Genomic DNA, 222,765 nt, shown 5'->3' on the forward strand with positions numbered 1-222,765 from the left:
GAAATTTGTCTGCGAATTCATCGAAGAATTCCTCAAGAGAATTCGTCTGAAATTTCTCCAGGAATTCCTCCCATAAACAGCTCTAATGATTACTCCAGGAATTCATTCAGCGATTGCTCCAGTTATGCTGTCAGAAATTCCTCTTAGGATTTCTACAGATTTTACCCCAGGTATACCTGCAGGAATTTCTCTATGCATTTCTCCAGGAATTCCTCCAGGGATTCCACCGGGAGCTCTATGAGAGGTTGCTCCAGGAATTCCTGTAGTGATTCCTTCTGAAATTCATCGCGGGATCTTTTCAAAAATTTACTCAGGGATCAGAAATCCGCCCATCATCATTTCCGGGGATTCACCCAAGATTGTTTTCAGGATTACCTGAAGACTTTTTGAATTACTGAAGTATTCCTAGAGGAATTGCTCCAGTAATTTGTAATGGAATTCTTTAAGATTATTTTAGAGGAATACAGGAGCCAGAAAATACTCCAAGAAGTTATTCAGGAATTCTTTTACAAATATCTCCAAAAAACCTCTAAGGAATTCACCCACTGATTTATTAAGGAATCTATCAATGAATTCCGTCAAGCTCCTCTAAAGGAGTTTCTTCAGAAATTCGTCCTGTGACTCTTTCACAGTCATTATGATTTACTTTAAACAGAAAAGTACTTACATGCTATTAACGATTTCAGACATTTCTTCAGGAGATCCTTCAGGAATTGACCCAGAGTTTCCTCCCTAAATTAAAAAAAAGCCTTATTTAATTCCTCCAGACATTTATTTTTGAACACATTCCATCTATTCGTCCAGGATGATTTTTCAAGAATGCCATCACAAATGAACTCTCAAAAGAGTTCTCAGAAAATACCTCCAAAAAAATTCTTCAAGAATTGCTCCAGGGATTCCCTTCTGAAGTTATTACTGGGACGCCTCGAAGGTATTCAGTTTCATGGCTTTCACGAGAATACCTTCAAAAAATCTTCCGAGGATCCTTCCGGGAATACGTCAATTGAGATTTCTAAAAGAGTATGTTCTGATGTGAGTATATGCAGTATAGGAGTGACCAAGTAGAAATCACCTTCAGTATGGTTTTATTTGATACACTCGCATTTACGCTTCAGCTATATGGGCTCTTTCTTTTTGTCATATAATAAGAAAGAGCCCATCTATTTTCTCTAGGGGTTCAAAAACTTCTGCTAGAATTCCATTGCAGATTTTTTCCCTCATGATACTTGCATTCCACAAGGAAGCACTTAACTATATTTTGGGTTCTTTGGGATACCCATCAAAGAATTCCCTTTAAAATTATCATTTAGATTAAATTTCTCGGCAATTCAAAAAACAAGTTGTACAAATCATTGCTACTTATATAATTCTGATTATATCATATTTAAAACCAAAACGTACAGAGTAAAATACTTAACCATTTTGGACAATGACCTTGTAAAATGAGACAAGTCTCCAATAACTATCAACTTAAATGAATATTATGCCAAATAAATGTCTATGATATCTCTATGTTTCTCATTAGGACAGTTAATAATCTAGCACAGTTAACCGTTATGTGTCCGATAAAATGTTTGCTTTTTTCTACACCATCCTTTTATATGGGCGCTGGGTACCCGGGTAACCTGTCGGCCACATAAGGGTTAGCAAGAAAATAGTCTCAGAACCGTATCCGGGTGTCCCGGAAGTGGTCAAATCTAAAAGCGAACCAAAACCATGCATGATACACATCAAATCGCGGCTTTTTTCAATAACCTAATGACAGGTTATGCAGAAAATAGCCTCAGGTCGCACATGCGGCTACCTGTCGTGCTCCGAAACCGATTCCGGGTGTCCCGCCGGAAGTGGCCAAATTTAAAAATGAACCAGGACCCATGTATGCGAAACATCAAATCTCGGCTTTTTAGGAACCCCAGGTGAACAGTTGGCAAGTAAATAGTTTCATACCATATTTGGAATTGGGACAATCGGTGGTGTTCCTAAACCGGTTCCGGGTGTCTGATGTTCTAATATTTTTTTTTAACCGAAATAGCGATCGGAAAACCTCGATTTTTTCAATTTTTGAAAATATCACATCAATGCCCCTCCCTCTAAGAACGGGGACGGTCAAAACTCCAGATTTATTAGTTGGGAGCAATCAGAAAAGGTAAAATTTAGAGCTGAGCAGAACAAAAGTTGATTTTTACTGGACAGTGTGAACAACAAACCCATTTGCTCCTAACCTATTACTTAACTCAAGGTTTAACTGTGTATTAATCAAATTATTCATAAATTATTACAGTATATATTTCTCTGTGCCAAAAACAGGTTTGCTTCTAGTATCGTTTCAATTCAATGTAATCCCCGTTATGTTCAGCAAACAAATATTTTTCGTTTTCATCCTCCAATGCACATATACCTTAAAGACCTCGACTTCAAATTGCACGACCCATTGCACTTGTAAACGAGAGTATATTTTTATATGATAATTGCTTCTCGCTCCTACATCTCATTGCATATTCAATTGGGCGTAGACAAACTACCACGTACCTACTTCCGACTTTGAGCTGTTGCTGCCACTAGAACATCTTCCACTTCCGCCAAAGCCAAACTGAGGCAAACACTCCTTCCTATCGGGCAAACAACACCCTACACGATGACGACGACGACGGTGAGACCCGTCGACCCCAAACAACCCAACCTTTGGCCCGCTTTCTTTCCTGATGCTTCTGCTGCCCTGGACCATCATTGTAACTCAGAAGACAGTCTAAAATTCAAACCAGATTGTTACCACCAACATCTCTCGACTAGAGCGTGAGCATCATACACTGCACTATGGGGAAAGTGGTGGCCAAAAATCGAAAAAATGACTTGCTTTGAATGACGTGTCTTATATACCATTTGAGAGCCAGATAGTTCAAACCTAGATTCCCAAAATTTCAGCCCTCTGTGATGGAAACTCATTGCGCCACAGATATCAGACTTAGAAAAATAGTGAAAATTGTAGAAAAAATGCATTTTAAACAAATGCAGTTTTCTTAGTGAAAAAACGGTTTAATTGTGGATTTGAATCCACCGATGCAAATGTTATTGTCTGAACTTCAAAATGGGTGTGTTGTTGGGGTTACACGGTTAATTGAAATTAGTAAAAAATGAGTAATTATTGACAAAAACAACATTTTTTGCCTAAGTTGGTCTATATCTAACAAGCAGGGTCGAGCAGTCTCAAGAGACCGCCTCCACAGCTTAGTATGGGGTCTATAGTATCTGCGGAACGCGAATCCAGCTGCGGATAGCTGCGGATGAGCGTCATTTTGGCCCAAGCCCGAAAAATTTATTTTTTTTTGTTATATTTTTGTTAACTATGATTATTGATTATGCGAGCATATACAAAAAAAATCGTACAGATTAAACAGTGCTTCAAGGGTGGTACTGTTAATTGTAAAATTAAGTCTTAAAAATGTTACACACTTAATTACTTTTATGTTAAAAATGGGTAAAAACTGACCGAAAATTATCGTTCCATATATAAACTGTATCAACCCATCTGGACTGAAATACTTCTTTTGTTCACGAAAATTTTGTTTATATTTTCAATACACATTTAGCAACAGGGAAAGAAACACCACATCTTATATATTAATTTTACTAAAACCTACCTACTTGTACTTGAAAGACGAGGATAATATTTTCAATTTATAAGTTCGTTTTCAATCTCAACGCTAGCAACGTGAATATAGCACAGTAGTTAATTCAACGCAAACAAATCTGAAAATAATTGCATGTGGTAATATGGAACATAGGAGCATCGTGTTACCACAGACAAACAGACATATCACTTGGGACAAAATGCGATAAAAATCATCATCACGAAAACATAATCGTCCAATGCTAATTGCGTTAAAAAGGGAAACGATGGGAACTGCGTAGAGTGAGACGTCTGTTTATCTGTGGTGTTACCTTAAATCTGAAAAAAATCTCAAATAGTTAATGCAACAAAAGTATTTGACTTTATCAAGGCAAAATATAATTTTGATCTTGCTAAAGAAGAACGACTACAGTAGACGTACGCTCAGTGCAAAAGCTTTAACTGCAATGCTTTTTAACTGCAAGTCCGCTAAGTGCAACAATTTAGCAGTTATCGCACCGCTATCCGTCGTAATGAAATGTCAACAGCGATTCGATGTTTTTCTCATGCACTTTTGCTGCAATGTGATGTTTTTCAAATGCATATTGACTGCATTCTGCAGCAACTGACAGTTCCATGACATCTGCCAGTTTTTGCAGTTATCGAATTCGTTAAGTGAAACGCAAACATGTTGCAGTTATCGAACGTCTACTGTACCTCAAAAGTTGAAGTACGTAGCACAATATTTTTATTTTTATTTTTGGGGGGGGGGGGGGGGGGGGGAGGTGGTGGCAGATAAGTTGGAGGGGGGCTCTTGGCAGATAAACAATTCTTTACCAAAATACATGATCGATAAAACAATACTCATTTTGAAAAATGGGAGGGGGTCAGATTTGCATCGAGAGGGGGGGGGGTGCTTCCACCTCCAACCCTCCTGTTTTATCTTATGCATGGCAATCTTATTCTAGTTTTGATTTGCATTTGAATTGCCTCAAAAATAAAAAAGAAACGTTAAAGTTAATTGTTCAGGAATAAGTAGTTCCTAACTGGGTTAAATACTAGTTACAGCTTCCAGATGTGATGAAAATACATAAATTTGACTAATGTTATGCTAACCTTACTAGAATACTTCCAAAAAATGCGGAAAACCCAAGAAAATATTTTTGGCCACCACTTTGTATGGAGCCGCCCCATAGTGCACTGGAAGTAGCAGCGGCGGTGGTTGTGGCAGAAGGCGTCTCGTCTAGCGATTGGGAGCGAAACGACGACAACGACGGTGAAAAGGCACCAATTTGCAACGGCTGATTGCCGAGCAAGCAAGCAAGCAAGCGACGAACGATGATAGCAACAATAACCGTGCAGTATGAATGAATCGAAACTATCATTTTTTGCTGTTTAGGGTTACCAATGTTGGCTAGGTAAATTTAGAGCTACAAGGGATACTCAAAACAACAGGGAGAGGTGAAATTTTCACTTTTTAAAAAAGGTTCAACTAGCTGTCACATTTCGAAAAAGGTATCAAATATTCTCAAACTTTTAGTGTAAGTTCATCAACTAGTTGTGTATCAGTGGTCTAAAGTTAGAAAAGATCGGGCTATTTTACACTAACTAACTAAGAATTCTAGACAAAGGTATATTATTATGAAAAGATATAAATGATATGACCCACTCTCATCGTTTATATGGAAAAATTAAAAATTCAATGGTATCCCATCAGATCAAAGCTTTTTTGGTCCCATTTCTGGACCCATACAAGTGTGCAAAATTCGGGTAGGGTCGGTTATGTCTACGTTTTGCGCATCGCGTTTGAAGTTTGTACAGTCATACCTCGATATAACGTAACTCGATATAACGTAACCTCGATATAACGTAACTCGATATAACGTAACTTTTACCTCGATATAACGTAACTTTTTTTTGGTTCCAACTTTTCACTATATAAATAATTAGAGTGATTTATAAAATTTTCTATATGATTACACCCCTCCTGGAACTAAGCCTGCTATCCAGTTATGGGTTATACGACCACTTTCAAAGTTTTATATGAATTTTCGGTGTCACTGTTGATGAGAAATGTTATTTAGCTCTTCACGGAACAAACATTACATCTTCTACTCATTATTGACATTACATCCCTACTGGAACATAGCCTTTAAACTCCAAACGAGATGACAGTAGACAGCATTGGTAGTGAACTCGATTTCGTGTGATACTGGTTGTAAGAACACCAGTAACGGTCCGCTATGTCTTAGAGTAAATTTTATAGAAAATCACTAGAGAAATTCTGTGATAAACTCCTGGAGGAACTTCTTGAGAAATCACTGGAGAAATTTGCGAAGAAATCCTCAGATGAACCCTTGAAGGAATTTCTAAAGACATTCCTGAATAAATGGTGGAACTCCTGGAGGAATACCTGGAAAAAAATCGCGCTTTATCCTCGGAGGTATTTCTACTGTAATAAACACAGTTATTCCTGGTAACACTCAGAGGCAGTCTTTAATTACATAAGCAACTTCTGTATAAATCTCAGCAGGAACTTCTGGAGAAATTAGTGCACTGGTGGAATCCTAGTTGGATTTTTAAGAAGGGTCACAGTGAGAATCCATGAAAAAAAACTCAGCTTGAATTCCTGAAGTAATTAAAAAAATCCTCGATGCATTCAGGAAGAATTCCTGGAAAAATAAAATTAGGAATATCTGGAGGAATCTTTGAAGAAATTTATAGTGGATTTCTATCTGTTATTCTTGGAGAAATCCTTACGATATTTTTTTAAAGAATTACTTCTGTATCTCAGAAGGAAATTTCCAAGGAATCTCTGGAGAAACTTCTGGAGAAATCACAGAATTTTTCCTAGCGAGATCTGAAGAGAAAATCTTTTGGAAACTCCGTCAAATTGTGCTGGATGAGTTGCAGCAACAATACCTGGGTGAATCTTGGCAAATTCCCCAAGTAACACACTTGTCATAGAAGAGTCACAGCGGCGCATGTTTTCGTGACGCAGAAGTTACTGCGATTTACTTCTAACAAGTAGGCCCATATAGCCGAGGCGGTAAATGCACGGGTATTCAGCATGACCATGCTGAGGGTGACGGGTTCGATTCCCGGTCGGTCCAGGATCTTTTCGTAAAGGAAATTTCCTTGACTTCCTTGGGCATAGAGTATCTTCGTGCCTGCCACACGATATACACATGCAAAATGGTCATTGGCAGAGGAAGCTCTCAGTTAATAACTGTGGAAGCTATCATTTTACAGTATCGGTTAAACTGTTTCAGACAAACTTTTTCAACTTATGACAAAAATGCAAAAAGTATGTTTTCCCATACAAAATCCCATTCAAATTTCAATTGCAATGCGCAAAGTGTAGACGCAACCGATCGTGCTCAAATTATGCAAGATACTCAGGACCCGAAACGGAACCAAAAAAGCTTTGATCTGAGAAAACGGTTCCGATGACCCACGCTAATAATTATCCTATAGCCATCTTTAAGCTGTTATATCTGCGGATTCAACCAACCGAATGCAATGAAATTTTGATCATTTGTAACTAATATAATGAGTGTTGAGAACCACTGAACAGTCTCGCGTCTCTCGCCGCTCTGCTTGCTCACCGATAGCATTTTCAATATGCGATCGGTTGAAGCACAAAGGCAGACATTAGATTTAGAAGTTCTGTAACCGTCATTGTACATACGTGTCGCGTCAATGTAATGTAGTTTTCATGTTCAATAAAGTTACATTTTAATCTGTTTATTCGTTTACACCTGGAGTATCATAACACTACCATGTGTCTCGGCCACCCAGAACTCCAGGATGTAACAATGAGCTATCAAAAATTTTGACTAAACCTGAACTTCTTCACTAGCGTGGGTCATCGGAACCGTTTTCTCAGATCAAAGCTTTTTTGGTTCCGTTTCGGGTCCTGAGTATCTGTGCAAAATTTGAGCCGGATTGGTTGCGTCTACAATTTGCGCATTGCAATTGAAATTTGAATGGGAAAACATACTTTTTTGCATTTTTGTCATAAGTTATAAAAGTTTGTCTGAAACTTTTTAACTGATACTGTAAAATGATAGCCTTGGATGTTCTGAAAAACTTTGTTGAAGACCGCAAAGCGATCCGATGCTTGTGAGAATAGTTATAACCTACGAACCGCATGCATGTGTTTAAGTTTTAACATATAAAGGAATAACAATAGCAACAAATTCAAGCTGTTTCGGCAAGCAATGTTAACGCTATAACTTTTTTCATAAGCATCAGATCACTTTGTGATCTTCGACAAAGTTTTTCGGGTCATTCTAGTCTATGTTTTCATGGTTTTAGAAAATTCAAGCTTCAAGAGAAATGCAAAAAAGTGTGTTTCCCATGTAAAATCCCATACTAACTTCAAACGCGATGCGCAAAACATAGACATAACCGATCGTGCCCAAATTTTGCACATATATTTGGGTCCTGAAATGAGACCTTAAAAGCTTTGATCTGATGGGATACCATTGAATTTTTCATTTTTCCATATAACGGATGACCCACTCTATTCTTCACACGAAAGAAAATTATAACAATTAGATTATTTTTCTAATATTATAACACCAATTTATCTAAAACTTCATCATCGTTTCAAAATTCGAGATAGTAATAATAAGTAGTTCATATAAATTATTCTAATTGACTTGTATATATGTATTTATGTTTCGAAGGAAAGCAACCAAATGATCGGCATTCAATTGGAAAAGTAATGGGATGCATATGAAAAATAGATAAATTTACTAAAAAAAGAATAGAATAAATTACATCGCTACAACTTTTTTCTTATAAATAATCTTGTACCGACTTTTCGAACCCTCTAAGCAGAATACCCTCTTCGAATGAGTATAATCAGTTTCGTACCTTTTAATTCCGCCCTATGTTGCTTATCCTTTGACAGATACGCGTATTTCGACTACTACTTGTAATCTTCCTCAGTGTCAGGTATCAGAGTGGATAACTGACACTGAGGAAGATTACAAGTGGTAATCGAAATACGCGTATCTGTCAAAGGATAAGCAACATAGGGCGGAATTAAAAGGTACGAAACTGATTACACTTATATATAATTTCAAATTAAGTCAAATGTTTTTCAAAGTTCATTATATTAGTCATAAATAATCAAAATTTCTTTGCATTCCGTTCGTTAAATCCGGAGATATAACAGCTAAAAGTTGGCTATCGGATAATTGTACCATGTTATAGAATCTTTTCAACTACGTGTAGAATAGCCCGATCTTTTTCTAAATTCAGACTACTGATACACAACTAGTTCATGAACTTACAGTAAGAATTTGAGAATGTTTGATGCCCTTTTCAAAAAGTTACAGCTAGTTGAACATTTGAACAAAGTGATAATTTTTTTTTATTCTTCAATCACTTACCCTAATCTACAGCTTAACCTAATTTGTCCATTAGAGCACTGTGTGAGCGATTCCAATTGGAAGTTGTACTTACATTCTGTACAGCGCCTTATTGTATTCTATTCTAATTGTACTACATACACTGTGGTGCATAATTGATCGGACAAACGTCGATTTACATACAAAATAACCAAGTATGAGATGCTGTAACTATGGTTTGCTTTGATGGATGGAGCTCAATTTTTGACACGAAACTACAAATATGCTGAATTTTGTGTATACAAAGTATAAAATGTTTTCTTTCACAGGTCTGGGCGTGGCAAGGCGTTGAAAAAATTGCAAAAGTGATCGGACAGCGGCACGCGTGTAAATCAAAGGGGTACCGCTGTCCGATCACTTTTGCAATATTTTCAACGCCTTGCCACGCCCAGATCTGTGAACGAAAACATTTTATAGTTTGTATACACAAAATTCAGCATATTTGTAGTTATGTGTCAAAAATTGAGCTCAATCCAACAAAGCAAACCATAGTTACAGCATCTTAAACTTGGCCGTTTTGTATGAAAATCGGCGTTTGTCCGATCAATTATGCACCACAGTGTATATCGAACTGGTTGCCGTTGCGCTGCTTTCACTTTCTACCCTATCCTGGTTGTTGTCGTAGTAGCAATGGGCTGCGATACACACCTAGTAACAGCACCTAGTGACCCTAGGTAACCAGTTTGTTTGTTACTGTAAAAAAAACTTTTCCCCTTACCAGAACTCCTACAAGCTAGTCGTATTTTTTAATAAAGCTCTTATTATTATTATTATTATTATTATTTATTTTAACTTAAAATTTGGAAGAGGGAAAAACCCCTTTGAGTGATTTCCATCATTGAAATCTCTCTCAAAGAGGCACAAAACCTCTTCTTCTTTTCCAAAACATTACAATAAATAACTTAAAACTAAAGGCTCTTGCGGAATCAATCCATAACTAAGCCAGAATCTTCAAATGTCCTAACCAAGCCGGCAAAGAGGAATCGTCATCGGAATCGAATTTTGAATACTGAAAATAAAAATAAAAAGAAAAAAAAATACAAAGGCAGAATCAAACAGTATATGAAATTTCTAGTAAAAAATCATACAGTAATTTGAATATCGGAAACTGTTTACTTCCAAGAATATCTCGAACAGATTCAGGAATGGGATGGTTAAGATTTTGTAAATTCTTGAAAAATTTATTTCTTGGCAAAATAAACTTTGAACAAAATAATATAATGTGATCAATGTCCTCATAAAATTCCCCACAATCACATAAATTTGAATCATTTATATTGATACGGTATAAATGACTTCTACAATTGTAATGATTCGAAATCAATCTTGAAAAGCAGCAAATAAAATTTCTACTAGCATCCATATGGTTATACCAAGGAAAGTGTTTAACCGTAGGACAAATAATAATAATAAAGCTCTTATTACTTGTTCAAGTCTGCCCAAGTTATTCCTGTCCTCAAACCCGAATCTCAACAATTATGAGCACGAGAATGTTGATGTGTATGGGTTGCCGTTCGCCGATGTATAAGTATCCGGGTCCATTTGAGCCATGGGCTCAGAAGAGGGTCAGTGTCAGCTGCCCTCAGGGGGAAAGAGCAACTGACGAAAGTGCCGGGGCTGGGATCGAACCCATGACCATCTGCTTATGAAGCAAATTTTTGACCAATTGCGCCACGGGCCCGGGCCAGTGATAATTTTACCTGTCGCAGTTATTTTGAGTATGCCCTGTAGAAGCGAATAATTATAGAACAGAATATTGCATTTCTATTTTTTTATTAGTGTACTACATACAGGGGATGGCCAAAATGTTTGGGATAGGCAACTTTTTTTTTCACAAAAAAGTTCAACATGGTGTAACTTTTCATAGAGTGCATCGAATATTCTCAAATTTTGACTGTTTATTGACCTATTATATGTGCATCAGTGGTACAAATTTGAGCTCGACTGGTCAATCTTTCGCGAAGTTATAACCGATCTGATAAAACACTATTTTTAACTATCAATTTTTGAACTGTCATATCTCGGAGACCAGTGAACCGAACTGCAAACAGCCCTTTAGAAAGAATCCCTGATAGGCTTTCTACAGGAACACCATTAAAACATCCCAGGTAACTCCTAGAGGAATCGCTGGTGGAGTTCCTTGAAAAATTCATTGATATATTTCTGAAATATTCGCAGGACGAATTTCTTAATTCATTTTCAGGAGCTCTTAGGGGCATTCTTGAAGAAATTCTTGGATGGATTCCTGAACATATCCGTGGATGAAGAAGAATTTAAGAATTTCTTGGAGAAAGTTATGAAAGAATTTCTGAATGACTTCTTGAAAAATTTCTCGACTCTTGTATGCATTCGTGTAAAATAAGGATCAATTTTAAGGATAAATCACTGTAGGAGTTCCTCTAGAAATCCTTGAAGAGATAAAAAAAAAATCAGCAGGTATTCCGTGGGGAATTCCTAGATATACACAAAAAAAAATTCCTAGAAGATTTTTAGCGGGAATTCCAGTAGACGATTCTGGAGGAATTCCAGGATGAACCTCTGGAGGAATTCCTGGAGGAATATCTAGCAGAGTTTATGGATGAACTCCTGGAGGATTGCCTGCCGAAATTCTTGGATGCAATCCAGAAAAAAATCCTGGGGGAAATCCTGGAGAAGTTCCTGAATGAAATCCTGGAGGAATTGCTGGAGTAGAAGTCTGCCTGTAGAAATCGCTGAAGGAATTCTTGAAAAAAACCTAATCGAACCCCAAAAACAATTCGTGGAGGAACTTCTGCAGCAATCCCTGTAGCAGTTCCTGAAGGAAATCCTGGGGAACTCGTGCGCGTTGACTGTTTTGGTTATGGTTACTGTAAAGCCGTGAAAAAATATGAGCTATAATTGCCTTCCATGAATGTATTTGGTAACTCTATCTTCAGGCGAATTACGTTACATATGGATTCTTATCATTGCATGAATGATCAAGGAATCGGAAAATATTCCACGACATAATACAGGAGAAGAAAGCTATTTTAGTCAATGGTACATACTTTTATTGAGAAGCTCCATTTTTAACTGAATAAGGTCGATGCAAATATTATTGCTCTTTTGTATCCGAGACCTCTCATAGGGTACGAGGATTGAATTAATTAAAATTAATAAGAAGCAAAAAAGAAAATGAGGATTGAAAATAGTTATTTCAATTTATGTGCTAAACTTTCGAAATAAAATGGTTTTTGACTGTTGAAAATATGTAGCTAATTTGCTTTTGAAAAAAAATGTCGCAATTTTGCAAACTTTGTTGCCCTTTCAATAATTTCGATTTTTTTAAGGGGCGGGTTTTCACAAGGAAACAATTGTTTTTTTTCCAGAGACGAACCAGTCAAAGGCTGAAAGTCTCCATTATAAAGACAAATCAATCAATTGAATTTTTGCATCGGCTCATATGTTTTTTTAAAAAAATGAATTTAAATCTCGTTCCCAATTTAATGACAATTCAGTCATTTTAAAGTAAGCATATCTCATAAAATACCCAAAAACAATGACCGACCCCAATCAGTAATCTTTGCTAAAATTACTCTGGAAAAACTGCTAAAACTTTGCAATCTTGTTTCAGATAGAACATAAAAAAGTTTCGTTCGCTTGTCACCATAAAACACTCGAACCTAGTCAGGCGATGATGGAAAAAGCGCGTCCAAATTGCCACCTCACATTTGCCTCCCACGCACTCGTCTCGATTGCCTCAGATATAATTGTGCCTGCTGTTTTCAATTTGACTTTTAGTCTAACAAGAGAGTTGAATTATTCTTTTATTTTATCAACGAAGCAAAAACAAAACAAAGCGCAAACTTCATCCAAAACCCAGCGGAAAGGTTCAAGTGCTGAACTTTGTAACTGACGAGGCTTGTAATCGCATGGTCTGATGGAGTTTTTAAACTTGTTGGCCACGGCTCACGTGCCTGATGGTTGTCACATTCACACCAGGCTTTTGCATCGCGTGAGAAAAGTTTAGACGATTGAGAAGCACGGTGCTTATGTTGGGATGAATTTTGGCTTCTATGTACATTTACTTTAAAACCTGGAAAGTAACACACTTAGTAAGCACACTGGATCCCCGGATTAAGGATTGGGAGCCTCACGGAAAGATTATCCACTAGTTAAAACATAGCTCTTGCTATAGACTTCTCACAAGATCACTTCAATAATTGTTAATTTACAGAGTTTGGAAAAGTCTTACAAATTACCAAATCCTTTATGTCTAATTCCTTAATGTCTTCTATTTGAAATTATTCATCTATCTTCCAAGATTATTCATGTTATAATGCCATCTTATAATCATATAATCATCTTACAATCATCTTCAATATTATGCCATTACTTTTGTCTCCGAAATCATTCGATAAAGCACAGGCCAATCGATGAAGCATTTTAAAACTCTATATTGACCACAGTTCAAACCGCACTCCTCCCGGAGTGGTGTCGGTTGGCCACAAAACTTATCGCTAGACAATAACCCAGACCAAGCTCATATTGTACGTGCATTGTTCTCCCGTGCAAATATTGACATCGTTGTCCGTTCGTTGTCATCGTCATCGGTGCTGTCATCATCATCTAGTGGGTACTTGTAGTTCCTGCGGCACAGGAAGTAAGTACCTCTCGAGCAGCACCAAGTATATAAATATCTGTGTGAGGCTCTCACAGACAGAATTGCGTCCAGGAGACGACTTAATTCTGGGAAGCATTTGTCAAATATTTTAATTTTCTCCTAAAACTTTTCTCCTTGCCGGCGGCAGCGAGCTTCATGATGTCAGGGCCACCGAGAAGTAAACTGACTTGTTGCTTTGGTTCTTTTGCTGTATGGTTTGTAGACTAATCCATGAAAAGAGGAAAATGTTTTAACATTGTATGTTTGCATATATGCATATAACCGTGGTTATTTTATATGGTTAAGATAGAAATTTAAACTTTAAATGAAACGTAGAATGTTGCAGAGTAATTACGCTAAAAAAAAGATTTTTTTAATATTGTTGATACTTTTGATATGTTTGTTTTGATAGATTATTGATGCATAAAGTTTCGCCGAAACTATTTTAAAAAGTTCCTTGGTAACCTTGTTTATGAGGTGTGGCCTCGTGGTCGTGAGGATTGCTAATTGCGTTTGAAGGTATATATTTTTTGTAGCATCAGTTACTTTACTCACATCTAATTTATGCCCTCACTTTATGTGCCAGTCTAACCGTAACCCTAGAGCGCAAAGAAGCGTGTAGCAATTCCGTTTCCTTCTGAAACCCCGGTAGATTGGTGGTAGCCATTTGTTGGTGGTGTAGTTTTCACTTAGTTTACTTAGACTCTGGGGAAGGGGCTATACCGGAGCGTCACCGTTGCAGAACCCTTCCCTTATTCTTACTCAACAAGGGGGTTGAGAGTTAGATGGTGGCGTTCCTCGCTTCCTCGCTTCGTTCTTGCTGTTGGTGGAATGCTCTAGCGTTGGCCCGGAAATGAGTGAGAAAATTTAAATACAGTCCAAGTTTTATTTGCCTTTGTACTCACTTTATACTTTCGTGGACTAATTCTAGTACGTTGGCTGAGAGGACATATAATTAATTAAGGATGACGGCGAGTAAGATGCTTGAGGATTCTATGGAGGTTATCTAAATTATTTTTTTTTAATATTTCAACTGGTGACCGGATGATCGGCTTATCGTGATCCAATTGATATTAACTTTACTGTTGAACACATGGTTGAACAACTTAGGGTAAAAGGGTATAATACGCCCCACCGGAGCAAAACGCACCCCTTCATTTTCTAGCGATTCAAGCGCCTTTCGCATGCGTGATCGATAAGAAATCCTAAACATTGGCGAATAATTGCCATCAAGCTGGTCCGTTAGTTGGTTGGTACAGAAAAGCAATAAAAATATCAAAAAGTCTGAAATCGAGGCTTTTGGCGTAATATTTTACCTCTTGTAAGCTGACTTCATTGTAAACGAAGCTAGTTCTGTTCGCTTGTGTTATTTTGCAACTTTTATGCAGTTAACCTTCGCGTACCCAACGTCTACTTCGGATGATTTTCGAATCTTGAATCAGCTATGAAAAAGGCATTTCCCAACCGATTTTTTTGAAGTCAATTGCATTCGCTCCAGGTTTGTCCGAATTGTCAAGGACTACCATACGGAACCGGTTCACCCATCCGTTCCGGAGTTATTCCAGATTCCCTTGGGGTCATGACCGGCCGGAAAATGACACATTAATGCATTTTACTCTGAATCTATAGTTTTTTTGGAAATTTGCACATATTATACGCCAGGAATATAGAAACTATATAACTGCAAGGAACCATTGACTTGAAATGACACAAGCAGTCTCATAAACCGGATATGTCCTGGGTGCCCCCAGGGATGTGGTCAAAGTGACTATTTTAGCAACATTGTCAGAATCATTCATGCGGCACCTCGAATTTCATGATTTGTCGAAACATGAAGGAAAATAGTCCTTCTAGGTTCCCATGACGTCCAGTATACACCCGAATTGTTTCGGATGTCCTCACTTCCACAAATTTTTGGCAATCTCAGATCCCCCCTCCCCATCGTAGACTTTCGTCCATACAAAATTTTCGAAATTTGTATTGACCGTAGACTTTGGCCAGACCCCCCACGTCCCCCCTTCAAGTCTACGTAGTTTATGGACAGGCCCTAATACCTAGGGTAATGTTATCCTCGACCATTTCCTCACGGGGCAAACAGGACATTTCTAAAAATCAAGGCATCAACACTCACTATGTTCTTTTATGTTTTGACAAATTGTGAAGTTCGAGGTATCACACTATTGGTTTCCACAACCTGCCGGGGGACATCTGGGACATACCCGGTGTGGCGAGGTTGTTTCCAAGGGGCCCTGGGAACCTAGAATAACTATTTTCCTTCATGTTTCGACAAATCATTATGCTTGAGGTGTCGCACGGTGGCTCCACCCCACTACCCCGAACGCCACTACCCCGAAAGCCATTACCCCGAATAGGTCACTACCCCGAAAGCCACTACCCCGAATGGGTCATTACCCCGAAACCCATTACCCCGAATAGGCCATTACCCCGAAAGCCACAACCCCGAATGGGCCATTACCCGCAATCATCCAGGAGATCACCAAAAAAGTGATGGCCGATTAAAAGTTGATAATTATAAGTTAGAAAACGCTAATCAGTAACAAGTGTATGAATACTCTTCTCCACCCTTCCCTATAGTGGTAAAACTGAACTTATTCAAATGTTTGCCTTCTTTAAAAAATAGGCTGTTCTTTTGAGTTTGCAGAGTCCAACCGTGTACTTTTGCAGAGTTGTTTGGCAGCCTGTTAATTTATCTATAGACATTTTCCTTCTTTTAAGCAGAGGCTGTACTTTCGAGTTTGAGTGTTATATAGTTTATTTACAGACGAACCACTCCATAGTGGATTTGTTCTTTGAATAATAGGCGGTTCTTTCAAATTAAGTTATTAAAAACTAAGTGGCGGCCAAATTGGTTCAATTTTTTTTCTCTTGAGGATAGACTGTTCTTCCGAGGCCTGCTCTTCAGTCGATCTATAATTTATTCAGCCTCAATGTTCATAGCTATGCTAGAATGAAGCAGTTCAGTTGACATATAAACTCATTATCTTGATTGAGTCTATCAGTATGCATTGGCTGTGGCCCTACTATGATGAATTGGTTCTATACTATTTTCCAGAATGCCACATTTTTTCGTTAAATTTATTTCAAAGAAAACCTGAGATCATTATATTAATTAATTTTAGTACATTTAAACATGATCTGATATTTTGTTTCTTATTTTAATTAATTGTATCAGTTGATGATCAGTTTCCGGAACGTCAAGCCTTAAAATTGTTTTCAAATATTTTCAAGATTTTAGTACTTGCAGTACTTGCAAAGTAAATCCAGCATCGTTGGACCAAATGGACTTTTTTGTCTAGCGATTAAACTGTAGCTTTTATTTTCGTCAAAGGCTGTTTTTCTAGGTGCACTTACATAGTTTACTGGCAGTTGAACTGCTTACTGTATATGAGATTTGCCCTTCTTCAATTTATAGGCTGTTCTTTCTAGTTACATCGTTACCGGGTTGATTGACGACTAATCTATTAATTCTATCTGGTGTTTTTCCTTCTTTGAAAATTGGACTATTCTTTCGACCTATATTGTTACAGAGTTGTTCGGTAGCCTGGTGGTATATTGGCCCTTGCAGGTTTCTGTATAGAAGCCGTGCATAAACTAGGTAGAGTTGATAATGATTAACCAGGGCTTGTTAGGGGAATATATGTAAGAAAAAAGAAAATCGCGTTAAGTACTGTTCCTTTGAATTCCACTAAGAATTTGCATCCTTTGACAGATACGTATTTCGACCTCAAGTGTCTGGTACTTGACTCGACTTCGAGTCAAGTACAAAACACTGAATACGACCTTACAGTTGAGGTCGAAATACGTATCTGTCAAAGGATGCAAATTCTTAGTGGAATTCAAAGGAACAGTACTTAACGCGATTTTCTTTTTTCTTAGGTAGAGTTTCAGAGGAAGGGGGTCTATCCATAGTCTACGCACCATACAATATTCTAAATGTTTGTATGGACAAAATTATATGACAGGGAGGAGAAGAGGTCTGAGGTGACCGAAATTTGGTCTACGTGGTTTATGAATGAACCCACAGGAGATTTGCCCTTCTTTAATTTATAGGCTATTCTTCTAGTTATAACCATGCAGACCTTGTGGGCGACCAACCTATTAACCGCATTTTTCCTCTTGTTAAGAATGTGTTGTTGTTTTTTTAAGCTTCACTGTTACAGAGTTTAATTACCAAACTGTCTATTCCTCCTTAAGAGATTTTCCCTTCTTCTAGGTATAGGCTGTTCTTTCGAGGCCAATTTTTCATAAAATAAAAGTTTCATAAGTAAAAGTCATAAAATATCATGTAAATTTCCATTATATGTCATGCAATTCAGCATGACTCTGAGTACACAGAGTAACAAAAATTGACTTTTGGTCTGTCTCAAGAACAAACTTATGTGTCTGTGACAGATTTTGGGCCGCTGAATCCGAATCTGGGCTCTGATTTGCTCCAGCACGTCACAACTTTGAGCTATACCTCAATTTATAGGGCAAAATATGCGATTATGGGCTATTTTGACTGCAAAGCATTTAGCTTGGAAATATTTTTTTCAACCAATCAAAGGAAAAATTGGTCAATTAACATCTAAATTAACGACTCATGCAAAATGTTTCGTTTTACTAAATCGAATTTGATGGTTTTGAGCGGGCAAATTTCTGGCTGCGCTAGTGGTTAGATACGGTGTTTGGTAAAGTTAGGCTTGAATTCTGAGCCAAAAACTGACAATTACGCTTTTTTCTTTGTTACCTAACTTTAAACCTTGCGAAGCTATCGCGGCAATTATCACGCGATAGATAAACAAAAATGTTGCTTTCAACAAGATTCGAACCAACACTTTCCAATATCATGTTTGTTTAAGCATAACCACGCGACCACCAGTAGAATACAATTTATATATAGAAAGGAATAGGGTTAAAACACTAGACTTCGCTCCCCTTAATTTCTGCTTCAAACTTCGCCACTTCATACATAAAAAAAATGAATTTATATGGCAAAGGCGAAGACTAGAGCAGTAGCGAAGTCTAGTGCTTTTACCCTACATATGAGCACCAAAGAAAACACGGTTTAAATCGCGATAATTCACACGAAAGAAATCGATAATATCATTCATCGGTTCCTCTGTTTCAAAACTATGGTGAATTGTTATCTGCATGACATTATTTTTAAGACATTCAAGAACATTTTTATGAGGATAGAACTTTTTTCAACTTAAAAAAATCTGCATGAAAATTAGTTAACCCGGGACCGGTCCACAGTGGCCGGAGGCCGGACAAAACCTCAAAAATTGACTTCAATATTTTATTTTTCTAATATTTTTCTTCCATTATAGATACTTCAACAAAGAAAACCCCAAATTTTCAAGTCATTTGGTCGAAAATTGAATCTTGTAGATTTTTTCAAAGTTGAAGTTTTAAGTGCTACTATACAAGTATTTATTGTCTTTATTTTATGAGCTTCCTTCATTTGTTCGTTGTAAAAGTTACGAAGTTTTGAATAATGTGACAATATTTTTTGTGTTTTTGGGTATGAATAACCATTACATTTCAGGGATTGTTTAGAATACAATCACAAAATTATTATGTTTTTACAATTTGCAAAAATATTGACTTTCGTGAAATTTTGAAGAAAAACTTCGTATTAAATAGATCCAGTACTTGTTTAGGAAACATCAGAAAACGACGCCGTATTCCGGATCTGACGTGAAATTTTGTCTAGTTTTTGACTATATAGGTCACTGTTTGCGCATTTTTGCGCTAAGCACGAAAAAAATTTTTTTTTTCTTTTTTTTTTTTTTATCTAGTTCGTTTATTTGGGGCTCAATCGCGTATAACGCTTTACGGAGCCGAGGATCTTTCTTTGTACTTAATAGTATACATTATACAGAGTAATAACTTTTTAATGATATCTGTTAGTAATGGGTGGAAGCCAGGGTACTCGTGGCAGCTCGAGGTTAGACGGTCACATTTTGAGGGATGGACAGGGTAAGGATTGGGCCAAAGGTTTCACTGCTGCTCATCCGGGGGTGAATCGCATCTTGCTGGCGTATTCGGTGCCTTGTGGTGTTGGTACCAACTTGTTGTGGGACTTGGTCTTCCGGATGGCCAGGAGCAGCTTGGTAACACAAAGAGGACAAAACAGAGAAAAAAAAACTGGAGAAGAAAACAAAGCAAATTAAACTTTTATACCAGCAGAGCGAAGAAAGTCGAAAATACATCCCATGTATGTGACATCGCGGGTCCCCAACACATCTCTCACAAAAACAAAGGGTTGTCTACCTCGGGCCTCAAGGGTATCCAAAAGTAGCGCTCTGGAGGCGTCATTATCCGGGCATTGCCAAACTACGTGGTCGATGTCATCATAACCGGAACCGCACTTAGTACAAACATTGCTCAACGCGAGGTTAATCCTGTGTAAATGCGCGTCTAGCGAGTAATGGTTGGACATAAGTCTTGACATCACGCGAATGAAATTGCGACTTACATCCAGACCATACCACCACACTCGCAAAGAAACATTAGGAATAATGGAATGTAACCACCGTCCCAGCTGGCCATCTCGCCAATCATTTTGCCAACTTTGAAGAGAACTCTGGCGAACAAAATGGAAAAATTCATCATGTGAAATTCTTCTATCATAGATCTCACCTTCCTGTGCGCCCACCTTTGCGAGAGAGTCCGCCTTCTCATTGCCATAAATTGAGCAATGTGAGGGGACCCATACAAAGGTAATCTTGTAGGATCTTTCGACCAGTGCACCCATCTGCTCCCTTATTTTTGTAAGAAAGTAAGATGGATGTTTTACAGGTTTCATCGACCGGAGTGCCTCAATCGAACTAAGGCTATCCGAGAAGATGAAGAAATGGTCTACGGGCATGTTGGAAATCATCCCCAAAGCGAAATTGATTGCTGCCAGCTCAGCAACGTAAACCGAACAAGGTTCCTGAAGTTTGCGGAAGGCGGTGAAATTTTCATTGAAGACACCGAAACCAGTGGATCCATTTATGCGAGACCCATCAGTGAAGAATCTCTTACAGGAATTGACATTTTGGTACTTTTCGTTAAAAATGCGAGGAATAGATATACAACGAAGTTGATCTGGTATTCCATGAATAGCTTGTTTCATGGACAGATCGTATTTAACAGAGGTACTGTCATTAGTGAAGTGTACACGGGGAGGATTATAACTTGGTAGGCTTATGTCAGATGACATGTAGAACAGATAGATTCTCATGAATTTTGATTGAGTGTTCAGACTGAGCATTTCTTCGAAGTTTTCAATGACAAGTGTGTTGCTCACTCCACACTTGATAAGTAACCTTAGCGAGAGCTCCCAGAATCGGTTCTGGAGAGGTTTCACCCCTGCCAGGACCTCAAGGCTCGCATTATGCGTTGAGTGCATACAGCCGAGAGCAATACGCAAACAACGGTATTGAATTCGTTCCAACTTTATTAGGTGGCAGTTTGCTGCTGAGTGGAAGCAGAAAGAGCCATACTCAATAACAGAGAGAATAGTCGTTTTGTAAAGTTTTATGAGGTCTTCCGGGTGAGCACCCCACCATGTTCCGGTAATTGTGCGTAGAAAATTGATCCTTTGTTGACATTTTTGCACCAAATACTTGATTTGGGTACCCCAAGTGCCTTTTGAATCAAACCAGACCCCAAGGTATTTCGAAGTCAAAGACTGGTCGATTTCTATTCCCAAAAGATTGAGTTTCAGTTGGGCTGGGTTCCGCTTTCTAGAAAACACAACCAATTGAGTTTTTTGCGGAGCAAACTCGATCCCTAAATCTCTTGCCCAGATTGACAGATTATTTAGAGAATTTTGCAATGGTCTTTGCAACATTTCTGCATGTGGGCCTTTTAGAGAAACCACAGCATCATCTGCAAGTTGTCTTAGCGTGCATTGTCCTTCCAAGCAACTATCAATGTCTTTCACGTAAAAATTATAAAGCAAGGGACTTAAACATGAGCCTTGGGGTAGGCCCATGTAACTAATTCTGGAAGTTGTCAGTTGTCCGAGATTGAAACTCATATGTTTTTCTGACAACAAATTATACAAGAAATTATTCAAAATTCCTGGAAGTCCACTATTGCGCAGTTTTTCTGACAATATTCCTATGGAAACTGAATCAAAGGCGCCCTTAATATCCAAGAAAACTGAAGCCAGTTGCTCCTTTTCCGCAAAGGCCAGTTGAATATCTGTTGAAAGCAACGCTAGACAATCGTTTGTTCCTTTGCCCTTGCGAAACCCGAACTGTGTATTTGAAAGCAAGTTATTCGATTCGACCCAATGATCGAGTCGTGATAGGATCATTTTTTCCAACAATTTCCTTAAACATGATAACATAGCAATTGGGCGGTATGAATTATGATCAGACGCTGGTTTACCAGGCTTTTGAATAGCTATTACTTTGACTTGTCTCCATTCATGCGGAACGATGTTGTTCTCCATGAATGAGTTGAACAGGTCCAGTAATCGTCTTTTCGCGATATCTGGGAGATTCTTTAGAAGATTGAACTTGATCATATCGCTTCCCGGAGCGGAATTGTTTGATGAAAGAAGAGCCATAGAAAGTTCCAGCATAGTGAAGGGTCTGTCCAGAGAACCGTCTCTTGGGGATGTTTCCCAAGAAATCGGTTGTGCTGGGACTGAGTCTGGGCAGACCTTTTTCGCGAAGCTGAATATCCAACGGTTGGAGTATTCGTCACTCTCATTAGAAGAAGAGCGGTTTCGCATGTTGCGAGCCACTCTCCAAAGCGTTGTCATTGAAGTTTCTCTTGAGAGACCCTCAATGAAGTGTCGCCAATAACTACGCTTCTTCGCTTTCAGCAGGTTTCTCAGCTGTCTTTCGAGCTTTGCGTACTCTTGATAAAGATCTGAGGTACCGTGCCTACGAAAAGTTTTGAAAGCATCAGATTTTTTAAGATACAACTGGGTGCAATCATCATCCCAGCCTAGTGTGGCTGGTCTTCTTTTGAAGGTTGCACTTGGAACACGTCGTTTTTGTGATTCTAATGCACTCTTATATATCAGTTCAGACAGGAATCGATACTCATCCAAAGGTGGGAGGGGATTGAATGATTCGATGCCAAAAGATACCGCTTCTGCATACTTTTGCCAATCGATATTCCTTGTGAGGTCAAAAGGAACCTGAATTGGATGGTCTGACCTTTCACTATTATGCTTTATGGTGGTTATAATGGGTAAGTGATCACTACCATGAGGATCCTCGATTACCTTCCACAAGCAATCGAATGATAGTGAACTTGACCCCAGTGATAGGTCGAGACGACTTTCTTTGCCGTCAGATGCAATACGTGTCACTTCACCTGTATTTAAAATGTTCAAATTGAAATCGTCGCACAAATCATAGAAAATGGCCGCTCTATTATCGTCATATGGTTCGCCCCACCCTGTACCATGCGCGTTCATATCACCCAGAATTAAAACTGGATGTGATAGTGCAGAAACCGCATTCCAAAGATGACGGCGGTTAATTGAAATTCTTGGAGGAATGTAAACGGAAGCTACGCAAAGTTCTTTACCCTTTACGTTTATTTGGCAAGCGACGATTTCTACGCCAGGATGAGTCGCGATTGGAATTCTATAAAATGAGTAAGTCTTTTTGATCCCCAAAAGAACTCCCCCATAATGGTCATCTCTATCCTGGCGTATAATGTTAAAATCGTGGAAGTTGAGTTCATCTTCAGAAGAAAGCCATGTTTCACAAAGGGCAAATATATCACAATCAGAGTTGTGAATCAAAAACTTAAACAGGTCTAATTTAGGTTTTAGACTATGACAGTTCCACTGTAGCACAGTGATCATATCTTGTACCTCACTTGATGAATTATCCATCGAAAGATATGATCGCAGCAAGGAGGGGCCATGATTGTGTCAGATTCCGAAGATATTCTTCTACTGTAGGTATAAACATATCAATAATGCCTCTAAATGTTTCTGGAAGGCTGAGGGCATTATATAAGCGATCCACGAGAACCCTAAAAGTAAACAGTCCTCGCTTGGGTCTAGGAGGCTTGCTTGAACTGCGAGGAACTTTGGTAGCTTTTTTCTTGCTACCTTGTCGATTATTTCTCTTTGAAGTGTATTTAACAGGCGGAGACGGGGGTGACAGGTTCTTGCTACAACATGGATCTGAAGCTAGAGGAACCTGATTCTTCGGAGTTTTTAAGTTTACTCCGTCTCCTTTAACATTAGGCAAACTTTTGAGGGAAGACTTTAAAAAGACCTTTCGGCGCAATCCCGGGGAAGATGATGACTTCCTTTTTCCAGGTGCGTGTACCTCCGAAAGAGATCCACCCTCATCAGTTTCGCCATCGTCCTGATCATCGGAAGACAACTCCTGATAGGGATTTTCAACTGGGACAGCTGATTCAGACACGGAATCTGGTGTTTTAAAAGATTTCACCATCTCCGCATATGTCTGTTTGGAGCGCTTTATGATAGAGCGACTCTCATTTCGAATGCGTCTTTTGTAAGCCGGGCAAACTTGCAAGTCGTGTGGATCTCCGTCACAGTAGCTACATTTTTCCGCTTCCTGTGTGCAAGAGTCCTCCAAATGAGCTTGGTTGCATTTGCCACAACGGGGCTTGTTGTCGCAAAAGCTATCACTGTGACCAAACTGCTTGCATTTGGTACAATTAAAAACCTTCGGCCTAAAAAGATGCACTGGGTAAAAACCACCATCAATTACAACAAATTCCGGGAGGACGGAACCTGGAAAAGTCACTCGAAAAAACGCTGAAGGCGAGTACACCTTTTTATTTCCTTCCATGGAAACCTTAGATAAGCGTTTACAGTCTAAGATAGCCACATCAGGAATTGACCTATTTTTGAATCGACCAAAGCCGGTCTTGATGTCCTCACATGTCAGCATTTCGTCGAGGATCTTCCCCTCCACCTCCACTTCTCGTGCTGGCACATAGACCGCGTATTCAACAGTAAACGCTTCGTGTTGAGCAATTTCATTTGCTGCTTTGTAGCTAGGTGCGGTAACACGCAGCTTGGATGCTTTCACTTGGTGAACAACGGTCCCAGGATACTTACGCGTCAGCTCTCGAGAAATCGAAAGCATATTCAATGGTTTGCATTTGCGCCGGAAATAGACAACCCAAGGTCCAGGCGAAGATGGCTGATAAAACCGCGTACGAGCAATGATATCATTAGGAGGCGTTTCGCCTCCAATCGAATCTTCCATGTGGAAACAAATTTATGAAAAATAACTCAAAAGTGCAAAGAGGAAGAGAAAAAACCTTAAAGTATTTACAGTGCACTTTCTTCCTTAGGACGACAACTGTTTGGTTTGTAAAACAAACAATGTTAATAATATATAAAAAAAATAAAGCAAAAAAAAAAAAACTTGTACTAATAATATACGAATTCAATTCTTATGATTATTTTAGCGCACCCTGTAGGATGCAAAAAAAACGGTATTGAAAAAAAAAAGAAAAAATAGCTAATAAAAAAAAAAAACAAAAAAAAAATGTTCTGTTATTTACAGTTTGTACACCCTTACCCGTATACAGTAGTTTGGGAACCACTGTAATGGATGTCAAAAAAAGCACGTGGTCGAATGTGGACTGGGGATACAATAGACAAAAGCGATCAAAACAAATTGGGCAGACAAAAGAGTGTATCGAAAGAGTGATACTTATCTGACCGGAGCAGGTAGATATTTATCAGGCAGGCAGATGGTAAAGCTGACCGTCGCGTCTGCCTTCGCAACCGTCGCCGCCGTCCTCTTTGTTGACGGAGGGGCTGATGATGGCGATAATGATGACTTTTGGATGCGATTATTCCTTGACCTTGATGTACGATGATGCAAGCACCTCGCTTCCGCGTTGCGCTGGATACCACCTTGCGACACTACACTTCGCACAAGCAGGAGAACGCACGATATAAAAAACCTTCCGCAATTGCGGGGGAAAAAACTCTACTTGTTTAAAGGCTATCGCGTGGTGAGATACGGAGCACACGTCCGACTCGTCCAAATGCACAACAGGGAATCTTTTTTTTTTTTTTTCTAAATATCAGGTGAAAATGGAGGAGCCGCATGGTTATGGAGGAAGTGATATTGTTTGAAGTTTAAATTTTATCTTACCATAGTTCAAATTGACTACAGAATACTGACAATTTATTGTAATGAAAAACACAAGAAGGTGGGTGCTCCTGTTAAAAACAGTAAGCTGGAGAGGAAAGGAGTGATGACTAAGTCTTTATTTACTTTGAATAAGCCTTTATTTACTTAGACACTACCTACATTTTGCTTCACCAGATACAACCAACTCTTACAACCTTTAAAATAAAAGAAAGATAAAAACAACCGTGAAAAACATGTAAAAAGAACTACAAATCATTACTCATTGATTTTCTTAAACTGGTCGTTTCTTGGATTTATCTTAATCGTTGGAATTTCTCAGCAACCTTGGAAGCAATCTCTTCACGAACTTCTATCGAAGTTTCAATATATAAAGACACTAATTCGTCGACATCTACGGATTTCTTTTCTACACGCACATCGCTGCAGTTCAAAGCAACAATCATCTACAAAATATAAAAGGAATTCACTAAACGGCGTAAAACGCTACGTTATATATTTTTCTGTGTAAACGTCGCGATCACCAAGACAATCTTTGAATATTTTAATCGCATTTTTTTGAAACGAACATTTTACGCTCTGTAGTGAAACCCCTTATATTGTTTTATTTTTTTTAACTTGATGTTTTATTGTACGTTATTCATGCGTTTTCGTTAAACACATTCTACTGAACGACACACAGAGTGATAAAGATTTTGAAAATATTTACTGGAACTCTACTGTTCATCAATATGATTTCCGATCTCTTAACGATCCGTTTATCAACAACTCCCTTCAATATTGCGAATACGAATTGCCAATTCTTTATAGATAGGGTTGTTTTGGTTGCTTCGACAAGTGATAGCAGAGATCAATGTACCTTACAACCCAAACTCGGAAGAGCATGTATGAAGTTGTTGAAACGAGATTGATAAAAAGCAGTTCAAATTTTACGCAGTTCACTATATTAAACTATCTGACCCCACAACGATTTAATTAACACACCTCCGTGTACCCACCGTAAAATGTCACGTGGTCTAAGGGCAGTCCATGAGAATAGACCACGTCTTGTCAGCCAACATTGGTGGTCTGTGTATCTGAAGTGATACATTGAAAGAAGACGTAGGTAAACGAAAAAATCGTTTATGATTCATGTAGTTTTGAAGATTTTGGACCACCCTAACAGCAACAAATACACAGTTATAGTTTATTTGAACACCAATATATGATTTAAGAACCCCCAAATTTTAAAACCTACGTTCAGAAAGCTCGTCGTGATAGCTTATTATCGATTATTTTTTACATGCTTTCCATAATCAGATGATTTCAAAATTTTGAACCACCCTAATATAGTAGAATCAAAATATATGAAAAGTTCCATATCAGAAATAGATTTAGGGAACTAAAATCATCATAACTTGTGAATTTTAGCAATTTCGGTTAACATTTGAGGTTTTGTCCGACTTTTGTATGGAGGCCCGCCACTGTGGCGGTCACGTCGTGCACTATGAAAAATTGCACGGTTTCGGTACACAGCGTCAGCGTGATGTCGCTGAAAGTGAACGGAGACGCGACTGCTTGAAGGGTAAGTCTTTCGAGCTATAGAGTTATTTCATTCATTTATTCAGTTAACATCAAATTCATGATAATACTGAATCATTTGCAGCTGCAGCTCTCCAACGTCGGTCACGCCCAACACTCGCCAGATCACGCTCCACCTGGTCCGCCCATCGTGCTCTCTGCGCTCCAAGCCTTCTTGTACCAACCGGATGGTTAGCAATCACCAACTTTGCAGGGTTGTTGTCCGGCATTCTTGCAACATGCCCTGCCCACCGTATCCTTCCGGCTTTGGCCACCTTCTGGATGCTGGGTTCGCCCCAAAGTGCAGCGAGCTCGTGGTTCATCCTTCTCCGCCACACACCGTTCTCCTGCACACCGCCGAAGATCGTTCTTAGCACGCGTCGCTCGAAAACTCCGTACGAAAACTCGTACGAAATTTTCAGACAAAAACCTAAACTCAAATAGAGTTTGTCTATTTTTATCAAATTTATTGTTAATTGCCCAGTATATCAGTGCTACTAACAGCCCAAAACAGTTTTCTTGCACCAAAATTCAAATTTATAATTATTGAAAAATAATACAGAAGTGTTATTTTCCCATCAAATATCGTCTGATATCTAAATATCATTCAGATATTTACGCTTTAATGTTGTTATTCTGTTTGCAAACGTCCATCACAGCTCGGAGCCACCAATGTTCTAACTTTTTCCCACCGAGGAAGGAAGATAAATCAGAAGAAAAATCATCACGTTCATCTTCTGATGAGCAGACAGATTTCGCTGAAACCACTCGAAGCCACAGAAAATTCTTCCAATTTGGTGTGTCACAAAATGCCCAAGGTTGTTTTGTTTGTTATCCGTGGAAATATTTTCATTTCGTACGCTCCTGGAAATTATGGGGAAACATCGCGTCAGCGACGACGACGACGACGACAGATTTCTGAATGATCCCCGCCAGGTGGACAGTACAAGTGTCCGCGGACTAATCTTCTCCCTACCTGATGTGGGGGAGTAAAAGGTGGAATTGGGGTCAAATCCGGACAGAAATTTGTCCTGCGGCGATTGGATTCTCACGGAAGGTGCTTCCCGACTAGAAAATTGAAACAAAAATAAAACATAATCCTAACAAACTATGATATTCATAACTCATTGTGATATAATCATGTTCAACATCCTTGGATTTTTTAAAATACCATAACCATAACATATCACATTATGTTACAGATGTTGTTTTATAACTCATTGTATTATAATTTAGTTTTAAGTCTTCGACATTTTAAATGTTATGTTACAAAATTGTATCAAATTTTGATAGAAACTAGTAATCCTGAGGCTAAAATTCATATCACATTTTGATATAATTTTGATATGATTATAACAAAATAGGTTATAATCTTGATTAGACTAGTGTGCTTTTTGTTACAGTTTTAGTTATTTTAACATCATCCTGCATCTAGTTTATAACAAAATTAGTTATAGAAAATATTATAACATCATAACACAATAAGGTATAAACTTGATATAATATTCTAGTCGGGTTGTGTCTCTATGCTTCGTGGCAATAGCGGGTCTACGTCAGAGAGTGGTACCTTTCGATTCGATTCAGGGGGGAAATAATAATTAAGTGTGTCTACAAATGTTGAACCGTTCCGCTTCCAATGTGAGTGACATTATTAAATTTGCTACTCGTCAGAGTGAGATTATGGCATCGAAGTCAGTTCAGTTAATTTACCAATAAGCTCCGTCAAGTCTCTGAGTGGGATTTCCAAGTCGTTTTAGCTCACCTGAGGGCAACGAGTGAAAAGTGTCATCGAGTTCGAACGAACGATTAACCTCTCGAGAAGTTAAATTGATTGTCAACCCTCTTTCGAAGAGCTTCAATCAATCACCAGGTAATTAGGTTGTATCAAATTGCCGAAAAACAGTTGGTCGGTGAAAATTCATTTTGGAGCACAGAAAATTAATATCACGTAAATTATTTAATTTGCTGTAAAACAACAGCTTCCAATTAATTCCGTTTATTTTGATGCTTCGGAATGGTCCGCGTGGGACTGATTTGGCATTTTCACAGAAACAAACCGCTCTGATTGGCTTTCATTGACTTGTAGCGTCGCTGTTCTTTGTAGGTATCTTCTCGATTCTTTATCATCATTACCCATCATCAGGCAGAGGATTGCAAGGAATCGATTCTCGTGGGCTCAGAGTCGTGTCTTTCGCAACATTGACGCTATCAGGCCGCTACGCTGTACACGTTGGCTGCTGGGTTGAGTTGGCCTTTGCGGATGGACGAAGTAAAACAAACCTTGAAGAATAAATCCGCTGTAAACGTGATATCATCAGAAATCAATAATTTACCTTCCGTGTACCTTTTTTCCACTGTTATTTCTGGGTTTCGCTATTATGGTTGTTGTACTTTTTGCTTGTCCAATGTTATGCCAACTTGCTCTTTTGATGCTTGTGTTAAACTCCATTGACTGAAACAGACAATTTTATGCTGCTATGTACCGCTAAAAACTCGATAATGTACGAAAAACATCTTCTCTGATCTCTTCCTAGCATAAAATTACTTGTTCACAATCAGGAACTGTCATATTGCTTTACCACGCAGTAAAACTAATGTATCAATGTACCAAAATCCCGATCCGTGCAAAAAAGAATCGGATGAATATAAGGTAAAAATTAACTCCCTCATGCGCTAATTCCTGTTATGAGTGTTCTTTTCGATTCCAATTCTACTTTTATGAAGTTTAGAATCCAGAATCTATTTGCATCATTTCAACATTTCAACTACAATCCTTCGGAGATTTTTTCCAAGATTTTTTCTATCATCATTTTCAACCTTATCAACTTTCATTACACTTTTCTGAGCCCATTATGACTTTTTCAGCCGTTTAAAACATTTGTCGAGAGTTCTTTCCTCATTTGTTATACAACTGATTAGGTTTAATTATGCTCATTCAAGTAAGTCAAGCATGAAGCTTCTAAAATTGCATTCATTCATCATGGAACGAAACTTCTCCAGCCCTTCATGGTGACCCAGTGACATTAGAAATTTCCATCAGATTTTTTATCCACTTTTCCAGCAACTCGTTCGCCATGATTGGTGTGCTACCATCCATAATCCGTATAATGACCAACCGTTTCCTCTTCGCTCGAAAGTTTGATCCTTCCTATGAATGACACCATCGCATCAGAAGAGTGTAGGCCCACTACCCTCCCGCAACGACATCTGATGGATTCGCTTTCCCAGAATTGCAAACCCCGAAGCATTGTTTTCCAATTAGACACCAATTAGAACAGAATACCTTAATAACCGTTTAGCATCGTTTTCCGCCCGGGAACGTAACAATTCTAATCATCATTTACACTCCCACACCAGCTAATAGTGTGTCGTTGCTCTTGCGGTGGGTAAAATCAGCGCAGTACACATTCTCAGCGCCCACCCGCACGTTCACTTGCCGCAACAGAGTCAGATGAGCATCTACAGTGTTGGTCAGAATAGTTGCAACTTTTTCGGATTTTCCACTCTAAGTGATCAGCTTTGCGGGGTCACTTATAGACCGAATAAACAATAAATTTGTGAAAACTCTTTAAATATACTCTGTACAGATAGTTATAGATACGTTTCTTCGAATGATAAATGAGAGATGAGATGATCAAAACTGATTCTACGAACCTAGTTTATGGACAGCGTTTTTTAATTACGTGTCATAATTCAGAGATATGCAACCATAAAATAAGTGCTTCAACACATGAAGCACAAAAAGATGGTATTATGTTGCCATGTAATAATCACAGAATTTCAACAAAATATTCACTGAACTTTTCAGCATAACTTTTGAACTTGAAACACTAGTACCGTAATCCAGGGTGATCAAAAAGTTAAATCATTCTCCAGCGGTTCTTGCGTATAAGCAAAGTTTGCTTATACGCAAACTTACATAACCATTGGCGTAAAAAGGAAGTGGTCCGAGGGGTCCTGGCCATCCAGAATAATCCAGTCCGAAAAAATGACAATTCTGAAGTATACACAATTTATTTCGACATGGCCATTACCCCCCTCCATAGACCTATGTATGACCTATACATAACTCAACTTAAGGCGAAACTGGAAGCATTTTCTCACTTTTTGGTTTTTGATTTTTTATTAAATAACGAAGCAATATTTTCAAAATCGGTTTTCGTGCACATGTAGAGTATGGATCAAGGTATGTTCTGGATTTTTTTTGTAGTGGAAAATGTTTTTCGTTTTTGCAGAAACCATTTTTGAACGAAATTTCACAATAAAATGGTTTTTGTAAAAATGGAAAACATTTTCCACCTCAAAAAAATTCAGAAGATACCTTGATCCATACTCTACATGTGCACGAAAACCGATTTTGAAAATATTGCTTCGTTAGTTAATAAAAAATCAAAAACCGAAAAAATGAGAAAATGCTTCCAGTTTCGCCTTAAGTTTGTAATGTTTTTAATATGTGTAAATAACTTCCTACTAAACTGATTTTCGATTTCGTTGATTTGTGGTAGCATTTATTTCCGAGCAGGAATGAATAACTGACACATAACTGGAGCATACCAAAGTCATGTATCATACATACCAAGACAAGGTATTGGTCGATTATCCAGGTATTGAAAATAACTTATTTTGGTATTTTGTAGGTATTGATACAATACCTCAACGAGTTATTGGTTTGGTGTTGAGGACTGCTTGAGGTATTATTCAATTATGGAAAAATTGCTATTTGTATGGAAAACTCGCCGATTATTATTTAGTTATTGCCATACCTGATGTCATTATTGACGCGTTATGTACAGAATAGTCACCAGTTTAAATGTGTTTAAATCGAGGGATGTAATATTAAGTTAAAACAGTCAATTCAAATCTCACATTGTATAAAGTTTCCATGCCAAGCATGAATTCTTGAAGGTGCGTTATACCGTCTTACCCCGTTGGTTCGACATGTTTTAATACGACACTTTTTAATTCGTACCCCGCTTATTCGACATATGTCGAATTAAAAAGTGTTCAAATGTCACAGCGATGTACACTGTAAATGCAAAACAGTTTGATACTGTGACTATACTCGCACCCGCAGCAGCTCCTCTTGCAGCCGATAATTCCGGAAGTTCTGAGTTGATGCTATTAGACACCCAAACCGCCTGGAGACCAACTGGAATGAACTGAGGATGGAAACAATCGTGGAAAGAACTAGCTTTTCATTCGTACCACCGCAATATCTGTTGAAATTATATTTCATAACAAATCCGGAAATCAAATTTCAATGAGCAAGATGGTATAGGGTGACCGGTTTGTCAAATTAAAAGTTTACCCCGGTTATTCGACAACAGTCGGTGTCGTATTAGCGGGGTAATGCGGTAGTACACTAAAACCCCAATTTACGCTCAAAACGGTGGGAGCGTAAATTGGGGGAGCGTAAGATGGGGGGAGCGTTATTTGGTAATTAGTGCGTAAATCGGGGGAGCGTTTTTTTCAGTTTCAGAATTAGTTAGTAAAGACCAAAATTACAAAGTTTGTAACTTTTGAAAACGTTATAAGTTATTTAGTTACACAATCAATAATTTAGCAATTTTGCAAAGTTCAGTGGTTCCCACCCTACGGTCATGGGCCAAGCGCATTTCTCAAGAACCGAAGGTGGCAACTTCGATTACGTGAAAAGGTTTTTTTGGATTCTGCATTTCAGGGAGTACTCACAATGTAGTTGGCTTGCAAATATCAGTGGATCCCAAACTGGGGTCACGGGCCAGAAGAATTTCTCAAGAACTGAAAGTGCTAGGAAGAAGTGCAAATGTTTTTCGGATTGAGCATCTCAAGGTTCAAAATTTCTAAAATACGAATGGTGAAAAAATTAGTGGTTTACAATCTATGGTCACGAGCCACGTGAATATCTCAAAAACCGTAAGTGTGACAACGAAATGAAAAGGATTTTAGGGTTTTACGCCTTTCGACCGACTTACTTAAGTAGAGACCAGTGATTTCCAATATGACGTCACGGGCCACAGCAATTTCTGAAGCATCAAAAGTGCTAGAAAATAGTGCAAATGTTTTTCGGATTGTTTATCTCAAGTACCTTTAATACAGATGCATTCGAAAGATCAGTGGTTTCCAATCCATGGTCACGGGCCACGCAAATTCTCAAAATCCTTCAAGTTGAGGGTGAAATATTTTTTTTTTTTTCAATTCACGCTTCACGGAGCATTGATTACGAAAAAGTTGTGTAGCAAACTCAATGGTTTCCAATCTGAGATTACAGAATTTTGCAAAATTTTGCAGGAACCAAAAGTGCTAAGAAGAAGTGCATATGTTTTACGGATTGGTCATCTCAAGAAGGTGTATCTTCAATATAGATGTGTTGGAAATATCAGTGGTTTTCAATTTGTTGCCACGGGCCACACGAATTTCTCAAACACCGAAAGTGTGAAAATGAAATGAATTTTTTTTTAATTTTCAGGTTACAGGGATCTTAGAGCCGTTTCAGGGATGCTCAGGAACTTCCAGGGGAATTTCCGGGGGTCTCAGGGGTGTATCAAGGGGTCCCAGTGTCATTTCAGTGGATCTCAGGAGTTCTCAGGGTGTTTGAAGGATATCTCAAGAGGCCTGATGAGCGTTTCATGGGGACGAGGGGCATTTGAATGGCCAAAATATGGTATGTGTGCTTTATGAACAAACCCACACTACCGTTATACCGTTTCCTTAGCTTGGAAACCACTAAGCTTTGCAACGCCCCTTCATTTTTACAAGTTTTTCTTGAGGACTCCCAGGACTTTCAGCTTTTGAAAGACTACCATGGCACTTATCTCACTGATTGCATGATCTAAAAAACATTTTCACTTTCTCAATCTAAAGTACGATTCTTGAGAAATTTGGATGACCCGTGACCTCAGATTGGAAACCTTTGAGCTTCACAACACCACTTTATTGCAATTAGTGCTCCGTGAGATACAGATTTAAAAAATAAAGCTTTTTCACTTTTATATTATTGTTTATTTTAACTTGAAATTTTGAAAGAGGGAAAAACACTTTTGAGCGATTCCGGCATTTCAAAAACGAAATATTTCTCAAAGCGGCACAAAAGCTTTTTCACTTTGTCATCGCACTTTTGGCACTTGAGAAATTAGTAATACATGTAATTGTAATACATGTACCTATATCTCCTAGACGCAGTTTCCAAAAAAAATCTCTCCTAGAACTTTCAGATCTTGAGAAGATCGCGTGGCCCGCCAACCAAGATTGAGAACCACTCAATTCTGCAACACTGCCGGTGGTTGTGCTCCTTGAGACGGACAATTTGAGAATCAACTTCAAATTTCCATAATACATACACTGTGGTGCATAATTGATCGGACAAACGCCGATTTTCATACAAAATGGCCAAGTTTGAGATGCTGTAACTATGGTTTGCTTTGGTGGAATGAGCTCAATTTTTGACACGGAACTACGAATATGCTGAATTTTGTGTATACAAAGTATAAAATGTTTTCGTTCACAGGTCTGGGCGTGGCAAGGCGTTGAAAATATTGCAAAAGTGATCGGACAGCGGTACCCCTTTGATTTACACGCGTGCCGCTGTCCGATCACTTTTGCAATATTTTCAACGCCTTGCCACGCCCAGACCTGTGAACGAAAACATTTTATACTTTGTATACACAAAATTCAGCATATTCGTAGTTCCGTGTCAAAAATTGAGCTCATTCCACCAAAGCAAACCCTAGTTACAGCATCTCAAACTTGGCCATTTTGTATGAAAATCGGCGTTTGTCCGATCAATTATGCACCACAGTGTACATGTTTCACATGTTAGTTGTTCCCGAATACCCAAAGCCCAATTTTACGCCTAATGAGCGTTATTTTGGAATTCATGCGTAAATGGGGGGGGCGTAAATTGAGCTTAGCGCAAATAATGTGAGCGTAATTTTTGATTTTAGTGTAATGGCGTTCTTCTTCTTCTTCATCTTCGGGGCGTAGCGTTCTCACTGGAACAAAGTCTGCTTCTCAGCTCAGTGATCTATGAGCACTTCCACAGTAGGTATGTCCAATTTTTCAAACATGTTCAAACAAATTTGGGGGTAGACTTGAGAATCAGATCAAATCTACCCCCATATTTTGATTGGCATTCTAAAGAGTGTATTTATCGTAAAGTAGGTAGTTGGAACTGATCACAACAGACTTAAAATAATTTGATTTGACTTTTAAGCAATTTTACTATTGGACATACAGTATGAATCCTTGGAAAAAGAAATGGCAGTACTGATTTTGTGAAAATAAGAATTAACCTGAGACTTTAAACTGTATTATGGAACATATGTTTTTAAAATTAAATTAAAATTAAAATTTAAATGGAAATTTTTGAATGATCCGTAACGCTCCACTATACCCCCTCCCCCTATAGCGTTACGTAATTTGTGGAAGGCGCCTAGTTTTGGGAAGTGTTTAGCTTTATTTATTTAGTTTGTTTTTATGGCTCAACCGCGTGTCACGCTTCACGGAGCCGTAATCCATTCTTACATCCAATTTATTGCTTTCCAAAATGTGTTAGTACTAGGAGGAGGCCAGGGTACTCGTGGCTGCTCGAGGTTAGCGAGTCACATCATTTTGAGGATAGGTTTCAGGATTCATTGCAGCACATCCTGGAGGTATTTTGGTTTCGGAGTCATCCCTGGCGGTGGCATGAGCTTGTCACGGATAATCGTCTGCTGGATGGCCAGGAACATAACAAAAGGGACAAACACAGAAAAACTGAAGCAAAAAACACAAGGAGATTAAACCTTTATACAACACTTGCGAAGGATATCATAAATGGACCGTATATAGATAAGATCGCGGGTCTCCTACACATCTCTCACAACAAAGGGTTGTCTACCTCGGGCCTCAAGGGTATCCAAAAGTAGTGCTCAGGAGGCGTCATTATACGGGCATTAGTATGGGACACGCTTGTATGGAAAAAATGAATCCTCGCTCCAATTGACTTTTCAGATCCTATTTAGGTCCCATATGAACTGTACAAAATTTGAGCGCAATCGGTGAAACTATAATTTAGCGCAAGCGGTTCAAAGTTTCTATAGGATTTACTATGGGAAAAGTTACACTTTCAAACAAAAAATCCCAGAGGTCGCCCCTTGTCTCCTTAATTCAAATCGATCACTGTTTCTTGTAGAAAAATCATTTATGAAACTTTCCTTCGAAGACCGCAAAACAATTGGATGCTTGTGGAAAAAGTTATTGATTTATTACCAATTAGTGATCCAACGAACGGCTTTTTGTTTTGTATTATCAGCAGCACTGCTGCTGCCGTTGTCGCATGGGGTGGCGGGAGGCATCACCACCCCCAGAAACAGCAGCAGCCAAGGCAGCAGCTACAGTGCTGCTAATAAAACAAAACATAAAGCCGTTCATTGGATCACTAATTGGTAATAAATCAATAAGTTTTTCCACCAGCATCCAATTGTTTTGCGGTCTTCGAAGGAAAGTTTCATAAATGATTTTTCTACAAGAAACATTGATCGATTTGAATTAAAGAGACAAGGGGCAACCTCTAGGATTTTTTGTTTGAAAGTGTAACTTTTCCCATAGTAAATCCTATAGAAACTTTGAACCGCTTGCGCTAAATTATAGTTTCACCGATTGCGCTGAAATTTTGCACAGTTCATATGGGACCTAAATGGAATCAAAAAAGTCGACTGGAGCGAGAATTTATTGTTTGTCCCATACTAACGGGCATTGCCAAAGTACGTGGTCGATATAATCATAACCGGAACTGCACTTAGTACAAGCATTGCTCAACGCGAAGTTAATCCTGTGTAAATGCGCGTTTAGCGAGTAATGGTTGGACATAAGTCTAGACATACACGAATAACATCTAAATCATGCCACCACGATCGCAGGAAAAGATTAGGAATAATGGAATGTAACCAGTCCCAGCTGGCCATCTCGCCAAACATTTTGCCGACTTTGAAGAGAACTCTGGTGAACAAATTGGAAAAACTCATCGTGTGCAATTCTTCTAACATAGTTCTCGCCTTCCTGAGCGCCCACCTTTGCGAGAGAGTCCGTCTCCTCATTGCCATAAATTGAGCAATGTGAGGGGACGGACCAACGTGCCTTTGGAGTTTTCGAACGGATGGTGTTGCGTACCATCTACGGCGGAGTGCAGATGGAAGACGGGACTTGGAGAAGGCGAATGAACCACGAGCTGCATCAGCTGCTGAGAGAACCAACCATCGTCCATGCCGCGAAAATCGGGAGGCTACGGTGGGTGGGTCACGTCATCAGGATGTCGGATAGCAACCCGACTAAAATGGTTCTCGAGAGTCATCCAACCGGTATAAGTGGAGGACGATCTGCGGGCCCTACGCAGAGTGCGGAACTGGAGACAAACAGCCATGGATCGAGTGGAATGGAGACGGCTACTATGTACAGCAGAGGCCACCCCGGCCTTAGCCTGATCGGTAAGTAAGTAAGAGGGGACCCATACAAAGGTAATCTTGTATGATTTTTCGAGCAGTGCACCATCTACCAGAGCTGCGGCAACACATGCGAGCTGGTAACAGCTTTCATCGTGCTGGGTGATATGCAGAGGCACGTGATCGGTGGCCGATCGACGAAAGAATGTGCAGGTTGTGGATCAACTGCCGATTTTTCAACTTCAGCATAAAAACGTGCACTGCACAGCCCATACTCCGGAAGCACTGATGACGCATTTTACACGCTAGTCCAGATGCAGTACAAGAGGTGGTCGAGGGGTTCGGAGTCGGCTTCGTAGCTCATACCGGTGCCCTGCGGTCGAGATCGACCCTTACAGCGATTAAGTGGCCGCGGAGAGGAAGTCTCGGTAGCGGTGCTGTAGTGGCGTCGGTCTACTGGGTTGGATCCGAGCCCGCGGTTGGAAAGGGGTCCCCGGCAAGGGTCGGGGTAGGTGAGATCCTGCTGTCTGCAACCTACGGGTGCATCTGATAGGGCCTGAAGGGTAGTGATACCCTTCCTTACGGGCAGGTCAGATCGGGTTGCACGTGGGCATCAGTTCTTGATGTCCGCTCAGCAGGAGCGGGCGGGGTTGACTCTGCCCGCCTTCCGAGGACAAAGGTAGTGGCGAGGACCACTCGGGAAACTGGCTAAGCGCCAGCATGCTACCGTGATGGACTCTCCAGAGCGAGTCATCGATGTTCGTTGCTGCTAGGCTACGCAGCTAACCTTGAGGGTGCGATGTGCACTAGCCGCTCTCTGAAGCAATACCTTCTTGGTGGTTCCGGAGAGACGTAGGGTTTGGCGACCATAGGAATGGTTTAGCGGGTACGAGGAGAGAGTAGTCCCGGCTTTTACTTTTGTTGTAGAAGACGGCCTCAGACCTACACTACCCTAACCTTCTGTTAGGGTGTCTGTTGAGCAGATTATACCCCTATGGTTTAGAAGGAAAAAAAAACACGCAGCTCGAACGCGTGTACGACCGCTGACCAAGCCACGACGTCAAGATCATCATAGGAGATCTAAACGCTCAGGTAGGCCAGGAGGTAAAATTCAGACCGACGATTTGAAAGTTCAGCGCCCACCAGCAGACGAACGAATGCGACCTACGACTCATTTCGCCGCCTCCAAAAACACGGCCATATGTAGCACTTTTTTCCAACACAGCCTCCCTTATCGTTACACCTGGGAATCACCACAGCACACGTCAGAACCTGTGGCGCCAACATCGACTCCGATCACCAACGCCCAAAACTTTCCGTCATCAACGATGTACGGTACAGGCGACCGCCACGGTACACCCTAGGGCGACTAAAACAACCGGATATCGCCTCAGCATACGCGCAGAATCTCGAGGCCGCGTTTCCAAGCAAGGACGAGCTCGATGAGTGAAAGCAGCCATCAACGACGCAGCCGAGAGCACCATCGGGTACGTGGAACAGAATCGACGGAATGAATGGTTCAACGAAAAGTGCAGAACGGTTTTGGAGGAGAAGAACGCAGCTCGGGCGGTAGTGCTGCAGCAAGGAACGCGACAGAACGTGGAACAGTACAAGAAGCGCAAACATCAGACCCGCCTCTTTCGGTGGAAAAAGCGCCACCTGGAAGAAACAGAATGCGAGGAAATGGAACTGCTGTGTCGTTCCCATGCAACACGGAAGCTCTACGAGAAGCTCAATGCATCCCGCAACGGCTTCGCACTACGAGCCGAACTATGCTGGAATAAAGAAGGAGGCCTCTTGACGGACGGACGTGAGGTGATCGAAAGGTTAAAGCAGCAGTTCGACGAGCACCTGAAGAGTGTGGAGAACGTAGACACGGGAGACCACGGCAACAGAGGAAACGACGCCAGTGCAGCGAAGGGCGGAAATTAATCAACTCCCACGCTGAAGAAAGCAAAGGATGCCATTCATCAGCTCAAAACCGACACAGCAGCTGGTAAGGATGGTGTCGCAGCTGAACTCATCAAGATGGGCCCAGAAAAGTTGGCCACCTGTCTGCACCAGTTGATAGTCAGGATCTGGAAATTCGAACAGCTACCGGAGGAGTGGAAGGAAGAGGTAATCTGCCCCAGTCACAAGAAAGGCGGCCAAAGTGCTATGGCGCCGTCCACAAACTACGTAACGCTCTAGGGGGAGGGGGGAGTGCAGCCAAGCGTTACGGCCCATACAAAAATTTTAAGATTTTCATACAAAAAGCGTTACGGAGGGGGGGAGGGGGGTTGAAAAATGCCGATTTTAGCGTTACGTATTAAATGGACGCTGCCTATCCCAGATCATCTTCCGTCGTCTGTCACCTAAAACGAATGAGTTCGTGGGAAGTTACCAATCCGGTTTCATCGACGGCCGGTCAACAACGGACCAGATCTTCACCGTACGGCAAATCCTCCAGAAATGCCGTGAATACCAGGTCCCAACGCATCACCTGTTCATCGACTTCAAAGCGGCATACGACAGTATCGACCGCGCAGAACTATAGAAAATCATGGACGAAAACGGCATTCCTGAGAAGCTGACTAGACTGATTGAAGCAACGATTGACGGTGTGCAAAACTACGTAAGGGTTTCGGGTGAACTTACATACATACAGAAATATAATATCTTTACTAAGGTTGATCTCACTGCACTGTCGTGTGCAGCATAGTTGTTCCATGTTCTAATGGGAATCCCTATTCACATTGGCCAACTATGCTGCACACGGGAGTTTATCAGAAACCGAAAAAGTTGCAAAAGTATTAGTCATTACTGTAGTAGCAGCCGACAGCAGCGGACGGCTAACCAGAGATTGCGTTCTTTCGCGAATGCCGCAAAGCTGCCCACACAATTCGCCGCAAGCCATGTGAATTCCGCTTGCTCATGAGCACTGCTGCCTGATAATGCCAACAATCAACCGTGCCATCATCATCCATACCATCGTCGTATCCTCCTCATTCATTCAGTTATCCTGCCAACTGGGTACGTAGGTACTCTTTGCAACATCCCACTAGGCTGCCACGTTGACGATGCGGCGTGTTGTTGGCTGATGATGACGACAACCAACCAGCTAACCATCTGTTGGTTAGTTGGTTGGTTGGTTAGCTTTGTCGTTCCTTGTATTATCATGCTGAGGTCGTGTTGAATTGTTATACTGGATCCGATATCAGAAGCACCAATGAATGGCAAGATGAGAACGATAATGGTAATGTTTTATCAATGATGCACGGTGGCTTCCCACGTAAACCTCTTAACCTTTAACCGTGATAGTCACTATGTATTGTGTAGGTTGGTGGTACAGTTTCCAAAAACAATTTTGTTAATGGAAAAAATGTTTAAAGAGTAGACAAATGTTATGAATATAATGTTTCCTAATTAGGAATATATGCAGTGTCAATATAACTCATGTGTACAAACTTTTAACAAAAATACAAAAAAAAAATCATGTCCAGGATTAAAATTCGAACAGTACCTCTATATTCAAGTGAATCAACTCTCGCTCGTCGTATCGTTGATGTCACTTATTCATCGTGCAGGATTGCAGACACCATCTATTTCAGAGCGTACGTTCACTAGATAATAAAAATTATTCAATTCCAGTCAATCATCCCAACCAGCATCACACTCGTGGTGTTGAGGTACTCTAAGCTAAGCTAATAACATCAACCGCATTACCGCGCCGGCAAGAATGTCTACATCACGGGTTCCCAACCGGTGGTCCGCGGCCCCCTGGGGGACCGTGAAGCCAGTCCAGGGGGGCCGCGATGTTACCAAAAAAATGTTAAGCTTTTATTCTATTCTGCGCAAATTATCCAAATTTTAAATTTTAATAACCGCTACCCTCAAAAGCCACAATTTGAGGCACAAATTTTCAGTATCAAACACCTTCAGAAAAAGAAAAATTTCGGCTGCGCCCCTTTTTTTCAACTACGACTCAAATTGAATGTACATAACATCATTATTTACGAAATGTGAGTGTCGAATTAAAAAAAACGTATCAGTGATCGTCGAAAATCCCTCCCACAGTAAATTTTTGGCTACGCCACTGTACCCAAAAATCTCAGATTCGTTAATTTTTTTTCATATTTTTTTTTCTAAAAATTTTCATTGGGCCCCAGATGTTTTGAGAATTTTTAAAGGGGGTCGCCATCTCAAAAAGGTTGGGAACCCCTGGTCTACATCATAAGTACCTGAGCGTATCCGGTAGTGATGCTGATATCTCTGAAACAGCCATAAGCATGTGGATGGCATTAGGATTCGTCCCACAAGCAGCCTATCAGGATCCTACCAGTCAATTAGGCGACAAACACCGCGGGTGCTCGCGCGGGTGTACATAATGAATGAGATCACCACATGCATCCGTTTCGTAACATACAGCATTGGGATATTGGCCAGGATCCAGTGTAGGACATTCAAGGATAACATATGATGGGATAGCTGGTCAATGTTGAGTATTGTATGCCATTGTTACTACGCGCACATGTAGGAATAAAATAAGCCACATTAAGGTTCTAAGTTCCTAGCTCCAAGTTCTTAGTTCATGATTTTTAGTTCTTCGTTCTTCGTTCTTCGTTCTTCGTTCTTCGTTCTTCGTTCTTCGTTCTTCGTTCTTCGTTCTTCGTTATTCGTTATTCGTTATTCGTTCTTCGTTCTTCGTTCTTCGTTCTTCGTTCTTCGTTCTTCGTTCTTCGTTCTTCGTTCTTCGTTCTTCGTTCTTCGTTCTTCGTTCTTCGTTCTTCGTTCTTCGTTCTTCGTTCTTCGTTCTTCGTTCTTCGTTCTTCGTTCTTCGTTCTTCGTTCTTCGTTCTTCGTTCTTCGTTCTTCGTTCTTCGTTCTTCGTTCTTCGTTCTTCGTTCTTCGTTCTTCGTTCTTCGTTCTTCGTTCTTCGTTCTTCGTTCTTCGTTCTTCGTTCTTCGTTCTTCGTTCTTCGTTCTTCGTTCTTCGTTCTTCGTTCTTCGTTCTTCGTTCTTCGTTCTTCGTTCTTCGTTCTTCGTTCTTCGTTCTTCGTTCTTCGTTCTTCGTTCTTCGTTCTTCGTTCTTCGTTCTTCGTTCTTCGTTCTTCGTTCTTCGTTCTTCGTTCTTCGTTCTTCGTTCTTCGTTCTTCGTTCTTCGTTCTTCGTTCTTCGTTCTTCGTTCTTCGTTCTTCGTTCTTCGTTCTTCGTTCTTCGTTCTTCGTTCTTCGTTCTTCGTTCTTCGTTCTTCGTTCTTCGTTCTTCGTTCTTCGTTCTTCGTTCTTCATCTTCGTTCTTCATTCTTCGTTCTTCGTTCTTCGTTCTTCGTTCTTCGTTCTTCGTTCTTCGTTCTTCGTTCGTCGTTCTTCGTTCTTCGTTCTTAGTTCCACTTTTATCGAGTGTGTGTAATTTTGAACAGTCATGTTTCATTTTGGATCATATCGACCCCTCCGGCCCCAAAGGACCTTACTTTGGACACATTATTCCATTACCTTCAACCACGATGTGGTCAACGGTAATCGAACACTTACACCAGTTTGCTATATCACTCCTGAATGGGAAGAAAATTGAAAATATGATAGCGTAGCTGGACCTCGAAGCGTGTCTCCTTATCGATGTGATCATTCTGTGCCAATGCATCTTTATAGAAAAAAACACACAGCTAGAACAAGCGTGGTGAAGTGGAAAGCGCAACGACGAAGTACCGTGCAATAAAGTGCACCGAGAAAAAAAAATCCGCACTTGCTGGTGGCGACAAAGTGAGATGTTTTATGCGCCATCCCCGGACACGCGACACCAACCCTACGCTCCCATTATTGAACCGCTGCCGACGCCGACGAGGGGATTCATTATGAGGCAAATATTAATTTACCCGCACAGGATGTAACAGGAGATGATGTGATTTTCACTTTGCACTCTCTCGGTTGGCTGGCTGGTTGGTGGAGTGGCGCAGAGCAATAAGATTCTGCTCCACTATTGCCGCCGCCACGTGGATTATGGTCTCGTTTTTTTTCCTTCTACTCCAATTCAGCTCCGAGAATTATGATGACTGGGTTTAAAAGAGGAGAAAATGTGATTCTAATGTAAGTTGACACTTTATCGGCGATAAGGCGCCAATGAGGTTGTGTCGTCGAATGGAGCAATGTAACACGAGAGAATCAATCGAGGACTCTAACAGTGGGTATGAAGGCAACGGTTTCAAAAGTGTTTGAAATTCATTCAAACCTTATTTTCTTAACAATACAGCAGTTGGTTATTGAAATAATATCATGTAGGAACTGAAATCTATGATTTTTGGAACATACAAATGAAAAACGTTAACATCATTCGTACATCGTGTTTTTTTAATCAAGAATATTTTGTAGAATAGATCAGTATTTATATCATTACAGATAACACTAGTTTACCAGAAACACGAAAGTACGAAGTCTTGACATTTTGGCAAGCCAGCTTAGATTAATATCAGTCAAAATTTCAGTTTTGTATCTGTTTCAAATAATGACACCCACGCATCGATTGTTTATAAATAACGTGATACAAAATCAAACACCATTGATATTGTCTGTGCCTACACAGAAATAAGGCACTCTCAAATAAAAAATAGCTCAATTCAATTTTTTCGAGCTCAAAAAAGCACTCGCAAAAGAAAACGCTATCAAAAAGCCACACGGTGGTCAACCTTTACATAGAAAATCGATATACACAATAAGAAAAAAATCACCGACTTCGGTAATGTTTTACCGAAATCTCAACCGTTAACCCGGGAGCGGTCGCATCGTGTACTGAGTACACGCACCATGAAAAATGCACGCTTATGGTACAAAGTGTGAGCGCGGCGTTGCTGCAGGTAGTCAAAGACGCGACTGCTCGAGGGTTAAGTTGTTTTACAGGAAAAAATAGGTAAAGCTTGCAACTTCTACCGAACTTCCTTAGAGTTTGACAGATAAACGATAACATTTTACCGAAATTTTGTAATTTTTTACAGAATTTCGGTAAAAATCCATTACCGAACGCTCAGCGGTTGAGATTTCGGTAAAAATTACCGAACGCAATTAGCTGTGTAATAGATTTGAGAATGTCGTGATACTTAGTCCTGTCACGGTCGCCATGTAGTAGTCCGATACTGTTATACTCGACGACGGAGGTGATATGTAATTCAAATAAATAAAAGTGGAATGATATTTGTATGTCACGATTTGACGTGAGAACAGGCCATCGGATTATTTACATAACTTTTTCATTGTTGCATTCGAGCAAGGCTCCGACGTCTATGGTTTTCACCAAGGATGGAAGAAAATCACTTCTAGTGACAAATAATACAGGATACGAACAATCCAAGATTGCTTTGCTCTTGCAGTAGCATGATGCCAACACCTTCGCCCCGTGCTTGTATCGTGGGATCACAGGCAATCAAAGCATCTGATGCACTCTTTATCATGGGATCACACGTTATCGGATCATGTTACAAGTCGCGATAAATTTTATTCATCACGATTTAAATTTGGATTTAAACCACTTATGAGCCAATAAACAGAATTCATGATTGAAAACAATACATTCATTGGCATATAAAATAAATAACACTGAAAGCGGCGTTGTGTGTGCTATGGTCGTACGATCCGCCGTGTTCATCAGCATTTTAAAGTTGTTGTAGCTCATGGTTTTGAAAAGTTTTTGTACGTTTGTGTAGTTTACAAAATTTCCTTTCGAAAGACACTGTTCGTGAATCTGTGCGATCAAATTTGGAAGAGTTCTCTTCGTGTGAAGTTATAAACTAAAGTGATAAACAACGTCTTCAGCTGGAACAGTATTGTTTTATCATAAAGGCCCGCTTTAGGGCGAAGACCGCGCGGCAGGGCAGCGGGTGGGCCGCTCGCCAGAATGACGTCGGTACTGTGTAGCGTGTGCATACAGAAGATTATTGCTGAAAACGATCGGGTTTACTGCTTCGGTGGCTGCCACAAGATCTTCCATGCGAAATGTTCCGACCTGCACTCCTCAGCAGTGACTGCTTTAAGGCAAAATGTGGGGCTGAAGTATATGTGTTTTGACTGTCGTAAGAGTCAAATTGATCTGAATGCACTGAAAAATGATTCCACTGAGATTGCAGCTACGGTGGCTGCTATGAGCAAATCAATCGAAGAACTCGACACAAAACTGAGTGAAACAGTTAGATCCCAACTCGACATCCTCCAAAGCTCTTTGATGTCGCGCGTTAAAGAGCTCATTGAAAAAGAAGTTTCCAACTTCCAGTCGAAATCTACTACTGTGGTTGCAAGATCTTATGCAGACGTCGCTCGTAGCACACGAAGTATTCCATCAGCCCCAGTGGTAAACTCTTCTTCCGCACACCGAAAAGGATTAAGTACTCCCGTCTCTGCGATTACCCCAATTGCAACTGATGATATGCTATGCTCAAACGACAACTTGGATGATGACCGAGGTTGGCTCCGCTCTGGGAAGCGTCGTGGACCGAGATCGGCTAAAAACGTGAACAATATCAGGCTCACTCCTGTTCAGCCCGACCCTGCTGTGGTGCCAGGTAGTCTAGCCCCTAAGTCTGGTGCGATATTGCGTATCGAGCAAACAATTTGCTTCAAGCCGCTCGAACCTCAACCAGTCGAAGTAACGAAAAGTGACCTTCAACAGAACCTCGATCCGGTCAGTTATGCCGTGAAAAACGTTCGCTTCAAGGAGTCAGGGGAAGCATTTATTCGATGCGAAACTAGAGAGCAAGCTCTAAGGATGGTCTCTGCTGCAAAGAAAGTACTGAACGAGAAATATTCCGTTGAGATACAAAATGCCCTCAAACCACGTGTGAAAATAATCGGATTCGATGAAAGTGTGACTAAAGACGATTTGGCTGACATGATCAAAAAGCAAAATGTGTCACTTCATGACCTTGAGATGCAGGTCGTTCGACTGACGAAAAACGAGAAGCATAAATCCAATCCGATGACTGCACTGATTGAGGTAGACGCGAGCTCACTTGCAAGACTAATCAAACTGCAACGTTTGAATATTGGATGGTGTCGCTGTCGTGTCGTGGAGAGCATAAACGTAAACCAGTGCTATAATTGTTTTGAATATGGTCACAAAGCGAGTGATTGTACTGCTCCTGCTTGTTGCCCCAGGTGTGCAGAATGTCATGAGTTCAGCGAATGCGAGTCAAGTTACTACAAATGTGTAAACTGCTTCAAACATAATGAACAACATAAGACGGATTCCGATAACCAACTGGATATTTCTCATTCCTCATGGAGCACTAGATGTCCTATTCTCCAGCGCCGCCTAAATCGTGCCAAGCAAAGAATCGACTATTCATCATAGCAATCAATCGATGCCACTACGATAGAACCTTGCCCAAAATGGATTTCCGGTGATTACTCAGTTTCCTCAGGTAAACTAAATATAAGTATATGTTCTGCCGAGGCGGGTGAAGATGCTGCACACAACCTTATGAGAACCACATTCCAGTCAAAACACCATTTGCACCAGAGTTCACCAGCGTCATCATGTCCCACAGATTTGTCATTTGGCGACACCTGTGCTCTCTCAGGTAATTATTACATGGGTATATGTCCTGCCGAGGCTGGAGAAGATACTGCGCACAATCTCATTCAGGCTGCATTACAGACCGGTCGTTTGGATGCCATCTGCGATATTGCTACGGAGTCCTCTACGATGTTTCCATCTGGCGACAATGATGGTTTCTCAGGTAAACATAGAACAGATATATGTCCTGCCGAAGTTAGGGAAGATGTTACACGCAATTTGACCCCCTGCACATTGCAGTCGCACCAACCTATCAACCGCTCTACGACGACCATGAACCACTCACGTGATGAATCCCACGACGGAAAGAGAGCATCCCGCCCAGCGTCAGAAATGAATTCGTCACCACCGCTCAAAATTTACTACCAGAACACACGAGGGCTGAGGACCAAAATCGACGAGTTTTACTTGGCAGTATCTGAAATGGAATATGACATCATCGTTTTAACGGAGACGTGGCTAAACGACCAACACCTATCGACCCAATTATTCGGAAGCAACTATGCGGTATACAGGGATGATCGAAATTTCGCCGTCACAGGAATGTCGAGAGGAGGGGGAGTATTGATTGCTGCAGCTAATCATCTCTCTTCAAGTCAAGTCTACGTCCGGACCACTGTCGAATTGGACCAAGTCTACGTCCAAATAGGTTTGAGTGGAGTCGATGTCTACATCGGTGTCGTATATTTCAGTCCTGATCAGGCCACGGTTAAATCTACAATTGAAGATCATCTTGATTCTGTTAGAGCCATTTCTGATCGCTTATCACCAGCCGATACCATCCTGATGTTTGGGGATTACAATCAACCGAATTTAGTCTGGAATGCCGCTCCTTCAGGGTTTGCCTTCCCCGATCCTGTTGAATCTGGTTTCCATGTTGCCTGCTCTGCTCTCTTAGATGGCATGTCCCTTCTGGATCTCAAGCAGCTAAATGTGATCAAGAATTCTATTGGCCGTACTCTGGATCTTGTATTCGTCAGTGGCGACAAACATGACTCTTGTGAAATACTTCCGGTTTCGGACCCGTTGGTAAATGCTGACGCATTTCATCCCCCGATGCTGTCTCTCCTGGACTGCTCGCCGCCGGTACGATTTGAGGAAATAGACGACACAGGGCAATTCAATTTTCGTAAGGCAGATTTTCATGCGCTAAGCTTAGCTCTAAGGCATGTGGATTGGTCTCATCTTGAAGCTGCTGATGACGTCAACGTAGCAGTTGCTATATTCAACAGTACGCTCACCGACATGTTCCAGGATTACGTACCTGTCTTTCGACCTCGTTGTCACCCACCATGGTCAACTGGTCAACTACGGCATTTGAAACGAAGGCGCGCCGCTGCTCTCCGACGTTTTTCAAACAACAGAAATGTTTACACGAAGCAAGTATTTATGCTAGCTAGCAATAAGTATAAGTCTCTCAATCGTAAGCTTTACAACACATTCGTCCGACGAACTCAGTCTAATTTAAAGCGCAATCCTCGACAATTTTGGTCCTTTGTGAATAAGAAGCGCAAGCAAAGCGGGCTTCCCTGTAGCATGTTTCTGGGATCGCAAACTGCAAACAGCCCACAAGAAGTTTGTAACCTTTTTGCGAAACACTTTGGTAGTGTGTTTCAACAACAGTTCGATGGTGAAGAATTTACTCGAGCTGCACTTGATGATGTCCCTAGTGATGTAGTTGCCTTGTCCTTTCCTGGCTTTGACGAAGATGATATCCTTTATGCGATCAACAAACTGAAATCATCAACTGCCGCTGGTCCAGATGGAATTCCACCAATCCTTCTTAAGAGATGCGCAAGTTCGCTGTGGCATCCTTTGCAAATCATTTGTAATAAATCCATAGCGCTGGGAAAATTTCCAGAAAGCTGGAAGCTATCAGTAATGTTCCCTGCTTTCAAGAAAGGTGATAAGCGGGACATCAAGAACTACAGAGGGGTAACATCGTTATGCGCTGGATCTAAACTATTGGAGACTTTGGTGAGCCGCGTACTATTTTTTGCCATGAAGAATTATATTGCGCAGGAACAACATGGTTTCTTTCCTGGACGGTCGATTAACACTAACTTGGTCGAATTCACATCGTTTGCTTTAAAGGAAATGGAAGCAGGAGGACAAATCGACACCATATATACCGACTTAAAATCTGCGTTCGATCTGGTGAACCATGACATCTTGTTGGCAAAAATGAAGCGTCTAGGTGCTCCACCCAAATTCGTTTCATGGTTAGAGTCATACCTTGATAGTCGCGTTCTGTACGTTAAAATTGGCAATGCAACATCGGATAACTACCACGCCTCCTCCGGAGTACCTCAAGGCAGTAATCTTGGGCCATTGCTGTTCTCGATTTTCTTCAACGACATTTGTTTTGTGCTCCCAGACGGGTGTAGACTGCTCTACGCCGATGACCTCAAAATATTTTTGCTGATCAGATCGGTAGAAGATTGCCTGGAGCTTCAACGTTTGGCAGATATCTTCCAAAACTGGTGCTCTAGAAACATGCTGACAGTGAGCACTTCTAAATGCTGTGTAATATCGTTTTCCAGAAAGAAAACTCCAATCAAGTGGACTTACAAAATCTCTGGAATTGAACTGGAACGAGTTTCTGTTGTGAAAGACCTTGGTGTATTACTTGATTCAAAGCTGTCATTCTCGGATCACTATTCAACGATCATAGCGAAAGCTAATAGGAATCTAGGTTTCATCTTTAGGATTGCAGCGGAATTCCATGACCCATACTGCTTACGTGCTCTTTATGTGAGTTTGGTGCGTTCTGTATTAGAATCGGCCTCTATTGTTTGGTGCCCTTACACCGAAATCTGGAGCAGACGAATTGAGGCCGTGCAGAAACGATTTATCCGATACGCCTTAAGGTTTCTCCCCTGGAATGACCCTGACAACTTGCCACCGTATGAGGACCGTTGCCGCCTGATAGCCTTGGAAACGTTATCGAACAGGCGTTCTCTTTCAAAAGCAACTTTCGTTGGAAAGCTATTATTAAATGTTATCGACTCTCCTAATTTACTTCAACAAGTTAGGCTTAATGTCCCCCCTCGTGTGCTGAGGAATCACGACTTTCTGCGGTTAGACTACCATCGAACTATGTACGGACAGAACGAACCAATCAGGGCAATGTGTAATATCTTCAACAGCGTTATTAATGTATTTGATTTTAATGTGTCCATAGATGTTTTTAAAACTAGACTAAGAAGATTGTTTGTTAGGTTATAAGGTTTGAATGTTCATGTAGACACAACAGTCAGATGGACAAATATAATATAATAATAATAATAATAATAATAATAATATCTTGATATTAGAGCAACAAGAATGCACAAAAAGTGAATGATTTTTGTTATTTATCATTTCATCTGCATGATAAAGATCGCATCATGGTCGCACATGCCTCGCGATTCAATTTTCGCGGAACGTGATTTGTTATAATGCTTGACGACAAGGTTCTATCGTTGTTGCTATGATCGCGCGATGCGCTTCAACCGCGACACATTCGAGATCTTATCATGATCACTAGATTTCCATCCTTGGTTTTCACAGTTGTAATCATCTGGGTGTCTACCCTATTGCATTTTGAAATAGAGAAATCCTCGATGAACAGTAACAGATGTACTTGCAAAAGTTCAACCAGAAAGTTTTGAGAAAAATCCATTAGGAAATAGCATCAGTCAATAGTTTTGCACATATTTTTGGAGGAAAATCTCAGAGAGTTGCAGCAGGCATTGACGCGATCGGTCGTATTTTGTTTTGATTGCAGGTCGTTTTCCGAGCTACCGTGTGTCATGATTTGATCGATCGCTTGGTTAGGGTTACGCCTTCCGTACTACATTTCCCGAGTTAATGTACAGTTGCGCCAGTTTATTTAGACAAATGGGACCATTTTTTGTTTCGGAAGTGCCGGGGTTCATTGTTTCGCGCTTGCATTTTCCATAGCATTGTTTTAAGTTTAGGTCTGTTTGCATATCAGAAGAAATTTCTCAGCCTATCTTGATCCATCGGAAATTCCTTGCCAAATTCGCTCAAGAAACCGTTTTTTCTTCGATCGCAGTACACAGTTGCGAAGAAATGACAATTGAGCGCCATACTTACTTAATTTCAGTCCTTAGCACCCACGGTGGTGCAGAGGGCCAAATTGAAAGATTTCCATACTGGGCGATTGCCAGCCATCGCCTTGACCTGTGGCAAATATCTGTCGACTTACTTGATTTCGTTGCTGAGGTTGCGCCGCCATGAGCCTCTGGGTCTGCCTCTGCTGCGATGTCCTGCTGGGTTCCAGTCTAACGCTTGTTTGCAGATTTCGTTTCCGCTCCTGCGTAGAGTGGATTTCTGTCGCTATTGACTTTGATGACATCGACGATGGAGATCCAACTGTGAGGCCACCTTGCACGAATTATATACCGCAAGCATCTATTGATTAGGATCTGCAGCCGTTGCATGTTCTCCACTGATACACACCAGGTTTCACTGCCGTACAGCTGCACAGATTTCACGTTCGAGTTAAAAATTCGTATTTTGGTGCGTCGACTGATCTGGTTGTTTTTCCATATATTTCTTAAACTCGAAAAAACAGCCGAATTTAGGGGGGGGGGGGGGCAGGGGGTCAGCCCCCCCCCCCCCATTTTAGAAGCCCCTACAAAATTTCACTTCACGAAAAAAAATGTTATTATACTTAGTGTTATTATAGATAGATTTGATTTTTGTCTCAAGAACTTCGAATTATTTACTGTCTTCTGGCTGTATGTGCACACTGATTTTAGAGTCCCTTGTTCGGCTGCTCTATTTTCGGTAAAAGTTCGGATTACCGAAGGTCGGCACAGTTTTACCGAAGGTCGGCACAGTTTTACCGAAGTTCCGATAATTTTTACCGAACGTTCGGTAAACATTGCCGATGATTCGGAAGAGTTTAACGAGTTTAACGAACGTTGATGAACTTCGATAATGTTTTGCTGAATATTCGGTGATCTGAACTTTTTCCGAAAATAGAACAGCTGAATACTGTACTTTATTGTAAGTGTGTGATATGTTGTGATTCTTTTGAAAAATACTGCAACTATTTACCCATTTTTTTATGAAATTTTAAATTTTGCCTCCAAAACTTAATAACATTTATTTTGTTGTGCAATTGCTTATGAAAAATTACCGGAAATCCTGAAGAAAATCTTCGATTGAATTCTAATGAACTCCAAAACTCTATGAATTGCAGAGTCAAAAAATTCTACTAAATATGTTTGTTTATTTTCCGAAAGTTTTTGAAAACATTTTGAAGAATTTTCTATAGAGTTCTTGGAAGAATTAAAAGTTTTTTTTTCTTCGAAATTTATACGTAGTTTTGAAATCCTTGTATTTCATTTTATTTAGACAGCTTACGTCTTCCCAAATCAGGGAACACCAAATCTGTTGAAACATTTTTTAGAGATGCAGATTATTTTAAAAAGTTTCTGTCCAAGTTTTTTGAGTTTAGAGATTTGCTTGTTGAAATAAGGAAGAATCCATGGTGAACTCCTGGTAAAATCCATAGATTCCAGGAGAAAATTTCAGAAGGAACTGGCTAAAATTTTGTCCGGGTTTTCCGCTAATGATATTCAAGAATTTAATAGGAAATTCTGTCGGAAATGCAGTCAGAATTCCATCAGGAACTCCCTTTAAAATTTCTTCAGCATTTTCTATTATAATTTTCTCTTCGATTTCAGAGCTTTGTGGAAAATTATTTGGGGAGGTCACTAGAACCACCCCTTACAGTCGCGTTAGAACAATTGATTAATTGATTTGTCTTTATTTAAGAGACTTTAGGCCCTTGCTACACGTTACAACAAGTTATTGTTAAATATTCTTTATTTGTGGTGATAACTTGCAACTCCCCCAGAGGTTGTTGAAGGGATCCACTAGAAATTCTCTTAGGATTTCGCAAAAAAAAACTACACCACCGATTGTGCTACAAATTTTACTGGAAATTTCATAATTATTTCAGCTATAAATTCTTCTTGAAATGTATCCATAAAGAATGGCATTAATTTCTACTAAATCGGAGATATAATGCCGCGTTGTTTTTACGCTAGAACTTCAAATCTGTAATGAATAAATTTAATGGATTTCAACATTTTCCCTAGATTTGTTCTAGATGCAAATTCTTCCCCAACGACATTAATACCTTCATTAACATATTTGTTAGAAAGATTATTATATTTTTTAGATTTTTTCATTGTTATATGGGCAAAAATAAATCCTCTATCAAAAGAGCCCCCACAACACTGTGGCCCCAGGCCCCCACATTTAGAAATCCGGCCATGAGTAGGGGTGATAGTATATATCCTTGCTTCACTCCAGCAACGACCCGGACCGGATCGGACAAAACACCGTTGTGCAGTACTCTGCACGAAAATGCCCTTTACTATGCTTCAATGAGGCCGATGATTTTCTCAGGGAGACCCTTGCGTCGGCGGGCTTCCCACATGTATTCGAAAGCTTTTTCGATGTCAATGAACAATGAACAGAGAGACTCTTGGAATTCATTGATTTGTTCCAGAATAATACGGAGCGTGACAATATGGTCCACACAGGATCGTCCGGCACGGACTGCTTGCTGCCGTCGGAGAGTTGCGTCAATCTTCCAATCTAACCATGTGTGTTGCTTGGGCAGTCAGCTCACCCTTTTTGGGTTCCTTTACTAATGTCGCGATTTCCCATTATGTTGCGGAATAATTAATGCAGTAGTTGTGCGGATACTACGGGGTCAGCTTTGAGCATCTCAGCTGATATACTATCGACCCCTGGGGCTCTGTTCGATTTCATGCTACGGATGGCTGTTTCTATCTCCTGCACTGATGGAGCTTCGGTGTTAAACGGGTGATGCGTCAAACCCTTGGCGGATCATGCTGAGGTGTTGATAGCGTGGCTGACACTTGAAAAAGGTTTACAAAGTGCTCGAACCAGCGTTTCAACTGTCCAGCCGTGTCGTGTCTTTCACGGACATCGCAGCATTCATCTTGGTCCCACTAAGGCGACGTGAGACATCGTAGAGGAGACGGATGTCGCCGGTGTTTGCGGCTTTCTCGCCTTCGTCGGCTAGGGAGTCCGCCCAAGCTCGTTTGTCCCGTCCACATGAGCGTTTCACTTCTTTCTCGAGAGCCGAATAGCGCTGACGGGCTACGGCTTTGGCTCCTCGTGTTTTCACTCGCTCTATCGCGGCTTTGACGTGCCTTCGCTCCTCTATCTTCCTCCTGGTATCATCTGTAATCCACTGCTTTCTCCGGGTGCGTAACTCACCCAAATTATTCTCGCCGGTGGCGATGACGGCATTCTTGATGGCGCTCCATTGATCTTCTACGCTTCAACCTTCTGGGATATTCGAAGCACGGTTCTCTAGCTCCTCGACGAAGGACTTTTTCACCGCAGCGTCTCCCAGTCGGCGTGTGTTGAACCGGTGCCCGATTTTCTCCTCCTGTCGATGGACCCTAGCAATACGCAGTTGGATGTCGCCGATTAGGAGATGATGGTCGGACGCAATGTCGAATGTCGACGCTACGTTTGTTCCGCACATCAAGAAGCCTCCATCTCCATTTTCGGCTGATGTAGATGTGGTCAATTTGATTTTCCGTAACGCCATCAGGAAACCAATGCACAATGGGTCCAGAGCCGTATTTGCGAAGACAAAAATGTTTGTGCCTAAACCTTAAGTTTTAGATACATGGTGTCTTTGGGAAACTTTATTCTTATTTTTCGACCTTTTTTCTCATTTTTGTGAAATTAGGGTGGTCCCTCTAGTTTCGCTGATCCAAACATCTGCTTTTTAATAGTTTTATGTACGTTCACAAAATGTTCTACAAAGTTGTAAAAGAACTTATTTGGAGCAAGTTTGCCGAAGAAACCATTATTCTATCTCTTATGGTTCCTAACTTATAATTTTTTGAAAGATTCATGTTAGGGTGAACCATGAATTTCAGTTTTCATGAAATAACTTTTAATTCGTTCGTTTCTCGTAAATACTTTGTTCCGAGCACATTTAGAACTATCAACTACGCATATTTTTTCCGAAGAGCTAAAAGTTCTAACTCGCGTAGTTAAAAAGATATTGGCATTTTTCTTTGAAAAATTACTTTTTTTCAAAAAGTCATATCTCAAAAAGGAGCAAATGGATTTTCAATCTCCTGGTTGCATTGGAAAGATCGTACTCTGTTCTATTTATGGTGAAAAAACTGTAGGTACCTTTTTTGTTTAAAGCTTTTTATTGAATTTTGAAAATGCGATTTTTTTCATGGAAAAGCAGTTGTAACTTTGAAAATCGATGAGATACAAACTTGGCGTCTTCGACAAAATTGTGAGTTTTTGGCTGCTTTAAAAGTGCCCAGAACAAAGTATTGCGAAAAAATCAACACATAAAATTATATTGAGTAAAAACAGATTTTCATATGAAAAATGACACATTTCAAGCAAATTCAACTCGTCTTTGTTAGATAGATCAAAGTAGCTTGGTAGATGGTCATCCATTTCATTCTAGAACCAATGTTTATTTATACTGTCATCACCATTTAGGCACAATGTTGATAAGATATTGTAATTCATGTAACTTTGATAGGTTTTTACGTTAACATAAACATATACTAGTGATTGACATTTGCACTATCCATACATTGAAGTGATGAAATTGAAATTAAATTGATGGAAATCAGCTCAAAATCACATTTTAAGTTGAGTTCATTGACGAATTATGGATTATAAGCAAATTTAAACATTTTCGACATGGTTACTTCGATCTATCTAAAAAAGACTAGTCGAGTTTGCTGAAATTGTTACGCTTTCCTTATGAAAATCGGTTTTTATTCAATATAATTTTATGTGTTGATTTTTTCGCAATAATTTGTTCTGGGAACTTTTAGAGCAGCCAAAAACTCACAATTTTGTCGAAGACGCTAAGTTTGTATCTCATAGATTTTCAAAGTTACAACTGGTTTTCCATGAAAAAAATCGTATTTTCAAAATTCAATAAAAAGCTTTAAACAAAAAAGGTACCTACAGTTTTTTCACCATAAATAGAACAGAGTACGATCTTTCCAATGCAACCGGGGATTGAAAATCCATTTGCTCCTTTTTAAGATATGACTTCTTGAAAAAAAAGTGTTTTTTTGAAGAAAAATGCAAATATCTTTTTAAATACGCGAGTTAGAACTTTGAGCTCTTTGGAAAAAATATGCGTCGTTGATAGTTCTAAAAGTGCTCGGAACAAAGTATTGACGAGAAACGAACGAATTTGAAGTTATTTCAGGAAAACTGAAATTCATGGATCACCCTAATATGAATCTTTTAATAATATATAAGTTAGGAACCATAAGAGATAGAATAATGGTTTCTTCGGCAGACTTGCTCCAAATAAGTTCTTTTACAACTTTGTAGAACATTTTGTGAACGTACATAAAACTATTAAAAAGCAGATGTTTGGATCAGCGAAACTAGAGGGACCACCCTAATTTCACAATAATGAGAAAAAAGGTCGAAAAATAAGAAGAAACTTTCCCAAAAACACCATGTATCTAAAACTTAAGGTTTAGGCACAAACATTTTTGTCTTCGTAAACACGGCTCTGGACCCATTGTGCAATGTCACTTTGTGCACTGGTCGATGAGGAAAGAGGGACCCCCTAATTACCGTGTCATTGTTGCCACAAAACTCTGCAAACAGCCTTCCGTTTTGCTCATTTCTCCGAGACCATGGCGTCCAATGACGTGCTCATAGTCCGAGTTGTCGGAACCAACCTTCGCGTTGAAGTCGCCCATGAGGAACTTGCTATCACCTTTCGGAATCTTGTCCACGACAGCATTCAATTGACTGTAAAAGTTCTCTTTATCTTGTAATTCGGCAGCATCGGTTGGCGCGTAACATTGGATAATGGTAAGGTTTCGAGCCCGTGTTCTAAATCTGGCTACAATTATCCTCTCATTAATAGGTTCCCACTTCATGAGCGCTGCGTGGGCGTGAGCGCTGAACAGGAAACCAACTCCACGGTGGCGAGGAGCGTGTTCACCTCGTAGGCCAGTGTATAGCAGAATTTGACCCGACGTCAATCTGTGTTCTTCAAAGTTCGGCCAACGGACTTCGCTCAGTCCTAGGAGCGTCATACGGAGCCTATTAAAAGAGCTTCCACTGGAATGTACATGTAAAATGTCGCCGAACATAAAATGCGATAAAATTAAAGACTTGAATAGCTTCAACTTGGTATCAGGTGGGGCGGCAGAGGTACAGCAGTATAACGTTCGAAGACTGGCGTATAGGTATCTTTCCACACTGTTGGTCAATCAGTCTGTCTCACTGTAAATCACTTTGGAAAAAAGTGACCTAGGTTGCTAGCGTTTTCTAACCAATCGATGTTCTGACCATTCATCACGATTCTTGGGGCGAATGAAGTTATTCCTTCAACCTTCAGCGTTTCGACGTCGGCAAGTAATGAATAGTGCCTTGCACTTGGCAGGATTTACTTGAAGATTGTTGCGTCGCGAGAAATCAGCAACACGTTCGAGGTCTGCATTCACCATCCTCATGAGTTAGTTCGTAAAGTTCGACATCATCAGCGTAAACTTGGATAGAACAGTACTGCAGAACCGTTGTTGGTAGGTCATTTATATGACAACTGAAAAGTAGAGGACCAAGAACTGATACTTGTGGCACATCAAATGAAACTACAGCGCTAATAGAGTGACGTTCGCCGCAGAAGACCGTGTGCCTCTTACCAGACAAGTATGACTCCATAAGACTCACTACGCTAGTGAGAACCCAAACTGCGATTCCAATTTGTCCAAAATACAGTGACAGACATTCGTTTAGCCGAGGCCCAAAAGTTTTCAAAAAAGTGTCAGGAAACTCATACAAATGATTTTATGATAAAACTTTTTTATGTCAGTGACAAGGATGGGAACACTCACTTGCAAAGCGTTACACTCACTTGCTATTTTCTCAGCTCAGAAGCGTGCAATCGAGGAACGATGTATGGATGACTTTTGCATTGTGGTTTTGTCTAAAACTTTGCCGAATAGAGTAGGGGTCCCACACGCATACCGAAGTCGTGCGGGAGCTGCGAAGGCAACTCTCCACGAGGTGAATGTAAATTACACTCACCTCGTGGAGAGTCTCTTTTACAACTCTGTCACGACTTTGGTATGCGTGTGCGACCCCTACTCTATTCGGCAAAGTTTTAGACAAAACCACAATGCAAAAGTCGTTCATACATCGTTTCTTGATTGCACGCTTCTGAGCTGAGAAAATAGCAAGTGAATGTAACTCTTTGCAAGTGAGTGTTCCCATCCCTGGTCAGTGACAGTATCTCTAGTAATGTTTATGAAAAGGTGATACATCACACTGATATATACACTGAAACAAAAACGAGGGTAAAAACTCTTCACAGGTCATTTTTTGCCTAGACATTCGTTTAGCCGAGGTGAATGAAAATTTGGTTTTCAATAGAATTTTTGTAATTTCGTGAGTGTTTTTCAAGGATATACCCCAAGACATTTAGTTTATGACGTGTTAGCAAGATAATTGATCTTAAAAGTTTATTTATTTGTGAAATTCAAAGAAATATTACACAAATTTGTCCCGATAAGTAGAAACGATAATACATTGATTTATTTCAGGAAAATGCTTTCTGTAAACACTCTAATGTAAGCTTAACTGTATGATACTAGCAATACTATATGAATTAGAAGACCGCCAAGCGAAAGAACTGCAAGAAGAGTAGGAATTTTTGAACCCTGTTTATTTTAAAGCAGATGCTCATACAAAAATGCATGACATGGTCAAAACATTGGCTTATGCTAGAAATTTGAATACTATGGGTGCCATTTCTCAAAATGTGAGGCATCCAATGTATGTTATTTCAGCCAGAATACAGTCTAGCAGATATTGGGATCTATAAAAAGACGTAATAGTAGTAAAAAATGATTTTTCTGTTAAAAACTTTGTTTTTCTTAGATTTTTAAGCTGCACTCGTCGTGATACTTTTATTGGAATCTTTTAAAACACTTCCGATGAAAATACAACAAATCTCAACTTGAAAACATTTTCAATGTTATAACTTACTTATATGAGATGCATGTAAAATTAATATGGCAACACTTCTGAAAACGATCAAATTCATGATTTACAAGTCGATCTATAATGCAGGTCACCATACAAAATGATTGTGTTGGATATTATTCGAAATTTGGTAGTTTTTATTATTGAATTCCAAAAAATGTACAATTAGGCTAAACGAATGTCTAGGCAAATTTTCTATTTTTCTTGTATTTTACGGCCATAAAATAAAAAATATTTTGTTTCATCCCATTAAAAAGAACTTAAAATTATTATAGTTGCGAAAAAATATGCCTCGGCTAAACGAATGTCTACCACTGTAGTTTTCCATGCCGGATAGTATCAAAAGCTTTGGAAAAATCCAGCAGTAACAGTATACCAGAGCCATTTTTGTCGACAATGTTCCCATGGTCGTCGTATACTTTCAGAACAGCGGTTTTGATACTCTTCCCTCTACGAAAGCCAGACAGCAGATTATTTGCATCGATAAAACAGGTCATTTGTTGTTTTAGTAGCTTTTCAAAAGCCATCGACAAAGCAGGGAGTATGCTGATAGGACGCAGATTGATAATGTCGCGTAGGTGTCCTTTGTTCTTCATGATGTTGTTATGTCGGGTAAAAACTTAGAAGGTTTTCGGAGGGACGTAGAAATGACGTGTTGTGGTTTACAGTCTAAACACTTCTGACCGAAGAGTTTATTGTGAGTCTTCGATAGTGTACTTTACTCTCATGTTCTCTCAATTCCGGATGGTAGATCTCATGAAAAGAATTATCGGTTAGACTGGTTCAAACATAACAGATGCTATGTTTTGTTTTTCGTTTAGAAATTTCAAATAAATAATGTATCATCCATGGACCTACCATGGATGCAAAGATAGATCATCAATCTGGTGAGTTGCTTTCATGCTTTTCTTAACCCGTTCAAGCCCTTGCATAAAAATAAAACAATATAAAACGGCCTAGACACCTGTGTTTTTTTTCTATAGTCTCGTTCCAGAGAGCAAGTAGGGTAATTTTCCAATTGTTGCACGGCTAAAAACTCGCCTATTGTTGCACACTCCATGTTACTCTTATGGGGTGTGCAACAATTGGCGAATTTTTAGCCGTGCAATAATTGGCGATTTACCCTAATGGCTTTTAAGCCTAGACTTTAATGCCCGGGCACGAGATTAAATATATGTGTCCCATCCCAAGAGAAAAGACGTCAATCTTAAAGGAGTGTGCATTTGATTATTCTAAACAGAGAAACGCATGATATGTATTTGTAAAAATTTACGAAGGAACAACCTATTAAGTTTTTTTGTAAGTGTGAAACGTGAGCATAGCGCGAAAGATTACACATAACGGACACAAGCATTTAAAGCAACCCTGAGCTTATCAACTGATCCGGCCATTGCATTAGAGTAGATAAAATCATCATATATAAAGTGAGGTAAAATCAAAGATTTAAAAAGTTTTAACTTAGTTCCAGAGTCATAATGCTTAGTTATCAAACTCAATCTTTTCAAAGACCCATAAACTTTGGAGCATTGCTATTTATATGGGCATTCCATTTTAAATTATTTTTGAAAAGAAGTCCTAAATTTTTAGCATTATCAACAAGTTCCACTACTTCACCATAAATTAAAATTAGAGGTGGTTGAGGAGGAACTTTGCGCTTAGAAATAAGCACCGCCTTTGTTTTTTTTTTCTGAATTGATGGGAAGTTAATTTTCTTTAAGGCCATATGAATAAAGATTAGTGAATACTCTTTAGTCAGATCTCTGTGAAGATTCACAGAAATTTGCTCCACGACTTCACATAGATTTAGTAATAGTAGTTTACGCAACAAGGTGCATAATGACGATTTTTACAGCACGAGTTGTACATTTATCCAACGAGGCTTGCCGAGTTGGATAATTACGATGAGTGCTGTAAAAATCGAGTTCTGCACCGAGTTGCGTACAACGTTTTTTGCAAGTTCATAAATTACCGCTTGAGGATAGTTTTTAGCAAAACTTTTTCAACGAACTGCACACTGATGATCATAGCAATGTTTAAGAAAATCTGATTATAGCAGGTTATACTGTGCAGTTATCACAATTGTTCAAAACTGCGTCCAAAAAGCATCAAGAAGTTCATCAAAACTGAAAACAGTGCTGTAATGGTTCATTATGCAACGCAAATCAGTGCTGTAATGAACCATTACAGCACTGTTAGTTTGGTGAGGGAAAGTAGGCCTTTGGACATCATCAGCAAAAAGATGTACCGAACAAAATTCTAGAACACTTGGTAAATCGTTTATAAAAAGGAAAAAAGTACTGGTCCCATGACCGATCCCTGTGGAACTACACAGGGTGATGTGAAAGCAGACAGCTCATCGTTACAGGACACAGCTTGAGTACGATTTTCTAAAAAATTTCTTATCAGTTTGCAGCAGGATTTGAAAAATTGTACAGAGAAATCAATTTGTTGATCAATTTACTGTATACCACACGGTCGAAAGCTTTAGGGAAGTCTATTAATAATAGAATTGTTACGCCATTTCTGTCAACTGAATGTGCGATGTCGTCATGTACTTTCAACAAAGCAGTTTCAGTACTATGTTGACCTTTGAAGCCTGACTGGATAAGATGAATAAAATTCATTCTATTAACATATTGCAGGATTTGACCTCAAACACTTTAGAAACCGTAGACAGTAAACTTATTGGCCGCAAATTCGAAATAAATTTAACATTGGGTTTTTTGTAGATTGGAATGGCTTTGATACGTTTCCAATTGGTAGGGAATTTACTTGCAGATATTATTAAGTTAAAAAGGTGTTCAAAAACAGGTAAGGCATAGGAAATAATAATTCTCAGTTGGTACGGTTGTCCCCGTTTCTTCTTTCAATAAATCCGAAAAAGTTGGTCAATCACGTTATTCACACTGCCACACAATATAACTGTAGCTGTGCTTATAGAACTGTAAGCTGAGTAAAATGTAGAATTAGTTTAAGTTAATGTACACATGAATATAGATAAAAAGTTGAAAAGCAGGCATTGTTCCACTTGGAGTGGAACGATAAGAAGAAGAAGAAGAAGAAGAAGAAGAAGAAGAAGAAGAAGAAGAAGAAGAAGAAGAAGAAGAAGAAGCTTGATGAATAAAGTGGGCTTCGTGGCAGTGCGGTTAGCGGCGTCAGTCGTCTAGGCGTCTCGTAAGCCTCGGATTGCGGGTTCGATTCCCGCTCCAGTCGGGGAAAACTTTTCGTCAAACGGAAAATTCTCCATTGGGCCACTGGGTGTTATGTGTGTTGTCCGTTGTCTCGTGTATGTAATGTTCAGTCTGTGCAGCCTCTGGCTGAAGACGGTGTAGTGTCTTCTTTTAGATCCAACCAAGTTTTAAGTTCGAATACAGTTCGTGAGCTCGCAACCACTTCCAGGGTACTGATTTTCTTCCTCGTGCCCACATCTCTCAATCTACCAAGAAACCATTCCAGCAGGGCTCGCCGCATTGAAAATGTCCCCGGTCTCGTGCGTATGTAGCAAGTAACAACAAGCCAACTCAACGCCATCAGCAGCGGCGATCTAAATTAGAAGAATATAATCTCAGCGGGATATGATTCAATTTATTTTCATCAAATTGTTTGCCCGCCACCACCGTTGGCGTATTGTGCTGCTATGCTACACGTTGCGTTGCGTTGTTGTCGACGAAGGCTGGATTGTCGTTTTTGCTTTTGGTCTGCCACGCGTGCGGCGGCCTTACGTCGTCGTCGTTGTCGTCGTTTGTTGAGTTGACACAATGCGCCCAGAATGCCTTAATAAGACTGGGGAAGGAAGCGGAACCGGGGTTTGCTTTCCGCTTCGGTGATTTCTCGTCTGCCAAGCTTGTTGCTTATCGATAGGTACCAACAACGTGTTGAACGTTTCTGGGTTGTGGTGGCTTGGTCAATGGTGATGAATTTTTGATGTAATTAAAGATCCTGCGATAGCTTGGGGAGCAGCTGGACAATATAGAACTATGGGTCTACTGGAGGTAGTTCATAATTTAATAAAAAATAGTATGGTTTAACCAGGAGTCTGTTTCTGTGGAGAAATCATAATTGTATCGATTCCTGTTAATGGAAAAACAAAGGCCCAGCAAAAAAAGAAAGTCCAATACAATATATCAATACAAATGTGGGTTTATTTGAATATTGTTTTCTCTAGCTCACATTATTCAATTGCATAAAAAATTTCGTTATTATAAACAGTTTGAATCATCACAAAGTAACATAAAAACAAGAGCCGTAAGTCTGGAAGTTCAGAACTAATCTGCACCCTGACCCAGAAGCCTGTCCCTGGGCAAAAGCTCCACAACGTTGGTGGTACTATACGAAACTCAAGCTGGCTAAAGAAACCGGATAAGAATAACCTCCAGTTCACAGGAACGGCATTTAACTGCTGTGGCCAGCAGTGGTGGCATAATCACGTCTCGGGATACACTTTTTTTCCTCACACAGTTTATCTATCCAACCAACCAGGTTCTCAGACACCCAACCAAGTCCCGCTGCTGGCTGGTGTGGTCTGCAAATTAATCTTGAAATAAAAATAGATTGCAGGGAAAATTGGCGCGGAAGTGTTTTATAATCTCCCAGGGCGAGCGTAATACTCATTCCGTTTATCTCTCCTTTGGCTTTCTTTGCCCTTTTTTTTCAGACATCCAGCCGAGAATAATTTCTGAGTAAAGCCGTAACCAGCGCCGACGGACTGGCAGGCGGACGAACGAGTGAGTGGGTAGAATCCCAACCTGACCCGGGCGTAAGAATCCCTCCGCCCAGAACATGGAAAACACGACAACGGCGACGGTGGCGAGAAAATTGAGTTCGGTTCAGAGTGAAAAGTGGTAACCAGTGACCTAAAGTGATTAACCGAGAACCGCGCAAACCCACACCCGGGAAGCAGTGAGCGGGGTAGACATTTGCGAATTACTAAGGCGTTAGACTAGCCAGCCACAGACACAAAAAAAAGACAATCATCAAAATGAGATCGGACCTGGCAGACGATAGGAACATCCTGCAAATAGCGGCAGCCGAAATTGCCGAATCATCTGACACGAGCGGATTCTTCGAAATCAACAGCAACGGATCCAACGGACAGAATGGGCACCGCTCCGACGATCTGCTACAGCTTCCCGATGAGTACTTGACCGGTAACGTGCGGCCCACTTCCAGACCGAAACGAACTGCTAGACGACTACAAACGGTAAGTTTCTCTTATATATGCCTAAATTTTAATAGTCATTATGGTATTTATACAAATTCATTAATTTATTGTATGTTGAATTTAATTATTTGCTCTACAAGACATTCATGGTAACATTACACTAGTTTACTTTTATTATTATTATTATTATTTTTCTTTATTATCGAGATTTCCAGCCCTCGGCTGGTTCATCTCGTACTAGTTTACTAAATAAAACGGAATTTATTAACGACCAATACTATGCATGCCTAACCAAGAGCTCGGTATCGTATTCTTATTTTTTGAAACAGTTTTTGAGTAATAGCATAAAACTATGTTTTACATTGGGCTGCAAAACGATGAGTCAATAAGGAGAGCGTCCAATATAGCTCTGATCCTCACAAGTTCCTACCTCATGCTTCCACGGGTCAAGCGATGACAAAGACCGCCAGCTAAGAGTTGTGTGCTTAGCTGGTAGTGCAGCCTGGGCACTGTTGTTCTTCTGACTTCTGCTAGATTGAGGAGGTACGATTCGAGCGTTTGATCGCCAAGGAGATGCGGCTCAAACAGCGGCTGTTCTGGCATCCAGCGGCTGAATAAGAAATGCTGCACCACGCCCAGCTAGATCCAAGATGGTAGCCCCATCAGCGTGGTCGTCCCAGTGTTGGTTGGGACGTTAAACAGAACTGGCACGATGGCCCTCCGCCGAAACAGGAGTGTTGGCGTAGGTCCAATAAGCCACCCGTAAAAATCCCCATTGCGAATAACATAGGAGAAAATACGACTCGATACAATCGGCAAAGACCCACGCGACGAAATACGGACTACATACGATTGGAAACTTGGAACATGGAATTACAAGTCACTAGGTTTCGCAGGATGTGACAGGATAATTTACGACGAACTACATCCCCGCAACTTCGACATCGTGGCATTGCAGGAACTTTGTTGAATTGGACAGAAAGTGTGAAAAAGCGGGTATCGAGCGGCTACCTTCTACCAAAGCTGTGGCACCACCAATGAACTGGGAACAGGATTTATAGTACACATGGCTTGGTCAGCCAAAGCAAAATCAAGAATTTGACATAGGATTTATAGTGTTGGGCAAGATGCGACAACGTGTGATCGGGTGGCAGCCGATCAACGCAAGAATGTGCATGTTTAAGAGTTAAGGGCCGTTTCTTCAGCTACAGCATCATCAACGTTCACTGCCCACACGAAGGCAGACCTGATAAGGAGTAAGAAGCATTCTACACGCTGTTGGAGTAAACATACGATGGTTGCTAGCCGCGTGACGTGAAAATCGTTGTCGGCGACATGAACGCGCAGGTAGGAAGGGAGGAAATGTACAGACCGGTAATCGGGCGAAACAGCCTGTACGCCGTATCGAATGATAACGGCCAGCGATGCGTAAACTTTGCAGCCTCCCGTGGTATGGTAGTCCGAAGCACCTTCTTCCCCCGCAAAGATATCCACAAAGCCACCTGGAGATCACCCGACCATCAAACAGAAAACCAAATCGGCCTCGTTCTAATCGACCGTAAATTCTTTTCGGATATAACCAATGTCCGCACATACCACAGTGCGAATATAGATTCGGATCACTACTTAGTCGCTGTATGCATACGCTCAAAACTTTCGACAGTTATCACCACGCGTCGAAGTCGAACGCCGCGCCGCGGCTCAACATCGAGCAGCTGCGTAACGTAGAAGTGGCTCAAGACTACGGGCAGTAGTTAGCAGTAGCCCTACCAACGGAAGAGCAACTTGGCGCAGCTACACTTGAAGATGGCTGGAGGGACATCCGATCCGCCATAGGTAGTACCTCGGCTACAGCACTAGGCTTCGCGACTCCGAATCACAGAAATGACAGGTACGAAGGCGATTGTGAACAGTTGAAAAAACGAGAAGAATGCAGCATGGGCGAGAATGCTGCAACACCGTACGGGAGCGAATGAAGCACGTTACAGACAGGCGCGGAACATGCAGAACTCAGTCTTCCGGATGAAGAAGCGCCAGCAGGAACAACGAGATCGCGAAGCGATGGAAGAGCTGTACCGCGCAAAGGACACACGAAAGTTCTACGAGAAGCTGAACCGCTTGCGCAGAGGCTTTGTACCACAAGCCGACATGTGCCGAGATAATCACGGGAATATTCTCACGAGCGAGCGTGAGGTGATCGAGAGGTGGCGGCAGCATTACGATGAACACCTCAATGGCGACGTTGCAAGTACTGAATTTGGCGTGGTAACAGATCTAGGAGTATGTGCACAGGACGAAAAACTTCCGGCCCCTGACCTCCAAGAGATTGAGGAGGAGGTTGACCGGTTTGAAAAACAACAAAGCCGCTGGAGCAGATCAACTACCAAGCGAGCTTCTAAAATACGGTGGAGAAGTACTGGTGAGAGCACTACACTGGGTCATAACCAAGATTTGGGAGGAAGAAGGGCCCATATAGCCGAGGTGGTAAACGCACGGGTATTCAGCATGACCATGCTGAGGGTGACGGGTTTGATTCCCGGTCGGTCCAGGATCTTTTCGTAAAGGAAATTTCCTTGACTTCCTTGGGCATAGAGTATCTTCGTGCCTGCCACACGATATACGCATGCAAAATGGTCATTGACAGAGGAAGCTCTCAGTTAATAACTGTGGAAGTACTCATAGAACACTAAGTTGAGAAGCAGGCTTTGTCCCAATGAGGACGTTACGCCAAGAAGAGAGAGAGAGAGAAGTATTACCAGAGGGATGGATGGAAGGTATCGTCCAATCTACAAAAAGAGCGACAAGTTGGATTGCGGGAACTACCGCGCGATCACACTACCCGAGCAAAGTACAATAACTGAGCAGTAACAAACTGATAACTAGTGTTCGCTCCAGAACAAATTTTACAATTTTGTGTTATCAACTTGGTAGTTCATGTTATCATTACCTGTCAAACTGGGGGCATCATCGTCGACAACAACAACGGAAGTTAGTTATCAATAACCGTTGCAAATATCTTTCTGATAACAAAATAAGTTTTCAATTGGATAAAATTGATAGATTTACAGAAGTTGTTATCAGGGTGCCTTTGATGATAACATTATGAGATATTATATTGGTATCACGGGTATACTTGGTTGTTATCATGTTTGTTATGTTGCCTGCTTATTCAGCCACAATGAGAACATATTTAGTTAATTATTTTTGATATCAGATAACACAGTATGTTATCCGGTTGTTATGAAACTTTGCTCGGGTACTGAGCGCTGCCTACAAGATACTCTCTCAAGTTTTATGCCGCCGTCTATCACCGATTGTAAGAGAGTTCGTGGGGCAATATTAGGCTAGATTTATGGGTGAACGCGCTACAACGGATGATCGCCATCCGCCAGGTGTTGCAGAAATGCCGCGAATACAACATGCCCACACATCACTTGTTCATCGATTTCAAATCGGCGTATGATACAATCGATCGAGATCAGCTATGGCAGATTATGGACGAATACGGACTCCCGGATAAACTGATACGATTGATCAAGGCGACGATGGATCGAGTGATGTGCGTAGTTCGAGTATCAGGGACACTCTCGAGTCCCTTCGAATCTCGCAGAGGGTTACGGCAAGGTGATGGTCTTTCGTGTTTACTGTTCAACATTGCGTTAGAATGTGTAATAAGGAGAGCGGGGATAAGCACGAGTGGGACGATTTTCACAAAGTCCGTTCAGCTGCTTGGATTCGCTGATGATTTTTATATTATTACATTCGACTAAAGAGTGAAGCCAGGCGAATCGGATTAGTCATTAATGTGTCGAAGACAAAGCACATGATGGCAAAGAGCTCCAGGGATGAATCTCCGCGCCCGCCACCCCGAATTCATATCGACGGTGACAAAATCGAGGCGGTTGAAGAATTCGTGTACTTGGGCTAACTGGTGACCGCCGACAACGACACCAGCAGGGAAATTCAGAGGCGCATTGTGGCAGGAAATCGTGCTTACTTTGAACTCCGCAGAACTTTAGATCGAATATTGCATTGCATTGCATCGTCACATCCACGGCTAAGGGTTTCGACTAGATCATCGCTGGACAGATCGTCCGTGTTCATAAGCAATCGCTTCACAAATGCCGGCTTATCGAATCGCGAGGTCAGCTATCCCCGATGACGGTCAATGACCTTGGGCTGTTGCCGTCTTCCTCCGTGTTCCACTCTATATTGAATCGCCAGATGGTCACTGTGCATATATCCATCGTCGACCCTCCAATCTGAGCTAGGGTTTAGACCCGGGCTTCAGAAACTTACATCAAAGATGGACTCTGCACCGTTCCTACTGCAGGTTTTTTTGTCGCCTACGTTCGTGACGTCCACATTCAAACTGGCCATAGCCCAGCCGCTCACGTTAGTCAAGCGGCTACCCCACTCAACCGCCCAGGCAATGAAGTCTCCACCGATGACCACGGGATTCAATCCCACTAGTGCGCTTGTTAGCAAATTCAGCATACACGAGAGCTGGCATTCGCTGGAGCCATCTGCCATCTGGAAGGGGCATAACAAGGCAGTACGCTCCGTTGATTTTCGCTGTTGCGAAACCCTCGTGCGACGTGGAAATTATTTCCTGGACTGGAAAACGACCGGTTGTACAGATCGCCGCTAGGTTGGCCTTATCCGCTACCCCAGTTCCCGTTATCGGGAGGGATGCGGTATGGGTCCGATAGTAGGGCGGTGTCTTTTTTTTTTTTTTTTTTTTTATAGAATGAGGAAACCTGTTGGTTAGCAACACCGTAGGAAAACCACATTCTGCACTACCTGACCTTGCTCCGCGGCACGCCCGTTAGGGATTACTTCGTAGAGGAGGGGGGGGACTGTGCTTTCGCACTCTCGCTCATCTGTCAGCCATCACACTCGGCATATCTCTAGGGGGCCAACTCGACTAACTGTTGGTCGGCCCGCCATTTCCTTTGGAGGTGGAGCACGATTGTGGATACCGTGTTCGACACGGCATTCCACTCGTCCACCCCCGTACACATCCTCTCAATAATGTTATCGGGAGTAGTATCCCTGCCGCATACCTCTAACATGCTCGACCTCTGCTCCGCAAAACGCGGGCACTCGAAGAGTACATGTTCCGCCGTCTCCGCCCTGTTTGCACACTCCGGGCATGAGGGTGAGTTTGCATGCCCGAACCTGTGCAGGTACCACCTAAAGCACCCATGGCCCGACAGGAATTGTGTCAGGTGAAAGTTCACTTCGCCATGGGGTCTACACGTCCACCGGGACACGCTCGGTATGAGCCTGTGTGTCCACCTACCCTTTGTTGAAGAGTCCCAGACTCTTTGCCATTTCACCATAGACGAAGTTCTGGCGTTTCGTCGCGCACCTCTCGTACCTCTTTCATCGTAGCACTCAACATCCTCGGCCAACACCAGTGCTATCGGCATCATGCCCGCTAGCACGCATACCGCGTCTTTCGAGACAGTCCGGTATGCACTGGCCACCCTGAGGCACATCAGCCTATGTACACTCTCTAGTCGGTCAACATTCCTCTGCAGCTTGAGCGCGTTCGACCATGCGGCGGCGCCATACCGTAGTATGGACACCGCGACTGACGCGAGCAGCTTCCGCTTACTCGAGACAACTGCCGAACTGTTTGACATCATCCTAGACAATGCCATAACCGCTACACTCGCCCTCTTACAAGCATACTCGACATGACTACTGAAGCTCAACTTGTCGTCGACCATGACTCCAAGAAGCTTCAGTGAGCGACAGGACTCGATCGAGCACCCGCCCGTGGTGACCACTGCCTGCTGTGCAGACAGGCGGTTGTTCACCACCACCACCTCTGTCTTGTGGTGTGCGAGTGTCAGTTGCCTCGACCTCATCCAGCCCTCCACTATGTCAATCGCATGCGCTGCCGTCAATTCCACCTCTTCGAGCGACTCACCGTATACCACCAGGGTAATGTCGTCGGCGAAGCCAACCAACTTTACTCCCGGTGGTAGTGCTAGCCTCAGTACTCCATCATATGCCGCGTTCCACAGTACCGGACCCAAGATGGATCCTTGCGGTACACCTGCAGTGACATTGTACTGTTTTTGGCCTTCCTCGGTGTCGTAAATCAGCACCCTGTTCTGGAAGTAACTACCCAGAATACGCCTTAGTCCAGCCGGGACACCTAAGCGAGATATGGCGCTCTCTATGGCGGCCCAGCTTACACTATTGAAGGCGTTTCTAACGTCTAGCGTTACGATCGCGCAGTACCGTATGCCTCTCCTCTTTTTCTGCAGCGCAATTTCGGCCAATCCAGTCACCGACCTAATGCCATCTACTGTCGATCTACCTTTGCGAAACCCGTACTGGCTGTCTGATAGCCCCGCGTTGTCCGACCTCTCGGTATAACCAATAACCTTGACAGAATGATCCACTCTAGGAGTTTCCCGGCCGTGTCTAGGAGGCAAATTGGTCTATAAGCCGACGGGTCGCCTGGTGGCTTCCCGTGCTTGGGCAGTAGAACCAATTTTTGCCTTTTCCACCTCTCCGGAAACTCGCCTCTATCCAAGCATCTCTGCATAGCCGATCTGACCATGTCAAGGCTAGCCTCGATGGCCGCTTTAATAGCCACCGTCGGAATGCCATCCGGGCCCGGGGCCTTGTTCAGCTTAAGTGATTTCGCAATTGCGGCTAACTCCTCATTCGTCACTGGGGGAACCTCACTCGGACCAGGATGGTCTTGTGGTGTGGGTGCCCATGGTCTCACCTCGTGGTGCGGGAACAACGTTTCCACAATCCTCTGCAGCATCGCGGGAGAGCGTTCCGGTGGTGCAGATGTGCCTTTCGTTTTGCACATGACTACGCGGTATGCATCTCCCCAGGGGGTTGTGTTGGCCGTCTGACAGAGATCGTTGAAGCACGCCCGCTTACGCGCCTTGATCTCTTTGTTCAGTGCCAACTTTGCCGCCCTGTATGCCACCTCTCGCTCCGCTCTCGACTCATCGGTCCGGGCTCTCTGCATCCTTCTCCTTGCCCTATGGCAAGATGCACGGAGCTCCGCGATTTCTTGATACCACCAGTACACCGGTCTTCGTCCATTCCTGGGTATGGATCGTCTCGGCATTGCCGCATCACACGCTCGTCTCAAGGTACCAACTAGACCGTCGCTAGACAAGTAGTCTGTATTCTGCTCCATGAGCATCCGCTCCACAAATGCCGGCTTATCGAAACTCGAGGTTAGCCATCCTCGGTGAGTGTCTCTTATCCTCGACTGCTGCCGTCTACCGCCCTGTTCGATACTGTATCGAATCGCCAGGTGATCACTATGCGTGTACCCGTTATCAACTCTCCAGTCTGAGCTAGGGTTAAGCCCTGGGCTCCAGAAGGTCACATCAATGATGGACTCCGCACCGTTTCTGCTAAAAGTGCTTACACTGCCGACATTCGCGATCTCAACGTTCAATCCCGCCATAGCTTCGAGTAGAGCCCAACCTCTCTCGTTCGTAGAGCGACTGCCCCACTCGACCGCCCACGCGTTAAAGTCCCCACCGATGACCAAGGGGCTCAGTCCAGCTAGAGCGCTTGACAGTGAATCTAGCATGGACGAGAACTGACCTATCGGCCACCTAGGTGGGGCATAGCAGCTGCAGTAGTAGACTCCGCCGATCTTCGCGATCGCGAAGCCCTCGCACGTCGTGGAGATTATCTCCTGGACCGGGTACCGACCGGTCGTACAGATCGCCGCTTTCTTGGCCTTATCCGCAACCCAGTTCCCGTTATTGGGGGGGATGCGATATGGGTCCGAAAGAAGCGCGATGTCTATATTCGACTCCGAGGCGGATTGCCACAACAGCTGCTGCGCGGCTTCACAGTGATTCAGGTTCAACTGTGTGACTTGCGTCATTTTCGACCGTTACGTCCACTTATGCTTGGGCACTTAGGCCCACCCGTCACATGGCCCTTGTTCGTCGTGCAAATCAGACACTTTGGCGCCGATTTACACTCCCTGACGAAGTGGCCTTCTACTCCGCATCTTCTGCAGAGCTTGCTCCTATCCGGGCCTTTGCATGCCCCCGACTTGTGGCCTCGTCCGAAACACCTGAAGCACACTTCCGGCGGCTCACATACACTGAGCGGGCACTCCGACCATCCGACTTCAACCATGCCCTTAGCAGTCGCTTTCTTCGGTTCCCCGACTGGAAGCTTGATCGTCGCGATCTGCGTACCTGCTGGGCCTCGCCTCATGCGGATCGATGCGCATGGCGCGTCCACATTACACTGCTGTTTAAGAACAGCAGAGAGCTCCTCCGCGGTGGTGATCTCATCCAAGTTCTTGCACTGGATGGTCATCTCCGGCGTCAGAGCCCTCACCCGCACTTTTTCACCAAGCACCTCTTGTGCTAGAGCCGTGTAGGAAGAGCCCTTGTTAACGGCATTCTTCTTCAGCTCTAGCATCATCTCTCCAGTCCTAGTGCGCCGGATGCTTTTAACATCCGCACCTAGTCCCGAGAGACGATCCTCGCTCCGCATAGCCCGCAGCACATCTGCGTAGCTATTGCCCTCTGCTTTGAGCACCAGTGCGTCGCCTTTCGTACGCTTACGCGCCGGCTTCGCCTTGGTTTTGCTCAAAACCTTCTCTTTTTCTACGCGCCCTCTCTTGCCAACCGTGATCCAAGGGTTCACCTTCCCTTGGACCGGTTGGTCACTGCTACCGCTCTTAGCAGTCTCGCCTCGGGGTTTCGGCTCTTTGCCCCGAGCCCGTTTCGCGCCCGGCTTGGCGTTACTCGCACTACGCGGGCGTTTGCCATTCACCGGCCGCTCCACATCCATCGATCTCGGCCGTTTGGTTTGGGCCGAGATTTTTCCACTCTCTGCAGCCCCACCTGGCTGCACCTTGCACACACTCTCTGTGGAGGAGCGGTCCGTTTGCGTGGACCTCTTCTCTCTACCCGCACTACGATCAAACAGGAGATCGTACTCTCTCCGGGCCTGGGCGACCGAATCGCGGAGCCTCAGCAGACCTTTTTTAAGGTCTTTGCTGATGTTGTTCCGCCCACTGGTGTATCCGATCAGCTCGTCGAGCTGTTCGGAGACCACCAGCAGCTTCGGAAGTCCATCCCTATTGCGAGTCAGCGCACGCGTGAGCTCTGCTCCACTCATCTGCGTGTCCTCTATTGCCGACCCGACCCTCGGAGTGCCGTACTCCGACACTTGCGGGGATTCTACCCTCGACGCCTGCGTTGGTGATCTGACCAGTCCGCTTTTCGCGAACGGGTTGATCACCTCACCCTCCACGTTCTCAGATTCCCTAATTAAATACGTTTCCATCTCTACTGTAAGGGTCCCCCTTAGAGCCGCTATCCCTCACTGCCACTGAAGTAGTCGCCCAAGGATCCCGGTGGTTATCTATGCAAGCAGGGAGGCCACCCACGGGTTGGCACAGGCCCTTATGGGACCTGAGCTCAGAGCCAGGATCAGCGCAAATCAGGATACTTCAACTGAACCTACCTCCACCCAGTTAGTTTCCTAAGCTGGATACAGTTCGGGAACGTACTCTAAGGCCTTGCCAAGGTTTTATGGGACGGAAGGCGGCTCCGACATTAGCCCATCCGTCGTTTCAGGTCAGTGTCACCCGGCCCTACTAAGAGGATAGAATGCCGTCACCACCAGCACTCCTCTACTCCGCGGTCCTCTTAGAGTGTACCATCTCATTGACCAGTAACGTCGCGCGCCAGTATATCGTAATCAGGAGCTTACTGACATCGCTCCTGATGTGCCCGAGGCACCCCTGACTAGGCTATGGCACTTTGGAAGCGGTGCCGGTTCGCTTGAACAGAGTTGATGCTTCCGGATGTGTGGTATTTCTGAAGAGGCCCAGCAGAGCCCACTGCTGAACCCCCGCCACGCCTAGGCAAACTCCGCTTGAACAGTTCGTGTGCAGCGCACATGATGCTCGGTCACCTTGCGATGCCAAAGGTGGTGAGTCCTCACTGATGTTAGAACATGCTTCGCCTAAGAAACGCCATCTTAAGCTCCCACCGACGCCGAGGGCGGTGTCTGTACTTGACTCCAAGACTGGCTGCCACAGCAACTGTTGTGCAACTTCACAGTGTTTCAGGTTTAGCTGTGTAATCTGCATTATCGTCGGTTGGTTCGACCTCCTCGCGTGCCTGGACATTTACATAGGTCCGCCCGTCATAAGGCTTTTGCTCACCGTGCCGTTTGGTGCCGAGTTACACTCCTTGGCGATGTGACCTTCCACTCTGCACTTCCTGCAGAGTTTGCTCTTGTTGGGACCATTGCACGCCCACGACTTGTGTCTTTGCTCTAAGCACTTGAAATTGAAACACGCCACTGGCGGCGCGTTCATGCTGAGCGGACGCACTGGCGATCCTACATTGATCTTGCCGACTGCAGTCACCTTGTTCACCTTGTTATCTGCGTGCCTGCTGGACCCTTTCCCAGGTGGATCGATGCACCTGGTGCACCTACCCCGCACTGCTGCTTAAGTGCGTCTTTTTTTTTCCTTCTAAACCATAGGGGGATAATCTGCTCAACAGACACCCTAGCAGAAGGTTAGGGTAGTGTAGGTCTGACAGGCCGTCTTCTACAACAAAAGTAAAATCCAGGACTACTCTCTCCTCGTACCCACTAAACCATTCCTATGGTCGCCAAACCCTACGTCTCTCCGGAACCACCAAGAAGGTATTGCTTCAGAGAGGGTCTAGTGCACATCGCACCCACAAGGTTAGCTGCGTAGCCTGCAGCAACGAACATCGATGACTCGCTTTGGAGAGTCCATCACGGTAGCATGCTGGCGCTTAGCCAGTTTCCCGAGTGGTCCTCGCCACTCCCTTTGTCCTCGGAAGGCGGGCAGGGTCAACCCCGCCCGCGCCCTACTGCTGAGCGGACATCAAGAACTGATGCCCACGTGCAACCCGATCTGACCTGCCCGTAAGGAAGGGTATCACTACCCTTCAGGCCCTATCAGATGCACCCGTAGGTTGCAGACAGCAGGATCTCACCTACCCCGACCCTTGCCGGGGACCCCTTTCCAACCGCGGGCTCGGATCCAACCCAGTAGACCGACGCCACGACAGCACCACTACCGGGACTTCCTCTCCGCGGCCACTTAATCGTTGTAAGGGTCGATCTCGACCGCAGGGCATCGGTATGACCTACGAAGCCGACTCCGAACCCCTGGACCACCTCTTGTACTGCATCTGGACTAGCCATTCTCCGAGTCCACGCGCCACCTCCTCTGTAGCTCCCAGACGATGTGGGTAATAGCCGTTGAAACGGCGTTCCAGCCAAACTCATCCCTACACATCCTCTGGACCAAGTTGTCCGGAGTTGTGTCCTCCCCGCATGTGGCAAGCATGCGGTCACGCATTGTGCGAAAACGCGGGCACACGAACAAAACGTGTTCCGCCGTTTCCTCTAAACCATTGCACACTGGGCATTCGGGAGAATCCGCATGCCCGAAACGGTGTAGATACTGTCGGAAGCAACCATGACCTGTAAGGACCTGTGTCAGGTGGAATGTGACTTCCCCATGGCGCCTATTAATCCAACTATCTACCCTCGGTATCAACCTATAGGTCCACCTTCCTTTGGTGGAACTGTCCCACGCGCGCTGCCATTTGACCATAGAGGCCATCCTGACAGTCCTGCGTATGCCTCTTGTGCCGCGCATTTCGAAGCACTCCATGTCCTCACTGATAAGAATGCTGATGGGCACCATACCAGTAATGACGCAGAGAGCGTCGTGTGACACGGTACGGTACGCGCTCGCAACCCTCAGGCACATAAGCCTGTAAGTACTTTCCAGCTTCCGTCGGTAGCATTTAGTACTTAGCGCGGTGCCCCACGCCGGGCCGCCATACCTAAGTATGGATGTAGCAACACTAGCCAGAAGCTTGCGCTTACTGGCGTACACCGCAGAGCTATTGGACATCATCCGGGACAGTGCCGCAATAGCTGTGGAGGCTCTTTTACAGGCATAATCGACGTGGCTACCGAAGGTAAGCTTATCGTCGATCATCACGCCCAAGTGTTTGACGGAGCGCTTTGACAGGATAGTACAGTCTCCTACACTGATCTCCGTCTGCTGCTCTGACTTCAGGTTGTTAACAACCGTCACCTCTGTCTTGTGGTGAGCCAGCTCCAGTTTTCTGGACCGCATCCACGCCTCCACAACCTTGATCGAGTGGTTGGTAGTCAACTTTACCTCCTCGATCGTTTCACCGTAGACTTCGAGCGTAATGTCGTCGGCAAATCCGACAATCACCACTCCCACTGGATACTCTAACCTCAACACCTCGTCGTACATGACATTCCATAACACCGGACCCAGGATGGAACCTTGCGGGACTCCTGAGGTTATGTAAAAGCACTTCCGACCCACCTCCGTGTCGTGGACTAGTACACGATTCTGAAAGTAACTTCCGAGAATCTTGTACAGGTACTCCGGTATCCCCAGACGCAAGAGCGCATCGGCAATAGCAGACCAGCTGGCGCTATTAAACGCATTCCTTACATCCAGAGTCACTACCGCGCAAAAGCGAATTCCCCTCCTCTTAGGCTCGAGTGCTTTCTCGGCGGTTTTTGTAACCGACAAGATAGCGTCTACGGTGGACCTCCCCTTCCGGAAGCCGTACTGGTTACTCGAAAGACCATTTTCGCCCTCGGTGAACCGCAACATTCTATTGAGGATGATCTTTTCGAGCACCTTCCCCGCCGTGTCAATCAAGCATATTGGTCTATATGCCGACGGGTCTCCGGGTGGTTTCCCCACCTTTGGCAATAGTACCAGGCTCTGCCTCTTCCAAGCTTCTGGGAAAACTCCCTCGTCCAGGCATTTCTGCATAGCAGACCTGAACATCTCGGGAGCCTCTGCAATAGCTACTTTTAAGGCTAGGTTCGGAACTCCGTCCGGACCTGGGGCCTTACCTACGCTAAGGGACTTAGCTATCCCCGCAAGTTCCACATCGGTGACCCTCTCCTCATCGCCAGCCCCAGCCCCCGGCTGTCCTACGAAAGGAGGCCAAGGACTAGGATCATGACGCGGAAAAAGTCCTCCGATGATCCCCTCCAACATCTCTGGAGATTGCTCTGTAGGAGCCATCACACCTCTCGTCTTGGCCATAACGATCCTGTAGGCGTCACCCCACGGGTTCGTATTGGCACTCTGACAGAGACCCTCAAAGCAGGCCTTTTTGCTTGCTCTTATCTCGGTCTTAAGCGCGGCTTTTGCAGCGGCGAACACCACCCGCCGTTCGTTTCGCTCTTCCTCTGATCGTGCTCGCTGCATCCGCCGCCTAGCCCGTAGGCAGGCGCGGCGCAGGTCCGCAATCGCGTCGGTCCACCAGTAAGCCGGTGGCCTCCCATTTCTAGGGTGGACTCGCCTAGGCATGGTCGCATCACACGCACGTGAGAGCACCGCTACCAGCTCGTCGCCGTCTAAACCGATTAAGTTTCGCTCACGGCGGAGCGCCTCCCTAAATACCCCTTCGTCGAAGTATGATGTCTTCCACCTGCGAGGGCTTGGCCTTGGCCTAGCCGCCTCTTCTTCTATCCGCTGTCTGCTGTTATTGTAGTCGATACTGTAGCGAACCGCCAGGTGGTCGCTGTGAGTGTAGCCATCATCTACTCTCCAGTTCGAACTACTTGTTAGGCCAGGACTACAAAAGGTCACGTCAATAATTGACTCCGCTCCGTTTCGACTAAAGGTACTCTTGGTACCGACATTAGCCAAGTCGACATCTAAGATGGCCAGTGTTTCTAGCAGGATCTGACCCCGCTGGTTCGTGAAACGGCTTCCCCATGCCACGGCCCAGGCATTAAAGTCGCCTGCTATTACCACCGGCCTTCGCCCTGTTAGCACGGTCGTTAAGCGGTCCAGCATTTGCGTGAACTGCTCGATCGGCCACCGCGGAGGCGCATAACAGCTACAGAAGAAGACCCCGTTTACTTTGGCGAACGGGGTATTTACCCGTCGTCCATATCGCCGCCATTTTTCTGGTCCCATCCGCGACCCAGTTGCCGTTGCCGGCGGGTACTCGGTATGGGTCCGATATGATGGCGATATCCGTCTCCCACTCAGAAACTGCCTGACAAAGCAGTTGCTGAGCCGCATCACAGTGGTTCAGGTTCAGCTGCGTTACCTGCACTGTGATATGTTGTTCACTGCGGCTTTCTTGAAGGCCGGGCACCTTGGGCCACCCATCGGATGTCTGTTGTTCGAGGATTTCCCGGTACAGATCATGCAGATGGGCGGACTCGTGCAGCTTTGGGCCTTATGACCTTCAGCGCCGCATCGCCTGCACAGTTTGCGCCTGTCGGGGCCTTTGCAGTCCCACGACTTGTGTCCTGGTTCCAGACACCTGAAGCAAACCTCTGGTGGCTCGTGGAATGTCAGGTGACATACACACCAACCCACCTTTATGCTCCCTACTTTAACGGACTTTTTGACGTCCGCCACAGGTAGCTGAACCAAAGCTATCTGTGTCCCTGCTGGCCCTTTCCGTAGCTTAACGGCTGCGGCGGCCACCTGCACATCGCACTGTTGCCGCAGTGCCGTGACGAGCTCTTCCACTTCGGTGATCTCATCGATGTCCTTGACCTTCAGAGTCGCCTCATGTGTCAGAGCCCTCACCTGCACACCCTCACCAAGGACCTCTTCTGCCAGCCTCTTATAGGCGGCGCCCTTGTGCTCCTTCTGGCGCTTCAGCTCCAGGATCACGTACGAGTACGTCTAATACTGCGTACGTCGGCTCCAAGACCCTCAAGCTTGGCTTCGCTTCGCATCATCTTCAAGACGTCCGAGTACTTGGACTGTTCCGTCTTGATGACGATAGCGTCGCCTTTCTCGCGCTTGGCACCTGCCCTCCTACGCCTTGGCTTGGCGTCCTGCGCTACTACCTGCGGATTCGCCTTCTTCTTCCTCTTCCGCTCTACCTTCGTCCAAGGGGGGTCCTCCCCTTGGATCGCCCTACTCTGTGGCTGTTGAGGGCCCACTAGCGGTCGCAACCCCTTGTTCCCATCGTTCCGGGACGGGCCAGCCTTTTCAGGCCCACCCTTCCCAGCTTTCCGGGAACCCTGGCTGGGGTCCGACCTTCCGGCATTATTACCGACTTTCGGGGTAATGATTCGCCTGGCCTTGCGGGCACCGCCAGACAGCTCCTCGTCTGACGGTTGCCTCGCCCGCTTCTGCGATTGCTTGCCCCGTTTGTCGCGAGCAGTCGCTTCCGCCTTATTCGGACTTCCTGCGAAGGAGAAGGCCTCCGTTTGGGTAAACTTCGGCACTTTCTCATTTGCAGGCTCCGCTGCTGCAGCAGTCAGCAACGCGAGTGCCGCGTGCTCCTGCTTGGCATCGTCGATCGACGCCCTAAGTCGAAGCAAGGCCGTTTTCAGGTCCTTGCTTATGTTCGACTTAGTGGACGCAAAGTCGATGATTTTGCCAAGCTGCTGCTCAGCCACCTCTATTGCGGACCGTCCTTTGGATCCTCGGTTGACGGCCCTCAACAACCACGCTCCGTCCATAACCTCCACCGGCTGGCTTGCCGGGAAGTGGACTGGAGCACCCACGCTTGAGCTGCGTACGCAACTCCCAGCGCCTATCTCCTCACTTCTCCTTGTCGGAGATCTCATCAACCCGCTTCTTGCGAAGGGGTTGATCCCACCACTATTTCCACTTAGATTCTGATTTTTATTTGACTTCATGATTAAATCCCACGAGTAGCACGGGAAAGAATGTCCACCACGCCAGAGCCCTGCATTAACGCGGTAAGGGACAGCTTACTGTGGGGGGTGCCCAGGTACCCCACAGGCTCCGTTAAAGATCGAGCATCTTTTTCACCCCCTCGATCACTCATTCCTCAGCACGGGTCGCTTGACACCTTGAATTGGGGTTAGTAGTCCTATTCTTAGCCGGCGACTACGCGGCTGACTCGCAAGCGGGGGGGGGGTGCGTCAGGCCCCAGGACTTTAGTCCCTGCTGCCCCATGTGCTGCTGCTTAAGTGCGTCTGTGAGCTCCTTTGCGTCGGTGATCTCGTCCAGGTTTTTACACTGGATGATGGTCGCCTCCGCCGTTAGGGCTCTCACCTGCACTTTTTCGCCCAGTTCCTCTTGAGCTAGTGCTTTGTAGGTGGTGCCTTTCTTGACCGCATCCTTCTTCAGCACTAACATCATCTCTCCAATCCTGGTGCGCCGTATGCTTTTTACATCCGCGCCCAGCTGTGAGAGACGATTTCCGTCTCGCATGGCCCTCAACACCTCGGCGTATGTATCCGCCTCAGTTTTGAAGACCAGAGCGTCGCTCCGTTCGCGCTTGCGGGCTGGTTTCACTTTTCTCAACTTCTTCTTCTTTTCAACTGTAATCCAAGGGTTCTCCTTCCCTTGGTCCGATCCCTCCATCCGCCCTTGGTGTCCCTGCCCCTTGCGCGTTTCGCAACCGTCTTGGGAGCTTAGTTGCTCGCACTGGCTGTCCCTTTCTTCCTCTTCGGTTTTTTGCGGGATCCTGCCGGATGCTTCTTGGGCCGCGTCTCCTCGGCAGGTTTCGACCATACAGCTCGAGCAGTAGGACGGCTTGGCCTTTCCGCTACGGCTCCGGCGAGCTGCATGGTTTCGTGCTGCATCATCGCGTTGCCAGCAAAGAGGAAGCTGTCCATTTCTGTGGACCACTCCTCCCTGCTCGCATCAGCCGCATATTCCGATCAGAGACCAGGGGGGCATACTCCTTCTTGGCCAGAGCCAACGATTTGCGGAGCTTCAGAAGACCCTTTTCAGGTCCTTGCTGATGGTAGTCCATCCGCTCGTGTAGCCGATCATCCCGTCCAGCTATTCGGCAACTATCAACATCTTTGGTAATCCGCTCCTGTTGCGAATTTTATTTTCATTGACGAACCTTTCGAAAGTTGTTCACCAACTATTATGTGAATTTCTCAAATATTTTTTTTTTCGGCAATCGCTTTTGTAATTTTCTTGGAAATTCTTTTGACATTTTTTTTAATATTTAAGTAATAAATTCAACAATGCCTCTTCAAATTCCTATGTAATGTTTTTGGGAGTTTCTTCATCAATGCTTTTAGGAATTCCGCCAGCAATTCTTCAAGGAATCTTTCGGCAATTCCTTTGAAAACTCCTTGCAGATGAGATTCACAAAGCTCTTTTGGAATTCCTTCTGCAATTCATACGATTTTTTAGACAGTTTCTCTGTGCATTCTCCAGTGCTGCTTTTGGAAATTCGTGGGGTTATTTTTTTTTCTTCTGCAATTCCTTTTCCCTCACTTGCTCTTCCCTCGAGAGTGGCTGACACTGACTCTCTTCTGAACCCATAGCTCTAACGGACCCGGGTATTGGATATAGGTAAACTGCTACTCATAATGGACCCTCAATTCTATTACAACTTCTTCGACAATTACTTCAGAAACATGTAGCTTTGGAAATTCCTCCGGCAATTTCTTTAAAAGTTCCTTCATAAATTCCCTAAATACTTTGAGAAGTCCTTCAGCAAATACTATAGGAATTTCTCTAGCTTTGTATTTGGAAAGTCGTTCGGTAATTCCTTCGGAATTCCTCAAGCCTCAAATTCAAATCTTTTGGGAATCTATTCCGAAATTCCTGCGGCATATTCTTTGGGAGATCCTTCAAAACATCTTTATAAAGTCTTCCTGAAATTTTCATTTTTTTTATTTTCGAAAACTTCATTGGAATCTTTTGGAACTCCTTTGATAGTTATTATAGGATTTCCTTTGGCATTTTGTTCGGCAATTTTGATGAAAATTACATTAGGGTTTTATCATGCAGTTTTTGAGGATTTTTTTCTGTGATAGATCGTACGAGATTTCCTATGGAAATCGATTCAAGAATTCCATTTTCAAAATCCCTCGGCCATTCTTTTGGAAACCGTCATTCCTTTGAAAAATTCTACAGCAATTCCAATTGAGAATTTATCTTTTTTGTCTGAACAATTTAGCGATTAATGGCCGAAGTAATTTACAAAAAATATGCTGAGAAAACTGTGGAAGAAATTTCTAACATGATTCCTGTGAAATTTCTAAATAAATACCCGAGAAAAAATCTAGTGTCTGTGAAGGTTTCAAAGAATATTTGCAAGGAATTATTGAAAATAAATTCTAACAGAACTACTAAAGCAATAGAGAATCACATTTCCAAAATTTAATACATTCTAACTGAACTTGTCGAGGACTTCTACTGAATTTTAGCTAACAGACTGTAGCGATATCCTTAAAATCTAAAAAGCTGTGTTATTGAGCTAATTAAAGAAAACTTTTGAATTATATTGATAAATATAATATTTCTTGTACATCTCTGGGAGTTAACTATGCTTGAAACTTGCAAATTCTTATTGGCAAAAATAGTAGTTAAAATGCTTCAATGAGAAGTTTTCTAAAAAAAATGGAGATGGGAGTATTTTGGGTGAAGTCCCTAGTAAAAAAATATTGACAGAAATTCAAGGAAGAATGCCTTGCAAAAAAAAAAGTACACATGAAAAGATTGCGGAAGAGAACTCTCGAAGACTGGTGACCTCTTTGAGGCATCCTTGTGGGATTTGATTTTATAAGAAGTCTCATGGGAATTACTACACCATTTGAATAAATTGGAATTTTGTCCACTCCGCAGAATTGATGTGCAGCTTTGAGACCGAGCCCCGCTGCAGGAGGAATTCCACTGCACTTCCCAACTAACATTTTCAGTGCTAGAAGCTTCAGTCATTTGTTTTCTGTCATGTAACAACTGAGTTGAAAAAGCCAACACTGTATAAAAGGTAAGTTTGTCAAATATAAACCATAAGCTAATACACGGCTGCAAAACAAGCACCATACAGCTACCATAGTCTGCTTTCAGAAATCAATCACTTGTCACTGGGGTTGCCTCTACTGCACTCTATTCCAACTTCGGAAGGAAGATTTCCCGGAAGATGTGAAAACTTGAACAAATCGAATAGGAGTCGTCAGTAACAAAACAGCTGCTAGTATACAGTACAATTCGCAATACTGACAAATCGTCAAACCAGCAGCGCTTTGAAGGCCGTTTTGCGATATCATTACAGCTAAAAGCTGTAATAAAGAAACTTGGTACGGCTTGTCGGGGTACTTTAATTATTCAATTTTAAAAGTGATACGCTGAAAAAACTCACTTTTTGTACTTAGTATTTGCGTGGTGCTGATGTAGGTGACCAACCGCGTGACTAACGGAAGGTTAAAAATAGTTTAAGGTACCTATCTATTCTAGAAATATACGTGCTAACAATTATCTGATTCAAATTTGCATTTTGTTTTTCTAGAATTAGACTTCTTAAAATAGCTATTACAATTGCAATAGTTTCTTAAAATACCTATTATAGCAGTCGTCTCCATTTACACTGAACCAAACCGTCGTCCGTTTGTTTCTGTATCGTTCCCAGCAGGAGTGCACCCTCGATCCGGATATGACCGACTCGAGCTCGCAGAGTGACGACACCAGCTGCGGCAGTAGCCGCAACGGAAGCCGCGCAGGCAGCAGCCACGGGGGCAGCCGTCACGTTTCTTCCCATTCCGGTCATCATCTGCAAGCGAGCAACACAGCGGCCGCACGTCGCCGAAAAGGCGTCCTCAATGCCAAGGAACGGAACCTGCGGCGGCTCGAGTCCAACGAGCGGGAACGAATGAGAATGCACAGCCTCAATGACGCATTTCAGGTGGGTACGAGACGAGCGTGTGTAATGTGGCTGTCTGTGGTGCAACTCTGGGATGCTCATTTTGCCGTGGGTTTTAGGTCGACACAGTTGTAGGTCAGTAGATTTTAGATTCGTGAACTTCCCACATAGCTTTGTGTGATTAAAACTGTTGCGGGGGATTCCTTCAGAAGCACTGAACATTGAAGAGATGAACTAGCCGTAATAGGAAATTCTTGTGTATAATTTGAAAAGATACGTCGTTAATTAATCTTCTTCTTCTTCTTCTTCTTCTTCTTCTTCTTCTGCTTCTTCTTCTTCTTTTTCTTCTTCTTCTTTTTCTTCTACTTCTACTTCTACTCCTTCTTCTTCTTTTTTTCTTCTTCTTCACCTTCTATGTGGCTACGTTTCCAGTGGAACTTGGCCTGCCACTCTTCAACATGGTGTTCTTTGAGCACCTCCGCAGTTATTAATTGAAGGGCTTTCCTTTTCTTTCCTTCGCACTCACTTGTACATAATTAGTGGGCACAAACGCGAGTGTGTTGTGGATTAGCATCTAAGCCGGAAGAGAGATGGGTTTGTGAAAAAGGAGTGTTTACGCTGTGGCTTCGGAGTCAGTTTGGCTATTCCGCAGAATCATAACCTGTTCTGTAGCTTAGTTTTTTTTTTTGTTTTTATTAATGTGTATTTTAACTTAAATGCTAATTCTACACTAGTGGCTTAGTTAGTTAATGCGCCGGTCTAGCGAATACGGAGTCGTGGGTTCAGATCCCACCAGAACGTGTTTTTTTTTCACAAATTTTAATTTGTCAATAAGCACCATTTCGTTGCTTCTAATTACAAGTTTTTTCAGGGTACCTATTCCATTCCTATCCTAATACAGTACACCCAAACTAGATACGGCTCTAGAACCATTGTGCATCCGACCCTGTGGTATAAGATTAGGAAGGCTTCGCATACCTCACTTAAATAGAGATTCGAGTGCATGCCAAATAGCACATCTTTACATCAGGCATCCCGAAATCGATGTGTTTATCGTATTCGAATGTTACATCTATTTATCTATGTTTCAACTTTTTTAATAAGTTATCCGTTGTTTTTGTTAGTAATATATCCAATTTGATGGAGACACATCGCTTTCTGAGAGCAGCTAAGTACTTTAGTGGGTTCGAAGCAACAAAAGACCATGTCGCAAATGAGAATCTTCTGGCATCCGACCATAGTCACGATGATGGGGGAGCTATTTAATTTTCTCGGTTCTTGACGACAGTAATTGATACCCAAGCAACACAAGTAATTAAACCCCAGCTTTTCCACTCTTTTCTTTTCTTTTTTTTTCCTCTCTTCAACAGTCATTAAGAGAAGTCATACCGCACGTCAAGAAAGAACGTCGTCTGTCCAAGATAGAAACGCTAACCCTGGCCAAGAACTACATTACCGCCCTCACCGATGTCATCATTGTCATGCGAGGCGAAGGCGACACCTCCTCCAGTGGTGCATCGCCGTTGGTCTCGGTGACGACGGCGACAAACGCACTGCAGAACAACTGCATCCTCAAGACGGACGCCGATCTTCGACATCCACTGCAGCAGCAGCAGCACCATCATCCCGATCAGATTTCGTCCAATATATCGATACTTGACGGGCTGAACAACGGTATCAGCCAACATCAGCTTCTCAACCAACACCAGCAGCACAACCACAGGGCTAGTAGTGATAACAACGGCACTAGCAGTAACAACAACAACAACATCAACCTGGTGGATTTCAACAGCATTGCCAGCAGTAGAGGCAGCTGCAACGGCGGCGGTACCACCCACGGTAATAGTAATAATAATAACAGCATCAACAACAATAGCAACAACCATAACGTCAGCAGCAACAGCAACAACAACAACAATGCAAGTAGTATAGACATTGATAACAGCTTCTACGAGGATCCATTTCAGATGATGTAAAGCGCCCACCCTCTTCTTTCGCCATCATCATCACCGGTGAGTTGGTTTTCCAATTCTATCTAGTTTTCCAATGCACACTAACAATGGGTTGAGGAAGCGATCGGAATTTTCTTTTCTTAACTTGGTTGATTGAGAATCTGTTTATATTGTATGCTGGGTTGTATGTGGTGTCTGTTTCGGTCAATGGATACATTCTAAACAGCAATCACAACATGATTGCAGGAATGCAAACTTTCAAAAGATGGATTGATGAGATCAGTAAACATCTTCTGCTACTGATTTTGATTAGAGGGCATAAGCTGCCCATCTGAAACCACGTTGTCCTGAGTCCTCACAAACGAACTAAAACTCTCGCTCTTCGGTGAATACTTAACGAATTTATATTTTTTACAATACTACAGATGTCTAGTATACTGTGACAGAAACAAAGTTTTCGCTCCCAAAAGTGGGTCCCATTTCGGATCCATATCAACTACGCAATATGTCAGTTTGATCATAGAAACTATATTTAAGCGACCACCGTTCTAAGTTTTCAACACTTTGAGAAAAAATAGCTTTTTAAAAAAAAGTTTATTGTTAAACCTAAGCTTATCAAAATAAAAATAAGATTACTGTTGGAAATTTTACTAGGAAACAATGCTTTATAAAGTGATCTGACGCATGTGAAAAAAAATAATTGACTGAAAACCGAATTGCAAGGCAATACTGTTTAGTAAAGTAAAGATGTAAAGAATAACAATAAATAATTTTCATCATTTTAACGATCGGATATGGCTTAATAACTTTTTCGCATCGTTTTAAATCTTCGGAGTTCTGATTTATCATGAGATTTCCTACACAAATCATTCATCGACTTATTTTTTGGTATCAAGGAATGAGCTATGGCGATTATGCTTTAGAAAAATATATTTCACCTATGGGTAAATCGTATGAAAACTTGGGCACCCCGAGTACTCCAACTCGGGTGGTAAGTCCCATCCCAGGCCTTTATCATCTTTCTGGTCATCGGCTTCTACGGTAGGCGACGTTCCATTGACTCCAATTCCTAACATCTCAGCATCCCAAATACTCACAAGCAGTCCGTCCGCCGCAGTATCTCGTCTGCCCAGGCACCACAACCCTGGAGATAGCAGTCCACAACAACAGAATTATCTCAACTGTAGTCATGCCACATTAGATCCCGCCACCCGTCATCCAACGCCTGCTCTCCCTAAGCCAATACGTTTCTTGCTCCAGTGGAATCTTAGAGGATTCCTCAATAATCTCGCCAATCTAGAGTTTCTCATACATCCATCTCCCCCATGGTGCCTGGCTCTGCAAGAAGTGAACAAAGTCTCCATTGAACAACTGAACCGATCACTTCGTGGCCAATATCGCTGGACTTTGCTGCGTGGCACCAATCAGCGACACTCCGTTGCCATTGGGGTTATGACCTCAATACCCTTCGAGGTCCTTAGACTCGACACCGACCTTCCTGCTATCGGAGTACGTCTTCATGGGTCTGTCAGCGTATCCGTAGTAAACATCTATCTTCCATGTGGTACCCTACCGAATATTCAAGAAAAGCTTAACAACCTCCTCGAAACCATATCCGGCCCATTTCTGCTGGCTGGTGACATGAACGCCCACCACCCTATGTGGGGGGGAAACCGTGCAGACGCCAGAGGAACTTCGCTACTGCACTTTTTCGAAGAACATGATCTCATCGTTCTCAACGATGGATCCAACACCTTTTTCAACAACCACGCTTCATCGGCCATTGATGTGACAGCGGTGAGTCGGTCGCACGTCAACCGCTTTCAATGGAATGTCAATCCCGATCTCTACGGTAGTGACCATTTCCCCATACAGATAACTACCATGGCTACCCCGCCAGCGATCACTCGACGCCCAAGGTGGATTTACGAGAAGGCCGATTGGGACAATTATCAACGAACATTTCGTGACCTAGCCCGGAATCAAGAGCCAACAAATTGGACAGTCTTTGCCAATACAATCAATGAAGCTGCCAAGTCATCCATTCCTCGCACAAATAACCAACCAGGTCGTAGGGCCCTAAATTGGTGGACGGACGAAACTCGGAGGGCTGTTAAAGCTAGACGGAAAGCATTGCGTGCCGTTAAGCGCATCCCTACGGGCCACCCAAACAGAGAGGAAGCTCTGCGTATATACCGACTTTCGCATCTTGAATGCAAGAAGGTAATTGCAGATGCAAAATATACGAGCTGGGAGATGTTTCTAGAAAGTATGAACGCATCGCAGACCTCAGCTGATCTCTGGAGCCGGATAAACTCCATCAGTGGGAAACGACAGACAAAACCGCTGACTCTTTGTCTTCAAAACACACCCATCTCAGACCCCCCTGCAGTAGCCAAGGCCCTTGGTGAATACTTTGCCAGTCTGTCAAGCATCAGTAACTACAACGAATCTTTCAAGCGTCGTACACAACCTACTATCAACTCAGTAACATCCTATATCGTCCCCGAAGATCCAGACAATACGCAGATAAATCAACCTTTTTCTCTCGGTGAGCTCCTTTTCGCGCTGAAGTGTTCCAGTGGAAAATCCGCTGGCCCGGACGGCATCGGCTATCCCCTCCTTAAAAACCTCCCCCCTTCGGGAAAGTTACACCTACTGGATCTTATTAACAAATCATGGACCACCGACACCCTCCCCTCGGAATGGAGTGAGAGCCTTGTCGTTCCTATTCCTAAGATAAATACGGATACTCGCGATCCTACCAAATACCGACCAATCGCCCTGACCTGCTGCATTTCCAAGGTGATGGAGAGGATGGCAAACCGAAGGCTGAAACAATTTCTGGAATCCCATGACCTACTGGATCATCGACAGCATGCTTTCCGTGCTGGCCATGGAACAAGCACCTATTTTACCCAGCTCGGAGAAGTCCTTCACTCAGCACAATCGAACGGCTTACACACTGAAATCGTTTCACTGGACTTGTCCAAAGCTTTCAACCGGACTTGGACACCACTAGTTCTACGCCAACTAGTTGAATGGAAGCTATGCGGTCATATAGTTCGATTCGTTCAGAACTTCCTGTCTGGACGCTCCTTCCGAGTTGCTGTTGGAGATACTTCATCCGAATCCTTCTCCGAAGAAACCGGCGTACCGCAGGGGTCGGTGATAGCTGTCACACTCTTCTTAATTGCCATGAACAGTATCTTCAACAACTTGCCGAAAGGAATTTACGTATTCGTATACGCAGATGATATACTTATCGTAGTATCTGGCAAAACACCAACTCGGGTCCGGATCAAAGCGCAAGCGGCTGTTAACGCCGTTTTCAAATGGGCATCCACAGTAGGATTTGAGTTGTCTGCCTCCAAAAGTGTACGATGCCACGTCTGCCCCTCAAACCATCGTGTTTCCGTGCCTATCACCGTTGACGGTCAGCTTATTCCCACCAAAAAAACGGTAAAAGTGATTGGTGTAATCATCGATCGTGGGCTCACCTTCCGGCAGCACTTTGACTCGGTCAAGCAGAACTGTCGTACACGGCTCAATTTAATCCGTACTATCTCCCGTCCCCATCGGTCGAACAATCGAAATATCCGGTTTCGCGTTGCGCATGCGATTATCGACAGTCGGTTAACATACGGTCTTGAACTTACGAGTCCTGCCAAGAACCGTCTAATAACAACCCTCGCACCCGTGTACCATGGATACATTCGCACCATATCTGGACTTCTCCCTTCCACGCCTGCCGACTCTGCTTGTGCGGAAGCTGGTCTCCTTCCTTTCCGCTTCTTTATATCCGCAGCAATATGCAAAAAAGCTGCAGCTATCATCGAAAAAACAACCGGAGATGAAAGGATCTGCCTCCTCAATGAGGGGAACAGTATCCTCCGTACGGTCGCCAATGTAGATCTCCCCGCAGTGGCCAGGATCCACTGGAACGGAGATAGTTGTTGGCACTCGCCCAAACCAAACACAGACAACACGATCGCAAACCAGTTCCGTGCAGGGGACAACACAATCGCACTTCGAGCGACCGTTTTAGATTGGCTACGCTCCAATTACCCTTCCCATGATCACCGCTACACCGACGGATCGCTGTCTGTCGCTGGCGTCGGCATCGGGGTCTGCGGTCCCAATATGTCCATCAGCCAGAGTCTTTCACCACTCTGCTCGGTTTTCTCAGCGGAAGCTGCAGCCGTGTATATAGCCGCCACCAAACCATCTAACCGTCCAATAATTATCCTAACGGACTCGGCAAGCGTTGTGTCCGCTTTGCAGTCGGAGAAACCTACGCACCCTTGGATTCAAGGCATATTGCTCGACGCTCTGCCCGGTACTACCCTTGCGTGGATTCCCGGGCACTGTGGTATCCCCGGAAATACAACCGCTGATCATCTCGCAGGTTCCGGCCACTCATTCTCTCGCTACAACGAAAGTGTTCCGTTCGACGATGTAAAAAGATGGCTAGCGAAAATCTTCAGGGAATCCTGGAACACCGAATGGGCCCAACAGAACTCACCGTACTTGCGAAAGATTAAGCCTTCAACCGACCGCTGGGAAGACCTCCCCTTACTAAAGGAGCAAAGAATAGTATCGCGTCTAAGGACTGGGCATTCGCGTTTCTCGCATAGTATGAGTGGTGATGGCCCTTTTCGCCGAATATGTACGTATTGTGATGTACGCAACACCGTGGAGCACGCCCCTCTGGCGCTCCCTTGTTGAGGCACCCTTCTGGTGACCCATAACTTGACAAAGTGTTGAACTAGCGTAAGTTAAAAAACACTATAATAAAGAAAAAAAAAAAAAAACGTATGAAAACTTAGTAAGGCGAGCGCTTGAAATCCCGATCAGATTTCGCCTGCAAAAATAGCAAGTGGGCTACCAGGAGAAAATCCAGGAGGAATCCCAGCCGACATTTTTGGATAAATTCCAAGAATACGGCTGGTACAAATTATATTTTGACTTTTTGTCTCCCCCCCTTCAAAAACTTTTGGCTGGATTTTGCATTTTGAGGGGGCAGATGAAAAAATATTAATCAAAATTTTGGGGTTTGGTGAAAATTCTTTAACTAATCCGATGAGTTTTAAATATTTTTCAGATTAAATGCTTTATTATTTTTATCTCCCCCTCGACCAGCCAAAGAGTGGTGGGACAAAAAGTGAAATAAATATTTGTAACGGCCTAATTTCTGAAAAAAAAACTGTTTTAAATTCCTTCAGAAATTCCTGATGACATTTCTCTTGAAATTTCTGCAAGAAATCCTGTGGAGAAATCTGTGAAGAAATTCTTACTTACCTTACCGGTAAGTTAAAGGCCTAACTCAAGTAACCAAAAGTTCGGATTCCACTTGAAGAACGAACTCAGAAGTTCATGTTCATGTTTTTCCAAAAAGTTACTCATGTACTGTTTATGAACTTGGAAGAACATGTACAAGCTTTTGACTTCTCCTCAAAACGACATTAACCGTAGTGTGGCCAGCAAAAAAACACCGGTAGAATGCCGGCAGGGTACCCGGGTACCCACGAAACTGAAATGATCATATCTCCGTCAATTTTCCTCCGATTTCATTTTTTTGGCTCATTCAACTCACAAACTCATTATCTGTCGATATAGTATTTGGTTAGACCGGTCCGATCACCGTGGGTGCCGGGAAATCCGCATTTCCGGGCTTAAGATTTTATACAAAACAATCCTTGGAATATTCGGTAGGCTAGTGGCAATATCGATATCAATCATCCTAAAATTGCTTCAGCATTGTATCTGACCAGCCTACGATCATAAACCTGTTGAATTTATAGCTGCGATTTCGGATCAGGTTTCCCGTGGGGTCCCGTGGGCCACTATACGGTATCCTAGGCTCAACAATGTGGGATTTAATGTGGTATAAAGTCATGCTCCCGAGAATCCGGATTTCCCGAAAAATACAGTCATTAGATCGGCGTAACCACATATTTTCTAGATAGATAATGAGTTTCTGAGTTAAATGAGCCAAAAACAATTGAAATCGGTGAAAAATTGACGGAAATATGATTATTTGAGTTTCGTGGGTACCCGGGTGCCCTGCCGGCATTCCACGTAATAAAAAAAATCAGCGGCCGCTCCCCCCGACCCTCCTCACTTGGAAATTCGGTCAACCCCGTTAATATATATATATATATATATATATATATATATATATATATATATATATATATATATATATATATATATATATATATATATATATATATATATATATATATATATATATATATATATATACACGGTGTTCAATAAGTTCGGATACACAGTAAAATTGAATTTATTTCCCATCTGTAATTCAGATTTTCAAAGTGAATGTATTGATTGAAAGCTCACATAATACTGATCAAATACAGTATATGTTTTGAAACAAACTGTCCTTTATCCTTTTGTAATAATTGCAAATGTGTCTCAAGATCCTTTCAGCCGGCACGCACGTCTGTCATTGGTATTTCGTCTAGTTTTTATTGAGTAATGGTGTTAAGTTAAATCAAATTAGGTTGTTGTCCTCAGCATTAGTGGTAGCAACTATGGCCATACGAAATAATCTATAAAATTCAGATTGGGTGAAGTACGGACTCATTTTATTTTGATCTTTAAAATTGCTAAAATTGCCGCTGTACCTGTTTTAATGATTTTTGTTTTGTCAAAAAGCAAGGCTGCGTTATATCTCAGTTTAATCTATCATTATCTTTTCCAAAACTTGATTATAACCCTATTGTGGCAAATTTTAACCAAAATTGGCTTTATATAATGTATTTATGAGTTTTTCATAGATTTAAGCACATTTTGACTAAACTTGCAAATTTATCACCATATCATCACTGAAATAGCAGTGTAAAGCTTTTGTCTATTAATTTAGTTATTCTAATTTAGTATAGTGAGATGTAAACTCAAAAGTCAACGTTTTAGACTTCTGTAGCTTGTGCTACTTATCGAAAGTTATTCCAGCGTGCCGGAACTAACAAACTTTAGATACATCTAAGGCTAATAAAAAAAAGTAGAAAAAGACTTTATTCAAAACCATATGCTATATTTGATCAGTGTTATATGACCTTTCAACAAATACATTTACTTTGAAAATCTGAATTACAGATGTGAAATTAATTCAAGTTATATAGTGTATCCGAACTTATTGAACACCCTGTATATATATATATATATATATATATATATATATATATATATATATATATATATATATATATATATATATATATATATATATATATATATATATATATATATATATATATATATATATTCACGAGTTCTAAGATCTGGCAGAGTTTCAACTTCCTACTCTCAATAATCATAAAAATATCGAGAATTGAAATCGAAAAAGGTATCCAGGTACCCTGCTGGCCACATAAGGGTTAAAGTAAAAAAAAATGCCCAGAAAAAACTTACTTTGAACTTTTGAGCAGAGTTTAATTAAATTTTAATCGAACTCATGTTGAACTTTTGCGCGGCTCTAAAGCTCAAATAAAATTCAGTTGGACATATTCCCGGAACTTGAAAAGTTCCGTTTCGAACTTGTTTCGTGCTTGTTTTGAACTTACTAAATACTCAAAGTTCAGATAAATTTTAACCGTACCAAAAGTGAACTTCACTTGAACTTTGGCAACAACGGAGCTCGGGAGAAGTTCTCATTGAATTAAATCACTCGGAAATCGTGTTAATTTCACAAGTACACTTTGTTTCACTATAATCAACGCAAAGCATCCGTATTGTGTGGCTCAAATGCTGCCCCCACAGCGGACTGTTCCACCTCGGATTGCGCCGAAGTTTTTTTTTATGTGCATATTTTTTTCCAGCTTTGCTGGATGTTTCCAATCCCGTCTCACTTGTCGCTGCAGCGCGCTGGTAATCGTCACGATTGTAGTCACTGGAAACTAAGCTGGAAGCTTATAATCTTTTGTGAAAGTCGATACTCTGGTCCTAATTTATTGCTTTGCACTGCGAACCACAACAAACTGAAAATGTCAAACTGTGTAAGTTCACAAGAAGTTCCACCTGAACTTCTTTCGAACTTTCGACTTCAAAATGTATTACAAGTTCAGAGAAAGTTCACACACGTACCTGATTGAGCTCTACTAAATGATAACTAAATGAGCCCTTTGCCATCATGTACTTTTTCTTCGAAACATTAATGACTAATCCGATTTGCCTGGCTTCATTATTCAGTCAGATGTACGTTTCCGCCATCGTCTCAAATTTACGAGCTATAATAGCAATATCATCAGCGGAACCAAGCAGCTGAACGGACTTCGTGAAAATCGTACCACTCGTGTTTATCCCCGCTCTCCTAATTACACCTTCTAACGCAATGTTGAACAGCAAGCACGAAATACCACCACCGTACCGAGAGTGTCCTTGATACTCGAACTACGCACATCACTCGATCCATCGTCGCCTTGATTAATCGTATCAGTTTATCGCGGCATTTCTGCAACACCTAGCGGATGGTGAACATCTGGTCCGTTGTGGTGCGTTCACCCATGAATCCAGCCTGATATTGCCCCACGAACTCTCTTGCAATCGGTGATAGGCGGCTGCATAAAATTTGAGAGAGTACCTTGTAAGCAGCGCTCAGTAGTGTGATCGCGCGATAGTTTCAGCAATCCAACTTGTCGCCCTTTTTGTAGATGGGACACACGATACCTTCCACCCTCCCCCCACCCCCCGTAATACTTCCTCCTCCCAAATTTTGGTAATGACCCAGTGTAGTGCTCTCATCAGTGCCACTCCACCGTATTTTAGAGGCTCGCTTGGTACTTGATCTGCTCCGGCCGCTTTGTTGTTTTTCAACCGGCTAACCTCTTCCACAATCTCATGGAGGCTAGGGGCTGGAAGTCTTTTATCCTACGCACGTACTCCTAGATCTATTACTACACCACCTTCGGTGCTTGCATGGCGACGGTGCTTATCGTAATGCTGCCATCACCTCTCGACCACCTCACGCTGGCTCATGAGAAGATTCCCGTGATTGTCTCGGCACATGTCGGCTTTTGGCACGAAGTAAAGGAAAACTTTCAGGTATTTCTCCAAGAGTTCAAAAAGATATTTCCCTTAGATATCCTCTAGGAATTATGCTTGGAATTTCTCCAGAGATTCCTTCAACAATTCCTTCAAGAAATTAAGATTTTTTCACAGGATGTCCATCAATGATTTCTTCAGGAAGGTCTCCAAGTACTGCTTCAAGATTTCTTCAACAATTCCTTTAAGGATTCTTTCAGGGTTTTTTTTTTCTAAGGATTCTTTCAGAAACTTTAGATTGTATCAAAAATTTCTGGAAAAATTACCTAAGCAATACCACCTCCTATTCTTCCGGGTAGCCTTAAAAAAAACCCTGAGTTCATTCCTTCGCGAAATTTTTCATCGATGCTTCAGATTTTCTGCAATAGCAAGGATGTATATGCGGATTTTTTTGAGGAACTTTCTTTTAAGATTCAGTAGTTCTCCTGGGATTCCTTCAAAAGCTTTCTTCTAGGATTTATCATTGATTTCTTTTCGGGATTGGCCAAGGAGATCCAACTAAAATTCCTCCAGTAGCATTTTCTGGCGTTTTTTTTTTTAAGAAGTTCCTTCTGGGATTTGGAATTCCTCCAGAAGATCTTTCTGAGATTCCTCGAGGTCTAGGAGTTGTTTTAGAATTTTCTTCGGGAATATCTCCTACAATTCCAGCTAGATTTCAGGATTGCTTCGGGAATTGCTTGTGTGATTCTTCCAGATTTTTTCGGGGATTCCTCCAGATGTACCCTTTAATATTTGTCAGGGAGTTATTTTTGGGATTTCAGAAGACAGTTCTTCTGGGATTTTTCCTATTCTTTCGTGTGTTCTTCCTGTGAATTCTTTTAAGATTTCAAATGAAGTTTTTTGAGAAATACAAAGTGGCACTACTGAAGGAATTTCAGAAGAATCTTCAGGGCTAAATTTCAGGTATTTCTTGAGGGTTTCTAAGAAGAAATTTCTTAAATTTGGAAAGAATTTGCTTAACGAATCTCAAAAAATAGTTTCCAAAAAAACAGAATCCCAGGAACAATTCAATTCTTGAAAAAATCGCAGAATAAACCTCTGAAGTTCCCAGAAAGAAATTTTCTAAATTTGAAGAGGATCATCTTGCAGAACCTCAGGAAAAAAATCCAGAAGAAAAAATCCCAGGATCACAGAGCAATTTGTGTTGTTCATCCTTCAAGGAACTCAAGGATAAACAACACAACACTATATTGGAAAATGCCTGAGAAATGATCATTGAGGAGTCTCAAAAGGATCTTCTTAAATAATCCTTAGAAATTCTTTTAGGATTCCTCCAAAAGTTCCTTCCAAAATTCTAATGGGAATTCCAAAAGAAATCTCAAACGGAGCTTCTTGAGGAATCCCAGAACTCACTGGGATATTTAAGAAGGAACTTCTTTTAGGAATCTCTGATGAAATTTTAGAAACAATTCCTGGAACAATCTCAAAGGTACCTCTAATAGGAATAGCAGAAGAAACACTGGGAAAAAATCCAGATAGCTTTTTGTTCAATTTGTAGTTTTATAAATGACAAACAATTTTACAAGTCAATAAAAAGAATATTTTATAGTTGGCAACCATTAAGAACCATTCTTTCTTACAGTACCTAGAGCAGTTCTAGAAAACTCTCAAAAATAACAACTGAAGGAATTCCTCAAGGTCTCCAAGAGAAACACCCGGAAGAGTTCTTTGAGGAATATCAGAAGAACGAAACCTAGAAGAAATATCTGGAGGAATCGAAGTTCAAAGTAGTCATAACAGAACAACAAATTTGACAACAGAACACAAACATGAAAATACAAACGCAATCTAGAACAAAAATTCATGAGAAATCTCAGAAGAAACATCTTGAGGATTTCAGAAGAAATACCCTAAAGAATCACTGAAATAATTTTTGAAAATTCCACAAAAACTACCGAAAGAATTCCAGAAGGATATCCAGCATAAATCGCTTAAGGAACTCCTTGAAAATTATGAGAAGAAACTTTTGCACGAAAGGCAGAAAAATAACTGGAACTACGAAAATATTTCCAAAACGATATCAAGGAGAAAATAAGGCTGACACAAATTTCGATTTTCTCGCATGTCAATCCCCCCCTACCGCCCCCCCCCCCCCCCCCGGAATTTTTTTTCGGAATTCGACATTTTGAGGGGGGACACAAATAAATTATTTAGGAATTTACAAATTTTAACGTGAAATTAGAGTCGTCGATAAAATTTCTTAACAAATCCGTTGAGTTTGACTAATTTTGCCTAATTGCTTGGGTAATTTTTCATCAAATATCTTCATTATTTATCATCCACCCCCCCTTGACGAGTCAACGAGTCAAACAAAAGAAGAAAATGAAATTTGTTCCGGCCTAAATAATGAAGTAAACTGCGCTCCAATAAAGATCGAAATTTTACGAAATATTCTTCAGTAACTTTGTTTTGCAAATTCATAAAATTTTATATATTACAACACAGGCTTCGAAATAATTAAAAACTGGTCACATTACGGAGAAAACAGGTTGCCAGGAATTCCAGAATGATGTCAATATGATCAAAAATGTTCGAAATAGCCTTCAATGAGTTTGTTTTTATTTTTTGACTCGTGAAGTTTGTCATATTTTTTGTTGATTTTCTATTCAAAGCAACGAGCATTGTATGTAACTGAGAATGAAATCGAAAACATTGACAACCTTCCAAACAGCATTTTTTTTTTTGAAATTTATGCGCGATTCATAACGCATTAACCTTCCTTTTGCATCACGTTGGCAGCAGCTCGCTGACGTAGTGTACGGTTTGGGTCAAAAATGACCCTAATGCCAAAGGAGAGTTAAATAATTTAAAAAAAAATGTACCGCGGTGTAAAAGGTCTGTAAACCCCTGAACAAGGTGGAATACGCCAAAAATATCTAGCTTATTTTAAACTTCATTTTTCCCGTCACTGTATCCCCTATTTTGCTTGTAGGTGTCCATAATGGTTCAAAATTAGTTGATTAAATGTCTGCGTCGCCACAATTCTATCCAACGAATGTCCAAAAAGCATTGCATTAATTATCTCATCACCGTGACATTCTATATCCCCACCTACGAGTAAAGTTTTTCCATCGAATACTTCCAACTGCCGTCATGACGCCAAAATCTCACCCAACTGTCTCGAGTCCTTGCTTCCTATTTTTTCTTTCATCCTGAATCCAAAAGACGGTCATCACACCAGTGACCGCGCCAGTAGCAAGAAGGTGACGCAATTTCAAGACACAACCACCGATGGAAGTAGTCCCTCGTGGACAGTTTGCTTATTAATCATGCTAATCATGTGAATAATGAATAGCACTTCTTCTAAATTTCTACCGGTTCGGCTGTGGTCTTCTGTGGTGGCACTCATAGCGACTGAGCGTAATTGTATTGACGGTGGAACACCGTCGAAGACGGAGTCATTCATGGAATCGTCACTATATTCCTTCCTACGCAGACAACGACGATAAGAGAATTTAGGAAGAATAAGATTTGAAAAAAAAACAGAATACAATGGTGAAGTTAACGTAGTAGTCGTTGACTAACGTTTGTACATAATAATACTAGTTCAATATTTGAATGCATTGTCGATACATATTATATGGTGTTGTCCATAAACTAAATTGACTAACTTTTGATCATCATTCTGCTTCAATCCAATCCATCCAAGTTTATGAACGAGACAGGCACTTCGACTGTAGACCGAACTATATGCCCAAGGAAATTAAGAGAATTTCCATTACGAAAAATTCCTGGACCGACCTTGAATCGAACCTGTGAACTTCAGCGAAGCGTTTACCGCTTCGGCTATATGGGCCGCAGACGTTATCCTATGGCAAAAGACGATGACTTCTTAAGAATACAGTCCAAGCTACAGACGCAATCAACCAAACATGAGAAATCGATGGTGCAATCGAATTCAAATTTGTAGTTAGGAAATCAAGTTGGTTGGAGAGTTCCAACTTGAACAGATTTGCAATTAATAAACCAATGTCATCAATCGAACGGTCGCCGTATTGAAATATTAAACTCCAACGCTATGTTTTAGTCTGCGATTGCAGATAAGGTTGGTGCATAGCACTGTTTCCGACAGAACAAATTTCCACGTTGTTCTTCTAATCATTTCCACTTTAATCCAATTCATCACTGGACCAAGTTTCTCATCACCACAGCCCGTCATCCACCGGAATTTCTTCGTCGGAGTGGAGCAAAAAAAAAGAGAATCCAACGAACGCAATTGGCCACCCATCAATCATTCAATCGAGTTTGTTTTGTTTTTCCCTCAGGAGTGGACTAATCCGCCTCCCTATTCGGTGAGGGGGGGGGGGGGGATATTGGCAATGATGTCTGGCTGACGGCAGGGCGGACAGTGACACATGTACCTGAAGCGGTATCATGCTAGCCAGTCCGAACGATAAACACTTATCGATTTCCAAGCCCGCCGGTCGACGTTTTGAGTGAGGAGTCAACTCTGCTTGAGTATCGATACTAGCGGGGTAATGTTCCCTTGATAACAGCTATCCTGAATGGAAAATCTAAGGGAGCTGTTATGAATTGCATTGTGCAGAGTTTCGAAAAAGTTCAATATCTGAAGATCTGAAGAGAACTCATGAAAGAATCTAGGGATTCCAGGGAAACCTATCAGTTCCAGGAGTTGCTCCAAGAGCTCCGTCAAGAATTCCTCTAGGAGTTCCCCCGGAAAATCTCAAAAGAGTTCCTCTGGAAATTTGTACAGGCGATCTTCCAGGAGTTCCTCCGGAGATTGCTACAGGAGTTCCTTATACCTCGGACAGACATATGATACGAGTGTGATTCCTGTACAATGGTACGCAGTGTCAAGAAAATTTTAACACGACTGACTTGAACTGAGAGAGTTTTCAGTATGGCACTCATTTCAAGCGCAATTGTACAGTGATTCTTGTATCACATGTGTGTCATAAGTATTAGGGAATTTCTCCAGGAGTTTCTCCGGGAATACCCCCGGCAATTGCTCCATAAATTTCCTTGGAAATTCTTCCAGGAGTTCCTCCAGAAATTTCTACAGGATATCTTCCAGGAATTGCTCCAGGAGTTCCTCCGTGAAATCCTCCAAAAGTTCCTCCGGGACTTCCTTCAGGAGTTCCTCCGGCAAATGCTTCAGGTGTTCCTCAACGAATTCCTCCAAAAGTTCCACCACGAAATGCTCCAGGTGTTCCTCTGGGAGTTCCTCCGGGAGTTGCTCTGACAGATCATCCGGAATTTCTTCCAGGAGTTTCTTCGAAAATTCCTGTAGTTCCTCCGGATTTTGTTCAGGAGCGATCACTTCTGTTAAATCAGCGCGCAGACGCAAACTTTTTCCTATATGAGCTCACGAGAGTTTGGAGTCAAGCTAGCAAATCAACGAGAATCGTTATAGAGGTGATGGCAGTGTTCTTCTATTTTTCATCATGGCGTCCAGGGCAACAAATTTGAAATTAAAACTTGAATTCCTCAAGGAATTTCATCGGGAGAACTGCCAAAAACGCCTCCGGGATTTTTTCAAAGAGTTCAACCAGGAATTCCTCCAGGCGTTCCAAGCAATTTCACCTGAAATTTCCCAGGAGTTTTCCATGAGTTCCTGTGCGAATAACCTGGATTTCCTGCGACAATTCTTCCAAGATTTTTTTTTCCAGAAATTCTACAATTGATTTGAGCAGTCTTCTATTAAAAGGTGGTGCAACTTATAGCCAGAAGTCCCCCAAAACTTTTTCCAGGAATTCCTCAGGAAGTTCTTTCATGTGTTTCCTTACAGTTGCTCTGGAAATTCATTCAAAAATATTTTCAAGAGTTGATTGACAACAACTTTTTCCGGAATTCTTTTCCTGCAATGCTTGCAGGAGTTCCTCCGACATTTTTTCGGAAGCTACCCTGGGATTTGTTCTAGGAGTTTCTCCAAAAATTTCTCTGATGTTTCTCCGAGAAAAATTCCAGGGGTTCATCCGGAAACTGCTCCAAAAGCTATAGCGGGGTAGTTGCGCTAGAAAATTTCGCTAGAAGGTACACATGGGATATTTACTGGAGTTTTCTGTATGTTCTCCAGGAATGTAAAGAAATTCTTAGCTCACGAGATTTAAGACAAACGTCGTAAAAAGCTTCTTGAAAAAAAAATGCCAATATGGAAATTTCTGAACAAAAAAACATTGAGAACCATTGTAGAAATCCCTGAATGAATTATAAGAAGAATCTGAAATTCTTGGAGATTCACTTCATCCAGGGAGTGCACATATATATTGAAGAATTGCAGAAAAAAATCATTGCAAGAGAAATCTTAAGAAATTTTATGATTAACATATTGAAAAACTTTACATAGAGCTTATGAAAACATTGCTGTTGGAAGTTGCCAACATATAACGGCACGGGTTGATTTCCGAATCAATAATATCAGAACGACCGGAGACGTAGGATTTACGTTCTAACTAGGATATTATTTTATTCCTGAAATTGAGGCATTACAGGATATTTTTGTTAGTTATCGTACATTCGTCGGATTTCTTATGTTTGCATGTTTAATATTAGTTTTACGAAAAAAGGTTTTTGGTCATTTTCACTTACGTTTAGTCCCGTTGTGTGATACTTGCCGGTGATCAAACTACTAAAGGTCATGTGTTGCTTACTAGATGGCCTGTTTTCTGGTACTCACTGCAACTTTCCGTACTTAATTCCGATAGCCGTACTAGAATAGTTTAGTTTTAAGCATTTTATCATTATTTATGTATAAAAGTTACCTTTTGCATGTAGGTATAGGCTTAAGTAGGTTTTAGGTTATAACAAATTCACTTTGCATGGGCAAACTGTAGGGAAAATTCTAAGATTATAATTCACTTCATCATAGTAAAACACCGAATCGTTACCTAATAAGTTCACACGATTAGCAAATTAATTCCAATTAGTTATAAACTACAAAACAAATCTAATAGTTATTTCTGTAAACTGTCGTTGCACGTGATAATGTTGATAAGTGTTTTTACATCAATTGATTGTGTTCTGTCTATCAATCTATAACAATGCATTGGATAGTCACGCATGACCAATGTCCACGGAGAGTGAAGGTGGCGTACATTACCTGGGTGTACTAGTGTGCGAGAGTCAAACAGTTGGATCGGACGGTGCGCATCTACGCCAGGGGCGTACTCACAATTGCAAAAGCAAATCTTGAAGGAGTTTTTCGATGCATTCTAGATGGATTTCTAATTATATTTTATATAAAATATTAGATGTAATTCCTGGAACATTTCATTCAAAATTTCCCAAGAGAATTCCTTGTGGAAATCCACATATTTTCTTGATGAATCTCTACATGCATTTTTGCTCAAGAATTTCAATCATTCCTGCTACAATATTGTAAGATTGTCACTTAACTTCTCGAAAAATTGTTTTTGAAAGAATTTTGGATGAAGTCTTGTTTATTATCCAGAAGAACTCTTGATGGTATACCAGAGCTAACGCATGAAGAAATTTTCGAAGATACTGGAACAAAGTCCTGAAAGAGTTCTCCAGAGTTACCAGAGTAACCCCAGAAGTGTTTCCCGGAGAAACTCCTATAGGAATTCTTGGAGAAACTCTTAAAAGAATTCTTCCAGAAACTACTTTATAAATATCCTTAAAACCTCCTGAAGGAATTGCCAGAAGAATGCCTGAAGGAATTCCCGAAGGAACTGAACGAATATCCGGAAGAGCTCCTGGGGGTATTTCCAGAGAAACTACTGAACGACTCCTCAGAGAAATTGCTAAAGAAATTCTTGAATGAAGTTTCTGAAGGAATTCCCGTAGAACCTTTCGTAGTAATTCCCGGAGGCATTTTTAAAATAAGTTCTCAGAAAAGCTCCCAATGGAATTCACGAACTCCTAGAGAAATTACCGCTGAGGAAATTTTCACCGGAATTACGGAATCTATATTTGGAGGGACTCCTGCCTGAAGAACTTTTAATTCTCGGAGTAAACCGTGGAAGAATTCCCGGAAGAACTATTAATAGAATTTTCAGAGAAACTTCTTAAGAATTTAAAATTCTGAAGCAATTTTCGGAGGAACTCTTGAACAAATTCCCGGAGAAAATTCCAGAGGAATTTCTCGTCGGAAATCCTGAAGGAAAATTCGGAGGAACTCCGGATCGAGTCTTCGGAAAAAAATTCTGATGGAATTTCTTGAAGAACTCCCGAAGAAATTCCCGAATAAAAGCTCGAAAGAATTCCCTAAAGAACTCCTTAAGGAATTCTCGAAGAAACTACTAGAACAACATTCGGGAGAACTCCTGAGAAAATTTCTAAAGGAATATCCGGAAGAACTCCTAGTGGAATTCCCGAATGAAGTGAAGTCTTGATGGACTTCTCGGAGAAACTTTTGAAGAATTCGTCATGGAATTCCCGGAAAAACTTTTGAATGAAATTTCAGTTAAATTTCTTAAGTGAAATAGTGAGGCTCCTAAAGAAACTTCTAAAATGGCTCCTGAAGAAATGCTCTCCGGAACTCCTGAAGAAGTATCCAAATATCTGAAGGAACTCCTGAAGAAGTATCCGGGAGCACTCCTTATTGTATTCCCGCAAAAACTCCTGAAGGACTTCACTGATAAGCTGAAGGAAGCTCTGAAAGAGTTCCGTATAAGAAACTCCTGAAGGAACTTCCAGAGCTACCCCCGAAAGAATTCTCGGAGGAACTCTTGAAGGAGTGTCAGGAGAAATTCTTAAAGGAATTACTGAACATCCGGAGCACATCCCTGATGAATTCTCGAAGCAAATCTTCAATGAATTTCCGGCAGAGCTATTGAAAGAATTTCCACAGAAACTACTGCAGGTATTTATAGTGAAGAAACCTCCGGAAGAACTGTGGAAGTGCTCAAGCACAATACGCTGAGAAACAGGCAGTTCCTAGTTGGGACTTAATTCAAAGTAGCAGAACCTGAACTGTTTTATGTAAAAAGTTTTGAGAAAGCATGCTAGAAAACTCCTTAAAGTATCCCAAATAACGCTTCAATGTATTCAAAACCCGTTAGTTAATAATGTCCATATAATATCTTAGATCTCGGTGCTTTCTCCTGATATTTATTTGTTCGGTAGGCTTGAATCTGAATGTTGAATCCACCTCGCTCCGAGAAAGAATAAAAAGTGAATTCTCCTGCCTAATATTAAGACTTCCACCGAACGACAAGTGCACTCCATGCGATTACCAGTAAAACCAATGGAGGCGGATGGTCGATTGTAAACTCAAGTGGTGCCATTTGTCCGATGCTCCGATCACAAAAAGGATTATTTTCCACGCAGACTGCGGAAGATATAATCTTTTTACCGCCCGCTCCGGCATGCCTGATAACATTGTTGTCGCCAAGGCCCGAGAGAGATTGGTTTGATGACCCATGTGAATGCCAGTCCGTCCATTGTCTCCACCACTACTACCACCAACGCACGTAACCTTCCATCCAAGCATCGAAGTCACCGACAATATTCAATCATCTTCAGCTCGTCACACAACAGCCAGCAGAAGAGTGTAAATACCATCAGCAGGACGGAAAATATTAACAGCTTGTCCTTCTTGCAGCATCCTTTTTCGTCATCATCCCACCGCACCACCACCCGACCCATCCACCGAAGAATGCGTCACTCGATTGAACCGCCGCGAAGGCGACGCCATGCCATGCCATGGGTTGAATTCTTTTCTAGAAGGAGGCTTCGAACATCATCAGTGAAAAACATCCTTTCATGCTTCTTGTGCGTCTCAAAGTTCCCCGTTTCGGCGGTGACTTTGCCTTCGTCGTCTGCGGCATCATTCTCCTTCGTTTCGTCTCCATCGAATCCTGTTAACCGGGAGGAATGGGCGCAAATCTGCGTGTAATGTTATTATCGCAGCAGCCGAAAGAAAAATAACGACCCACACGACGGCGGCGACGAACAATCCTCGAAAAGTCGTGCGTGATGAGAGATAGATACTTCTTGCCTTACCTCCTACCTCCTCCCTTCAATTCTTGAAGGCCGCATATGCATCATCAAGTAAAAGGAAGGTTCTTTCAATGGAGGTGACAACTGAAACATGTAACGTACCGAAATCTGCTTGCTTTCTAACAAACTTGAACAGCAGAGGATGAACGAGATGCGTTTCCCTCAAAAGTTTAAGTTAAATAAAATCGAGTGAAATACTGTTCCATACTGATTTGTCTGGAAAGAAGTGTCTATTACGGGCTCCAGAAGGAACTAGGGTCAAGAAAAATTAACCCCGCTTCAAATGTAGCATGTGCAAAACTGCATTGACGACGCCTGTTTTAAAGACTTTCTGGTAGTTTTAGACTTTTCAGTCTTTTCATTGAACCCTGAAAACAACTCGGAATCAAGAATAAGCATGTCTGTTTAACAAGAGCTTTACAAAAGCGCCGCCAGTTTAAAAAAAAAGTTGTTTAAACCTCCACATCAAACGCTTATTAGTGTTGTATTGATGAATTCAGACAAGCATTCACAATGGAACAAGTAGCTTTAACAAAGTGTAACAATACTTGCTTAGTCACCTTATTCAGCTCCACTAATGCAGTACAATGTACAATGAACTTAAGGGGCTTTATATGTTGAGGTCGGGGAAAAAATGAATTGATTGATTTTTTCTTAAAGTATTGGAATACGTAGTGTATATTTGAAACTTTGAACGTGATCATCTCGGAATCATGTTTTTTTTTCAAAAACGTAGCCATTGATAGCAAAGTCAGTTCTCACCCCATTTCAACCATTTTTTTTTTGAGTTTCCGCTATTTATGTGTCGTGTCCTTGAACGATCAATATTTTTCGTAAAAAAAAAACGTATCAGTGTTATGATTTTTTTATTCATTTTTTTGGTTGAAAAAAAAAGTGATTTTTTCTTTGAGAAAACAAAATCTTTTTGAGTGATTCCGATCGTTTAAGGACACCACAAAGTCCTCTAGTAACAGTTTTGTTTTGCGTTAGTGCTTTCAGTTAAGCCCTTCAGACTGTAATTATACCCGGGTAGAGGTGAATAACAAACCAATAACTAAAGAACATTGGCGTAGCTAGGGGGGGTTCCAGGGGTGCCTGGCACCCCCTAGGATATATTTGGCACCCCCTACAATTTTTCCTTGACATTCATCCAAAATTGAAAACTGCAAACGATAATTCAAATATTTATTATAATTTAAGCAACTCCCGCGATTAATCCTTTACCAAATTCACTTTTTGAAACTTCAACAGTAAGAACAATCAAGAGACCTATTTTGTTTAGAGCAACGATGAGTGAAACAATATCTTTTGGAGAAATGAAGTGTGGTATAATATTTTAATTTTAAATAATCAATCGTTACAGTTATGATTTCGGGGTAATTAACACATATGTATAATGTGTTTGCTATATGCATAATTTTGTATCCGATATGCTATATATGGAATGGTGAATATGGAATGTTTACAAAATAAATCTGACCAAAACGGTATTTTTGAAAATTTAAAAAAAAACTCTTAGCAAGTACTTAACAACACAGTAAGGGGATTCACTAATCAGCGTAAACAACTGATTAAATATCGTCCTGATTGAACGTCGCGATTACCAAGGCAGTCTTTAATTATTTCATTCGCAATTTTATGAAACATTTCAAATAGCAGAAAATCGGTAATTTACGCAGCAAATGAAGCTGTTTAGTAAATTTCTTAAATTGTTGTGGGGGTCATTTCCGACGTTATGTGTCACTCATACAAATTTAGAATTTATAGAGCAGAAATGTCACACTAAAATACATGGTCAAGTAGCATTTTTTGGTCAAATAAACTAGAAGAGGTTCTTAGAGCCATCATAAAACCAAAATAAAAAGCAGATGGTTTTATGACGGTTCACAAAACCTCTACATAAGATAAATTGATCATCAATATGTTACTTGGGATGGAGATAGTCTATTCAAAGACTATAAAATATTCACAAAATCGCATATAATACAGGAAATGTGTAGTTTTAGCTCGAACTTGACATATCGCGACCTCCATTTGTTTTATAGCTTGAAAACAATCATGTGTACCTACATGTGAACAATTTTCCATAATAATTGTTGAAAGTATGAACTCTGAAAACTGCAAAATATTCATAAAATTACACACAATACAGCGAATTCGTATCGAATTGAATCAACTCCGTTATTTTGTTACATTTAAGTTATTCCTCTAGAGCACAAGTAAATTAATAAAGATTTTGTTGTTTTAAAAAAATATTTTTATATTTTCGGTTCGAACTCAACATTTATACCGAAAACCCCATTGTTTATTGCTTGAAAATATTCGAAGGTCCATAAAAACACTTTTCCAAAGCAGTTGTGAGAAGTATGGACTCTGGAAACAACAAAATATTAATAAAAACGACGTTTATTCAGAAGTTAGTATTGCCGGATCGAACACAACGTTGATAGCGATAACCTTTTTGTTTTATTAGTTGCACACATACATAAATTTGCCAGAACAATTATGAGAATTATACATCACAGAAACTGAAAAAAAAAATCACAAAATTACGTATAGTACAGAAGTGTTGTATCTTTGGTTCAAACTAGACATTACTCGATTGTCGTAACACAGATAAAGTGGTTTTATTTTCAGAATACGAAACAAGATATATGATGGTCCATCAATGATGGTAATGAATTCATATCAATATTTTGTTTTTTTTTAATCAGAATTAACATTTTTTTAGATATAGGGTGAGCAAATGTTTTAACCATTGTAAACTTCTTTGAGAATTCATTCGGTGTTTCCTTCAGTAAAACATTTGAAAGCTTTGACGGAAATTTATTTGGGAGTTGTTTTAATTATTCCTGTGAACATTTTTTGAAAATTGCTTTGTAATGTTTTCGAAAATTACTCGTGAATTCTTTTGGGAAATTTTGCAAATATTTTCTGAGAAATATTTTCGGATTTTCTAAAGCGGAAATTTAAAACTCCTTCGTCATTTAATTTGAGAATGTCTGTTCATTCATTCGATGTTTGTTTGTCAGTTTTTTTTTAATCTTTCGTCTTGCTTGATATATTTTTTTAAAATTTCTGTGGTAGTTTTATTGAAATTTGATCAGCGATTTCATTGGAAATTTGTTTCATAACTTCAACAACGACTACCCTTTAATTCTTCGGCATTTCCTTTTGCAATTTGCAAAATGAATTGGCACTTTCTTGCAAATTCCCTGCTTTGAGCAAATTGTTTTTCCTTTTGAAATTCATTCGAAAGTTTAGTTGGAAAATTTGGCTATATCATCGAAGTTTCCTATAACGATCCCATTGTGAATAACTTCGGTATTCAGAACTTCCTTTGGAAATTCCATTAATATTTGCTTTTGGGAAATATCTTTCTAATCTTCTTCAAAACTTTTATAGGAAGCTTGTTTGGCCATTTCTTTGGAAACTCTTCAGGTCATTAATTGAAAAAATTCTCAGATAGTTACTTTAGGGATTTTTCCACAATTATTTTAGCATATTCATCTGGAGTTCTTCCTGCTCTGTGATTTTCTTGGTGCATTCCTTTCCAAATTTTCTCAGACAATTCTTTAGGAAATTTTTCAGATAATTCCTTTGGAAATTCAAAAAATATCAACTGAACTAAATAAATTCACAAAGGAATTGTGATTTTCAAAAGAATATTTGGAGAAATTTATAAATGGAACTTATCAATCGATTTGCAAAGGAATTCTCGAAGAAATTCTCAAAGGAACCTCAAAGAAGTTCTCAAAAAAAAATCCTTAAAATTTCCTAATGAATTTCCAGATTAATTTCTATAAAAATTACCTACTTTGTTTCCAATGGAAATCACTCAAAGGAGCTTTTCTCTTAATAATAGTTTCCAATGGAGTATGCACAGAAATTCCTGTAAAAATTACCAAAGGAATTCCTGATGAAAGTATAAAAAAATATAAAAGCCAAAAAAATCCTGATGAATTTGTAAAAGATTTTCAAAGAAGTTGGTCACATCCTATCCCGAAAAAAAAAATTAAAAAACATGTTATATAAGAGTTGCCGAAGAAATTTTCATTAAAAGTATTCACAATAGTTATTTATGCAATGAGTTGCAAAATAAAGATTTTTACAGCACGAGTCAAACATTTATCCAACTCGGCAAGCCTCGTTGGATAAATGTTTGACTCGTGCTGTTAAAATCGAGTTTTGCAACGAGTTGCATACAACATTTTTTGCAAAGACAAGAAAATACGGTAGAATATAATTAATTTAAACAGTACCATCGTGCTTCCTCATGGCTGAGTTAGAGCGCTTACGTGTTCCATCCTTCGAAATTTGAATCAAGCAAGCCGTGCTATAAGCGTCACAATCGTCAAGCTCTTACCGTGGAAACTCTGGTTTCCATTCAAACAATCGCATTATGATTCATAATGCAACCGAAATGAGTTGCATTATGAACCATAATGCAACTCTTTGATTTAGGGAAGAAAAGTAGGCCATTGCGATACCAAAGAGGCAAGTATAAACATAGATATTATAGTGCGGAATTGCAAAAAGAAATTTACGAAGGGATTTCCAAAGAATATGCAGAACTTTTGTAAGGAATTCCCGAAGAATTACGTGAGGAGTTTCCTGAGGAACTGGTGTCCAAAGATCATGCGAGGAAACTTCTTAAATAAATTGTTGGATAATTCATGGAAAGAATGAAACGAATTTGATTATTTTGCAAAATTTCATAGAAATGATCGAAAGAAATGACAAAGATTTTTTTGTGCAAAGAGATTCCCGATGGGAAATTTTAAGAAATTTATCGGGAATCCAAAAATTTTGCCGGAAGTGTAATTTCCGAAGCAAGTTCCATCGGAATTGTCGAAGATATTCCGAAAGAAACTGTTACAGGAATTCGTTATTTTATTACTGAAGAAATTCCGAAGAATATGTCTAATAAATTTCAAAGAAATTAAAGAATTATAAAATAATTACCGAAGGAGTTTTCAAAGAAATTCCTGAAATGAATTTTCAAAGAAATATGGAATGACAAAGGTACAGAAATTTTAAAAGATAGTATCCACGATAATCCAGAATAAATACAGAAAGAGTTGAAGAAGACATTTCCTAAGAAATTTTCGAGGAAGTTCCCAGAGTCATTGCCGAATAAATAACAAAGCACACTACTGAAAGAACTCCCAAAGAAATTGCTGAAGGAAATGCTGGAGAACCTAAATGAAATTCCAAAAAAATTGCTGACATAATTAGAAGAAAAGCGATTGGCAAAGGAAAAAATCCAGAGGATTTGCTAATGAAATTTAAAAATAAGCCACTTAAATTCCTAATCGAATTGTTTAAGAAGTTTTTTTTGTAATTACCGATGATTTTTTTTAAGGATGTGCAGACAAGTTTCAAACGTCCGAAGAGGATCCAATGAAGCTGTCGAAGAAATTACTAATACAAAGGGAATTACTGAGGGATTTCCAAAAGGAATCTAAATTGTATAACAAGTTTCAAAACATTTTCCAAATAAATTGCTGGGTAAATTATCTGAGGAACTATAAATTGCTTGTATTTTACATATATTGTGAATACTTGGTAGTTTTTAAGAATCATACTCACAATTGCTCTGTGAAAATATTTTCATGTTGATGTAGTGTTTAACTTATAAAACAAAAATAATGTCACTATAAATGTTAATAATAATTGTTCTGAAAGGTATTTTTGTATACAAGTGATTGTTTGCATGCAGTAAAATTCAGAGGTTGTTGTGGTGAACGTGAAGTTTTGACCAAAAATACAAATCTCCTGTATTGCCCTTGATTTTGTGAAGATTTATTAGTTTCCAAGATGTACTGAGTTTTAAAATCTCAAAAATACAACATTAGTCCAATTGACATTTTAAATAGTTCATATTTATCTAGTGGCTGTTTTGCAAAATTTTACAAGTCAGATGAATCGGCTTTAGTGACTGAAAAATCAATAACACTGGCACCCCCTGGGCACCCCCTAGGAAAAAATCCTAGATACGCCAATGCTAAAGAATAACATATTTTGTCATCATATCTAAATGTGCAACTCTTTAGCTCTTTATCGATAGCTCAGGATGACATAAAAATAATAAAACATCATTGTAAAACTTATAATTGGCGAGTAATTCTTGAATAGTCTCAAAAACATAATAATAACAAATATTACTATCATTGTAAAAGTTGTAATTTTATGCAATTGACCCAAAATCATTCATAATATCAATACAATATCAAAATTCACCAACCTACTGAAATATGTTATTATTTTAACATTCTTTTTGTTATTATTTTGTTATTACAATGACAAAATAAGTTATTCTCTAGTTTCTATGCCACACAAATTTAGTTATATTTTTTTGTTATTTCAACTCTTATTTCAAACAAACTAATAACAAATTTTGTTATTCAAACATTCCATTTTAATGGTGAAATTTGCTCTTCATTTGTCATTTTGCTCTACCCGGGTAGTCACGGCAAGCCTCTTTAAAGAAAACACGTTGGCCCCCAAGCAACACACATGTTATATATTAGTTACGACAGCGCAAGTTTTGGTTGTATAGAAGTTTATTTGACGTTATTCCAACACAATGTTAGAATTACGTAAAATTAACTTCTATACAACCAAAACTTGCGCTGTCGTAATTAATATATAACATGTGTGTTGCTTGGGCCAGATATTTTTTAACTGTAATTAGTACTGTTTTTTTTTTCATTCTCAAACTGCTTTTACACATTAAATATGGTACTATGTTTGACGTAAATAGAGAATTTAAAATGTGTCTATATGCTGTTACAAAAAATCAAAGTTTTCCTTATTTTCACGCACTTTGACATACATAATTCCTTAATGTTTTTTTTTTTAAATAATGTTAGGCTTTAAAAGAACAACGATGATCAGCACAATACACTGGAAGCTATTTGTATGCACCTGGCGGGGAGTGCATAAATTTCAAATATGCAATTAAAAAAGAGATTTTTATAAATAAATTAAATTGAGGTTGTTATGTGGAAACTTAGTTCGCGAGAACAGGTCTTGCTCCTGGGCGTTTGAGGTGAGGCCAAGGGGATTTCCCAGAGAGCCCAAAAAAGGGATTGTAAGGGGCTTCAAGGGCGTTTCAGGGGATTATTTCGGAGATTTCATAAGCTTTTAAAGGCGTTTCATCAGGTTTTGTTGCCGTTTTATCCTCTGAAACTTCCCGGAATGCTTCAAAATCATCCTAGACCCTCCTTGGACTCTATGTAGCACACCTGAGATCCTCTGAAACCCCATAAAACGCCCTCGTAACGCCTCCGTAACGCTCTCGAAACTTGCTGAAAATCCTCTGAAACTTCCTGAAATGCTTCCAAAATAACCAGCATAAGAACTGTAACACTTTTGTAAACTTGTTTTTTTTTCATTACTTGTTGGGTATATAAGTCACTGCGACCAGATTTTAGATCTAATTGTGAGAAATGCCCCAGTTTTATTTGGTTCTGTCAAGTTGACCCATCGTCATTGGTATTAGCACAGATAACAGATGTTTATGCTAGAACAAATTTTTCGCAGAATCCTGTATAAATGTTCAAAACGATATACGTTGGCACACTACCGCCATCTACTCAACCGTTTGCGACATTACATCTAACTTGAATGCAAGAATAGTTCAAAGTTCCAGTTTCATTCAAGATCGAATACAATCTTGAATGTAAAATTGCGTAGTGCATGCAATCTTGAAAGCGATCACTGACTATCGATCACTGCGCCATCTCTAAATGATTGCCACAAGAGTTTCAGCTGCTCGTTACATACAAAATGGCTGTTGAGCATTTTAACACACATTGCCAATACTGCGGTAAAATAGAAAAAATCCAACGGGGTTGCGGTGGTTTCGACCGCCGCAGTCGTTCCGCGAACGTCAAAAGTGCTCGGTTCACGGTAAAAAGCTCTCACTCACTTGGTTGCCATAAAATTCAAAAATAATGAAAATTGTTTCATTTATGGTTTATGTAATCGCAATTGCAGCCACAACATCTAACTTATTTCTAAACTATATTAGGTGTAGTTTTAGTACTTTAGTATGCAGCTGTACGCCATTAAACATAATTTATGCCGTTTTTTTGATTCAGTTCCAACCTGGGTTGGAACTGGATGAGATCACAGTTTCAACCCCAACCCGACTTCGGTTTCGCTTGTACTAAAGTTTGTTTGAGTTTGTTCGTTTACACATTTTCCGTCAATTCAGTTCCAACCCGGGTTCAAAAACGAATTCGACATTAGATTCTCAACTATTTATTTTTGTTTCAAGGTTGTGTGCATACTTTTTGACGTGTGCAGCAGTTTGACGTTTGCGGAACAGGTCTTCTTTGTCTTCTTAACTCCGCCAGGTTGGAAGATTTCTCTGGATAAGCAATATAAGCATAAACGTCTGTTATCTGTGGTATTAGCAATAATCTAACCTTGACTGTTAGCGGGATCGCAACACGGTTCTACAGTTCGAATGAAATGTACTACCGCATTGAGGTTTGTTCTCCAGACATCAAAAGGTTCTATCAACCCCTTGTCAAAGAATCTAATTTTTTTAGTTGCAATTGCCGGACAACAGCACAATAAATGCTCCGAGTCTTCTGTAAAAGCGTTAAAGCGACATATATCATCCTAAAGTTTTCCCATCAGCTTCAGATGATACCGGCTCGGACAATTACCTAAAAGGGCAGTAAAAGAACTGAAATCTTTTTTAGAAAGATCTAAAATTTTGCTAGTGTTTGAGAAGTTCGGCTGTATGAAACGTTTCTACTGCCTCGCAGAAGTTGTGTTTTCCCAGTTGGATTTTATCGAAGACGGCATATAACAAGACAGACAGCTCCCACCCTGTCGCAGGCGACATGGTTGAAACGCCCTCAACGATTCACAGGAACATTAAAACATGATTGTGTGCGTGTGCATGCTCAAACGTACACAGAAATTGTAGCATCGCACGCACACTCATTCATGATGTTGTTCCCTGAAGTCGTTCGCGGCGCTAGTGTGCTTGTTGCTCCCAAAGTATATGGAGCAACAAGGTAGACGTCTGTCTTGTTATTAGTCGTCTTCGATTTTATTTTCTAATGTTCCCATGTTTTAAACTCTATTCTAAGAGGACAACCAGACACACCACAAAATGGTTCTGGTCCTATGAATGACTCAACTACATCGGCTGTTTTCCTACTCTCCGCATCGACCAATGTGGCGCTAGCTTCTATGCGCGAAAACCCGCTAAAAGTAAATCGCGAAAATATTGTATGGCGAATAGCATCTAAAGGCACATTTCTCGAATACATTAATCGAAACAATATTTGGTAGTGGTTGTGCACAATGGCAACCACTATTATGCCTACCAAATATTTTTGTAGGAAGAGCTTTCTATTTCAAGTAATTCAAGTTTAGATGCTTTTCGCCATACAAAATTAAATGGATTTACTCCTGCTGATCAACTGTGGCTGCGCGTCAAGCGGGTAGTCCATTGATGAGATGATCCATGTCTTGCTAACATATCGGATTGTTCGTTTCCTTCAATTCCACGGTGCCCTGGAACCCAAAATAGCTATACCGGATTGCGGCAAGCTAAAGCTATTAGTACACAGGGTCAAATATTTGTCCAAAAACATTTTGTTTGACTCGATCGAATTTTCATTAGTGTCAAACTGATGTTGTTTCTTGAGTTCTTTTCTTGTCAAATATTTGACCCTGTGTACTACTGGCCAAATTGTTAAAGTGACTGAATACACTCCCAAACATGTTACTGATTTTAAAGCATTTATAGAGCTGCTTGGCTATCCGACTTTATGCAGCTTGTTCAATGTCTGTAGTTTCTGCCTAACCAAATATTACTGCATTCTACAATCCCTTGAATTTCAGCCTGAAAAACTTTATATCATTTGCCCATAGGAATTGATATGTTGATAGAGTAAGTGTGCCCATGGTTTTGGTAATAAGGTAAATTCATTAAAATAAAATGATCGTACCATCTAATGAATGCTAACAAATCGTCTGTAGTTTTCTATCCAAATTTGCTTGGAAAAATATGAAAACTATCGTTTCTCTCTGTTTTCAATCATAAATCGCTTACAACAACATTAGCCTCGCTGTTCCTATTATGGAGGTAAAATTTTGGTTCCTAATGCTGCGGTATCCCATTGAAATCATATGGGACACCGCAACAATACGAACGCAGCAGCAAGATAATAAGGAAAATATTTTTAAAATAGGTTTTAGGGCAAATCTTCAGCACACAAATGGTGCAATCTCATAATAAGCATAATACCTCTATTAAAAATGCCGTTTGGTAACATTTCAGTCAAAAAAGTGCTCAATTGCCATTACCGCAACATTAGGTACTACCACAACGAAGGGAACGAATACCCTATGATGAATTTCGAACCATCAGTGTAAAATACAATTGATCTTGGGTGCAGTTCTAGACCACCATTCATCCACAGATTTCGTCCTGGATTAATCATTTAAGAAAAGCATTCGAAATTGTATCTTTTACTCGTCCAATCACTATGATTAACGAACGATTAGAGAGTTAATACTGATTGTTTTCAGAACACTGAGATGGCCTCTCAGGCACAGAGAACAGACATGCAGGCCGACAAACACCATATTGTCACAGTCAGTGGTGAATTGAAATATTTCAAGTGGTGAATTAAATTATTATAGGAAATTAACCGATTGCAGCGCCACGCTATTGCCACTTGTGTTGCCGATGAAATATTCCTTGCACAAAATTCCGATTTGACTTGGATGTCTGTTCTCTGTGCCTCAGGTCGCCATCAAAGAGTTGTATAGTTCTTTTGAATTTCAATAAACTCTTTGCAGCTTCTAATTGAACAAATTGATGCAGAGGAAGAAGGCGAAGTAAAGTGTGAAGCGTTTTAGACGGTGTACTTCGCATTGCACCAGTAATTGAAAGAGTAGCTAATCTTTCAAGTTTTTCCAGCTTCTTTTGCACTAATTTTTCATTTCTTTTAGGCCACCAGACCAGTGACGCATAGGTAACTCTGGGTCTCACAATTGCCGAGTAAATCCAGTGGATCATTTTCGGTTTCAATCCACATTTCTTACCAAAAGTTTTCTTACTGATCCATAGAGCACTTGTAGCTTTACCATCTACCTGCTCAAGACATAAATTCCAATTTAGTTTGCCATCAAGATATATTCCAAAATACTTAACGGTTTTCAAAAGTTCTAAAAATATTGCTTTCAATTTGTAAACATGATAGCTGATCAAGAGCCTGATAAGAGCATCCGTGAGTGCATGGACTTTTTTTTATTCCTTATCGGGTATCTAATTCACAGCGACCTGCATGGACTTGAAAATAAAATAAACGTCCAGCAGCAGCTCTAAACAACTGTAAGAATTACACTTTGAAACATATTCTCCACCGCATATGAGACTGCCGACTTTGACTCAAAATGCAGCAGCGTCGGCAGCTCCTGTAGTTGGCATCGTCTATTAGCTCTTCAACCGGATTCTCCACCTTGGTGGAACGGTTCGAAACAGCTTAAATGTCGACACTTGAATATATTTTTTTCCACCAGCAATACACCCGCGAAAGACTTATTCCGACTTAAAATAGGGCCTATACAAAACAAAAAAAACAACCCAAGACACTGATCTAGTAGACTGATTCGAATGTCTGAAGAGTTGCCAATTTCACAGTGCAATATCATTGATTTCAGCTGTTCATTTATTCAGCTGTTGTTGAGCGCCATCAGAGCTAATGATGGGCAAAGCTCATTGCAGTTTAACAACGTGAAAAAACGTTGCTATTACGATTATACAAGTATTGTTCAATCAAAACTTCAGTGAACACATGTTTTGATTATATTAGAGTGGAATAGTTGTCGTAGCATGGTTGTTATCATGAATGTAGTTGATAATCTGCAATAAAGCGTCATACACCATAGTCTAAGAAACGCTAGAAAAAGTTTCTAATATACTTATGGCTCCAACTTTGTACAATAGCTGCATAACCGCTGTACATAGGCCGTCCCTATTTTTAGGAAAAGTTTGAAATGTTAAAAGTTCAATATGGCAAAACCGATCGTTTTAGCTAAAAACCCATCATGCCAAAATTTGAAGTCCGTATCTCAAGGCTAAGTGGTCCCCCACGGGGCCTAAAGTTCTCAAAAATTGTATGGGGTAAAAAAAATCATGAAATTTTTTCGACGAAAAAAATATCCTATTCTACTAGAACCGTCCTTGCGACTGCTGAGAAATGGGAAAGGATGATTAGTTTTGGACACCTATGAAAAATGTAGACAACTCTACGATCTCTCACACCTAGGTGTCACCGGAATTTGGGTGTTGTTAGTGGAAGGCTAAACTCCAAAGGATACGCTTGGTCAACGTTCAGGCACACCATTGTTAGACTTCTTCAAATCAGTTGTCTGCCCGATTCACCCTGGTTTCCTCGTCATCTTGATGGCAGTTGGTTGAATTACTAGATTCTTCGGTTGGTAATCTGAAATGTAAAATAATATTAACATCGTACGTCAAATAAGCTACATATTAGTGATACGCTCGCCACAGTTACATATTTTTATAACATTAATTATATCATACGATAAATTTACCTGAATCCTGCTGAAAAAAATATTAACTAGCAGAACACTGAAACAAAATAAACTACAAAACACAAAAAAGTGAATCACACTTTGATCTTGGAATATTTATACGGTAAATAACAAGATCAAAATCTGAATTGGTAGATCTTTACACCGCAACGCACCATTCTAAGGTGATCTACCCACGTTACGGGTCCCGTGCTAACTATGTTGTATAAGAATTATATTTGTACATAAAATACAAAAAATGAGTTTTGGCTCCGCAAAGCGTTAAACGCGATTGAGCCCCAAATAAATGAACTGGTTAAAAAAAAACTGCTATGTTTTGTAAAAAAATGTTCAAATGATCAAATTTGAAAATTTTCAATCCGGGATGAAGTGCTAGTTGAGAATAATATGTAAGATAAAAAATGAATTCATTGATCTTCTTTACAGTAAAATAATCCAAATTTAGAGCATCACAACCAAGTGCGAGCAGAATGACAGACTGCGTCGAATAAAAAAGCAAATCGTGAAATCGTGCGTGATCCCGCCATTCCACCTCCGCCCGGGGGCTCCTTATGGTGCCACTGTCACACATGTTGCTCCAGCACCACCGCCACTCCCCCATCCTGATGGCGGCTTGGTTAGTAGCGTGTAGGTATGTCTGGTTTCTTGTTGATAGAATTATCTATTTATCTTTGAGCAAGCACAAAAGACCGGGAGGTGATGGCATTACTTGGGATCGTTCTTTTCTTCACAGCTCCTTGGTGTGGGACGATGTGACGACGACGACAGCACGACACGGGCCAAAGAATGTGGCTTAGGTTTCGGTGGCTTTCGATGGGATAAGAGTGTTTTGATGCGTGACCTGTATCTTGTGGCGTACTTATAGGTATAGGCCCATCATTCACTCTGGGGGTGTTCTGGCGAAGTGAGCGGAAAAGTGTTTTTGCGTGTGATTTGGGGAAGTGTTTGCCACACTCACTTCTTGGTAGCTAAATAGGTGATAAGAACGGAAACAATTGACCTTCGGGAAAGATGAATCTGGGTGACAAAACAATGGAATGACTAGAAGACATAGTACATCTACATTCCTTTTGCATGGCTTTTGTAATAAGGGCTATACTGAGGATGTCTGGGTTCGATTCCCAATCGGTTCGGTAGCTTTTCGTAATGAAAATTTCCTTGATCTTAGATTAACAATTCTACCAGATTATTCTCAAAAATATAATGCAAGAATCATAGACGTAGCTGAGAGGGGCAGAGGGGGAGCTAGCTATAGAATTTCAATTTGACTGTGGCTTTAGAGACAGGCTATTAAATTGAATTTATCAGGCTATTGTGGATGGTCTGGAAATTACTAAAAATCTAACTGGTGAGATTCTGATACTGGACCAAGGAACTCATAAGAAGTACAATTCTTGAAAAACTTATTTTTAGGTTAATCCAATAAAGAAGTTAACACAAAAGGACAAAAGGTTAGTTTCGTATACATTCAAACACAACTAGAGGCTAGAGGCAACTAGATGCTACAATGGAGCACTCATTGAAAGCAAACGGGCCACTTAAGTGCATTTCCCATTACTTTGTAATGTTTCTCGAAGTAATAACGTCAAAGAACATTATTATACACACACGTAGGTTCTCAACAATAACAACAATGGAATCCATTCGACTTCAAAGTGCAGGCAAGAGAGCTAGTAAGCGCCATCCTACTACTGTCGGATTTGTCCCTCCACTTTCGCCAGCCATGATGCCGTTTCAATAAACAAGAAAACTAACTTTATTAAAAACATCCATTAAACATATCATTAAATTGTCCTGCTTTTCTTTCCGTCGCTGGCTGCCGCACCGTAGCTGTTGCCGCCGCCATAGTGATTCGCCATTTGGTGTTTGGTGTGATGTTCCGGCCCGAAGAATGGGAAATTGCAGTGCAGAAGAAAAAGTGCTTCTATTTCAAGTCGCAGAAAAGCTACTGGCTTCGTTTGTCGTCCTTTTGTTATTGTTATGGTTATATTTATATGTTTGTTGGCCATGTGTGGTGAATTTACAAACCAGGCTATACAGAGGTTGTGGGATTATTTGAAGCAGGAGGGTCCTATTTTGGACACCTCCAGCTACGAGTCCAGTAATAACTCTGTCAACCTTATACCAGTTGGTCGGCGTTTTGGCAGAGGGGATCTTTTTTACATCCAGCAAAAACGATATACTCTGTACAACTCTTACTCTGTACAATTTTTACGACTTTTCGGGCTCGTCTTCTTCTTCTTCTTCTTTATGGCTCGACGTTCGCATTGGAACTAGGCCTGCCTCGCTTCAACGTAGTGTTCTTTTGAGCACTTCCACAGTTATCAATTGAAGGGCTTTCTTTGCCTGCCATTGCATGAATTTGTACATTGTGTGGCAAGTACAATGATACACTATGCCCAGGGAGTCGAGAAAATTCTCCCGACTGGAACGGGAATCGAACCCGCCGTCTCCGGATTGGCGATCCATAGCCTTTACCACTAGGCTAACTGGAGACCCGGGCTCGTATGAATTTGATCACCAATATTAACTTCTTTTCCCGATCAGCCTAGATAGCTGTGTAGTGTCGGTAGCTGTTGGTTCAACTGGCTAAGAATAGGTAGGAGTCCACTAATCAGGTGACCCCTAATTCAAGGTGTTATGCGGCTTTATGTTTACCGTGCCTAGGAATGAATGGTTAGGGGGGTCTTATAAAAACCTAATCGCAAACGGAGCTTGTGGAGTACCAAGGCACCCTCTACAGTATTTTGCCCTTACTGCGCTTACCGGAGCAACAACGCAATGGACCTTGTGTTTCTCCGAGACAATCAGCTGCCCTTCTTCAAGTATGAGACGGGATTATGAATATGTTATAAATTAGTTTAAATTTTCACCTATATGGTTTCGCATTATGCGTTTTACACGGTGTGTTGACACCGAAACTCTTGTAGCGATCCCTGATAAATTAAACACGGATGTTTATGGAATGTGCTTTAGCTGTAAGTTTATTTAGTGGTATTACATTTGCATGTGCATGAATTAAGGAGTACTTACAAATTTTCAGTATGTCTTCAAAACAAAATTCTTTCCTTATCGTCTTCCAATTTAGGTTATAAAATTACTAGAATAATAAATTTGCATGAAACGCATGTATAGGTTACAAATAACAATAGTACTTACATTTAATTCTATTCAAGCAACAATAGGAAATTTCGAAAGCTTTAAACTAATTTTTAACCACTAGTTTAGGTAAGTGAACTAATTAGCCAATTATTTTAGGCAGATCAAATTCAATTACGTTTCTAGGTGACTACGAAATTGTTGTTTTCGTTCCAATTGTTCAATAGTTCAATTGTTCCACCCATTCCTTATCATTCATCCCCACACATTAGCTGTCAGCAGCAGACCCGATCAAAATAGAGCGGCATTAGGCTATCTCCATCGCAAGGAGGGTTTCGTCGTAACACCCCCCCCCCCCCCCCCCCCACCCGTGAATGACTACCATCTTCTTGGTGGGGTTCACCATTTTCCACGACATCGAGCAAGGCAAGGTTTGCCACCGACCTGCGATCCACTCCTCGGCTTGTGCGGACCCAGACTTGCCGAACGCGTCCATCTGCTCCCAGCAGCACTCGTTCTACTCTTCCTCTGGTCCATTGGTTTCGTATCGCAGAATCACCGGAAGGTACTCTGCAATCCAACGTCTCCAAAACTCATCGCTAAGTTCCAACTGCTCCTCAAAGTCGATCGATAGTCTGTTGGGAGAACTGGAAGCTGCTTGACACTTGATGAGCTTCCCAGCAGGAAATGGTTGGGCGTTAACGCCTCCTGATCTGCTGAATCTAGCGGAATGTACGTTAATGGACGTGTGTATGATTACCTTCAGCCTCGATGATCACTGTTTCCAAAGTTTCGTCGCCTGGCTTCCGAGACTCGTCCAACGTCGATTTTATTGCAGCCTTAACCGATCGAACTAGAGGTTCTAACCCGGGATATCCCGGGACAAGAAATCCCGGGATCTTGAAAAATTCGGGATTTCCCGAATCCCGGGATAACATTTTTCACCGTCCCGAAAATCCCGGGATTCCCGGGACGCACATTTTTTTCACATATTTTTCGCTTTGATTTGACTTTGCAGAATCTCTGAAACGTATTCGAAGAGTCGTGATGGACATGGACAATGATTTTGAAGCGGCAAAAAATCATCAGGAAGCTCTTCAGCCAATCAGAAGCATTGGGAAGACGAGATGCTATATTATTGTCTACGGAAGGCAGCTTGAGTTTCTTGTATTCGAAGCTTACAAAAAGTAACTCCAATGTTGGAAACGGCCTCTTCCATGCAATCATGAAAAGAATCAACAATCGGCACCAAAAGGAAATAATAACAGCGCTAAAGTTCCTTCAAGGTCTTCTGTCGTCAACGCAAGTGCCAGCAGAACTGGAAAGCTCATCGAAAACGCAAATGATTAAGTTCATCAAGAAACTGGGAGTTCGATTGTTGCGAGACTACCAAAGACAGACCGATAATGATGCTGCCGAGTTAAATGCTGGATTATCTTGTATGCATAACACCATCGAGCATGCGCGAAGAACTGGAATCAGCTATAATAGTAGTTTACGCAACAAGGTGCAGAATGACGATTTTTAAAGCACGAGTCGTACATTTATCCAACGAGGCTTGCCGAGTTGGATAATTACAACGAATGCTGGAAAAATCGAGTTCTGCACTGAGTTGCGTTTTTTGCAATTTCATAAATTACCCTTGAGGATAGTTTTAACAAAACTTTTTCATCAAACTGCAGACTGATGTTCATAGCCATGTTTAAGAAAATCTGATCATAACAGGTTATACTGTGCAGTTGTCACAATTTTTCAAAACTACGTCCAGAAAGCATCAAGAAGTTGACCAAAACTGAAAACAGTGCTGTAATGGTTCATTACGCAACGCAAATCAGTGCTGTAATGAACCATTACAGCACTGTTAATTTGGTGTGGGAAAGTAGGCCTTTTCCTGTCAGATTTGCGTGAGGTAAAACAGCCTATTACGATGAGAAATTGCAAAAAGTAATATGGCAACTCGTCTTAGACTGATTTGGAAATGATTGAATTTTCGAAAGTAATTGCGAAAGAGTTGTCACTTTTTTAACTACATGGTAAGTTGACCCCGAATCTTAAAATCGAACTCCGGATATATCCGTTCTAAAAAGCGACCCTCACTGTTCGATGAAATCATCAAAAACATTTGCTTCTTGAAGTCGTATTTTCAGAAAACGAATTCAAATTGATAAGACCAGTTACTTGATGTGAACCATTTATTTATTTGATATGATGAATACATATAACATATTTCTGATCGCAAAAATGTGTTTTAAGCAGATTGAAAAATTTCCCGGGATCCCGGGATTTCCCGGGACAAGCAACAAATTTTATCCCGAATCCCGGGACAACCAAAATGGTCGGGAAATGGAACCTCTAGATCGAACCAATTTCTCCCAGACTCCACCCATGTGGGGTGTTCCAGGAGGGTTGAATGACCAGCGCGTATTGGAATTGGAAAACACCGCCGCTAGTCTCTGATTTCTCTCCTCAATGTCCTTTCTCAGCTGATTGTTTGCTCCGTGGAAGTTGGTACCATTATCCGTGAAAAATTCAGCTGGTGAACCTCTATGGGAAACAAAACGACGTATTGCTTGAATGCATGACTCAGTTGACATGCTATGGACAACCTCCATGTGAATTGCCCGAATGCTCAAGAACGTGAAAAATGCAATCCATCGCTTGGCATTGCTGTGCCCAACCTTGACTAGAACGGGCCCAAAATAGTTCAAGCCTACAAAGGTGAACGGCCGCACAAACGACGTTAGTCGAGCTTTCGGCAGCGGCGCCATTGGAGGTGGCCGTGGAACAGCTTTATGTATACGGCAGAAGATGCAGTCTCGAGCAACTTTCCCTAGCAACGCTCGCATCTTTGGGATATGGAACGCCTGCCTCATCTCATTTACGACCGTCTCCCTTTTCCCATGACGGAAACGACGGTGGAACTTATTCACGACCCAAGCAGCACACATGTTATATAAAAGTTACGACAACGCAAGTTTTGGTTGTATTGAAGTTTATTTTACGTAATTCCAACACAATGTTAGAATAACGTCAAATAAACTTCTATACAACCAAAACTTGCGCTGTCGTAACTTTATTATAACATGTGTGTTGCTTGGGGAGAAGAATCGTGATATGTAACTTCGGTGGTAGAATCGTTGGGAACTTCGCTGCATACGGAACGTGTGGCGCTACACCAATCCTTCCCTGCATTCGCAATACCCCTGACTGATCTAGGATGGGCCACAACTTGAAGATCTTGCTGGATTTGGACACCGCAGAACCACGAAACTGCAACGATTTCTCCTTCCCGCTGAGCTGCTTTATTTCTTCGGCGTAGAATTCTCGTTGCGCTTGTTTGAATAGCGTGATCTCTCCATCCATCAACTCATGTTGCTTCAACACTCCAAATTCCAGTTGTTCTCCTTGTTTCTTCCGGGTGTGATGAAACGTTGAACATACGCCGTGGTGCGATGTAACTTTTCCCAGCTGCCAAATCTTCTAACTTCTATCAGCGGTACGGGTTGCTCGGCATGCACATGCACACCAACTCGACGAATTTCTTCACTTGTAGTAGGCGGCACTGTTTCCTGCTTCGGCCAGAAGCTTTCTGGTTCCCACAGAAATTGTGGCCCACGGAACCACGGGTTATCTCTATCGAAGTTTGGTCCTTTACCCCATTTCGTTGCAAGATCAGCGACGTTCAGCTCGGTATCGATTTTCCTCCATTCTTGCACGTTTGTCGTGGATAGAATCTCTGCCACACGAAAGCCCACAAACTGCCGATATCTTCGGTGATCAGAGCGTAACCAGGCAAGAACTGTCTGCGAATCGGTCCACAAAACACGGCGACTAACTGGAAGACCATCTTGAAGACCATGCATTGCAGCAACACTGTTGAGTAATCGCGTGGCCAACACAGCAGCTTGAAGCTCCAATCGTGGAATGGACATCATTTTGAGTGGAGCTACCTTCGTCTTTCCAGCAACTAGCGCTACCGCCGGTCCATCTCTAGACTTTATTCGAAAGTAGACTACACAGGCATATGCTGATTTGCTAGCATCTACAAAAACGTGAATTTGAAGTGCGGAGTACGACTGGTAATCAGCGACCGCGAAATAGCAACGGGGAACTCGGATAGAATTGAGTCTCAGAAGAAGTGCCGTCCAACGCCACCATTGTTCGCACAGTTCGGTATTGATAGGCTCGTCCCAGTCTACTCCGGATGCCCAAATATCTAGCATGAGTGTCTTTCCGTGGATGATGAAGAAGCTGATCAAGCCCAGTGAATCAAACAAGCTCATAACAACCCATAGCACCTCTCGTTTGGACGGCCTGTGGGATTGATCCAGTGCATGTCCAAGATTACCGCGTACTACAAAGTTGTAAGTGAGGTCATCTCCAGTTGGGATCCATGGCATACCAAGAACAGACTCCACGTTGTCTTCCTTCTCGGGCTTGATTGTTTTCTCTGTTTCGGCAGATGTTGCTCCCACTTTTGCTGCAACCGTTGCATCATTGGAAAGAAAATTCCGGATCTCGAACCCACCGGCAGCGTGTATCCTCCGAACTTCGCTTCCGACCTTCATTGCCTCCACCGCCGTTGGGAAACTATCGAGGTAGTCGTCGACATAGTGATACCGGATGATTGCTGCCACTGCCCTGGGAGATTCGTGCTCAAATTCCTTCGCATTAACATTCTTAACGTGTTGAGCGGAGCTTGGAGAGCACGTCGCACCGAATATGGCAACATCCATGACATAGACTTCGACTTTGCACGATACATGATCCCGCCACATAAAACGTTGATATTGTCGATCCTCTTGTCTGATGAACAGGCGATGAAACACCTCCTTGATGTCTCCCGTCAGTGCAACGGCATAAAGACGGAAGTGATAGAAGACTTCGACCAGAGAGGCAAGATAATTGGGTCCTTTAAGGAGAACCGTATTGAGCGATACTCCGTTTACCTTTGCGGCGGCGTCAAAAATAATGCGAACCTTGTTCGGTTTCTTTGGATTCAACACTACGCCCAGTGGCAGGTACCATGGCCTCTCTGAATTTGTGGTAGCTAGTTCTTCTTCGATAGCACGATGTGCGTAGCCTCCTGATACTCCCGTATTTGCTCCCGGACGCTATCGTACAGCGTTTGTTCCTTCTCCAGACGGTTTCCGACCCTACGTGTGGTAGTTTGAAGCAGCTGTTGAGCCCATTTATTCTCCTCCGACTCTAGAGGAGTGAGCGGTGGTTGAACACCAGAGTTGTCCAGCGTTATGTAATCTCGGACCAGTTGGTTTAACTCACCCTCCGAATTGGTCCATCCTCCAACGTGAAACCCACAGGTGAATGATTCCGTGACTGAACGTGAGCAACCGTAGATGATCCAACCCAAAATGGCACTTGGCTGCCATTGGTTGCTTCCAACGTTCTTCCCGAATTTTCAGTGGAATCGTGAGTTTCAGGTTGTCAAGACCAATAAGGAGTTACGGTGTGACGTTTTCATAGTCGGCAATCGGCAATCGGCAATCCTCGAAGGTGCTATAACATGTATTGCACACATATACTAGCTGGTACACTGTATGGTGCATGAATGGTTTTCACCAAACACCCTATGGTTAGTTTTTATACGGGCATCCATTGACACTCCGAGTGATACAGATAATGCTGTTGATAGTACAACGAATCTTCAACATGGAAGCTTTTGAAGAAGCTTGCCCTCTGCGGTCTGTGAAGACCACAAGAGGAACCCCTTGGTGGAACTCTGATCTGGCGAAGCTCAGGAAACAATGTAGAAAGAGTTGGAACAGACGACGTTCTGCTGGATCGGAGGCTTTCAGGTCGGCTCTCAAGGCTTACCAGAAAGCTCTTCGGTCTGCTGAACGATCCGGCTGGAAAAACCTTTGTACAAATGTTTCCAGTTTAAGTGAAGCAGGTCGGTTGAACAAAGTCCTTGCAAAATATAAGGATTTTCTAGTGAACGAACTTCGTTTGCCAAATGGTGATTTCACTTCCTCTGATGAGGAAGTTTTGTAATGTTTACTGCCCCCACTCGCAAAACAGTCCCATATGAATAGGAAACCCAGCAAAAATGGGACTGTTATGCGAGTGGCGGCAGTTTATTCAGTACACACTTCCACGAATGTGTGGATATTACATCTTCGGGTGGACCTGATGTCTTTTCTTGTAGTTATGATTCTTTAGCTTCGGCTCGGAGTATCATTACTTTAGAATCGATTGAATGGGCATTAAATCGCTTTGTTCCTTTCAAATCTTCTGGGGCAGATGGGATTTATCCTATTTTGCTTCAGAAGGGATTTGATCATTTCAAACATGTTTTGAAACAACTACTTGTTTGCAGTTTTGCTACAGGGTATATTCCCAAATCCTGGCGGAATATTACTGTAAAGTTTATTCCGAAAGTGGGTCGTGCGTCGTATGAAGAAGCAAAGAGCTTCAGACCTATCAGTTTGACCTCTTTTCTTCTGAAATGCTTAGAACGCATAGTCGATCATCACATCCGTGATGTTTATCTGGCCAATGTGCCTCTTCATGTGAACCAACATGCGGAAAGTCCACTGTGACTCTTTTACACAAAGTTGTTTACGATATCGAGAAAGCATTCGCTCAAAAGCAATCTTGTTTGGGTGTTTTCTTAGATATCGAGGATGCTTTTGACAACGTGCCTTTCGATGCCATATTGGTATATCTCCAATGATTTCCAATTGGATTCACCAAAATGCTCAAAAACCAACTTCTCTTCTCGACATTGCGTCAAGCGGCGGTTAGGAGATTGAGCTTTTGTGGATGCCCCCAAGGGAAGTCTTGTCTCCGCTTTTGTGGAATCTCTTAGCAGATACGCTATTGAGGCGACTCAATAATAGCGGTTTTCCTACTTATGGTTTTGCCGACAACTACCTAATATTGTTAGTCGGTATGTGCATCAGCACCCTTTTTGACCTGAGCGCCCTTCAGCACTTCTTTGAAACAGTGTTAGTAGTTTGAGGTCTGATACAGAAGTGATGTTTATTTGCTGTTTCTCTAATGTCACCCCCCCCCCACAGCTTACTACACCAACCAGCATATCGAACGATCAGAAATTAAAGACAGAACCTTTAAACTTCGAGACAATTGTACAACAAAGCGTAACGCGACAACATCGCAAAAATTTCAAATTTTGATTTTTCCCAACCTTCTGGAAACACTTTTGAAAATGTTAAGTACTCGACGATAAATTTAAACAATTTACTTTATTTTGCTGTGTAAAGATTGAAAATCGACAACATATGGAAGCATGAAGTTCAAAAACTATGGTGTAGAAGCGCAAATCTGGAGCTCGATTTGAATAGGTCGTATGTACATTTGTCGATATAAAATTCGATCAGTTTATTTAAGTTATTGTAGCAATATGGAAGATATTTTGGAGATTTTTAATGATGGAACGAAAAGCCTGTTTTGTGATGATTCTGCTGTATGTATCAACTTTGTTCAATTTCAACGGTTTTTGCTATAATAAGCGAATCCAACTGATCGAATTTTTAATCGACAAAAGCACATACGACCTTTTCAAATCGAGCTCCAGAAATAATACCTCCATTATGTGATTTTATTTTCAGAGACATTAAAAAATAATTACATACAAGAGTATTAGACTCCATTAGTATTAGACTTCCATTACCGGGTTTGATATTTTGTTCGTTTTTTGTTTGATTTTTTGTGTGTAAGTGTATTTTGATTAATAAACGCCTTCGGAAAAAGATGTTTCAATTATATCACGCTCCAATATATCACGCGAAAATTTTTTCATTCGTGATATAATCGAAAAAGTACTGTATTTGATGCACTTTTCGAAAAGTTATAGCTATAGTTAAACATTTTTTGAAAAGTGAATATTTTGGCTGTCCCGATCATTTTGTCTATCCCTTGTAGGACATTTTCCACGAAATTCCCTTCCCGGGAAGAATGGACATCTGGCTATCTGGAGAGAAATATTTCAGACGGCATTGTATGTTACACTGATGGTTCCCTTCTCGAAGGTCGAGCAGGTGCTGGTGTTTATTCTCGTGAGCTAAGGCTGCATCAGTCTTACTCACTTGGTAGCCACTGCATCGTTTTTCAGGCCGAAATCTTTGCTCTTATGTGCGGAGTGCAATCAGCACTTCAGCAGACCGTAATGGGCAAAGTAATATACTTCTGTTCAGATAGCCAGGCTGCTATTAAAGCACTTGCTTCGGCCAACTCCAGGTCGAAGATAGTTATCGCTTGTCGAACTCAAATCGAGGAGCTGAATTCAGCAAACGCTATTCACCTTGTATGGGTACCTGTCCATTCCTCCATCGCTGGAAATGAATTGGCTGATGAGTTAGCTCGCACTGGAGCATAGGCTCCAGTGAGCTATAGGCAGTGAGCTATAGGCTCACTTTACGCTTTATGCGTTATCAGTGTTCTTATGGTGCGTTACGGTGTAAGATCTACCATACCAAATTTTGATCTTGTAATTTTTAACTTTGTTAATTTAAATGCAGGAAAATTCCAAGATCATAATTTGTTCTACTTTTTTTTGTATTATGTTTTTCATTGTTAATAAACCATTTGTTTCAGGAGGATTCAGGTAATTTTTGTCTATATTGTCATATATGTATTGTAACCCCATGGATTGAACCCTGTTGGACCCGAAACGCCGTGGAAGGGAAAACCCGAGTTTGGACGAGCAGTTCGGCAGCGAAGCTTCGGAGAAGAGTGTCGACTCTAGAGGAGTTTTAGATTATACCTACAAAACCCTGAATATTGTATTCCATTTTTCTAAAAACTATATTATTTGCATACCTAAAGAGCTGAATTATAAAGACCAAGTGAATTAAACCATAAAAACCTAATATTACTAGTGAATAATCATCACATCGTGGGGGCTCAACCGGGATTGATGCTATATCTCCCGAAGCCGTATATATGAAAAAAGAACGATTTAACCTTTTTCCTGAGAACAATAGTGCGCGGCAGTAGTGACAAAAAAAAACGAAAATGTGCTCCGAAGAATAAGAACTTTCTGGAAATAATATCGAAGTGGAAATAGACGAGATGTTGAAGGCTTTTGAATGCGGAATGGATCTACAAACAGTTCCATCTCAATAACACAGCGCAACATTTTTTTGTCTCAAGAGCAAACTAATGTGTCTCCGAAGGATTTTGGGCCGCTGAATCCGAATCCGGGCTCAGATTTGCTCTAACACGTCACAATTTTGAGCTATACCTCAATTTATAGGGTAAAATATGCGATTTTGGGCTTTTTTGAGTGCAAGCCTTTAAGCAAGGACATATTTTTTTTAAGCAATCAAAAGGTTAATTGGTCAATTAACATCTAAATTAACGACTCATGCAAAATATTTCGTTTTACCAAATCAAATTTGAGAGATTTAAGCATTTTATGTTAGTATGAAAACTTGCATGCAACTTTTGGAGGGTGACTTGTATGGGAAATATCGTAAATAACATAAATAGCTTAAAACTATCAAATTCGATTTGGTAAAACGAAATATTTTGCATGAGTCGTTAATTTAGATGTTAATTGACCAGTTAACCTTTTGATTGCTTAAAAAAAATATTTCCTTGCTTAAAGGCTTGCAGTCAAAAAAGCCCAAAATCGCAGATTTTGCCCTATAAATTGAGGTATAGCTCAAAATTGTGACGTGTTAGAGCAAATCTGAGCCCGGATTCGGATTCAGCGGCCCAAAATCCTTCGGAGACACATTAGTTTGCTCTTGAGACAGACCAAAAGTTAATTTTTGTTACGCTGTGTAATTTATTATATACAAGGCATGCGAAAGCCTTGAATAGGTGAGTAGCGTTCCTGAAATATTACCTAAGTTGTTTGGACCTACCTGGTCTTATTATTCACCAGAATCATCTTACCGCACACGACGGATGAGCGATAGCTTGCAGAGCGAGGAAGAATCGTTTAATTGGACATCACAGTCGCTAGTCTTCGTGGGAAGTCGAATTTTTTCGTCTACAGCCATGGACCCACCAAGGATGCCCTCACTTGTTCCTCGAGTCCCTATTCCGAGCATCGTAGGGTCTACACCGATCAGAAGACCCGCCAATCCACCGATTACCCAGCAACAAGCGAATCCGCCGCCGGTGCAGCCGGAGCAGGTGTATTCTGGTTCGTCCGTGCCAAACGAACAGGAGTTTGGCGATAATCCATCGGCCGAGAATGTTGCTACAGAAAGACACCAGTCACCACCGCCAGAAGATCTTCAACAAAACAGTCTGGGTCAGACCCTTTCTAATCTGCTGGGTGCAGTCGACGCGCTCCATAATAAATTGAACTCGATGGAGAGTACACAGCAAGCACAACAAAATCAGCTACAGCGCATGCAGCAGAATTGGGCCCCTTCAATAGCGGGACAGCCTCCAACATCGGGCCCTTGCCCTAATGGTTTCGAACAATGGAACGACTTGAGCATTTTTCAACAACCAAGTGTAGGCCAAGGGAATGCAGCGCCACCGCCGGTGGCCAATGTTAATCACGAAGCTCAGTGGGCGGCTTTTCCACCAGCAATGCTCAACGGAAACAATGCCAGACCGTGGATCGGTAATAATATGAGACAAAACGTTTTTGCGAGCCCGGGTGTTAACACTGCTCCACACAGCACCAGACTTCCAAACGTTGGCTTGACAGCCTCTAGAACTTTTGACGTTCCGAAGCCTTCCTTCAAGGGTGATTTGGAACAAAGTCACCCAGTCGAATTTCTGCAAGACGTCGATCGATATGTAGAGTCAGTACAGTTGGACCCAAATTGCAAATTACCCTTCATCCTATCCTGTCTAGAAGGAGAAGCTAGGACGTGGGCAAGAGGTTTCGGTTACCTGCTGGTGAACTACGACCACTTTCGCTTCCATTTCCTTCAGCAATATTGGGGACAACGCGCTCAGAGACTAGTTCGTGAAGAGATTATGTACGGAAACTATACAGCGAAAACTCCCTCGAAAATGGCGGAATATTTCCTAGCTTTGATCACAAAAGCGCGCCATCTGGACACGGCTCCGTCCGAGCTAGAGCTAGTTTTGCACCTAACACAACACTTCCCTCGTACTGTCGGCGCACGACTAAGTAATTGCTCGGATATACAATCCGCTTACACGCTACTACAGACGGAGGATCATCATAACAACACGTACAACCGAAATGTCGTGAGAGGCCGAGCCGATGCAAATCAACAAAGTCAATTGCAAAACAGCGCAACCAATAACCGGCCTTGGCGAGGTCAGCAGAATAACAATGATGGACAATGGAATCGCAATGTACGAGCTACAGTAGCCGAGCTTGAAGAGGAGGCAGGGGTTGACGTTCATTCGGTTGCCAATATATTTGTCGGTTCGGATGAACTGCTCGCCGAAGACGATGTGAGTGGTCAGCCCAAGCACGAAAAATCACCACTGATTGAAGCACGCATCGACAGTTTGGTAAAGCTAGTCTTGCTGGACAGTGGTTCCGAGCTAAGCTGCATCGATAAGGCACTTTATCATGAGCTGAAGTCAAGGGGAATACCGTTGGGAGAGTTTCCAGTGCAGAATACTACCATACAGGGAGCGTATGGGAAAAGGAAGATGTCCATATCGAATCAAGTGTTTGTTCCCGTAGATATCCAGAACGAGACTGTTGACGTTTGCCTGGCAGTAGTCGAAGAGCTTTGTACTCCGTTGATATTCGGTATGGATACTCTGCATTACTTGAAGGCTCAGATGGACTTTCAACGTCGTGAGGTCTGTTTGACGCTGAACGGGAACGAGATCGTATTACCATTTTGTGCTGGAGATTGGGACCGAAACCGTGGGTCCGTTCCACTGTGCCGTATTGAAGTGGGGGAGGATCGCGAACCATCTACGAAGTACTCCTGGAGTGACTCCCCTCTGGACGAAGAGTTCATCCGAAGCGAAGAAGAGCAGGCGAAACTTGATTCGCTTCTGGAAGAATTTTCGGATATATTTTCGGATGTGCCTGGTCTCACAACAGAATACGAGCATGAAATCCATGTAACCAACGACGCGGGATTCAACCAGAAACAATATCCAATTCCATTCCGCTACCTCAGTAAGGTGCGGGATCAGATCGATAAAATGGAGGAATGGGGAATCATCTCTCGAGAACCAACTCCTTACATCAACCCGTTAGTAGTCACAATGAAAAAGTCTGGGGAAGTCCGAGTATGTTTGGATGCTCGCCGTCTGAATGCAGTCATGGAGAAAGACAACGAGAAACCTCCGGATGTGCAACAGATAGTCCAGAAGTTCAACGACACGCTCATCTTTTCCTTAATAGACCTTACCAGTTCATATTGGCAAATACCAATCAAGCCAGGTCACCGGAAGTTCACGGGATTCCTGTTCGAAACTAAATCATACGTGTTCAACGTCCTTCCATTTGGATTATGCACTGCTGTGGCCAGTTTCTCTCGTGCGCTGGACACTATATTGGGTCCGGAGATTTTAGAGTTCATTGAGAAATATTTGGATGATCTGCTTGTGAAATCCAGGTCATTTAACGAGCACCTGGAACATCTCCGAAAATTATTCACCCGACTTCGGAATTCCGGATTGACGATCAGCGCATCGAAAAGTGAGTTCTGTAAAACCAGGCTCAAATTTCTGGGGCATATCGTTGGGCAAAATGAAGTTAGCATCGATCCGGATAAAGTGTCGGCCATCCAGCAGTTTCCTGAGCCCTGTGACCGCAGATCCCTAAAATCCTTCTTGGGTTTAGCCAGTTATGTTTCGAGATTTACTCCCAAGTACGCCGCGATTGCGAAGCCACTTTATATTCTTCTGCGTGATAATGTTGGATGGAAATGGCTGAAAGAAGAAAAAGAGGCTTTCAGTGCTGTGAAACTTCTTTTCTTGCACCACACGACTCTTCGTTATCCTCTAATGGATAAAGAATTCTGCGTACAAACTGACAGTTCCTATCAAGGGCTTGGAGCGATGTTGTTTCAATGGGATAATCAAAACGACCGAATGGTTATCTCCTATGCCAGTCGTCTGTTACAAGCCGCAGAACAAAATTACACTGCTACTGAACTAGAAGCCTTAGCGGTAGTGTGGTCGCTAAACAAATGGCGACAGTATCTACTTGGGACCCACTTCACCGTGTACACCGACCACAAAGCCCTAGTCTTCCTCAAACGTTGTCAGCTACTCAACGGTCGGCTGACAAGATGGATACTTTTCCTCCAGCAGTTTAATTTCGACATTCAGTACTGCCGGGGAAAGGACAACGAAATAGCGGATGCCTTATCACGCTACCCTGAAGGAAGTCTCACTACGTCGCTTCGTCCAAACAGGCAATTCGTTCTGGCCCGATTGACACCGGAGGAAAAACTTTTTCGTCAACTTATGCGAGAATTACCCTCGAAACAGCACGCAGATAAAGATTTGCACAACATTTACCTGAAAACTGATGTTGGAATTCATGGCTTTGGAACCGGAGAATACACGAAGGTCGACGATGTGCTCTTCGTCAAAAATCATCGGAAAGCGGATTGGAAGATAGCCGTTCCTCGAAATATGGTGGGTGTTGTTTTACGCTTCTACCATGACCAATCCAGACATTACGGGTTACAAAAAAACAGTGCAAGCAATGAACAAGGTAGTCTACTGGAGAGGCATGCGGGCGGACGCGAAGGATTACATTCGAGCCTGTTTCACCTGCCAACGTTCAAAACCCCCGACTTCACGTCTTCACGGTACTCGACGCAGCATTCTTCCTAGTGGACCAAATGAACTGTTATCCGTGGATTTGTTTGGTCCGCTTCCCTCTGGACCAGCGGGCGTCCGTTATGTTTTCGTTATGATTGATGTGTTCACCAAATACGTAACTTTGGACGCAGTGAAAAAGCCTACAGCCTGTGTGCTTTGGGGGAAATTAGAAAAACGAATTAAGGAGCTCGGAAAACCATCAACGGTGTTGTGTGATCAAGGGACCCAATTCACCGCCAAATATTGGGTAAGGATGTTGAGGACTCAAAACATCAAGCTTATATTTACTTCAGTGCGCCACCCACAAGCCAACCCAGTGGAGCGAACCATGAGAGAGTTGTCTAGGCTGTGTCGAGCATACTGCCGAAATAATCATCGGTCGTGGGCGAAAAATCTGCAAATCTTCAGCCGTTGGATTAATTGTGCCTACCACGAGTCTACGGGGGCAACCCCGTATGAGCTACAATTCGGCAAATCGGCAAAGGATGCGCTGCAGGACTTGTTCAGTTTTCCATCTTCAGATACATCGGCCGTCGATTATGATCAGGTTCGCATCATGCTGCAGAAGAAGGCGGACAAGCGAAATAAGGGGACGAAGAAGCAAACAGTACGATTCCATGCTGGAGATCTGGTGTTGTTAAAGGCTAATCCTATGTCATCTGAAGCCTAGGCCATAATCAGGAAGTTCCTGGACGTGTACGAAGGTCCCTATGAGGTGAAGGAAGCGATACAAGATGACGTATTTTTGTTGCAACACACGGATTCAGGGAAGATAAGGGGAATGTTCCACATCAACCTTCTCAAACCTTTTGTTCAGCCGTGGCAGCCGCAAACTTTGGACAACAATGCGTTTGCTGGATGGGGGAGTTGTAACCCCATGGATTGAACCCTGTTGGACCCGAAACGCCGTGGAAGGGAAAACCCGAGTTTGGACGAGCAGTTTGGCAGCGAAGCTTCGGAGAAGAGTGTCGACTCTAGAGGAGTTTTAGATTATACCTACAAAACCCTGAATATTGTAATCCATTTTTCTAAAAACTATATTATTTGCATACCTAAAGAGCTGAATTATAAAGCTTGATCCACTTAGTATTTGGCCGCACAAAACAAGACATTTCTTTGTCAAAAAAATACATAGAAATACGGTTTTGGTTTTATAACACAGGAAATTTATTAAACTTTGAAGAAAAAAATATTGAAAAATTATTCATCGGCATTTCGGATGAATTCTCGGACTTTTCGCTGTATACCGCTCATCATTTTTTGCACAGTAGAACTTTCAACTTGATCTGCCATCTTTTTCCACCACTTCTGCAAATCAGATGTTTTTTTATTGTTTTACCACATTTTTTAAGCTTGCCTTTGATAATTGCCCAAAATTTTTCGATGGGACGAAAATCTGGGCAATTCGGAGGGTTGATATTTTTCTCAATAATATCAATGTTATTCCTTGTATACCATTCCATGACATCCCGGCTGTAATGGCAGCTGGCTAAGTCAGGCCAGAACTTCACCAGACCGTCATGTGATTGAATGAATGGCAAAACTCGCTTCTAAAGACACTCCTGCTTGTAAACCTGCCCATTCATGGTCGCTCCAGTGATAAAAACATCCGTTTTCCTTCCACAACTGCAGATGCCTTGCCATATCATCATCTTGCGAGTAAACTTATCAGCATAGACGAATTTAAATCTTCCTGGGGCATCACCCTTGCGTTTGGCGTGGTAAAATTTGTGTGCTGGGAGTTGTCCAAAGTCCATTTTGACGTATCAATCAAAAAACCATCTGATTTGCAGAAGTGGTGAAAAAAGATGGCAGATCAAGTTGAAAGTTCTACTGTGCAAAAAATGATGAGCGGTATTAAGCGAAAAGTCCGAGAATTCATCCGAAATGCCGATGAATAATTTTTCAATATTTTTTTCTTCAAAGTTTAATAAATTTCCTGCGTTATAAAACCAAAACCGTATTTCTATGTATTTTTTTGACAAAGAAATGTCTTGTTTTGTGCGGCCAAATACTAAGTGGATCAAGCTTTAAAGACCAAGTGAATTAAACCATAAAAACCTAATATTACTAGTGAATAATCATCACAGTATAGAGAGATTTATTTCCGAAAATTATGTAACTGTTGTGAGACTATCACCATTTAATACTATTCTCTATTTCAGATGTACAAGCGGGCAACCCTGCAGTCGGAACGCGAAACATCCTTCTTATTTTTTTGAAGGGTCAAGATCGCCATATCATTCGGTGGCGGGTAGACCACGTTGTCCGCGTCGTTTTTCTTTGAGCCTTGTGTCGTAATGTCGCGGGTGTGGATGCGTTTTTTTTAGAAAAATTGTTTTTTTTGGATTGCCAATCATGGTTTTTACTCGTTTTACGCGATCTTGTTTTATTTTATTTTTTTTTTTAGATAAATTGAGATGTTCTTTGTTGTTGTGTAACGCGATTTTTTGTTTATTTTTTTTATTTTGTTATTTTTTTTCGAGTCACCATTTTTTTTTTCCTTGCGTTTTAATCGGTTCTGCTTGTGCCTCACACTTAGCCGAAACATACTTATTTATACAATAAATAGAAACAATATCTTTTCATTTTATTTTTTTCAACTTGTTTTACGTATTTTTTTTTTAATAAATTGAGATGTTTTTTTTTTTCGTTGTTTTCGCGTTTTTTATTTAAATTGAGTTTTTTTTTCTCGGATCACCATTTTTTTCACGAGTTTCAAACATTTATTTATTTAATGTTCCGATGACCCTGGAGGGATCGGTTCTGCTTGGGCCTCTTACTGAGCAGAAACATAATTATTTAAACAATAAATAGAAAAAAAAAATCTCTTTTGATTGCCGGCTTTCAAAAGATTAAATTTTAACCAACAACTAAACAACCAATGCCGTGGGTCTATCGTCAGCTTTTCAGGCGAATCCTTGACCTACATAATACATCTCCCAACCACCCATTCCGTAGTACTTATGGGAGTGTCACTGAGTCGGAGGCCTCTTATATAAGTGCTACATCAACATTTCCTTCCCCTATCCCAAGTTACGGTAAAGATGGGCGTGGCCGGGAATAATGACATGTGTGCTTTTGGTATTCTTGAATAAGATTGGAGCGAAGTTAACTCCCCAGCTTTGCTCCGATAAGCAATCCGAGCAAGATTAGCAAAAGGTACATGAATGTTGTTAGTATCCAATCTACGAAGTATACCGTAACTACGCTAACGCTAACGCTAACGCTATGCGTTATCATAGTGTTCTTTTCAGGGCGCTGTTTGGCGTTTTGGCAGAGGGAATCTTTTTTTACTTCCAGCGAAAACTACATACCTACTCTGTACAACTCTCTAAATTTAGTTTTTCATCGAATTTTCTTGAAATTTTTGCAGACATCAGGATTATTATTCATCAATTCATCACTCTGTAACGATTACAAACCAAAACATAATATAGAGCCAAAAAAATTGTTGTACTACTACTTTAAATAAACTATTGTACTTTGAATGAACCAGTTTCAAAAATAAAAAATCAATAGCATTCTGCATTTGTTTAATTCTAAATGTTGAAAATCCGTTCGCTTCCTAAACCAAAACCGTGCAACACACCCATCCAAATCTATAAGAACCACACATTAAACTAATCAACCATCTCCAATCTATTCACAGAGAGCAGAAAATCCACTTGAATTAAAAAATGATTATTCAATATCACGCCCCAGCAACATAAAAAGCTGCTAACAAGCGCGGGAATATGCATGTATAATCGAATGTGAAAATTAAAAGGATGATCCTGATCCGAAGCGAATTATTACGAGAATAAAAAAAAAGGAAAGTGATATGAAATTTGTTCCCCCAACGGAGATTAAACCCGCGCCGAGGAGGTGCCGCCACCGAGCAGCAGCTGATGATGATGATGATGATGATGTGGCACACTATCAAAGACCTCCCCCAACTACGCTATTGCTTCCTGTCCATGCTGTTGTTGTCCCCGCCACGCACGGCACCGGTTGCCAGTCCATTGAAATTAACAGGTTAATTAAAGGAGAAATTGTCTACCACCCGATACAAACGAGAAGCTGTGCAAAATAGTTATAATGACAAGTGCTAGTAGGTACATGTGGAACGAAAGCTACATCACTACATCAGAGGTGAAAATCGATTTTCAGCTTAAATTGATAAGCTAGGGTACTGCAAATTTCCCGACTTGACATGATCCTGTCCGCTCCAGAGAGAACGTCCTAACTATAGATCACTGCGTTTTGAATGATGCGTAAACTAATGAATAATGCAGTTTATCTCTCAATCCCTTTTAGCCTATGTAATGCTTTCACCTTAATGATATAATTCCTTAAGAGTACAGGCACTGTCGTGATCTCAACTTGAATTCTAGTCAATCTATTGTGCGTTTAGCACTAAATTGATTTCCGAAAAAACTTTATTGACTTCCGCTGCCTTTCCTAAGCGTTAAACATAACGTCGGAAGTAGTGCGCTGTATAGAAAACCAGATTTACTGTACAGCGCACTACTTCCGACGTTATGTTTAACGCATAGGAAAGACAGCGGAAGTCAATGAAGTTTTTTTCAGAAATCAATTTAGTGCTAAACGCACAATAATCTAAACTAAGCTAGAATCATTCATCCAGATATGTAAAGACACAGAGAGATAATGTTGTCTGCGACTCATATTCGAATGCGCACCTAGAGACAAGCAGACTTTACAATTTTCATCGATCAGATCAATCTTTAGAGGTTTTCATTTGACACATTGTGACACAACATAGAGTTCCGTGAAACATGTTCATCCGGTGATGGAGTAAACTGCGTAACGGAACCGCTGACGGAGATAGGTAGGTATATAAGTGACAAAATAAAAACCTAGTTTGACAGATAGATATCCGACATATTTCCCAACGAAAATAAAGGAAACAACAGCGACATTCGTCCTCTATAGTTTTTACTCTATTCTTCACTCTATCCACCTATCCGCGAGCGGTAATGGAGGCGGCGGGCAAATCCAACCGGTTCGGATTTTGACGTATCTTGGGGGAAAGTCAAAACAGTTTCATTCTTCTCCTCACCCCTTCACCCACCGTTTGGTGGCGCCAACCGTTTGCGATCCCCAAGAAACGTCAAAATTCGAATCGGTTGGATTTGCCCGCCGCCGCCATTACCGCTCGCGGATAACTGGATTCTTCAAACCTGTGTTACGTCTGCTTGTCTGTAGTGCATCGATACGTCGCACTATTCACATTTTAACAAAAGCACATACAAGTTTAATTTAGTTTAAAAAAATATATTTCGGTAAAAACTGCAATACGACATTGTAGTTGTGTACATGTTACCGTAACTTATTAAGTACAAATCGTAGAACGAAATAAAAATGAAGATTTTTGCAAATGTTAGCCAACTACGGAGGAAAATCGTGAAATCGAATCAAATTATTTGCCAAGTCAACCAACATCAATTGCATGTCAAACAAAGTTTACGCATACAAACGTACTGGTCCAAAGACCGCGAGGTACTAAAGCAAAGTCTAGCAATTAGATCAATCAGTGAACAGTTAATTATTTATAAGCATAAATCAAACTTAAGCTAGGTTCTAGAAGTAAATTAGATCTAAACCAAAAATAAATGTGCCAAACAATGTGAAATAACCATCATAATTGAAAAGCTACACTTAAAGAACACGAATGACTGGCAAAGTTTTGAGAAGGCTGAAAAGTAATCGGTTTGCTTCTGCATTCATCCGTCTATTCCCTGTTGGAAATTACCTTATGCCAATGAATCCAATTTAAAAAGAAAATCACACACGCAAAAGTAAAATTATAGTAAAATAGTTTAGCATAAAATCAGCTTTGTAAATACTTTCAGCTACCTTCTACTACACCTAACCTCTTGAAGTGGGATAACCAGAAAATACTATAAAGCCCATGAAGCAAATGAGCAAAGCTTGCCAGATAACTACGTGTTAAACCATCTGAAGTGAATAATGAAAACATGAAAACCATCACGAAACAATGAACATAAGTAGTAATAAAAGTGATGTTACTTTAAAATGAAATAGATACACAGATCTGAAATTTTACTGCTTGAAATGATGACATCCCTTTTTCACTGTGTACGTTGCTAGGATATTTTAAAGGAAGGTTGAAGGAAACCAAGTCGGGATTATTTCAATTCTACATATTTAGGCCGGACTCGTTTATCCGGAGTCACGATCCGAAGTTTTCCAAATATATATCTGGCGAACGGAATGTTGCTGCTACAACCATAGCCGTAGCGTGCGGTTGGTCAGGTTGGCCCCCGCCAAGGGCGCCAGCCTTAGAAGGGCGCCGAAAACGCCTAAGGCTAGAAAAAATCAGCATGATGCTATTGTTTTCTTGAATGTCATCAAGTTTTTACTATTTTCAGTATTTGAGATTTATAATATATTAGCTGGGAATTTAGTTTATTTTGAGAAACAATTTTAGTTTTTTTTAATGAACAACGATTTCAAAGTTCTGGTGAAAGTATCTTTCTAAAAATTCCTAAACATTCTCACTGGGAAATGTCTCGAAGTTACTTCCGAGGATTTTAACCGACTTCATTGAAATATTTCTTTTATTTCTTTAAACTTTCAGGAAGATATCTAGGAATTTATTCAGAAAGGATTCCTCCTGATATTTTTCTACGGATTTAATTAGATAATCATCAAGGAATTGCGGCAGATATTCTTTCAAAAAAAAAACTTTCAGTGATACATTTGTAAATTTTCTACAATGATTTATCTTCCTAAATTCCCCTACAGCTTCCTTCAAAAATTCCTTAATCTTCTATTTCTTAATATCTCTTTTTTCCTGCGCTTCTTCTGGAAAACCTTCAATGAATTTCTTTAGAAATTTTCAAGAGTTTACTTCAGAAATTCTTATGGAGATTCCTGCAAAAAAATCTTTAATGATTACCCAGTCAACCAGTGATTGTATAAGATGTTGCATAAGATGTTAAAGTGGAGGCGATATGCGTACATTTTACATACGCCTAAATGGAGGCATGCACGCATATGTCCTCCACTTTATCATCTTATGCAACTTCTTATACGACTACTGGTTGTCTGGGTACTTTGAAACTTTTCAATAGACTTCCTCAGTAATTCCTCCATGGATTCCTATAGAAAACCCTTCAAAGATTCCATTAGAAATCCCTCCAGGAATTCCTTCAGAAATGCCTCTGAGAATTTCTTCAAAAATTCTTCCAGATATTGTTTTAGAAAATCATCTATAAATTTCTTTAAATTAAGTCATTTGAACAAAGCTCTTCAGAAAGTCTTCTTCAGATTTCTCATGAAAGAAGAAAGCTCTAATATCGCTTAGAAAACCTTCCATTGATTCATTCCAAAATTGTTCCATGTTCAGTAGAGATTGCTCCATAAATTACTGCTAGAAAACCATTCATAAATTTCCTCATAAGTTCCTTTAGTAAATCATACATTTGGAATTCTTTTAGACATTTCTCTAGATAATCCATTCGAAAATCTGTCATTGATTTTATACAAAACTAGCTGTACCTGGCAGACCAAGTCCCCGGTGACAAAACCTATGGAAGATCGATTTTCAAAATACTCAATTTTTTTGCCTCAAAAACCTTCCTTGGGTGAAAACTAACAGAACAAAACTAAGACGATCAAAATCGGACCTTCCGTTCGCAAGTTATGCGCGGTCCCACGTATGCCACTGCATTTTTATATATATAGAGATTCCTTCAGAAATTCTTCCAGTGGTTCTCCACAAATTCTTACAGGCATTCCTTCAGTCATCTCTTTACGAACTACTTTAGGAATTCCTGCAAGAATTACTACATGAATTCCATTGGAAATTCTTGCTGAAATATCTGCCGGATTTTCATATGGAGTGGATTTTCCAGCAGAATTCCTTCCGACATTCATGCATCATTTAATTCAGTTATTCCATCAGGAAGAGATTCCAATAAAAATTCAAAAAGAAATTTCTCAAGTAAGTCGTCTTGGTCCATGGTTTGTCTAATGGTTACTGAAAATTTTATAACGTATCTTCTGGGAAATATTTCGATTAAACTTTGGTAAATCTAATTGATTTAATCGCCGAAAATTGGTAAAATAGATCGTTAGAAGTTTCCTAAAATTATTTTCCAAAACAAAATTCAGTCGAAGGAAAATTCCAGAAAATACAAAATAAGCCTTGAAGAAATTTATGCATCATTTTTTAAGGATGTGCCATTTCTTATTATTGTACTGGTCTGATTCTTGAAATGCAAATGGTGAGATTATTGAAATGCAAAATGTGTACGTACTTTTACTCGTATAAGAGAAATAAGTTTCGAAAAATTTTTAAGCGACTTCCATAGAAACTCCTAAAGAAAAACACGCATCAAAAATACTAAAAGAATATCGAAAAAAAATCAGGGGGAATTTGTTTTTTTAACAACAAAATCCAACATTTTTAAAGCTTTGCAAAAATAAATAATAACTACATTTTTTTTGCAAATTAACAATGTGAGGCGCCAATATGGATGCCTGCCAAGGACGCCATGGGACCACGCTACGGCTCTGGCTACAACTCAGTCAATTTCATACCAATTGACTTTAATTTTTGCTCATGGCTAAATACGGTGCGTATCTGATACTGTTTCAAAAATCAAGTCAATCGGTTTAAAAGAATCCTTTCAGGATTTTCCAAAGCAACCCTTGCCAAAATCCGTGAAGAGAACTCCGGAGCAATCCGTATAGCAATCTCTGAAGCAATATCTGAAAGAACCCCGGGAATAAACCTGGGAAGATTCTCGAAAGAAATACCTTAAGAAATCCTGGAAAAATTCTTGAAGGTATCTCGAAAAAAAAACCTCAGCTCATCCAATCTCATCTCAATTCTTCACCCTACTCTCTAGCTTCTATCTTACTGTCTTCTTTGCCCTCTTTTCCAACCCTCTATCCTACGCTCTATCATAATCTTCAACTCTACCATCTGCCCTACTCACTACTCTATCCTCTACCATAACCACTGCCCTATCCTTTACCGTACCCTCTAGTCTATATTTTGCTTAATTGTACCGTCTACCCTACTCTCTACTCTAACCTTTTTCCTACCCACAACCCTCTTCTCTGTCCTACCCTCTTCCCTACCGTCTACCCAATCCTCTACCCTAACCTTATACTCCACTCCCTCTACTCTATCCTTCACCCAAACCCGACCATCTGCTCCACCGTCCAGACAACCAGTGATCGTATAAGATGTTGCATAAGATGATAAAGTGGAGGCCATATGCGTGCATGCCTCCATTTAGGCATACGTAAAATGTACGCATATCGCCTCCACTTTAACATCTTATTCTACATCTAATACGATCACTGGTTGACTGGGCGTTTACCCTACCCGCTACCCTACGATCTACCATGACCCTCTACCCTTTTTCTCATAAAGCCCGATCGATAGATACCCATATTGCATGGTATCATTGCTCAAACTACCATACTGTGGCCGCCATATTGGATATGGTTTGCCATCTTGGATTTCAAAATGGTGTCGGATATTCATTTTTGAGTGCTACTCGTGAAGCTTGATCGATAAATACCCTTATTGCATGGTATCATAGCTCAATCTCTCATTCCGTAGCCGCCGTCTTGCAAATGGTCCGCCATCTTGGGTTTCAAAATTGGGTCAAATATTGATTTTTGACTTCTACTCATGAAGCCCGATCGATAGATACCCATATTGCATGGTATCATAGCTCAAACTACCATTCCGTGGCCGCCATCTTGGATATGGTCCGCCATCTTGGATATGGAATTCCAATGCACCTACTACCCCCTCCACATCCTAAGGAATGTGTATGTCAAATTAATAGAAGTACAAGTATAGAACGCTAGAGGCGCTATTTCCCCATACTACGGATGTGACGAAGATGTTTGAACCAAAGTAGTCCTTATTTCCAAAAGCATCATTGATCGGTACCTAAAGTGTCAAACCTATTGTTTTCATTTTCATGTTCTGCAGGGAACAGAATATGAAAAAAATTGTGTTTACTTGCTGCGCTTGGGAGGAGAAAGACCATTTTTTAACGAACTGGCCATTCTCTAGGATCCGTTTCAAAATGAATAGTGCATAGTTTGTTCTTCCGCTCACAAGACTGAAGGAATGACCTTTATCTAATGGCATGACACTGCGAGCATTTGACGTGGTATGGTGGTATGGAATCAGCGCAGTCCTCTGAGTGATTTACTGACAATTCTTCGTTTTGGAACGCACACACACATTCAGATCTACAGATTTTAACAACCGCTGGGGCTGAGAGTTTGTTATCGAGGTAAACGATTCCATTCTCAGTGTTTCAATTATTTTCAAATGAATCACAGTCACAAATATTTGAACAGACACAGAAAATACGCGAGCGACAGAAACAATGAAAATATATGTTTTGGTTACCAGCCAGGTTACCAGTGAGGTACTACAGTTGTTGCTGAGATGAAAATCAAGAAAATTTGACACTTTGGGTACCGTATCCAAGACACACACCTACAAGATGTTAGTCACAGGATTTGCAGCGACACTGAAAGTCTAATATATGTCTATTGTCAAATTTGATTGAAATTTCTTGACGCATCCAGAGTCATACGTACATACATATAAACATACAAATAGACGAACATACAAACTCATAAACATATAAACATACAATCATACACATGTACATCGAATTTTGTTTGTATTGATTAACAACTCTGTCGAAGAAATGAACTAAAAAACATTAACCATTGTCAAGATTCCAGGGAAATATTTTTTTTTCATTGGAAATGAAGCTCATTGATCGTGATAATAGGTATTCTTTGCAGCATAGTTTACGCCCCCTAGTGAACCAGTCACAAACTATATTGTTAACTACAGTGATAGACATTCGTTTAGCCGAGGCTAAAAAAATTTCAAAAATGTGTCAGGAAACTCATACAAAAGATTCTATGATAAAACTTTTTTATCGTAGTGATAGTATATCTAGTACTGTTTTATAAAAATGTGATACATCACACTTACATATACACTGAAACACAAACGAGGGTAAAAACCCTTCAAATCTCATTTTTTGCCTAGACATTCGTTTAGCCGAATTGTACAATTTTTAGAATTCCATAATAAAAAACTATCAAATTTCGAAAAATATCCAACAAAGTCATTTTGTATGGTGATCTGCATTATAGATCGACTTGTAAATCATGAATTAGATCGTTTTTGGAAGTGTTGCCATATTAATTTTGCATGCATCCCATATAAATATGTCATAATATCAAAGTCCAAATATTTGGACTTTGATAATATTGTAAATGTTTCCAAATTGAGATTTGATCTAGTTATTTTTATCGGAAGTGTTTCAAAAGAGTCTAGTGAAAGTTTCATGACCAAAGCAGGTTGAAAATTTACGAAAAACAATGTTTTTAACAGAAAAAAATAACAAAAACCCATAAAAAAATCACGTATTTAAGTATTGTTTTGATGAAATATGATGGTTTCACTTGCATAAATCACAGCGTTTACTACTATTACGTCTTCTAATAGTTCCCAATATCTTCCAGACTGTATTCTGGCTGAAATAACATACATTGGACAGCTCATATTTCGAGAAATGGCACTGAAAGTATTCAAATTTCTAGCATGAACTACTTGCTTCATAATTTAGACATTCTTTTCAAATAAATCATGTCAAAAATGAATGTGGTTCACAACTAAGACTCATTTATAATATATTTCTTCAGATTGAATGAAATAAGCGAATTGTTTGATTATATCTTGCATTTTTGTATGAGCCTCTGCTTTTGAATAAACAGGGTACAAAAAATCTGAAACTTCTTGCAGTTCTTTCACTTTGCAGTCTTCTAACTCATTTAGTAATGAGTATCAAACAGGTATACTCCACAGGCATTAGGACACGTCTTCATTTCAATGCAGAACTATTTATTTTAGCTTTTATCAATCCCATTTTAAAGTTTAACCTACCAAAAACCAATATACTTAACTTTTTCATGACATGCAATAATTGGAACATTTCTAGCAATAATTATGTGCCATATTTTCAAAACTGCTAATCTAGCTTACGTTTGAGTGTTTACAGAAATCATTTTTCTCAAATAAATTTGTTTATCGTCGCTTCTCCATATCGGGACATTTTTTTTATAATATCTCTCTGAATTTCACAAATAAATAAACTTTTAAGGTCAATTATCATGCTAACACGTCATAAACTAAATTCCTTGGAGTATATCCTCGAAATATACTCACGAAATTGCAAAAAATCTATTGAAACCCAATTTTTTATTTACCTCGGCTAAACGAATGTCTAGGCAAAAAATGACATTTGAAGGGTTTTTACCCTCGGTTTTGTTTCAGTGTATATGTAAGTTTATTGTATCACATTTTTTATGAAGCAGTACCAGATATACTATCACTACGATAAAATATTTTGTATGAGTTTCCTGACTCTTTTTTTGGTCTCGGCTAAACGAATGTCTATCACTGTATGCGCAAGGTATGGGTGTGGAGAACATCATCTTTGAAGAAAGTATTCTAAAATTTTGCATAATTCTGGAAATATTCACATCAAAAAGACTGTCCCTATTTATAGGACGCTGGTCGTTCGGGGTATCTGTCCTATAAATAGGACATATGTGTTAATGGTACAATAACGGCACCGGCCACGTCCTTGCAGAATCGTACATGTTCGTCTGTTCCAACACTTTTCCTACAAGACCGATAAGTGCAAACCTAATAGATCACGCAGTCTGTAGAATTGATGATCTGCCTCGTACTAGGAACGATACAATCTCTTCGGATCGTAGTGATCACTCCATGATACTTACGTCTTTCCAATTATTTGAAGATATGGTTTTCGGCTTATGCAGTCGGAAGACCAGCTAAAACGTTATTTTTTAATTCTGATCCGACGTTTCGGGCCTTTATTGGTCCTTTTTCTGAGGATTAGAATGGGCTAACATTTTTTTTTGTCATCGGGGTCTTCGGGGTCTTAAAACGTTAGCCCATTCTAATCCTCAGAAAAAGGACCAATAAAGGCCCGAAACGTCGGATCAGAATTAAAAAATAACGTTTTAGCTGGTCTTCCGACTGCATAAGCCGAAAACCATTTCAACATAAGTTTTCACAGTCGATACCCCCCAAACTACTATTTGAAGATAGACAAAAAGTAACTCTCGTCAAAAGAATTGTAGATAATCAGAAAATCTCCAATGATTTTAAAACCTATTTGGATTCTCTTGGTGAATTTCAGGATCCAAATGTATGCCTAGCTAACATCATATCTACTTATAAAACTTTACATGAAAAATACTCAAAAGTTATAACTAAAAATGTCAATGTGAAAGGAAGTTTCTGTCCATGGATGAACCTTCATCTGTGGTATTTAATTAAAATAAACAATAATTACATTAAGCGACTCAAAAGAAACCCCAATGATCAACACCTCCAAGGCTTGCTCAAACATATCTCTAATAAGGTAACTGCAGCGAAAAAAAGTTGTAAAGTGTTGTATTACAAAAACCTTCTAAATAACACTCCGCACTCCAAACTATGGACACATATTAATAAAATATTTGGGAAAAGTTCTCAATCAAGTGAGATTACTCTCAATGAAAATGGTATAAAAATTGATAATAGCCAACATGTTTGTGAGATTTTTAACAAATATTTTTCCAACATAGGTCAAGAGCTCGCTAACGGTATTGTAGTGGATACCTCGTCTAAGCCGTTGTCGTATTTGAAGAGAGTTTCCGGTTCAATTTTTTTAACTCCAGCATCTCCTAATGAAGTAACTTTGCTCATTAATGATTTAGCTTCAAAAAAATGTGGAGGTCCCGATGGTATCACAGCCGATGATCTTAAGCAAAATTCTGTTAGTTTTTCCCGAATCTTGGCACAGATCTTCAATAGGATTATAGAAACAGGAGTTTATCCCGATTGCCTGAAAGTAGCTAGAGTGATACCAATTTTTAAATCTGGCGACAGGGATGGCATTCACCATTTGCAAAGAGTTACATTCACTTGCTACTATCTCAGTTCATAAGCATGCTATCAAAAAACAATGTATGGATGACTTTTACCTTGTAGTTTTATCTGAAAGTTTGCCGAATATCATAAGGGTCGCACACCCATGCTTAACTCGTGAGCGAGCTGTGAAAGCAACTCTCCACGCCGTGAATGTAATTTACATTCACAGTAGGAAGTATTACCGGAGGAATGGATGGAAGGTATCGTGTGTTCTATCTACAAAAAGGGCGACAAGTTCGATTGTGGGAACTATCGCGCGATCACACTACTGTGCGCTTTGATCGACATCGGTTCAGTACTTTTTCTAGTAAATATTGTTCGTGCAGTTGAAAATGAATTTTTGACACGCGAAAATCGATGTTTCTCCTAAACCGTGTGTCGGACGTATGTCGGGCACAGTGCGCTGGATAGAGGGCCAGGTCCGCTGTCCAGCGCACTACGTCCGACGTTAGGTTTCACGTATGGATTTGGAGGAAATTCGATTGTCGGGTGTGGGGAAACTTCGGGTTTCAACCGCGACGACAATATCCAAAGCTCAAATCGCTTCAAGGTAAATTTTAGGACCTTTTGACCATTTTTAGTTCCGCGTGCACTATTTTGACTGTAGAACTGGTAACACTGTCCCTATTTTTATAAAACTTTGACAGTGTAAAATGGTTGTGTAAAACTGTTTACAGTGAAATTATTATTATTAGCTTTATTAAGGAGATTTTCAGCCCGCGGCTGATTCATCTCCAAAAAATAAAGGAAAAGATCTGAAGATGCCTTAAGGGTATCAGCAGATTACAGAGTTTTAGCACAGTAGTTGCCATAAACCTACTTATTTCTAATTAAACCTATCAGGCCAAACATGTCTAAAGGTCCAATCTGCATAAGAGAGGCTCTCTTTGGTTTCTCTCTCTTTCGTTAATTTCTCAGCTGTTTATTTGTATTTTGATTGCCTCCTTGCATTGAACGATGGTCAAAACCATTGTCTTTTGATTTGTACTGCAAAAATATTTGAAAATTGTACCATAACATTGCAATAATTGAAAGAGAAAGCGAGAAAGTAAACAAAGAGAGCCTCTCAAATGCAGATAGGACCTATTGAAATGTTTGGCCTGCTATCTTCTTATATGGGCCAGAAGGGCTACAAAAGTATACTGTCAATGTGTTTTAACTGTCCGAACTAAAAACTTGCTTGATTTTTGTTTGAGGCGAAAAAAAAGTTCCAAGGATTTCGTGAGGGGAAGAGTGCTTGAAAGAGGTATTGCCTGGCCACCTCTCACGCAGAAAAATCTATGTTAAAATCAAAAATATTTAAGGCAAATTCAAATAAATTGTCAATTTGTTCTGGCCACAAAAATAAAACTGTTTGGAACAAATCGAACGTCACATTTGAAGCTAATAAAATCCATGTTTGAAACAAAAATGCATCTTCTGACAGATTATGTTAGAAATAAATGTAAATATTTTTGTTTTTTTGTGGCAGGTCGGCCCTACGGATATATTTGTTTTCCCATTGAACTTATAAAGTCATTTCCTTCGCTGGAAAAATCCACCTCCCGTGTTGTATTTTCAATGCCAACATCATGTATACATCTATTAGATAACATACGCTCCCGAAAACAACGAAATTTCGTGAAGCCTTTCGGTGAATCTTGCCTTTTTTGCAGGAGGAAATTTTGTTTGATGTTGCAGCTGGAACTTGTGAGTTTTGTTTATGTTCTCGACGGCGGAACGGGGGGCTCCTCAATGGGTACTGTCGCAATAAATGTGTAATTGAGTTAGTTTTAAAAATTAAAATTTTAGTTTTAAACATTTTATCAATTTACCGAATAAACATGAATATTTTTGTTTCAAACGAACGAAATTTGTCTCCGTGGCAATACGAAAAGTTGAACATTGGCTACTTTTTCAATTGAAATAGCATTTGTACAGTAATGTGTACAGCATAATTTTAGTTCAGCTATAATTACTCTTATAAAGCAACAATTCAGCATGCATGCTTGTTTGCGGCTGGCGATTGTTAGTTGGGTTTGTTCGGATTATGGGATAAATCATGGCTAAAACTGTTTAGACAACCAAGTGATTAAAGAACCAATATTTTAAACGAATCACATAAAATAAAACATAATATATTCTATAGAATTATGTAGTTTAACATTGAGTGCCAAGAGACGGAATCAACGTAAAAATGAGGCATTTATTTATTATTATTAGCCTGTAACAAGATATCTTGTACTTTGATTATTATATTTTTTATCTTCCGCAACAGTTCGATTGTACGAGACGCTTGGATTGATGCATTTGACATTTCAGTGCTGTCGTGTTTACTGAATATTTTTTCCACAGTCACCTAGATAACCAAACAGCATTCAGAAATCGATACTTTTCAAGTATTCCTAAACATCCTTATGCACTATTTATTGAACATAATATCAAGATTCCATGACAAAAGCATAAATAAAAAGAAATGTTTAACGGATCTTCGACTGAGCATGAGTTGATTACCTGAACAGATGCTGTGAATGCACCATGTCCAAGACCATACCGCACCATTGCCATAAAGAAAAAAAAGAACATCGTCTATGTTGAAGTGGGCTGCGAAACGGTGAGTCGATAAGGAGAGCGTCCAATATAGCTCTGGTCCTCACAAGTTCCTACCTCATGCTTCCACGGGTCAAGCGATGACAAAGACCGCCAGCTAAGAGTTGTGTGCTTAGCTGGTAGTGCAGCCTGGGCACTGTTGTCCTTCTGACTTCAGCTAGATTGAGGAGGTACGATCCGAGTGTCTGTTCACCAAGGAGGTGCGGCTCAAACAGCGTCTGTTCTGGCATCCAGCGGCTGAGTAAGAAACGCTGCACCACGCCCAGCTAGATCCAAGGTGGTAGCCCCATCAGCGTGGTCGTCCCAGTGTTGGTTGTGACATTAAACAGAACTGGCACGATGGCCCTCCGGCGAGACAGGAGTGTTGGCGTAGGCCCAATAAGCCACCCGTAAAAATCCCCATTGCGAATAACATAGGAGAAAATACGACTCGATACAATCGGCAAAGACCCACGCGACGAAATAAGGACTACGATTGGAAACTTGGAACATGGAATTGCAAGTCACTAGGTTTAGCAGGATGTGACAGGATAATCTACGACGAACTACATTCCCGCAACTTCGACATCGTGGCGTTGCAGGAACTTTGTTGGACTGGACAGAAAGTGTGGAAAAGCGGGCATCGAGCGGCTACCTTCTACCAAAGCTGTGGCACCACCAATGAACTGGGAACAGGTTCTATAGTGTTGGGCAAGATGCGACAACGTGTGATCGGGTGGCAGCCGATCAACGCAAGGATGTGCATGTTGAGAGTTAAGGGCCGTTTCTTCAACTACAGCATCATTAACGTCCACTGCCCACACGAAGGGAGACCCGATGACGAGAAAGAAGCGTTCTACGCGCAGTTAGAGCAAACATACGATGGTTGCTCGCCGCGTGACGTGAAAATCGTTGTCGGCGACATGAACGCGCAGGTAGGAAGGGAGGAAATGTACAGACCGGTAATCGGGCGAAACAGCCTGCACGCCGTATCGAATGATAACGGCCAGCGATGCGTAAACTTTGCAGCCTCCCGTGGTATGGTAGTCCGAAGCACCTTCTTCCCCCGCAAAGATATCCACAAAGCCACCTGGAGATCACCCGACCATCAAACAGAAAACCAAATCGACCACGTTCTAATCGACGGTAAATTCTTCTCAGATATAACCAACGTCCGCACATACCGCAGTGCGAATATAGATTCGGATCACTACTTAGTAGCTGTATGCATGCGCTCAAAACTTTCGACAGTTATCACCACGCGTCGAAGTCGAACGCCGCGGCTCAACATCGAGCAACTTCGTAACGTAGAAGTGGCTCAAGACTACGCGCAGCAGTTAGCAGTGGCCCTACCAACGGAAGAGCAGCTTGGCGCAGCTACACTTGAAGATGGCTGGAGGGACATCCGATCTGCCATAGGTAGTACCTCGGCTACAGCACTAGGCTTCGCGACTCCGAATCACAGAAACGACTGGTACGACGGCGAATGTGAACAGTTGAAAAACGAGAAGAATGCAGCATGGGCGAGAATGCTGCAACACCGTACGAGAGCGAATGAGGCACGTTATAAACAGGCGCGGAACAGGCAGAACTCAGTCTTCCGGATGAAGAAGCGCCAGCAGGAAGAACGAGATCGCGAAGCGATGGAAGAGCTGTACCGCGCTAAGGACACACGAAAGTTCTACGAGAAGCCGAACCGCTCGCGCAGAGGCTTTGTGCCACAAGCCGACATGTGCCGAGATAATCACGGGAATATTCTCACGAGCGAGCGTGAGGTGGTCGAGAGGTGGCGGCAGCATTACGATGAGCACCTCAATGGCGACGTTGCAAGTACCGAAGGTGGCGTGGTAACAGATCTAGGAGTATGTGCACAGGACGAAAGACTTCCGGCCCCTGACATCCAAGAGATTGAGAAGGAGGTTGGCCGGTTGAAAAACAACAAAGCCGCTGGAGCAGATCAACTACCAAGCGAGCTTCTAAAATACGGTGGAGAAGCACTGGTGAGAGCACTACACTGGGTCATTACCAAGATTTGGGAGGAGGAAGTATTACCGGAGGAATGGATGGAAGGTATCGTGTGTCCCATCTACAAAAAGGGCGACAAGTTGGATTGCGGGAACTGCCGCGCGATCACACTACTGAGCGCTGCCTACAAGATACTCTCTCAAATTTTATGCCGCCGTCTATCACCGATTGCAAGAGAGTTCGTGGGGCAATATCAGGCTGGATTTATGGGTGAACGCGCTACAACGGACCAGATGTTCGCCATCCGCCAGGTGTTGCAGAAATGCCGCGAATACAACGTGCCCACACATCACTTGTTCATCGATTTCAAATCGGCGTATGATACAATCGATCGAGAACAGCTATGGCAGATTATGCACGAATACGGATTCCCGGATAAACTGATACGGTTGATCAAGGCGACGATGGATCGAGTGATGTGCGTAGTTCGAGTATCAGGGACACTCTCGAGTCCCTTCGAATCTCGCAGAGGGTTACGGCAAGGTGATGGTCTTTCGTGCTTGCTGTTCAACATTGCTTTGGAGGGTGTAATAAGAAGAGCGGGGATAAACACGAGTGGGACGATTCTCACGAAATCCGTTCAGCTGCTTGGTTTCGCCGATGATATTGATATTATTGCTCGTAAATTTGAGACGATGGCGGAAACGTACATCCGACTAAAGAGTGAAGCCAGGCGAATCGGATTAGTCATTAATGTGTCGAAGACAAAGTACATGATGGCAAAGGGCTCCAGGGAGGAATCACCGCGCCCGCCACCCCGAATTCATATCGACGGTGATGAAATCGAGGCGGTTGAAGAATTCGTGTACTTGGGCTCACTGGTGACCGACGACAACGACACCAGCAGAGAAATTCAGAGGCGCATTGTGGCAGGAAATCGTGCCTACTTTGGACTCCGCAGAACTCTACGATCGAATAAAGTTCGCCGTAACACGAAGTTAACCATCTACAAAACGTTGATTAGACCGGTCGTCCTCTATGGGTACGAAACATGGACCCTACGTGCAGAGGACCAACGCGCCCTTGGAGTTTTCGAACGGAAGGTGTTGCGTACCATCTACGGCGGAGTGCAGATGGAAGACGGGACTTGGAGAAGGCGAATGAACCACGAGCTGCATCAGCTGCTGAGAGAACCAACCATCGTCCATACCGCGAAAATCGGGAGGCTACGGTGGGCGGGTCACGTCATCAGGATGTCGGATAGCAACCCGACTAAAATGGTTCTCGAGAGTCATCCGACCGGTACAAGAAGACGTGGTGCGCAGCGAGCTAGGTGGGTCGACCAAGTGGAGGACGATCTGCGGACCCTACGCAGAGTGCGGAACTGGAGGCAAACAGCCATGGACCGAGTGGAATGGAGGCGGCTACTATGTACAGCAGAGGCCACCCCGGCCTTAGCCTGACCGGTAAGGTAAGGCTATGTTGAAGTGGCAGAGGGAATAGGATTCCTCCAGCAAGGGTAGACACACAGGCTCATACCGAGCGCGTCTAAATGCACGAGCAGGCCCCATGGCGAGGTGAACTTTCACTTGACACCGTTTCTGTCAGTCCATGGGTGCTTTTTAGGTGGTATCATCGGACATGCAGGCTCCCTGCACGTCCGTAGTGCGCAGACTGCGGCGAAACCACGGAGCGGAGCGTATGCTCTTTGAATGTTCACGCCTTGTGGAACAAAGCTTGGAGCAAAGGTCGAGTATGCAGGAGATATGCGGTAGAGATAAATACCACTCCTGACAACATTGTTGAAAGGATGTGTGCCGGGGTGAACAAGTGGGATTCCGTTACTTCCGCGGTCTCCTGTCGAAACCCACGACATAACCCGAAGAACCTGGGTATTGAGTAAGTTTTATCTGATCAGCAGTTTTTCTCATTCTATAAATAAAAGTATTTTGCGATCTGGCATCCCTGCCCGAAAATTTTCCTGCTTAAAGAATTCCAATTGGAACTTCACATTGGGAAGTTTCTAGTTGGAATGATAAAAGCTCACCCACTTCCATCGAGCCCGGCAAAGCCAATCCCAACCCACTATGTTTCATTTTGTTTCTCGTGCATTCCACGATGTCAATCAGCCGGCTGCAATCGTGCTCAACACTAGCTCGAGGACTACTATCTTCAACTTCGATCCGTTTGTTCGCTTCGTCCGTGGCCAAAAGTATGGATAAACACCAGGTTGTTCCGGATGTTGTTCCGGTGGCTCCCGCCGAAGTCGCTAAGGTGAGTTACGCAAGCGGTGCCGTCGTCGACCAGGGGAACGTGCTGACTCCGACCCAGGTGAAGGATGTACCGAAGGTGGAATGGAACGCGGACAGTGCCGCCCTCTATACCCTGTGCATGACCGATCCGGACGCACCGAGCCGCAAGGAACCGACCTACCGCGAGTGGCACCACTGGCTGGTGGGAAACATCCCCGGAGCGGATGTGGCCAAGGGCGAAACCCTGTCGGAGTACGTCGGATCCGGACCGCCGCAGGGCACCGGCCTGCATCGGTACGTGTTTTTGGTGTACAAACAGAACGGCAAGCTGGCCTTCGACGAGCCCCGCCTGACCAACCGCAGCGGAGACAACCGTGGAGGATTCTCCATCCGGAAGTTTGCGGACAAGTACAACCTGGGCAATCCGGTGGCCGGAAACTTGTATCAAGCCGAATGGGACGATTATGTTCCGCTGCTGTACAAGCAGCTTGGCGCTTGAATCAATTAGTGCGCTGATTGGAAGAAATTGTGATGCAACAGAGAGAATACCAAGGAGAATACGCTGCATCTGATGATTGGAGATTGTGTTATCATTTGAATAAAAACGAAAATAAATTTCATGCCTGATAAAGTAGCAAAAACTGTTTGTTTTCTTATTTATTTTTGTTTGTTTTTGGTTATGAAATCTGAGCTTTTCAAATGCGTGTGCGAGTTCTGAAGCTTTTTATAGGGGATTCAAGGGTAGATGGAAATACTAATACAAAACGGTAATAAAACAGTACGTTTATTTCAAATTCGGAAGCGAAAGTGGAGGTGGGTCGGCCACACTACGCAGGGGCGGAAATGAAATCTGCAAACAAGCGTTAGACTGGTACCCAGCGTTCCCAGATCTACGGAAATTTCCGTAGATCTACGGAATTGAGCCCCTTCTACGGATCCGTAGAAAAAACCTACGGAAAACCCGGTTTTTCTACGGAAAGTTACGGAAAATCTACGGATTCTTCATCTCAATCTACGGAACAAAAATTTTGAAATTCTCCCCCCGCTCATCACTTTTCATCTATAGTATACGGAATTGTTGAGGACAACCCTATCGCGCCGTACCAACCGGTACTGCGCACGCCGCTGTGCTCGCACTCGGCAGCATAGCTGTCACTGTGTGATGCTGGAGATGCGCATCAATGAATGCTTTTAATGTGGTTGTCGTTGTATTGTTTTTGTATAGTTTGTATCAGTTTGTTTACGTCCCACATAGTTCGTTTTGTACCTTTTAGCGTGTCGCAATAAATTAGTTATTTTAGTTGTGATGTGCGCGTTTTAATCCCCAATGTAGGGACGATCCGAAAGTGATTATCGGGGGATTTCCGAGGTGCAAAAGTGGCGACGAGTATTCGCGAGTGAGGGTAGTTTTTCCGTCGACAAAAACTCACCCAACATTTCGTCACCCGCGCGGAAGAAGCGAAAGTGGAGTGCGATGGCCGACGGTGGTAGTGATCGCGACGGGCAAAATGGTGTTGACCCCGCGGGAGTGTATAATCAACGGCAATTAAATCAGCCGATTATCCCCGCGACGTCGACGACGACGACGGTCCACCCGCAGCAGCAGCAGCAGCAGATATTTGTGCCCGTTATGACGACACACCAGCAGCAGCAGCCGTTCATTCCAGTTTCTTCGGCTCAGCAGCAGCAGCAGTTCCCAACCTTCCCACCCCACCAAACGCAAGCGCCGCAGGTTAGTACCGATGTTTTCATGCAACTTGTGCATATGGTGCAGCAGTCGATTACCCAGAGCCAGATGCAGCATCAACAGATGATGGCTCAAATGATGAAGCAGCAGCAGCAGTCCGACGACGAACGAAGACAGTTCTATCGCAGCATCTCTTCGTCGATCAACGTTCAAGTACCACCGAACCCGGAACAGATCCTTGACTCCTTGGCCAGCAATATCAAGGAATTCCGGTATGAGGCCGAAAGCAACGCTACTTTCGCGGCCTGGTACTCTCGATACGACGACCTTTTCGAGAAGGATGCTGCAAGGTTGGACGACGAGGCGAAAGTTCGCCTGCTTATGCGAAAATTGGGTTTATCGGAGCATGAACGGTACGTGAGCTATATTCTCCCGAAACTTCCAAAGGAGTTTAGTTTCGCACAGACAGTTGTCAAGCTCAAGAGCCTGTTTGGAGCGAAAGAGTCGGTTATCAGCCGTCGATACCGGTGCCTGCAGATCGCGAAGAACCCCACTGAGGATCATGTGGCGTTCGCGTGCAGGGTGAACAAGGCTTGCGTGGAGTTTGAACTGGGGAAACTCACCGAGGAGCAGTTCAAGTGCTTAGTGTACGTGTGTGGCCTGAAATCGGAGAACGACGTCGAGATTCGCACTCGTCTCCTCACGAAAATCGAGGACAACAACGACGTCACGTTGGAGCAGCTCTCCGAAGAGTGCCAGCGCTTATTCAATCTGAAGCACGACAGCGCGATGATTGAATCTCAGGCCCCGTACAGCGAAGTACAAGCGGTGAGGAAGTTTGGTGGGAAGCGGTTCGGTAAGCATGACCGGGAGTCTCCAAGACGTTTTTCCAGTGACGCCGTCCAGAGACCAAGCTACGCGTGTTGGCTCTGCGGTGCATTACACTACGCCCGGGATTGCAGCTACAGGAAGCATAAGTGTTCCGACTGTGGCCAAGTTGGACACCGTGAAGGCTATTGTGAAAGTGCAAAGTACCGAAGACCCGGAAGCAAGAAGAAGAAGAAAGGAGTCTCGACCAAGGTGGTGGTTGTCGACGTGTGCAGCGTGCAGCAACGGCGCAGATTTGTCTCCGTTGGCCTATCCGGAACGGACATCCGGCTGCAACTCGACACCGCCTCGGACATCACCGTAATCAGCAGGGAAAGTTGGAAGAAGCTTGGCAGCCCTGCACTATCGGCCTCAACGGTGAAAGCGAAAACAGCGTCCGGCAACATCTTGTCACTCGATGGGGAATTCGAGTGCGACGTCACCATCGGCGAAAGCACACAGCGTGCGTTGATCCGTGTCACCGAGAACAAACTCCATCTACTCGGTGCGGATCTGGTGGACGTCTTTAATCTCTGGTCCGTGCCCATGGACAGTTTCTGTTGCCACGTGTCGGGTTCTCCTACGACGACCGCTGCACTCAAGTCTTCTTTCCCCAACGTTTTCAACGAGCAGCTCGGCTTGTGCAGCAAAACGAAAGTGAAGTTGGAGCTGAAAGAAAGTGTTCGACCCGTATTCTGCCCGAAGCGTCCGGTTGCGTACGCGATGTACGACGCCGTGGACCAAGAGCTCGACCGGCTGGAGAAGCTGAATATCATCACTCCGGTCGAATATTCGGAGTGGGCAGCTCCGATCGTCGTCGTCCGCAAAGCCAATGGCACCATCCGAATTTGCGGAGACTATTCCACGGGGTTGAATGCTGCTCTCCAACCAAATCAGTACCCACTTCCACTGCCCGACGACATCTTCGCCAAGCTGGCTAACTGTAAGTACTTCAGCCAGATCGATTTGTCCGACGCCTTCTTGCAGGTGGAAGTTGACGAGCAGTGCCGTAAGTTGCTCACCATAAATACGCATCGTGGCCTCTATTCCTACAACCGCCTCCCGCCGGGTGTGAAGGTCGCACCTGGGGCATTCCAGCAGATCACCGATACCATGCTAGCCGGTCTGGAGTGCACTTCCGGATATCTTGACGATGTCATCATCGGCGGTCGGACTGAAGAGGAGCACGATCGTAATTTGCGGGCTGCCCTGAAGCGAATCCAGGATTTCGGCTTCACCATCCGACCCGAAAAGTGCACGTTCCGCAAGCAGCAAGTGCAGTACGTGGGTCATGTTGTCGACAGTCGCGGGCTACGTCCGGATCCGGCCAAAATCGAGGCGATCACCAAGCTACCGCCGCCTACCGATGTATCCGGAGTGCGATCCTTCCTTGGGGCCATCAACTATTATGGCAAGTTCGTCCCCAACATGCGAAAGCTTCGCTACCCGCTCGACAATCTGCTGAAGACTGAAGCGAAGTTCCAATGGACCCCGGAGTGCCAGAAAGCGTTCGAGCACTTCAAGAAGATTCTCTCCTCGGATCTGCTGCTCACTCACTACGATCCGAAGCGGGAGATCATCGTTTCTGCCGACGCGTCATCCGTTGGGCTTGGGGCGACCATCAGCCACAAGTTCCCCGACGGCACCATCAAAGTCGTGCAGCACGCGTCAAGGGCACTCACGAAGGCAGAGCAGGGCTACAGCCAGCCGGACCGCGAGGGTTTGGCCATTATTTTCGCCGTAACGAAGTTTCATAAGATGCTCTTCGGACGGCACTTCCGGCTGCAAACCGACCACCAGCCTCTGCTCCGGATCTTCGGCTCCAAGAAGGGAATACCGGTCTACACGGCAAACCGGTTGCAACGTTTCGCCCTTCATCTGCTTCTCTACGATTTCGAGATCGAGTACGTGCCCACCCACAAGTTCGGCAATGCGGACCTGCTTTCCCGGTTGATCAACCAGCACGTCAAACCCGAAGAGGACTACGTCATCGCGAGCCTCAACCTGGAAGAGGATCTCAGGTCAGTTGTAACTAATACAGTTAAAGTGTTGCCTCTCAATTTCAGAGCCGTCGCGCAAAGCACCCAAGCAGACCCGCTGCTCCGGAAAGTCTACCACCACATCCAACACGGTTGGCCCGAATCCAAACTCTCGGGTTCCGACATCCAACGGTTCCAAGCACGCAAGGAATCGCTCTCGGTGGTAGATGGGTGCATCATGTTTGCCGAACGGCTCGTCATCCCGTCGCTGCTCCGCAAGCGATGCCTCGAACAGCTTCATCGTGGTCATCCCGGCATGCAGCGTATGAAAGCCCTCGCCCGAAGCTACGTGTACTGGCCCAGCTTGGATGCCGACATCGTCAATTTCGTCAAGGCATGCCAACAGTGTGCGTCCGTAGCCAGATCGCCTCCTCACTCTCCACCGGTGCCGTGGCCCAAGCCGACCGCTCCCTGGCAGCGCGTCCACGTCGACTACGCCGGCCCGATTGAAGGCGAGTACTATTTGATCGCCGTCGACGCCTTCTCCAAGTGGCCAGAGATCATCCAAACGACCCGAATCACCTCAGCGGTGACGATTACCATTCTCCGTGGGTTGTTTGCTCGGCTGGGTATGCCCGTAACACTAGTCAGCGACAACGGTACCCAGTTCACGAGCGCCGAGTTCGCCGATTTCTGCGCCTCCAACGGCATCGAGCACCTCACGACGGCCCCGTTCCATCCACAGTCGAATGGCCAAGCGGAGCGATTCGTGGACACCTTCAAGCGGGCCGTGAAGAAGATTCGAGAGGGGAGAGGATCGATACAGCAAGCACTGGACATCTTCTTGCTGACGTACCGAAGCACGCCCAACCGGGCGCTACCTGACCAGAAGTCGCCATCCGAGGTCATGTTCGGGCGCAAAATCCGTACGTGTCTCGAGCTTCTGCGTCCTCCACCGGTACGAACACCAGTGCAACCGTCCGACGACAAGAAACCTAGATCGTTCTGCCGGAACGACACCGTCTACGCCAAGCTCTACGGCCGAAACGGTTGGAAATGGGTTCCCGGCACAGTCGTCGAGAAAATCGGAGACGTTATGTACAACGTGTGGGTTGAAGATCACCGAATGCTGCGCTCCCATATCAATCAGCTCCGGAGTCGCCAAGCTGCTGGCACGACACCGAAGCAACCCGTCAGGCAGGCCGCCTACAGCCAACATTCGTTGCCGCTCGACATCCTGTTGGGTGCCTGGAATCTCCCAAGTCGACTATCAGGCACGCCGACACCGTCGCTTGTCCCGAGCGCCTCTGCATCGTCACCTACGTTGGGACCAGTCTCCAGTCCAGAGCCTACCCTGCTAGGTTCTCCGCCGGCCCGTGCGTCGTCTACGCCACGGCACGAGGCCCCGGCGACTCCGTCCATGTCATCGTCAGGTACAACGTCAACATCTACCGAATTCGAATCCGCTGTCGAAGTTGAACCGGTGGTAGATCTCCCTAGGCGTTCTTCACGGACTCGAAGACCGCCAGTCAGGTTCGACCCCTACCACCTCTATTAAGAGGGGAGATGTTGAGGACAACCCTATCGCGCCGTACCAACCGGTACTGCGCACGCCGCTGTGCTCGCACTCGGCAGCATAGCTGTCACTGTGTGATGCTGGAGATGCGCATCAATGAATGCTTTTAATGTGGTTGTCGTTGTATTGTTTTTGTATAGTTTGTATCAGTTTGTTTACGTCCCACATAGTTCGTTTTGTACCTTTTAGCGTGTCGCAATAAATTAGTTATTTTAGTTGTGATGTGCGCGTTTTAATCCCCAATGTAGGGACGATCCGAAAGTGATTATCGGGGGATTTCCGAGGTGCAAAAGGAATCACTTGCGAAAAAATCTGACATCACTGCTGGTACCCAGCAGGAGGACATCCAGGGCCGGATCTAAGGGGGGTGGGGGTCGGTCCCCCACAAAAACCTTTTTTGGTTGTTAACGTTAGCTTTATTTCTCATATAGGGCACTGCATGGAATTCATTCCTTCTCTTTCACTCTTACAGAAATTTGGTAAACGACAAGGCCAAAAAACATCAAAATCCCATACAAAATCAAAACAATGCAGTGCCCTATTGCTCAAGTACTGTTCAAAAATTAGGAAAAACATTTTTGGTCACCTCTCAGAAGGGCCTCCACATCCGCTCGGGCCCCCACAATCCTTAATCCGGGCCTGAGGACATCGCAGCAGAAGCTCATGGCGGCGCAGCCCTAGGGGCAAGACACTGTGCAAACGAGAGCAACTCTGATGAATTCTGAGTTACTCTTTTTATCGATAATCGACAAAATTTGTTGGAAGACATCCCCAAAACTGCAATTTTCATTCAGCACACGCAACACTTTGCAGTTCGACATTGGTGCCAGATCGCACTTTGACATAAATGGGAGAAATTCTGAGGAACTGTGAGGAATTCTGAACAACATTTCGAGCACAGATTTTCTCTCGTTAGATCTGTCCTGCCCCTAGGCGCAGCCTCAATAACGATATCAAGCAAGTCGACAGAAATTTAACCTGGCCAGTGGCCACAGGTCAAGGCGATGGCTGGCAATCGCCCAGGATGGAAATCTTTCAATTCGGCCCTCTGCACCACCGTGGGTGCCCAGAACTGAAAGTAAGTACATAGTAAGTTTATTATTTCAATTATATGTGCTTTAGAACACCAACTATAGCTGGATAGGCGACCATAATATAAGGTTCATTTATTTCGTTTTTCGGGATTTCTAGACCCCCTCCCTATGTCACGCTATTTTCCTATACCTATTATACACGTACTGTCACTTTTTCCTACAACCCTACCCTCTCCCAAATGTTGGCCGTAATTTATGAACTTCCCTATTTTCCGCTTGAGAACCTATGAAACTAGTCTTGTTCAGAGAAGTTTTGGTCGATTATGCATTGCATCTTCTCATTGTGCCACTGGAAGTGCTTTCGAGGCTTTCAAGCAAAAGTTTATTTTCCGCAACACTCCAATAGATTCAAATCCAATTAGAAAATGAGACAGCTTTTGGACAATGCCTAATTTTGCATTAAGCCCAGTTTCCTGTTCAAGAGGCGCACACGAAATTTCTTCCTACACGGTTGTTTGCAAAAACCCATCGATGAGTAAAAAAATACTCATTTTTGAAAAAGATGCACTTCTGTCAAAACATGGGTAAAACCTAAGGGATGACACTCCGATCTTTTGAGTTTAATCTTTTTTTAATCTTTTTGAATCATGCTGAATCTTTTTGAATCTTCTCAAATCACGCATACAAAAACTAGAGAAAATTTCGCTTCAGTGTATTAAAAATACCTGTCAAACCAGGAACTTCGTTCGCGCGCGGTGAAAAAGTCCCACACGCTCATTGAAAACTACTCTAAAGTGAGTAGAATTCCACTCACTTCATTACAAAGTGCATCAGCTCAAAAGAGAGTAAAGCGAATTTACTCTCTTTAGAGTAATCATTGATTTTGTTGAAAGAGAGTAGTATTTACTCACTTTTATTTTTTGCAAAATTAGCGATAGTGAGTAGATAAATATTCCTCGGGATGGTTTTCGGAATTGTTTTTCATTTTCAAATAACTAAAACACAAACATTAAGTTGAGCAAAAATCTTGCCTGTTTTTTATTCTATAGTATTTAGGGTCTGGGACCACTTGGGCAGGAGCACCTATTTTGGGCACTTGCTGCTGTAGCTCAGTCAGTTTTCAGCAAACTGACTTGAGTGTTGGAATACGATAAGATACGCACAGTATCTAGCCATGGACAAAATTTCATATCAATTGGTTTGAAATTGACTGAGTTATAGCAACAAGTGCCCAAAATAGGTGCTCCTGCCCAAATGGTCCCAGACCCTATTATAACACAACATTAAAATAAAATTATTAAATCCCTCTCAACTTCCCTTGGCACTTGATGATGGTTTGGATTACATGTCCATTACTACGAACAGTTGCCATTTCAAGTAGCCGATCTATCCGAGGATCTACCGCACTTGATCAACCGAATCCTCGCCGTTGTTAGTCATGGACTGAAATTAGAGAACAGATGATCATTACAACTCATTAAACACCAAGTCAAAATACAAACAACTTACTTTTACCAAACGATTAAGCGGTGTTGCCGTACGTTCTTAGAAAACCTTATGTGCTCCATCAATCTTCCTCTTTAGTTTCACTTATGTGAACATACGAATTGTTAACTGTTTTACTGGTGTTAAGGAAATGAACCTCCTGGAAGTGGAGTTTCAGCTCTGCTGCTCAGCCTCCTCGTCAGCCACATAACCGGCAAGAACAACATTTTACGGCGACAACAAAGTGAACAAATGGCATCACTATTAACATTTTTTATAAGTCTCACCTGTTGGTTACCGGAAGGTTTCCGGGTCCACTGCTACTGCAACGTGATTTATTTCAGCGCCGGTTTAAGTTTTTCCGCCGGCTTCAACTTGGAACACAAGAATCTCCTGCAATCTGATGCGGCCATGATTAATCACAACAGCTAGTGAGTTTTTCGTAGATAAAACGCCTTACTCAAAAGTGAGTAAAGCAGAGATCTGACGTGACAGAGTAGTTAATAACTCACCTTGACAAATACATGTTACTCACCTTTGACAGATTTAGCCAAAGTTTGAAAGTGAGTATAATTTACTCACTTGAGAGTAGTTTTCAACGAGCGTGCAGTGAAAGGGAACGTCCATAAATTACGTCACGCTTTGAGGAGGGAGGGGGGGTCCAGCAAAGTGTGACAACCCATACAAAAATTTCAGAGATCTCATACAAAAAGTGTGACATAGGGGGGAGGGGGGGTTGAAAATGGGCAATTTTTGCGTGACGTAATTTATGGACGCTCCCAAAACCGTGAAAATAAACATGTGCCTTCGACCGAAATCACCGGATCCGAACCCGAAACTTTATGGAGATACGTCCCTCGGGGAAGCGCTAAACATCTCCCAGAAGGTAACCCAATATTCCCAGCTGTAATTGTAAATAAATAATAATTAATTTCGCTTTTCCAGGGGTGAGGTCAGTGCGCCACCGCGAAGGAGAAAATGCCCATGACGGCGGGCACAGTTTTCATTGAGCTACGAGGATGTGCGAACAAAGACCGCTGGAAACGGCCTAAACCCACAATCACCGTCGGTCGAACGCCTGCAGCGTAAGTTTCCCTTACACGGAATGCAGCAGGGCACTGCAGTGATGACTGCAGAACGCCGTTAAGCTGTATTGCCGGGTGTGCTGTTCCCGGCAATGGAAAAAGGCAATTTGAAATACCCGATTGTTGCTCTAATCAAATTTGAAAGTAAGTAGGAAATTCGGAAGCGAAAGGTGGGAATATTTATTGTCAATAGTACTAGTGTTACGTAGGAACAAAATCGCGCACTGATCTTGAGAGCAATTTTATTATAGCTTCAAACTAGAAATACCAATTCATTAGTTAGGCGAATTTCGGCCTTAAAGTATGATATTACTTACATAAACAGTGCACGATTTTGTTCCTACGTAACAAAATCTTCAAAATAAACAGTGCACGCTTCAGTTTAGACGTGAAATTATGGAGCCTTGATCTACTGATTCGTCAAGCTGCAAGAATCAATACATTTCATTCTCCTACTACGGGCGGTTTGAGAGGTATATCGATGAATTCCAATAATTCAGTTTTAAGATGAAATTAACGTATTTATATCCTACTAGATGGCATGTGTTGTAAAACATAAACAATCAATTATACTTTTGTGAAGCAACTAGGGATTTGTGTGCATGTATTCTACCTACTGTCCTGAAAGCGTGGTACAATACTAACGTGCTTCAACGGGCTGTAATGAACCCGTTTTGCGCCGGGTTGCCGGTTTCGCGCTCGCAGCAACATCCCCCTCCCCGTGAGGATCAGTGGGATCCTCTACTCCATGATCATCTACGTTCAGTACCGCGAGTTTGGATACCGGCCGTCTGAACAATCCTCCAGCTGTTTGTACTAACACCTGCCGAACCCTACCATCTCTGCCGACAGTAACGTCCAGGACGCGTCCGCGTACCCAACCGTTTCTTCTAGTCTCGTCTATCACGATGACTAAGTCTCCTGGCTGCACCGGCTTTGTATCCTGGAGCCACTTCACACGTCTCGTCAACGTCGGTAAGTACTCTAGTACCCAACGCCTCCAGAAGTGGTCAATCTGCATCTGAAGCTGGTCCCATGATGTTCGAACAGTTCTCGCTGAAGCTTCCATCTCCACCATAGGCTGTTTCACTCCTGTTGAACTGCCAAGGATGAAGTGATTTGGCGTTAACGCTTCTTGCTCCACTGAGTCCAACGGTAAGTATGTTAGCGGACGCGAGTTCACGATCGCTTCTGCTTCAACTATCAGCGTCTGCAAGCCTTCATCGTCCAGCTTGTCGTCCTGGGGAAGGCTGGTCATAGCGTTCTTTATGGAGCGTACCAAACGCTCCCATGATCCTCCCATGTGGGGAGCAGAAGGCGGAATGAACAACCACTTCGTCTCCGTATTCGTAAAAGTTGTCGCTGCGTTCTGTTCGATGTCTTTGATTTGGCTTCGCAACACACGATCCGCGCCGATGAAATTCCGACCGTTATCGGAATGTATTTCCACAGGTGCTCCTCGTCGACAAACGAAGCGGCGAATGCAAGCAATACACGACTTGGTCGACAGGTCGTGCGCTATCTCAACGTGTACGGCACGTATGGTCAAACACGTTATCAAGCAAATCCATCGTTTTGAAGTTGCGCGCCCTACTTTAACCAGGATTGGCCCAAAATAGTCGATGCCAACGTAGCTAAACGGGCGAATACCTGCCGATAGACGAGCAGCTGGAAGTGGTCCCATCATTGGAACAATCGCACGAGCTTTGTACACTCTGCACCATTGGCAGCGGCTGATTACGCTCCGAGCTGTTGTTCGTAGTCGCGATACATGGAAACGTTGACGCACTTCGTTGACTACTGTTTCAAAGTTTCCATGTAGAAGTCTCCGGTGATAATCGTCGAGAAGCAGATACGAAACACGGTGTTTCCTCGGTAGTATAACGGGGAACTTGACGTCGACCGACAAGACTTTCGCCGCGGCAATGCGGCCATCAACTCGAAGAACACCCTTGTCGTCCATAATCGGTGATAGGTTCCATAGTTGGCTTGTCCTCTCGAGTTTCAGTTGCCTTTTGTCCAATGACTTGTTATTCTTCGAAAAAATTGCTACTTCATCGCGATACGATTCCATTTGAACCAGTTTCCAGATCAGGGTTTCCGCAGCCTGTAATTCTTCTTGGTTTAGGTTCAGGCTACAATAATTTTCGTCGAATACTTTGCGTTTCAATTTTGTTATGAATCGGATAACATAGGCCGTCGCTCGCAAAAGGCGGTTCCATTTGGAGAACCGTTCGAAACAGATTACGTTTTGTAAAACTGGCTGTTCTTTATGCAAGAAACACGCTCTGAGCTCCTCATCTGTTGATATGATGTACTTCTGTTTAGGCCACTGCCCCTCGGACTGCTGCAAAAACGGTGGACCACAGAACCAGCGGCCAGATGCTTTTAGGCACGGTTTACCGCCCCATTTCGTGGCATCATCAGCGACGTTGAGTTTGCTTGGGACGTATCTCCACTCTTGAACACGGGTCGTTGACAGAATTTCTCCAACTCGGCATGCTACGAATGGGCGATACCGTCGATGTTCCGACCGAATCCATGCCAAAGTTACCTCGGAGTCTGACCAGTAGACGCAACGATTGATCTTGACGGTGTGATTTTCACGGACGAATGTGAGAAGTCGAACTCCTAGAACCGCTGCCATCAGTTCTAAACGAGGGATTGATACGTATTTGAGCGGCGCGACCTTTGTTTTCGCAGATACCAGAGCGCACTTGGTTGTTCCCTCCGATCCGACAACGCGAAAATATACCAAAGCAGAGTATGCCGCTTCGCTCGCATCCACGAAAATGTGAGCATCCAAAGTATCGTAGAGGTCGGAACTTGCTCCATCAAAGTAGCAGCGCGGTACTCGAACTTCGACAACGTCCATCAGCAACTCAATCCACCTCGTCCATTTCTCGTAGATTTGATCGTCGATGCATTCATCCCACTTAATAGCACTTCTCCAGATGTCCTGCATCATTATCTTCCCGTGCACCAGGACACAGGCCAGCAGCCCCAAGGGATCGAATAGGCTCATGACGCACTTTAGCACTTGGCGTTTCGTTGGCCTTGCTCCGTTGTCGATTAGCGTTCCGATTTCCTCACGGAACGTCATGGAAAACTGTAGAACATCCTCCTTCGTATGCCATAGCATTCCCAAAACGCGTTCTGAATCGGTTTTCAGCCCAAGATCTTTGATGTCTTGCTTAGGCGGTTCTCCTAGGTACTCCAGAATGGCTGGCTGATTGGAGACCCAATGTCGCAATTCAAATCCGCCTTTTGAGTGAATCCACCGGACTTCCCCTGCTACAGATTTTGCCTCGTCGATCGACTCAAAGCTATCGAGGTAGTCATCCACATAGTGGCATTTGCAAATCGCCTCTGACGCCCGTGGATACTGTTTGGAAAACTCCTCTGCATTGCGGTTCTTTACGAATTGTGCGGATGACGGGGAGCTGGTAGCTCCGAAGGTGAGGACGTCCATCATGAATACACCGGGCTCGTCATTCGGGCTATCACGGAACAGGAAACATTGTGACGGACGGTCTCGTTCAATGACTCTCACTTGGTGGAACATCTCCTTGATGTCACTGCTCACTGCCACCGGATATTGTCGAAAGCGGAACTGCACGGAAGGTAGTGGTACCAGGAGGTCTGGTCCAGGAAATAGAGCAGAGTTCAGACAAACTCCATCGACCTTTGCGGCTGCGTGAATTCCAATAATTCAGTTTTAAGATGAAATTAACGTATTTATATCCTACTAGATGGCATGTGTTGTAAAACATAAACAATCAATTATACTTTTGTGAAGCAACTAGGGATTTGTGTGCATGTATTCTACCTACTGTCCTGAAAGCGTGGTACAATACTAACGTGCTTCAACGGGCTGTAATGAACCCGTTTTGCGCCGGGTTGCCGGTTTCGCGCTCGCAGCAACAACTAGGAAGGCATTGAAAGCAAGTTTGTGCTTGTATTTTGGACAGTGCTACATAACTGATAACAGATTTAGTAAATGGTCTATGACATAGGGTAATTATTCTTAAATTTTCTGCTCAAATCTGTTTCTACCGGTGTCCACCGAGAGACAATTGATCGTGTTTCTGAACAGTAGTTTAATGTGCAGGAATTAGACTGAAAAGAGTAAATTCGGTTATTCAAACAAATTTGTCAATGTTAACACGTCTAGTGGACCACTCAGGCTTATTCTGCGCGGCGTGTGAGGTGAGACGGACGGTTTCGTCTCACGTGACGTGAGACGACTAATGTAAATCAAATGGGGCGAGTCGACTTTTGTCACCTCATTCGACTCGTCTCACCTCACACGCCGCGCAGAATAAGCCTGACTATTGGCTTAATCTAAATGGACCCACTATTTGCATAGATTTAACATGGAAAGGGTAATGAAGGTTCCACCAAAGGATAACAACAAACCAATAGCGGACCCCGGGGGTGTTTGTCAACAATTTCACCTTTTGTCATCCTTCCTAGGCTTAGGGAAGCGAAACCATCTCGACAGGGCTTCTATTTTGGACACGTTTCCGCTTTAACTCAGTCAATTTAAAACTGATCGACCTAGTTATTTGTACGTGGTGAGATGGTTCTGTAACACTAGTCCGAATGACACTAGCCCGACCCGCATAACCATGAACCATACTCGTACTGTGTACCATACTGTTCCCAACAATTTACTACAATATCTCAACAGTATGGTATAGCACCCAAAGTAACAATAAGCCAACAGTGTCACAAACGGTTTTAACAGTTTGGTAGACGGTTCTCGGGCAAATAACAGTATGTGGAATAGGCGGTTAAGTTATGTTACAATAAAAAAACGCCAATTTTCTCGAACAAAATTTTTCGTTTACAGTTTGTCATAAGGTCAATATACTATCCATTTTTTGTCCTGTTTACTGTTAAGCAAACAGTTCTAGAACTGTTGACCAATTTAATTTGAATAAAATAAGCAATGTATGTGTAATCATTGCTTTATTGTGTATTATGGTGCCGATCTTATAATATATAGTTCTCGTACAGTTGTAATAACAATACGTTTTACGGTTCTGTTATGCTTGAACTATTGAACAATTGATTAATAAATTGAATCAGATACAATAATACAAGTAAAAACGAACGGAAAAATCCTTTCAATCTAAACAAGCATACAGCTCAACGTGATTTAGTTGAGCTCCATGTGCTTAAACTGAGATGAGATTTTCCCGCGTGTCATTACTTGCATTATTGTAGCTAAATAAAAAAATATTAAATACGATACATATTTATTACAACATATATAATTATTACCGATTTAAATTTAATCCGAGATTCAATCATAAACTTTTTGAAGATATAACGTAAGTGAACACGCCATTCTCTCTTCCGGGTGGTTTCGTTTACGGGAAGATGCTTCACTCAACCACTCTTTATGGTTCGTACTTTATCAGTGTGCGCAACTGCCATCGGGCTGGTTGGTTCCGTTTCCGTCCTAGTCACGAAATGCAAAGAAAGATCTTGCATTACACGAACTCATCCAACTTGTTTCCGGCGTCGTGGTTGCTGCTCAGTCCTTTCCGTAGCTTCCACTTCTGTTTCCTTCCCGCGAACATTCCGAGCTATGCGCTTCTTGTCCACCTGTTCATAGGCATTGCGCTTCTCGCTTCTGGCCGGAATCTCCGATGTTGTTCGCGTTTCAGCTAGTTCATAATTGAAGCGCTCTTTGACGCACATCTTCCGGTCCTCGTGGTGCTTGTGGATCGACACCTGGCGGCCGATCTTCATGGTTTTATGGATAGTTTCGAAAACTGGAATTAGATGAAATCACTATTATAAATTAACTCCAATGTTAACTAACAAAATCAAAAAAATATCCTAATTTAATTCTGTTCTAGACTTACTTACTTTTTGCAGCACCGATGGGGTGTTTCGGACTTCCCATAACAACAGCCTTCCCGTTCACGTAGTTGGCCGCCTCGCAGTTTTTTTTTCTTCGAGCCGAGATGCAAGTCGCGTGTTGATATTTTGTTAAATTGCATCAGCAGTAGGTACCGGCCGGCCGGCGTCTTCTGGAAACAGCAGCAGGGGGAACGGAACGGAACTTTTTTGCGCACCCGAACAATCCGCAGGATACTTCAAAAAACAGACGCTTTTTTGCTTTGACGAGCACGGCACTGATGCTGATGCAGCAAAAACATACACGCTTAAAAAAGTGATGCAGTGGCCGCGAAATAAAATTCAATAATAACGATCAAAAATCATCGTACTTTAAAAAAACATCCATATACCAAACGGAGAAACAATGTAACATTTAATTTGTTTCACTTTTATTTACTTGAGTGACTAGAGGGCTGATTTACATTAGAGAAAAACAGCTTGGTATGACGATTCAATGCTAAACTTGCACTGGCTCAGCGTTATTTTTTTAGGCGTGTATCTTTATTACTGTAGGCACACAGTGCTAAAGAAGACGCTAACAAATACTAATAAATGCCACAGTATCCCAAACTGTTAAATATGAGTAGCATATGTTGAATTTCTCATGTGTGGGTGTACTGCGTACAAACCATTTGACAGAATGTTGTTTTATATTGCAACTTTTTCTCACGAATGTGTTTTTTTTTATCATTCAACAGTAACTAAACAGTATCATATATTGCTACAATTTGGTATGAATGACCCACACAGTTTTCTACAGTTAGAAGCTTCAAGTGTCTTGTTGTTCAACAAAACAGCAACTGTTTGTGATACATGAACTCTAACATATAGAGGAAGCTTACTATTTGAACTTTATGACAAACTGTGTTTCTCTATGCGGGGAATGCTATAAAACGCATTTTGGGGGATACTGACCAACAATTTCATCATAGATATAGAAAAAAAGTAATCTTTTCGAGACCTGTGTTCAAAGTGTCGAGGGCAGTCGGAAAACATCTCCATTCTGGATGTTTGATAACAATTTTTAGCTTATTGCATCCATTGAACTCAAATCTATTGTCCTGAACTTTTGAACGCCTTGAGTTGCTGTCAGCTAGATTTTTTGTCGACTTCCTTATTAGAACTTCAGCATTGTGCCAAATCATATCAGTTAATCTATTAAAATAATAGACGTACTATTACCATTTAGTTTTTACCATTTACCACCACTATTATTTCAGGTAAAATTGATCTCGTCTTACATAAGTAACAAGAAAATCGAGTTAAATACTGTTCCCTTTAATTCAAACTATGTGCTTGCCTGTCCCTACTCGCATAACAGTCCCATTTGACTTTTTATCACCTTCGAGTTAACGTTACGTATAGTCATAATTTCAAACGCAACATTTTCCATAGTTATGTATTGAGGTGCAATGTTGCAAATATGTTTTCAAGTTATCTCGATTTTGCAAAATTTTACATGGGAACGTGTTTTTAAACTTCAAATGCCGTTTTCTTAAGTCCTACTTTTTACAAATGGGACGGTTATGCGAGTGGAAGTAGTTGCATCATATGAAATATACGTAATTGGATCACTACTGTAAGGTCGTTTCAGTGTTTCGTACTTGACTCGACTCATTCACTAACACGCCCAGGTTAATCATAACTCTACATTTTTTTTTCATCAAAGCCCATACATTTGTTTTAAAAATCCGTTTCAGGCACTTCTTGCAACCATTGCTAGCTAGTGGCGCTACTTACCTTGTCTCATCTATCAAATGTTTTGTATTCTTTTACTTTTGTGTAATATTAATTAAAAAATCGGTGGGTGGGGTGTTTCATTAGACTCTATAAGTCATCCGAAATTCCACTGGGATTCTCATTAGGGTTGCTAGAGTATAAAGATAGCCGCCACAATGACCGCTTACATTCTAGTAGAGGTTTCTTGAGCACAAATATTTTAGCGGGAATTGTTTCAATTTTCTTCCAGTTTTTCTTAATTTGTCAATTAGATGGAACATGGAACACTATGTTGTTGCGATGTGGCTATATATACAAAAATGCAGTGGCGTACGTGGGACCGCGCCTAACTCACTAACGCCACGTCCGATTTGGGTCATCAATGTTTTGTTCTGTTAGTTTTCACCCAAGGAAGGTTTATGAACCAAAAAACATGAAAAAATTGAAAGTTTTTGAAAATCGGTTTTTCATACACTTTGAACGGGGGAGTTGGCGGGGAGCTTTGACTTCTCGGCAGGGCAATTTTGAGCTCTTTTCCGCTGTAACTCAGTCAATTTTGATCCAATTTTTGAAATAAGATGTTGCGGTGCGCTGATTAGGATTGTTATGAGATATGGGAACTTGAAATCGTTAGTCATTGTCGGTCATTGTGGCGGCCATTTTGGAATTCTAACGTAGGTTGTCCTTAACAAAAGAAATCAAAATAGCAAAGTGAAAGTCTGAGGTCCCTGATCGTAACCCATAAGGAGGACATCATCATACATTCGTATTTATGTAAAGTTCGGGCAGGCCGGTAAGCTCGCAGGTAAGTAAGTACCTTTATTTAAATATAGGTAAACTCTTCTATGGTATAGTTATAGAGGACTACAAGCCTACAAGATGCCAAGACAACCTTAATCTCTGCCTACTTAACCCTTTATAAGGCAGTGGCAACTATATTGCCACCTTATACACATATTTTTTTCTGCTCGTTGAGTGGATTCCGGGCCTGGTTTTCTCGGCCTTATAAAGGGTTAAAAAGAATAAAATTCATTTTTTACTTGTTTGTTTAGAAGGCTCGGGTAAGATCTTGAAGTCATTTTAATAATCTATGCAATATTCTTCCTAGTAAATTAGATAAATATTGCCGGTTCACCAAGTCCTCCGAAGTTGTTTGGTGACGCAGACTAGATCCTCTTATCAAATAGGCCAATTTTTCTTTGTAGTTATTCTTCTTATTGATTAGATCTTGCCGTAAAAAAGGTTCACCAAGTCCTCCGAAGTTGTTTGGTGACGCAGACTTCATCCTCTTATCAAATAGGCCAATTTTTCTTTGTAGTTATTCTTCTAATTGAACAGATCTTGTCGTGAAAAAGGTTCACCAAGTCCTCCAAAGTTGTTTGGTGACGCAGACTACATCCTTTTATCAAATAGGCCAATTTTTCTTTGTAGTTATTCTTCTAATTGACCAGATCTTGTCGTGAAAAAGGTTCACCAAGTCCTCCAAAGTTGTTTGGTGACGCAGACTAGATCCTCTTATCAAATAGGCCAATTTTTCTTTGTAGTTATTCTTATTGATTAGATCTTGCCGTGAAAAAGGTTCACCAAGTCCTCCAAAGTTGTTTGGTGACGCAGACTAGATCCTCTTATCAAATAGGCCAAGTTTTCTTTGTAGTTATTCTTCTAATTGAATAGATCTTGTCGTGAAAAAGGTTCACCAAGTCCTCCAAAGTTGTTTGGTGACGCAGACTACATCCTTTTATCAAATAGGCCAAGTTTTCTTTTTAGCTATTCTTCTAATTGAACAGATCTTGTCGTGAAAAAGGTTCACCAAGTCCTCCAAAGTTGTTTGGTGACGCAGACTACATCCTTTTATCAAATAGGCCAAGTTTTCTTTTTAGCTATTCTTCTAATTGAACAGATCTTGTCGTGAAAAAGGTTCACCAAGTCCTCCAAAGTTGTTTGGTGACGCAGACTACATCCTCTTATCAAATAGGCCAATTTTTCTTTGTAGTTATTCTTCTTATTGATTAGATCTTGCCGTGAAAAAGGTTCACCAAGTCCTCCAAAGTTGTTTGGTGACGCAGACTAGGTCCTCTTATCAAATAGGCCAATTTTTCTTTGTAGTTATTCTTCTTATTGAACAGATCTTGTCGTGAAAAAGGTTCACCAAGTCCTCCAAAGTTGTTTGGTGACGCAGACTAGATCCTCTTATCAAATAGGCCAATTTTTCTTTGTTGTTATTCTTATTGATTAGATCTTGCCGTGAAAAAGGTTCACCAAGTCCTCCGAAGTTGTTTGGTGACGCAGACTACATCCTCTTATCAAATAGGCCAATTTTTCTTTGTAGTTATTCTTCTAATTGAACAGATCTTGCCGTGAAAAAGGTTCACCAAGTCCTCCAAAGTTGTTTGATGACGCAGACTACATCCTCTTATCAAATAGGCCAAGTTTTCTTTTTAGCTATTCTTCTAATTGAACAGATCTTGTCGTGAAAAAGGTTCACCAAGTCCTCCAAAGTTGTTTGGTGACGCAGACTACATCCTCTTATCAAATAGGCCAATTTTTCTTTGTAGTTATTCTTCTTATTGATTAGATCTTGCCGTGAAAAAGGTTCACCAAGTCCTCCAAAGTTGTTTGGTGACGCAGACTAGATCCTCTTATCAAATAGGCCAATTTTTCTTTGTAGTTATTCTTCTTATTGAACAGATCTTGTCGTGAAAAAGGTTCACCAAGTCCTCCAAAGTTGTTTGGTGACGCAGACTAGATCCTCTTATCAAATAGGCCAAGTTTTCTTTTTAGCTATTCTTCTAATTGAACAGATCTTGTCGTGAAAAAGGTTCACCAAGTCCTCCAAAGTTGTTTGGTGACGCAGACTACATCCTCTTATCAAATAGGCCAATTTTTCTTTGTAGTTATTCTTCTTATTGATTAGATCTTGCCGTGAAAAAGGTTCACCAAGTCCTCCAAAGTTGTTTGGTGACGCAGACTAGATCCTCTTATCAAATAGGCCAATTTTTCTTTGTAGTTATTCTTCTTATTGAACAGATCTTGTCGTGAAAAAGGTTCACCAAGTCCTCCAAAGTTGTTTGGTGACGCAGACTAGATCCTCTTATCAAATAGGCCAATTTTTCTTTGTTGTTATTCTTATTGATTAGATCTTGCCGTGAAAAAGGTTCACCAAGTCCTCCGAAGTTGTTTGGTGACGCAGACTACATCCTCTTATCAAATAGGCCAATTTTTCTTTGTAGTTATTCTTCTTATTGATTAGATCTTGCCGTGAAAAAGGTTCACCAAGTCCTCCAAAGTTGTTTGGTGACGCAGACTAGGTCCTCTTATCAAATAGGCCAATTTTTCTTTGTAGTTATTCTTCTTATTGAACAGATCTTGTCGTGAAAAAGGTTCACCAAGTCCTCCAAAGTTGTTTGGTGACGCAGACTAGATCCTCTTATCAAATAGGCCAATTTTTCTTTGTTGTTATTCTTATTGATTAGATCTTGCCGTGAAAAAGGTTCACCAAGTCCTCCGAAGTTGTTTGGTGACGCAGACTACATCCTCTTATCAAATAGGCCAATTTTTCTTTGTAGTTATTCTTCTAATTGAACAGATCTTGCCGTGAAAAAGGTTCACCAAGTCCTCCAAAGTTGTTTGATGACGCAGACTACATCCTCTTATCAAATAGGCCAAGTTTTCTTTTTAGCTATTCTTCTAATTGAACAGATCTTGTCGTGAAAAAGGTTCACCAAGTCCTCCAAAGTTGTTTGGTGACGCAGACTACATCCTCTTATCAAATAGGCCAATTTTTCTTTGTAGTTATTCTTCTTATTGATTAGATCTTGCCGTGAAAAAGGTTCACCAAGTCCTCCAAAGTTGTTTGGTGACGCAGACTAGATCCTCTTATCAAATAGGCCAATTTTTCTTTGTAGTTATTCTTCTTATTGAACAGATCTTGTCGTGAAAAAGGTTCACCAAGTCCTCCAAAGTTGTTTGGTGACGCAGACTAGATCCTCTTATCAAATAGGCCAAGTTTTCTTTGTAGTTATTCTTCTAATTGAACAGATCTTGTCGTGAAAAAGGTTCACCAAGTCCTCCAAAGTTGTTTGGTGACGCAGACTAGATCCTCTTATCAAATAGGCCAAGTTTTCTTTTTAGCTATTCTTCTAATTGAACAGATCTTGTCGTGAAAAAGGTTCACCAAGTCCTCCAAAGTTGTTTGGTGACGCAGACTACATCCTCTTATCAAATAGGCCAATTTTTCTTTGTAGTTATTCTTCTTATTGATTAGATCTTGCCGTGAAAAAGGTTCACCAAGTCCTCCAAAGTTGTTTGGTGACGCAGACTAGATCCTCTTATCAAATAGGCCAATTTTTCTTTGTAGTTATTCTTCTTATTGAACAGATCTTGTCGTGAAAAAGGTTCACCAAGTCCTCCAAAGTTGTTTGGTGACGCAGACTAGATCCTCTTATCAAATAGGCCAATTTTTCTTTGTTGTTATTCTTATTGATTAGATCTTGCCGTGAAAAAGGTTCACCAAGTCCTCCGAAGTTGTTTGGTGACGCAGACTACATCCTCTTATCAAATAGGCCAATTTTTCTTTGTAGTTATTCTTCTAATTGAACAGATCTTGCCGTGAAAAAGGTTCACCAAGTCCTCCGAAGTTGTTTGGTGACGCAGACTACATCCTCTTATCAAATAGGCCAATTTTTCTTTGTAGTTATTCTTCTAATTGAACAGATCTTGCCGTGGAAAAGGTTCACCAAGTCCTCCAAAGTTGTTTGATGACGCAGACTACATCCTTTTATCAAATAGGCCAATTTTTCTTTGTAGTTATTCTTCTAATTGAACAGATCTTGCCGTGAAAAAGGTTCACCAAGTCCTCCGAAGTTGTTTGGTGACGCAGACTACATCCTTTTATCAAATAGGCCAATTTTTCTTTGTAGTTATTCTTCTAATTGAACAGATCTTGTCGTGAAAAAGGTTCACCAAGTCCTCCAAAGTTGTTTGGTGACGCAGACTAGATCCTCTTATCAAATAGGCCAAGTTTTCTTTTTAGCTATTCTTCTAATTGAACAGATCTTGTCGTGAAAAAGGTTCACCAAGTCCTCCAAAGTTGTTTGGTGACGCAGACTACATCCTCTTATCAAATAGGCCAATTTTTCTTTGTAGTTATTCTTCTTATTGATTAGATCTTGCCGTGAAAAAGGTTCACCAAGTCCTCCAAAGTTGTTTGGTGACGCAGACTAGGTCCTCTTATCAAATAGGCCAATTTTTCTTTGTAGTTATTCTTCTTATTGAACAGATCTTGTCGTGAAAAAGGTTCACCAAGTCCTCCAAAGTTGTTTGGTGACGCAGACTAGATCCTCTTATCAAATAGGCCAATTTTTCTTTGTTGTTATTCTTATTGATTAGATCTTGCCGTGAAAAAGGTTCACCAAGTCCTCCGAAGTTGTTTGGTGACGCAGACTACATCCTCTTATCAAATAGGCCAATTTTTCTTTGTAGTTATTCTTCTAATTGAACAGATCTTGCCGTGAAAAAGGTTCACCAAGTCCTCCAAAGTTGTTTGATGACGCAGACTACATCCTCTTATCAAATAGGCCAAGTTTTCTTTTTAGCTATTCTTCTAATTGAACAGATCTTGTCGTGAAAAAGGTTCACCAAGTCCTCCAAAGTTGTTTGGTGACGCAGACTACATCCTCTTATCAAATAGGCCAATTTTTCTTTGTAGTTATTCTTCTTATTGATTAGATCTTGCCGTGAAAAAGGTTCACCAAGTCCTCCAAAGTTGTTTGGTGACGCAGACTAGATCCTCTTATCAAATAGGCCAATTTTTCTTTGTAGTTATTCTTCTTATTGAACAGATCTTGTCGTGAAAAAGGTTCACCAAGTCCTCCAAAGTTGTTTGGTGACGCAGACTAGATCCTCTTATCAAATAGGCCAAGTTTTCTTTTTAGCTATTCTTCTAATTGAACAGATCTTGTCGTGAAAAAGGTTCACCAAGTCCTCCAAAGTTGTTTGGTGACGCAGACTACATCCTCTTATCAAATAGGCCAATTTTTCTTTGTAGTTATTCTTCTTATTGATTAGATCTTGCCGTGAAAAAGGTTCACCAAGTCCTCCAAAGTTGTTTGGTGACGCAGACTAGATCCTCTTATCAAATAGGCCAATTTTTCTTTGTAGTTATTCTTCTTATTGAACAGATCTTGTCGTGAAAAAGGTTCACCAAGTCCTCCAAAGTTGTTTGGTGACGCAGACTAGATCCTCTTATCAAATAGGCCAATTTTTCTTTGTTGTTATTCTTATTGATTAGATCTTGCCGTGAAAAAGGTTCACCAAGTCCTCCGAAGTTGTTTGGTGACGCAGACTACATCCTCTTATCAAATAGGCCAATTTTTCTTTGTAGTTATTCTTCTTATTGATTAGATCTTGCCGTGAAAAAGGTTCACCAAGTCCTCCAAAGTTGTTTGGTGACGCAGACTAGGTCCTCTTATCAAATAGGCCAATTTTTCTTTGTAGTTATTCTTCTTATTGAACAGATCTTGTCGTGAAAAAGGTTCACCAAGTCCTCCAAAGTTGTTTGGTGACGCAGACTAGATCCTCTTATCAAATAGGCCAATTTTTCTTTGTTGTTATTCTTATTGATTAGATCTTGCCGTGAAAAAGGTTCACCAAGTCCTCCGAAGTTGTTTGGTGACGCAGACTACATCCTCTTATCAAATAGGCCAATTTTTCTTTGTAGTTATTCTTCTAATTGAACAGATCTTGCCGTGAAAAAGGTTCACCAAGTCCTCCAAAGTTGTTTGATGACGCAGACTACATCCTCTTATCAAATAGGCCAAGTTTTCTTTTTAGCTATTCTTCTAATTGAACAGATCTTGTCGTGAAAAAGGTTCACCAAGTCCTCCAAAGTTGTTTGGTGACGCAGACTACATCCTCTTATCAAATAGGCCAATTTTTCTTTGTAGTTATTCTTCTTATTGATTAGATCTTGCCGTGAAAAAGGTTCACCAAGTCCTCCAAAGTTGTTTGGTGACGCAGACTAGATCCTCTTATCAAATAGGCCAATTTTTCTTTGTAGTTATTCTTCTTATTGAACAGATCTTGTCGTGAAAAAGGTTCACCAAGTCCTCCAAAGTTGTTTGGTGACGCAGACTAGATCCTCTTATCAAATAGGCCAAGTTTTCTTTGTAGTTATTCTTCTAATTGAACAGATCTTGTCGTGAAAAAGGTTCACCAAGTCCTCCAAAGTTGTTTGGTGACGCAGACTAGATCCTCTTATCAAATAGGCCAAGTTTTCTTTTTAGCTATTCTTCTAATTGAACAGATCTTGTCGTGAAAAAGGTTCACCAAGTCCTCCAAAGTTGTTTGGTGACGCAGACTACATCCTCTTATCAAATAGGCCAATTTTTCTTTGTAGTTATTCTTCTTATTGATTAGATCTTGCCGTGAAAAAGGTTCACCAAGTCCTCCAAAGTTGTTTGGTGACGCAGACTAGATCCTCTTATCAAATAGGCCAATTTTTCTTTGTAGTTATTCTTCTTATTGAACAGATCTTGTCGTGAAAAAGGTTCACCAAGTCCTCCAAAGTTGTTTGGTGACGCAGACTAGATCCTCTTATCAAATAGGCCAATTTTTCTTTGTTGTTATTCTTATTGATTAGATCTTGCCGTGAAAAAGGTTCACCAAGTCCTCCGAAGTTGTTTGGTGACGCAGACTACATCCTCTTATCAAATAGGCCAATTTTTCTTTGTAGTTATTCTTCTAATTGAACAGATCTTGCCGTGAAAAAGGTTCACCAAGTCCTCCGAAGTTGTTTGGTGACGCAGACTACATCCTCTTATCAAATAGGCCAATTTTTCTTTGTAGTTATTCTTCTAATTGAACAGATCTTGCCGTGGAAAAGGTTCACCAAGTCCTCCAAAGTTGTTTGATGACGCAGACTACATCCTTTTATCAAATAGGCCAATTTTTCTTTGTAGTTATTCTTCTAATTGAACAGATCTTGCCGTGAAAAAGGTTCACCAAGTCCTCCGAAGTTGTTTGGTGACGCAGACTACATCCTTTTATCAAATAGGCCAATTTTTCTTTGTAGTTATTCTTCTAATTGAACAGATCTTGTCGTGAAAAAGGTTCACCAAGTCCTCCAAAGTTGTTTGGTGACGCAGACTAGATCCTCTTATCAAATAGGCCAAGTTTTCTTTTTAGCTATTCTTCTAATTGAACAGATCTTGTCGTGAAAAAGGTTCACCAAGTCCTCCAAAGTTGTTTGGTGACGCAGACTACATCCTCTTATCAAATAGGCCAATTTTTCTTTGTAGTTATTCTTCTAATTGAACAGATCTTGCCGTGAAAAAGGTTCACCAAGTCCTCCAAAGTTGTTTGATGACGCAGACTACATCCTTTTATCAAATAGGCCAATTTTTCTTTGTAGTTATTCTTCTAATTGAACAGATCTTGCCGTGAAAAAGGTTCACCAAGTCCTCCGAAGTTGTTTGGTGACGCAGACTAGATCCTCTTATCAAATAGGCCAAGTTTTCTTTTTAGCTATTCTTCTAATTGAACAGATCTTGTCGTGAAAAAGGTTCACCAAGTCCTCCAAAGTTGTTTGGTGACGCAGACTACATCCTCTTATCAAATAGGCCAATTTTTCTTTGTAGTTATTCTTCTTATTGATTAGATCTTGCCGTGAAAAAGGTTCACCAAGTCCTCCAAAGTTGTTTGGTGACGCAGACTAGATCCTCTTATCAAATAGGCCAATTTTTCTTTGTAGTTATTCTTCTTATTGAACAGATCTTGTCGTGAAAAAGGTTCACCAAGTCCTCCAAAGTTGTTTGGTGACGCAGACTAGATCCTCTTATCAAATAGGCCAATTTTTCTTTGTTGTTATTCTTATTGATTAGATCTTGCCGTGAAAAAGGTTCACCAAGTCCTCCGAAGTTGTTTGGTGACGCAGACTACATCCTCTTATCAAATAGGCCAATTTTTCTTTGTAGTTATTCTTCTAATTGAACAGATCTTGCCGTGAAAAAGGTTCACCAAGTCCTCCGAAGTTGTTTGGTGACGCAGACTACATCCTCTTATCAAATAGGTCAATTTTTCTTTGTAGTTATTCTTCTAATTGAACAGATCTTGCCGTGAAAAAGGTTCACCAAGTCCTCCAAAGTTGTTTGATGACGCAGACTACATCCTTTTATCAAATAGGCCAATTTTTCTTTGTAGTTATTCTTCTAATTGAACAGATCTTGTCGTGAAAAAGGTTCACCAAGTCCTCCAAAGTTGTTTGGTGACGCAGACTAGATCCTCTTATCAAATAGGCCAAGTTTTCTTTTTAGCTATTCTTCTAATTGAACAGATCTTGTCGTGAAAAAGGTTCACCAAGTCCTCCGAAGTTGTTTGGTGACGCAGACTACATCCTCTTATCAAATAGGCCAATTTTTCTTTGTAGTTATTCTTCTAATTGAACAGATCTTGCCGTGAAAAAGGTTCACCAAGTCCTCCGAAGTTGTTTGGTGACGCAGACTACATCCTCTTATCAAATAGGCCAATTTTTCTTTGTAGTTATTCTTCTAATTGAACAGATCTTGCCGTGAAAAAGGTTCACCAAGTCCTCCAAAGTAGTTTGATGACGCAGACTACATCCTTTTATCAAATAGGCCAATTTTTCTTTGTAGTTATTCTTCTAATTGAACAGATCTTGCCGTGAAAAAGGTTCACCAAGTCCTCCGAAGTTGTTTGGTGACGCAGACTACATCCTTTTATCAAATAGGCCAATTTTTCTTTGTAGTTATTCTTCTAATTGAACAGATCTTGTCGTGAAAAAGGTTCACCAAGTCCTCCAAAGTTGTTTGGTGACGCAGACTAGATCCTCTTATCAAATAGGCCAAGTTTTCTTTTTAGCTATTCTTCTAATTGAACAGATCTTGTCGTGAAAAAGGTTCACCAAGTCCTCCAAAGTTGTTTGATGACGCAGACTACATCCTTTTATCAAATAGGCCAATTTTTCTTTGTAGTTATTCTTCTAATTGAACAGATCTTGCCGTGAAAAAGGTTCACCAAGTCCTCCGAAGTTGTTTGGTGACGCAGACTACATCCTTTTATCAAATAGGCCAATTTTTCTTTGTAGTTATTCTTCTAATTGAACAGATCTTGTCGTGAAAAAGGTTCACCAAGTCCTCCAAAGTTGTTTGGTGACGCAGACTAGATCCTCTTATCAAATAGGCCAAGTTTTCTTTTTAGCTATTCTTCTAATTGAACAGATCTTGTCGTGAAAAAGGTTCACCAAGTCCTCCAAAGTTGTTTGGTGACGCAGACTACATCCTCTTATCAAATAGGCCAATTTTTCTTTGTAGTTATTCTTCTTATTGATTAGATCTTGCCGTGAAAAAGGTTCACCAAGTCCTCCAAAGTTGTTTGGTGACGCAGACTAGATCCTCTTATCAAATAGGCCAATTTTTCTTTGTAGTTATTCTTCTTATTGAACAGATCTTGTCGTGAAAAAGGTTCACCAAGTCCTCCAAAGTTGTTTGGTGACGCAGACTAGATCCTCTTATCAAATAGGCCAATTTTTCTTTGTTGTTATTCTTATTGATTAGATCTTGCCGTGAAAAAGGTTCACCAAGTCCTCCGAAGTTGTTTGGTGACGCAGACTACATCCTCTTATCAAATAGGCCAATTTTTCTTTGTAGTTATTCTTCTAATTGAACAGATCTTGCCGTGAAAAAGGTTCACCAAGTCCTCCGAAGTTGTTTGGTGACGCAGACTACATCCTTTTATCAAATAGGCCAATTTTTCTTTGTATTTATTCTTCTAATTGAACAGATCTTGTCGTGAAAAAGGTTCACCAAGTCCTCCAAAGTTGTTTGGTGACGCAGACTAGATCCTCTTATCAAATAGGCCAAGTTTTCTTTTTAGCTATTCTTCTAATTGAACAGATCTTGTCGTGAAAAAGGTTCACCAAGTCCTCCAAAGTTGTTTGGTGACGCAGACTACATCCTCTTATCAAATAGGCCAATTTTTCTTTGTAGTTATTCTTCTAATTGAACAGATCTTGCCGTGAAAAAGGTTCACCAAGTCCTCCAAAGTTGTTTGATGACGCAGACTACATCCTTTTATCAAATAGGCCAATTTTTCTTTGTAGTTATTCTTCTAATTGAACAGATCTTGCCGTGAAAAAGGTTCACCAAGTCCTCCGAAGTTGTTTGGTGACGCAGACTACATCCTTTTATCAAATAGGCCAATTTTTCTTTGTAGTTATTCTTCTAATTGAACAGATCTTGTCGTGAAAAAGGTTCACCAAGTCCTCCAAAGTTGTTTGGTGACGCAGACTAGATCCTCTTATCAAATAGGCCAAGTTTTCTTTTTAGCTATTCTTCTAATTGAACAGATCTTGTCGTGAAAAAGGTTCACCAAGTCCTCCAAAGTTGTTTGGTGACGCAGACTACATCCTCTTATCAAATAGGCCAATTTTTCTTTGTAGTTATTCTTATTGATTAGATCTTGCCGTGAAAAAGGTTCACCAAGTCCTCCAAAGTTGTTTGGTGACGCAGACTAGATCCTCTTATCAAATAGGCCAATTTTTCTTTGTAGTTATTCTTCTTATTGAACAGATCTTGTCGTGAAAAAGGTTCACCAAGTCCTCCAAAGTTGTTTGGTGACGCAGACTAGATCCTCTTATCAAATAGGCCAATTTTTCTTTGTTGTTATTCTTATTGATTAGATCTTGCCGTGAAAAAGGTTCACCAAGTCCTCCGAAGTTGTTTGGTGACGCAGACTACATCCTCTTATCAAATAGGCCAATTTTTCTTTGTAGTTATTCTTCTAATTGAACAGGGCTTGCCGTGAAAAAGGTTCACCAAGTCCTCCGAAGTTGTTTGGTGACGCAGACTACATCCTCTTATCAAATAGGCCAATTTTTCTTTGTAGTTATTCTTCTAATTGAACAGATCTTGCCGTGAAAAAGGTTCACCAAGTCCTCCAAAGTTGTTTGATGACGCAGACTACATCCTTTTATCAAATAGGCCAATTTTTCTTTGTAGTTATTCTTCTAATTGAACAGATCTTGTCGTGAAAAAGGTTCACCAAGTCCTCCAAAGTTGTTTGGTGACGCAGACTAGATCCTCTTATCAAATAGGCCAAGTTTTCTTTTTAGCTATTCTTCTAATTGAACAGATCTTGTCGTGAAAAAGGTTCACCAAGTCCTCCAAAGTTGTTTGGTGACGCAGACTACATCCTCTTATCAAATAGGCCAATTTTTCTTTGTAGTTATTCTTCTTATTGATTAGATCTTGCCGTGAAAAAGGTTCACCAAGTCCTCCAAAGTTGTTTGGTGACGCAGACTAGATCCTCTTATCAAATAGGCCAATTTTTCTTTGTAGTTATTCTTCTTATTGAACAGATCTTGTCGTGAAAAAGGTTCACCAAGTCCTCCAAAGTTGTTTGGTGACGCAGACTAGATCCTCTTATCAAATAGGCCAAGTTTTCTTTGTAGTTATTCTTCTAATTGAACAGATCTTGTCGTGAAAAAGGTTCACCAAGTCCTCCAAAGTTGTTTGGTGACGCAGACTACATCCTTTTATCAAATAGGCCAAGTTTTCTTTTTAGCTATTCTTCTAATTGAACAGATCTTGTCGTGAAAAAGGTTCACCAAGTCCTCCAAAGTTGTTTGGTGATGCAGACTACATCCTCTTATCAAATAGGCCAAGTTTTCTTTGTAGATATTCTTCTAATTGAACAGATCTTGCCGTGAAAAAGGTTCACCAAGTCCTCCGAAATTGTTTGGTGATGCAGACTACATCCTTTTATCAAATAGGCCAAGTTTTCTTTGTAGTTGTTCTTCTAATTGAACAGATCTTGTCGTGGAAAAGGTTCACCAAGTCCTCCAAAGTTGTTTAGTGATGCACACTACATCCTCTTATCAAATAGGCCAATTTTTCTTTGTAGTTATTCTTCTAATTGAACAGATCTTGTCGTGAAAAAGGTTCACCAAGTCCTCCAAAGTTGATTGGTGACGCAGACTAGATCCTCTTATCAAATAGGCCAATTTTTCTTTGTAGTTATTCTTCTAATTGAACAGATCTTGTCGTGAAAAAGGTTCACCAAGTCCTCCAAAGTTGATTGGTGACGCAGACTAGATCCTCTTATCAAATAGGCCAATTTTTCTTTGTAGTTATTCTTCTAATTGAACAGATCTTGTCGTGAAAAAGGTTCACCAAGTCCTCCAAAGTTTAGTGATGCAGACTACATCCTCTTATCAAATAGGCCATGTTTTCTTTGTAGTTATTCTTCTAATTGAACAGATCTTGCCGTGAAAAAGGTTCATCAAGTCCTCCGAAATTGTTTGGTGACGCAGACTACATCCTCTTATCAAATTGGCCAACTTTTCTTTGTAGTTATTCTTCTAAATGAGTAGATCTTGCCGTGAAGAAGGTTCACCTAGTCCTCTGGAGTTTGGCCACTCACAAGGCATCTACTTTACAAATAGAACTACTCCTAATCACCAGAACTAATCGTTGAAAAGGTTCACCAAGTCCTCTGGAGTTGTTTGGTGACTCACAAGGCATCTACTGTACAAATAGATTCACCCCTCCTAACCATTAGAACCCATCGTTGAAAAGGTTAACCAAGTCCTCTTTAGTTGTTTGGTGACGCACAATTCGTCTACTTTTCAAATAAATCCAATATCTTTGAAATTATACTTCCTATTAAACAGATCTTGCTTTATATAAGGTTCACGAAGTCCTCCGAAATTGTATCGTGCGAAATCCTCTGAAGTTGTTTGGTAACGCATCCGTGCATGAATACAAAAATAATGACAACCGAAGCTAACTTGCCCTTGATGACACCATGGCAGGCCGTGAGGATGTTTGTTCTTGAGAGCAGCACTACGCCCTTGGAGACCCAACCTCACAAGCACAGGCCCGTCAAAGAGAGTAAGCGGCACACAATTACGGTCGAGATTGATGAGATTTTCGTGGTCACATTTTCAATTCTTTTTATTTTAAAAGCTTTAGTCATGTTATTTTTGCTTATTTTATTCCAGTATCCCGGAGAACCAGATTTTCCTTGATGACCGGGCGAAAGCTTCATGACAGAAGAAATCGCATTCCTATTAACCGTTGTGGTATGGCAACCTTCTTGTGACGAACGTTTCATTAGTTCGTAATAGCGCTCCTGCTCCAGCCTCCAGGTACTTGTACCACTAGTCCTCCCGCATACCTTGTGATTCTCGTACCACACTCGGACATCGTCCCACGAACTCAACCCACTGAGACTGGTCGTCATAAACTTCCGGGGAAAGTGGCCGGCCGTCGCAGAGGAATATGCGTACCAATCCAGTGCAAGGGCTTCCATTTATTCCTTCATCATTACCACAGATCATCGCCGAAACTGTTCGTAATTATACGCACTTTATACAGGTTGCTCCCGTTCCGCGAGTGTGAGCTGTGGAGTGGTCAACAATCTGAGCAGTGAACTTTCACTGCTAGAGGGTACCTGTACGCAGCAGCTTCACCTTTTCGGCATTCCTCTCTTCTTGGAGTGTGGTCAAAAGTCGAGGATATTCCGTGTCCTGCTCGGCTAGTGGTGGCAAATGGTTCCTCACGGCGCACATCCGTCGGTGGCTCATCGGACATGGACGCATTGCGATTATCCATTTTTTTTATTGTGAATTCCGGAATTTGGCGGCGATGCTGCATGGAGATCCGGATGCCATCCGTTTTAGGAACTGAAATAGATTCATATTTAGTGTTTAAATAGTTATTTAGTAATTTAAATTACCTAATAACTTTCGGCTGTAACCAGAAACGCTGTACCTATCGCTCGTCTGCCGATTGGAGTTCGTCAAAACCAAAACAAACACTGAACGAAATAGTCTAGTCATTTCAATATAACTGACGGGTGTTCGTTTTTCGTTGATCTCGCCGAATCACCTTTGAATCTTTTCGAATCTTTTTGAATCTTTTCAAAAGATTCGAAAAAGATTACAGTGTCGCACCCCCTGGGTAAAACGGATATCACAAAAAGGGTAAAAAAATACCCGTTGTTGAAAACAGCTTTGCTACCCATTAATGGGTGAAAAATAGTTGTGAACATTTTTACAAACACGCCACATTTTGGTCTCGTTAGCTGAACAGGACTGAACATTTTCCTGCAACCAAAATACGAATAAAATGGCAGAGATAAAAGAAATATAGCAACAAGAATGGTAAGTAAGAAAAAGCACTGAAATCAGTCACACATATTGAGCCATTTCCCAATTATTTGTTATCTTCAGATGACATCTGCGACGATTGGCGAACCATCCTGGAAGCGGCACCATCAAGGGCACCATCCTCATCAATAATTGGAATTTCGAACAATTTAATTATCAAATATGTGATTGACAATCATCTCTGTAATAAAAATAATAGGAGGAATATATTTATTGTTTGTTTCACTAAACGAGCATAAAACTTGATTGATATTTTCATTCTCAATTCGGTTGTTCTAAAAATGGGTATTTTTTCACCCATTTTGCAGTGGGAACGCGTTTCGCACAATGGGTAAAATTTTACCCAGCGTTTGACATAAACTGTATCTACCCATTAATGGGTAAAGCGCCTTTACCCATTAAATGGGGAGAGGCAGTTCTAGCGAAAATGGGTGTTTTTTTACCCATTAATGGGTTTTCGCAAACGACCGTGTATTTCTGGCAGAAACTTTGAGTGCATGACACGTCAGTTGGGCGCTAACTAAAGATTTGTCAAATGGCTTCTTCAACGGTGTTGATATAATTCCATATTGAATATTCTAAATCTACACGCCAAACTGGGCCGATTATGATTTTGTACTGGCAGAGCGGTCAAGCAGTTGCCCAGTAGTATGGTACACGCTTGTATGGAAAAAATAAATCCTCGCTCCAGTTGACTTTTTAGCGCAATCGGTGAAACTATAATTTAGCGCGAGCGGTTCAAAGTTTACATAGGATTTACTATGGGAAAAGTTACACTTTCAAACAAAAAATCCCAGAGGTCGCCCTTTACCTCCTTAATTCAAATAGATCAACGCTTCTTGTAGAAAAATCATTTATGAAACTTTCCTTCGAAGACCGCAAAACAATTGGGTTTTTAAATTAAGAAAAATGTATCAATTTTTTGATTTTATACGAAAGAGCGCCTTTTTCTGAGCCACTATGATTTTTTGCAGATTTTTAAAACTTTATTTTGGTACCTAAAATCAATTTCAAAGAGATTTTTTGAAATCACCTTTTGACAGCTGGGTAACTGTTTGACAGCTCTGTAGGAAGTAATATAAATAAATTTCAGCTTTGAGCTGCACTCCAAAAGATAAAGCTGCTCCAAGGAACTTCTACGTGTCCGAACAGAATTTCTAATCTAAGAACAAACAATTTAATTTATTTATATTACTTCCTACAAGCTCCACCCAGTACAAAATGCGACGAGGGGTGATTCGACAAATCGCTCCCATACAAACTTCAAATTGATTTTTAAATAGGTTCCTGGGCACCAAAATTGATGAAAATTTGGATTTCGGCTCAGTTTCGCATGCAGATTCAGAATATGGAATTATCTCAACACCGCTAAAGAAGCCAATTGGATGCTTGTGGAAAAAGTTATTGATTTATTACCGATTAGTGATCCAACGAACGGCTTTTTATTTTGTTTTATCAGCAGCACTGCTGCTGCCGTTGTTGCAAGGGGTGGCGGGAGGCATCACCACCCCCAGAAACAGCAGCAGCCAAGGCAGCAGCTACAGTGCTGCTATTAAAACCAAACAAAAAGCCGTTCATTGGATCACTAATCGGTAATAAATCAATAACTTTTTCCACAAGCATCCAATTGTTTTGCGGTTTTCGAAGGAAAGTTTCATAATTGATTTTTCTACAAGAAACATTGATCGATTTGAATTAAGGAGACAAGGGACGACCTCTGGGATTTTTTATCTGAAAGTGTAACTTTTCCCATAGTAATTCCTATGAAAACTTTGAACCGCTTGCGCTAAATTATAGTTTCACCGGTTGCGCTAAAATTTTGCACAGTTCATATGGGACCTAAATGGGATCTAAAAAGTCGACTGGAGCGAGGATTTGATATTTGTCCCATACTATTGCCCAGCTATCAAAAGGTGTTTTCAAAACATCTCTTTGAAATAATTTTAGGTATCAAAATTAAGTTCTAAAAATCTGAAAAAAAGTGGCTCAGAAAAAGGTGCTCTTTCGTATGAAATAATTATTTTTTTTTTTCAAAATTTAAGAACACAATTGAACCAAATTTGACCATTTAGTGTACAACAATGCCACATAATGCCACTGGAAGAGCTTTCCCGCGAGAGCTTTCTTTCCAGTGCGTGCTTTGTTTTCGGCGCAAAATTTCGCTTGTGACAGCGCTTTGTTGATGTTTGCATTCCATTTGCGCGCACGGATTTTGTTTCCTGGTGGTGTTTCGCGATCTCAAATCCATCGAATTTCGTGCTTAAATATCGTTTCCAAAACCATGTTATTCCCGGAGGACAAATTCTTCGGAGGATCTCCCCAAGCGGACAAGGATTTCAAGCGGCTGGATGTGCCCTACGTTAGCAAATCGGACAAGTTCCATTTCCGAACCAAGGACTTCTCCAAACAGTTCTCGCACATTTACGCCTCGCGTCTGGGCGAAATGGTGGGACTGCTCACCAAACGGGCCAAGGAGAAATGGGGTGAGTTTTTCCGAGTGCATGTTGCAATCCGATGTCTTTTTACAATTTTCATTGATTACAGGAACCGAACACCCGATCAAGCAGCTGGCAGAACTGAAGGAAGACAGCCCGGAAAAGTGCGTCATCATCGGGACGTTGTTCAAGCATCAGGAGCTGAAGCCCAGCATTCTGCGGGAGATTTCCGAAGAGAATCAGTTGGTTCCGCAGCCGCCTCGGTCGCACTATACCGATGATGCCGACATTCTAATCCTGGAAGATGCCCTGCAGCGAATCCGGCTGATGGGAAAGATTGACGTGCATTCGGTTGTAACGGGTGCAGTCTGCGCCGTTCTAGGTAAGGTGATTCGGGAGGCCCAATTTGACTCTCCTGATGCTGATACTATTCTGATTCATGTAAATCCGAGCTTTTATGGTGAGAAAATTATTTATAATTGAATATTTTCTTCCATTGCATGCTCAAATATTAATTAAACTCTTGAAACACGAAAACTATGAAATCAGGAGTGGACAGTAAGTGCCCTTTCGTTTTGGTTCGAACATTTACGTTGGTTCATCATATTTTATTGGTTTCCTAACATATGGATTTCGTTAATTTTATGCACAAGTGTACCGTGTATATTTCACAAGCAAACGAATTGGCATTCACCTAAAACCGGCAAAATTATTTGCTTTCAATGTTACCTACATGTTTCGACTACAACATGCAATAAGTTAATCCTATGACCTATGTCTTACCACCACCTGTCTAGGTTACGAGGACGGCGATGGACGGTTCCGCGTTGAGGACTATCTCTTCTATGAAAGCGGACCACAGAAGCCGCTAATACCGTTGGAATGCTCGCCACTCCTCGTACTGATATCTGGCTTGAACCTGGTAAGTTACTGCACATTTATTAATTCTTCTGTCCTTCAACCAAAGACAACCAACCAAATAGCCAACACTATTTTCCCTCGAGCAATCGCGCTGTTGTATTTTGTACAACACGTTAACACGTTGAAACAATCTCACTTTTTGTACTCAGCATTAGCGTGATGCTGACGATGGTGGCCAACCTGGCCAACCGCTCGAGTTACGGATGGTTATTGACAAAGTCCCCGTGGATTTGTATCATCAATAGTCATTTTTTAAAACCCAGTTTTGGCATACCTAGGTAGGTATTTTACATTTTTATAACATTCCACATTACTCTTGTCGGAAAATTAAACTTAATGAAATTTATTCAAATAAAGAAAAGTTCTAATTTTGTATGGTCTTTGTACTCCAGAATATTTTTCTGGATTTCTCGTTGACTATGTTACGACCTGAAGTTCGGGGTGGCCGGGAAACATACAGGGGATAGACAAAATGATCGGGACAGGCAAAATTTTCCCTTCTCAAAAAAAATTCAAATGGCTGTAACTTTTAGAAAAGTGCATCGAATATTCTCAAATTTTTACTGTAAGTTGAACAACTATTTGTGTATCAGTGGACAAAATTTGAAAATGATCGGGCCATATTGCACGAAGTTATAGGCATTTTAGAAAAAGCTAGAATTATCCGGTAGCCAACTTTGAGCTGTTATATCTCCGAGTTCAATGAACCGAATGCAATGAAATTTTGACCATTTATGACTTATATAATGAGCTTTGAAAAACTTTTGACATAACTTCAAATTCTTAACACGGAAGAAAATTATAACGATTATATTATTTTTCTAATAAAACACCAAATTTTCTAAAATTTCAACATCGTTTCAAAATTCAAGATGCTAATTATAGCTTACCGTCAAGGCACCATTCACCGTGGGGGCTCCATTCACCGTGTGCCTTCGAATATTTTTTCATTATTTCCATATTACGATTGAATGATACGACAATTTCCCTTCAATTGGCTTCTTTAACAGTTTTGAGATAATTCGATATTCTGAATCTGCATGTTAAACTGAGCCGAAATTCAAATTTTCATGAATTTCGGAGCCCGGGAACCTATTTAAAAATCAATTTGAAGTTTGTATGGGAGCGATTTGTCGAATCACCCCTTGTCGCAGTTTGTACTGGGCGGAGCTGTCAAACAGTTACCCAGCTGTCAAAAGGTGATTTCCAAAAATTTCTTTGAAATTGATTTTAGGTACCAAAATAAGGTTCTAAAAATCTGAAAAAAATCATAGTGGCTCAGAAAAAGGTGCTCTTCCGTATAAAATCGAAAAATCAATATATTTTTCTTAATTTAAAAACCCAATTTCACCAATACAACACTAATGTATTGTTACCATGCCAAAACGCTCATTAGAAACATTTAAAAGTATCATTTAGACACTAAAGTGTGTTTACATGAAGCGGGTTTCTGCTCGTTCACTGCATTCATAGTGAAAAAACGAAAACTGCGCTAAGGTGATTTAAGCGATAAACTAAATGTAGTAACGTTTTTATTCCACCAAGAAGCAATTAAATTCACATATCAAGTATGTATTTTGCATTACCGACGTAAGTTTAACAAGAAAGTACGATTACTCGTACTTTTTAATTGAAACAAAAAGGCACGGTAAATGGGTACCCTAAAAATCAATGGTCTCCATTCACCGTGCCCCATATTGTCCCATATATCTAGAAAAAATCGAAAATTTGAACATTCGTTTTTCTAATAAAATCTTGCAAGTTATTACTTGAAATGAATTTAAGCGAAGAAAATTCCCTTGGCTGGGTTGTTTTGATCATTTTTAAACAAAGTAGAATAAAATTTCTCATACACGGTGAATGGGTCCCTACTACCACGGTGAATGGTGACCTACCACGGAATTAGGCGACCCTACTACCCTTTACTAATTGTACTATATCACCAAATTTTGTGAAAATTTTTCTACTTCTGTGGATATTGCTTTAATTTTAACCTATAATGAAGGCAATGAAAAGCGGCACCAACAATGTTTATAAGACTGGTGTCAAATGACAGCCCTTATTTGCCTCGAATCCTCTTAGATCCACGGTGAATGGTGCCTTGACGGTATTTAAATTCCCTCTGATTGCCTTGAATACAGATATGTTTTAAAGGAAAGTGACAACATAGGCAGCAATTCATTGAAAAAGTAATGGGATGCATATTAAAAATAGACCAATTTACTAAAAAATTATAAAATTAATTAAATCGCTATAACTTTTTCTCTTGTTAATAATTTCAAGTTGTGTCAAACGTTTTTCAAAGTTCATTATATAAGTAACAAATGGACAAAATTTCATTGCATTCGGTTCATTGAATCCGGAGATATAACAGCTCAAAGTTTGCTATCTGATAATTCTACCTTTTTTTTTAAATGCCTATAACTTCGTGCAGTATAGCCCGATCTTTTTCAAATTTTGTCCACTGATACACAAATAGTTGTTCAACTTACAGTAAAAATTTGAGAATATTCGATGCACTTTTCTAAAAGTTACAGCTAATTGAACATTTTTTGAAAAATGAAAATTTTGCCTATCCCGATCATTTTGTCTATCCCCTGTAACTGTCTATTAAAACTCCCAGGGTAGCGAAACAAACACAAAACGTAACTTTTTTTACTACACGGAGGCTACATTACTTCTTATTAATCTCTGCGATTGTGCATCGAACGAAGGCATAACGAAATGCTATCGACGAGCACGCAGAACGACGAGGGTATGAGAGCCAATCCAGTGGTTCTCAACAGACTAAAAGAAAGTAAATGGGCTCATTGACGCCTGGTTTCACCTGGTTGAAGTTTGCGTTGTAACGTCATGAAAAAAAAAAGTTTTGTGGAAAAGACCAAATTTCGCTGGCTTGGACGGCTTCTGCAGTGGACGACCGTTGTTCTATATTCAAAACGATTTTCTCCTTGCTGTGTATGAGCTCTGGTTGATGGATAGTTTGATTTAAAGTTTCACCAACAGGCGGCGCTAAAACTCACAAATTCAATATTTCATATATCTTGAGCCCGTTCTACCCGACCGACGAGGTGCACAGGCTTGCTGGTGTTGAACGAATCGACGACTGGTTCCAGAGACTAGTTCCCAAATTCCTGCTAAGCTGCTCGACCTCTATAAATCCTCTTTTACAAGAGTTGGCCGCATAGTTTTTGTAGTAGGGTAGGACGGGGCAAGATGGCCACCCGGGGCAAGATGAGCACCCCTCCGTTTTACTACTTTTATGATGAATTTTGCCCAAACAACTTCATAATCCGTTAGAATAATGTTGATCCTGTTTGTAAACCTGATAAAAGGTACTTCATAATGAACGAATTAAACAATATTGTCAAATAAGTCGATAGCATGGATTTTTAGCATTTTCTTATAAGAAATCATCAGAATAAAATAAGGTTTTTATGTCAGAATCAAATTTTTACCATAATTCTAGTTATCAGCCAACATTACTAGTTTACTACAAAGCATTTTAATTTACATTAGAAAATATTTTCTAAAAACAGACATAAAAATTTATTCAATTTTAGTTATTAACCTATAGTGGGGCAAGATGAGCACCCCTGATGGTAATATAGAAAATATTTTGAAATTATTGTAATCCACTCAATAGTGCCGAACATAGGTTTCCGTAACCTATGCAACTATTTGGTTGAGTAAGTTTCTAAAAATAAGCAACCTAATAATCGTTTATTGTTTTTCGGGACATTTTGTATAAAGTATTATAAAACCGCATTTTTTTTCAATAATCGAAAAAAATGATAATTTTAGAACGTGATACCATAGCTATACACAAGTTTTACTATATCAATCAGTGTATGACCAATTTATTGTTAAAATATTGGAATTTTAATGAAGTGCTCTTCTTGCCCCGTAGGGGTGCTCGTCTTGCCCCGTAGCATGTTCGAACTGACCATAAAACATCTTTTTTGTTTAGTCAAATAAATCATCCTTATTGTGAATTTTTAACCCTCCCATGTTTATGAGTGATAGAAAACAAGATATAGAAAAGAACTACTGAGAGGTACTTTGAAAAATTGTGTTAACTTTCAATAAACTCAACGTGATCCTTAGGGTGCTCATCTTGCCCCGCCCTACCCTACTGTGATATTAGTTTTTTAAGTTTCCTTTTCTATCCCGTTTTTCTGTAGTTATTTCGAAGGTTTTTGTTTGTATTTTCCTTCCATGTTCATTTGTAGTTGGTTCGTTATAAATACTAAATGTAGTCTTGTTTATATAATCGATGTAAGGAATTCCGTATCACGATGAAGAACTTTATGTACAAAAATGTATTGGATAAATCTACGAAATAAACAATAATAATAATAATAATAATAATATATCTCAGGATCCCAAATACTTAGAGAGACGGTTTTTCGGCAAAGTTGTTTAGTAAGATAAGGACTTGCAGTTGAATTACCGTTTGATGCGAGGTTTCTCCGCTAGAAAACGCTAGTTTCCATTTTGCAAAAGCTGACAAATAAGGTGGCCCAGACTTATATGAAAAACCAAAAAAATCGAAAAATGTCAAGTCTTACCTCCTAAATCAGTTGTTTTGGACTCCCAGAAGCTACGTTCAAAATTTAAGCAAAGTCGATCGAGCCTAAGGGGGCGCTCAAAACGCTTGAAGTTTGTATGGGAAAACTCGGCCAAATGTATGCAGAAATTTTAAGTTTTCGAATTTTGCCGCTAGGTGGCGCTGTAAGCGTTCAATAATCAAACCCTTTGATATTATTGTCGAAGACCGCAAAGTGATCCAACGTCTGTGAAAAAAGTTATACCCTAGGTAAAGTGAGGATAAACTTTATTGTAGTTTTTCCAATACATGTAAAGGAATAATATCAATAATGAAATCTCAATACTTTACCTCACTTTACCTAGGGTATCACTTTTTTCACAGCCGTCGGATCACTTCGCGGTCTTCGACAAAGTTGTTTGGCATATAATCACCTACAATAATATCAAAGGGTTTGATTATTGAACGCATACAACGCCACCTAGCGGCAAAATTCGAAAACTTAAAATTTCTGCATACATTTGGCCAAGTTTTCCCATACAAACTTCAAGCGTTTTGAGCGCCCCCTTAGGCTCAATCGATTTTGCTCAAATTTTGAACGTAGCTTCTAGGAGTCCAAAACAACCAATTTAGGAGTTAAGACTTGGCATTTTTCGATTTTTTTTTGTTTTTCATATAAGTGTGGGCCACCCTACTGACAAATAATTAGAATTTCTCAAACAATATTTTACAAGCTGGAACTTGTTTTCACTTTGGACATAGGTAAATACTTTTTTGCTTTGAATCTAAAACAGTACTGTTTTGAAACTAAACAATTTTGTAAATTCAAGGACTATTTTTCTTAGAAACAAATATACATGGACTTAGATTCAAAAACAAAATATTTTTGTTTGAAAATGATAACGAAGTAAAAAAGCATGCGAGAATCGAACACGGGTACTGTTCTAACATGCCTTCACTGATATCGAGCTATCGCTCACGGCCAGATCTGCTCTTGAAAAGCTGAGGTTAAAACTGAATCATCTTGCTCATTATTGGCGATGTGCATTCTCCAATATTGAAAACAAAGTAATATTTTTTTGATTCCACAAACCTCGCGACTTAGAAATGTAGTCTCTTTAAATTAGGTTCTAATATGTGTTATTTTTCTGCGTGTTCAAGAACCTCTTGCGAGGTTCCTCCAGGAGCTACTTCCTGGATTCCTTCGGGTACTTTTTCCGGCATTACATCCAAGAACTGCTTCCAGGATTTCATCAGGAACATTCCTCCTAAAATTTCTTTGGAATTCCACTGAACACTCCTTCTGGGATTCGTCTTTGAACTTCTTCCGCAATTTCTTCGGGAACTTCTTCCGGGAACCCTCCAAAAGTTCTTTATGGTATTGCTTCAAGGATCCTTTCGGGATTTCTCCGGGATATCTACGAGAACTTCTTCCGGGATGCTGCTGGAAACTGATTCCGGAATTTCTTCAGGAATTCCTTTCATGATTCGACTTGGCATTCTTTTTAAGATTCCTTCTGAAGTACCATTAAGAATTTCTTCAGATCTTCATTTTGAAGTTTGTTTGAGGTGTTCGTAATGGAAATCCTGCAGAGGTTATTACGGATTTTATTCCGTATTTGAAGGACAAACGTCTTGAAATCCAGCTTCAACAATGCATCAAAACTTCAGACGCACAAAGCTCAAAAAGCAAGCTTCAAACAACAATGCATTTTGTTATTCTGTTCTTGTTCACTTGTAATGAGCTTAAAATGAGAAGCTTAGGTGCACTGGATTTGTTCACGAAGAGTTTTGTGTCCTCTAAATCGTGAGTAGGTGCCAAAGTCGGCCATTGTGGCGGTCATTTTGGAATTCTGACAAGTCTGTCCTTAATGAACACCTCCTTAACTTTTATATGGAATTCCTTATGGAATAACTCTAGGATTTTCTTATCAGGTTCCTACAGGAGTTTCTCGAAGAATTCTCCATCGTGCATTGGAGTATATGCGATCCGTTGATGTACAAAGCAGACATTAGAATTTCAAGAATTGTAGTCGTCATTTCGTATACGTATCGCGTCCTTTTACCATGGGATTTCAATGTCAAACCGTTGACATCTTTTTTTTTTGTAGAGTGACCAGGTGGAGCTGCAGGACAGCTGATAGCAAAGCCTGGACCCTTTCCCAACTTTCCCCCTACTAGGACCAATACTCACGATGGACTAGACGATGTCGTCAACTTGAGCAAAGTGTGCAGTATTTAGTATTGGGTCGTAGTAGTTATCAAAAAATACAGTGTCGCTTACTGTTCCCATCCCACCCGTATTTTGTGAAAGCTCTAAAAATGTAATGTTCTGATACTTTTGAAGACTACTCAGTGACAATCATCAGAACTAGCGTTTTTAGCCGGTATGGGCAACTAGTTTTTCTGACATCATCTCCAAACAATAATCAAAAATATCCCAAGTTACATTGTGCATTCTGAAAGTTATTTCAAGTTAAACACCAATTTTGTTATGATGAACCGATGTTGGTCATCTACAGCACTGGAATCATCTTCAAATAACTCTCTTTTTGAGCTTCCATTCGATGTTGTGGACAGAATTTATCAGTCGAACGCCTTTCTGATTTCTGATCACACCATTGTTTAAAGCAACATAACTCCTGCTCTTTTGCTTTTATTGTCATAATATCGTCTAAGTAAGGTTGTAAGGCAAGGTCGGTTAGTTGGTTATTGTATTAGCAATTAAAACTAATACAGATCATTCATCAACTATGGTGTACTCATCCCTAACGGAATCTATAAAAATGAGAAATTAATTCATTTTAAAATAATGATTTTCTTCATAATCTTCTAATAGCAGTTAATTTGAATGTTAACATAAAAGCTTCAACTGTAAGCAAACTTGTCTTATTTTTATAATGCCAACTACATTGAAAACGTCAACGTATAGAACCTGTCACGATGTCAACCTAGTCAAGTAGTGAACCATTTCTGTCGAATTTAGTCAAGCCGCGACGTTCCGGCGTCAAAAATCCGTCTTACACGTGACCAGTGAATCTATTTGATGGTTAATCACACGTTGGAAACAGAATAGTTACGTTCTTACCTTAGGTGTTTTTATGCTTTTTACTCACGATTCCTCTTCATTCGATTCCGCTGTTTATGATGCATGGTGTTTTGCCTTCGGGCGTGGTGATAGTAATACTCGGAAAAGTTATTTTGCTCATGTAAAAAGAAAGGAAAAGAAAAGAAGGAAAGGAAAGAATATGATTAGTAGTTGTTATTCAGTACAGTAGTTTGAGAGGCTGTGGTGATACACTGGATTCAGTTTCTATATGGCTGGTCGATTCGCAAGATGAAAATATAAAACAATCCAGTGTATTCACTCAATGGCTATTCAGAATGGTTCCACGGACATGGATAGCAAATCATTAAATATTGTAACATATCGGATGTATTTTTAAAATGGTTCGTTTATGTAATGTACCCTTTCCATAAAGTACGAAAACACGCGATCGCGAGATAATGATTTACATCCCATCTTCAAGGGATCACTACAAGCTCAATGCATCATTCTAGCCCTTTAGAATATCAGCGTTGATGAAGCTGTTCAAATATTACGCATCATGCTTAGGAAAGATTAGATTTTAGTTACACAATGAATAACATTACATAATCTTTCAACAACCCCTTACTTGTTCTCCCAAGAATCCTGCCTCGACCGAGTTGGCAGGACGCTGCCCAAACCCTCTCTGAACTGAAGGGCAGGGAATGTCAAACCGTTGACATCTGGAGTCCTTAATATTACAAGGTGAAATTAGTGTCGCCCAGAAAATTTCTGAACAAATCCGATGAGTTTAACGATTTTGCATATTTCTTTAGGTATTTTTTCATCAAATACATTTAAGCTGTTTAAGCTGAAATATTGGTCCAAAAAGAAACCAGTGCTCAAACATCTTGTTTGACTCGATCGAATTTTTATTAGTGTCAAACTGATGTTGTTTCTTTAGTTCTTTCCTTGTTAAATATTTGACCCTGTGTACTTCAGGGCTTAGGCCGATACAAATTTAATTTTGACTTTTTGTCTCCACCCTTTAAAAAATGTTGACTCTATTTTGCATTTTGAGGGGGCAGATAAAAAAATATTTATCAAAATATCGGGACAAAAAGTGAAATAAATAATTGTGACGGGTTAAGGACGTGGGCTGCAAAACGGTGAGTCGATAAGGAGAGCATCCAATATAGCTCTGGTCCTCACAAGTTCCTACCTCATGCTTCCACGGGTCAAGCGATGACAAAGACCGCCAGCTAAGAGTTGTGTGCTTAGCTGGTAGTGCAGCCTGGGCACTGTTGTCCTTCTGACTTCAGCTAGATTGAGGAGGTACGATCCGAGTGTCTGTTCACCAAGGAGGTGCGGCTCAAACAGCGTCTGTTCTGGCATCCAGCGGCTGAGTAAGAAACGCTGCACCACGCCCAGCTAGATCCAAGGTGGTAGCCCCATCAGCGTGGTCGTCCCAGTGTTGGTTGGGACGTTAAACAGAACTGGCACGATGGCCCTCCGGCGAGACAGGAGTGTTGGCGTAGGCCCAATAAGCCACCCGTAAAAAAACCCATTGCGAATAACATAGGAGAAAATACGACTCGATACAATCGGCAAAGACCTACGCGACGAAATAAGGACTACGATTGGAAACTTGGAACATGGAATTGCAAGTCACTAGGTTTCGCAGGATGTGACAGGATAATCTACGACGAACTACATCCCCGCAACTTCGACATCGTGGCGTTGCAGGAACTTTGTTGGACTGGACAGAAAGTGTGGAAAAGCGGGCATCGAGCGGCTACCTTCTACCAAAGCTGTGGCACCACCAATGAACTGGGAACAGGATTTATAGTGTTGGGCAAGATGCGACAACGTGTGATCGGGTGGCAGCCGATCAACGCAAGGATGTGCATGTTGAGAGTTAAGGGCCGTTTCTTCAACTACAGCATCATCAACGTCCACTGCCCACACGAAGGGAGACCCGATGACGAGAAAGAAGCGTTCTACGCGCAGTTAGAGCAAACATACGATGGTTGCTCGCCGCGTGACGTGAAAATCGTTGTCGGCGACATGAACGCGCAGGTAGGAAGGGAGGAAATGTACAGACCGGTAATCGGGCGAAACAGCCTGCACGCCGTATCGAATGATAACGGCCAGCGATGCGTAAACTTTGCAGCCTCCCGTGGTATGGTAGTCCGAAGCACCTTCTTCCCCCGCAAAGATATCCACAAAGCCACCTGGAGATCACCCGACCAACAAACAGAAAACCAAATCGACCACGTTCTGATCGACGGTAAATTCTTCTCGGATATAACCAATGTCCGCACATACCGCAGTGCGAATATAGATTCGGATCACTACTTAGTCGCTGTATGCATGCGTTCAAAACTTTCGACAGTTATCACCACGCGTCGAAGTCGAACGCCGCGACTCAACATCGAGCAGCTGCGTAACGTAGAAGTGGCTCAAGACTACGCGCAGCAGTTAGCAGTGGCCCTACCAACGGAAGAGCAGCTTGGCGCAGCTACACTTGAAGATGGCTGGAGGGACATCCGATCCGCCATAGGTAGTACCTCGGCTACAGCACTAGGCTTCGCGACTCCGAATCACAGAAACGACTGGTACGACGGCGAATGTGAACAGTTGAAAAACGAGAAGAATGCAGCATGGGCGAGAATGCTGCAACACCGTACGAGAGCGAATGAGGCACGTTACAAACAGGCGCGGAACAGGCAGAACTCAGTCTTCCGGATGAAGAAGCGCCAGCAGGAAGAACGAGATCGCGAAGCGATGGAAGAGCTGTACCGCGCTAAGGACACACGAAAGTTCTACGAGAAGCTGAACCGCTCGCGCAGAGGCTTTGTGCCACAAGCCGACATGTGCCGAGATAATCACGGGAATATTCTCACGAGCGAGCGTGAGGTGGTCGAGAGGTGGCGGCAGCATTACGATGAGCACCTCAATGGCGACATTGCAAGTACCGGAGGTGGCGTGGTAACAGATCTAGGAGTATGTGCACAGGACGAAAGACTTCCGGCCCCTGACCTTCAAGAGATTGAGGAGGAGGTTGGCCGGTTGAAAAACAACAAAGCCGCTGGAGCAGATCAACTACCAAGCGAGCTTCTAAAATACGGTGGAGAAGCACTGGTGAGAGCACTACACTGGGTCATTACCAAGATTTGGGAGGAGGAAGTATTACCGGAGGAATGGATGGAAGGTATCGTGTGTCCCATCTACAAAAAGGGCGACAAGTTGGATTGCGGGAACTACCGCGCGATCACACTACTGAGCGCTGCCTACAAGATACTCTCTCAAATTTTATGCCGCCGTCTATCACCGATTGCAAGAGAGTTCGTGGGGCAATATCAGGCTGGATTTATGGGTGAACGCGCTACAACGGACCAGATGTTCGCCATCCGCCAGGTGTTGCAGAAATGCCGCGAATACAACGTGCCCACACATCACTTGTTCATCGATTTCAAAGCGGCGTATGATACAATCGATCGAGAACAGCTATGGCAGATTATGCACGAATACGGATTCCCGGATAAACTGATACGGTTGATCAAGGCGACGATGGATCGAGTGATGTGCGTAGTTCGAGTATCAGGGACACTCTCGAGTCCCTTCGAATCTCGCAGAGGGTTACGGCAAGGTGATGGTCTTTCGTGCTTGCTGTTCAACATTGCTTTGGAGGGTGTAATAAGAAGAGCGGGGATAAACACGAGTGGGACGATTTTCACGAAGTCCGTTCAGCTGCTTGGTTTCGCCGATGATATTGATATTATTGCTCGTAAATTTGAGACGATGGCGGAAACGTACATCCGACTAAAGAGTGAAGCCAGGCGAATCGGATTAGTCATTAATGTGTCGAAGACAAAGTACATGATGGCAAAGGGCTCCAGGGAGGAATCACCGCGCCCGCCACCCCGAATTCATATCGACGGTGATGAAATCGAGGCGGTTGAAGAATTCGTGTACTTGGGCTCACTGGTGACCGACGACAACGACACCAGCAGAGAAATTCAGAGGCGCATTGTGGCAGGAAATCGTGCCTACTTTGGACTCCGCAGAACTCTACGATCGAATAAAGTTCGCCGTAACACGAAGTTAACCATCTACAAAACGTTGATTAGACCGGTCGTCCTCTATGGGCACGAAACATGGACCCTACGTGCAGAGGACCAACGCGCCCTTGGAGTTTTCGAACGGAAGGTGTTGCGTACCATCTACGGCGGAGTGCAGATGGAAGACGGGACTTGGAGAAGGCGAATGAACCACGAGCTGCATCAGCTGCTGAGAGAACCAACCATCGTCCATACCGCGAAAATCGGGAGGCTACGGTGGGCGGGTCACGTCATCAGGATGTCGGATAGCAACCCGACTAAAATGGTTCTCGAGAGTCATCCGACCGGTACAAGAAGACGTGGAGCGCAGCGAGCTAGGTGGGTCGACCAAGTGGAGGACGATCTGCGGACCCTACGCAGAGTGCGGAACTGGAGACAAACAGCCATGGACCGAGTGGAATGGAGGCGGCTACTATGTACAGCAGAGGCCACCCCGGCCTTAGCCTGACCGGTAAGGTAAGGTAAGGACAGACTTGTTAGAATCCCAAAATGGTCACCACAATGGCCGACTTTGGGACCTACTCACGATTTCAAGGGCATAAATCTCTTCGTAAACAAAACCAACGCACCTGATCTTCTTAAATTAAGCTTAGGTACAATTACAAGTGAGCAAGAACAGAATAATAAAATGCACTGTTGTTCAAAGCTCGCTTCTTGAGATTTGTGCGTCTGAAGCTCTGATGCATTGGTTGAAGCGGGATTTCAAGAAGTTTGTCCTTAAACCCCTCCCCTTGACGAGTCGATGAGCACTGTGGCAAAAGATTTTTTTTTTGTTTTTATTAACGTGTATTTTAACTGGAGCTGCTAATTCTACACTTGTGGCAAAAAAAAAAGAAAATAAGATTTAGTCCGGCCTTATTAGGCATAATGGACGTTTGGCATAAAAAAGAAATGTATACATATTTCTATTATCGTCAATGTCTAGGCTATGATGCCTAATGACTTTATTCCGCTTTAAAATCTTATTGACCATTTTTGTATTCGTATAGCGTTCGGCAGACATGAACATACTACATTTTATACCTAAGGAACTCGAGAAAAGTTCTATTCCAAGGCACAAGTATTAACAGTAACTGTTGTTCTATTAATGCACACAATTTCTCTCATCATCTATCTCTCAGGGTTCCCCGAACGATTTTTCCATGTCCATGGAGCTCCTTCAGCAGTGGATCTTTGGCAACCTGGAAGGATTTGGTCAGAGTCGCGACTGGGAGGCAGCCAGCGTCGTCCGGGTTGTGCTAGCCGGCAATTCCGTAAAAGCCTCCGTCAAACCGAGGAACAACCTCCACGGACGTCCCACTACCGAATCCTCGGACCTTCTGAATGCCGTCAAGGCGGTGGACACCTTCGTGCACAATCTGGCCCAATCGGTCAACGTGGATCTGATGCCGGGTGAATTCGACCCGTCCAACCATATGCTGCCTCAACAACCCATGCACCAGTGCATGTTCCCCAAGGCGGTTCCGTTTTCGAGCTTCCGCGGCGTTCCCAATCCGTACGCGTTCGAAATTGCCGGTCGGTCCATCTTGGGCACATCGGGTCAAAATGTCCACGACATTGGTAGGTACTCGAAGATCGAAGATCCTCTGGAGGCACTGAAGAGCACCCTGGTGTGGAGCCACATTGCCCCAACGGCACCGGATACCCTGCCCTGCTATCCGTACTACCAGCAGGATCCGTTCATCGTCAGCGAGTGTCCACATGTGTACTTTGCCGGTAACACGGGTGAGTTTAAAACCGAGCTCTGGAAGGGCAGGAACGGTCAACAAACGCGGCTCATTTGTGTGCCGTGCTTTTCCGAAACCCAGTCCGTTGCGGTGGTCAATCTGCGGACACTGGACTGTCAGCAGATTTCCTTCAAGGTGAATGAGTTTGATGACACGGAGGAATGAGGGTGGCTTTAGTTGTAGAAATAGGGTGTACGTGTTAAATAAATATTTCTTATTGAGTTCAATAAGCGGTTAAGTTTATGACATTATTCTCTAAAATGTAACGAAATCCTCCCAGTCGGCTAACAGCGACAGGACCACGCTGATGCTGTGTACAACAAGCGAGCTTTATTCAACGTATTCCTCACCACCATTACTATCAAATCAATCATAGTGTAATGAAAGATTCTCCAAGGAATTTCTTTTCTATAAAAGACATATTTTTTCATTTTGTTTGTTGAATGTAAAGATGGGAATTTATTCATTGTTTCTCTATTGGCCAGGAGGGCATTGTTGATTGCAACTAAATGCAGAAATATTTAAAGTAAATCAGTCAACATTCATCCCTTACCGCATTGACCGATGAATACTGATGGTGCGCTCCTAAATGCGCAGACCGTGCATCGAACGGGTCAGCGTGTTAATGTCCCAGATGACCAACTGGCCATCGAGACCGGAAGTGCTGATACGACTGGCACTTCCCTTGTCACCCGAATAGATGCACACACAGGTGATTGCATTCTGATGGATCGACTCCAGATTGGTGTCGGAATTCTCCGTACGCGAGTTCCGATCCAACGACTGGAAAATCCGCATAGCCGAGATGCCACTCTGTTCCTTCTTGGTCGATTGGTCCAGCTTGGCGGCCAGCACAATGCGACTTCCGTCGAAGGTATAGATCAGCGGAACGCAGCTATGGCCAGTTACCAGAATCGATTGCGGAGAGATCCACTCGCAGCAGAGGAACGGCAAGTATTCCGTCTTGAGCTTGATGGCCACGTTTCCACTGTTTGCCTCCGCAATGTTGATCGCGCTGTCGTGGCCAACCCAGCAAACCCGATTGCCATCGGCCGAGAAACTCACACTGTGAACCCAACCACCTCCGGTGGTCGAATTCTTGAACTCGGCCAACATCTGCCCCAGGGGTTTCTTCGGACCCCAAGCCGTCGGTTCCGGATGTTGCTCGATGTCCTTGATGTAAGCGGAAAACACCCGAACCTTGTAATCGGTAGAACCGGCCACCAACAGCACATTGTTCGGATGCCAATCCAGCGATGTCACCGTCGAACGGATCGGCTTCTTGATGTGCTTCGAAACCCACCAATCGTTCTCCGACTCAAAGTAACACACCGAAATCAACCGGGCGCCGGATCCCACCGCGAACTTGTTCTCCAGCGGCGACCAACGGACGCACGTCGCAGCCCGGTTGATCCGCAGCAGAACCAGCGTCGGTTTCCACTTGCCGTCGTCCCCTTGGGTCCAAACGTAAGCATTCCGATCGACGGCACAAGTCACAATCCGATTGGTATTCGGAGCCCAATCGATGCCCATGACGCGCAGATCATGTTGGTTCAACACATCCAGCAGCTTCCATTCGGAGCCCTCCCGCTTGTAGATGTGGACCTCGTTGTTGTTCGGCGAGATGGCAATTTCTGTAAGCATAGCAAGGCGTGAATACAGAAGTGTTTACGACTCTGGGATCATTGTGTAAGGATGAAACTTACGGCTGCGATCCTTGTTCCAGGCATGGCAGGTGATTGGGCTCAGATTGCCCCCAAAAGTATGACGCTCGGTCATTGTCAGTGGTCACAGTGCAAATACGACGATGGATGACTAATCCGACGATAATGGACGACAATGGACACACCCCACGCAACGAATCTGTACAGTGCAGAGAAAACGCATATCAAAACGTGTGTATTATTGCCAAATTTTCACTAAAAGCACTTGAAATTACCTGGTTCAAAATGCAATCCTGGAAAATTCGCGGACTCTGGGCCGTCTACGCGAATTTTTCACCTGAATTTGTACGAAAAACACGGATAGGAAAAACAATCGACCGAACAAACGGTACCGCAGTAGATGAATGAAAAATGATTTTTTTTTATGAATGAAAAGTGACATTTTGTTTTGTTTGTGTTGGTGATAGCAAACTCGCTGGGCACGGAACTCAAACACCACTGGGGCTCATGAAATGTCATCTTGTTATTTATCACGTCTCGTTTTCGCTTTCTCATTCGTAATTTTTTACTACTATTTACAGTTATTTACTACACGGAGAGACGAAACTACCCAAAAGTGAGTTCTTTCCACTCAACTTCGGGGTTGCGTGCGTCAAGCCACTTTTGAGTTGATGGAATCGATGTTTTTGTTGGGTTGTTCCCGCTTGCTTCCATGTGAAAGGAATACCTAATTTTAGGTTTTTTTTCACCCAACCGAAATTTTGACTAGGTTGTATTCACTTAAATTTGAGTACTGTGCTACAAACTCAATTTTGGCTTGACGCACTGAACTGCAAAAGTTGGGCTGTTTCTCTCTTCACTCTCTGACAACATTAGAAAGAGCGCATGAAAAGGGAGACGAAAAAGAACTCAAAATTGAGTTTAAAAGTACCTAATTTTGAGTTTTTTAGTTTCTCCGTGTACACTATTTACTTCTCCATTCAATGGGCTGTGTGTCGGTGATATTCGACTGGTGGTGATGACGGTGCAACAGTAGTGGATTAGTGTATTTTGCATTGTTCTCCGTTGTTTTTCAGTGTCGTTATTTTTCAGTTTTGTGATTTACCTTCTACTTTTATCAGATTTTATCTAGCAAAGTTGTTGTTTAAGTCTATCAGTATCATTTTTGATAACAATAAGTAATTTTATCTGTCCGAGGGCAAAATCTCTCTTCTGTTTGGACTTTGATCAGTCTTGTTTTACCGTCGAATCATTCCTGTAACATTGTGTGCAGTATAAAGAGGTGAGAGGTACAATCGACGAGTGATTTATTAATATTCATTTGACCTGTTATCACTTTTTAGGTGCAATCCAACCCACAGTATGTTACGCATTACGCGAGGACCGTTGGCCACCTTCCGTCGTGGCAAGGCAACCACTACCGGAGAAGACTACCAGTATATGCAGAAAACTCGAATTCCTATGCTGCATTTCCAAGCCTCACTGCCAAGACTGCCAATACCAGAGCTGGAAAAAACATGCGAACGTTATCTGGCGGCTCAGAAGCCTCTGCTTATCGACGAAGCGTTCCGTAAGACGAAAGATAACGTTGAACGCTTCAAGACCACAACCGGACCCAAATTACAAGAACTACTCAAGAAGAAAGACTCCCAAAACAAGCACACCAGCTACATCTCGGAGCCATGGTTCGATATGTATCTGCGGGATCGGGTTCCCCTGCCAATCAACTACAATCCCCTACTGATGATGAATCCCGATCCCAAGCCGGAGTACAACAATCAACTCATTCGAACCACCAATCTCGTGATCAGCTCGCTCCGTTTTATGAAGTCCCTTCGCGCTCATCAGCTCGAACCGGAAGTGTTCCACATGAATCCGGCCAAGAGCGACACGGACACGTTCCGTAAGGTAACCGCCATGGCGCCGTCGCTTGTGGCCACCTACGTGGCTTACGCCTTCAAAGCTTTCCCCCTGGACATGAGCCAGTATCAAGGGCTGTTTGGTGCGACGAGGATTCCCGAGACGGGAAAGGATAGAATCTATAGGAATGAAAAGTCACGACACTTGTTGGTGATCCGGAATGGGAACATGTACTCAGTTGACGTGCTAGACGAAGCAGGTACGTATGGGTAGAATAGTTTCAACTTGGCAAGGGTGGTAGGTGAATTTACAACTCTTGTGCCCACGAATATTCCATACTTATGGTTGTAACATAGATTTACTTCAGCGCTGAACATATAGTCGAACACCTTCTTAGTCGTTATCTCCTATTTGAAACCCGCCGGGATATGGGCAACCTTACCTGACGTCTCCACTAGACACAAATGTCTTGCCATTTATGCTGCCAAAATGATAAAACGGTACAGAAATGCGCAGCATCGTTGCTTTTCTTGCGAACGGGGAGAGAACATTTCTGTCTAGTGGAGACGTCGAGTTAGTGAAGTTCGAGTAACCAGTCCCGGTGGGAACTGCGGTCGTAAACTTACACAGAGACGGGAGGGGTTTGCTTGGGCAAACTTTCTGGAACCCTACGAAAGCTAAACAGGGGTTTAGTAGGGGGTTGTGGGGCAAGATGGCCACACTGTCTTTTAAGCATTAATTTGCAAAACAAAAATATTTTCTGCATGGGTTGTGATTATAAACAATGCTTTATGTTTATAACGTGCGAAAAAGTTACTATTAGTTTGAAAAATATGCTATAAAATAGTGTTTGAAGTTTGAGTGTTCAAAAACAGTGTTTTCTTATAGTATCAGGCCATCTGATTTTAAGGATTAGTAATGAAATAACATCGTTTTAAAAATTATTTTTAATTTTTAATGGTGTCTATATGTGACTGTTGTTGAGCCTTAACAATAAAATTTCAATGTTTTAAATTAATTATATCATATAAAAAATGATAAACATATCGTAATCATTCGGGGCAAGATGGCCACCTGTAGTAAGGCCTATGTCGCCATCCAAAAATCAATCTAAAGCAGCCTTAAAACTGTTATTGATGTTTAGAGATACTGCAAAACCACAGAAAATTGCTTTTCATATAAGTTGAAGCTGTTAAAATTAACTACGATGGAGATGATACTTCTGAAAAAACTTTGAAGTTATTTGCTGTTGAACGGTGATTGGTTTCATTGAATATTTTGGCTCTGGATGGAAAATCATAGCTAAAACCGCTATAAGGGTTCGTTACAAGACGTTGAATTACAGTATAATGCATAAAAAGAGTTGTAATGTATTTCAATCGTTTCGAGAGAAACAAGTTTGCTGAAAAAATAGACCAAATCATAGAACATTTCCAAATAAATTTCTATCAATTTAATTTCAAACATTATCATAAAGAAAATGTTGGCAAATACCACACCATCTGTAGGCAAAGCGTTGTGGATGATTCGACCTTGGTTTATTGAACGTTGCTTAGGGATTAAAGCATACTAAACTAATTGTAAAAATTTAGCTCTGTGGCCGTCTTGCCCCGAAGGGGTGGCCATCTTGCCCCATATGGCAAAAATTCTATGTCGAAAGTAACATTTTTCAAATGAATTTATTTTGCATTCGTAGTGCAAAATAAAATGCTTTTTTGTGTTAATAAGATAGAAAAGACATGAAACAAAGGGGATGAGTGTTAAATATCCATATTCTTATGAAAGTATATGCTTCCAAGGCGCCTAAGCTTAGGGTGGCCATCTTGCCCCACAACCCCCTATTCAGCCCTGCGAGCCAGCCGTAAAAAAAGAAGCAACGAATAATCAACAAGAGAATACAAACCGATACCATTTGCAACGACCCCAGCGACAAAGAGGGATTGAAAGCTCGTTACTTGAAACTGCAGATCTCTCAATTTTATCGAGAGCACCCGCATACCTACTTGTCGATATACTGAAGCACCGTGGATTGGGTATTGTAGCTCTACTTATTATTGTTTATTTGTTGTGTGTGCATCAACAAGCAGCAACGTGCCCCAATGACGGTTGGTGTTAAAATTATATACATAATACAAAGAAAAATATGCTTGCAAACGAAACAAAACACATGTCAAAAGGTAAAATACGAGCTTAAATACTTAACACAGGCGTTGTCAGTTGATTCTAAATATTGTCCCGCTTATCTTTTATTAGAGTCCTGCGGCGGTCGTACGCTCGCAAGGCATACCGCCGCAGGACAGTCGAAAGGCATAACAAAAGAAAAAGTGGTCCCGCCAAAAACAAAAGCACGTGGGTTTCGCGAAGTGACAGATGTTTTTGAATGTATTTGTGACGAACGGCAAGAGTGGCTCAGTGGAATGAGTATTCTTGCTGTCAAAGCCCATATAATGGAATAATATACTTTAAAATCTGGTGACGCTGTTATGATTAGTGACTGTCGCGCTAATATCAGAAGCCAGAGGTAGATAACCGCCATATTGTGATTTGTCTTGAGAGGCATAATAGCGTTAAAAAACGAAGAGAATCTCCGACGAAGAGTTTCCCGGGCCAAATGGAAGTCCAAGATTGATGCGACTCTGTTGAAAATCCGTTGCAACCCGTGGATGGCGCCGTGCATCGCATAATTTGATCTTCGCAGAGGCAATCTTAGTGGAATGCTATTGCGAAGTGTACGTAGCTGAACGTTCAAATTTATTTGTTCCAGGATTGTCCCACAGTCTATAATACGTCCCTGTAGCGTGTCTGCAATCATCAGTGCTCTGGTCGTTTTCCTACGGTTACGGAGTAACTCGAGATCGATTAAACGACAGCGGTTTTCGTAGCTCGGTAGACCAATCGGATCCCTCCAAGGCGATTTTCGAAGCGCGAAACGGAGAAAGCGACGTTGAACAGATTCAATTCTCTCGGAACCGTTGCAGTAAGCCGGGCTCCAGACTGCAGAACAGTATTCAAGAATTGAGCGCACTAGGGAGCAGTAAAGAAACTTCAGGCAATGGATGTCGGAAAAATTCTTCGCTATTCTGAAGATAAATCTCAGAGCTCTGGAAGCTTTGTTGACCGTATACGATACAAGCTGGTGGTATGTCAGCTGGGAGTCCAGTATAACGCCTAGATCTTTGATACACGGAGAGACGAAACTACCCAAAAGTGAGTTCTTTCCACTCAACTTCGGGGTTGCGTGCGTCAAGCCACTTTTGAGTTGATGGAATCGATGTTTTTGTTGGGTTGTTCCCGCTTGCTTCCATGTGAAAGGAATACCTAATTTTAGGTTTTTTCACCCAACCGAAATTTTGACTAGGTTGTATTCACTTAAATTTGAGTACTGTGCTACAAACTCAATTTTGGCTTGACGCACTGAACTGCAAAAGTTGGGCTGTTTCTCTCTTCACTCTCTGACAACATTAGAAAGAGCGCATGAAAAGGGAGACGAAAAAGAACTCAAAATTGAGTTTAAAAGTACCTAATTTTGAGTTTTTTAGTTTCTCCGTGTATGGTTCACTCGCTCGATAGTGACGCCAAGCATGCTGTAGTCGAAGAGAACCGGCTTCTTTCGTCGAGAAAACGTGATGACGGAGCATTTCGTAGGATTGACAGTCATTCGGTTTAACAAGCACCAGTTGTAATTGTAATTGTTTTATTTATTCATAACGATAACCTATTGGATGTACCATATATAAGGTCAAGGAAATTGCAGTTTGGATATTTAGTTAGTGAAAAGTTCAATCTGCTGCTGAAGAAATTGACAGTCTGCAAGGGTGCGAATCTTGAGGAACATTTTGAGCTCGTCGGCATACGATAATCGGGGTCCTTCAATGATAAGATGGACATCGTTGAAATGCAGTAGGAAGATCACCGGTCCCAGGTGGCTTCCTTGAGGAACGCTGAAAGAAGCGTGAAAACGTTCTGATCTGAAATCTCCTATGGATACCATCAGTTGGCGATTGGAGAGATACGTCCGGAACCAGCGCAAGATATTAGCATACCGAATCTGTCGAGTTTAGCGATAGCAATGTCGTGGTCCAGCTTGTCGAAAGCAGCAGATAGGTATGTGTAGATGACATCGGTCTGCACGTGTTCATTCATACTTTTGATGATATACGATGTGAGGCACAATAAATTGGTGGTGGTAGAGCGGCTGACCGAAGAGCCATGTTGATTGGGGCAGAGATGTTTTGCTTGCAGTGCGAGATGACAGGCTCCATAACGACCAACTCAAACAGCTTTGGAATAGAGCTCAGAGCCGCGATTCCTCGGTAGTTGTTCACATCGCGTTTGCTTCCCTTTTTGTGTACTGGAACCATGAATGCAATTTTCCAGCAGGATGGGAAAATGCCACTGGAAATCGACATTTCAAATAAACGGTGAAGTGGTGCTAGCAGGTGGGAGATGTGCTCTTTCAGGAACACGGAAGGAATACCATCCGGCCCTGGGTTGAAAGACGACTTCAGTTTGGAAGCAGCTCTAGCAATCACTGTAGGTGTATTGGACAGCATCAACGGTGCAAACGTTCATACCATTTACAAGAACACACGATCTTCATAGGAGGCTTAAGCCTTCAGTACACGCTTTGCCAAGTGTGCAAACTTTTCCGCACGCATCAACCAACATCAAAGCAAACGTTTGACATTTCCGATGTTTTGTCAATGTTGTGATCGCTGTTGGCTTGCTGGGTTATGCGTGCGGAAAAAAATGCACGCTTGGCAAAGCGTGTACTGAAGGCTTTAGGTAAGGCTCAGGTTGGCCAGGAGGCAAACTTATATTGCTACCAGCTCAGTGCTTCTCCTTTATATTTTAATCTAGGTGCAAACATATTTACAAATTATTCTCATTAGCTTCACTGTGCTGTGTGATGCACCTGCAGCTGCTGTTCTACGCCCGATTGTCCCACGTTATATGGGAATTCCATATAACATGGGACAGTTATGCGTAGAACGTCAGTGAAGGATGTACCTACATTCCAACGCTCCTCATCACCTCATCACACACTCTGATTGGACGCATTAGTATCCATGGCCAACGTACACCTCCTGGATCTCAAGCTCTTACCTACCGAGCTCCCACTGGATCCCAAGCACATCTTAGAATTCAGCTCCTTCGCTATCGAGCTACTTCCGCTGCAAAGCATCTCCTGGCATCAAGCTCCTGCCGACACCGAGTACCTTCTGCCATCCAGCTCCTTCGACCAGCAGTCAGCCAGCACCGCACCGCCTCGATCACTTCAGCTCTCACAGCACAGTTCCATCAAGACACTAGATCCTCAACAAATGTTATGCCGTTTTTCTTTTTGAACCTGGGTTGGAACTGGATGAGATCACAGTTTCAACCCCAACCTGACTTCGGTTTCGCTTGTACTAAAGTTTGTTTGACGTTTGTTTGTTTACACATTTTCCGCCAATCCAGTTCCAACCCAGGTTCAAAAAGAAAAACGACATAAGTCCCTACACCGATTTTCGATGTTGGCACCTCGTCGGATGTAGGCCTCCTCGCTTCCAGAACTCCACCATGGCGTCCCTGGGATCATAACCTGTTGAAAACGAACACAGGGAGGCTTTTGTCCAATCCGCAGGCACTGACTGAGCTGTGTGATGCACCTCAAGGATGTACCGATACTCCAAAGTGAATGAGTCTGTAGGAAGTTATCAAGTCGGCTTCGTCGATGGCCGCTCGTCAATGGACCAGATCGTCACCGTGCGACAAATCCTCCAAAAACTTCCACCCTCTCCGACTCGCCAGTCACCCGGAAAAAATGTTCCTTCAGTTCTGGAAAATATATTATCCCCATTAAGCCTTTAATCGAATTGTCCGCGTGGTCTTGTAGTACCCCTTCAAGGTAAGAACCAGGCATTGCTATACATATTAAATGCTAGACATGACCCCATGGAATGCATTTGCATATGTAAAAGCTTTGCTGATGTGACTTTCCTATTAGGCAATTCCCTCATCTCATGTTTGTCTTCAAAACCTTGTCAAGCTTAGAAAATTGAAGTTAATAAACAATACATAACAAGGTTCGAATTCCCATAGAATGAGATCATTCATTCGCACTACAACACCATAGGAGGTAATATCACATTGGCTGATTACAGTACAAATGCGATAAATCTCCCTTTTCCCCCTATCCGCAACCCGGGGACGCGCCCTGTTGGATTCCGAAAGCCTCGGAGAATATTACAAACCTTCAATGGCATTCCCATACACTAACCCACATTGCCCATTCAGGGGTCTGACTGGGCCTATTACCCTCCCTCAGTTTGTAATATTCTCACCAACTTGGAATTATATTTTCCCGGCACATAAATGACTTCGACAAATGTTCGATATACTATGCAGCATCATGAACAGTTGTGCACTATATCAGATGATTTGAAGATCTGATTTTTACAGAATAATTGTTTGCCATTGATTATACATTAAGCTATTCCAATCATTACTGCAAAGCACATCGACCACATACCTAAAATCAAAGCTTCCTGGAAGATATAATCCAAGCCCAGGGATAACAGATCGTGCCCAAATTTTGCACAGTTATTTGGATCCTGAAATGGGACCTAAAAAGCTTAGATCTGATGGGTTGCCAGGCACGTTACAGAACAAGTAGACTCAGTCTTCCGGAGGAAGAAGCGCCAGCAGGAAGGACGAGATCGCGAATCGATGGAAGAGCTGTACCGCGCTAAGGACACACGGAAGTTCTACGAGAAGCTGAACCGCTCGCGCAGAGGCTTTGTGACACAAGCCGACATGTGCCGAGACAATCACGGGAATCTTCTCACGAGCGAGCGTGAGGTGGTGGCAGCATTACGATGAGCACCTCAATGGCGACGTTGCAAGTACCGAAGGTGGAGTGGTAACAGATTTAGGAGTATGTGCACAGGACGAAAGACTTCCGGCCCCTGACCTCCAAGAGATTGAGGAGGTTGACCGGTTGAAAAACAACAAAGCCGCTGGAGCAGATCAACTACCAAGCGAGCTTCTAAAATACGGTGGAGAAGCACTGGTGAGAGCACTACACTGGGTCATTACCAAGATTTGGGAGGAGGAAGTATTACCGGAGGAATGGATGGAAGGTATCGTGTGTCTACAAAAAGGGCGACAAGTTGGATTGCGGGAAAAATCGCTCGATCACACTACTGAGCACTGCCTACAAGATACTCTCTCAAATGTTATGCCACCGTCTATCATCGATTGCAAGAGAGTTCGTGGGGCAATATCAGGCTGGATTTATGGGTGAACGCGCTACAACGAATCAGATGTTCGCCATCCGCCATGTGTTGCAGAAATGCCGCGAATACAACGTGCCCACACATCACTTGTTCATCGATTTCAAATCGGCGTATGATACAATCGATCGAGAACAGCTATGGCAGATTATGCACGAATACGGATTCCCGGATGAACTAATACGATTGATCAAGGCGACGGTGGATCGGGTGATGTGCGTAGTTCGAGTATCAGGGACACTCTCGAGTCCCTTCGAATCTCGCAGAGGGTTACGGCAAGGTGATGGTCTTTCGTGCTTGCTGTTCAACATTGCGTTAGAGGGTGTAATAAGGAGTGCGAAGATAAACACGAGTGGGACGATTTCACGAAGTCCGTTCGCTGCTTGGTTTCGCTGATGATATTGATATTAGGTATAGCTCGTAAATGTGAGACGATGGCGGAAACGTACATCCTTCTAAAGAGTGAAGCCAGGCGAATCGGATTAGTCGTTAATGTGTCGAAGACAAAGTACAATCGCGAAAATCGAGAGGATACGGTGGGCGGATCACGTCATCAGGATGTCGGATAGCAACCCGACTAAAATTGTTCTCGAGAGTCATCCGACCGGTACAAGAAGACGTGGTGCGCAACGAGCTAGGTGGGTCGATCAAGTGGAGGACGATCTGCGGACGCTTCGCACAGTGCGGAACTGGAGACACACAGTCATGGACCGAGTGGAATGGAGACGGATACTATGTACAGCAGAAGCCACTCAGGCCTTAGTCTGATCGGTAAGTTAAGTAAGGGATATCGCACAGCTATTGAAGTGGAAGGAAGGCGTCATTTGTCCCATCTACAAGAGAGAACTACAAAACGAGCGCGGTATCTCCGAGAAGCTCATTAGGTTAGATTAATTTTCGGACGATCTGTCTAGTTCGTTCGAATCTCGCCAGGAACTACGACAAGGTAATAGACTCTCATACCTGCTGATCAACATTACCCTGGAAGGTGCTATGCGACGAGTCGAGGCACGATTTTTACGAAATCCAGTCGATTTGTCTGTTTTGCTGATGACATTGATATTAATGCTAGAACGTTTGGAACGGTGGCAGAATTCGAATTCATGATGAATGCTTAAATAGACTGGTCATGCTGATCTCCTTAATGTGTTATACTCAATCTATTGTATTGTTTGCAGAATTTTATTATATTATTTTGTCTTCAACATTACTAACGATAATTTTTAACAATTTCCAATCGACTTACAGGCAACATCGAACAACCGGAAACGCTATTGGCACGTTTCAAATACGTTCTCAACGACAACCGTCCGCCGTCTGATACTCCACTGGGGCTACTGACCACCGAAAACCGGGATACGTGGGCCCGAATTCGATACCATTTGGGTGAGATAGGAAACGAGAAAGCCTTACGGACGGTTGATTCCGCCCTGTTCTGCCTTTGCCTAGATAACGGCTCCATCGATTCGGAAAATCCTATTCCGATGATACGGGACTTCCTGTTTGGCGACGGTACCAACCGCTGGTTCGATAAGTCCTTTTCGCTCATAGTGTCCAAAGATGGGACGGCCGGTATAAATTTCGAGCATTCCTGGGGTGACGGAGTGGCCGTGCTCCGGTACTTCCAGGAAATCTATAAGGAAACTACCAAGAGGCCCTTTGTGGAACCTACTGTGCAACCAAACGACGCCAATCGTAGCGAAGACGTGGTACGCTTGATTGAGTTTAAGCTGGATGACAAGATCCGAGAGGGCGTCATTGCTGCCCAAAATCACCATAACGCCGTCATCGACGCCCTCGATATGAACTACATGAAGTACGAAGGTATCAACAAGAATATCTGCAAGAAGCAGAGAATTAGTCCGGATTCTGTAATGCAGCTGGGATTCCAACTAGCGTTCTACAAGCAGCATGGCAAATTCGTAGCGACCTACGAATCTTGCAGCACTGCCGCGTTCCGTCACGGACGAACGGAAACCATGCGGCCTTGCACAATGGCTACCAAAGAATTCTGCGAAGCAATCGAGCGAAAGCAGAATCCCACTTCGACCGGCGAACTCAGGGCCATGATGGACAAGTGTTCGACCATACACGGTCAGTTGACGAAGGATGCGGCCATGGGACAGGGCTTCGATAGGCATCTGTTCGGATTGCGGCACACGGCGCAAACGAACGATATCCCGACGCCGTGCATCTTCGAAGATCCGGCCTACGCCGCCATCAATCATAACATCCTTTCGACCAGTACGCTCTCGTCGCCGGCACTGCTGGCCGGAGGATTCGGTCCGGTTGTTAGGGATGGGTACGGCATCGGGTACAATATACAGGACGGGTTTTTGGGAAGTGTGGTAACGAGCTACAAACCGGACCGGAACGGGCGCGAGTTTGTGGATTGTTTGCGAAGTGCCTACGAGGACATCGCCCAGGTGCTCAACAACTCCAGCCCACCGTCAAAGTAGATTTTGAGGGTTTGGAATTAAAGTTAATGTATGTTTTTATTTGTATTTTTTATTATTATGTTTGAACGGATCGTAAATTGATTGATAAATATAATCGTTATTGGAAATCTTTTCTAAATAGTGTGAATTTTTTGTAAAGAAAATCCAAATTTGGTTGAAATTATCATCTCCATATCAGAGAGTATGGAACAGAATCATATGCGAAGGTTTTACGAAACTGTCCATGGCGTGCGGAGAACAGCGTCTTCTCAGTCATGTGCAACGACTATGATTAAAAGATTCTGATACATAAAGCAATGGTGGTTGCCAAATGGAGAGAGCACTTCGAGGAATTGTTCTTCTTTGTCTTCTTTGCATAACGTCTGCACTGGCGCAAAGCTCGCGTGTTCTATCATTTCCACAGTTATTAACTGAGAATTTCTTCTGCCTAAGTCCATTTTGCAACGTGTGACAGGCACGTAGGGTATTGGTTCCCTTATTAAGCATGTGGTTCCCATTTTCATCCTACGAAAAACAAAGGATTGAAGCACTGTTTGTTTTGTTTCTTATTTTTGTATTTTTTGTTAGAAGTGAGCACGCATGAAAACAAAAAGAACGGAATCAATCGGTGCCGTAATCGCTTGTTTTCGAATAGGATGAAATTGGGAGCATGAGATTACTGATGGCACACAAACCCAAAAAGTATCTTTTGCCCAAAGAATTAAAAAAAAAAACTTAACGAAAACCTTCGAACTCGTCACCTTCAGCATGGTCATGCCAAATACCTACGCCTTTACAGCTATGGCTACAGTGGCCTAAGAATTGTTGAACGGTGGGAATGGAGAGCGGCAGACAGAATTCGAATCGACGGCGACGGACAGGTTGTGAAACCTTCTACGCTAGACAAGGTCAAGACAGCCATTAGAGGACTGAAGTACAACAAAGCTGCTGGGAATGGCGAACTCCCGGCTGAGCTTCTCAAGCACGGTAGCGAGCAGGTGTACACTCTGAAAAATTTTCACGTCTGATTTACGTGAAAAGATAGGTAGTTTTCGTCCACCATATTTTTCACGTAACCTCCACCGGAATGTCAGGTAGCTAGATAAATTTGAGCTTCGCTAATCGACGTGATAAGTCAGGTAAACTTGACATACATTTTACGTACCGTTTACGTGAAATGTGGGTGAGTGCTACTGAAATTTTAGGTATCTTCTACGTGAAAACATGAATAGTTCTACGTGAATTTCACGTGATATATACATCATGTTTGAATGAAAATAAAGCAGTCGCACCAGCTTGCAACGTATTTGAAGAGACACGAGATTTCAGATCCTTACAAAATGCAATTAAAAAGCATAGATTTTAGCATAGATACGCTATAAACTGGTACCAAAATGTAACAGTCAAGGACAAATCTTTATCAGTCTTTTATCATTTACAAGAATTCAGACCCTTTTAGGCCGTTTGCAATGCTGTTTTATTTTGTATGGCGAGTTTTAAAAAAAAAACAGCATTGCGAACGGTCTTTAAGATTGGATAATTTAAAACAAACCTTATGGTTTTGCCGCACAAGCTTTGTAGTCCAGCCGTTTCAAACACTCGTTGAACTGGACTAATAACATCTATTCTAGCTTCTGAAATTAATGAAAAGGCCAAGCGCTTGTAATTAATGACTATCAATCGCCTTAAACAATTAAATTACCTCAATACTTGCAGCAACTTGCACAGAAATTCTATCAACAAGCAGTTCTTGTACCAACCTACTTCTCGACGCCATATTGAATTGTTTTTGCAAACCGGAAATTAACACAACTTTCGTTCCACGAAAACTTCCAAGTCGGAAGTACACCAACACAACCGCGTTGAAACGAGTTACGTGAAAATAAGGTGGCTTTCACCAAACATGGCGGTACATACGACGTGGTTATCGAGTGAAAGTTGCTAACATCACGTAACTTTTGAGGTTTTGAGAATAAGGATGAGCTGCGTGATATTTCACGTAAATCGGACGTGAACATTCTTTAGAGTGTATCAACTCTTACACCGTATTAGGGTTTGGGTACTAGTAGTGGACCCCCTAAGCTGCTTTTTAGCTATGTTAAGGCAGTGGATTGTTCCAAAGTGGATTTTCTAAATAAGTTTCACGTCCCCTCTTTATGTTACGACCGTCAAACATACAACATTAATATATTTTTCCAGTGAAATACGCATTTGAAAATACGCATCGATGTTGCCTATAATGGACACCACCGGGGTCCATTATAGGATTGTTTACAAATATCTCGGCGCCTATAGTGGCCCCATTTGATTTCCATGTTAGCTGTCACGCCGCCGACGGTGCCTATAGTGGACCCTCCCTAAGTGTGCGTATAGTGGACCCTTTTGAGTGTTTACATTCATTAAATAGTTAAAATAACCGATTGTTGCGGCCACTGGGTTATTTGTTTGCCAGGAACTGCTGTGTAGCAATGTAATTGATGTTCCCCCGGTGGAAGTTGCTTGGAAATAGTTGATTTGGGCATTTATATTTGAGTTTTTCTGAAGGGGGTCCACTATAGGCGCAGGGTCCACTACTAGCACACAACCCCTATATTGAAGATATGGAAAAATGAAGAACTGATGTCTGCTAGTTGGTTGGAGGGTCTCATTTGCCCTCTATACAAGCAAGGGCATTGTCAGCAATGCGCAAGTTACAGAGAAAGAACACTTCTCAATTCACCATACAAAATTTTGCTCGGAATGGGGCACGTTCGGTGTAGTAGGGTAATGGTTCCCTTATTAAGCATGTGGCTCCCATTTTCATCCTACGAAAAACAAAGGAATGAAGCACTGTTTGTTTTGTTTCTTATTTTTGTATTTTTTGTTAGAAGTGAGCACGCATGAAAACAAAAAGAACGGAATCAATCGGTGCCGTAATCGCTTGTTTTCGAATAGGATGAAATTGGGAGCGTGAGATTACTGATGGAACACAAACCCTACTAGATTTGTAGTAATGAGCTGAATTTTAGTATGGTGAGAAGGGTGAGAAGGTCAGTTCTCTGTTTCTGTAATGAAATGGTACAAAAAGCGTGGGTATTATGATTCCTTACCTAATTTGATGCTATTTGAGCAAAACTTTGGATAACTATGTTGTTTATGTTGCAAGAAATGGAGAAAACAACAACATTGTTGCCCAAACTTTTGCTCAAACAGCATCAAATTAGGCAAGGAATCATAATACCCACGCTTTTTGCACTATTTAATAGGGCAGATCGGTGAAGTACTAGATTTGTAGTAATGAGCTGAATTTTAGTATGGTGAGAAGGTAAATTCTCCGTTTCTGCTATGAAATGGTGCAAAAAGCGTGGGTATTATGATTCCTTGCCAAATTTGATGCTGTTTGAGCAAAACTTTGGGCAACAGTATTGTTGTTTTCTCCATTTCTTGCAACATAAACAATATAGTTATCCAAGGTTTTGCTCAAACAGCATCAAATTAGGCAAGGAATTATAATACCCACGCTATTTGCACCATTTCATTGCAGAAACGGAGAATTTACCTTCTCACCATACTAAAATTCAGCTCATTACTACAAATCTAGTACTACACCGAACGTGCCCCATTGCAGAAACAGAGAATTGACTTTCTCACCATACTAAAATTCAGCTCATTACTACAAATCTAGTACTTCACCGACCTGTCCTATTCCGTTTAACAGGCAGAAGCCGATTGAGAAGTCCTTCGTCAGGCGGGTTTTCGTGAGGGCCGACCAACAACCCTGCGACAGATTCTTGATAAATTTAGGGGGTAGGTATAACTTGCCGACTCATCTGCTATTCTGCTATTCTGCTATTATCAACGCATCCCCTGGCTTTCGCCCATCTGCGTTGTCTTTTCACTAGGCAATACGTCTACCAATTGATGTTTATGGGCTTGCCGGACCAAGTCATGTAGCTAAGCCAAACACCCCACCTACAACTGTTGGGTAGGCACCATTGTCCCGCCCACTGGTCTTTTACAGCTAGTTGTAGGTGCATGTGTGCGTGTAAGTATTGGTGTATGTGTGTTAGTGTTGGTGTATTGTAGGCGCCAACTCGTTCTAATCCACTCTGATTGCTAACACCCTATTGAACCATTACCCTTAAATCTGGCAATCTATGAAATAGAATGAGTTAAGCACCTGTACATAATAGTCAGTTAATCAAACAAGGAATATTAGTATTAAAGCGAAGATACAATGAAGCAACGCCCCGAACCTCGAGAGCACAAACCCCAAGAACCAAATGACAGGCTGCGCGAACAGTCGATCGACTGGCCATCACCAGTGAATAACCAATCGAGCAAACCCTCCAGCACAAACCGCCTCCAGCTCTCCCGACCTGCACCCAACAAATCCGAGGCACCGCCCAGCCATAGCTTCACCTTAAAACCAAAATCTAGATTGCAGAGCACAATACTTCCCAAGTAACCACGCAGCTCGGGCCGCAAATCACGCACAACACGTCACAAATAAGACAAACACTACCCCGCCCGTACAACCGAAACCGATCTAGGGTAGAGAAGGGTCTCTTTCCACTCCAACCCGGACTCAACTGCACCCATAGAGTAGCGCACTCCACACACACTGCACTCATGCATCCATCACGACCAGAGCCGCACGGTCACCTGGGTTGCTTCTATCTGCATGACCTCACCCAACCCGTAACGCAGAGTTCAAATCCCTCTCTTGCATTACAAAGCAGTCCCTCTTCCCAAAGTTTGTGCGTGGTATAAATAAGATTATAAAGCTGAAGAAATCGTCACCAACACAACCGCCAACAATGAGCACTCACTGGTGTCGGCAGAATCAATGACGACCCCCTCAGTCCCAAACCCAATTATCC

General features: G+C 41.8%; 7 protein-coding genes and 3 long non-coding RNA genes across 12 annotated transcripts; 7 read left to right on the forward strand and 3 right to left on the reverse strand.

The window, feature by feature from the left end:
* Positions 1-63,721: 63,721 nt before the first annotated feature.
* Positions 63,722-138,897, forward strand: LOC115258735 (class A basic helix-loop-helix protein 15). 2 transcript variants are annotated; one of them, XM_062847489.1, is made up of 4 exons: positions 63,722-64,537; positions 83,917-84,189; positions 85,518-86,159; positions 138,172-138,897. In XM_062847489.1, exons 1-3 carry the CDS (start codon positions 64,316-64,318, stop codon positions 86,121-86,123), a joined length of 1,101 nt encoding a protein of 366 aa, XP_062703473.1. In that variant the 5' UTR covers positions 63,722-64,315; the 3' UTR covers positions 86,124-86,159; positions 138,172-138,897. The 2 variants fall into 2 exon arrangements, with proteins under 2 accessions (XP_062703473.1, XP_062703474.1); XM_062847490.1 differs by having other exon boundaries at positions 63,730-64,537; positions 83,920-84,189.
* A 16,257-nt stretch (positions 138,898-155,154) lies between these two features.
* Positions 155,155-155,970, forward strand: LOC115258685 (protein D2). Its single transcript, XM_029859010.2, has one exon. It carries the CDS (start codon positions 155,212-155,214, stop codon positions 155,842-155,844), a length of 633 nt encoding a protein of 210 aa, XP_029714870.1. The 5' UTR covers positions 155,155-155,211; the 3' UTR covers positions 155,845-155,970.
* Positions 155,971-156,427: 457 nt separating this feature from the next.
* LOC134287773 (uncharacterized protein K02A2.6-like) lies at positions 156,428-161,740 on the forward strand. Its single transcript, XM_062850636.1, has one exon. The coding sequence runs from the start codon at positions 156,820-156,822 to the stop codon at positions 161,434-161,436; it is 4,617 nt and encodes a 1,538-aa protein (XP_062706620.1). The 5' UTR covers positions 156,428-156,819; the 3' UTR covers positions 161,437-161,740.
* Positions 161,741-164,754: 3,014 nt separating this feature from the next.
* Positions 164,755-172,794, forward strand: LOC109413908 (uncharacterized). The gene is made up of 3 exons (XR_009996812.1): positions 164,755-164,859; positions 164,919-165,202; positions 172,675-172,794. It is a non-coding gene; the product is annotated as an uncharacterized LOC109413908 (long non-coding RNA).
* LOC109426098 (uncharacterized) lies at positions 170,273-171,840 on the reverse strand. Its single transcript, XM_029859085.2, has 2 exons — positions 170,942-171,840; positions 170,273-170,844 (listed from the first exon to the last, which is right to left on the reverse strand). The coding sequence occupies exons 1-2, from the start codon at positions 170,976-170,978 to the stop codon at positions 170,570-170,572; spliced, it is 312 nt and encodes a 103-aa protein (XP_029714945.1). The 5' UTR covers positions 170,979-171,840; the 3' UTR covers positions 170,273-170,569.
* A 13,851-nt stretch (positions 172,795-186,645) lies between the features above and the next one.
* On the reverse strand, positions 186,646-187,672 carry LOC109413910 (uncharacterized). Its single transcript, XR_002130984.3, has 2 exons — positions 187,448-187,672; positions 186,646-187,394 (listed from the first exon to the last, which is right to left on the reverse strand). It is a non-coding gene; the product is annotated as an uncharacterized LOC109413910 (long non-coding RNA).
* Positions 187,673-187,674: 2 nt separating this feature from the next.
* On the forward strand, positions 187,675-188,089 carry LOC115258657 (uncharacterized). The gene is made up of 2 exons (XR_003893742.2): positions 187,675-187,874; positions 187,944-188,089. It is a non-coding gene; the product is annotated as an uncharacterized LOC115258657 (long non-coding RNA).
* Positions 188,090-190,048: 1,959 nt separating this feature from the next.
* Positions 190,049-204,894, forward strand: LOC109407257 (DNA polymerase delta subunit 2). Its single transcript, XM_029858737.2, has 4 exons — positions 190,049-190,363; positions 190,425-190,697; positions 191,113-191,237; positions 204,059-204,894. Exons 1-4 carry the CDS (start codon positions 190,063-190,065, stop codon positions 204,827-204,829), a joined length of 1,470 nt encoding a protein of 489 aa, XP_029714597.1. The 5' UTR covers positions 190,049-190,062; the 3' UTR covers positions 204,830-204,894.
* A 253-nt stretch (positions 204,895-205,147) lies between these two features.
* On the reverse strand, positions 205,148-206,763 carry LOC115254012 (actin-related protein 2/3 complex subunit 1A-B). Its single transcript, XM_029858649.2, has 3 exons — positions 206,604-206,763; positions 206,371-206,527; positions 205,148-206,298 (listed from the first exon to the last, which is right to left on the reverse strand). Exons 2-3 carry the CDS (start codon positions 206,441-206,443, stop codon positions 205,250-205,252), a joined length of 1,122 nt encoding a protein of 373 aa, XP_029714509.2. The 5' UTR covers positions 206,444-206,527; positions 206,604-206,763; the 3' UTR covers positions 205,148-205,249.
* Positions 206,764-207,324: 561 nt separating this feature from the next.
* On the forward strand, positions 207,325-218,021 carry LOC109407255 (carnitine O-palmitoyltransferase 2, mitochondrial). 2 transcript variants are annotated; one of them, XM_019680263.3, is made up of 3 exons: positions 207,325-207,617; positions 207,672-208,447; positions 216,714-218,021. In XM_019680263.3, the coding sequence occupies exons 2-3, from the start codon at positions 207,691-207,693 to the stop codon at positions 217,922-217,924; spliced, it is 1,968 nt and encodes a 655-aa protein (XP_019535808.2). In that variant the 5' UTR covers positions 207,325-207,617; positions 207,672-207,690; the 3' UTR covers positions 217,925-218,021. The 2 variants fall into 2 exon arrangements, with proteins under 2 accessions (XP_019535808.2, XP_019535807.2); XM_019680262.3 differs by having other exon boundaries at positions 207,325-207,610.
* The last annotated feature ends 4,744 nt before the right edge of the window (positions 218,022-222,765 follow it).

Source organism: Aedes albopictus, chromosome 2 (genome assembly GCF_035046485.1).
Source record: "Aedes albopictus strain Foshan chromosome 2, AalbF5, whole genome shotgun sequence".
NCBI classification, from domain to species: Eukaryota; Metazoa; Arthropoda; class Insecta; order Diptera; family Culicidae; genus Aedes; species Aedes albopictus.

What these genes read in the sequence shown, in the direction of transcription:
- LOC109426098 (XM_029859085.2), bottom strand. Translation starts at nt 170,978, where the DNA reads ATGGGAAGTCCGAAACACCCCATCGGTGCTGCAAAAA. An exon ending in CCCCATCGGTGCTGCAAAAA is followed by an intron (nt 170,845 to 170,941) that starts GTAAGTAAGTCT and finishes ATCTAATTCCAG; the next exon opens with TTTTCGAAACTATCCATAAA.
- LOC134287773 (XM_062850636.1), top strand. Translation starts at nt 156,820, where the DNA reads ATGGCCGACGGTGGTAGTGATCGCGACGGGCAAAATGGTGTTGACCCC.
- LOC109407257 (XM_029858737.2), top strand. Translation starts at nt 190,063, where the DNA reads ATGTTTGCATTCCATTTGCGCGCACGGATTTTGTTTCCTGGTGGTGTT. An exon ending in TGCAGTCTGCGCCGTTCTAG is followed by an intron (nt 190,698 to 191,112) that starts GTAAGGTGATTC and finishes CCACCTGTCTAG; the next exon opens with GTTACGAGGACGGCGATGGA. An exon ending in TGATATCTGGCTTGAACCTG is followed by an intron (nt 191,238 to 204,058) that starts GTAAGTTACTGC and finishes TCTATCTCTCAG; the next exon opens with GGTTCCCCGAACGATTTTTC.
- LOC109407255 (XM_019680263.3), top strand. Translation starts at nt 207,691, where the DNA reads ATGTTACGCATTACGCGAGGACCGTTGGCCACCTTCCGTCGTGGCAAG. An exon ending in TGACGTGCTAGACGAAGCAG is followed by an intron (nt 208,448 to 216,713) that starts GTACGTATGGGT and finishes ATCGACTTACAG; the next exon opens with GCAACATCGAACAACCGGAA.
- LOC115258685 (XM_029859010.2), top strand. Translation starts at nt 155,212, where the DNA reads ATGTCAATCAGCCGGCTGCAATCGTGCTCAACACTAGCTCGAGGACTA.
- LOC115258735 (XM_062847489.1), top strand. Translation starts at nt 64,316, where the DNA reads ATGAGATCGGACCTGGCAGACGATAGGAACATCCTGCAAATAGCGGCA. An exon ending in CTGCTAGACGACTACAAACG is followed by an intron (nt 64,538 to 83,916) that starts GTAAGTTTCTCT and finishes TATCGTTCCCAG; the next exon opens with CAGGAGTGCACCCTCGATCC. An exon ending in GCCTCAATGACGCATTTCAG is followed by an intron (nt 84,190 to 85,517) that starts GTGGGTACGAGA and finishes TCTCTTCAACAG; the next exon opens with TCATTAAGAGAAGTCATACC.
- LOC115254012 (XM_029858649.2), bottom strand. Translation starts at nt 206,443, where the DNA reads ATGACCGAGCGTCATACTTTTGGGGGCAATCTGAGCCCAATCACCTGC. An exon ending in CTGGAACAAGGATCGCAGCC is followed by an intron (nt 206,299 to 206,370) that starts GTAAGTTTCATC and finishes CTATGCTTACAG; the next exon opens with AAATTGCCATCTCGCCGAAC.